Source organism: Hemicordylus capensis, chromosome 1 (assembly GCF_027244095.1).
Source record: "Hemicordylus capensis ecotype Gifberg chromosome 1, rHemCap1.1.pri, whole genome shotgun sequence".
In the NCBI taxonomy this organism is placed as follows: Eukaryota; Metazoa; Chordata; class Lepidosauria; order Squamata; family Cordylidae; genus Hemicordylus; species Hemicordylus capensis.
Window position 1 is genome coordinate 198,863,014 of NC_069657.1, and position 213,127 is coordinate 199,076,140.

Sequence of the window (213,127 nt, forward strand, 5' to 3'; positions counted from 1 at the left end):
TTCAAGGATTTAGTAATAAGCAGTAAAGGCCAAAATGATTCAAGGGTTTTTTAAAAAAAATATTACAAAACATTTGCAATATAACTGTTTATTTTTATTTATTTATTTATCACATTTGTGCACCGCCCCAAACTTTTGTCTCTGGGCGGTTAACAAAAGCATAAAACAAGTTAAAATATATACAAAAACTTAAAACAATTTAACAATTTAAAAATCATCCACAAATTAAAACCTTAAAATTTTAAAGAACTGTAAAAGCTCAAATGCTTTCTAAAAATTGTCAGAGATGGGGAGGATTGTATCTCAGTAGAAAGTGCATTCCACAGTCTCGGGTCAGCAACCAAGAAAGCCCATCCCCGTGTGGCCACCAGCCAAGCTGGCAGCAACTGGAGACGAATCTCTCCGGACGACCTCAATGGGAGGTGAGGCTCATAATGAAGAAGACGTTCTCTTAGATACCAGGGCCTAAGCCATTTAGGGCTTTATAAGTTATGAATAGCACTTTGTATTTTTCCCAGAAACCTATTGGCAGCCAGTGTAACTATCAACAAAGGAGTGATGTAGTCTCTCCGAGATGACTCAGAGACCAACCTGGCCACCGCATTCTATACCAACTGAAGCTTCTGGACTACGTACAAAGGCAGACCCACAAAGAGCGCATTGCAAAAGTCAAGTCTGGAGGTTACCAACATATGTACCACTGTTTTGAGGTGGTTCATCTCAAGAAACGGACGCAGTTGGCGTATCAGCCAAAGCTGATAGAAAGCCCCTCTGGCTACCGCCTCAACCTGAGATACCAGGGAGAGGTGTGGATCCAGAAGTACTCCCAGACTGCGAACCTGTTGCTTTGGGGGAAGTGTGACCCCATCTAGAACAGGGAGATCAAAATTGTCTCTAGAGTTCTGACCCTGCACAATAAGTACCTCCATCTTATCTGGATTCAGTTTCTGTTTATTCTCCCTCATCCAGCCCATTACTGCTTCCAGGCAAGCATTTAGGGAAGTTATGCCATCTCCTGAAGAAGCAGACATGGAAAAGTAGATCTGGGTGTCATCAGCATACTGATAACACCCCACTCCAAATCCCGATGGTCTCTCCCAACGGTTTTATGTAGATGTTAAAGAGCACTGGAGAAAGTACGGAGCCTTGGGGGACACCATACTTAAGCTCAGATTTCGAAGAGCAACAGTCTCCAATCGACATCATCTGGAATCTGTCCAAGGTGTAGGAGCAAAAGCAGCCGCACCCGCAAAGCAGTGCCTCCCACCCCCAACACTCTCAGACCTTCCAAAAGGATACTATGGTCGATAGTGTCGAAAGCCGCCGAGAGATCCAAAAGGACCAACAGAGTCACACTTCCTCTGTCAATTACCAATTGGAGATCACCCATCAGGGCGACCAAGGCAGTCTCCACCCCATAGCCCGCCCGAAAGCCAGTCTGAAATGGGTCTAGATCAGGGCTGCTCAACTTTGGCTCTCCTGAAGATGTTGGCCTACAATTCCCATAATCCCTAGCTATTGGCCACTGTGGCTGAGGATTATGGGAGTTGTAGTTCAAAAACAACTGGGGGGCCTAAGTTGAGCAGGCCTGGTCTAGATAATCAGTTTCCTCCAAGACCGCCGGGACCACCTTTTTGTTGCAGATTGAAATGAACATGGGTTATAAAGTGCTGGCTGGTGTGTCATAATTTGGACACACAACATATTCCCATCTTTCATACACATTTCAGTGTCTACAAGTAACATACACAGTCACCCTGAACCCAAGCCATTACAGCACATACAAGGGTGACACTCTCTGCACTCTGGGGCCTGATCTTCCATTCAGCCAGAAGGTGAGTTTTCCCCCACCTCTAACTGTAAGTGAAAGCATGTTCCTTCCCTCCAAAAAGAATCCTCCTTAAAACCTATAAGGCTATAGGCAAGCCAATTCTCCCTCATGGGCAGTCAAAGGTCATCCTGCCCCTAGCCATATGAGAAATGGGGGAGAGAGGGTAAAGCCAGCCCCCAAACCAAACTGGCATCAGGAGGGGGATGGGCTTTAAGCCACTCCCCACCATACTGCACTGCTACCTTGCCCATGCAGAAGGGATTTAAATGTATGCATGCATGTACACAAGAGACCTGGCTCACTTTGGTGATTTGCTATCAATTGGTTTGAGTTATCTTCTGTAGATTCACTGTCCTTGGGACTACACTTTCAGCCTCAGTGCTCCTTATGTGCAAAATGAAGATATGCTTTGCAGAAGGTCTTCTAAATTCCTTAATATTCCTTCGAGACTGGACACTAGACCTGTGCAAATGCAGACTCGATTTTATCTGAAATTGCCCCAAATTGGTTTACTCCAAGTGTGATTTGTTTTTTAATGGGATCAGTAAAGTCAGAATTAATTCCAAAATACTGAAATTAATTTCAGAAATACAGTGCTTCATAATTTCATAATTAGCAAAACAGAATAGGGTTTTTCCCCATAGAGGTGAATGGGGAAATTGAAAGAAATTCATTAAAAATCACTGGTTGGTCCTAGAGCCTTGAAACTTGCCACAGATAAGGGGAAGGGGGTCAGGGCCCATTCTCCTGTGGTGAATTGAAGAGAATGGGTCAATTTCCTGATTTTTGGTGGATTTTTGAAATTTTTGTTTAAAATGACTAAAAATTGTGAGATCCAGCTTGTTTCAAGCCAGAACTTTACAAGAACTTCTGAAGCTGAAGACACTACATCATTCCACCAGTATGTGGAGAAATCTGCCTTTTGCCTTCATCAAAAGGGGTAAACAGTGTGCCCCTTTTGCCACCCCACCCTCTTTATATTTCTGGAATGGATGGGCATACAGTTGTGGAATCTGGCACACATGAAGTCCACATTGGAAGGATTCTAATTTCTTTTCCCCAAAGCTATGGGTCAATCCCTTGATTTTTAGTGAATTCTAAAATGGCTAAAAATGGTGAAATCTGGCTTGTTTCAAGTCAGAACTCTACAAAAATATCTGAAATTTAAGAACCTCCTTGGACCATCATTCTACCCCATGATTATTGAATCAAAGGACTGTCCTTTTCCCTCCTCGTGGGGGTGGAATGATGGTCCTAGGGAAGGCTTCAGATCTAGAACTTTTTTTTAAAGTTCCGTTTTGAAACAAAACAGTTTTAGCCCTTTTTAGTTCTACCCACGATTGCCCACCCAAAATCAGAGGAGTTACCGATAAACTTGGGGGGGGGGGGGACAGAGTCCTTCCAATGTGGACTTCATGTGTGCCAGATCTCATAACTGTATACCCATCCATTCTGGAAATAGAAAGTGGGGGCAGGGGGAAGGGGCATGCTATTCCCCCTTTTGATGAAAGCAAAGGGCAGAGTCCTCCACATGCTGGTAGAATGATAGTCCCAAGGAGGGTCTTCAGTTTCAGAAGCTTTTGTAAAGTTCTGGCTTGTTAACTTACAATGTCCATGTTTTTAGAGCAGGGTGCAGAACTTCAGCCCTCCAGCTGTTGCTGAACTACAAATCCCATAACCAAAAGCAATAGTAGCCAATAGATGAAGCTTATGGGAGTTGCAGTCCAACAACAGCTGAAGGGCCGAAGTTGTGTATCCCCGTTTTAAAGCATGAGCTAATTTACCTTAGCTGTCCTCTTAAACCCCCAAGATTTTTCCTTTTCCTAGCATATTCTATTTTGGACAAGGCAGACCGGCAGAGGAAAAGAAAGTACAAGGCATTTGAACTTTCTCCTCCCTTCACAAAATGACATCTGAAACTCTCAATAACAACACTGACATATTCTAACTTCTTAGAACAGTAAATATTGTGGACTGTACTTTAAATCGTGCTTAAATTAGCAAGTATATAATGATTTTAGTAACTGATTTTAATCAAGCTTTTCATTTGGACTGCATTCATTTTCTAAAGGAAGATACAATGTAGATATTGATATAAATATTATATGTTGCTGATTTACAGCTAAATTGCAAGACATTGTACTAAATATAGTGCACAAGCATAAAGGGTAAACAATATGCATTTATTTGAGCGATTACAAACAATTTTAAGATATAAACTATACATTTTAATGTTTTAGAATAATTACAAAGTGATTATTCACTAAACAATAGTATGATTTCTGCCCAGAGTTCAGGGTGAACAAGCTATTAAGACAGATGAACATATAAGAATGCATCCTGGAAATAGGGCACTGCAAGCATGTCAAGTTTCTGGAATTATTGGAACAGTCTTGAATTCCATAAGACATAGTACCTGTTCTCAAGAGACAAAAGCCACATTCCCTAAATGTTCAAGTCTGCTTCATTCAGTGGGCCCACACCAGATAAGATTTCTCATGTGTCTTTGTGGAAAGAACTTGAACTTAAAAGCATGAACTAAAATTGAAGATACATCAACACTTTAAGAGAGATTCTTAATTACTATTTTAAAAATCAGAACTTCTTGTTCTGCACTGATTATCTTCAACTAGGAGAACATTATTTGAAAACTTACTGTTGGCGAATAGCATATTTATTGGAACTTGATTTTTAGAGATATATGATCTTGAATTAAGTTAGGCATGATGGAATTCCTTTAAGCTTGAACTATAAAATGAATTCACCACTTGATAGTAAGAATGATAAAAACGAATGCAAGATTAAGAGGAGGAGTTATTGAAGCCAAGAGCTCAACACAGCTTCTAGTTAGCCATGTTTTCCACAATGGCAATCCAGATAAACAGGCTCTGCTAAACAGTATGTTGGTGGAAGCCGAGACCACAAGATTGCATGGGTGTTAGTCCCATAAGACCATCAGCTCAGGACAAGGAACATATAGAATGGGACATAGATGAACATGGGAGAGAACAGATGCCCCAAATGTCACACAGCAACTGGAATTAGGAATAAAAATATATCTGAGGGCATTTAAAACTAAAAGAGCAAATAGTCAAATTTGTTGGTTCATTATCCGACAAGATAGTTCTGCCCAAGAGATAAAAGGGTGAAGCAAAATGTTACTGAGCACATGAGATCTACTTAAGAGGCAGGTTTGTAAGTAACCAATTGCCTGAAGTAAGTAAGAAGTCATCTCTCAGTGAGCAAGCTTTTGTAAGCTAGAAGACAAGAGGCTCTTTTTTGTTTTAGGGCTGTCCACGGCTTGGATACAGAGAACCATGACAGGCACACTGAGCAGAATGGGGCTTTCCCACTGCATCCTGCAGCCCCAATGTACCCCAAAAAGCTTATTCTGAGGGCCAAAGATCCCTAGAAATAGTATGGAAGATGGCACAGAGAATTGCCAATGGAGGGGAGAAGAAGAAGAAGAAATCCCCCTTCTTTGCAGAAGTAGTAGTACCATTCCACTTATGCAAACTCTAGATAGGATTCAAGACCACGTATCTTAAATGACCAACACGAGAACAAATATGAATACAACAAATATTCATATATCGCTTTTCAACTAAAGTTCCCAAGGTGGTTTACATAGAAATAAATAAATAAATAAATAAATAAATAAATAAATAAATATGGCTGGATAGGGCCAGTTGCTCTCCCCCCACTAAATAAAGAGAATCGCCACTTTTAAAAGGTACCTCTTTCCTCAGTTAGCAGGGGACAGGCAGCCCAATGAGAGTGTACAGGCAAGTAACATTTGTAGACTTGCAAAGTAGTTTAAAGTTACCTAAATAGTAAAATAGTAATTTCTCTTTCAAAAATATACAGTTCCCTCAAAGTTAACATCTATATTTGTAATCCTTTGTACTCTGCTGTCTAGATACAGAGAAAGCTTTGATTACTGTTAAAAAAATAACTGAAACTAGCTGAACTGGGTGCAGAGTATCTGTGCTTCTAGTTCGCTACTGCCGCCGCTGCTCCTCCCCTGCTGCCGCCTTCTTCCCCGCTTCCTCCCCCCCCGCTTCCCCCTGCAAATTAAGTTACCGTGGCTGCAAATTTAGTTACCGTTGGGGGGGGGGGAGAAAACTGTGAATAAGCAAAACTACTCCCCACGATGATCAAATTGGTATGCAGACAAGTGGCCCGTGAAACCATGAACACGGAACCCCATGATATTCAAGGGCCTCTTGTAATGTGTTGTCTTTAGTAAACTTAGATAATGCCCTTACTAAAATATTAAAATACCCTTATACAAAACTATGGCACGGCTGCCTCCACCATTTTCTTCCCTCCCTCCTGTCCTCATCGCTATCCGGCAGCTGCTCGCAAACTCTTGCGAGATTTGCCACAATTCGAGACGGGTATGCCTAAGAGAAATACATATAAAGAAGAAGGAGAAGATTTTGAAAGCTGCTCAAACATTGAAAATACTACTTCAGAATCTTTAGCCATTTTGTAGAACAAAAAGAACACTGTAGAACCATTGCTTATTAGATTTGATTACTGAGAAGTTCACCATTTTGGTATTTACCTTGGAGGCTTATGGTACTGGCAAAGGAAGTCAAATCTGTCATCTGGCACAGGTACTCTACTTTCATTTGGATCAATGGTGCAGAAAGGGAAGTTCTCTGCTGCAGCTTGACTCTTGGTTAACACGTTGAAAAATGTAGATTTTCTTTAAAGAGAGAGAGATGCAGTATTTGAAACCAACCCACCATTAACACCATAAACTTTACATCAGTGGGAACTGGTCCCTGGAAACCACCATGTTCCATGATACTTCCTAGTTTTTGCATTACTGTTTTTTTACAAAAGGGATGGGGAACATCAAAGCCTTTCCTTGTTGCCATCTCAACCTCTGGAACTCCCCAAAGTTTTATCATCTAATTCTGAGAAAGCCTTTAAAGCTACTTTTCTAGTCCTTTTGATGTAATGGCTTTCTAGGTTCAGATAGATCTCTCAGCTGTTTTTGAGTTATAAATTACTTTCAAGATTCAAATATATCTGAAGAATATTTATTTTAAGTTCGTCTAGAAAAGTAAAATATTAAATGGTTAACCGATAAGTTAGTCTTACCGGATCTTACTATTAGTCTTAGTTGCAGTTAGCGTTTAACAATGTCATTTATTAGCCAATAGCAGGAATAGTGGAAGTTAGCCAACAGAGCTTCCCTACTTTCCCATCCCATTACCAAAAACAATCCAAGCTAGGCCCTGCACAATGGAAGGCAGGCTGGTAGCAGCTATCCCTGCTACTCTTGCCAAGGCCCAGTTCATGTCTGAGCCAGTCCCATCTAAACAAACTGGCGTTTAGCAGCACTGACCAAGAAAGGGGGAGCTGGAGCAGGCACTCACTCTGAGGAGACATTGTGGCCAATCACAAGACTATTGCCCCAGACAGTACAGTGGGCGGGGGGGGGGTGTCCTTTAAAATGCCAAACCAGCACTGGCACGGGGAAAGCTGGACAGCTGTAGATACTCTTGAGAGTGCCTGGGGGCAGGTAGAGAATGAAGCAGGGGAGGTTGGGAAGGTGGGAGGAGCAGCCAGGAAGAAGTGCAGGGTGCCTGAGGGACAAAGTTCCTCCCAGATGATCCCTCCTATGGGAGAAGCTCTGGGAGAAAAAAGTATCTTTTTGAAATCAGCTCGTGTTATTAAGCTAAAGATATGCTGCAACATTCCAGCATTTCGACTATAGTATTTCTGCATTCAAATACTATTTGAGAGTTTACTCTTGCAGCTTTGCAGTACTTTGCAACTACAATACCCTTAGCCTAACACTGCTTTAGCTGTCCACTTTAGAGCATACCTGGCAGCCCCCGCAAAAGCTCCTTCTGAACAAATACACTAAGTGTAAAAATCAACATTTTCCCAAATCTGAACAAGATATCTCTAAAAAGTTCTCCTATTCAATTCTCAACAACACTGGGGAAAATCACATTATAAAATCACATTATTGTATCCTTTATTTAACAGATAATCAAAATGTCTGATTAGTGAAATATACAGACTTTGTACTCTTTCTGCAGTCTGTGTCAATATTCCTTAATGTGCTAAAATAACCCTCAGAAGGAATATGGCAAGTTTTAAGTTCAAATTTCAAAGCATGTATTTTGAAGTTTCACCAGTTAATTGAAGTGAGGCTACTCTTTTTAATAAGTTTTATGACTCATGACCACTATTTCCCCAATACTTCAAGACGGCCTCTGTTACAATAGAATTATTTTTCATACCACTGAAGTGAATGGCAACATATATTAATTTTAACACCTCTAATCTCATCTCTCATCTACCTCTCATCACCCTGCAGTTGAATTTTCTTTTTACAGAGAAATTTAAGTTCTGAACTTCCTCCTAATATCTCCGCAGCTTCAACTATACTGCTGCCTATGTATGGAATGGGTCTCCCTTGTGCATCAAGCACTTCCTTTCCGTAAGAATCTCTTCTTCAGCAAAGCTTTTTCCTCAATTACCATGCCTGCACCTGTATTGCTACCCAACTTCTTCCCTACACTAGTTATAGTATTTATATGTTAATCCTTCAGCCCTTCATCTTGTTTAAACACAGGTTCCACAACCTCTAGACCAGGGCTGCACAACTAAAATGCCCTGGTGAGCCGGAACCATTCACAACTTGGCATACGGGGCCAAGGTCAATTTTTAGCACATGATTACATTAAAATTAAGCATATTATTAGTTACTTATGGATCTATTCCCCCTCTCTAGGGACCCATAGATTTAACCAAGGATATAGTGGCCAGAAAATAGGTCCTGGATATAGTGGCCAGAAAATAGGTCCTGCCCTGCTGAATTAGTGGGGCCCCTGGAGTTCATGTCAGCACCAAACAAATGCCAAGTCCTCTCCTCTCCCTAAATCACTGTTGCTTTCAGGCTAAAATCCTAGGCATGCTTACATGGTAGTAAGCCTCACTGGGCACACCATGGAACATATTTCTGAGAAAGCATGCACAGGATGGTGCTGTAAGGCAATTTCCAGCTCCTGTGTTGCTGCAGGATAACTAGGGGCCAATCAAATAGTCCCTAAGGGCTGGATCCAGCCCCTGGGCCTTATGTTGTGCAGGCCTGCTCTAGACAAAGGCTATGTTTCCAATTCTGTAGCGTATCCAGCACACTGTTGTCACTAAATGTTTTGGTGTGTGTGTGTGTGTGTGTGTGTGTGTGTGTGTGTGTGTGTAAAGAGAGAATTGTCTTCTGGCATAACTACTTCTCTCAATTAGTTTAAAGTATTTTAGTTAAAAACAAGTAGATTCTGACATACTGATACAGATTTAGCATCAGTATGACTTTCATCTCCTCTACCATCTTCTCTCAAAACTTAGAATTGTCCAGTGTATATTCCTCCCAATGTATATCCCTCCTCCCCTGCTAACTTGGCAAAGAGGCACCTTTTAACGTGTTGATTCTCTTTTATTTAGGAGGGGGAAAGTAACTGGCCCTATCCACCCCCAGCACAGTACCTCCAGTGACTGTTGCTAGTGTCTATCTCCCCCCCCCTTTTTTTTTAAGATCATGAGCCCTCTGGGGACAGGGATCCATCTGCGGGGGGAGGGGGAGAGCTGCGGGGGGGAGTGCACCCTCCCCCGCCCTTAAAGAGTCACACACACCCCAGCATCGAACCATCAAACCTCTACAATGGCTTCCGGACCGGTTTGTGCACATCCCTATGCACCATCCTCACCCAAAAATCTGCTTCTGAGGATCCTCCAACCCTCAGGGACCTATTATCAGGGGCCACATGAAGTTGCGAAGAGGGGAAGATATAAATTCCATTTTTATGTGAGGTAGGGGATTCTGTTCATTCACAGAAGTACTAGCTGAGATCCCAACTCATTATTTTACTTTTGTTGTTTAAGAGCAACTGTTGGACAGAAGTGTGTGTGTACACACAGACACACACAGAGGTGTTTAATTTAGTTCATTCAACTAAGTTCAATATGATTTATATAAAGCTATTGATTTATTCAATATCTACTCTTCTGGGGTTCTTCAAATTCAAATAAAGGCAATCAAAACATCAATTTAACATTTACAAATCTAATTCAAGTAAAACATACGGTAAGCATAAACTCCAGCAAGAAAATTACTGCAAGAAATCCTTATCCCAGACCATAATCAATACTTCACAGTGTATGTACTGCAGCATAATTCTCTTCTCTGATTTATTCAAGAGGGCCTACTACCTTTAGGATGACTAAGCAAAGTTTATTCCCATTAATCACCTACCCAACATTTGGCAACCCAACAATGCCTATTTTCAGGGATGTCCCAAATCTTCCTATGATTGGATGTGGTTTAATTCCATCACCTCCCTTCTTGGGGGGCATCTGAAATGAAAGACAGACGACACTATAGTTTAAATCCCAGACTCCTTCCCTTATCTCCTAGGACTCAAATGACAACATGCATTCTGACGCATAACTCACTCACTCAAAACATTTCCTTTCTGAAATGTATCAAATACCTTTTTGGGAGCCATAGCAGAAACGCATAACAAGGAAAGAACAAAACCCTTTGGGGTTCCCAAGAGCCAGCAACGGGGCAGCGGCTAGCCAACAGCCACTGCCAAGCAGACGGCTGTGCATGGCACCTTCCTGCACCACAGATCCGAGGTAGCTGGATTTGACTGCTGCAGCTTCTTCTGCAAAGCCCCTGGAAATGCTGGGCTAAAAATAACCGGAGCAAAGCCCAAGAAAGGATGGGAGTTCAGCACCCTCTCAGGCCCGATGCCCCCGTCGGCTGCTCCACATCCGAACCTGACGCGTGCGACTTCCCAGGCAGTCAAATAAGCTGTCGGGAGGGCGATACGAAGCAGGGCACGAACTCCTCACGCTGCTGCTGCTGCCGCCGCCGCCGCCCAGGCTGCAAGCAGGGGGCAATCTGTGCGTGCCTGCCTGCCGCGTCCTTCCCCACGTCCCGCACGCCACTCCCAAGAAGGCCAAGCCAGCGTCTACCCCACGGAAGCACATGGCCCAACAGGGACTCCCACCCGGAACACGCCCCACAAACCTCGGCACTAGCAGCCACACGCTCTCCAAGCAGAGCGAGGGCCAAGTTGGCCCTCCGTTGCCTGCTCGAGATAGATCAACCCGGGCTCTGACGCCTGCAACGCGGAACGGCCGGGCAGACCGACTCCGCTCGCTCTCTGGCAACCAGCAGGCCTCTGCCAGCCATCATCCCGAGTGGCAGCTGCGTTTGCTGTTGCTGCTGCTGCTGCTGCCGCTGCTACCACCACCGTCGCTCCCCAGCTCGTTTCCTCTCCCGGTGGAGGGAGGTGGGCTGGGGGTCGGGAGCTGCTGCACCATCAGGCCTCCTCGAGCCCCCCACGCTGGAAGCACGCGCGGCGCGGATTCGCGGAACGGGTACGGTAGAGGACTCTCTCCCCCCGCACGGGCTCGCTCCCTGGCAGCGCAGGAGGCTTCACCTTGCTGGCCGCGGAATGAGACGACACGCTCTGCCCGAGCCAAGAAGCGGCGGGACGCGGGGCCCCTCGCGAGCAAGGCAGCGCGGACACACACACACACGCTACCGCCCTCGCTGGAGCAGCCGGCGGAACAGGCGGGACCCGCTTCCCCATTGGGCGGGGCCTGGCAGAGGGGAAAGGTCATGGAGAAGGAGGGGTGGCCGGCCGCTGTGGGCAGGGCATGGAGTGGACGGGGCGGTGGTACCTGCGCCAGGAGGGGCGGCGGAGCGGGCAGGGCGGAGGGGCAGGTGGGAGGCATCAACTCAGGCTGCCCCCCCTTCCCCCTCCTCTCGTGGCGCCTCACTTCAGAATTCCTGAATCCAGATTTAAAAGAGAAACACGCACACAACTCTAACTCTCCCCTAATAACTACGGGAGAGTCATATTCCTATTGCTAGCAATTTTTTTCCGACTCCAGAATAGTTTCTAGTTTGCATCTCTGGGAGAGGCGCCTGTTTTCATGTCCCAGTTCTGTATGATTTGCTTCTTACCTGAATGTAGTATCATCTGTATATATAACTGATCAGTGATCGTAATAAAGCCATTCATTCATGTCCCAGTCCCAAGTACCAAAGACAACTACAAGGCAAGGCTCTGTGGTCGCCAGGACTCGACCCTGACTGGACGGCACATTTTACCTTTACAGAAAAGTGAGGGAGGAAAAGTTATCTTCCAAAAGCTTCAGAAGCTATATGGGGCAATGCATCGTGGAAACTGAGGCTGCAATGCTGAACACACTTAGGGAGACCCATTAAACGCAGGGAGATTTACTTCTGAGTAAACCTATTTAAGGATTCCCCTGTGACTCACCAGGGGAAAGATTATTAAACTATTAGGAGGAAGTGAGGCCTGTCACTGTCCAGGCAAAGTCATTTTAAGTAGATTATACTTATAGGAAAGTTAAATAAATTAAATATATGTAGTAGAATTTTGTATTAAATGTGCTGGCGAAAGGGAACTCAAACAACAGTTTTAAGTTTGTAGGATTTCAACTTCAAACATTAATCAAATTAAATATTCATTTTATAGAATAATTACAATACATAGTAAACTTGAATCTGTGAAAGATCTTTAGCATATCCAATGAAATATTATCTTGAGTAGTATGTCTGGCAAGATCCTTCAACATCCTAGAAAACCACTGCAAATCAAAGTAGACAATACTGGTCTGATTCAATTTGAGACAGTTTTCCCTATCTGCATTGTCACATTTCTTTCTCGGGCTTCCTCCAAGAAATTCAGACAGCATTCATAGGGGTATCTCATTTTCATCTCCACACAAGCCTTGTGCAGTGGTGACTTTTCCAAGGCCACCTGGTGAGCTTTGTGGGCTGAGCAGAAATTTAAACCAGAGATTTGTCATAAGCCTAACACTAACCATATCACACTGACTTTAAACATATTCTATTATTACATTTTTCAGACAACCTATATTTTTGAAGGGCTGTTCTGCATTTGATTTTCCTAACAAGATGCTACAATCAGGCTTCAAATAACAGAGCAGTTGAGCAATAGAACATAAAATGATTTAGGCCGCAACTCTTTCCTATGTATCTGGAAGTAACTGTAGTACACATGCACGCAGCTGATCCCTGCTAAAAAGAACTACATCAGAAACAAAACACAGAGGGCCTATCCTTTGTACAATAGTCAGTTCTAAAAATAACAAAATCTAAGTAGTGGCAATTTGACACCTATATATGACAGCTGAAATACCAAAGATCCAACTTCATTGTCACTTTCAAGGTACCATCAGCAATTTAAAACATTCTGCACAAATGGAAAGAAAACAGGTTACTCTGACATTTGGAATGACAAGACGTTATCCCAGGTTACATTCCATTTATTTTCTTTGATAACTAATTAGATTTAAGCCAAGGATGTCAGACATCAGGCCCTAAGCAGGGGCGTAACTACTATTAGGCAAGGGGAGGTGGCTGCCTGGGGGCCCCCACGCCTCGAGGGGCCCCCCAGAGGCAAGTCACATGATTATATATTGTGAAGTGTGTGTGTGTGTGTATCAGCGAGGGGCCCATTTAAAAATTTTGTCTCTGGGCCCACTCCAGCCTTGTTATGCCCCTGGCCCTAAGAGTTTTATCAGACTCTTTGGGGTTCCTAACATGATCCATGCCATTCCTTCTGCATGCCATACAATGCATTCATGTTCTGGGCCAGAAAGCCAATACTCTAGAATGGCAAACAAACTGGTTAATAGCTGCAACTGTGTTGCAGCCTCTTCTCCCTTTTCTTAGAAATTTGCAGCCTGAAATAAAGTATGAATTTGCTCTAATCTTCAGCTAGACTTCAATCAAAGCCAAGTTACAGATCCTTGTTTCATTCCCACCCCCACTATTTGCACTGTAGTCTGTATCTTCCTCTTCCAATATGCTCCTGTGCTGTTCGTCATACAGTTGCAATTCACACATGCAAATAACAGCACAGGAATTACTCTTGAGTAAGTGCCCCAAATTACCATGTAAAATGCTTATCAAATGTATAAGTATGGGGCATGCTAAGTTGTTATATCAAGTGCCTCACCCAGCAGTTGGTTAGTTTGCATTTTATAGGCTGCTATTCTTAACAGTTAAGTGAGAATCCCACCCCATCTTGGATTTTTCCAAATTGATGCTATATTCTCATAACATAAAGTGCATACAGAGAAGAGAGACAGAGAGCTGCCACCATGCAGCTCCCATGCTCCAGCAGAAGTGGCCCCTCCAGGGGCGGAGCCACCATTGGGTCAATGGGTTCAAAGAACCCGGGCTGCTGACCAATCAGGGGCCGCAAGAGCGGCCCCGACACCCCCCCCCCCACATCTGACGCCAGACGCAGGGAGGCTAGTTTAGCTTCCGAGCGGGGACCGCGCAGCCCCTTTGGGAGCTAAACAAAGGCTGATGCTGTGTTCGCAGCACCAGCCAGGAGCCGCTCTTCCCTGCAAAGGCGCAGCCCCTTCAGGAGCTAAAAGACTGGCACTGCCTTCGCAACGCAGCCCAGGAGCAGCTCTTCCCTGCAGGGAAGAGCCGCTCCTGGGCTGTGCTGTGAAAGCAGCGCCAGCCTTCGTTTAACTGCCGAAGGGGCCATGTGGCCCCTTTGGCAGTTAAAGAGCAACTGAGACTCTCTCTTGGCCGAATGGAGCCTCCAGGCTCCATTCGGCCAGACCACGCCCCTGCGTCTGACATCAGATGCTGGGGGCGTGGCCCCAGCGTCTGACGTCAGACATGCTGGCGGGGTCAGCAGGGCTGCGCGGGGGCGGCCACAAACAGGCCGCCAGCGGTCCCGCTACGCCACTGGGCCCCTCCCTTCTTCAATTGCCACCGCACAGAGCAACCAGGGTCCATCTTGCTCTGAGAGGAGGAGAAGAGAGATAGAGAGACAAGCTGGGGAGCTCCCAGCACAAGTGATCCTTCCCTTCCCTAACAGCCACCATGAAGTGACCAGGGTCCATCTTGCTCTGAGGCAAAGAGAGAGATAGCCTGGGGAACTGCCACCATCCACCAGCTCCCAACAGAGGTGCTCCTTCCCTCCTTCTACGCCACCACAGAGTAACCAGGGTCCATCTTGTTCTGAGAGGAGGAGAGAAGAGAGAAACTAATAAGTCCTTCTCCTTCTTCGTTTCTGTTTCATAGGCCATATAGGCCAACTGTGTTTTCCTCCTTACCTTTTCCAACTTTGACATTCCAGTCTCCAACCACCAGCATCACATCTTGCTTGCATGTTCTGTCAATTTCAGATTGGACTTGAGCATAAAACTCATCAACTTCGTCTTCTTCTGCATCAGTCGTTGGGGCATAGACTTGAAGAACTGTCATGTTAAAGGGTTGCCCACAAAATCTATTTGATATTAGTCATCACTGACTGCATTGTACCCAAGTATTGTCATTGCTATATCCTTCCTGACTATGAAAGCAACACCATTCCTTCTTTGTTTCTCATGTCTTGAGTAGTATGATTTCCTGACTGAAAATGTCCCATTCCAGTCCATTTTAATTCACTGATGCCCAAGATGTCAATCTGTAGTCAATTCATTTCATCTTTCACTCTGTCAAGCTTTCCCATATTCATGCCTCTAACATTCCATGTTCCCATTGTAACTCGGTCTTTGCAGCTTCGGATTTTCTTTTCCTGCACAGCAACATCAGCTGCTAGACATCCAAAAGGCTTTAGACTAACCACGTCATAAACATCATCGGTACTCTGAGAGATCCTCAGCTCTTCCTCAGTAGCATGCTGAGTACCATCCTACCTGAGGGGCCTATCATCCAGCACTACATCGACAATCATTCTATTTTGTCTATCCATGTGGTTTTCTTGGTAAAATACAGAAGTGGTTTACCATTGCCTTTTCCCGTGCAGTATGAAATGATGCCTTTGTCATTGTCACTGAAGTGATCGTCTGCCTCCAGCACCTTCTTATATCACTGCTGCCCAATATAGGTGCCTGCTTGCTTTAGTTGGGCAGCTGGGATGACCTTCACACTTTGGGTGACCCTACTGGGAGTATACCTCCCAGCGTACTTCATTCATCCCTCCCAGGAACACCCCACCCCGCCACGATGAGGCAGCATAGCAGGACTTGGGTGGGATATAAGTTATATAATAAAGCCCTAGAAACAAATCTGAATACATCCCAAATAAAGAGGTGCAAGTAAAGTCTGGGAGTACTTCTGGATTCACACCTCTCCCTGGTTTCTCAGGTTGAGGCGGTGGCCAGGGGTGCTTTCTATCAGCTCTGGCTGATACACCAGCTTCTTGAGATCAATGACCTCAAAACAGTGGTACATCTGTTGGTAACCTCCAGACTTGGCTTCTGTAATGCGCTCTACGTGGGGCTGCCTTTGTATGTAGTCCGGAAACTTCAGTTGGTTCAGAATGCGGCAGCCAGGTTGGTCTCTGGATCATCTCAGAGAGACCACGTTACTCCTTTACTGATGGAGCTACACTGGCTGCCAATAGGTTTCCGGACAAAATACAAAGTGCTAGTTATAACTTATAAAGCCCTAAATGGCTTAGGCCCTGGGTATTTAAGAGAGCGTCTTCTTCACTATGACCCACACCGCCCATTGCGGTCATCTGAGGAGGTCCATCTCCAGTTACTGCCAACTCATTTGGTGGCTACACAGAGACGAACCCTTTCAGTCACTGCCCCGAGATTGTGGAATGCACGCCCGGCTGAGATATGATCCTCCCCATCTCTAGCAATTTTCAAAAAACACCAGAAAAGACCATCTTTTTGTCCAAGCTTTCTCAGCTTCTAAATTTTTTAGCTTTTAATCTCTGGTTTATTTTTAAATTGTTAAATTGTTTTAAGTTTTTTGTATATGTTTTTAACTTTTTTCATGCTATTGTTAACTGCCCAGAGACGAAATTTTGGGGTAGTGTACAAATCAGATAGATAGATAGATAGATAGATAGATAGATAGATAGATAGATAGATAGATAGACAGATACTTTAAAAAGCAGTTGCCCAGTAAAATCTAAGCATTTCTTCTCTGATTTATGAGGAATTAGGTTGTTTTCCTCCAACATGTCATTGTTTCCTGGCAGACTCAGGCAGAGAGCTTTCATCAGCAACTGCCAGTGCAACCTCTACTCTGCTCAAAACCCAACCCCCTTAGAACAAAATGCATGCAAATGAATCTGCCCCTGGATAATAGGTTCATGTCTACTCTCATTGGCTTACACAGAAAATAAACACCAGTTACAATCTAGAGAGCCATAGGCATTAGACATGGCAAGAATTCTGGTTGGCAAGCAAATGAATGCTGCCAAACACTTGTGCTCCTGCTCAGTCACAACATGAGGTTGTGAGTGCTGTACTTGGTTTCTGTATATTGTTTCTCTCTGCTCACTCCCCAGGTCACATAATACAGAGACTTGTATTGGAAACCTGTTGGGTGCTTAGGTTGGCTCCTCTTAAATATCTTTAATTTCTGTAAAATAACAGAGTTATGAATTAATTCATACCTCTTTCTTTACCAGTCCAAAAGAACGAATCTGACAATGAATCAGATGTTGCCAACACTCTTTTTCTCTTCTTCTATCAAATAGAGCTGCTATTATTCAGAAATGTTGCAGTCTAATGGTTGTTTCATCATCTTCAGAACACCAGCATATTTTCTTATCCAATGCTAGGTATGTTGGCATTTTAAAAAATCTTTTAAAATGATCACAACGTTAATGTGCTAAGAGTTGCATGGCTGTTGGGAATAGTAATAGGTCAGAGAAAGAAATCTTTGAAGTCAAATTTAAGAGATAATAACAAAATGCCTTTCCAGATCTCAAGGAGGATTCAAGCAGGGAACAAGTGACGAAGGAAAGTTAATATGAAACACTAAGGATGTGAAAGTATCTAACAACCTCAGAGAGTGAAATGAAGCGTAGAAATGGGATAGAGGAAAAACAACATCCAAGGACAAAAGTGGTTGACAGAAAGAAACGACTGGTGAGAAACCTATCTGAAGAAATAAGTAATTCCACCGTGTTATATAACCCTTTCTCCAACAAGTGTAGTAAAGGGCTAAGAGAACTGTCTTCTCTTTTCCCCCACCAGGTAACTTCTTTTCTTGAAGGACAAACCGTTTCTTTATTGTTCAAGAAAAGTGTCCAGACTTCCTTGTGTAGTACAGAAGAGAAATTGATCCTAAGATCACAAACGGCTAAAAAGAGGACTGAATTAAATTTAGATGCTGTTATTGATAACATTACAGGCATGTCAGGCTACATCTGCAGTAACCCACATAATATATTTATTTATTACATTTATATGTAACATACATTTATTTGTAATATAAATACAACATGGTGTAGTGTTTAGAGTGCTGGACTAGGACCGGGGAGACCCAGGTTCAAATCTCCATTCAGCCATGATACTAGCTGGGTGACTCTGGGCCAGTCACTTCTCTCTCAGCCTAACCTACTTCACAGGGTTGTTGTGAGGAGAAACTAAGTATGTAGTACACCGCTCTGGGCTCCTTGGAAGAAGAGCAGGATATAAAATGTAAAAATTATTATTATTATTAATATCCTGCTCCTCCTCTGAGGAGCTCAGAGGAACCCTGTGAGGTAGGTTAGGCTGAGAGATACATGACTGGCCCAGAATCACCCAGTGAGATTAATGGTTGAACGGGGATTCGAACTCGGGTCTTTCCAGTCCTAATCCAACACTCTAACCATTGTGCTATGCTGGCCTAGGTACCATCTTGGCCTTGTAATTTTATCATGAATATCAGCAATTTTTATTGCAAGTATTTTATCTTGAAAACAATGTTAATATATTAATTATGGTGATTCTGAAGCACTTCGTAAACTACCTTAATTTCATGGGGATTTCAAAATCTCCAAGACTGGGGACAAATGAGACTTTTTAAAGAGGGCTGAAAGTGGGTAGAAAGACGTTTCACTTTCCCTGGTGTACATAGATATTTATTTTGTCTTGCAGTCACCTCTGCTCATCTAGGTATTGCAGGTACTTTCGGATGCAATGAAATATGATGTACCTTACAGTGGCATGAATCAACTTAGATGACACCAAATCCCTATAAAGCAGAGGTTGGGAGAAAACTGAAAGCACAGCATTGGTGGGCAAGAGAGAGAAACTAAACCTCTGTCCACCCACATCTTTATCCCCCAACAGGTGTATTTTTAAAAGCCTTATTCTTCTGAGGGACTTCTAGTCCCAGAATTCCATCAGGAAAAAAACTATTTTTAAAAATCCAGTTTCAGAGGGAAAACATAGTTGGGGGAAGGATCTCCCTCCCTCCCACGCCTACTGCTTTGTAGGGATTCAGCCCCATGACTCGTTCTTGAGTCATGCATCTGCTACCACCACACATAATTGGGCCTTTAAACAGTACAAAATCTGCAAAATGGCTACTTACCAGAGGAAAAAATGGGATATGTATACACACCATGAGCAATAATCCCACTTTCAAACCACCCCCAGCTCTGAGGGGGTGGGATTCATTTGCCTCCAGCATAAGTCATTTCAAAAAGTTAACCTTTTTTACTTTGCAGTCTTCCTTAAATTGTAGTTGTCCACACTGAAACACTATCAGTGTGTCTCAGAAAACATATGCATATTTCTGCATTGTGAGATTTTTAAAAATATATTTTTAGGTATTTGATTTAACAAGAAAATGGTTCCAGTTTTGATTCTCAGTTCATATGCCATGTCCTTCAGAGAATATGCCAAGTAAAATAAGCGTTCAGCAAGTAAACAACAATTCCTTCCACCTAAATTGGCCCTGTCAAAATACATGATGCTATTATTTAGGACATCCTTCTATCTAGGCTCTTTTAGTGACTATGATCTCCAAAAGCTTTTTGAGATGATTACTGCCTGTAAGGAAACTGTGAACAACAGCCTAGACACTTCTGGAAACAATAACTTAAATGAAAAGGAAATGTCAGGGCTACCTTACCAATAGAGAAATATTGTGTCCCACTAAATGAGAAATATACTTCTACATTCCTTTGTTTTCTGCCTTTTTGGTTTGCACTGTCCCAGAAGTACAGCCGAAAAGTAATTCATAGTTCTGAAAAAGTTGGGCTGAACAATGGTGTCCTTGCCTGATTCAAAAAGTGATGCATAACACCCCCTATTTGTAAAGTGGGTAGGCTATGTGTGGATGAACTGGGCACCAAACCAAGGTAAAGAACCTAGGACAGACAGGCTATGCAGAAAAGGCTTGTTTTCCAAACAAAATAAACCTAGCCACCAAGAACTGTTGAGGACTGAGGACTGTGTACGCTAGGGGTGTGCACAAAACCACCTGGCCCGCTTTGGTTCGAATTCGAACCAGACCCAAACTGCACCGGGCCAGTTTGGTTTTGGCCACCTTTGAAGGGGGAAAAAAACCATTTCTTTTTCTTTTAACTTACCCCCTCTGGGGGACTTCTCCAGGGTGACAGGGGAAGTCTTCAGAGGTTCCCCCTCTCCCACCGACCTTCCTTTTTCAAAAAATCACCCGGTTCAGGCATGTCATGACCCAGGCCAGGCAGGGTCCTACTGCACAGGCGCAGCAGCCTCCAGAATGGCCACAGTGCTGGAGAATAGGCCTGGAAAGGGCCAAAGATGGCGGAACCAGGTGATTTTTGGAAAGGGGGGGCCAACAGGGGGAGCAGAACCTCTGTGGACCCCACCACCACTTTGGATAACCCTCCCAGAGGAGGTAAGCTAAAAGAAAAAGGGGGGGATTAAAAATATTCGTTGAACCCCCGAAATGGGAGTATGTGTTCAGTATGGGGTTGAGCCAACCCAGGGGTGGTTCGGCCTGACCCTGACCCTTGGAACTGAACTGGCTTGATATTGTACCGGTTTGGATTTGAACCTGTTTGCACACCCCTTGTGTATGCACCTGACCTTGTGCTAGCAGTGAATATTGGCCGCAGAGAGCAGTATACAAGTTCAAGCACTCACCTGCTGAAGCTAGGAGTTATGCTGAAGGAAAACAAAACAAAACAAAAAGTCTATAAACATAGAGTGTCCTAAACAATGAAGTGCTGGTATTTGGTGAGATGCTTGTTGAGCTAGTCCAGGGGTTCCCAACCTGTGGTACTCCTTATGTTGCTGATCTACAACTCCCTTCATCCCCAGCTACAATTTATTGTGATTGGGAGTGATGGGAGTTGAACCTGAAACCTAAAATACTTTATTATTATCATTGATCAGTTATATATACAAACAGATGATACTACATTCAGATAAGAAGTAAATCATACAGAATACACCAACACAGAAGCCTTATGTAACATCTAAAAAGGACTAGAGGTTAGCTGTTGACGGATCTTAACAGCAGCTGCACAAAATTCGGCAACCAGACAGGATCAACTAACTCAGCAACAGCACTCATGCAGGAGTGCGAAGGAATTTCAATGATCTCCCCTTAATAATAATAATTAATTAAATATTGTTTGTTAGCTGCCCCATAACAAATTTTTCTCTGGGCGACTTCCCTTCTCTTGAAAGTCCACTGTGTCACCCAAAAATATATCCCTGAGGGACATATTTTCATTTCTGTGCTAAAATCAAGACTGAACAAGATTGAAATAGATCCAGTTAATCAGTCTTATCCAGTACCTGGATTTGCCTTGTAAGCACTAATTTGAGTAGAGAAGTGCAAAATGATTCAAGTTTGAATTGTTTCGAGCTTGAAATGCCATTTGGAGTGTTTTGGACTAGAGAGCCTCTTTTGAGTTCAAAATGAAACAGCACCATTTTGAATTGTTTCGGGTTTCTCAAGCATCATTTTGGAGGTCTGGTTTTCCCTTGCTGATTGGTTTTCTGGCACAGGCTTCTGATTGGCTAACAAACAATGTCTTTGCTTCTTGCTTTTCATTCAGATCAAGTGTTGTCATGGGCAACTGTGCCACCATTGGCTGAGAGGAGGCTGGTGGTAGGGGGGACCCAAAAGAAGGGAGTTTTACATGTATTAAAGGGCCTGGGAGGCAGAGCGCTCTTACAACGTGCCAGTGCCTCCTGAAGAGGAAGAAAACATCAGGAGAGCAAAGAGAGAGACTGTAGTACAGCAGTAGAGGAGAGCACAGTGGTGCTGTGGCCTGGGGCCTGCCTGGCCCAGTGAAGAGAGACAGAGAGTGCCCGTGGCTTATCTGTCTCTCTCTTTTTCCCCTCTCCTTTTAATTTGCAGGGCCAACAACTGGTTTTCTTTTTCTTTTTTTCTTTTTTAAAATTTTTACCAGCAGCCCCAGTGGCTTTAACTAGGTGCTGCTTTGGATTTCTTCTTCTTCTGTGGATTTCTTCTTCTTCTTGCTTAGCCAGCCAGCCAGCCCCCAGTGGCTTTAATAACTGGGTGCTGTGCTGACTGGTGTGTTTCCCCCCACCCCAGCCCTAAGCTGCACCTCTTTGTTGCTGCTGCTATGTGCCACTGTGCCTGGATGGGACAGCTTTATTTTATTTAATTTTGCAAGCTGGTGTGCTGTGACTTCTGTTTGGTGCCCAGCCAGCCCAGGCTCTCTCTGTTTCCCTGGTGTTCCTTTACCCCCATTTAAAAAAAAAATTATTGGGTGGGTGGGTGCCTGATGTCTACCTGCCCTCCCACCCACTGTTGAGTCTTGGCCTGAATGCCCTGGAGAGCAGCACTTGACCAGAATCCAGCAGAAGAGACTGAGAGAAGATGCTGGAAAGTAAGCCACCCGCCTTGGTCAGGTTATTAGAGAACGTAGATTTCTTAATCTTTAAATAGGGCCTAGTTTGGGGAAGGGATTGGGTAGGCACTAATAGCTTAGTACTGTAGGACAGGAGAGGTAGGCAAACTTAGGAAAGGCCACAGTAATCCCCTTTCCCTTCCCTTCCCCCCATGGCTGCTTCCCCTTCTCCAAAATAAGCCCACCTCTGATAAAGTCTGTTTCTTTATTTGGGGGATTTTTAATTTTTGTAGCTTCTGTGTGTGCACTACAGTGCTATATAGATAGTGCTGTGTGTGGCACACTCAGCATAAATAGACCACCCCTGACACCGTTCCCCTTTAAAGGTGCTTCTTCTCTACCTCCCCCCCCCACACACACACATTAGAGTTAGGGCTTCAATTTTTTAAAAAGCCCAAGATGTCCAGGAAGGTGCTAGGCACAGCCAGGGGAAGGCAGGCAGAGGGAGGAGGTGATGCTGGTTGTGGTGGGCGACAGCAAGAGGAGCCAACCCTCAGAGTCATCCCCACTGATGTGGTTATGTGCAGGCTCTCGTTTCCAGAGATGCCTGGTCCAGTAGCACCACTGCCAGTGGCGGCTAAGCTAGAATTAGGGCTGAGGTCCTCTCCTGCCAGGGAAGAAGTTCTTCCTCTGTGGCAGCAGAGGAGGCGGTGTGGTCAGCTGCTAGCCCAGCCAGATCACTCTCTCCATTCTCCCCAATCCCCATTGGCAGTGCAAGCCCCTGGTCTGAGACTGAGGAGGAGTAGGAAGTACTTCTGCTTCCTGGACCTTCACAGACCTGGACTGAGGGGGGCAATGATGGTGGCCCCCAGAATGAAATAACAGCCCGAGGACCACCACCACAATGATCCTGGACCGATATGGTGTGGGAGCACTTTGAGCTTCACCATGTTGGCCCACTTGCGCTACACTGATGACACCACTCTGATAGCTGAGAATGCAGATGATCTGCAGGCTCTAGTAATGAAAGTCTATTAGCACAGGGTGGGGGGGGGAATGGGAAGATGACTAAATGTAAAGAAGACTAAACTAATGACAATGGGTACAGCAACCAGCCTCAGAATTGATAATGAAGATATTGAAGTGGTGGATCGCTTCTGCCTTTTAGGATCGACCATCAACAGTAAAGGATCCAGCAGTCAAGAAATATGCCGTAGACTAGCACTTGGTAGGGTTGCAATGAAGGCCTTGGAAGGGATATTTAGATGCTGTGATGTGTCTATACCTACACAGATTAGAATAGTTCCGACAATGGTTTTTCCCATGATCCTATATGGATGCCAAAGCTGGACTTTGAAGAAGCAAGTTAGAAAAAGTATTAACGCTTTTGAACTTGGGTGCTGGAGAAGACTTTTGAAGATACCATGGACAGCCAGAAAAACAAACAAATGGATCATAGAACAAATCAATCTAGAATTTTCACTCAAGTCACAAATAACTAGGCTCAAACTATCATACTTCGGACACATTATGTGAAGACCCAGCTCCCTTGAGAAGTCCATATTGCTGGGAAAAGTTGAAGGCAAGAGAAGAAGAGGATGACCAGCAGCAAGGTGGATGGACTCAATTATGACAACAATGAATGCACCTAGGTGGCCAGATTTGGCTTTTAAAAAGCCAAATTCTGGCTTACGGCCCATTGGACCCACAAGTATACCCCTTAGGTTCTGGCAACTCTGGAATGTACCACTGAGAGACCTTAAAGGCCAAGCTGAAGACAGATCATCCTGGAGAGAAGCTATCTGTGTGGTCACTAAGAGTCAACACCGACTTAGCACTCAATCAATCAATCAATCAATCAATGGTGACCCAACCCACACTGCCTGCATCCACTGTGGGGCACAGGTCAGCAGTGGTAAAGGCTCTAAGTGTCTTATGACATCAGGGACGCTGCTGCATCTGCAACAGCATCACCTTGCCATCCATTCTCCTGCTTGTAGCAATAGGCCTGGTGTGCCCTCAACTAGTGGCAAGACACCTCCCCCAAGCAGGGGAATTTGCCCGCACATTGGGTGCAATTGGTTGGCAAGTGGTCTGGTCGCCCAGAGCCTCATCTCATCACCTGGGCCATTGGGTAGATGATTGTTTTGGATGACCAGCCATTCCAGGTGGTGGAAAATGCTGGCTTCTCTCAGTTGCTCTGACTGCTTGCCCCTGACTATAACATCCTCTCATGTACCACTTTTAGCGGGCGGGTGGTGCCCACCCTATACCGGATGTGAGGTGGAGGCATATTGGTGTGCACAAGTGTGCACTTCACTGATGATCTGTGGATCAGCCGCAGTGGAAGGCACATTCCTTTCCTGTCCCTCAGAGAACACTGGTGGAGGCAGGAGAGCAAGGGGACCTCTGCTGCTGGTGATGTGGCCAGACCCTCCCATACAGTAAAGCCCAGGTGAGCTGTGCTGCATGTGGATGTGCTGGACACTAACCACATAGCAAATGAGTTATTTGTGGCCATAGACTGCCAGGTGGGGGGATGGTTGTCCGGGCAGCCAAACCTTCACTGAGCGTTCATGGTCACCAACAATACTGCGAACATAACTAGGGCACCTGAGCAGGCTCAGTTTGTGTCCATCCATTGTGTGGTGCACACTCCCAACCTGGTTGTGTGGGATGCGCTTGGCCCTTCTGGAGGCTGTAGCCAGGCAAGACATCCCCACGGCAGGCAGGGGCGTAACTACCATTAGGCGGGGGAGGCAGTTGTCTCGGGGCCCCCACTGCCTTGAGGGGCCCCCCAGAGACACCTCACATGACTCCCCATTGCCCCCTGCCCAGCCCCAAGGCCCCTCAGCCACTTGCCCTGTTTGCCCTCCCTCCTGCTTGTCGTCCTGGTCGGCAATCAAAGCAGCAGGCAAGCTGCTTTTCTCCCCGCCTCTCAGCTGATCGGCGGGTGGGCAGGGCTTCCAGGGAGGCCTCCGTGTAGGCCTCAGTAAAGCCTGAATTCGAGTAGGCTGGCAAGCCCCAGGAAGAAGGCTGGCAGTCAGAGTGGCCACTACAGTTCTCTGCAGCAGACCCTCTTCCCAGGCTAGACAGCTCAGCCTTTGCCAGGTAGAATGTGAATTCCTTTATGTGGTTACACCCCCCCACCCCCTATATACAGGTAGGGATCTGCTTGCCATAGGGCTTTGATGGGGGGTGGGGAGACTGAGAAGTCTCTGAATATTTAATTTAAAACTGATTGGAAAATTTGCTGGCTTAAAAAAAACCTCTAAAAAGTCCTATAAGTGGCTTGATTCATGGCAGGAAATTACAAAAACTTCTGGAACAAATTTAATTAATTAATTAATTAATTAATTAATTCATAAATACACTTATGTTCAAGTTGTTTTGCAACCCAGGTCTGAGTGAGAACTGAGACATGAGTGAGAACTGTGACGCATGTGTTGTGCTTTTATATTTTTCCCCCTTAGGGTAAATTTGGCCAACATGTGAATGCAGCATCTCCATTCCAGAGGAAATGTGTGTTAAAGGGCTTTAAAAGCCTCGTGTGAAAAACCTCCTGGAATCAAACTTTACTGAATTTGTTCAGAATTCTGAGAAAACAAACATAGGCTCACCCTGCATGGTTGAAAGTCTCCTTTGCTAATCTGCAGCAAGGGGCCCATTTTAATAATTAGTGTTTCTAGTGTGTTCTAGGCATTAAAAGTAGCACAAATATATAGTATTCAATGTATATCACTATATATTGTGAAGTGTGTGTGTGTGTGTATTCAGTGAAATGTATTTCTTGGCAGCATACTTATTTTGAAATATCAGACTTAAATCCTTGGAAGCCTGGGGTGTGTGGAGGCCCTGGACTTTGGGGGGGGGGGGCATTTTAAAATCTCTTCTCAGGGCCCACTCCAACCTTGCTACGCCTCTGAGCGCATTCGGCTCTGCTCTTAGAGCTCTACTTCGAAAACTGAGCACAATGCAGAGAGCTTCACGACTGAAAAGGGAGCTGCATCTGCTATCCACAGAGCCACCACCGGGTATTACTTGCTGGCAGACTGGAAGTCACTTAGATGAACTTCAAGCTCAAATACTTGGTTTTGCAAATACACCATATGAAAAAGGAATTTTTGACTTGGAAATAGTTGTGCCTGAAAGGCATCCATTTGAGCCTCCAAAGATGCGCTTCCTGACTCCTTTAAAAAAAGGTTTTACTCCCATATAATTCTTCTCTTCTCATTTGCTCAATTTTGTACATCTGTTTTTTGTATGTTTTGAATGAGGACAGAAATGTGAGAATAAAAGCCCCCTGCTTACTGGGCAAAGAGGCACCTTTTTCTCTTTGTAAACCGCCCTGAGCCATTTTTGGAAGGGCGGTATAGAAATCGAATTATTATTATTATTATTATTATTATTATTATTAATAAATTTCTCGGCGAGGGGGCCCATTTAAGAATCTTGTCTCAGGGCCCACTCCAACCTAGTTACGCCCCTGACTGCAGGCATTGGCTGCTGGGCACCAGTCTGCTACTGCCACGGCTGCTTTTGTAGAGAAGTGCCACAAGATAACAGCTTGCTTCCACTGGAGTGAAAATGGTAGGGAGGTCCTTAAGGAGAGGCAGCTTGAGCTGGGCCTACCTGAACACCTGATCCCTCAGGATGTTCCATCCTGATGGAACTTCACTTTTCTCTTGCTCTAGCACTTGCAGGAGCAAGAGCTGGCCATCCATGCCCTGGCAAGGAGGTGTGGCTTGGAAGTGTACGACCTATCCAACCAGGACTGGGTGTTCATTTCTGAGGTTGTCTCAGCACTCAAGCCATTCTTTGTTGCCACCAACAGCTTATGAGACAGCAATGCTGAGCCAGGCTTTGCCCACTGCTCTTCTCTTCGAGAAGACAATGAGTGAGCTCCAGACCACAGTGACCACTGAGAAAGTAATTGCCTTGGCAGGTCAGCTGAGGACTGGAGTGGTGGATCGGCCCTGGAGTGGTGAATTCAGCACCGGAGTGCTGAACAGTGTGTTCTGCAGTACTTGCAGGAGCCAATGGCAGGCCAGAAGATGGAGCTCATCCCGTTTTGGGCAATGCTGCCCAGATTTTTAACCTTTCCTCCAAAACCCTCATATGGTTCTATAGCTTTTGGGGGGGGGGAGATTTAAAATGTGTTAAAAATCACCTGCTTGCCTATTTCTTTTGTGGATTGGGTAGTAGGTAGCACCCATCATGCCATTGTTCCAGTCTAGATCCAGAGGCTTCTATAGGAGTAGTCTCGCAACCACCTCTTTCATAATGGCTTGACCACTCCATCTTAAAAAGAAGAATTACAGCTTTCTGGACCCAGCTGCTCAACCTCTTGCTGCTTAGTTGTATAAACTTAAGAGGGCAATGATCGAGCACACAGGTGGTTGGCTTGTATAAACTTAAGAGGGCAATGTTCAAGCACACAGGTGGTTGGCTTGTATAAACTTAAGAGGGCAATGTTCAAGCACACAGGTGGTTGGCTTGCCCACATCCATAGATCATAATAACTGAAATGCACCTGGTAAGGTTACATTTCTGGCAGGTTCCAGATGGTGTCTCTTGGAGACTCTTGCTCTTCAAAATCTGAATGTTTGTATGGTGTCCCTTTGGGCTCCATATTGTCTCCAGTTTTGTTTCCAGTATTGTCTCCAGTGTTGTCCAGCCGCACATGAAACTGGTGGAAGAGATCATCAGCAGATTAGGTGTAGGGCATTATCAGTATGTTATTGATTGATTGATTTGATTTGATTTGATTTCTATACCACCCTTCCAAAAATGGCTAAGGTTACAGTTCTGAAAAGACAAATGCATTGTATGTAATATGTCCTGCAGCTTTCCTTTCCTGTCTGTCATTACTGCTGTATCATCAGCAAAGCACAAGTAAACAACAGATTTACTTCCTACCCACTTGTTTTAATGCCTGAATCTACTGGGTTTTTTAAATTGTATTGATATCCTCTCTGGATATATTCAAAGGTTCAGGGACTAATGTCACCCTTAATGTCACCCTTTGTTCTAATTTTGGCTTTTTGATCAGTATAATTTATACTAATAATAGCTTCCTGGATTCTGTACAAATTATATATGATTCCCTTGGACTCATAATCTATTTCTTTTTTCTGAAATATGGGGAATATTTTATTCCAGCTGAGCCTAGCAATGCATGACTTCCAGGCACAAAATGTCAATAATTAGAAACTGTCATAGGGTAAATCATAGAATCATAAATAAATAAGGCTATAATCCAATGTACGCTTGTAGGCATAAACCTCTCTGACTACAGTGGGACATTTCTGAGTAGGCATGCATAGATTTGTAATGCATGGGTGTTGCACTAAGCACACACATTTAAAAGTGTGTGTAGACATAGTATAGCATAGTGGCTAAGAGACTGACCTATGCATCAGGATTTTTTCAGTTTGCATCCCACCTCTGTTAGTAACATACTTGGTGGATTTAGCAAGCTGCTCCCTCTCAACTTCAGCTCCTGAACTGCAATATAGGGCTAATAATGGTGTACTGGTTCGAATGTTGGTGGACTAGGACCAGGGGGACTGGAGTTCAAATCCCCGTTCAACCATGAAATTCACTGGTTGACTCTGGGCACTTATCTCTCAACCTAAACAACCTCACAGGATTATGATGATGATAAACAGAACCATGTACCTGGAGGAAGTGTGGATATAAATGTAAAAATATATAAATAATACTTACCTACTTTACAGAATCATTGTAAAGATAATACATGCACAGCACTTTGATCACTCAAAAGCACGATAAAAATGCTATATTATTAGGAAAAAATAAGAAGCTTTACATTAAGAAGTTATTATGAAGTCTGAACTTCTGTTGATACTTCTCCATTCTTAGGCAGACTCCCACATGTACAATGTAAGATTAATTAATGGCAGTTAGTTGATAAATTAATACTTACATTTTATATACCGCTTTATAGCCGGAGCTCTCTAAGCGGTTTACAATGATTTAGCATATTGCCCCCAACATTCTGGGTACTCATTTTACCGACCTCGGAAGGATGGAAGGCTGAGTCAACCTTGAGCCCCTTGGTCAGGATCGAACTTGTAACCTTCTGGTTACAGGGTGGCAGTTTTACCACTGTGCCACCAGGGTTAATTAATACATCATACAGGTGGTGTTTGATAAACTCCATGAATCTGTCATGGATTAAGAATAAATGGACAGTTTTCACAATGGAGGGAGGAAGGAAGTGGGGTCCCCCAGGAATTGGTACAGGGACCAGTACTCTTTAACTTGTTCATAAACTATCTAGAAGTTGGGGTGACAAGCGAAGTGGCCAGATTTGCAGATGACACTAAACTATTTAGGGTAGTGAAATCGACAACAGATTGTGAGGAGCTCCAAAAAGATCTCTCCAAACTGGGGGACTGGGAGACAAAATGGCAAATGCGGTTCAATGTAAGCAAGTGTAAAATGATGCATATTGGGGCAAAAAACCCACCAACTTCACATATATGCTGATGTGATCTGAGCTGTAGATGACTGACCAGGACAGAGATCTTGGGGTCATGGTGGAAAGCTCATTGAAAGTGTCATCTCAGTGCACGGCAGCTGTGAAAAAAGCTAATTCCATACTAGGAATCATTAGGAAGGGAGTTGAAAATAAAAATGCTAATATTATAATGCCCTTATACAAATCTATGGTGCGACCATATCTGGAGTATGTGTACAGCTTTGGTCACCATATATTAAGAAGGATATTGTAGAACTGGAAAAGGTGCAGAAGAGGGCAACCAAAATGATCAGGGGCCTAGAGCACCTTTCTTATGAGGCTAGGCTACAGCATCTGGGGCTCTTTACCATGGAAAAGAGGCGACTAAGGGGAGACATGATCGAAGTGTATAAAATTATGCATGGAGTGGAGAGGGTAGACAGAGAGGACCGACAAGAGGAAGTATTTCTTCACACAGCACATAATTAATCTATGGAATTCTTTGCCATGGGAGGTGGTGATGGCCACCAGCTTGGATGGCTTTAAAAGGGGCTTAGACAGATTCATGGTGGACAGGTCTATCAATGGCTACTAGTCTGGTGGCTGTGGGCCATCTCCAGCCTCAGAGGCACAATGCTTCTCGATGCCAATTGCAGGGGAGCAACATCAGGAGAGAGGTCATGCACATACCTCTTGCCTGTGGGCAGGGGCATAGCCACCATTGGGTGACCGAGTTCAAAGAACCTGGGCTGCCACCCCTCAGGCGCCGCGCCTTGTGACCCCGACACGCCCCCCACATCTGACATCAGACGCGGCGGGGACTGGTTCAGCTCCCGAACAGGGTCACGCCCCCTGCCCCCTACATCTAACGTCAGATGCAGGTGGCATGGTCAGGCTCCTGAACAGGGCTGCGCACCCGTGCAGCCCCATTCGGGAACCAGACCATGCCCCCCCCCGTCTGATGTCAGATATGGGGGCATGGCTAACCCCTGTGTCTGACATCAGACGTAGGGGGTGGGGTGAGTGGGGCCGCTGCCGTGGTTGGACACGGGCTGCCGCTGGGCTGGCACCCCCAGGAGCCTGGCTCCCAGAGCCAGGAGCTACTGCCTGTGGGTTCCCCAGAGGCATCTGGTGGGCCACTGTGTGAAACAGGATGCTGGACTAGATGGGCCTTGGGCCTGATCCAGCAGGGCTGTTCTTATGTTCTTAAACTAAGAGATATTAATGGTTTATATTTGTATTCATTATCTTGGTATTTTTGTAACAGCAGCAACAAAAATATACCACTAATATACTAGAATTCAAGTATCTGATACATCAAATAAATACTCCTTAAGGTTTTCAAAGGAGATACTCAAAAACGTAGGTTTCCAGTTTCTCTGAAGCATTAAAGGCAGATTCCATCAAGTGTTTGCCTGCTAATAAAATCGAAGGACAGAGAGCTATAAAAGCTGTTCTTGTGGTATGTCCTAGTTTAAGCCTATAAAATAAAATTCCCAAGCTCTTAGAAATTCTTTATAAAACAGTCAAGGTTAGCACATCTGGAATGCACATCAGCCGGAATGCACATCACCTATACAAATATATGAGAAACTTAATCTTGGAGACTGAATCATACTTGCACTGTTTTGGCATGGAAAGCATGCTGATGCACCAAGTTTGAATTTTAAAATGATGTCACTGTCAGATGTCAATGGCAGACAGATATTGCTAAAGAGGGAAAGCACAGAAGAGCTGACTCTAGCACAATAACTCACAATAAATCTGTTGACACTACAATTCTGTGAAAATTAATTCTTTTAAATACTAAGCTTGCAGTCCTGTAACTCCTTAACATGATTCCAGGATTGTAACCTAAAGGCTAATTCACTCAACAACAACAACAACATCCATTTACCACTTTTCAACAAAGGTTTCCAAAGCGGTTTACACAGAGAAATAATAAATAAATAAAATGGCTCCCTGTTCCCAAAGGTTTCACAATCTAAAAAGAAGCATAAGCTACACACTAGCCACAGCCACTGGAGGGATGCTGTGCTGGAGATGGATAGGGCCAGTTACTGTTACCTGCTAAATAAAGAGAATCACCACATTAAAAAGGTGCCTCTTTTCCCAGTTAGCAGGGATTCACACAAATTATTTTATAATAGTTAACACCACCAATTCGTGAACCACCCAGGGATTTTTTGTATAGGGCAGTATATAAATGCACTAAATAAATAAATAATAAAATAAATAATTGTTTGCGTTTCACCTCAAAAAGAGATGTATCAATTGCATTACATCTTTACCCTACCCATTGCCCTAGAAGCTCAGAGCAGTCTGTATACAAGGTTCTCCTCACCCCACCTTTTACTTTCACAATAAACCCATGAGATAGATTAGGCTGATCAAGACACTGATTGGCTCAATGTCGCCAATGAGCTTTTACTTGTCTAAGCATGAACCCAGGCCATCCTTGTCCTAGTACAACATACTTCACTAGCACAGGGTAGCCCCAATTGTCTGCTAATGTCTGAATTCCTGCAGATATAATGGTCTGATTTTCCAGTAAGTGTTCAAAGGACATTGTTACATTTTGTTATAAGAGATTCTAGATGAAGGCTTACAATCTTTATTAAAACACCGCTCCCTTCTTTCCATTATTTAAGTTTAGACTGTGATCTGGCTCATTGTGCCATACAACCATCTTTCAGCTTTAAGGGTCATTCACAAACTTGTTTTAATTTCCAAATTATTGTTAGTGCAGTATAACTGCATATTTTACAGAGCTGCGTGGTGTGTGTTTGTCTGTGCACATGCTTGTACATACAACATACAGCTCCTTGGCAGTACATTACGCACTTCTTATTGGTGGGTCACAAAATTATAGATCTAGAAAATGTTCAACTTCTTGTAGAAGTTAAGAAAATAAACAGTGTCTCAGCAGAATGACCTGAAAAGCAATGTCAGTCTCCAGCACGGTGCTATTCCCAGCAAACAGCTCATTGTACAACTCAAACACGTGCTGAAGTCAAGCAGTCTTTCAGCAACTCTACTCGATTAAAAACAATGTTTAAGGCAGCAGAATGAGACCACAAAACACCTTGTGGTTTGTGTCACCATCATGCTCTTTGCCTTCTCCTGGCTGGAACGTATATTTACTCCAAAGTCAACAGCAAAAATAAGCTCTCTCTCTCGCTCTCTCTCTCCCCCCTTTAGAAGAATAGAGCGAGATCCTCAGCCTCATTCAGGATGATCAGTACTTTATACAACTTGGAGGGGGAGAGGGGGAAAGGTGACATTGCAAACCATTCACTGGGCTCCTAGCTGTCTTCTAAAGCAAATTAAATCTTCATTAAGCAAATGATGAGTCTCAGGGACAACAGGCTTTTTGAGTGCTACAGGAAGGCACAATGCCCTTGCTTACTACAAGTGGCCACAGTCCAGCCAAAGTCAAGTACTTGTAAGTCATATTAATATCAGCTGGATAGAGTGAAGCATGTGCTTAACTCTCCCATTGAAATAAATGGTACTTAGTCCATTCCTGTGTGCATCAAAGTACCATTGCAGCACACTGAGGAACCTACTCCCAAGTCAGGGCTGGCACCAGGCAGTGAGCAACCCCGGGATGAAGCCCTACGTTGGTCCCTATAAAGGCACACGGAGGCCTCATTCCCCCACAGTGTTTGCTGCTCCTTCCCCCAATGGTGTCCAGTTAGGTTTTTCTGGCACTCACTGTTGGGGTTAGTGGGGGATCAGTGAGCTTTATACTTTATAAGTACTCGTGTTAAACCGATTTTTAATCAATCTGCTGCCTGATATTTGAAAAACTTGTAACTGATTAATCTAACTAGTCAAACACTGCTGCAACCTTATTTGTTAATATATGGATGAACGAGATCAAGATATCTTGTTCTAGGCCCTTGCGGTACCATTCTGAGCATGTTAATCAGAAGTAGGTCCTGCAATATTCAGTGGGACCTCATTCCAGATCAGACTGCAGGCTAAGCCTGTGAATCTGAAGCCTATAAAGCCAAAGGGGCAGAAATGAAAACTATATTATTTACACGGGAGGATTTCTGTGGTACAGGGCAACCCTGTGATGGTGCAGATCTCCCTGAGCACCACCCTGACATGGCAACGGAACTTCACTGCTGTGGCTGTGAAAATAGGATGGGGATATACAAGTTTCAGGTGCACTGCAGACCAGCTCTGAAACACTAGGATTTCCAATAATATTTATTTATTTATTGTTAAATTTATATACCGCCTTTCATTAAAGCAATCCCAAGGCGGTTTACAGCAAAAAAAAATTTAAACACAAGATGGTAAAAAAAGACACAAAGTATTAAGTGAAAAAAATATTAAACAAATCTGATTAAAAATTTAAAACAAAGGCATAAAAGCAGTACAGACTATAAAGAGCAGAAGCAGAGAATCAAATAAATGCCTGGGCAAAAAGCCAAGATTTTACACTTTTTCTGAAAGCTGTGATGGAGACAAAGGAGCGAATAGCCACTGGGAGAGCATTCCAGAGTCTGGGGGCAACAGAGAAGGTCCTGTCCTGTGTGCACGACAACCGAGCCTCCCTCATTGTCAGCACCCGGAGCAGAGCCCCCTCAGATGACCTCGTCAAGCGGGCAGAAACCCTTGGGAGCAGGCGGTCCCTCAGGTATCCCAGGCCCAAACCGTTAAGGGCTTTAAATGTCAAAACCAGCACCTTGAATTGGACCCGGAAACAAACTGGTAGCCAGTGCAGCGCTTTCAAAATGGGTGTGATGTGCCCCCACCAGGCAGCTCCAGATAAAACCCTAGCTGCCGCATTTTTCACTAGCTGCAGTTTCCAGATAGTCTTCAAGGGCAGCCCCATGTAGAGCGTGTTACAGTAATCCAGCTGTGACATGAATAAGGCATGGGTAACCGTGGCCAGATCTGCCTTCTCGAGAAAGGGACGCAGCTGACACACTAGCCGAAGCCCTGCAAAGGTACATCTGGCCACCGCCTCCACCTGAGCTTCCAAAAGCAGAGCCGGGTCCATTAATACCCCCAAGCTGTGTACTTGCTCCTTCAAGGGGAATGCAACCCCATCCAGAACCGGTAAAATCTCCTCATCCCAATTGGCTCTTCTACTGACCAACATTACCTCCATCTTGTCCAGATTCAATTTCAGTTCATTAACCCACAATAATATAGACAAGATTACCTAGGAAACTTCCTTATACTGAGTCAGACCATTGGTCTGTCTAGCTTAGTATTGTCTACACTGACTGACAGCCGCTCTCCAGGGTTTCAGAACCTTATTTTCCAGCCCTACCTGTAGGTGTCATGAATTGAAAAGGGACTCTCTGCATTGAACGCAGATGTTCTGCCACTGAGCTACAACCATCCCAAGGCCCCTCACCCCAAATCTTTTATTTTTATTTTTAAATGCTTTTATTAGTATTATAAATAAAAATAGAAAATGTTACATCTCTGAGATTCCAGCAAACATACATGTTTATAAACAAGATCTTATCCATACCCCCCAAAAACACCCATTCATAAGAAAGATACAAAAATAGTAGTAGTATATATACTGTATAAAGAGTAAAAGATATTTAATTGACTAGCCACACAAAGTCTAAATCTAGGCATCCATATGGAATTTTGAACCTCCCAGAGAACCATCTGGATAATCCTCACCCCAGATCTCCTAAAGAACTGGGCTTCCTATTCACTAGACAAAGATATGCTTGCGGAGGTGCCCATCTCTTGAAGTATATGGAAAAGCACCTCAGAGCTGTCACACCTATAAGGAGATGCTGGATCAAGGCAATTGTCACAGAAACAGAATAGACTATCGCACTATTCAGACATGTTGTATATATATGCAGGTGTCTGTATACACCTGTGAATGTGTTCATTTTAAAAGTGAACTTGGATACAGGCCCCCTCAAATGCAGGGAATAGATAAGAAGTGTACTACTGTACAGTGGCGTAGTGAGCTTACAGGTGGCCGGGGGACAAAGTGCAACCAGGGCCCCACCCCTTGTTTTTCCATCACGTGCGCAAAGCACACACATGCCCAAAGCCACACACCCCCCGCATATGCTAAAGAATGGGATGCAGACCCCCTTTATCCTACTGAATTTAGTGGAGTTTTACTCCCTAGTAAAGATGCATATAATCACTCAGCCGGGCATCAGGACCTTCTTTATTTATTGCCAACCCTAACCCACTTTCCGAGCCGTACGCTGGCACCAAGCTCCCTCAGCTCAGCCAGCCACCAAATTCAAACACAAGCGGCTTATCGTTCCAAGGCGTCTGATTGGTTTATGACTGTGTACAGCGTCAGACGCATGACCACAGCAGTGATGAGCGAGGAAACGTATTTTGATCTAATCGAGGACCCACCTCTTGCATTCACCTAGGAATTGTCTTAATGAGGAATGAGTGGGAGAGGCTCTGCCATTTTGTTGGGGTCTGTACATAGACATAGGGTGAGTGTTGACAGGCAATAAATGAAATCCATGCCCACCGAATTTCAATCAGGAGTTGCGGCTCCCAGCAAAAAGCAGCAAAGAGGAGAGGGAGAGAAGGACGTTAATGTGGTGAAATGCAGAACTTCATGCAGATGCCACACCAACACTGCCACAGTAGCAAAGCACATACAGTACACATCACAATGCAACACACACACACACACACACCTTTCCTACAGATCTACACACGTTGCACATGTTCCCCCACCTAACTGTTTCTAGGCTTGATCTTCCAATGATCTGGGTTTATTTTTAACCCCAGCCACAGGGCTATTAATAATGCACCAGGTGACATGCGGTGCTCCCTGCAGCAAAACAGCCAGCACCTCGCTCCCGCCCTTCGCCCTGGGAGGGAATGCGAGGCTGGGGGAGGCGGGCCACTGATGCCTCGCCCCCAGCCTTGGCGCGGACTCCTTGTGGGGACCCCTGACCCTCTGGGCCTGGGGACAATCTCCCCCCTTGTCTAATGGATGCTATGCCCCTGCTACTGTATGTGCACTGAGCATTGTGTGTGAATAACGGTATGTGCGTAGAGATCTGAGTGGCAAGAAAAGACTCTAGAAAGGGTAAAAGATATCTGAAAAAGAACATAAGAGTGAGAATAAAATGAGACCACTGGAGTAAAGTTAATTTTAGGCCCAATGTTTCATTAGTCCAGCAATATGGCTGTGCAGGGATAGCTATCACGCTGTATAAAGAGCAAATAACATGATGGAGGCTTTAGTAAGCTTGTAAAAAGCAAGCTTTAATGGTTATTAAAGGAAGCATGTCACACAAAATGACCTTTGGTACAAAATATATAATGCAGGAAATAAATGCAAACATTTTAAAAAGAGATTTTGAAAATCACATCATTCAGGGTTTTTTGGGTTACATTTTTATTATGTTAGGACGTAACTTAGATTTTGAATTCTAACATACTCCAGTATTTTGCAGAGGGGGGAGGGATGGGGGAGGGAAGGTTGTGGAAAGAAAGTAATGCAAGGACAATAGCTGGAAAAGGCACGCTATTCAAAAAATACTCAAGCTCTCTAAGATCTGGAACAGGCTGCAACCTTACACAGGTCAGCTTGAGTTCTTACAAGATTGCAACAGCTGTGCTGCTTAAAAGATAGCACTTTCTGCAATAATGATGGAGACTAAAACTGGCTGGATGCTATCAGAGGTCAGTACAGTGCACTTAAAGGAGCTGTGACATGTTCCTGTAGCCTTACTCATTAGAGCAGCAAAGAGCATCGTAAGGATGCCTTAAGGAGGAGGGTAGTGGGGAGACAAGTCTGCATCTTGATGGAGAAATTCCACTGCAGAACAAAAAAACATTTAAAAAGGAGTGTTAGAAGTGTAGGGAGTCAGAGGCAGCGATCATCTCCCAGGAGCAGAGCCTCACACGAAACTACATTGTTAGGGCAATCCAGTGAGTATCAGACTCAGTGGGCCGTTTCCCCTGTAATACATGAGGAACGGAAAAGTAGTGTGTTAACATGTATCTGAGATGAGCAAAGACTCATTGCAATTTCACGGGAGGAACTTTCGACATGTTTGTGGGGAAGTTTCATTTCCTGTCATCAGTTACTTGTATCTCCCTTTTCCTTCCCAAGCGTCTAACAACAAACAAACAAAAATAATGAATACCAGATATCAAGGCAATAATCCAAACAAAACAGCAATAATAAAAGGACAATCAAATCAAAAAATGAAAATGTAACTAACTATCAATGAGAACAATTCATATCTGTTCTTATTCATTCATTCAATTTCTATACCGCGCTTCCAAAATGGCTCAGGGCGGTTTACATTCAAACAAAACAATTAAAACCAATTAACAGTTAAAAACAGAGATTATAAAAACCCATAAAATAATAACAATTAAAACATTCAAAACAGTTTAAAAACCAGGTTGCAACATTAAATCCATTTACAACAATTAAAAAACCCTGGAAGACTAGACCAAACAAATAGGTTTTGAGGGCTCTCCTCAAGGCCAATAATGAATTCAAATTACGGATTTCTGCAGGGAGTGCATTCCACAGCCCAAGAGCAGCTACAGAGAAGCCCCGCCTCTGATTCACCTCCAGACTCACAGGTAGTAGCTGGAGATAGGGGTGTGTCCGAACCGGTCCGGAGGCCATTCTAAAGGCCTCCGAACTGTCCGGACCAGTTCGGACCTGGCCGGTTCGGGTCTGGGTGGGGGGTCTTTCTTTAAGGGCAGGGAGGGCTTACTTACCCCTCCTGCCTCTTTGCCCCCTCCAGCGCCCGTATTTTACCGAGTAACTGGGGCGCTGGAAACCAGCCGCCTCCGCCGCCCCCCCTGCGAGCAGATTAGGGCCAAAGCTACTACTGCCACCGTCGCCCACCCGCCCTCCCTCCCAGCAGCCCGCCCTCCCTCCCTCCCTCCCAGCCGCCCGCCCGAGTCCTCACCAGATGTTGTTTTAAAAAAAGAGAGGAGCTCGCGAACAGAGCTCCTCTCTCTGCAAAGTTCCAGACACTACTGAGGCTTTGCACGCACACAGCAAAGGACACCTGGGAGTTCCGCCGGAGGCCCGGTCTACCTGCCGGGACGAGGCCGGGTAGACAGGGCCTCCGGTGATCGGCGGCTGGGAGGGAGGGTGGGCTGCTGGGAGGGAGGGCGGGTGGGCGACGGTGGCAGTAGTAGCTTTGGCCCTAATCTGCTCACGGGGGGGGGGGGGCGGCGGAGGCGGCTGGTTTCCAGCGCCCCAATTACTCGGTAAAATACGGGTGCTGGAGGGGGCAAAGAGGCGGGAGGGGTAAGTAAGCCCTCCCCGCCCTTAAAGAAAGGCCCCCCTTCAGTGCCGGTCCGGACTGCTCCGGACCAGGCACACCCCTAGCTGGAGATGGACCTCCTCAGATGACCTTAACGTGCGGTGAGGATCATGCAGAAGAAGGCACTCTCTAAGGTAACCCGGACCCAAGCCATTCAGGGCTTTAAAGGTAATAACCAGCACTTTGTATTTTGCCCAGAAACATATCAACAGCCAGTGCAGCTATTTCAAAACAGGCATAATATGGTCTCTCCGGGTTGCCGCAGAGACCAGTCCGGCTGCCACATTTTGAACTAACTGAAGTTTCTGAACTGCATACAAAGGCAGCCCCACATAGAGCACATTGCAGTAAAGCCTGACTGACAACTGATGCACCACTGTTTTGAGGTCGTCCTCTTCAAGGAATGGATGCAACTGTTGAATCAGCCGAAGCTGATAGAAAGTACTCCTGGCCATGGCCTCCAGCTGAGATTAGGGATGTGCATGGAACCGGCTGGTCCGGTTCAGTTCAAGTCCAGACCGGACCCGGACCAGGCCAGTTCAGTCCAGCACCCCCTCAACCCCCCACCTGGTTTGATTTGGTCTGGGGGGATTCACAATTTTTTTAAAAAAATTAAACTTGTTTTTTCTTACTCTCTTTGGGGGAGTTGTTGGAGGCAGCGGGGGGCATCCACAGAGGTTCCCCCTCCTCCTCGGCCACCCTTATGGCCACCACCAGCCATTCAGTTGGCTCTTCGGCCGGTTTGGGCATTCCCCCTCCGGTGCGGTGGCCATTTTGGAGGCCACCACCCCTGAGCAATTGGCCTCTACGTGGCCCAGGATACACAGAGGCAAATTGCGCAGGTGTGGTGGCCTCCAAAATGGCTGCCACGCTGGAGGGGGGAGGCCCAAACAGGCCAAAGAGCCGTTCGAACGGCCAGTGGCGGCAATAAGGGAAGCCGATGGGAGGAGGGGGAACCTCCATGGACCCCCGCCCCGCCACCTCCAACAACTCCCCCAAAGGGAGTAAGTTTTTAAAAATCATTTTTTTAAAAAAACCCACAACCCCCCCGGACAGTCAGGGGGTGTTCGGTCCGGGATCAGGCTGAACAGGGGATAGTTTGGTTAGACCCTGAATGGTCAAACCAAACAGGTTTGATGTCAAACACGTTCGACATCATACCTGTTTGCATATCCCTACCTGAGATACCACGATCAGGCCTGGGTCCAGGAGTACTCTCAAGTTCCATACCTGCTCCTTCTGGGGGAGTGTAACCCCATCCAGCACAGCAAGATCTAATGTCAATATGTCAAACAATGCAGTCTGGTTCATCCAGTGTATATCTCAACACAAGATAAATATTATTAACTAACAAAACATCAAGAATTGATAATTAAACATTAAAATATTAGAAATTAAGCAGGAACAAGTGTTTCACAGAAGCAGAACAAATGTCACATGGCATGGACCCATCATCTAGGCCAGGGATTCTCAACATGTGGGTCCCCAGATGTAATTGGACTTCAACTCCCATAATTCCCAACCAAAGGCCACTGGGGCTGGGGATTATGGGAGCTGAAGTCCAATAACATCTGGAGACCCACACCTTGAGAAACCCTGATCTAGACCAAGGCTGCTCAACTTTGACCCTCCTGCAGATGTTGGCCTACAACTCCCATAGCCCCTAACTATTAGTCACTGTGGCTTGTGATTATGGGAGTTGTAGTCCAAAAACAGCTGGAGTGCCAAAACTGAGCAGCCCTGATCTAGGCACACTACAAAATCCCCTATAACCAATCAGCTTTTGTGATGCAATACACTACTATCTGTAAGGTACCTATAGAAGTAGAGAAGTAGTCCTCCTAAAGAAATGTTGACAGGAGTCAAGAAAAATCTTAGTGAACAGAGATGCTTAGAATGCACTTTAGCACAGGTTTCTTCCTGTTTGCTCATTTTCCTGCTAGTCGAGTATTTTAAAGTATTTAGGGTTGCAGCAGGTTTTTAGCTTGGTCCTACCTGTGTTGAGTTATAATGAAAGCAGAGCAATTATTTTCCTAGGATCTGTAATCTTGCCCATGAAGATAACATCCCAAACTGCTCTAAATTCTTACAGGCTACCTGGTTTCCTATCTCCAACAAAACTACAGGCCACCACCACACACCATGCAAAGCAGGAACAGCAATATTGTCAGAATATGGAGGAGATAAAGAATGTTCTAGCGTAGAGTACTAGCTCCTAGACACTGGGGGAGAATATATCTGTTTGCCATGGCTCACTATCAAAGAGCAATGCGTACCAGGACATCATCAAAAGCAGTCTTCACAGCACCTCCATGAAGATGCCTGGGGACAAATCTTCAGTTTGTCCAATGGACAGCCTAGCACCATTTCTGCCCTTTCTGCTTCTCTGTATATGAAGAATGAACAGGGGAGGATCTCTTGAGCAACTATGTGCAATGAATGCAGGTCACCACTAGCAGGAGCTGTGCTCAGATTTCCATCTTAAACCATAATTTCCCCATTCAAATCAATGGGAAGCTAAAAAATATTAATAACTCCCAAATAGCTGGGCAGAAAGCTCTGAAATTTCACATGGTGTTCCTACATGATTGTAGTCTTAAATGTGTGGATGTTCAAGGAGATCAGTCCACCTGTTGATCAATGGTGTGTGTTTTTTAATCAAACTTTAAAAAATATCATTAAAAATCAATAGGTTGGCTGATCTCTTTGAACATCAAGATATTTAATGCTGCCACAATGTGCTACTTCTATATTAATTTTGGGAATGTTCTGTCCAGCCATTCTGGAGTTATAATATGAGGTACAAAAATGGGGGTACTGCTTGCAGCCTCCCAGCTGGGGGTCTACTCATGTGTCGTCGCACGCGACAACGACACACAAGCAACCAAATGAGGTTAACGAAGCACTTGCTCTGTTAACCTCATTTAAGGAGAGGGGGGAATTAGGCGGGCTCACCTGTGAGCCCGGTGGTTCCCACAATCCCTGGAATGTGGGCTAAGTTCCCTTAGCCCGCTTTCCAGTGATTGTGGGAATAGCCTCACTCAGAGCATTATAATAGAGAAACCACAGGTGAGGTCATAATTGTCACCTGCAAAGATGGGGGCAAAATGTCATCCTTCAGCACTGGAGTGAGAAGTAGCTGGTGGGCACCTGTCTACACTTCAAACGTATATGTGTTTTATACTAGTCTTATCCTGGGAGGTCTAGTCTGGAGGGAGTGCTGATAATTTTCAGAGTTATTAATCATTTTGAGTTTCCCATTGATCCCTCTGGGGAAATGATCTGATGGGGCCCATGCTCAGTTCTTACACACAGGCCCCTTCAGAGCTAGTCATGCCACTGGGAATGAATTACTTAGCTGCTTCCTAATGACAGATGATGAGAATGGTAAAAAGCTTTGTGGGCTCCTTTGAACTGAAAAGCAGCATAAGCATGTAAAAACAATTGAACAAATAAGTAAATAAAACAAAGTACAAGAAACAGGATGGACAAGATACAGAGAAAACCTTTCAGAATTGCTATGTTGTCAGACAGAAATATACTTCAAGCAATTAAATGTATGTAAGAGAAATTGGTTGCTGCTCTAAGCTCTCCTGAGACATTTTCTGTTGCAGAAAATGGTCTTTATCGGAAAATACTCATTTTAAGTCTGCTTTTTCTCCAAGGGGATCTTTCAGTGCCTGACATGCCAGTTATAATTTACAGGACTCTTGACACAACATCATCTGAGAAATTACACACTTGTTGTGTGGGATTTTGTTGTTGCTCTTGTTGAAATCAGAACCTCATACTATGACCTCTTTCCTCTCTAACTATAAGCTAGAAGGGGATAGAGCTGTCAGCGATTGGGTCATAAATTTTTAAGGTCAGGCATCCAAAAACCTGTCTGAAAGCTCGATAGCCTATTGTCACGTCTCACTGATGCTAGTTGGGTGGCCAGCTTAAGCAATTTTGTCAGAGCAGTTTATTTGAATGACTGCTCAGAGTTCTAGCTAGTTTTATCTATGTAAAACAAATATTCGACCCTTTAAACTTGATTGTTTTGGAGGGCACACTACTATTGCCAGAGTACCTACGCGCGCACACACACACACAACCCTTGGAATTTAGCCTCCATTTTAGCCGAACAAACTACTGAGTGGATCAGAGCTTGTGCTTTGAGAGGCTTGGCCTCCACTTCAGGCAAGTGAGATGGTCACATAGGTGGGGATATTGTACTTTGAACATGCGAAAAGTGAGGACTGCACCCAGGGGCAGAGCCACCATGGTGCAGGGGGTTCAAAGAATCCGGGCCGCCACACCTCAGGGGCCATGCCTCGTGCCCCAGCCACACTCCCTGCATCTGACGACAGATGCAGTGGCGTAGCCATGTTAGCAAGTGGGGTCATGCACCCCGTTCGTAAATAAAATCTGGCCAGCAACACATTTGCAGCCTGGCCGGGATGGCTTCTCCCTGCTTGCAAAGGCAGGGAGAGACATTTCTGGCCAGGCTGGGAGTCTCAGCTCCATTTTTGAGAAGTTTCAGCCAGCGCTGGGCTCCCAGCTTGGCCGGGGATGCCTCTCTTGCCTTTACAAGCAGGGAGAAGCCATCCCAGCTGTGCTGCAACTGGATTTTACTTACAAACTGGGTGCACAGCCCTGTTTGCTAACATAGCCACACCCCCTGCATTTGATGTCAGATGCAGGGGGCATGCCTGGGGTGGAGGGGGCTGCCAGCAGCAGGCTGAACAAGGGCCACCAGTGTCCTCCTGTCCCTATGCTACTGACTGCACCCAGAGCTCTTGACTTGTTGAGGAGGCTAAATGGCCAGAGAGGATCCTGGGAGGTCCCAACACACCAGCTGATTATACCTCAATGCAGAGCTCTTTACTGTTTTTTCAAGCACAAGCCATTTTGCAAAAACCCTTCTTTGTGGGAGCCATTTCCCACCATGCTGACTTCTGCGTAGTACTGCACTTTTCCCAATGCTGGGGGTGGGGTCTTAAGAAATAGAGCCCTGTCAAGCAGCAGTGCCAGCTTGAAAGGCATGCACTGAGTGCTGGGAGGTGTAGAGCCCCCTAGAACTACATGGGGAAAGAGCTAGGAAGGACTACACTTGCCAGCACTCCATGTGTGCCTTCCAAGATGTCACTAGGGTTCAAGGGGGGCGGGGTCTGTTTCCCATAAAGGAGCCCCACCATTGCAGGGCAAAGCACAGCACTAGGCAGAGGGAACAGTTGCTTTCATGCAGTGCCAGGAGACTGTACAGAGTATTTGGCTTTGGCTATAGCTTCACACAGGGCTAATAAACCATCAGGAAGCCACACTTAAGTTCGATGGCTTTTGGGCCTTGCAAAGAATAACGCTGCCCTAATCCAATCAGAGCAAGACCTATCCAGGGACTGAACTGGCATACTTAGAGCCCTGCCACCTTTGTGCTCCTACCAAAAAGTGCTGATCCACCCACACAGCTCCCCTGACATGCAAAAGCACTTATTAACGTACCTTCTACTTCCTGCCTTTCTGAGCGGAACTTCCTGAACTCAGGAGACCCCATGCCTTTTGGTTCTCTTTTGTTTGACTTGGATTTTTAAAAACACTCTAATAAAATCAAGTACCCCAAACCCAGCATTCATTCCCAACATGGAACTGGTGGCAGACACTCCACCGCCAGGTCTTCCCTGGACCTTCCTAGCCAAGTCCTTGTGGACATGCTGTGCACAAGGCCATACTAGAACCTAGAGCCAGCCTGTTACCCAGATACTATGGACCTCTTATATTAAGGTGTGTGCCTGGAAGTCTTGGAGGCCTCCTTGCCCATGTAGTGAAGACTTATCATGATGTGGAAGCTGTATCTCTCCTCCTGAGACAGGTATAACTCATTCTTTCTTTCTCTTTCCCTCTGTCTGTCCTTCTCTACACCATTTTCTTACTTCCATTTTCCCCATAAGCAGCTTAATCATGTCCTTCCTTACTCCCTCACTCCTTTCTGGGAGGACACAGCTTCAGCCTTCTCACTACTGTGACCAACCCACAATACCTGGTTATATTTTAATAAAATATAATTATAATGGCTTTCTTAGGAAAAGTCCTTGCCTTGTGAAGCTGTTTGCTTCTCTGTAGTACCCTAGACTGATGCTTCACTGTCCAGACCCAATCCAAAGTTATTCATGCTTGCTTGCTGGATGCTAGCCAGTCTGGACTCACTCTACTTAATAGATACCTGTCTGCTTCTCCAGCTAGTAGAGTTGGCTGCAGAATGGAAATATTTCCCCAATTTCAAAATAGGATACCCTCAGAATACCCGTGTTCCAGCCATGGATGTGCATCTAAGGTACAAGAATGTTTAAGAGACACAAGTCTGAGCAACTGTGGTTTCAAGGCATATCGCAGTTATAAAGTCCAAGGTCAGCTCAAACCTCAGAGCAACTACAAGTTGTGATGCTGTCCTAGAAGAGCAGCCATTGTGTCCTAAAGCCAGCGTGGTGTAGTGGTTAGAGTGCTGGACTAGGACCGGGGAGACCTGAGTTCAAATCCCCATTCAGCCATGATACTAGCTGGGTGACTCTGGGCCAGTCACTTCTCTCTCAGCCTAGCCTACTTCACAGGGTTGTTGCGAAAGAGCAACTTAAGTATGTAGTACACCGCTCTGGGCTCCTTGGAGGAAGAGCGGGATATAAATGTAATAATAATAATAATAATAATAATAATAATAATAGAACTCTAAATAGCCATGTGCCAAAGAGGTGGTTCATGGGATCAGGCTGTTCTTCTCTGTGAAAGTAGGAGTCATGCTTCAAGAAGATGACTGTAAATTCTGTGGTAGGTTTTTCAAAGTTGAAAAGGAAAATGTCCACAATCTCCAAAAGTACCCTCATAAACCTAGTTTTTGTACACACTACATTCTGCTATTGCATATGACTCCCTTCACATACACACTGACCCATCAAGGAACTGCACCCCGCTCTTACTATCCTATGCAGTTGCAATGTGTGTGAGAATATGACAAACATGATATTCTTGCCCCTGCTACCTGAACAAAGAGGCAGCTTTCAAAGTGGTGATTCTCTTATATTTGGTGAGGGGAGAGCAATTAGCCCTATTCACCCCCATCACAGTGTTCTTCCAGTCGCTGTTGCAGATGTCTACTCCGTACATCTTTTTAGACTGTGAGTCCTTTAAGGACAGGGGAGCTTCTTTTTATTTTTCTTTGTAAACCGTGTTGTTATTTTGTTGTTGTTGTTGAAAGATGCTATATAGATAATAATGATAGTAATCGTAGTGATAGTATTGTGGATGGAATTGATTGCATGGGTTTTTCCTACTATTGTGAGGGATGGTGCTGATTGGGTGGGAAAGATCCATGTGATCTGGCCTGCCTGCATATTTGCACAAATATTTCAGCCACACAGAGATTGCACCACAGGGAAGGGACTCTCACATGACTTGCTTTGAGTGATAATAAGTTTGGGTACTACTTATTTGTGCCGTGGAATTCGTGATGAGCAGGGGTGTGCCAAACTGGTCCACATTTGAACCAGTCCACAGTGAACCAGGCTGGTTCAATCACAGACCAGACCAACCCTTGCTAAAGGGGTCCAGTCCGTGATCGAACCGGGCCAAGCCTGGTTTGCCTGTGGACTGGTTCCCTGGTTTGAGCAACTATTGCGGGAAATCATCTGAGGATTCCCCCTTGCTTCTGAAGTTAAAAAATGGTTTTTGTAAAGGGCAGGGAGCAGCAAATGAGAGGTGCCTTTAAAAATCAAATAGAAGGTGCCTACCGGCAGGCAGGAATGTCTCTAGGGGAGAGGAGGCCCATGTTCGTCCCTCTCTCTAGCAGCCCCTCAGAGTGAGGGAGATAATGAAGAAAATAGGGAGGGGTGGAGCTGGAGGGCCCTCAGTTCTGTATCCGCTCAAGTATAGTTACACTCCTGCAGGCAGCCCTACAGCACTCCCCTCCCCCCATCCATGTAGTGGCAGCGGCCGCAATATCCAGCCTCCGCGCATGCAGCAGAGGCCATTTGCTGTGTGGTCAGCAACATTCAAACCACCACAAAAACTGGTGCTGCACACAGCCCTAATGATGAGTAGGCATGTTGAGGATGGAGGCTTTACATGCTAAAGCTACACAAGATCCCCTGAAAATCCCACCATTATGTGTTATATGTTGAAAAGGGCAGGATACAAAGGAAATAAGTGCCGTCCTTTGCATCCCGCCCCTCCCTACCTCCCTTAGAGTGGTAGAGGGGAGGGGAGGGAACCCACGATTACTGCTTCTCCCATTTACCTTTGGGATTTGTGTTGTAATTGTTTATAAGCCTGCTTGTAGCCATGTAATGATTTTTTGTTGTTGTTGTGAATGCCCTTCATTTTCCTGATGGACTTGTGATCCAATCTACACTCTATTTAAAAGAAAATGTTTTGTGTTCCACTTTGTGTTGGTAGCCATTTGGAGTTCTATTTCAGATTCATTAATATTGATGTGCCTGGTCTCCTGGCTTATTTGGCAGGAGATTTGTTGAAATTAATCGTCAGCATTGGTGGCGATTTGTTTCTGGGTTGCGCTTCAGCTTCTCATTCAGCTCTTCCCTAGTTGATTTTGTTTTCCCTGTTTTCACACGCTTGCTATGACTGCTCTGCTTGTACTCCCGGGGAATGTCATGTCCTTTATGGGATCTCTGTTTCGTCTGTCTCTGTCACTGTGATTTGCCATCATTACGGCCCTCTTGAATAAAAATGGAGCCCTCATTTCTGACAAAGTCCATGTTTCTTTCCTTTGCTTCCTGTGTGATTTTCCATCATCACTGTTCTTAAATTTCTTGAATAATGATATATACGACGAACAAATGGAGGCAGCAGTAATGGCTTCATCAGTGTTTTCTAAAATGTATATGCAGCTCTTAGAGCACACAGTGCTGTAACAAAGCCTCTGCCGTGCCTGCAAAAATAATGTTGTTGTTCTAAATTGTAGGGGTGATGCTATCATGCATTAATCATGTCTTACTTCCAATATAGGTCTTTGGATGCTAGCTCCAAAAATGTCATTCAGTTTATCTAATAAAAATGTGAACCTCTTTGCACAGAAGAGGAGAAAACATATTTCATGGAGTGGTTTTAAAAGTTGCTCGTATTTCTAAAGAAAAAAAAAACTTTTTCTTTTAAGAAGTGGGCAGAGTTATTAACTGATGTCCAAAGTCTTATCTGTAAAATAGAGATCAAGACTTCAGTCCTGCACACATGGATAGTGCACTCCAGTTTACGCCCAGTCTCACTGTATTTGATGGGACTTATTCCCAGGGAAGTGTGCATAGGACTGTAGTCTTAGGTGACTGAATGCCTATGAAAGTAATAGGGATTTCAGCAGGCTGTATGTGTGCGCAGTGCTGGCCTGCACTGGAGAACCTGCTGGGCTGGTACACTGGACATCGTTTCTCAAGTTCCCTTTGGAACCTCAGTCTCTCTTGTGGAGTACATACATCGGCAGCTGTGGCTTTGACTCCTCTTCCTCAATTGGCTTTAATTCCCTGAAAACACTGAATAAGAGCCCTCCTGGGAGGAAAACCATCAAAGGTCTCTTGACTTGCACCTGCCTAGGAAAACTGTACCTTTGAAATCCAAGGCCTTCTCAGACTGCTTCTGCAGGACTCCACTGAATCAATCAGCACACAAGCATCATGATCAGCCCAAGATATAATGTAACTGGGCCAGTGGCTGAGACACCCGCCGCAATCTGCAATCAGAGCAGGGTCGCATTGAGAGCACACCTGCCCTGACATCACTGGAGGACACCCCAAAGCACTGTCAGAGCGTCCCTTAATCCTGTTAGGTGTTCATCTGAACCACCTCCTGCCATGCACTCCAAAACCCCGATTTAAACAGGATTCCATTTGCTAGGGAGGTCGCTGATCGGCAAGCAAGTGAGCAAGCAGGTAAGAGCAGCTCCTCCTCTTTCTTGCCGCAGCCTGTCATCCACTCGCTCATCCCCTAAGGGCCGAAGGGCAGACAAGCAGCAGGCAGCACTATTGAGCAGCAGTGGCCAACAGGTGGCACTACTGAGCAGCAGGGGGTCTTTGGGAGCGATTCCCTTGCACATAATGTGGGCCCTGACAGGTGCCTAAGCTTGTGAACCCCTAACACACCAGCCCTGCAGATAGGGATGTGCCTCCAGCAATACGTGCAGGCTATTTGCATATACTGATCTCCCTCACTGGATTAGCACCACACGTGTTTAGGATAACAGAGTTTAAATTTTCTACAAACTGCAAACCCCCATGCAATACCATTAGGGCTAGGTCATCAGTTTATCTTAACAAATAGAGGAAGTGTTTTAATTTCTGCATACAGAAAACTTTCTCTCAGCCATAGACTTAGAGGAGCTTAATAGTGTTGATGGTTTATTACAAAAATGTAATAAAGTTTTCCTTCAGTCAGTGTTACCTCTCTTTCTAAAGAGACATCTCTTGCAATCTAACCCCAAAACCTCTATCCCAGCTAGAGATAATGAACCTCCAGTCAATTTTCTATTTTAAAGCAAACTTTTGAGCTCTTCTCTTTTCCGATGTAATATAATGGTCCTTTGGCTAGGACTGCTGCCAGATCAAAACATTTAAAATAATGGATTATATACTGTAGATCTGCAATATTTCATTCAGTGCAATATTTCATTCAGCAGAATTCTATGGAGCTGAACTACCTGACATCTCTTAACAATACAGATTACAGAACATCTGGAAATTCTTCCCCCCTGGTTCTGGCTCAGATCTGAATGGGAGCTGCCTTCCCCATTCATTTACAAGTAGTAGCTGGCCCTGGATCCTAGATAACACAGCAGGCATGCAGCGATGCTGGGCCACACGATCTGCATAAATAGGCCAGCTTTCAGATGCTCCTAGTTCAGATGCAAAGGACCACATTTGAATGTTGTGACAGCAAAGGAGCATTGTTTCTCTCACTAGTGTTGGGAACACACACACACACACACACACACACACACACACACACACACGCACAGACACCCCACTCCCCAACATCTCAAAAGATTGTTGCACTCCAGATTCTTCTGCAGGCCAGCTTTGTATTTCTGAGTTCCAGTCACAGGAATATAGGGAGAGTCTGACCATTGGTCCATCTAGCTCAGTCTCGTCGGCACTGACGGAATTACTGCAGCCAGAGACCAGCAAAAAGGAACACAGTTAATAATAGGGGATACATTGGCACTAAGTAAACAAGAATAATCAAACTGCTGTCATAGACCACCACAATCTGGAGGCTACAAAGCAACATTACAAGTGGCCAGGTCCCTTCAGTCTGCTAAAAGCAATGCTAGAAGCAATGTTACATAAAAGTCATCAGAGTGACCCGGAAATTCCATTAAAAAGGTTGAAATCAAATTGTGTCACATATCAGAATAAAAGCTACAGTATAAAAGCACATGTGCTGGTTCTCACCTTTAAAACCCTTCAGGGCTTAGCACCTGCTTACCTTCAGGACCGCCTCTTCTGGCCAGTTCTGTCCCATCCTGTGAGATCTTCTCAGGTTGCCCTTCTTTCTGTCCCTGGTCTCAGAGAGGTCCATAGTACTAGGGCCTCTGTTGCTGCTCCTTCACTTTGGATCTTTACCCCACACCTCCAGATTCGGTCTGCCTCCTCCCTTTCAGCCTTTAAGATCTTATTGAAGACGTTTCTTTTCCGCCAAATGTTTGCCCTTTAAATCTCTCTCTCTCTCTTTTCTTTCTTTCTTTCTTTCCTTTAAAAAAAAAAATCTTGGATGCTGTTCTTGCCTTGTACACCGCCCTGAGTCTGTGGATTGGGCGGTATATTAAATTTTTAAATAAATAAATAAATGTGTGTGATTGATTCCATTTCTTCCACGCCACAAGGACACAGCTGCAATGGGGATTTTACTGTATCTGCCCTCAAGAAGCACTGAGGGAAGGGCATTAAATTTTACCCTTGAGAAAGCCCATCCATATTTCAGATATGTCAAAGCGTGAAGGTAGGGCGCCATTGCTCTCCCACCAGTCTCAGGGTCCTACAAAAGGTAGGAATTCAGCTCAAATTGAATTGCTGTTCTAGATCTAGTCTACACTGACTGGCAGCAGCTCTCTGAGATTTCAGCAGGAATCTCTCCCAGCACTATCTGGAAATGCCAGGGAGTGGACGTGGGACCTTCTGCATGCAAGCATGCAGATGTTCTTTCAATGAGCTATGGCCTCATTCTCTAAGGGAAATATCTTACAGTGCTCACATGTAGTCACCCATCCCAACGCAAACAAGGGCAGACCCTGCTTAGTAAAGGGGACGATTCATACCCGCCACCACAAGACCAGTTCTCCCCAGTCATGGGTCACAATATTGCCATGTGCATTCTGAGGGCAGTGTCTCATACATTTGCATTGTGCATTATTACATAGCATATTGGTAGTTCATTTTCTCTTATACAGACATTATAGCACAGTTCATTGGAATGTCACTGAGGTCCACATTACATCCTCTTTGTGGCATGTCCTTTATGTCGTATTATAAAGGCTGGACATTATGGTGACCGTAGTTTAAAAAGCAATTGAGCTGGGTTGTGGCAATGACCCATCATCACAGCTTGAATTGATTTAGCTTTGTATAAACCTCATCTTTGTGATTCAACAATACCCAGTCTCTTAAAAGAAGAACCTGGATGAACTTCTATGCAGAACAGCTTGCTGTGTTTTCTAATATAAATTATTGATATAATATGAAATTGGTAAATTATTCATTGACAGCCAGGTTTGGGAACTGATCCATTTTTTAACTTAACTTTCTCCAAAATTAGCCTCTACATGTCACAAATGTCTCTCTGTGTTAAACTTTAGCATCTTGGTTTGTATCTGGATCCAATATAGTCTCAAACACTGAATAAGCAATCTCACAAACATGTGTGCTAAACTCTAGCATCCTGATTGACAACTGGATTGCCTAGGGGGACAATGTTTCCAATGGAAGTTGTGTTCCTGAAGTGATGGCATGCAACATTAAGTATGTGTACAATTGCGCTCTTGCACTAGACCTCTGCTGCTTCCAGGGGCGTATCTAGGGTGGGGCAGGCAGGGCACGTGCCCCGGGCGCCACTTGAAGGGGGCGCCATTTTGTAAAATTAAAAAAAAAATTTAAATGGCTGCCGAAAACAAAAACACCACCATGCATGCTCAAATGGCCTCTGTGAGTCCCTAAGTCATGCCAGGCCTTGCAGAGGCCATTTGAGCATGCGCGCTGGCCATTTTGTTTTCAGTGGCCATTTTTTTAAAAAAAGATTATTTTTTTAAATGGCCACTGCACATGCTCAAATGGTCCCTGCGAGGCCCTAGAGACCAGTGTGGGGAGGGGAAACCTTTGCAAAAAAAAACCAACCCACAGCCTTTAGGAAGCCCCCCAAAGGGGCTACAGGTTAAAAAAAATTAAATAATATAATATAAGACACTGTACACATATTCAGATTGGCACTATGTACAGAGAATCAAGGCTTGTGAATACTGAGCTGAAGCTTATGAGCTAGGATTGTATTCATTTGCTCTAACTTTGCTTCTTGTGATAAGTGAGTTAAATGTGATGTCTTGCTAATATGGCTATTAATGGTGAGCTTGTCTTTGAATCAGTGTGAAATCCTTAGTATTAAGGCCCACTGGGAGTTTCTTGCTCTCTTTCTCTCATTTTAGCTGTCTTTCTGAAAGACTAGAATATATTCCAAGCAGTGACACAGTTTACTCTGCATATCCTTTAATTATTTTTTCAGAGTATCTGGGGAAAGTCAAATTCTCCATTTATTTTTAAAACTTATGTAATGGTGATGCTACAATGCATAGTAGATAATTAGACAGGCACTTCTGTTTCGTTTTTCAAGTACACCTCCACATAGTATTTGGGTATTTCGTGAGCCCCAGCATACTGAAATTTGTAGTTTTCCAGCATTTTTTGGTCTGGCTAAGTCCACTGCTAAATAGTTTTTGAAATATTAAAAGATTAACGAGCCTGACTTGTATTTTTCAGCTGATATTATGGTGAAGTTATCTGAAAGATGGGTGTCAGATTCTTGGACAGGGGGCGCAATTCCAGTGTTTGCCCTAGGTGCTATTTTCCCTAGATACGCCTCTGGCTGCTTCCTTTGTTGCCCACAGCAGTGCAGGCCAATTGGAAATGCCAGCATAAGACTGCACAACATGTTGGCCAATCAAAGCAATTAACTTGGGTGCAAACCATATACACAGGGAGATCCACATTGTCCAATCCCATGACATGCTTAATTAAGGCAGCAGCTACTGTCTGAGTAGCAACAACTGAATCCAGTTCACAAGATCAGGTTATGAGATTAGCTGTATACTATAAACGCAAGGAACTTGATTGTCTTTATCCCGCAATCCATGATGTCATCATATTATAAAGGCTATTGCCAATGTTTAACAGGGGAAAATGCATTTCTGCAAGATGGCATAAAAACTAGCCAAAAATAAATCCCAATTCCATGCTGTGAGCCCCTTTAAACTGTACACATCTGCTTGGCCTTATAACTATTTTCAGTCCATATGCCAACTTCACATTGATATCAATGACGGTCGCTTGCATGAATGGCTCAAATGCAGCATTTCATCCTTTGTTTTGGAATCATTATGCTATATCTGGTCAATGGGAGTGCTGCATTTGCACATTTTCAATGACAACATATTGTGCCTTCACAAAGACCATTTTTGTCAAATGCAATAACCAGTCAGAATTTGTTTCCATAATAGAAGAAGCGGTTTAGTTTGAAAAATATTTTATAGTAGAATCAATTTTTTTTAAAGAAAAGAAAAAGAGCGCAGGTGCAAGTTTACCTTTAAAAAAAGCTTTAAGTAAGTCCTTCAAAAATGGCCTGCTGCAGATCTGATAACTGAAGATTTATGAATGAATACTAAGCCACTATTAATTGACCTTCAAGCTGAATATTCAGTTAACTACATCCATCTTATACTGAAACATACAAGCTGTTTTGAGGACTAAGCATGAATTCAGTACTTTCTTTTGGCAGAGGCCAAAATAAGAGATTTAGGCCATTTAAGCATTAAACATTACTTGCCTTTGATGAAACTTACTTACCTCCATGTAATGGTGCTTAGAATCACCGCTTAATGCTGGCATAATCTAGTGTTTTCTACATTGTCTCTCATTATTCACATTAAAAAAGAACTAACTAACTAACAAACCACCATGTAAAGTCTCATATTTGCACACTGTGGTGTCTTCATTTGTTTACCACGTAAAAGATAGGCCTGGCACAGTCTTTAAAACAAAACCAATATAAATCCTTTCCCATCAGTGGAGCACAATGCTAGCAGCAGGCAACACATGACACCAGCATAGCAGCACTTTGGCACTAGCACCAGCCGCAAAGCAGGCAAAACATGGGGCAAGAGGGAGGCGTGGCAAGGAGGAGCTCAGTTTAGGGGGAAGCCCCTGTGCTTTCTCAAGGGGAACCAACACCCTCCTCTGCAAATGGAACAGAATGGCACATTCCAAAGAGTTGATATGACTTGACCTACTGAAGTAAATGGACCTGTTAGATCAGGAGTGGCCAATTTATTGCAGTGGAGAAAATGGGATTTGCAGTCCAACAACAGCTGGAAAGAATCAGTTTTGGCCACCCGAGTTAGATCGGATTTCAGAAAGCCAGTGAAATCTTGGCTTTTTACCCAGGCTTTTATGTGAGTGTTGTTTTTGTTGCTGCTGCTCTGTATTTTATGGTCTCATTGCGTATGTTTTTGAACTTTTAATTAGATTTGTATTTTTATATTCCAATTTAATATTTTTATTGTGTAACTGTTCTATAGTTTTATATTGTTTTAAATGTTTTGTAAGCCACCCTGTGATTGTTTTAATGAAAGGCATTATAGAAATCAATCAATCAATGAATCAATCATAGACAAAAAAAATCCAGACTGGATTCTGGCTCACTATGTAACCAATCATAGCACATGATCAGTGCTAAAGTAGAATGCCACTGCATTCTGATCACATATCCCCCCTGCTAACTGGGCAAAGAGGCACCTTTTACCGTGGTGATTCTCTTTATTTAGCAGGGGGAGAGTAACTGGCCCTATCCACCCCCAGCACAGTACTTCCAGTGACTGTTGCTGGTGTCTGTCTTATGTTTCTTTTTAGAATGTGAGCCCTTTGGGGACAGGGAGCCATCTTATTTGTTATTTCTCTTTGTAAACCGCCCTGAGCCATTTTTGGAAGGGCGGTATAGAAATCGAATTATTATTATTATTATTATTATTATTATTATATATCAAAGCATAGCATGGGACTACATCACTCTTTTATCATGTCCATGGAATGCCAAACACATAATAAATTAACACTACTAAGCTTATTGTTGTTTTCACTGAAAATAATAGCTATGTGGGTCCTGATCCTGACCTGACTGGGATAATGGCAGGGGACAAGAGGCCTTCAGCATTTGCCTGCCACAGTCCCAATCCAGATCTCCCCACGCCAACCAGCTGCTGTTTCCTTGCTACTGGTGCCAGTAAGAGTTTTTCTCCCAAACCAAATTGAGTGGGGGATTCAGACTGGGAGTAAAGCAGGGGTGAAGGGTTAAAGACCCCCTTTACCCCAAACAGTCCAAGACCAGATCAAAGCTCTGGGAAGTTGCTATTTATAGAAAACATACAAGCTTGGAAACAATGAGCAATCTCTTCTCACAGTGTGGGAAGGGATTGTTTGCTTTGGCCCTTAGAGCACACGAATAGGAACTTGGCAACAGATACACTGGTGAAAGAGCACTTTGCACAACCAATAAACAGCCAAGGCTCACAACAAAGCGGGAAGAGCATAAGGCTAACACTAGTCTTCTCAGAACTGTTTCAGGTCCTCGTGAGGTGAGCCCCCATCACGAAGCCAATTCATGCTAGGAACTAGACTTGTAAAAGAATATCCTCTGATACACTTAATAGAATGGGTAGAATAACTATCTGAAATATTCTCTCCTATGCTAACTAATTCAGGAGAATATTATTTCAAAAGTCTACTTGGAACCACAGGCCAAAAGCATATACTGCAGATTTCAGAACTAGCTTTAAAACATTAAAGGCTGCCATCATATCCATAGATACTTGGGAGCAGGCCCCTTTAAATAGATCAAGGCTTACTCCTGCGTCAACATATATAGTTACACGCTGCATAACTGGCACATCTAAGCAAGCAAGTATATGAACAGAGTTTCAAATAGAATTAGATGAGCAGAGGTTTCAGAGCTGCCTGTTGGTTTTATTTTACTATGACTATGAATATGTATATACCACTTTTCAACAAAAATTCTCAAAGCATGTTACAAAGAAAAATAAACAATAAATGAATAAGATTGTTCATTGTTCCCAAAGGGCTAAGATAGACACCAGTGACAGTTATCAGAGGGATGTTATTTTGGGGTTGGAGAGGGCCAGTTGCTTTCTCCTTGCTAAATATAAGAAAATAACCACTTTTAAAAGGTGCCTCTTTACTCAGTTAGTATTTTATATTTCTAAAGCTCTCTGCCCAACATGGAAAGCGTATCAGGCTCAGCCAGAGAGTATGGAAGTCTGAGAGATGACATTAATGGTCCTTATGTCTGCCACTGGTATCCTTTCTCATACATAGCACATGGAGAGACAAACAAATCTGTATTGCTTTTGTCAATTTCTTTAAAACTGTAGATGGTTTGTCACTCAGTAAGGCATGATCTTGAACCAAGTAACAGAGAAGCGGCAAATAAAAGCTAGTGGGTAGAGGTGAAAATTGATATCTTAATATGATCAAACTTTCCAAATCACAGCAGTCTCGAGTACCACCTTTGCTTTTTCATTTTAAAGTGACATAAGTGAACAAAAAGTGTTAGATCAACCCTCTCACAGCAGTATTTCCAAACTGGAAGGAGAAACTCCAGTAGGTTGTAATTCCTGGCCTGCTGTTATTCATCTCTGGATCAACATTCTTAAAAGCTGCAATATATTATCCAGGGGGTGTGTGCATTTCAGTAATACTTGGGAATGGTGGAAAAATTAATTTAATTCTAAGAAGTTTTGCCTCAATTCTGAGACGGGGAACAAATATTAACTGCACAGAATGGAGATTTCTCACTTCATGAAACTTTAATCTAAATGCATCAATTTTGAAAATTCATACCAGGCAACATAAACTATAGTCTAAAATATAGTCTAAAATATTCCTTTGAATATTTAATCTTGAAAGTCCACAGTGCTCATTGAAGATGCTGGTCTCTATACTGTGAACTTAAGTAGTGTGAGCATTCCTAAACTTCAAAGAACATTTTCTTTGTGAGGGGTGGGGGGCATTCCCATTGATTAGAACTTACTTTCAAGTGTGCTGTGCAAAGTTCAGGCACACTTTCAGAGTCAAGGCTGGTAAGGTATCCCAAACCAAGCACATGACTTGAAAGTTCTGTTCATATCAGTATATTTGTTTCAGACCCGGTGCTAGGCCACCATCTTAAGCACGTATATGTTGAGGATTTTGCTTTTTCTAGCAGGGCTCAAACAGCATCATGCTTTACAGACATTCAGCAGGACTGGTGAATGTTGTATTCTGTCTAGTAATCTTTTATGTTGTGTTGTTGAGAAGTTTGTTGTTGAGAAGTTTTGAGAGAGTGGGTTGGGGGTGGAGTCCGAAAGAAAAATAGAGTTGTTGCTGAATAAATGTTCAGTTCTACTAAAGTGTTCTTTGTATGTATGAGGGAAGCAGCTAGAAAACATTTGGCGATGAGATTTTGACCCAACTAAGCATGTGAGCCTGCAAAGCTAGCTTGTGAATCTTCCTGCCACCTCATTTCCTTGCATTACTGGGCCTACATTCCTGCACCGCTCTCTACCATTGCTGCTGCTGCTGCTTGTTTCTCCAGATTCCTGACCTGCACAACCCCTGAAGGTACATTTTTCCTTATTGGTCCTGGACTCTCTTGTTCCCTGGATGCCCATGGCACTGCAGCATGGCTCGTATCCCACCACCACCTTTTTTCTTGTCCATCCCAAGAGAACCGGCTCTTCCCTGGAACTAATGGAGGTGCTGTTTCTGCAATTATTATTTCTGTGTGCACAGAGAGCCTCTAAATGGGCTGAAAATGGCCCGATCTGTCATTTGAGCAGCAGGCGGGCTCAGGAAAGGAGCTCTTGCCACCGCCTCGGTCTCCCCTCAAGTGCCTGCACCCTGCCAGCCACCCCCTTTCTCCGTTACTATCCCTGCCATGCAGCGTCGATTGAAAAACATTTTTTAAAAAGAATTAACTTGCGTGGTGGGCACGGGGCAACGGTGGGGCTCTGGGGACGCTCCCCCCTCGGAGACAGGAGTCCATGGACCAGATCCCCAATGTCCATGGCAAAGTGTGCCTCTGTTTGCAATAGGTGCAAGAAAGTGGGGGGGGGGAGTAACACTTAGGTCAAGTTTGCAAGTCTGCTGTGCACGCCATTACTGAGTCATTGATGAGGATGAGGCCAATGAACTGCTTCCTGACAGTTTTTAAAGTGTGACAGAATCAGAGCCTGTTTCTCCACATTGCCAAATTAAACTTAATGACCATGAAGTACAGATGCTGGCTAATTCTGATTCTCCATTGATAGTGATATCATTTCCCATCAGTTTTACAAGAAACTCCTCACTACATCAGATCTACACTTGCAGCCTTCAGACATCCCCACCCATGGGAATATGGAGGTTCGCCTGTTGCCTGATACTTCACTGCTGTCACTCACAGATTCTATTTGTTGGATTGTGTGGCCACAGTACAAAAATTAAGCCCCCAAAATTAAGCCCCATTCACTATACACCAACACTTGGTTTGTGACAGGGAGTACTTGCATAGTTGAGATGATAATACGCCAACGTGAGAACCTAAAGCTGTTCTTGGAAATCAAAAATACTGACTTCAAAAATCAACATTTTCATTTAGGAAAAAATGTTTCTGTTCTTCCTGAATGTGGAGAAAGTCATATGCTGCAAAGGATGTACTGCAGAAGGGAAAATGTATGTGTCACAAAAAGGAGTCTCAAACCGGGTTGGAAATACTGTATCAGAAAGATCTACAGATAGTATTGGACCCAAATAGCACAGAACCTGTATTACAGATAATGGAGCATCCATATGCTGATATGATTGCTGATTTTTGGGACGTTTTTGCTGATACCCGTGGCACTGCCATACATTTCAAACATAACATTCAGATGAAGGCAAATGCAATACCTGTACAACACAAATTGAGAAATCTACCCATAGCATTGCACCAACTACTTAGAGAGGATTTCTTAAGACTACAGCTTGCTGACATCCTGTGGCATAGCGAGAACACCAGTGGCCTCTGTCCAGCCTGCCACAGCGGGCCCCCTCCACACCCCTTGCATCTGACATCAGACACAGAGGGCATGGCCACATTAGCAAATGGGGATGCTTGCCTCCTATGGAAGTAAAATGCAGCCAGCGCTGTGTTTGCAGCATGGCCAGGATGGCTTGCAAAGGCAGGGAGAGGAGTTCCTGGCCAGGCTGGGAGCTCAGTGCTGGCTGAAACTTCTCGAAAATGGAACCGCATGGCTCATTAACTCATCTTGAAGATAACACATCTGAGATACCCCAGAAACTAAGTCATTAGGATGGAGCATACTAATCATAGCAAAATGAAAACCAACACAAATGTGTTCTTGTTTTTTAATCTCCAGATTTTCCAGTTACTTCAATCACATTTTAAAGATGACATTTCAAGCTCATGTTTTAAAGGTGCAATGTGGCAATGTGAATGCTTCAGACGTGTTGGAATACCTTGATTGTTCTGATATTTCAGGGTTGTAAGCTGGCATACAGGCAAAATGGTTTCGGATTGAAGTATCTGGTGTATCACCAAACTAATTCAAGCAACATCTGCACAGTGTGTTGTAATGATGAACAGAAAATGTTTCACACTCACATAAAGGACATTTGTGTGTTATGACTCTACTGCCAAATAAATAGGGGAAGGGGTAGATCTTAAAGAGAGAGAGAGAGAGCGTGAGCAAAGGGGCCAAAAGCACACACTACAATATGTTTTAAAACCACTGGCTTCCATCCATTATTCATTCCTTTCCCAGTGGAACAGATGGGCAACCCAGACAGAGCTGATCACTTCTTGAGAGGACATAAAGCTCATTAGTGCCTTCATAGCTGATCTGTTGGGCATTGTGCAAGGGTTACAGAGACATATCATAACACGAGGTGCTGGATCCAAGGATTTTTTTTTTAACCTTACGGCAGCCTTTTACTCATTCGTGGTGAGGAGAGTTCTTTACACAGAAACTTGTTTCCATACTCACAGATTCTATGTGTTGGATTGTGTGGCCACAGTACAAAAATTAAGCCCCATTCACTAGACCCAGACGACACACCAGCACTTGGTTTATGGCAGGGAGTATTTGCATAGTTGAGATGATAATACTCGAGCATGAGAACCTAAAGCTGTTCTTGGCGATCAAAAATACTGACTCCAAAAATCAACATTTTCATTTAGGAAAAATGTTTCTGTCCTTCCTGGATGCGGAGAAAGTCTTATGCATGTAAATAGCTGCAGTAATTAGGTTCGTTGAATATGTAGTACTGGGGAAAGTAGAGTTCATGAAATTTTCATATCAATGAGTAAACTATATTTGACTTTTTTTCAAATGTGAAATTACAGTGTTTGTATGCATAGAATGCAAATGTGAAAGGGAGTATCAAATTGCCCCATTCTCCATCTAATTCTTGCAGCATGGTCCTAAGGCTCCCTGTACACACAAGCAAGTGATTAAGATGAGATGCTGGGGCAACAGATGATAAAATCTGACCTTGTGTCCATACTGTGAGGGTGTGAATATTTCTTTATCTATTTATTTTTCAAATTTGTTGACTGTCCCAAACTTCCATCTCTGGGCAGCTTACAGCAACACAAAACAGATTAAAAATGAAAACCTTTAAACCATTTATAACCATAGTCAAGTGGAAAAGCTTGGGTGAAAAAATAAGCCATTTTAGAGACTTTTTAAAAGTTCTCAGAGAAGGGAAGGCTCTTATTTCAGCAGGGAGTGCATTCCCAAGTCTTGGGGAAGCAACGGAGAAAGCCCGTCCCTACCAGACGAGCTAGTGGCAGCTGCAGACAAACCTCTCTGGATTATCTCAATGGGCGGTAGGGCTCATGGCAAATAAGATGTTCTCTTAAATACCCAGGGCCTAAGCGGTTTTGGGCATTATAGGTTATAACCAGCACCTTGTCTTTTGCCCAGAAACTTATTGATAGCCTGTGTAGCTCTTATAGGAATAATATGGCATCTTCGACCAACCTGGCTGCCGCATTCTGTACCACCTGCGGTTTCCAGATTATGTACAAAAGCAGCCCCACATCGAGTGCATTGCAGTAGTCAAGTCTGGAGGTCACTAGTGTATGTACTACTATTCTGACGTTGTTTATCTCAAGAAACAGACACAGCTGGTGTATCAGTTGAATCTGATAGAAAGCACCTCTGGCCACCACCTCAATCTGGGACACCAGGGAGAGGTTTAGATCCAGTAGCAGCCCCTAGACTGTGTACCTATTCCTTCTGGGGAAGTGTGACCCCATCCAGAACTGGCAGATCAAAACAGTCTCCTGAGTTCTGACCCCGCACAATAAGTACCTCCATTTCACCTGGATTCAGTCCATTTCACCTCTATTTCACCTGGATTCAGTTTGTTATCTCTCATCCAGCCCATCACTGCCTCCAGACAGGCATTTAGGGAGGTTGTGCCTTTTCCTGATGATGTTGGCATGGAGAAATAGATTTGGGTATCATCAGTATAGTGATAACACCCTGCACCAGAACTCCTGATGATCTCTCCCAGTGGTTTCATGTAGATAAAAAGCATTGGAGACAGTATGGAGCCCTGGGGGACACCATATACAAGTTCAGATTTTGAAGAGCAACAGTCTCCAAGGGACACCATCTAGAATCTGCCCAAGAGTTAGGAGCGGAACCACTGCAAAGGAGTGCCTCCCACCTCCAACCACCTCAGAAGGATATTATGATTGATAGTATCAAAAGCCACCAAGAGATCCAAAGGGACCAAAATAGTCACACTCCCTCGGTCAGTTCCCCATTGGAGATCATCCACCAGGCCGATCAAGGCAGTCTCCACCACATAGCCTGCCCAAAAGCCAGCTTGAAATGGGTCTAGATAATTAGTTTCCTCCAAGACTGTGAGGCCACACTCTCTCAATTACCTTGCCCAGCCATGGAAGGTCGGAGACAGGCCTATAGTTGAGAGATCCAATGCAGGCTTCTTCAGAAGAGGTCTAAAAATTGCATCCTTAAAACAAGGGGGCATCCTGCCCTCCCTCAGAGAAGCATTTATAATATCTACCAGACTACAACAACCCTGCCAGATAGTATAAACAATATTGGACAAAGGTCAATAGAACAAGTGGTAGGCCGCACTGCTCCAAGCAGCTTGTCCACATCCTCAGGTGTCACAAACTGAAACTGATCCAGCCTAACTACATAAGAGGAGTTGCTGGACACCTCTGCATCAGACACTGCAGTAATTGTGTGGTCTAAGTCTAAGTCAGCCCAAATACAAGATACTTTAGCCACAAAGAACTCATTAAAAAGGTAACAGTGAGTAACTGATGGTTCCAAATTCTGATTCAAGGGAGGAGGGGCATGTACTAGCCCTCTCACAACTCTGAACAACTCACCTGGACATGAACTTGCGGACACAATATGGGCAGAAAACAATAACATCTTTGCCTCACGTATTGCCTGAGCATAGATCTTCAAATGTGCTCTATGTTGTAATCTGTCGAATTTGAGTCGAGTCTTTTTCCACTTGGGCTCCATTCATCTATCTTGCTGCTTCAGCCCCCATAGTTCTTCCATATAACAAAGGGTCAATTTTTGAAGCGGGTCAGAGAGGACACTTAGGAGTGATCATGTCTACTGCCCTGGTGAGTTTGCTGCTCCAGTACTCCACCAGGGCATCAACAGAATCAAGGGCAGAGCCAACACGAAATCTTTCCAAGGCTTCTTGGAATCCTATTGGATCCAATAACTTTCTCGGAATGAAGCCTATTGGATCCAATAAACAGAAGCTCCACCCACCACTGCCACACAACCAGAACACACACACACATGTAAATCCCTGGGCCAGGGGGGCTGGCCTTTGCCATCATTGTCTCCTAAAGTGCCCCACCAAGGGGCAACCCCACCAGTGGCAGGCAGTGTTCCTATATAGGCTCAGAGGTGCCTAGTCTTGTATCCAGGAGCTGCTAACTCACCCCGGGCCCCAGTCCTGCACAAACTCCCCACAAGGCGGCAGGAGCCACAGACCCACAAGTCACCCCCAGGACAGGCAGCTGGCAGCAGACATGAACTCGAATGTTCAAAACTGAAGCGTGTGTGTGTGTGTGTGTGTGTGTGTGTGTGTGTGTGTGTGTGTGTCTTTAAGGTGTTTACTCTGCTTCTCAACCTGAGTTCTCAAAGTGGATTACAGTATTAATAAAAATATATCTGCACTTAAACCTAGCCATCGGCATCTCTGATGGAGGTGGGATGGGCCAGCTGCAGGTGAAATGGCTGCTGATAGTTCTTAAAAGAGAGGAGCCAGATGATAGTTAGCCACTATAGCCAGGCTGATGAAAGGGGCCTGGCTTGCTGACCCCTCCAACTTTTGCAGTGAGGTGAATGACCATCTGCATGCAGCCCTCAGGAACATATTTTGAGGTTACATAGAAAGCTTCCAGGGGAAGGTTGTCAGAATTACACGCACACTCACTCACACACACACTGGTGCAGCATTAAACTGCAACTCTTCAGAAGCACTGGTGCTGTACCAGTGCTTCTCCCATTGTACTCCCTGCTTCATTAATCAGGATTTCAGTCCCTGTCCCCAAAAGGCTCACAATCTTTATGTGTACACACACACACACGAGAAACAGGATGGCATGCTGTAACTGGATAGGAACACTTGCTCTATTTAAGAGAGTGGCCACTTTGCCCAGTTAGCAGGTATATAATAATGGTATATTATAGACGTATTGAACATATTTTTATCATCTTGAATTATTATGAATGTATACAAGGTTTCCAGAGTGTGGTATAGGCTGGTCAGCCTTCCACAGGGCAGAAATCACATGCAGAAGAACACATTATTCTATAAAGTCAGAGCAACAGACCACTTTAAAAGGTGTATCTTTGCCTAGTAAGTAGGAGTTATGTCCTATGACTAGGGGTATGCACAGATTATTTGGCATGATTTGGTTCAAATTTGAACTGAATTTGGACTGAACCACAGGTATGTGTGAACCGGTTTAGTCGAACCGATCTACTGGGCCAGTCAGTTCAACAATCCTGCTCGAACTGGTTTGAAGTGGTTCATGATTAAACCATTTGAACCAGCTGATTTGCGGCAGTCGGATTCACAATCAAACCAGTTCTGCACATCCCTACCTATGACTATGTGTCCCACGCTGTGTGTGTTGCTCTGAATCCTTACAAACCCCTAAAGAGATAAGGTATATAAGGTTAGTTTACCAAATGCAGAAATCAAAATGTGATCAATGAAATCATTTGCATGTGCAATTTAGCCTGTATAAGAAAGCCACTGTGATCTTTAAAAGTTCAAATGTGTGAACATTAAAACCTAATTAGACCGAAGGTTACAGAGACACCATTGCTATTGCAACTATTTTTTAAAAAAATAGAGAAACATTCTATAATGGATTTTTAATGTTTCACATGAGCAAATATGAACACATGGGTTTAATCAAAGCAATACTGACAGAGTATTTCTGCAGAAATCCTTTAGGTTAGTTACACCAAATTCAGTGCAACCCCGTGAGCTAAATAAGGGTTTGGATTCAATTATATCTGTGGCTTGTACAGCAATTCATATTTTCAGTAGTAGACCCTCTTTTATCTTGTGAAGTATTTCCTTGCAGAATCATGACCATGATGTAAACTTCAAAGATATGGTAAACTGTCCCTATATTTATGTTAGTACACTTCTATCCTACCAAATGGAACTCAAGCATTTTCCATGGGTTTCTCAGGTCATGGTCTGCCATCCAAGCACTGTCTGGCCCCACACTGGCTTAGCTTTAGTAAAGTAACTACATCATGTGCCTTCAGACTTTGCAAGAAAGGAGAGTCGTGATTAAGATTGTTTCCTCCCATGGATCAAAGAGAAGTCTGGAGGTAATGATGAATTTTTAAAATATTTTTGTATGCTGCAGCAAGATTATTGCTACAAACGAGAAAATCACAGCTGCACATGCGAGAGATCCAGTACAAAGACTTTCATCTGCTGCATCACAAGTCCAAAGTAGCCCAACTTCAGAATCAGTTGTCAAAATTGTTCAGTTTGAAGTGATGAATATCCCCATCCATTATTTATTTCGTAGATCTGTACACTGCTTGTCAGTTCAAATGAATTCTCAACGTGAAGGAAAATACTAAAAACCAATAAATATAGACATTTAAATACCCCAGCCAAAATATGCATTAAATCAACAGCACTACTTTAACTGCAAGGAGAATACAAACCAAATCAAACTCCATCACACTTGAAGGTTAAAAAAAACAAACACCTTAAAAATGAAAGTGTTAATAGCTTGTCTGAACAGACCAAGCTCCCTAAAGTACTTACATTTTATTGGAAGCTGGGTGGCAGTAAAGTTCAAGAGGCACCTTTCAAAGTGGTGGTTCCTTTTATATTAAACAAAGGGAGAGCAACTGGCCACATTCAATCATGACACAGCAGCATTCCTCCAGTGGCTGTTGCTGGCGTCTACCTTTGTGTTTCTTTTTAGACTGCAAGCCCTTTGGGGACATTTGATTAGAAGTAAGTCCCATTGATTCTGGAGCTACCAAACAGCTATCTGAATCACAGGTTCACACACTGGTAGAACATCAGCCTCAGCTCCAACTCTGGCTAGCAGGTGTGTTCAGCAGTAACCACCAGCCATCAAACGCTGTTAAACAACCATCTTCTGCAGCTCCTCATCACCTAATTAGCTTTCTTCCCACAGGATGCTGCTTGCCCTCCCTATGCCTCTCAAATGCTCAAATGGCTACAGCCTACCACTTTGGATATCTCTGTTAATCAAGTCTTCTTTTCACTAACCAAAGGCCAAAGCTACCCACTCCCCAACCTTCCGGTCTAGCTAATGGAGGCAACTCACACATTCACCATTCCTTAATACCCCTGCTGGCAATTTAATGCAAAAGAAGCAGAGACTGATGTTGGTATGTACACAGTAGCAGAGGTTAGCAGGTTAACTCTTTTGCCCTCTTAAGAACATTGGTTCCTGCCTCTGTAAATAACTCACAGATTTACGTGACACATTCTAGAGTCCTGTCCATTACACAGGATAGTCCTGTCCATTACACAGCAAATAAAAAACCTTGTGGCACCTTCAAAACAAGCAGATTTATTGTGGCACATATGGAGCAGAGTGGGCTGGGGGGTTGACATTAGGGGTCAGATAAAGCCCTCAGGCCTTGTGCCTTAAGAGTACAAAACAACCAGGACTTTAAAAAAAAAAATAGCAGGTTGTCTTGTGAGACATTTCTCTCTGGTCTAGCTTCCAGAGTGTGCAAAGAATGCCTGCCAGCGAATCCTACCCATGACTAATATCTTTGTGTAGCTGTCAAATCTGCCTTTTCTAGGTCAGAAGGGGCCAAAATCATTTCCAGGCCTATTTTTCTCAAAAAGCCATTTCCCTTTAATCTGTCCTTTCCAAATGGTAAGTTTAATGAGAACTTCAGGCATATCTCAAGCGAAAATGTGTTGTTGGGGTTTGGTTGGGGTGTGTGTGTTTTTGTTCCATTCTTTTTCTTTCTTTCTATGTTTCCCCCCCCCCTTTAAGCCTCAGTGTCTATGTATTCAATTCAAATGTATTTCAAATAAGCAACAAACCTGGACACTATTGAAACACTCCTGGAGTACTGCTGAAATAATAGGTGTATTCGCCAAGGAAACCTGCTTTTCTTTTCAAGTGACTGTATGCATTATTGCAGCTTCTCCTGATAATGGCTCATTTAATGCCAGGGCCAAGATGCAATCAATCTTTCTTTCCCTTTCCCTTTTCCCTTTCCCTTTCCCCCCTTGGAGGATTGCACACACAGCTAAGCATTCACCTAGCAGTCTTGGAGCTGCTAAAGTTGGCCTGAGGTGGAGTGGCTGCTACTTCTTGACCTCTGGGGTGTTTTTGCTTTTGGGAAGGAGGGGAAACGAGAGGAAGAGAGATCCTGGATGATGCTGAAGTGAGCAGTTTTGCCTTCCTCTGTAATTACAGAGAGACCCTCCCTGAACTCTTTACAGTTGACTTAAGTTACTCGGAGCCTCTCTGCTGTGGCTTCCTGATTGGCTCCCCGCCTCCATTGATGAAACGCAGCATCTATTTCCCCCAAACAATAAGAGGGGGAGAGAGATTAGTAAAAGTTCACTTGATCACAATGAGAATGCTGATCATTAAAGGGCAATGCAAGCCAGATGTAACAGAAATGTCTGGAGAGGCAGCTAGACTGCACTGCAGCTACAGAAGAGTCCCCTTCCTTCCTAGCCAAGAAGGTTGGCCAACGCTTTCCTGGCTGAAAGAGGGGAAGGGGGGATAGCAGATCTTTGGAAGATGCCGTCTCCAAGGCCTTTCCCAGGGGAGGCTAAGCAGGATCCTAAGTAGCCTGAGCTCTGGGAAGTTTATCTTGCTCTAGGCAGCTCTAGCAAGTAGCATATTCAAAGAGAATTCTTCCCAAGGGTCAAGGGACCCTAACCCTAGAGGGAAAAGGAAGGAGAGAGGCCTTTACATGGGAAAGAAGACATGGTGATCCCTCCCCCCTATAACTCCCGCATAGGTCCCCATAACTCCCATATGCTCAGGGTTACACAGCTAGGGCCTTCCAGCTTTTGCTGGACTACAACTCCCATCATCCCCACCTACAGGTCAGGCCAAGTTGTGCAATCCTGGTCAAGAGTTTAAAACTGACCCAGATAATATTTATTTGTTTGTTTTGTTTTGTTTTTTCTACACTGCCCCAAACTTTTCTCTCTGGGCAGTTTACAACAAGATAAAATAAATTAAAAGAAAAATTAGAACCTTAAAACAATTTAAGGTTTAATTAGGTTTAACTAAACCCCGATGCTGTGTGAAATCAAGGGCAGGAGGACACTGGGTGTTTACACAGTTGAAGAATGCATAGCCTAGATTAGAAAGTGAAAGGGGATGAATGCCATCAGTGATTTATTTGATACATTCATTGTTGTATCTTGCTTTTCAGCCACAAATTGGCTCTCTTAAAATGGCTCACAAATTGTGTGTATGTATGTGTATGTGTGAGTGTGAAGCCCTCCCCACACACACACACTTTGTGACATTGCTAATACTTCTCTTTCCCTTCCTTATCTTTCAGCTAACAGAACTACACAGCAAATTAATTGAAAGTGCTTTGGCATAATTTAATTTAGCTAGCACCGATTCAACATCATTTCCTTCCCAACATCACAGGAATCTAGAGATGGCTGTGTTAGATGACATATAAATAAAATAAAATAAAATAATTCAGAAATAGCTGGAGGCCCAAGTTTGGCCACCAGTGCATATTGGCTAACAATCAAGTTGTTTTATCAAGTTGTCTGAAAGCAGACTTTAAAAGTTACTAACAACTAAGAAGTACTAAGGTCTGTATGCAAAAGCAAACCCATGTTTGCCACTGAATGTGCAGGTAACATGGAGGGAGCTGCGGACATTCACTGGTCCCTGACTACTATATGAGAATGCATGCTAGAACTGGTGAGGTGCTGCAGTGTAGCATACAGGGGCCATATGAGGTGTATCATACAGATGCACTGACACAATAGATTTTAGGCGTACACCTAAGACCCTGGTAAACCTGTGTGTGGGGTGCAGCTTTTCAAACTGCAGAAGGGGTCCTCACATGATTGAATGTCCTTCATACCAATAAAATAAAATAAAATAAAATAACTGTACACAGGAAATTAGCATGCAGGGGTAGCCTAGATTTTCCCCCTGGTATTTTAGCTTTCTGTATGCAGGGGTTGAGGGGGAGGGGGGGTGTGGATGAGCGTCCATTCCTATCTGCAGCCTGAAGTGGTCTAGTCCAGACCGAGGCTGACTACCCCATCCATCGGCTCTAGGAAAGAACTAGGCCAGAAGGCTAATTAGGACAGAGCCAGAGCGTGCGAGGCAGATGTAGCAGACGCTCGGGAGAGGCAGCCAGCCATGTGAATTGGCCATTGGACCCGAGAGGTCAGGTCAGAGAGCTCTTGATGGCGATGCTCACTGGTCCCCTCTGCCCTCCCACCGGGGCTGCTCCCCCTCGGACCTCGTTGCTTCTGGTTGAAGAGGGTCGCTCCTCCGAAGCCTTCACTGCACGGGCCCTGCGTAGGCTTTGCTTTGGAGGGGAAATAAAGGACCGACACATGGAGCGCGGCTCAGGGGTGGGCGAGAGAGATCGAGCGATCGGAGTCCTGCCCGAGTTAATGTTTTCACGGGTGGACAGAGACGTAGGCAGCGCGAGCTTCCCTCCCTGCCGACCGAGCAGCTGCCAACCCGGAGCGCGCGTCTGTGTTCTCCTCATCCGTTTCCACTTTGGAGAGTTGAAAGCGCGGCTAGTTGCGTGCGCCTGTTTGTTTGTTTGATTGTTTGTTTGTTTTCCCCCCTTCAGAGCATCTTCGGAAACTTGGCAGCGAGTCCTAGTCCAAGGGATTCTCTTTGAAACTCGCTCGGCCTCCTTCCCCCTCCCTCCCTCCCCTCTCTCTCTCAGGCTCGCTTCAGACAATCCAGGGTGTTCTGGAGGAGCGGGGGGTCCCCCTTTGCTCAGCATCTCAGCCGCCTTCGGCCCAAGCGGGGGGCTGTCCTTAGAGACCCCTGGCAGGGAGCAGGGCCTGGGGCGAATCAGCCAATGCGGGGCCCCTTCCAGGTAAGTTTCATACCTGGGGGCTAAGAGCGGAGCCCCGGGGTGGTCGCCCTGCCTGCCCTGCCCTGCCCTGAGGCCCCCCACCCCTACTCCTCCGCGGCTGCAGGGCCTGCCACGGCTCAGGTGGAGGGGGAGTGAATGCATCCCCTTCAGAGGAACAAATGCAGTTCTCGCTAGAGCAGCACAACTCCCTCCAGCTGTGGTTGGGCTTCAACTCCCATCATCCCCAGCTACAGTGGCCAGTAGTCAGGGGTGATGGGAGTTGTAGTCCAGCCACAACTGGAGGGCCGAAGTTGTACAGCCGCGCTCTAAAATGTACACGGCTGCAGCACAACCCCATGGACGTTTACTTGGTAGTTAGTTATCCTCAAAGTGCTCAGTGGGGCTCGCTCCCAGGAAAGGGTGCAAAGGATCGCGGCACTGGAGTCGAAACATTCCAAAGTGTGGCAGCGATTCACGTATCTCCTCTGCCGGCGGACGGGGATCGAAACCGATCAGATCCAAACCAAAGGCTTTTGTTCTGACCTGCAGATTGCAGCTATTTCAGCCCAGTGCTCGCTTACTCGGGACTCAGTAAGTCCCATTGGACAAAGCGGGACTTGAATCACACACAGGGTTCGGCCTCTCCTGGTTCAACAGGAAACAAGCAAGCAGACAAGCTGCGCTGACTTCTTCCAGACCCATAAAGACAGGAGAATCAGGTTGCGCTCGGGCCCCTTGCAAACCCGGGGTTCCCCCTCTCAGCAGCGTCCCCCATCCACCCCCGTTCCTTCCTTGTAAGTTTCCTAAGCAGCCAGCCTGCCTTCTCCTGTCGATGAGAACAGGTTGATGGATGGACCCTCAAGCGCTAGGTAGGTTTCTGGAACTGTACCATGAACGTGTGTCTGTAGGGGGCGGGGGACTTCTTTGCCATAGAAATCATTCATATTGTTTAAGTTACATGGTTGGGTTACATGGCTTGTGATAGACTCCTAATTACCACGAGGAAAAAGACTGTAATCGCTTCTGTTGAAAGGGGGGAAAGTTTCACGATCGCAGGTGAAATTCACCTTAGATTTGAGATCCAGTGCCGACCAGATAGCGCGGAAAGAGGACAAGGAGTAAAGACCTGGCCACTGACCTGGGAGGGAAGGAGGATGGACGGACGGACGGACGGACGGACTCTCTTTCGTGCTGAAATTCACCCCATTCAGTCTGGGGCACACGCTGCAGTGGTTCTGGGCGAGCAGATCAGCGGTTTCGAAAACCCAGCCAACAGCTCCGTTCCCTCAGGAGGAGAGTTTTCAAGCCAAGCTTCTGAGCCTTCCGCAACATGACTAAAACAAGGCCCGGGCAGCAGATGAAAGAATACAGCGAGCGAAGCAAAGTCTAGGCTACTAGCAACAACATACATGGTTCTCTTCAGGTTTCAGCAAGAGGGTTTAATTTACTTGTCCATCAGATTTTGATCCTACACTCTTTTCGCGTGTATAACGCAGTGTGTATAACGACTTCCACCATCACAACAACCCTGTAAGGTAGGTTAGGCTAAGATATAGTGTCTGGCCCAAGGTCACCCAGAAAGCTTAGCGACAAGCGTAGGGTTGAAGGTCGCTGTCTACTGTCTAACTGATTCTAATTCCGCTGTTGTGGCCGGAGCTCTGAGATTCAGCTGGGGTTCCCCACCAAGTAAGGAAGAACTAAAACCATTCCAGTGGGCACAGAGAGTTACTGCAGGTATGCATGCATATACTTGGGATAAGTTCCATCCAACTCAGTAGGACTGCTTTCCTAACGCCTAGGATCGGGCTGATGCTGTTGTCCACACTCTTGATTAAATCAAGCCCCGCCCTTAAATCCGCACCAAGATCTTCCTCGAATTCAGGATTGTTTTGGACAGCTAATTCTAAGGGGGTCCAAACTGCACACAGATCTAGCGATTTCCTACAGGAAAAGCAGCTGTATTCTTCTGGACCCAGTTTTTGTTTCATGTCTTCTTTTTTCTTATCTATCTATCTATCGATCGATCGATCTATTATTGCGTTTAGTTTTACTTCTCCTGTCTGGGACAAGATCACCTTTTCCTTTTCTTCCAGCTCTTCAGGGGGCTTAACAGCCTCAGCCCCTTGTGAGTGGGCCAATGCACAGATGGGCGAGGGGGTCACCACCCCGCTCTTCTCCCTTGCTGAAAGGGTTCGGCCTCCCCCTAAAGAAAGTGACCTGGCTCCCTTGCTTGAGTTGCCTGCAGTGGCGTGCTTGCGTCTTCATGGGTTGCTGTCAGTAGGTGGGGAGACTGGTCCAGGGCTGCCTGACAGCAGTGGGTCCCGTTTGGTCTCTGCAGTTCAGTAATTAGATCGGTGTCCCTGTAACCAGGAAGGAGGGAAGGAACTGTAGCTCAGGGGTAGAGCATTCGCTTTGCATTCACAAGGTCTCCGGTTCAGTCCCTGGCATCTCCAGGCAGGGCTGGGGGAAACTCCCGCCTGAAACCTTGGAGAGCTACTGCCAGTCAGTGTAGAGTCCACATAATATACAATAATGTAGTCTCTAGACAATACTGGGCCACCTAATGGTGCAATGGGGAAGTAACTTGCCTAGCGAGCAAGAGGTTGCTGATTCGAATCCCCGCTGGTATGTTTCCCAGACTATGGAAAACGCCATATGGGCAGCAGCAATATAGGCAGATGCTGAAAGGCGGCATCATCTCATACTGCGCAGGAGATGGCAATGGTAAACCCCTCCTGTATTCTGTGGTTGGTTGCCAGGAGTCGGGCAACGACGAGTCCGCACTCAGTATTAGTTAGATGGACCAATGGTCTAACTCCATATAAGGCAGCTTGCTGTGTTCCTAAGCTCCTAAGGAATAAGCTTGAATAAGCTAAGGAATAAGTTCCGGAGGAGGAGGAGGAGGAGAATTGGGTGTCAAGACCAGTGCTTCTTCCCAGGGCAAGCTGTACTACAGGTGCTGGAGCCCTGTGAGAAAGCGATCTCCAAAGGTTTACTGCCCTGTTGCCCTAAACAACCTTAGCGGCCAGGGCTTCCCTCTGCCTTGCCAGCATCCCGAAGTCAGGAAGGCTTGTCTTAGAGGGGCATCGCTAGGGGCCATGTTCATGCCGCTCTTCCTAGCAGCCGCCCCTCGGAGTGAGGGAGATCGTGAAGAAAATAGGAAGGGCTGGAGGGTCGTCAGGATCTGGGGCGGCCAGGTTCTTTGGCCCCCTCCGCTCAATTATACCTGCGCACTGCCCTGGTAGCTTTCCGCCGCTAGCTCAGGTGAACAATCGCACCACCAGCGATGCTCTGCGCTCAGCAAACAGCCCTCTTCTCCAAGGGAAGTGAGTGGGCACCCGGCGACGCTTCGTGGAGGTGGGACTTGGCCTTGCTGCTTGGCTCCTGCAGGCTGGACCAGCCAAGGTTGAGCTCCAACCTCGAAGGCACGCCTCCCAGTTGCCAAAGGTGCTTAAACAGCCCTTTCCAAAGATGGGCTTTCCTTCCCCCAGGGCTGTAAACAGGCCTAAAGACGTTTCGTTGAATAATCCGTAATAATTGTAGTAATTAAAATCATCATCCAGTCACCTTCCTTTGACACAACAGAGTCTTCCCTTTTAATTGTTCACGTGTCTTCTGCAGGAGAAGAGAGAGAAGTGAGGAAAGGAGTGGGGCGGGGGCCGCGGGGGATCGAAATGGGGTCGGTGGGCCAAATCCAAACTCGCAACGGGGAGGCTGGGGAGCACTGGAGAGGCACTTCAAAAGCGGGTTCATCCCTCAGGTTTTCCCCAGCCCAGTCAGATCCGAGTCTCTTGGCAGCTGCCCACTATAACCCGCCAGAGATGAAAGCCCCGACCACCAAATGTTTCAGCTTTGGGGGGCTTTTTTGCAAGGGGTGGGATGGCCGCGGAAGGGGAAAGTGGGCTGTGTTAACAAACAGAAAGAGAAAATTAGCGCAGGGGCACATGGAGAGCAGCAAAAATTTTCCCTTTCATTTCCAGAACAGTTTAATCCCTAGTTCTCTCTCTCTCTCTCTCTCTCTCTCTCTCTCTCTCTCTCTCTCTCTCTCTCTCTCTCTCAACTTGACAGCGATGAGATTTAACTCTACTCAAAAGCTGCGCTTTCTCCTTGCCCACAAATGACAAACTCTTTACAGCGCAAAGAAAGGATGCACGGGACTCTGAGCGAAAACTGGGGTCTTGATTTTCCTCCCCCTCCCCCTCCAAATGCAGACTCCCTCATACCGCCCCCCCCCCTTTATCTAGTGCTGCGAGCCTGCGAGAGAAGAGAAGGGGGAGCCTTTTCTTAAGTAAAGTTCTACATTTGTCCCCCCTCTGCGCTTCCCCAGTAAATCAGTGGCGGGTTCTGTATCATGTAAATGAAAAACATAATTGAGACAGAGAGAGAGAGAGAGAGAGAGAGAGAGAGAGAGAGAGAGAGAGAGAGAGAGAGAGATTCAGAGAGGGGAAGCCTTGTTGCTTATGGGGCGGGGGAAAATAGAATGCAATTATTTGTACAAATGATTGGGGGCGGAATGTGAGTATCCCCCTCCCCCATATTAGCAGAGCTTGTGTTTGCCCCTTCTGGAAAGGGTTTCTCCACACACGTCAACTGCGTGTCTCTCATCCTCGGATTCCCGGGGTATGTTAACAGCAATTGCTCTTCAATCGATTGGTTTGGAATAGCTAAAACCCCGTTTGTGCGAAAGCACCATTTCATCTGAAGCTCTTGAATATGAACCCTCAAGCCCCCCAATCATCTCTAATGAACCAATTGTTTCGCAGTTCTACCGCCTGAAGATTGCAACTTTAGGAGTTGTTATAGATCAAAAGACCCATGGAAAGGGGGATCTGGGAAACAAAATTCTCTGAAAGGAAGGAGGACTGTTGCCTTTAATTAGACCATTCTTCTTTATTAGTATTCATATTGAGATTTACGGGAAGGAGGGGGGAGGGAGTGGAGGAGGGGGAGGGGGAGGGAGGAAGGGAGGGAGGGAGAAAAAAAAGGAGAGATGCATGTTGATTTAGCCACCGTGTATTTACCATGTAAATATATTCCGAGACAAAAACGTCACGGATCAATTGTAAAGGACCCGGATACATAATTTTAAAAAATCAGTTTCAGTTTATATGAGGTTCTCACCCCACTTTCGCTTCTTAGTCAGATTTGTTTATGCAGAATCGACATTTAATAGTGCTAATTGCACTCCAGTTAAATTGCCCTGATTGCAGAAAGGGAAGCAATTTTCGTGCTCTCTGTCTGGGTTTGGAAGAAATTGTTTTATATTCACCTCTTTATAAAGAAGTAGAGATAAGGCACCGAGCCTTTGCACAAATTGCACTTATGGGCTGACTGGCAGCATTCAGGCGCTATAATAGAGCATTATTTGGCCGTTTTGAATAATGTAAAGCGGTTGCTGAAAGCCATTCTCCTGAAAATTGCTTTAACTTTTAAAAGGGTGATGATTCACTCCAAACCAGGGCCTTTGTTACATTGTCATTATCCCCCCCAAATGTTTTAGCAGTCAGCTCAACACTTCAGCATAACACGCTGATCTTTGTTTAAAAACTAGATTTTTGGAGTATGAAGAAATCTGACAGAAAATGCTTGACCCCCCTTAAATATTTGGGACTAGAGATTTTCCCTTTTCCACCAGGATTGGATGCCTTCCCTCCCTTTCAGACGTAACACCCTGTTCCAGTCAATTTCACTTACTTTTATTTACTAGAAATAACTGTTGGATTAATACGTGTAATGCACGCCATCCTGTGTGTCTAAAAACAAGGCGGAAAAAATGTAATTAGGTTTGGGGAAACAGCGTGTGTTTGGGTGTGGAGGGAGAAATGTGAGCAGCGGATTGGGTGGGTAAAGCTGTTGTTGTGGGTGCCCTCAGACGTCGGTTGAAGATGAGTGATTAAAACAAAACAAAGCAACAATCCCCCACTGCCAATTGGTATAGGGGGATTATTTTATTTATCACTTTGTCAGCCTTCCTTAAAGAGAGGGTGGGAGAAGAATCTCCGTTTCTCCTCCCCGAGCTGCCCCCTGGTTGGCCAGAAACGCCTCAATGCCACTTAGCAATCACCTCGATTAGTAAATGCAACGGCGGGTTTTCTATAAATAAAGAGGAGCGCACATCTCCTTCCCTCCCTGCAAAGAGGGCTGGAGGAGACTGTCACCTGTTGGGAGAAGGTTTCTGGCAGGATGTGGGACTCCCTCGGGCTGCTGGATCCCCTCCACAATCGCTTTTCAATAGCTTTGGCCAAATTGGCCACACACACACACACACACACACACACACACACACACACACCCCTGGGATAGACTCGCCGCTCCTAAGGTCTCGGATGAGCTCAGGACACATCCTTTGCTAGTCGAGTTCTCAGCCCTCCCTTTCCCTCGTCACAAACCCCATCCCACATTAAGTTGTCCTGGAAATATATGGGGCATGGGGGGGGGGGAATAACACGGATTTACTCCTACTACCACAAATCTAGAATGTGTTCCATCCCAAACGAAACGCTTGACAAGCTAAAGCGCTGCAAGAAAGAATCGTGGAGCTACATCGCAGCCCTTGTTGGCGGGCATCGCTTAGCAAGTGAATCTTGCGTATAGGACATTTAGGCCACAAAATGCTGTTCTTATTTTAATGTGTGTGCGTGTGTGTGCGTGTGCGCGCTTCTTAATGATGACATAAGGAAAGCGGGCGGCGGTGGGGTGGGGGGGGGGAGAAATCGTGATTCCTCCTCCTTGGCTTTGAACCACGTGTATTTTGCATCCTCGAACTGGGGAGGTTCGGGTGTAGCAGATGCGGCAGAAAGGAAGATTTAGCAGGAAGACTGAGTTTTCCTCCCTACGTTCCCATCCCCATTTCTCATAACCGCAGGGAGACAAACATACATGTGGGAATAACCTCAGCATTGCAGATAACAGCTCAAGGTTTTGTTGTTGTTGTTGTTGTTAAAAAGTTGATCTTTCGCCCGGCCTCGGAACGGGTGAGTTTGAAGTAATTTCTTCCAGGAATATGGCACTTGGCATAAGGTCAAATCAAAAGAGCTGCGGTGCTATGGGTGGTGAAGCTGACAGGATTTGACCTAGGCAGGGAGCAGATGAAGTAATATCATATAACTTCTTGTGCGTTTGGGGTGTGCGAAAGTGCGTGTATGTTTGGTGTACAGGAGAGGAAGATAAGCCCCAGGGTATTTTCCCCTACGAGATCCCTGGGGATTAGAAAAATGCTCCGAGCAGACTGCAGACTTGGCGTTAGTTTAGACTTTTCGCCAGGTATATTAGCATATACCGGCTATTTGCAGGTAGAGGAGAAATATCACAAAATGACCCTTAGTATGCGTGTGTGTGTGTGTATTCTCCTTGAAACAAACAGATGTATAGTGCATGGAAAATTTAAACCACTGATAAAAACTTAAGGAAAATCTGAATAAGTTCTTCGCTTGTGGCTTTCCAAACGCTTGTCTTGAAATGTGTATGATGCTGTACATTATGGTGTCCCACAAAAACTAAGATGACTGAAGGCCTGTGGAGTAAATTCATTTCCGTGTGTGTGTTGCGCGGGGGGGGGGGGACACACTGCATTTTTAATGAAACACTTAAGATAAAGCAATGGGGTAATTAATGGACTGCGTAATGTTCGGAGTTCAAAGGCAAAAATCGAATGAAAGAGAAAATAAATCTGAATTACAAAAAAATCAGGTTGCATTCTACCATTCTCCCCTGCCCTTTGTACCGCCACCCCGAAATGGGTAGTGAAAGCGAAAGTGTCATCTCTATATATCTCCTGTCACAACCTGAACAATATTTAAACCTAGGTTTTAATTTTTTAATTAAATTTTTTTAATTGCAATATAATGCTTTTAAAAGACCAAAGCACACTGCTGAGATCCCCCCCCCTTATGCCTTTGACTGGCACGCGCCCAGAGCCCTGGTTCTTGCACCTCCAAGTTTCTGATTGGCTGCGGGGCAACTCCTGCTTGTTCTTTCTCCACCCTCATTGGGCGAGAGTCCCAGCCAGCGGTACTTCAAAGCAGGCGCTCCCCACACTTAGGCTGAGTTTAGCCGTCCAGAGCCAGGAGTGTACTTAGTGGAAGTGGAGTACAGCGGGGAGCTGGGAGGACGTCGCGCAAACTCGCCAGTCTGCGCGCAAAGCAGAGCCCCGCTTGCGAGCCCGTCACCCAGCCGAGCGACTTGGCTATGGCTACGTCTATACTTGGGGTAAGTCGGGAGAAGCTTCTCTGCCCACGGAACACAGGTTTCCTTGTAGAGTTCTTTCCCCCGGGCATAGCTCTCCGAATGGACGGCTCATATTTTTATTACAGCGGCAGCAAGCGGTTTGTGGTGGTGCTTTGCGGGGCGAAAGGATGCAATCGGAAGGGGAAAACTAAAGCTGGTCTTATGGAGGCGGCTCTTCAAATCCCATTGCTGTCGACGATTCTTTTTGCTCGCGTCTTTGACTTGTCCTGGTACAATTGCCCCTCCCCCCTTTCTGAAATTTGCTACGTTGCAATGGCTTCCTCCGCAATCTCAGATTTACCGGCATCGTTCGCCGTGTTTACGTTGTCTGCAGCTTCGCTTTGCAAGACACCTTGCTCTTAATTTGGCTTTAGAGAGCGCATAGTTTTGCTTTCCTTCCCTCCTTTGGCGTCTTCGTGTGCTTTAACCGCTAACACTACAAAAAGAGGGGGAAGGGGTCAGGGCGACAATCTCTGTTCTCCCTTGACAGTCATTAAGAAAAAGCAGGTGTGTGTGTCTGTGTGTGTGTCTGTGTGCGTTTTAAATCGTGTGCTTTCGTTGCTGCTTGCGTTGTGACTGCTACAGGGTGTTGTGGATTCTCGGCATTTAATTTCGGTTTACAGCGTTCTCTTAAGCGTAGTAAACTCCCTGAAAAGTGGCAGGGAGGAAGTCATAAATTTGGATTGAAGCAGGGACAGGATGGAATGGAACGGGAGTTTTTTTTTCTTTTGTTAAAAAACGAAACGAAACGAAACCCCAAACCCCGAATACACTGCGCGCAACTTTTGGCGAGGACAGTTTTGTGTTGGCCGCTTTTGTGGCCTCCTCTGCGGATGAAGGAAGCTGGGTCGTGACTGTTGTGTCTGCCTGGTGAGGAGCTTGGGGCGAGGTAGTGACAGGCTCGTTTTGTGTCTCTCCCACAGGAAGAGCCACGATTTGGAACCACACCCTTGGCCATGCTGGCCGCCACCTGCAATAAGATCGGCAACACCAGCCCGCTGACCACCTTGCCGGAGTCGAGCGCCTTCGCCAAGGGGAGCTTCCACCCCTGGAAACGCTCCACATCGAGCTGCAACCTGGGCTCCAGCCTGTCCGGCTTCACGGTGGCCTCCAGCCGCGGCTCCAGCGGCCTGGCCAGTGGCAGTGGCACGGCCAACAGCGCCTTCTGCCTGGCTTCCACCTCGCCCACGTCGTCGGCCTTCAGCAGCGATTACAGCGGCCTCTTTTCCAACTCGGCGGCGGCGGCGGCTGCTGCAGGAGTGTCCCCTCAGGAGCCCGGCGGGCAGTCGGCCTTCATCTCCAAAGTGCACAGCTCGGCGGCGGAGAGCCTGTACCCGCGGGTGGGCATGGCGCACCCTTACGAGTCGTGGTACAAGTCCGGCTTCCACTCCACGCTGGCGGCGGGCGAGGTGGCCAACGGGGCAGCTTCGTCGTGGTGGGACGTGCACACTAACCCCGGCTCGTGGCTCGAGGTGCAGAACCCTGCCGGGGGCTTGCAAAGCTCGCTGCACTCGGGCGCCCCCCAGGCCTCCCTGCATTCTCAGCTGGGCACCTACAACCCGGCCGACTTCAGCTCCCTCACGCACTCGGCATTCAGCTCCACCGGCCTGGGCTCCACTGCTGCCTCGCACCTGCTCTCCACCAGTCAGCACCTGCTTACTCAGGAGGGCTTCAAGCCCGTCCTGCCCTCCTACACGGACTCCAGCGCCGCTGTGGCGGCCGCCAGCGCCATGATCTCCGGGGCCGCGGCTGCTGCGGCCGCTGGGGGAGGCTCGGCGCGCTCCGCCCGGCGCTACTCTGGGAGGGCCACTTGTGACTGCCCGAACTGCCAGGAAGCCGAGCGGTTAGGGCCGGCGGGTGCGAGCCTGAGGCGCAAAGGGCTGCACAGTTGCCACATCCCCGGCTGCGGCAAGGTGTACGGCAAGACGTCGCACCTCAAGGCGCACCTGCGCTGGCACACGGGCGAGCGGCCCTTCGTCTGCAACTGGCTCTTCTGCGGCAAGCGCTTCACGCGCTCCGACGAGCTCCAGCGGCACCTGCGGACTCACACCGGCGAGAAGCGCTTTGCCTGCCCGGTCTGCAACAAGCGCTTCATGCGCAGCGACCACCTGAGCAAACACATTAAAACGCACAACGGGGGAGGCGGGGGCAAAAAGGGAAGCGACAGCGACACGGACGCCAGCAACTTGGAGACGCCCAGGTCCGAGTCCCCAGACCTCATCTTGCACGAGGCGCGAGGCAAGGACTCCACAGCAGGGCCGAACGACTCCTAGGGAGAGGGGGTGGCGGCGGCGGGAGAAGTTTTGGCGGGACAGGGGCGCGCCAAAAAGAGAAGGGGGGGAGCGCAAAAGGAGAGAGCGGGAGAAAGAATGCGTGCGCGGAGAGGTGGGAGCAAAAGTCATCCCCAGTACCGCCACTCTTTGCTCTTCTTTACCTGGGAAAGGGGTGGGAGTGGGAGGAAAAAGTGATGTGTCATTCAAAAGGGCGCGCTTTTAGACTGTTGGAGAGACAGTGAGACTTGAACCCAGCTCTGAGGGCAGAGACGCAGACAAAACAACCACCCACCCACAACAATAAAACACGACCTTACCTTCCAGACGGAGAGCAATAGAAGCGGCTGGAGATTACACACGCCCCTCTCTGAAAAGCAGACTAAACAGAGAGAAAAACAAAACAACCACCCTTCCCCCTCAGCAGCACGACGCAGCCCTTTGGAGTGGATTATTATAATATAGCTACACGTATAAACCTACTGCAGACTAAAGCGAGTCGTATTTGACGAAATCTTCAACGACGCTTTTATATTTAATATTGGAAAAGGAGAAATCGTCCTTTGCGCACGCACGCACGCACACACACACAAACACACACACACACACAAAGGCTCAAGGTGAGAAATTAAACTGGAAAACGTCTGAGACAGTTTCTCTGTAATTCATAAAGCATATGTATAAATAGGGTTCCAAAAATACACATACACGTGTTCTCTTTTTTTCCCTTGTAAATGTCCATTCTGAATTCTTTTTTGGGGTGAATTCTTGAAAATCAGGGGAGTTTTTTAAATTATTATTATTATTATTATTATTTCTGATGCACTTTGTGGAGGTCAGTATATATGTAAAAGATATTTAAAATGTTGAGTTAACATTTCACTCACACCAGTAAGTTAAGGTTGTTTAAAGAAATTAAATGCGTTATCTGTATTGGAAAAAACATTCTTGACATAATATTTTCATTTTGGTATTATTAAAGGACTCTGAACAACGCATTCTAGGTTTTTGTTTTTTCCCCAGTCCCACAAATCAATTGTCTTTCATTTATTATATTATTATTAGTAGTAGTAGTAGTATTGCAATCCGCCTGCCTCTTAGACCTTTCATCTTGATATATATATAGAATCGGATTCAAATGTTAAATATATTTAATTAGAATTACAATATTTAACACCATTAATGCTAAGGATCTACCATCAGGTAGAACCCCGACATCTAAATGAGTCAAACCTTTTTAAGAATATGATTTTAGTATTGCAGTCCAAATTCGATGGAAGTCAGGGACAAATTCCCATTGATTGAAATGGATTGTGCCCTTGGAAGATCTGATACTACCTTACGGAAATCTAACTTGCTGAAGCGACTGGTCTCTTGTTAAAAGACTGAAAACGCCTCCCTTGACAGAGAAAATAATCTTGGAATATGATTTGATTTTATTAATATTATTTTATTTATCAAAATCTTGTTCGGACTCCCGAACAAGATTTTCATAAATTGCCTTTAAGGGGGCTTATGATAAACCTGGGCCAAGCAAATATTTATTAAAAATTGAGTCTGTTAAGTCGCGAACAAGGTTGCCCAGGTTAGAGGAAGGCAATCTCGGGGGAATAAATCGCTAGAGTCAATACTCCGGAAAAGACATTTCATGCCTAAATGAAAATCTTGTTAAATGTTATTAATTTTGACTTGGAGCACAGAGCAGCCCCCCTGTGCCTTGTATTCCCTTATTAGAGATTCATGTCTTATCAAATATCTAATTAATCTCCTAGACATCATTTGTTCTGGCCAACTTTATCTCAGCTGGTCCACGGGGAAAACCCTCAGAATATTCTCGGTGACAAAGCTTCCCTTGAAGATCCTTTTAATTGTCTAAATTAACTGCACCAAATTTGCATGTCAAACGGTAAAGGGCAACCTGAGATAAAATGTAAACGTTTTAAAAGCCTCCCAAACTAAGCACTTGATTTGATAACTGAGCTTTTTAATGTTATGGAAGACAACTGCTCCTTTCCTTTTCAAAAGACAGTTGATCTATGCAAATAGTGAATTGGAAATGCTTATGTCCCCCATGCAGTCAAATGGTCCTTGCATGTTATTTGAATATCAGTGGCTCTGCTATTGAAAAGGTTCAAGGATGCTCTCTGACTTCTTTGTGATTACTCAGTGCAGCGTCTTATTCTGAAGGAAAAAAAAAACCTCAGGAATAATTAAAGGCTGGGATAAGGCCTGGGAACACATTTGGGACAGGAATCTCATTTAGACTGGTTCTTTCAAAATAAGGCACAGTTAAATTGACCAGAAGGCAATTATTGAAATGAAAATTATTTTCACTCCCTTTGTCTTCTGACCACCAACTTAACAGTCACAGTATATCTTTTAAAAGGGAAAATCGTTCCAATGAGATAATTGCGCTACTTTAAGAGGAAAAGAGAGACTAGGGGAGAGGGAGGAGGAAAAAAGTTAATTTAGATTGCACATTGCAGGATGAAAGGCTAAAACATATTTGAAACCTTTACAACGCTGGACATGCAAATTTCTAAAAACATTATCCAGGAAACGGATTTTGCTGGCAGCCGCAATCTAGACTGAAGAAGCCCTGAATAAAAACATCTGTTGTGTCTAGTAGGACTCGTATTTAGCTTTCCCCGGTAATTGTGGTGAAATGCAGTCACAGAAACGGGGACTAGATTGTTTCTCTAATAGGGGCACAAACTGGACACTGAGAGCAGGTTGGGACACAAGGGCTGATAAGGAATGTTGGAAATGCAATTTCAGGCTGGTTTTTGTTTTGTTGGCAATCATTTTGCCTAAATCCTTTAGAGGCGTGGGTCGAGAGCGGTCTCCACTCACTGTCTTCCTCCTCTAGTGTCTCATGCTGATATGTTTTATCCTCTTGTTGTGAGCTTAAGTTTGTGTACGGCGGGAAAAGAAGCATTTAAGTGTATGTACATCCAATCTTCTCCCCCGCCCCCGTCGCGGTCTCCAGAATCCGTGGGCATTTGCTTTGGGGTATGTTCACCGTGGGGCTTCGGAGGAGAGGAAGACAAGGACAGCGGGGAGAGAGGACACGCTCGAACAGGGGCAAAGTAAACAGAAAGCTTTATGAGCTACAGGATGCGGCTTCTCTCCTCCCGCCCCCCGCGGTCAGTGGTGCTGTTGTTGTGGGCTTTCTGAGGAATGTGTTCTCCCTGGGTGTTGGGCAGAAGTCAGCTTTGTTTCCAATCTGTAATAAAACAGATCAAAGGCTCTCATCTCGGTCCAGTTTCTGCCAGGCCAGGGTTCTAATTCTCAGCTCAATGATCAAGGACCTCTTTGCATTGCCTTTTGCCCCTTCAGGTCAGAAAACGTCCATCACTGACAGACTCCCCAGAAATGAAGAGAGGAAACTTTTGAGCGGCAGAGGCGGGCGGTTTAACTTGAGGAAACCAGGAAGGGGGTTTACTTTTCTTTCTTTCTTTCTTTCTTTCTTTCTTTCTTTCTTTCTTTCTTTCTTTCTTTCTTTCTCGTTTTTTGGGTGGGGGGAGGGTTAAGAGACACACACTCTTTTTTTTTGGCGATAATTGTACGATCTCCGTGTTACAGACCTTTGATGCCTATGAAGCACTACAAGGGAAGCACTACAAGGAAAGAGGACAGGACAGAGCATTGGTTTGTGTGTTTTTAACCTTACTTGCTGAAAGACACGCCATTGCTTTAGCGGGAGGCTGGAAATCTGAAAGCCTCAGGAGGACCATACCGGAAAGAGGAAAGGGGCTGTTTCCACGGTATAAATGTTTTAGGAAAGAGGAACGTTTTAGAATTATTTCTCTCCTCCTCCCCCCTCGGCAAATTAAGACGAGGGAGGGGTGGGATTGCCAACTCCCCAGGACTGGCCTGGAGTCTCCCGGAATCGGCACCAGTATCCAGGGGATTGGGTTGAAAGCAGTCCTAGAGGGTTTAAATGGCTTGATATTGTGAACACGATTGGAAAACACTTCTCGACTGAAGTGGATCGCTTCAGTCTGAGTAGACAACCCGAGGAAGGGGGTCCAAGCGGCGATGTGCACTTTTCGTATATTCGGTGTGGTTACTTCCGGTGGGTACCAGGGGGGCATCCTCCAGAGTGGAGGATAAGGGGCATACTCAATAAGGGGCATTTGATGCCTGTCTGATTCTGCAGGGAATCTGTCCTCCCCCGTGCTAGTTACTAGAAGTTTTATATTAAGTAAGTATAGCTATATAATTTGTTGGTTTTCTCTGTAAAGTTTTTACGGTGTTCGTCCTGGTATAACGAGACAGCTGATGATTTTCGTTGTGTTTTTTTAATCCGCACATGGCAAGTTTATTTAATCTCTAATTTATTTGCAGCCGTTATCTGTATTCACTCAGGATTCTTTTCCACATTCCAAAAATGCAGATGAAGAAAATTTTACAGAAAATCCGGCCTATTTGGATAATTGGTATACTAAGTGTTTATTTTAAGTGAGAATAATTTAGCTACAAATTTTCTTAAGGAATAACATTCTTAACATATTAAAAAAACTGAAAACTCTGATTTGCTTTTATGTTTGACAGTCACTTTTGAGTCCTTTGAGAAGAGGAGAGGAGGAAAAAAGGGGGGTTGCCTTATAATTTTTGACTATTTGGCGCCATCTAGAGGCTGTAGGTCTAGAAGGACCTTTGATTCATTCCGGAAGCAGTTTTACCCGCTATTGCAGCCACGCTCTGTATTATTCTCAATAAGCATTAAGATTAAAGCCCTCTTCAGGCAAGTACAATTCAGCACCTCGAAATCTACCATGCAACAGAGAGGACTGAATTTTTGATGGGTGCGCATTGTGTGTATTTGTTTGCGAAATTCGTTCATTTCTGATAACATAATTCGCGGTTGAACCTATTGTACCGTTTACTTCCATCCTTCTATTCGTGTGTGTCAGCTCATCTTTAGAGCTCTTTCAGATTTCTTCAGACGCGTTGGTAATCCCTGTCTTAAGGACATTTGCAAGCAAGACCAGGGTAAAAAGGCTCATGTCAGCTTCTTTGCATACGCGCCACTTGTTAACTTTGTTATTAAATGTGATGTCTTTCTCCCAGAGTTGGGGGTCGCGTTTCGGATAGATTTACGCCGATCTGAGCCTCGCGAGTCAAAACGCCCCAAGAATTCGGGGGAAATGGCCTAATATGTGATAATTCCTTCTCCCCAACCCTACCAGTTCGAGGGTTCTAGCTAGGAAATGTGACTCCGGCTCCCTTAGACGGGTGGTGCTCATTAACAGTCCTCAGCTTGGTGTAGGCGCTTAGGTCGTTTCATTCGCTTCGGCTTTCACTGAAACAGAGAGTGTTAATTCCTCTAGAGTAAGACATCTGAACGCTGCCGTCACGGCGTTTTCGGAGAATGAGTGGCGCGGGGTGGGGGGGCGAAAGGGCGGCTACGGCGGGGTAGATAATCGGCCAAAAACTTGGCTTGAGATCAAACCTTCAGTACAAAGACCGCGGCGTCTGCTTCTACTAAAAATACTGAGAACGGATTCCTTCCGACCCAGTTTTCCTGCCCTGTTTCAAGCGCTCAGAATCCCATGTTGGTGGTGGAGATGAAACCGAATGCCTGCCTGGTCCCCGTTTGATTGAGAGGCAACCCCCACCCACTCGTGTGAAGACTCACTCTTCCTTGCACAGTCGCACTGTAAATATAAGTCACGGAAGGCGAGTGGCTCGGAAAGATCACAGCAGCCTTGTACCCCCGCCCACTCCAGAAAGCCAAGAGGATTTAACCGCAGCTCAGCCCTTTGATTCCCACCAAGCCAAGAGGGGAGGCCAGCGGGAGCCCTGAGCGATTTGGTGCGGTCATCTATGTAAACATGCCCGATCGGTTACCCAGCAGGCTCCGCCTCTCCGCCGCCAGCAGCTCTCCTGGCGCAGCCGAATGAGCTTTGGGCTTTTGCCTCGCTGCTGGTTGAATATCCATCTCCCAGCGCTGCCTGTTTCCAAGATGTGCTAATTACTACTTGGATAGCAGGGCGCAAAGTCCTTGTCCATTCCCTACTACAAAGTAGGGTTTTGCTAGGGGAGGGGGGCGAAATTTTATTTTATTTTTTTTAAATTGCCTTTCAGCCTAAAGCTGCCTTACCTGAATGTCATAATTACAGTAATTATGTACATCCAAATTACATGCTAATTAAATTAGAATCAAATCGTTCTAAATCGAAATCAAATGAGGTAGCGAGAATTAATCAATGACAACATAAATAGAGAGCTTCCTTCGGGGATATTTATTGTAACGATCCAAGAGGGAATCTGAGCTGAAAAGTCACCTGTTTATTTACTTTTCAATTAGTAATAATTTATTCCTCTTCGCCATCTAAAATTTAAAGCTCTCGGCTGATTTTCCCCTCCCTCTTCCCTTAGCAGACTATAAACTAAACGGAGAATTAGAATAGTATATATTCATATCTTCTTCGGAGCACCTCTCTAAGAACTGACAACCTCTCGTCAACAAAAAGAGGCCCTTCCTTCGGGCTACAAAAGCTGGCCCAAGTTCTCCATAGATTATTGGCTAGAGAACGGAAGAAAGGGGAAAGCCGCAGCTCAGCGTCTTCTTCCTCCTCATTTAAATTCGCGTTTCCCAAGTGGCAGGCAGCAGTCGAATTCAACTGTTTCTCTGTCCTTTCGCAAGAGCGGAGGCGCCCAACCTCCCAACTCCATACTGGCCCATCAAAACCAGAGCATTTGGAAGGAAAGGGTAGGCTGTAAAATATTGGCCACACACTTCCTCCAAACGGCCCGGAAATCCTAAATCTCACGCGTAATTCCTCATTAACTGTGCATTGACCCCGTCTGCGATCCACAACCCGTCCAAGCGGCTGACATCTCATGTAGTCAAGTTGGTTTAAACACAAGGTCACAGATGAAGCTATTTGCGGGCTCCACTGCACTGCTAACAATCAATCAAAAGTGTGATTATTTGGTCTACAGACATTTCCAGCTGCTAACATCTTTCATGTCGGATGGGGCTAAAGTTGCTATGGGATAGTTGACCCAGAGAAATCGATCTGTTTCTAATGCTGGTTCGGTACTCCTGTATTCTACCAAAGACAACCACAGAGCCCTGTGGTTGCCAGGAGTCGACACCGACTCGACGGCACACTTTACCTTTTACCCTTCAAGACCCACTGCCAAGTTCCACAAGAAAACTCTTTTTTGTCCCCAACTCCCTTCTTTCAGGCATATTGGACTGCCACTTACTCCAGAGTAACCCTATTAGAACCACTGGTTTTTTTTTTTAAACCCGGCGTTATAGGGCTGCAAACAAAAAACCAAAACAACCTCCGCCCCAAACCCCATAATCTCCCAGTGCCACTTGCAGCCCGATTCTAAACATGCCTTCTCAAAAGTCCAGCACGTTCAACGGGACGACTTGGAAGGTATGCTTAGGAGATCGTGGCCTTCTGTCGGTAAAACCTGTGCGGGTGGGTGGGTGATCGCTTACCTCCTGGACATGTATTGTGTGCATTTCCCATTAACTTACAGGAGAGACTTATGTTTAGGAAGGGGAGGGCGCTAAGGGAGCTAATTAACCAGGCCTTTTCTTTCTTCTCGCTCAAGTGCAGCAAGGTCACCGGCAAGAGGCAACTCTGATTTCTGCTACCGGCGACTTCGCTGCCCAGATGCATTTGACTGCAGCAAATGAAAGGACAGGCGGCTTCCCTCTAGGCTCCGATCTCTCTGTTGCCTTCACTAGCTCCATTCCCCACCAACGCCCCCTTCACCCTCCTCTGAGTATCAGATCCGCCTCCCCACAGAGCAATGGGTAGCCTGGCCCTCCTGGAGCGGAAATGTCAGTTTTAAAAACCTGACTGTCTTATTATTGTTGTTACGGAATATTAAGCAAGGAGGGATGGAAAGAGGCGGCGGCTGACGGTAGTTCTCCCCGGCGGGAAGTGGGCTGGTTGGATTCTAGAGCCGCCCCGTCTACGAAACGTCAGTTCCCGCCAACTTCCTTCGAGGGTGACTGACCGGGCGCTTTCTTTACTCGCGCCAGGATCGTCGCTGACCTGGTGCCCCTCCCTTTTAAAAAAATGAATTAAAACAGACTCTGGCCTACGACAGACTGAAGAGGCAGCAATCTCTATATAGTATGCAATTCTGCCAGCAAGAGAGGAGGCAGATCACCTCCTGATTGTAAACTTAACAAAAGAAAATCTCGTGGGACCCTTAAAAGGCTATTGCATTTGGCATCAGCCTCCTAAGGTAAACACTTAATTCTTCAGATAAGATTAAAGTGGACCGGTTGGGTTTTGCTACCCCTGCTCCTTTGGATGCTTGGCCTAGGAAGAAGATACCCTCCTTCTTGGCATTGGCCAGAGATGTAGTATTGGATCCAAGCAACTATAGGAAATCGTCCCTCATCTTTCTGGATGCCATCTTTTTACCTGAACTCAAAGGCCTCTCCCCTAAATCAACTCACTTGCTTTTCAGGAAGTGCTGTCAGCAGACTCCCAAACATGCAGTAACTTAATAGGTAGTTTTTAGCTGGGGGAGATAAATTTACCAGCAGACCAGCTGTGTGAGCTCAGCACTGCAGTCACAGCCACAATCGGATTTTCATAAATATTAAGAGCAGAAACTTGTGGTCATTTGCAAACCAACAGCACCTCCTACAGGGTCTGTCAAATTAAAGCAAATAGTAGGACTAAAAAACTCCAAACTAAAAACTATGCCAATTCATTCACCTTCAAATCTCTTTCCTCCAAAGATGGGTTTCTGGATGTGTATTCTCCAGGTCTGAATACACTTGCAATTAAGGGTTGTTTCACACATTATACAACAAAACTAGATTTGCTACCACATTTACAGTTTATAGGGAACTATTGGGACTTTTTGGCAAGTACTTACAGAATACATGCTTTTACAGACAGATATGTGGCAATCACTCTTTACATTGTTGAGTGTATACTTAAGACTTCTTTGGTGCATTCCTAAAATTGTATTGGGTGAAGAGGCCAAAAGTCAAGAGAATTTGCCAGAGCTAACAAGCAGAAGGTTGTGGGTTCGAATCTCTGCTGCTACTTTATCGGGCAGCAGCGATATAGGAAGATGCATCATCTAACACTGCGCAGGAGGAGGCAGTGGTAAACCCCTCCGGTATACTACCAAAGAAAATCACAGGGCTCTGTGAGCACCAGGAGTTGAAATCAACTTGACAGCACACTTTAAGGCTTATCTGTTAGGTTGTACAGGCTTGTTTTGAGATGCTGATACCTGTTTGATGCTCAAGGATCTCAAAACAATCAAAATTAGTTAGAGCACCAACTGGCATGATTTCTGTCAGGTACAGAAAGATGATCAGGTACAGAAAGATGATCGAGACAGGTAAATGGCAGAATAGGGCATTTCCCTTTAACCAGAAACACACCAGCAAAACTAGTCACATGCTCATGATATATCTTTATAAGCTGCCCTTTCCAGCAGAAACCAAACCTGGAGCACATAGAAATGCTTGCTAAAAATAGGGGGGCTGAAACATTTTTCGCTCACAGGAGGCTTAAGTATAATAGCAGCAGCTGGGTGGCAAGCTGCCAACATAGGCAGGCATGAACCAACGCCCCTTTTCTATTAACTAAATTTGCCACAGAGATCGGGGGAGAAGAAGAGAGACACTGCTCTTTCTAGAGGGGTGTGTGTGCGCGCTAGATGTCTTGCACTACATATGATTTTCCAAAGGCCTTTTTAAAATGGGTCAAACATTTTACCGGGCAGTTGAAAGATATTCTCAAATGCAGACTTTGCACCAAAACGATGGCCTCCTTTCTGCTGTGTTCTCAAGCAGACTCTGAAAAGGGATGCCTGGTCACTTTCTATCATGTTCTCGCCTCTGTCTGTTAGGAAACAGACAACATCACAATGTTGTTCAAAACAGATATTCAGAAGCAGGAGCATTGCGTCTCTTACATCTCAGACCTTTAAACCATCAGTGGAAGTAAAGATTACCAGCTGAGGACCCAGCACCTAAGAGACTGCCTTTGTCTCTGTGTCTCCCTGAAATAAAATCAGCTGGCAGCACTCTTTTAAAGTTGTCTGTGGGACAAATCCAGACAGGGCATATCGAGAAGCATTACTTGTGGGTAACTTATTGCTGTGGAAAGGCCCCTGGTCGAATCTCACCAAAGGCCAAGACCAAACATTATTCAAGGATACTATGAACTTTTCTGTGTTTGATGGGATTAAAAGTGTGTCTGGAGTAGGGAAAAATAGGAAACTATCTTGCAGATTTTAAATGGATGTATACAATTTTCAACTATCCATTCTCATTTTAAGAGCTGATGCTGACTAAAAATGTACTCACAGTTTTTGAATGATGGAACATTTCTATTCAGAGATTATTTATCCTGCAATCATTGTTCTTGCAGGCCAACCCTGTACATGTTTTATAAGAAGTAAAGACTGAGTAGGCTACTCAGTACACAGTGTTGCAGTCCTGGTGCCATTTATTTCTTTTCACAATTGCTCTAATAAGCTAATGTAGTGTGCTGTCCCATTCATGCTTAGTATGTAATGTTTCCACTATCTATACAATTTCTGATAGTAATACTCAGATGACAGCATAACATGCATCAGAGGCTGAGATCCGCCAGTCAAAAAGTCACCTTTGTTGCTTCCTGCCAACTACTTGGCACCACCATGCACATGCTTAATGGGTTTGTTGTAAAGGGAATTGAACAGAATGTTAGGGCTGGAAGGGACCTTGCAGGTCTTCTAGTCCAGTTCCATGGTCAGTGCAGGAAACGGCTGCAGAATTCCTAACAGACGGCTGTCCAGTAGCAGAGCCTAAGGGAGGTTGAAAACCTCCAATAGACTCTCCTTCACAATACTTTATGATTCGGACCTTTACAACAAACTCAGTAAACATAGGCATGGTGGTGCAAAGTAATCCAGTGGGGAAAACAACCATCCCAGAACAACCTACTCATACTGTAGTCAAAATAAGGAGATGGAAAAGTAGCTTGCCTCAGTGCTGAGTTGTTACACCACTTTCCCCCTCTCAGTGAAAAACCCCAGAAGGAAAGAACGAGCTATTTTGAAATATAAGTTAGTTTAATCGTATTTTCAGAATGTCTGGTTAAAAAAATGGCCAGATCAGTAAGAGAAATAAGCTGCCGTCTGAGAAGAGTGGAGCTGACATCAGATTCCTACAGCACATAATACCTAGAAACAGTGAAGACAGTAAATATTCTTCCCATGTGTTCAGAAATTATTGAACAATAACTTGTACTGCACTGACATATACCAACAGGGGTTCAAGATGCTTAGATAGTCTTGACCAAGTTATACTCTGCAGGAGGTCAAAAATGTTGGCTATACTCTTATGGAACAATGTTGCTCTGTTGTTTTAACTCATGAAATTGTCCTCTTAGGTGGAACTTGGAGAAAAAAATGCTTCCGTTCAAAATAATCTAGCATTTTGAGGCCTGTTAACAGTGATGTTATCCAGAACTATGTCAAATACACTGGTGTAATTTAATCAACCCTTGAACATGTCCCCCGCTTCTCACAAAAGTACTTATATCTATTACAAAGCAAAGAGAAATAATATTGACTAGTGAAGCTTTTGTTTTACTGGGACACACCAAGTATGTTTCTACATGAATTTCTAAAACAAAGCAACATTTGATTCACCAAAGAACTTATGCCACAAAATATAAGCACATGGCTTGGTACACAAATAAAAGACACATTTATCAACAATGCAATATGTTGTTCACATTTAAAATATATTTGTTTACGCGATACAGAATGTACAGAGTTATCTGAAATAGGAGACTAACGTTTTGCTGAAAACAACCAACTTATTTGAAAGAGAAGAGTGTGCCAGGAACAGCCCTTACTAAAGGTGTTCAACCAGAAAGAGACAAAAATGTGCATCTGCCACCCACATTATCTATTTTTTTCCTCTCTCTGCTTCTGCTTCTCTCTCTCTGCTCTCTTTTACTGTACTTGTCTCTGTAGCTTTCTCTGCGTTTCTGTTGCTCTCTGGAGACATCTGAGCTGTAGCTTTTAGTTTCGTTTTTCCTGTGCTTCTCCTCACTGGGGCTGTAACTCCTGTGCCTTGTGTTAGAGCCTCTCTCGCTCCTCTCCTCCTTGCTTTGGCTTCTGCTTGTGCTCCCATATCTTTCAGATTCTCTTCTCTTGTCTATGTTATCGTTCCTGCTTGTGGGCTTTCTTTTGCTCTCACAGGAGCTCCATTTGTTGTTCTTCCCAGAACTATCTTGCTTTAAAAGTCTACACTTCTCCCTATCTTTGTCCTTGTTACCATGACTGCTGGAGGGCTCTTCATAAAGTTTTCCCTTAGTCTTTGCCTTCCCTTCAAAATCACTGCTGCTAGCCTCTGAAAACTTGGCTTTTCTTCTTTCCTTAGAATCCATCTTCTTTTGTGCTGCTTTATCTTGGCTGTCAGTCTCACTATCACTGCTGCTTACTGAAGACTCACTGGAGGATGTGGAAGAGGATCTGCTCTTATGTTTCCTGTGTTTACTTTTGCTTTTTCTCTTCTGCTGCTTTTTCTTCTTTCTATCTTTCTTCTTCTTCTTTTTCTCTAGGCGATCCAGTTTCCTTTTATTTTTAACAAAGAAAAACAGAACAATTAAGCAAAGAGGTATAACTGAGGAAGGAAGACTGCTCTTTTTTAGAGGCCAGTAGTTAAGTGGTTCCTACACAATAAATATCAGTACTTTTAAAAAAATATTATAATAAAATATTTAACCCTCCCCTCCTCAGACTTACCACCCAGACCCATTGATGCCTTCTTTGCTTACTGTAAAAGCTATTCAATTGCTTTCTCATATATATTGTGTAATGGAAAGAAGGCAAGCATTCTGAACCTGGGTCACAGAGTCAGTACTGCAGCCAGTGTGTGTGTATGTTAAGTACACATAAAATAGCCTGGACTGGATTGGTTTAAATGAAAGCAATTGTGTTATTTCATTTTCTGAATAATCAGATATTTAAGATTATGAAGGAGAAAAAAGGTCACACTTATTTAAATCTATTGTACTCAATATATTGTTCTACTAAAGGAGCTTTTGTTGAAATTAGAAAAAGTCTGAGGAGTAGTATCAGAGTATTTAAACACTTTTAAAAATTAAAATATTCATGTCCCAAAGAAGATGGTTGCAATTCTGCTCCACTAATAGCAAAGTAAATTTTGCCATTTATTTCTATAGGAGCAGGACTACCTAGATTCAACTAGAAGCCATATATACACACACAAGTTTGCTTAGCTGCATGGGGAACTGTTTCACATGGGGATCGGGCACTGTGTGTGATTTCCTAGCTTGATCCAGAAGCAGAATTCCATCAGACAGTACAGATAAGTTGTCTGGGAGAGGAAGCATGGTGGGGCTGGATTTAGAACCCCTCACTCTCCTTTTCTTACCAAACAACTGATCAGCATGCATTCCAGTTGCTTGATGTGTAGTTCTGGCAGCTGCAAGTGCACACTTTGTTGGAAGTAGCTATAGATATAGATACTAGGGTGAGCTCCCTTTATTTACTGTTTTAAGAGGATCAGGAATATATAAAGTCCTAGTTTCCTCAAACTACTGTGGGTAATTTTATCAATAATTATGGATATAAAAGGTTCATGCTTGATCCAATAAGAACAAATAACCATATCTTCCTCCAGATGCTGTCAAATAAAGGGAGAAAATATCAGCTCCCTTTTAGCTGCAGAAGGGTGACACTAGACATTACTGATGTGCAAGGAGGGTTTCTTTTGTTAGCCCCTGCTCATAATAAATAAGCATATAAAAATAAAATTCAAAATGAGAGAGGTCCACTTTACATGTCTGTCACCTTCACACTACTCCAGATACCACGTATATTGGCCTAAGAATGCACTATCAGAGAATAAATGGTAACTGGTTTCAGAATTTCAGCCTAATTCCCAGCAAGACATGCTACTTCCTTCAAAGGATTTACAATCAGGATGAGAGGAATTAAAACAGCAGTTCTGCATTGAGATTTTCATACTCAAAATACCACCATGCAGCACCCTGCTGATCCAAGAGCAGGGCACCTATGCTGTTTCTGCCCATTTCTAAACAGTGTCCACACTGTTACTGAACTCTCAGAGTCTCCGTGGCAAATAAGAATGGCATCAACACTGAAGCTACATCTCTGCCATTAAGAATAATGGCATGGTGTGGTAAATAAGTCACTCATGCCAATGGGATATGGTAGGGTCACATCTTCATAGAAAATAGGAACTAACCAATAGGAAAGGGGACTCAAACTTTTATGATTAAAAGTTAGATATTCAAAATTAGCATCCTGGTATAAATAGAGCTGCAACTACAGCTGTGAGGTATCTGTTGGGAACAATTAGAAATAGAGATGGTATTATGAAGTTACCTCAGAAGTTTTTGTTTTTGCTTAGTTGTCAAGGATTTTAAGAATTCCACTTCTGGGTCATCTTCTCCTTCACTAGCAACAAATTCCTTTAAAGAGAAAAGAAAACATGCTATGAAACATGAATGGAAAGGGTAGCATTTACATTAGCAAAAATAATGTGAATTGTTGATTTATCTTTGTGGCGTGAGGGCAGGTACAGGGTACATAATACTGAACACAATAATTGAGTAAGTATAGAAGGCTCTGGAGAAGTAAATTGTTAGAAATTTACAGTGGAATTTGTATTGAATTTGGAAAGAGGAACTCGAAGTATGTTCATAAAGTCATGGGGGAAAGTAGCATAAAAGAAGAGAGCACAGGCATAAATACACACAGACATAACATAATTATGTGGTCAAAGATTGGCTTGTTTTTGGTTTTTTAGAACTTGGATTTTTCAAGTTTTGAATCATTAAATTTTAGCATTTAAAACTTAATTTTTTACTTTAATTTTTGTACATTGCTTTGATCACATTTTTAATGGAAAAAGTGACTAACATAACATATAAACAAAATCAACATATAAAACATATACACAAAATTAAATATGAGTCTTCTTCAAAACATTACTTGCTTGGAGAAATCCCAGATTAATTAAGAGTTTGGGTCTTCCGAGTCCCTTCCACTTCACTATGGGGGGAAGAGAACGTTTGTTCCAGGCTGCACTGCAATTATTGGAACTGATATCTCAATCGCCTGATTCATTCTTTGAGGGTTTCTGGCCTTGGCAAAAAGGAGGCACCACATTTAAAGGAATCCAGTCAGAGTCAGAAGTGACTTTCTCTTTGAGATGCAAGGTCAGGGGAGTGATATATATGTGCCTAAGAAGGTTAATAGATGGAGATTTCCCCAGTAAGTAAAATCTAAATAGGCCCACAGCTGTGAGCAAGGTTAGGAATAGGACCTTAAGCCACAGAACTCAGGCGGCAGCTTGTGGAATCCTAAGCAGGAGTCTCAGCATGCCCCACATTGCTTTGCATATTGCCAACATAAGCGACACCAAGCAGTAAACTGGACAGGATGGCAGCAGCTTTGTGTATTTAGACACGAGACTACCCCAGTCATGTAGAAAGAGGATGGAATAACCAATTTTAAAAACAAGAAGGGGTGTGTCAGGGAGCTGTACCCTGCCTCTCAGGTATCTTACCTCCCTGCAGTCTCTCTCCCCAAATGTCCCGTCCCCCTCCCCCCCCCCCCGCCACAGCCAGGGCATTTCTGACATGGAGGTCATGCTGGGAAAAGAATGTCTGGACTGTGACAGAAGGAGGGACACGGCCTACAGGATAGTGGCTGTTGTGTTTAAGCACATAGAACTGCAGTGCTGTCACATATTTTGGCCCCAAGTTTGATAAGCGTTAAGTGACGCACACTGAAATCCCAATCTACAGCTCTGTTGCACTGTGCAGCATTGCAGTAATGTTCTCTGGTCCACTAAGCCCAGATGAATCCCAGCAATGTGTGGTGCTCCTTCCATTAATGCTTCTGTAGACAGAAGAAGCACTTCCAAAAGTCCTTTGGCTAATAACTGCATGCCCAGGCCACCCTCTCCACTCATGCAGCCTTTTGCAGCAGGACTGACCTGTTGCAAAACCCTATCAAGAAACAAGGAAGTGCCAGCAGGAACAGCAGAACCTGTACCATCTCCCAAGCCCAGAAATGCCTTGACTTGGCCTGTGGTTTTCCAAGCCTTGCTGTCCATAGCTGTGCAGGAAAAGCTGTGCCCCTCCTTGCCCAGCACACAAGGGCGATGTCCTGGATTGCACCTTTAAAACACAACATGCTTTAAACAGCATGTTCCCCTTTGTCCCTGGTTTCATCCAGGAGGTTGCTCTAGATAAAGCAGCCAGTATCTTATCATAAGCAAGCTAGTAGAAGCTGAAACCATTTCCACTTGGAGACATTAAATATCTGCTAACCTGCAGGAGGCATTTCATTTATTAAACTATAGGCTGGAAAAATTATTTTACATCTGTCACTCTAGCTAGTCAGAAAAAAAGTGGAAAACAGTAAGTTTCAGGACACACATTTCTTGTTCTATCTATTCAGCTTTCCTATGGATATGCATATTATAAAAACATTAAGTAACAATTCACAAGCAATCACATTTAGATTTACAGACATTTTCAGCTTACTGATAAAAAGATCATTACCTGCGATGGATCATTTGCGGTCAAGTTTCTCCCCAGTACATTTTGTTTCAGTGCAAACCCACTGTTTCTCATCTCCGCTATTAGCTCCGAGGGGTGCATTGATGGCCCTGTTCACCAAAATCACAGTTTGAATGTATCATTTATATCTCTCTACCTTTTTTGGACTCCACAGTGGGAATTCAGTTGAAGCTTTGTTAAGTAAAATCACAGCTAAATCAACTCAATAATCTTCTGCTGAGCAAATAATCAGATATGATTTTCTAAAACAGCAGTCTGGAGATTCAGAATAGAAAATAATTGCATTTTTCTTTAAGTGCAAGGGGATTCTCTTCTTATGTAACTTTGTCATGTTGAAAACAATATACTTTAGGTATTGTCTGGCTCTAAGTTTTTGACAAAAGTGATTTTTTAAAAAAGCAAGCTTAGATAGTCATGTCAACTTTAAGTCTTAAAACACTTCCTGACACAAGAACAATATGAACATATACTTTTAAGAGGGAATTTTAAGGATTTTTTAAAAGAACAGCATATAAAAACATCTATATATTTAATTCTCCTGGGTGTGCCTTGGAATGTGCGTCCCAGCGCCCAGTTGATTGGCTGGGCGACGGAGGCGCCTGATTGGCTGAGGTGCACCCAGGAGGATTGGTCGCCGTGGTGGGCAGCGAGCCCGGCCACGGAGGCCAGAGGCGGCAGCAGGCCCAGCCCGGCCGTGGAGGGGGAAAATAAAGTGGGGGGGGGGAGAGAAATGGCAGTGGGGAGGAGAGGTGGCTGGGCCCAGCATGGGCTGGCTGTGGTTAGGAAGCAGAGACTGGGGCAGAAGGTGTGTGTGGGAGGGAAGAAGTAACTGCCGGCCCCAAAGAGCACACAGATGCTTTGTGTGGGGTTGGCTAGTTTCAATATAATTCTCAATTAACCACTATTTCTTGTTTGCATTTAATGTGTATCATCATGTCTGCTTATGAAAGGGTTACAGAATCACCATAATTAGAAGTTCAAATCTACCTTGAGCTAATGCAGATGTAATGTTTCTGCTCCCCAAACGATGGTTAGTGGATTAAGAATGGAATGTGAGATGGCTCGCTTCCTCCTTTTTTCCTTGTAAATTTCTACAGCCCAATTCCCTGCTACCCTGCCTTGCCATCATATCTGGTCCAACATTAATCAGTGCTGACCAGGGTGTTTTTCACACAGCAGGCTTTACTGTGTGCGGGTTTACTGCAAGGCTTTACTGTGAGTTGGAAGTTGCCCCCCCAAACAGACGCAAAAAGTGGATTTGTTTTACCCTGGATATAAATCAGGCTACACACAATGTGTAATGAAAACCCCAAATTGTGTGTGAAGTGCTCCCTGATAGCTCGTAAGGGCTTCAGGGTAAATCTGGACAATATGTGAACGCATACCCTCCATTCCGGAGGAGATGTGAGCTAAAATCCCTGTGTGAAGAACGCCCAGCAGGACATACCAATGATTTAAAACAAAGTTTCTGAAGTGGATTATATTTGCACTAGCTCCTTAATGTGATCCAGTTTAACCTTTTGACTTTAAGACAACCAGTTTTGCCCAAACACATGAAGGGCATTGTTTGTTTTTCGAAAGAAAGAAAGAAAGAAAGAAAGAAAGAAAGAAAGAAAGAAAGAAAGAAAGAAAGCTCAATGCCTTTTAATCCTTAAAATTTTTTTCTTGTCAATGTCTAGTCTTAGGATATAGCTACACATTTAAACGGTTCTCATTCCACTATTTTTTTCACCAAGGTAAAGCAACTACGATGTGATGCTATCCACAGATATGTATTGAAGTCTGTGCTTCCAAACTACAGTGCTCTTATCACCATGAACACATATTCCTTTTTAAAAAAGTGGCTTTCATCTTTTGCTGTGGGACTGGCGGGGGAGGCGGGGTGTGTGCCTGGCAGCCTCTCACCACTTCCTATTGCTCATAATTATGAATTATGAGATTCTTGCTGTACAATAACACCAACTTAGATAGAACCACTTTTTTATGCTCAACAGTTGTTCTTCCTACCTGCTTTCACTCATTTATTTACCACAAATAATTTAAAAAATAAACAAACCAGGAATTGTGCCCATGTGCCATATGCACTACAATATCTTTTTTACACATCCTGGTAGAACCTTCAGTGCATGTTTGGCTTTCATGAAAAGGCTCATTTGAAAAATAATGAATTAAAATGGTGCTGGAAATCATAGGGATAATATATATAGCTGATTTAGGAGTGCAGAACCGTGCCATTTCTAAGACTTAACATATAAATCATCCTTACATTGTTTCTAGTTTCTTCTATTACTTTCAGTGGAATTTATCTTCAAGATTGCAGACGGAAAAGTTTGGCATACATTCAGGATCATATAAGGACAAAGTTGCCCACAAGCAAGGAACAAAGAAGAGGAACTTTGGATTTGCAGCATTTTGTGTCACCTTACTTCAAGTTATTGATTTGCCACCACAGGTACTCTCTTTAGAAGTTGCTATTGTTGTATATGATTTCCTCAGTGGGGTGGGTTTGGGGCTGAAGCAGTTTAGTTTCTAATTCAGCACAGTAAACACCCTCCTAACTGCTCTGCAGAACTAGGCTATGTAATCTAGGCTTATTTATTAGCCTACTTTCCAGTAGGCTTATGAGATCACTCAGCATTCCATGTCTGTGTGACTGCCTCCCACAATTCCTTGACCAATATGAATCAAATCGGGTACAGTTGTAGGGACACACAGGGACATCTCAATGGTGTGGTTTGTGATGATGTCATCCACCCCAATTCAAGATGGCGGACATGTGAACATTTGAGGTGCAAGTGGGCTAACTTGTGAACTGCCTAACCAAATTTGCTACAGTTGTAGGGACACAGAGATGCCTCAATGGCATTTCTTTGATGGTGCCATCCACCCCAATTCAAGATGGCGGGCACATGAACATTGGAGGCGCAAGTGGGCTAATTTGTGGACCATCTAACCAATATGAACCAAATTTGGTACAGTTGTAGGGACACCTCAACGGTGTAGTTTATGATGATGTCATCCTCCAAGATGGTGGACACGTGAACATCTGAGGCACAAGTGGGCCACTCATGAACCACCGAACCAATTTGGACCAAATTTGGTACAAGTGTAGGGACACATAGGGAAAGCTCAAGAGTGTAGCTTGTAATGAGGTAACCTACCCTCATTCAAGATGGCACACATGAATGTTTGAGGTGCAAGTAAGTTAACTTGTGAACTGCCTAACCAATTTGGACCAAATTTAGTCCAGTTATAGGGGGATAGTGAAAGGAAAGTATTGTATTTATATTTATTTATTTACGGTCTTTGACCAAATAGTACAATACATTTACAGGAAATGTAGGCAGATTACAAATACAAATACAGGAAAGTAGGCAGATTAGTTCTTACTAGAACAACTTGTTTACTTATGTTTTAGTTTACAGCTAGACAGCATGATGTCTATCAATCGAAGTGATTTTTTTTAACAATGAGGCACTTCGCATGATTAGCTAAGCCCACTCTCCCTGCAGACAATCAGGCCTGCAATCAGACAATCAGGTGGCTGGATCGACTGCCCACACAACTACTGGCTCCATCACAGAGCCAGCAGGGGCTGTGGGGATTGGAGGCTATGTGGCCCCCGGAAGTCTGAGGATGCCCCGCGCAAGTGCAAAGGACATTCTGGGGGGACCCCAGACACCAGGAGGCTGCTTGTAGCCTCCCAGTCGGGGGTCTACTTGTGTGTTGCCACATGGCACAGTGGCACACACGCAAAAAACCAAGGTTAACGGAGCACTCGCTCCGTTAACCTTGTTTAAGGGGAGGGGGATTTAGGCGGGCTAGCTACCTTGGAACCACTGAGCTGTGGTTCCAACAATCACTGGAAAGCAAGCTAGGCTCCCTTAGCCTGCTTTCCAGTGATCACGGGAATAGGCTCAATGCTTTTATATATCCAACACCAGTTATATCAAAGATCAGTTTTGTACTAATAAAGTGTTTAAATAGCAGGTCAATGATGCATGCATCTTTTTTTTGGGGGGGGGGAGGGGGTCAATAATAAAGCCTTTTAAAGGAAGCCATTGAACATATGTAGTATCTCAGCATGCCTCAAATCCTCAGTAAAACATATACAAAAACATTTTAAGTATGCAGTTAAGTAGCTGCCAAACAAAAACTGTGCGCAAAGGGAAAAAAAATGAGCCTACAGTACAGCTGTAGAGAGTGATCTTTTGACAGACACACATAACTGTGATGTTAAAAATGCTAGTAATTGCATTTTGAAGTCACAAACTATTATATATTTAGAGACTGGTGTGAAACAAGCTTGGGGTACTAGTAAGAAAACATACAGGTGAGCAGTTACCTATGTATCTTTCAGACCTATATGATTATTTCTTAAGAATGATAAGTTCTCTGGTTATGGGATATAAAAGAAACCACATCAAATATTAAAATACAGTACTTTAAAAAAATTAATCTTCCCCCTCTCTTTCTCTCTCAATTTATTTATTTTTTATGTAACACATTTGTATATCGCCCAAAATGCAGCGGTATGACAGTTTACAACAAAACAATAAAAACAACAGATAAAAAGATTAAAATATCACAACAATTAAAATTTAAAACATTAAAACGATTAAAAACACAACTAAAACAATATCAAATTAAAAGCCTGGGTGAACAAATGCGTCTTGACTGCCTTTTTAAAAGTTGTAAGAGATGGGGAGGCTTTTATTCAGCAGGAAGTACGTATAGCCAACAGAACATTGCTGCGAAGTCTCTTTGCCCTCTCTGCCAAAACCTGGATGGGTTGGCAGCATGTGGCATCGGAACCATCTCAAGAATATGCAGGTCGAAGCAAAACAGGAAGCACACTAACAGGCCTTCTGAGGAGATGTATCGGCAATTTTTTAGCTCCTCAGAGTTTAAATTTGAATTTCAGCAGGCAGAATTCACAGACACTGCTTGAGCATGACCAAGAAGCAGGTCAAGGTGAGGGCAGGCCTGATTTTCCAGATCTGGTTGCCCCACACCAGGGCTGCCTGGATGATGGGCTGCAGGGCAGGGGGTGGGAAGAGAAGCCATTATACAGGCTGCTGTCATCACCACAGGAGTGAGTAATGCCATATGTGATTAAGGGTTTGGTCCTCTAGGTCCAACCCTACTCCTCTTTTGTAAAACAGCAGCACCAAACAAAGATTACAGGTAGTACATGGGTGGGTGAATATTTTCACAGCCAGTCAAGGCAAATACAATCGTAATCATTTCAGCAAGGAAACAAAATCCTGATTTGTTAAGTTAAAAAAAAGTTTTAGAGTGAGAAGACCAGAAATACAGAGGTTTACAGGCTTGTAGGAGCTTGAGTGTAAGATGCTGTCTTGAGAATTATTTTGATGTATTAAACATGTAACTGCAAGTTTTAAAGCCAAGGGGAATTTTTTTTTGCATAAGGCAGGATTGGTATTCAGAAGATGTGCTGTTTTTAGGGATACAGAGTGAGCATGCTGCCCTCTAGAGGCTGGCTATGGTACACACAAGTGGCAGCACCTAAATCAGATACTTCTCTTTTAAAACAAATCCTTGACTTTTGAAGCTGAAGGACTTCCTCCTGGCTCGCAAATATGTATGCTTAATAGTTATACTATGTAAGATATAGTATACTGTGTAAAGTTTTCTGTCTGCATTTAGGCAACTGGCCTTGCAGTTACAATTTAAAAATACATTGCCAACCACATTATCCGAAGAGGTCTGTGCTTGCTACAAGTCATTTGACTTTTTTTTATCCTGTTCCATCCCAAAGGTACAGGGCAGAGTTAACTCATGCTATGTAAAAACATGTAAACATATTTTAAAAAGTGAATCGTATTTAAATTTATCAGAAAGCTACTTCAAAATCTTAAAGGGCAGCAAGCCTTGGAGGCTGAAAGGGATTTATAAAACAGTAACATCCCGTTGTTAGTGATGAAATGACATGAGAGCTCATGTGATCCACATATGGTGGTAATTCCCCCAGCAAGTTCTAAGCTAAGCTTACAAAGGTCAGGTGTTTGAGATATGCCAGAATCACTGGCAACAGACTTTGTCAAAGAGTTTGGAATGAAGTGAAAAGCTGAGCTTACTTTCTATCCATTAATTGCAGTGAAAATACAAGTTGCACAAGATTGGAAGAGAAAAGGAATGATTATCACTCCCACTTTGGTTAAACAAAAGTTGGATAAGTATTGGTTCTTTGAAAGTGATCGTGTAAGGAAGAAAAATCTGGACCGAACATTTTGGAAGTAGCTGAGAACATCTTTTGGAACTTGGAAAGGAATGGTAGCAGAAACACTGTGAACCGAATCAGTTTTATTCAGTAGTGAAAATGTGTAATTTATTATGTATGTGTGTTATTCTTTAGGTGAATCATTTGACTATCAGAGAAAAAAAGTAAGTAGCATGGACAAATGCTTCATGGACAAATTTAAACATTGTTGGAACATTTCTTCAACTGATGGCGAGCTGACAAATAGTCCAAGAAATCCAAGTTACTGGAGAAAAGTGTGCACATGGGAGGTTTTTACATCTAACAGCAAAATCTTCCCCATAACAGCTCTCCAGCAGAGAGAGACAACAAGATATGCCACACCCACCCACCTCAGAATGATGTGGGGTTCTCTTTCACTGCTGCTGCTGCTGCTGATATACCACTTTTCAACAAAAGTTTCCAAAGCAATTTACATAGAAAAATAATATATAAATCACATTCTTAATCTTGCCTCAGACTGAACAGAGGAAGGATGCCCAGTAGCAGCCAGAATCATATGGATAACTGCAGAATTTATCAGTGCAAACAATAAAACAAAGGATGATTATCTTGCTTCCTACATATTTATTTTAAAATTTATACTCTGCCTACTTTGCAAGGAACTTGAGATGACTTCCAAAAGCTAAAATAGTAAAAAGTAGCAAAATAGCATGTGGGACGGGGAGAAAAGCAAAACATTCAGTGAAAGCAATAAGATGGTACACATAGCACCTCCACAATCTATCTAAAAGCAGCAGAGAATTTTTAAAAAACAAAACAAAAACCAAGCAGCTAGCAGGCCTCTGGGATGCAACATTTCCAATGATTCAAGGAAACAAGACAAGGAAGTGTCTACAGTTTAATGGGTTTGTCCATGTCCATAAAACATTTAACATATACACACAAAAACACTATTTAAAAAAACCTTCAAAATAATGTGCTGCAAATGCAAGATGACACATTATTCTAATAATCTACTGGATCAGAGTTTAGCAGAACTACACTGAATGCTCTTCCTTATTCAGGTGTGCCATTTGACCTAACTTTACTTAATGCCATAATACTCAAGCTGTGGTTTTTCCCCTCCATTCCTCCCAGAAGAAGAGATTCTGCAGTGCTATTTTTGTAGCACCTGAAGCAAGAGTAATGTGGCTTTAAAAAAACTGAAAGCCTAACAACTTTCTTGTGGCGCAAGTTCTCATTAGCTAGAGTAGTCTATTTGTCAGATACAGTTTTCCCAAGTTAGAACGCTAAATTTCTGTGCCTACAAAGATTAGAAAAGCTGAGCTTTATTTATTTATTTATTTATTTATAACTCAGGATTCATGTTGAAATCAAACTTCTGGCATTTCATTTAGTTAGAAAGCAAGGGGTTGTATGAAAATTAAGAAACTCTGGGATGCAGCTGACCACATTTCAGTAAGACACACAATGTGATTTCAGTATAAGTGATATAGCTTTGCATATACATTTTTACTGTACCTTGATTATGAATCTGGAGAGTTAAGATCAGTAAAAAAATAAAATTCTAAACCAGCTTAGCCTAAAGAAGCATTTTGATTGCCTAATTTAACTTTGTAAAGGATGTAGTAAAGCTTATAGCTGGTCTCAGTAAACCTCACAGCTGGAACATTCTAACACTACCATGTAGCTTCCCGTGATCAAAGTAAGTTACTTCATATATCAAACTAAGATTTCATAATAGAAATAAATGCAACACCAGGCAGGGGGTGCAGTTGTCATGAAATAATTACACTCCTGGGAGATTACAGACAAGGCTGTACCCCAGGGGTGTGATTATCCCATGATAACCACATCCAGTGAAATTGCCTTATTGCAAAAATAATCTCCATTCACCAGTGAGATATATTATTCAATAGGAGACTTTTGAAAGCACAAAGATTATATTTTTTAAAAAATTTGAATCGGCAACTGGATTAGTACTACAGTCCATATACAAAAGAAAAAATGAAACCCACCCTGACGGAGTACTTATTATTTGCTACTATTTAGAGCTGGCTGTTTTGTATTGCAAAAATAGACACACTTACAGAAAAGGGCACTCATTACTAATGAGCCACTAGCATTGGACATGGGCTTTAATCTATATGGGAACAATCATCCTGAAACTATTCCATACCAAGCATCATCAATGAAACTCATTGAAGGTTTGTAGATGGGGTAAAACATGATCTAACAGCTCTAACATACACGCAACGCTCCACACGAGCAGCGAGTGCTCACTCTTCTATGAGCAGGGAAATGTTCTGGATACACAATGAGTAACCCTCAAATGCAGGTAGCATTTGCCTTTGCAAAAGAGACTTGGAAGCTTCTGCATACAGAGGTCATTTGGCTGAAGTCCTTCAAACAGTTAAATGGACATATATACATAATTGGGTGCAAGACTGCAGCCACAAGTCCCTTGCTCCTTCATCTGCTTTGGAAGCTGTGCAGAACTTCTGTGATCCAGGCTGTCTCTAGGAGTACAGCAATGCATACAAGGTCTTCTGCTGTACCCTCTGTTATTTGGATTAGGGCGACAGTATTAGAGCTAAGGAGTACTGTTAGAACTGTCTATTAGCAAGAGGTTTTTAGAAGTTTTAGGCCTCAAAACACACCATCATAAGCACACAAGAACAGCCCTGCTGGATCAGACCCAAGGCCTATCTAGTCCAGCATCCCGTTTCATACAGTGGCCCACCAGATGCCCCTGGGAAGCCCACAGGCAAGAGATGAGGGCATGCCCTCTCTCCTGCTGTTGCTTCCCTGCCACTGGTATTCAGAGGCATCTTGCCTCTGAGGCTGGAGGTGGCCTATAACCACCAGACTAGTAGCCATTGATAGACATGATAAACCTGTTGATGGAGGGGAATTATTAAATTAGTCTACATACTATGGCCTTGGGGAGTACAGGCTGATGGATTTGTGTGCAACAACTTCCTGTAATCCCGACATTTGCAAACCAGGACCCTGGGTTCGCTTCCCAATCCAACTTTTCAACAGTTTTCATTATTACCTAGACAGGAATGTTGTACTGCAGCACTTATATACTTTTATTGAGTCACTGATTTATGTTACTAAACAGGCAGCAACATTCAGTAATGTTTTTAGTCTACTTTCCAGTAAGCTTATGAGATCACACAGCATTCTTTGTGTGTGTCCCACCACATCAACTTTGCAATGCCTGGACCAATACTAACCAAATAGGGTACAGTTGTAGGGACATATAGGGACATCTCAAAAGCATAGTTTGTGAAGTCATCATCCATCCTGATCCAAGATGGCAGTTGTGTAAACTTTTGAGGTACAAGTGGGCTAACTTGTGAACTGCCTAACCGATTTGAACCAAACTTGCTACAGCTGTAGGGACTGATGATGTGTGATGATGTGATGTGATGATGTCATTCACCCCATTCCAAGATGGCGGATGCATGAACATTTGAGGTGCAAGAGATCTAACTTGGTGGACCTCAATTTGAACCAAATTCAGTCCAGTTGTAGAGACAGTGAGAGGACAGTAGGCTGATTAGTTCTTACTAGAACAACTTGTACTTGTTTATGCCATCACTTCAAAAATATGCCAGCTGTAATTAGTCCTGAACCTAAGCACTGGAATCACCTCAATTAGACAAAAGAAGACTATAACATATGTGATTTTCCTGTAACTATTCATTTTCATATAGATATAGTACCCTCAGCCTTGTACAATCATGCCTTTCGGTAGAACATGTTGCTTTTTAATACAGGAGGACCTTGATATTCACATGGGTTCTGTTCCACGGTACAACCGCCGATATGAAAACTGTGAATATTGAGTCAGTGAGGCAATGGGGAATTGGGGATTAGGTTCCCAGTCAGGAGAAAACGTCAATAAAACATCAAATTTCATGAGGGGAGAGGAAGCTGGGGGAATACTGCACTTAGTTGCTCCCCCTGAGTTGCGCTGTGCCCCAAACTGCCCCCAAATCAGCCGAAAATCATCTGAAAATTGCCATTTTCCTCTTAAAACACACACACCCCAAAACACCGGAGCCATTTTGAGGCTCTGAAATACAAAATGGCAGCAGGAAATGACTTCCGCAGTCATTTCCGGTCACCTCAACCCACAGATACATGAGGGTCCCACCCACCCCTTCTTTCCACATATGCCAAGGTCAGGTGTATATTACCTGACCACAGATATGTGAATCTGTGGCTAACGAGGTTCAACTGTATACACTACCTAAAATGGAAATGGAAGCAACCTAAACTATTAGAAAACAAAATTTGCAGGCCAGCTTCAGAAACAGTTCAAGTAAAATGGCAGAGTTGTGTCACTAATATTACACAGTAAAGGAAAACAGCACTTGGAAGAGAGACACAGAGGCTTGCTGTATTGGGGCAGCATCCAGACTAGTTAGTCATGATTAAACACTGAACTCCATTAAAAAGGAGTGTCGTGACTAACCTACATCCCATTAATTTCAATGAGACTTAGTTGTGCCTATTGATCAGAAAATTTGCTTCCCCCTTCCTGGTATACAGAGAAAGCTCAGAATGCCTGCAATGTCATCAGCTGTGATTGGTGGTAATGGTGGTTGGAGAGTTTGTACTGTGGCTTCTCGCACCCTAAATCCTCCATGGAAACTGCTGAGCTAGTGTCATTTCATAACTCAGTAATAGTTTATAAAGAAAACTCAATTTACAGTTTGGGGCTTGTTTGCCCTCACAATAATCTAATAAGATACACTTAGTTTCCTTTCTGTAAAATGGGACATGGATGAGAAGAGAACGACACAGAAAGCCACCAAGTAAGTGGATACAAGGCAGGGGCTTGAGCCTAAGAGCGACACTGAGTATTGGATCACAGGGCAGTGTGTTATGTTGCAGAAAGACCTGCAATTGCAAATGTTTGGGATTTATAATACAGATAAACTTCTTAAGGAAGAAGTAGACCGCCTTCTCATGACTCATACAATCACAGTTGAAAGGTCTACAATCAGCGAGCTGAGCATACTCCCATGTAGAGTGACACGAGAACTTGCGCTTTAGCAGCCATCATAGTCCTGCCACTGTAACTAACTAGGATTAAACTATGATCAGTCACTATGATCAATCATCGTTAACTGCTAGTAGGGGAAGGGAATGACGATTGCTGTCGGGGTGAGGGTGCTCTAAAGTGCGGGTTGTCATGCCACATTTCATGATAGTGTGCCTGGCTTTCCAATCATAGTTAATCCTTTGATTACGAGTGCAAAGGTTGTGAGAATGCAACCACAGCTGCAGTGTGGTTGCATCTGGGCAAATCTCATATAAGTTGTGCCAAACTTGTTCATATACTGGGAAAGCAGAGCAACCTGATCATTATATATGTGTGTTTCTGCAGTACTACAAGACTGACACAGACATTTTTTAAAAAGACCATTAAGACTCAACTGTTTTCTCTCAACTGTGAGGAGAGGAGAGCAGGTCTTGTGGTAGCAAGCATGACTTGTCCCCTTAGCTAAGCAGGGTCTGCCCTGGTTGCATATGAAAGGGAGACTAGAAGTGTGAGAACTATGAGATCTTCCCCTCAGGGGATGGAGCCGCTCTGCAAAGATCAGAAGGTTCCAAGTTCCCTCCCTGGCTCCTCCTCCAAGATAGGGCTGAGAGAGATTCCTGCCTGCAACCTTGGAGAAGCCGCTGCCAGTCTGTGAAGACAATACTGAGCTAGATAGACCAATGGTCTGACTCGGTATATGGCAGCTTCCTATGTTCTCAGGGCTTTTAATTAATTTTAAATCAGAAATTGTTTTAATCATTTTAAAACATGTACACCACCTTATTTTAAAATATGTACACCGCTTAAGGATGCACATGTCAGGCGGTATAGAAATATGATAGATAGAAAAACTGACATGCAATCAATTAATCATAGCTAGGCTGATAATAGAAAATAGCACTTTTGATAAAAGTTACAAGCAGAATGAGAAACATGTACATAATAAACTGCATGAGAGGCTCTCTTCAGATGTTAAAAAAAGAAAGAAAAGAGACACTGCAAGCCATGTATAGCATCCTGTCCCAGTGCTGACGCACTCAGAAGTCTCACCCTCTGCGCTGAATACGCTTACAGCAATTGTCTGCAGAGCCCTCCAAGCTGGGATAACCTGCTTACCAGGTGATGGGGCCTCCCTCTACAGAATTGTAGACAGCTGTGCAGGTCCACACTAGATACAGCTCTACTGAAGCAGGCAGCTCCAAATGCCTGAAGCTCCTGGGTCTTGATTTAGAGGCAAGTAGCACTGTGTACTCTGCTCTTTTGGCATGCCTCAGCCAATATATAATATTACAATATGATGATGTAATTTAATATATTAACGCGCCATGCATCCTTTATTTTAAGAGTTGTGAAGACCTTTCTACTTCAGATTTTGTCTTAAAATTTGTTTCCCATTTATTAATTTACATTCCCCCTTCTTGGGCAGAAGCGCACAAAAGGGCTTATGTTTAAATAAAGGACCACAGCACCAATAGAAACTGATGGTGCATGCACGCACGCACACACACACACCCCTCTCCCCAGAATAAAAACAGATTCCAGCAAGGATACTTCAATCATAATATAGTTTAAAAATACAGTAATAGAATTTTATGGGGAAAGTGCTGGGAAAGATTTCTCTTCACAGCGCTCCAGTGAACACCTTCCTGGAGATCACTGAGGCTTGCTATGGCTCCATTTTTGTTTACAGCCCAACCTGTTGCTGTGCACAGTATCACTGTATGTGGAGGTGAGCAATGGGACGAGCCACTTCTGCACAGGGCAGGGCTGGGGGAGGGGAGGGGATGTGCACGTTATTTGGCTTCAGCACTTTGAAGCCAAATACTTGCACAGGCCTATTAATTATTATTATTATTTGCATTTTTATGCTACCTTTAGTCTTTTCTCATGCCAAGGCAAAATTTTATCTGAAGCCACACAGTCAAATTATTTTATAAGCTACAAACTGATCTTCAAGATCTTGAAATGACAAATTACAACATAATGAAAACCATAATTTTCGTTTTGCTAACTAAGCTGTTGACTTCATCATAATTAATCTGTATCATCCATACAGATTTGAAAAAAGATTTCAAAATAGAACTTGAAAATATGACTAAAATACATTATAAGTGCCTACCTGATCCATCGTTGGAAACAGAGCTCGCATTAATTCCAGACAGGCCAAACAAAGGGCATTCACGGTCTGTGTTTACATGCCCCCATTTGTGACACTTAATACACCTCACATTCCGCACCTGGAAAATGATCAACATGGTCATAATTTTACATTTCAATATGTTTCTGTACACCAATTGCATAATTTAAAAGCCTAATAAAAATTATGTATATCCCCAAATAATTGAAATTAACCTAAAATTAATTAAGATATGTAAGTTTGGGTGGGGTATAAGTTTAATAAACAAACAAACAATAAAATGAGGAAAAATACACAACAAACTTGCCTGAATTCCAAATGGTTGATCTCTAATGTTCATGTCATCCTTAGCATATCTGTTAAATAAAATAAAATATTCTCACAAGATGTTACTTTCACACAACCTGCTCTTTGGGACGCAGTGAAATAGAATCAAAATAATTATGTTTAAGGAATAAAAAAAGAGATATGCTCCAATCAAGAAAGACTTTGGTTTGTAAATGAAGGTCATCAGAAGCTCTACAAATTTGTAAGGAGCTAGGTCAAGACTATCATTTTGACCATGGCTTTTAACAATTAAAAGGTATTACAATTTGTAGTATTTTATTGATTCAGCTGTTTCAAAAAAAATTCCTGCCACCTTATTATTTTTATTTTATTACTGTTATTTCTTTGTTTTTTATATACCGCCTCATCCAGATGTCTCTAGGAGGTTCACAAATATAAAAACAGATTTTAAAAAACACAAATAACTCATTAAAACCAGTTTAAAATCATTTCAGTAACGAACAAAGGCCAGGTTTAAAAGATATGTTTTTAGGGCTCTTTTAAAGGCTGCTAAACCTTTTTAAAGGGGGGCTTGTTCTGAACTTGGAACGGAACAACCCATTCCGAGGTCTCTGACCTGTTCCAAGCTCACTCTTCTGGCCTCTGCGCATGCACAGAAGCCATTTGCATAGTCAGCACCACCATGCAAATGGCCACTGCACATGCACAGAAGCCAGAAGAACACCATTTTGGAATCCATTTAGGAATGGGTTAACAGAATGGTCTGTGCATTTTGTGTTCCATTACAAACTTGGAACAGAATGCAAAATGCATTTCGTGCACACCCCTACTTTCAATAAGCTGTCCACCACAATCCCAAGATGCTAGTTGTCTATATTTGTAAGCAACATTTGAAAACTTTTAAGTGGAGAAGTATAGTATAATATTTAAAATAGATACACACAAATATACACATATTTATATTGTGTGATGAATGTGAAATAATACAGAAAGTGTAATTTGCTGAATTTGATTAGCATTTTCCTTTTTTACCTTCCCCCAGATTTATGAATGTTATACATTATTAAAATCTGATATGGGAGTCATTGTACTTAGCTGATGCAAGTTTGAAGAAACAACCAATAAAATCTACTAAAAGAAAAAACAGTTTTGAAGGCACAAGACAGTACTTAAAATACGAAAATCTCACTCAAAGATATACTCTGTGTAAATATGTTAGTAACATTATCCACATAATTAATGAATAATTCTTACTTTTCACGTGGAGCGACCTTCTGCCATTCAAATTTGTATTCTGTCTCTCCCTCTTGCTAAAGAAGGTAACAAATATAAAGACAGGTTGGGGAAAAATCAAGTATAAAATGCATGCTTAATAAATATAACTGAGATATAAGAAATTAAATTTTAGTTACCTCTTTGGTCTCTAGTTTATCAGCAAAGCATGGAGAGAAAAGGACAAGAGACAAAATTAAACAGACATGTTGTAGACATTAGTATTACAGACAACATTCAAATCAATTGGCATATCATAAACCAGTATAAACCGCTGGGAGGTATAGCCCTTTCCCCATAGAGCTCTATGGGAAAAGCACTTGAAAGGACACTTCCTAGTACTCCCACCCCTTTTGCTGTGCCCTGCACATCCTTCCCGCCACCTTTGGAGCAGTGCGGGGCTTTGCTTCCTGTAAAGGAGGAATCCTTGCTAGAGGATTCCTAGAAGATTCCTAAAAGAAGAGGATGCTAGAAGAGCAAATACTGTGTGGAGAAAACTGCAATGGAAGCAGTAGTCCCTATGGGGTTCCGGAGGGGTGGTGAACCTTATTTGTACTATCTTGAATCCAAACAACCAAGAATGGAGGGACACTTGCAGAAGAACTACTCTCCCCTCTCCGCTCCCCAAAAGCCAGTCCTTAGGGCCAGAGGAGAGCCCTCGGGAAGAGGATGGCATATGGAATGAAAGCGGTCTATGGAGAAAGGAGAATCTACTGAAATTGGTAGGAGGCACTTTGTGAAAAGATTCTAAGACCTCAGGGATATAGAATCCTGTGTGAGGGTACTGGGGGCTGCAGTGGTGAGATGAAGGAGAGAAAGCCCTTTTCCAGTACTTTCCTTCTGCTCTTGATTGTTTGGATCAAATCCATTAGCTTGAATAATTACAGAAAGGAAAACCAGTTTTACTGTCCAGTTTTTAGAAATAAGTGTAACAATTAAAACAAAATGGTCCTAAAGACTTTTACCAGTATTCTGTTTGTAACACAGTGCATGTGTGCGCACTCACATGTTTTTTTAATGTCTGCTCAGTTAATGTTAGATCCCACTCAGGTTAAATCAGGAAGATCCCACTCTAAATGCATGTGCACACACACTACCTTAATACTACCACCCAGAACAAAACTCATTCCGCACACAGATGAAGAAAATTAGAGAGAACACTGAACACAGGTGTCAATCAATACTACGTAATTAGTAAAATTACCTTTCTTTGCTCCAGGTGGAGCTTCATACATAAAATTTAGGCCATTCTTCACACGCTCATCACCCATAAGCAATCTACATAGGAAAAATAAGGATATATCATGAGAAATAGAAAAAATGTAATAGAATGTAATTGATAGTAATAGCACTTTTAAATAAGTGCAACACATATTTATTCTGGAATTCACTTTTTTTAGCTTGACAGACTCATTTCCATTGTAAGAGAAGACAAAGTGTATTTTTTTTAAATCTATATTTGGAACCCAATGTACAAAATACTAGAATTCTCTAATCCAAATAAATTATGAAAACTTCCAGCATCTGCATTATCTCAATTGCATTATTTGAAGTGTGACAATATTATGACAAGGGCTAGAGGAGCTGAAAAGGATGGTCACGTGGATTAAGGCTGAAGCCCTGAGAATTGTGGCAAGAAGCTATCTAGAGAAAAGCTCCATCCTAATCATGCAAAATTCTGTTTATATCACTGGTGCTTACACAAACATCAACAAACAATATCTGTGTGTCTACAGATTTTGGCTGCAATCACTGTGATTAGAACTATTTTAAATAGTTAGATTCTTGAGAATCTCAGGAAGAGACCAACATGTATAATGAAAGTAAAAAACAAATGAAGGTCTAAAGTTAAGTAGCTTAAATCTTTTTTTAAAAAAAAGAAAAAAAAAAAGTTTTCACCTGTTATCATAAGATTCCTGCTCTTTAAGATACTGTTGCATTAACTCTTCTTGTTTTTTCTTGTCATAAGATATTTTCTGTTCCGCCATCCATACCTAGATAGAATACATATGGCTTAAATAAGATTTCCTTTATAAATACCTTCCAATCTTACTTTGGAATTTCATTTTGTGAGCACATAATACTTAAATTCTGTAACCGCATAAACTATGAAAAACTGACATCATCTACAAATTACAATCACATTATTTGGGAGCTCTGAAAATATTTCAGCGCTGTCTGATATGCTGCTGGTGGAATTCAGAGAGTTCTGGTTTGTCTAGAAATGGCTTATTTCCTTAACCATGGAAATATTATTCACTGGTGGGACTTATTTCTAAATAAATAAGTTTAGGACTAAGATGACAATCATGCATTTAGCATCCCCCCACATCTGTATGTGGCAAATTTTGGGGGTTAGGTCATCTAAAGAACTGGGGCCCAACTTACACATTCACTTAAATGAGTTTTTTAAAGGTGTGAGCAGCCTCAAAATTGCTTTTTCTTTCCCAAAAGTAGTCAACACCATCCTGTGTTCAGATAAGGCAGAAGTACTTATTGTGCAGGGTTGGAACTCAGGAGATGATTTTGATCTGCCTCTTCTGGATGAGACCACACTTCCCCAGAAAGAACAGGTATGCAGTCTGGGGGGTACTTCTAGACACAAACCTTTCCCTGGTGTCCCAGGTTGAGGTGGTGGCCAGAGGTGCCTTCTATCAGCTTCAACTGATATGCCAGCTGCATCAATTTCTTGAGATAAATCTCAGTGGTTCAGAGCAGTGGTACATCTGCTGGTAACCTCCAGACTTGACTACTGCAATGCACTCTATGAGGGGCTGTGCTGCCTTTGCACGTAGTCCAGAAACTGCAAGTGGTCCAGAATGTGTCAGCCAGTTGGTCTCTGGGTCATCTCAGAGAGACCATGTTACTCCTGAATTGAAAGAGCTACATGGGCTGCTGATAAGTTTCCAGGCAAAATACAAAGTGCTGGTTATGACCTATAAAGCTCTAAATAGCTTAGGCCCTGGGATTTAAGATAATTTCTTCACCATGATCCCCACCACACATTGAGATCATCAAGAGAAGTTCATCTGCAGTTGCCACTGACTCATTTGGTGGCTATTCAGGGATGGGCCTTCTCCACAGTTGCCCCCAGGCTTTCGAATGCGATCCCTGCTGAAATAAGAGCCTCCCCATCTCTAACAACTTTTAAAAAGGCAGTTAAGAAACATTTGCTCACTCAGGTTTTTAATTAGTGTACAGTTTTTAATAGGTTTTTTAAAAACATTGTGTTAAATTTTAAATTGTTTTAATGTGTTAATGTTTTAATTTTGTTTTAGTTTGTATTGTTTTATTGTAAACTGCCCAGAGACATACGTTTTGGGCAGTATACAAATGAGGGGGACCTGATCCTGGCAGAACCACGGTGAATGTGGGAGTTAACCCCTTCCCCTTACCCCATTTCCCTGCAGAATAAAATAAAGTGTGCCATCAAGTCAGTTTTGACTCCTGGCGCCCACAGATCCCTGTGGCTTTTTTTGGCAGAATACAGGAGGGGTTCACCATTGCCTCCTCCGGCACAGCCTGAGATGATGTCTTTCAGCATCTTCCTAGATCGCTGCTGCTTGATACAGTAGCAGTGGGGATTTGAACCGGCAACCTTCTGCTTTTTAGTCAAGCATTTTCCCACTGTGCCACTTAATAAGTATTTGCTTTTTCTTTCCCTTTCACTGTTAAGCCCTTGGTCCTGTTCACCATCAATGAGGGAATGCGGAAGGTCCCAGGCTCAAACCCTGGCATCTGCAGGCAGAGCTGGGAAATGCTCATCAGGCACCCTGGAGAGCAGCTGCCAGTCACTGTTGAGCTAGATGCATCAGCAAAAGACAGCTTCCTTGGAAGGAAGTTTCCTTCCTTCCTAGTCTTTAAAGTGGTTTAAAAACTAGATTCCCTTCCTTGCTCACAGCACCCTTATGTGGGAGAGAGTGGGTATGCATTAACTGATTTTTACTGATCACGAGTGGGGGGAGGAGGAGAAAAGAAAAGAAGAAATATTTTGTAACCATCAGAACAAATGACGGGAGAATAAGAACAGGACTTCTCCAGGTGCCTGCTCCAGAGGGAAGCTGTCCAAACAGGAGACCTTTCAAGGAGGGCTTCCTCCGACAGAAGTGTCTAGACAGGGACTGTCGGTGTTACCGTGTGTGTAACGGGATAGAGAGGAGGGGAGACATGCAGAGGGGAAGCAGAGGTGGCACCAGACCTACAGCACCCCAGACAAATAGCTCGCCCCTCTTGGCAGGGTTTGCTACAGAGAGGTTTAGGGTGGGAGCGCGAAGTCATGTCAGAACTCTAATAATATACGCGGCAAGGAGGCTCGCCCTTCCCCACAGTCACCCACTTCGCCCCCTCCCCAAGATGCAGGCTGAGGATGCCGCCATCGGGGGGAGGGGAAGAGACACTTGGCGAGATCGTCTCGCATCGGCGGGCCTTGCTTGGGTAGAAGCGGCTGGTTTCGGGAGCGGCGCCGGCACCGGCGGGCTCACCTTTTTGATGTTGGATTTGGAGGCGGGGTGGAAGTCCTTCTTGCACATGAAGTTGGCGAACGACTTCCCCATGATGGCGGCGCCTGGGAGGTCACCCCCGAGGAGCGGCAGCAGCGGCCCTTTTCTCTCTCTTGCCCCGCTGCCGCGGAGAGGGACGTCGGTCTAGAGGCGGCGTCTGTTTACTTCGGCAGGGCCAAGTTGCTGCTCTGACCCGCAGCTTCCGGGGTGGACATTTCCTGAGGCCCCGGCTGGAGGAGGAGGAGGAGAGGAGGAGAAATGGGGCGGCGGCGGCTCCTCCCCACCCACTCCCCCCGCCGCTACGCTATCTCGGCGGCAGGAGCTGAGCGGGGCCTAGTCTGGGGCTGCGCCCGTCACCGGACTGAACTGAGCCCTCGACGAGGCCCGAAAGCGGACGCAGGGACGCCGCCGGCTCCGAGGTGCCCGCCAGGGGACGGGTAGGCGCCCAGCCCAGCCAGGTACACCCCTGCCTGAGACAGACGCTCCCCAGTCACTGGGCTGCTGCTGCTGCTGCTGTGTATAACCCTATTGTATTGTATTGCCAGTGAACCCTATTGTATGTTTCATAAAAGTCAGTGTTTCACCCCGTCAGTGGACATGACTACATTTATGTAAGCATCTGTGTGTCCTGTAACTTTATTTTCTAGGATGGCTTCCAGCATCACTGAACCTTCCTCCTGTGATACTTTTGTAGCTCTGCCTCCAGCTACACTTGGCAGTAGGATCATCTTTGGGAAAAATTCTGACAGGCCCTCTGATGAAGTCCAGGAAATTGTCTATTTCCCTGCTGCAGTTCATGAGCTAGGAGAAAAGATTGAGGTAAGAGCTAAGTAACTGGGAAAATAATCAAACCATGTTAAAATGTGTTCTCTGTAAAGCATAAACAAAACAAAAACCACATGCTGGTGCATCAATTAAAATTTGACTGGAATTGAAACCAATTATAACAAACAGGGAGGAGAGCTGGTCTGGTGGTAGCAAGCATGACTTGTCCCCATAGCTAAGCAGGGTCTGCCCTGGTTGCATCTGAATGGGAGACTTGATGTGTGAGCACTGCGAGATATTCACCTCAGGGGATGAAGCCGCTCTGGGAAGAGCAGAAGGTTTCAAGTTTCTCCAAGATAGGGCTTGGTTTCCTGGCTTCTCCAATATAGGGCTGAGAGAGATTCCTGCCTGCAACCTTGGAGAAGCCTCTGCCAGTCTGTCAAGACAATAGTGAGCTAGATAGACCAATGGTCTGACTCAGTATATGGCAGCTTCCTATGTTCCTAGGTTTTTCATCACAGAGTGAGCAAAGTTTCTCTTCAAAAATGAAATCAGCCTGAATAAAAATATATAGTATGGAATTCAGAAAGAGTTTTGAGATTCTTTTTAATATTTTTCTGGAAATATTTTTATTTCAGTGTACATACATAGAAATTGACCAGGTGCCTGAGACGTATGCAGTTGTCCTGAGTCGCCCATCATGGCTATGGGGTGCTGAAATGGGGGCCAATGAGCATGGAGTTTGCATTGGGAATGAAGCAGTGTGGGGAAAAGAAGAAGTCTGTGATGATGAAGCACTCCTAGGCATGGACCTTGTCAGGTTTGTAGACGATTTATTTATCTGTCTATCTATCTATTTATTTATTTTCAGGAACTTCCTGCATAAAGGCCTCACAAAGTGGCTTACAAAAAGTGGTAACGTTGCAATAAAATACAGATAAAAATATAGTCTAACCGTGTAGAATACATGGGCTTCGTTACAGTATCCTGCAGGGAGATGGAGAAGCCATGTTGTCTTGCCCCACCCTTTGCTGCAGCCTGGTGGAAAATAAAATTTGCGTTAAGCTTCTTAGATAAAATCTTATTTTATCAAACCTGGGTTGATGGACCAGTTCAAACATGCACTGATCTCTTATCACTGATGACTTGCAGTTGAATATGTGAACAATGTCCTTTTGAAAAGTATTGCTTGAGACTATTTATTTAATAGGGTTTGAACCTGCCTTTTGGCACCAAGCTTGCACATGGTGATTTATGTCTATATAAATAAATAAAATCAATAATAAAATCATAATAAACTAAAAACAACAACAGATATTGTATAGCACAGGATTAAAATAAAGAAAAGCCCAAACAAATAGTAAGTCTTGCAAAAAAAAAAAAAGCAAGGTGTTCAAGGCCTATGTAAGAACAGGGAGGATTGAGGAAAGGAATACTAGAGAGGTAATTCACAATTTTGGCACCACCATGGAGAAAGCCCTGTTCCTGGTATCCACCAGTTGAGCTTGCTTGAGATGCTGACCTTGGGGCTTGAGCAGGCCCATTTGAGTTCAGGTAGACTTTAAGATAAATAGAGGTTGATAAGAACACCTAGCTGTGGTTTTGATCTTTGATGTTGCAGTCATCAAGCGATAGACATGCATAAGTACCTATGACCTAGATAGGTTAGGTCCTAAAACAAAATGTTAGAAAGAGACCATTGTGATACCTGATTTGAACAAAAAGCAAATTCCAAAATATATATGCATTTGTTTGTGTGATTTTGGACAACAACTCCTTCATCCCAACAAGATAAAAAGTCAGAACGAGAGGATGAAATAAACCCATAGTTTTCTGAGTCACCCATGTAGAATAATGTGCACCTAATTGCAACAGAATGGCAATTCAGCCTTGCAGTTTGCATTTAAGAAAAAGCTTAACTACATTCCTTTCTTATCATTTCAACTTTGTTTTAGACTTGGACTTGAAAGAGCTGATACTGCAGAAAAAGCTGTTGGTGTAATTGTTGACTTGTTGGGAAAGTATGGACAAGGTGGAAACTGTATGGAGAGTCACATGACATTTACTTACCATAATAGTTTTCTGATAGCAGACAGAAAGGGAGCGTGGATACTGGAAACCTCTGGAAAGTATTGGGCTGCAGAGAAAGTAGAAGGTATGAATAATAATTCATTCAAAGTTTTCATTTAGATGATGATGATGAATTCGATTTCTATACCACCCTTCAAAAAATGGCTCAGGGCAGTTTACACAGAGAAATAACAAACAAATAAGATGGAACCCTGTCCCCGAAGGGCTCACATTCTAAAATGAAACATAAGATAGACACCAGCAACAGTCACTGGAAGTACTGTGCTGGGGGTGGATAGGGCCAGTTGCTCTCCCCCTGCTAAATAAAGAGAATCACCACAGTAAAAGGTGCCTCTTTGCCCAGTTAGCAGGGTTCTATGAATAAATGACTTGGAAATGCCTTTCTTCTATGTGCTCTTGAGCATGGATATATACGTTGACAAAAGGCGTAATTGCTAACTTGCTAACTTACAAAGTGGCAGCATCCAATTCTTTCTGGTATTTCCTGATTCAAAATTACTATAGTTTGCTGAGACATCTGAATTGGGCAAACTGTGCTTACTACATAGTTTGGTTAAACCATGCTTAACATAATTGGAAACACAGTTCAAAGTGGTTTCCAGTTCTGGTTTGGTGGCAAATTCGTTTGAGGTAACCATAATTTGGTTCAGATGTCGTGGTTAACTATAATTATCATGAACTATGAAGAAGAAAGAAGGGTCAATGTCATAGTGGGCAAGGAGGCAGAAGAAGGGCAGCACATGAATCTTAGGAACAGCCTCGATGGCCAAACTAAGGTTTGGTTATCTGAACCAAGTCAGAGCTAAAAAGTGTAAGAGATGTTTCTGGTAGACCAGTGTATTATGGAGGAAATACTGGCCCACATATTGTGCAGCATTACACTGGCGGTGCCAATCCATGTGCACTGCTGTGGGCTAGTACTGAAATGCTGGTGGTCTTTCACTTTTGCATAGGAGTGTAAATACTTCAAGTAGCATGCCCACTCTCCAGAAGCACTAGTTAGCACTGATGGTCAAGCAACATGTTTCCAATCTAACTAGCACTTCTGGAATGCAGGTGCATTTCTTGAAGTATGCATGGACCATGCCACCCACATTAGGCTATGCAATATACGGGCCACTGAGAATCCAAACATAATATTCAGTTGTGCAAACAAATAGCAAAATTATACAGTTCACAAGTGCTGAGAAATAAACCTGATGATACATAGATATATGTGGGCAGTAGTAAAAGGAGGAGGTAGACCATTTGTTGTTACTTCTTGCATGCCCATTGGAAAATATAAAACAGTCAATAGCAAATGAAGCGGGCAATTTTCTGTTTGTGTGGGCATGCATGTGTAAGACTCTTACATTTGTTTATAATTTTGCACAGTTTTATTGTAATTGTTTTCTGCAGTTTTGCTTTTGTTAACTGCTGTAAGCATGCCAAATAGAAAGGCAGGATTTAAATAAATTGATGGGGATTATTAGACAATCACAAATAAATCCACATTCTGGGATTTAGCTTGCTTCATAACATTTGTCAATATCATTCAGGAACCTAAATGTAAAGGAAACTGAGTCAGTTTCTGCAGAAACTTTAAGTGTTTCTTAAAGTGCAATTGAAAGTCTTGTTTTCACACTTTTTCAAACAGGAGGAGTACGGAATATTTCCAATCAGCTATCGATAACAACCAAGATTGATCGTGAGCATCCAGCAATAAGGAGTTATGCTAGAAGCCAAGGCTGGTGGGATGGCCAAAAAGAGTTTGATTTTGCTGCCACATTCTCATATGTAAATACTGCCAGAATGACTACTACAAGAGGCAGATACTGTGAAGGCTATAAACTACTAAATAAACATTCAGGTACCCTTTGTTCAGTCAAGAGTGAATATACATATGTATGTTTACATGATTGATTAAAACATCTCTAGTGATAATTAAATGCAATCACCGGGGACATGGGCTAACATCCTGACTAAATCATGGCTAAATTTTCTTATTAATTTGAGTGGGACTTCAGTTGAGTAATTTAGTCAGGCATGGACATTAAAAACATAAGAACAGCTCTGCTGGATCAGGCCCAAGGCCCATCTATTCCAGCATCCTGCTTCACACAGTGGCCTACTAGATGCCTCTGAAAGCCTACAGGCAGGAATTGAGGGCATGCCCTCTCTCCTGCTGTTACTCCCTTGCAACTGGTACTCAGAGACATCCTGCCTTTGAGGCTGGAGGTGGCCTATAGCCCTCCAACTAGTAGCAATTGATAGACCTCTCCTCCACGAAGTTATCCAAACCCCTCTTAAAGCCATCCAGGTTGTTCGCTGTCACCACATCTTGTGGATGAGAATTCCACAAGTTGATTATGCGTTGTGTGAAAAAGTAACTCTGTTTGCTGGTCCTAAATTTCCTGGCAACCAATTTCATGGGATGACCCCTGGTTCTAGTGTTAAGGGAGAAGGAGAAGAATTTCTCTCTATCCACTTTCTCCACACCATGCATAATTTTATAGACCTCTATCATGTTTCCCCACAGTCGTCTTTTTTCTAAACTAAATAGCCCCAGGTGTTGTAGCCTTGCGTCATAAGAAAGGTGCTCTAGGCCCCGGATCATCTTGGTTGCCCTCTTCTGCACATTCTCCAGTACTACAATGTCCTTTTTAAGATGTGGTGACCAGAATTGTAAGCAGTATTCCAGGTATGGCTGCACCATAGTTTTGTATAAGGGCATTATAATATTAGCAGTTTTGTTTTAAATCATCTTCCTAATGATCCCTAGCATGGAAGGGATCTGCATTCATTTAAGTTTTTACATAGACAGATTTTCAGAAGATTAGATAGATTTCTTTTTCTTTTAAATGAGAGGGTGGTAAGAAACATTTTAATCATTTTATATTATAGTGCTACTTTTCTGCTTTCATCAAAGATGGGGTTCACTGCCATCCCAAATACACTTAAGCTACAAACATCAAACTGTACATTTTGAAGTAGCCCTGCAAAAAGCAGCATGGCTGTTCAATTAAGTAGCTGGATAATTTCACCTTAAGTATCTTTTAAGGATTATTATCCCATACATAGGTGTATCTCCACCTCTATTTCATATGGAAAAGTGTTTGTCTCAAATGAAAATTATGTCCCATATGAATATTATGAAGTGTGCACATCTGAGAGGAAAGTCAAGCCTCTTCTCCAATGTTTGTGTGGTGCAGTGTTTGTGTGGTGCAAAGTGGTGCAAAGTTTGTGTGTGGGCAATTTCCAACACATACCTTCTGATACAAAACTGAGCTTGTGCAGTCCATATGAAGGGACTAGCCTAGTTCAAAATGCATATATGGGCCTGAGCTCCATTTTGGAATTCATAACTGACAATTTACAATTTGCTATTCCTCTATACCAGTGGTCTGAAACTTTTTCACATTCAGGACATCTCTTTTAAATCCAATCTGAAACATCAAACCCATCACCCACTATTAACTTTATAATATATATTTACATTGGCACTTCTCTCCCCCTCCCCCTTTGTCTCCCTTTCTTATTTTTTTTTTTAAACATTTTTATACCGCCGCATTCAAAAGCTCACAACAAAACAAAAACTAACAACCATTTAAAACAATCAGCTTAAAACAATAAAAACAAATTTTAAAACAGTTTTAAACCATTAAAAACAGAAACATTTAAAGGCAATTTAAAGATCCTGGAAGGCCAGTCCAAACAAATAAGTTTTAAGGGCTCTCCTGAAGGCTAACAATGATCCCAATTCCCAAACCATGAATTTCTGCTGGGAGTGCATTCCACAGTCCTGGGGCAGCTCCAGAGAAGGCATGGTTCCAAGTCGCCACCAGACGTACCAGTGGCAACTGGAGATGGACCTCTCCAGATGACCTTAATGTGCAGTGGGGATCATACAGAAGGGGCTCTCTATAGTAACCCGGACCTTTAAAGCCGTTCAGGGCTTTAAAGGTAATAAACAACACTTTGTATTTTGCCCGGAAACATATCAGCAGCCAGTACAAGTGTTAAAGTATCGGCCTAATTTGGTCTCTTTGTGTTACCCCAGAGACCAATCTGGCTGCCACATTCTGGACTAACGGAAGTTTTCGAACTATGTACAAAGGCAGCCCCATGTAGAAGGGTCTAGGCCAACTCTCTGCAGGGACAACTCTCTGCAGGGACAACTCAATGCGAATCTCTGACAAACACTTCAAAGCAGCTCCCTGCTCTCTCTTTGTTCTCCATCAAACCCGATAGTGCCCTGCACTTCAAAGCAGGTCCCAGCTCTCTCTTCGCAAACCAACCAACCCGATAGTGCCCTGCACTTCAAAACATTTCCCTGCTCTCTCTATATGGGGCGAAGGAAGCGCAGAACAGCCCGCCCCGCACTTCAAGTGCCCCACACTTCAAAACAGTTCCCTGCTCTCTCTATAGGGATGGGAAGTGGGTGAAGGAGGTGGAGAGCAGCCTGCTCCTGCCAGCAACCAGCGGACACGCAATTATTACTTTATTTGAATTTGAGTTTAATAGGATGTCTCCTCCTACCTCTGGGGTACAATACATCAGACGGCAGCTCACAACAAAGGTAAACAAAGCCATAAACAGTTCTATGAAAATATTTGGTCCAACATGCTAAAACACAAACGATAAAAATCAAGTTAAACTTAAAACGGGACTAAAAACAAAGTAAATTAAAAGCCTAATGAAGATTCAACATTTGTTCAGCCCTCTTGAATGAGGCCAGGGACTAGACTAGTATTTTGCTAGTAAACAATACGTAGCCACATTAAACAAACCACCACCACTTATAGGCCCATGTAACTGCATTAATATAACGCCCCCCCCCATTACTACAGAAATTCAAATAAAGTAATAATTTGCAATAAAGCTGGTTGCTGGCAGGAGTGGGCTGCTCTCCGAATCCTTCACCCTCCTTCACTTCCCATCCCTATAGAGAGAGCAGGGAACTGTTTTGAAGTGCGGGGCACTATTGGGCTTGTTGGTTGTGACTCAAATTCAAATAAAGAGAGCAGGGAGCAGCTTTGAAGTGTTTGTCGGAGATTCGCATTGAGTTGTCCCTGCAGTGAGTCAGCCGTGTTGAGGTGTTCCGCAGAGAGCTGGCCGCAGAGAGTTGGCCCATTCCCCATGTAGAGTGCATTGCAATAGTTAAGCCTGGAGGTTACCTACCAGCTGCTGAACCACTGTTTTGAGATCGTTCTCTTCAAGGAATGGATGCAGCTGTCAAATCAGCTGAAGCTAATGAAAGGCACTCCTGGCCATAGCCTCCACCCGAGATACCAGGGTGAGGCCTGCATCCAAGAGCACTCCTAAGCTGCATACCCATTCCTTCTGGGGGAGAGTAACTCCACTCAGTACAGGAAGATCTAATTCATTCCTCAAATTCCGTTCACCTACAATGAGCACCTCCATCTTGCTTGGATCCACCTTCAATTTGTTAACCCTCATCCAGCTTATTACTGCCTGTGGGCAGGCATTTAGGGAATGAATGCCATTTCCTGATGATGATGATAAGGAGAAATAGATTTGGGTGTCGTCAGCATACTGATAACACCCAGTACCAAATCCCCTGATGACCTCACCCAGCAGTTTCATGTAGATATTAAAAAGCATTGGTGACAGAATGGAGCCCTGAGGGATTCCATATAATAGCTTCTGTTTTGAGGAATCAAAACTGTCACCAAGTTCCACCATCTGCAGTCTACCCTAGAGATAGGAGTGGAACCACTGCAAAGCAATGCCTCCTATCCCCAACTCCCCCAGATTATTCAGAAGCATACCATGGTGGATGGTATTGAACGCTGACAAGAGATCCAAAAGAACCAACAGAGTTGCACTCCCTTTGTCAATTCCCTGGTAAAGGTCCTCCATCAGGCCGACCAAGGCTTTCTCAACCCCGTAGCCAGCTCTAAAGCCAGTCTGAAATAGGTCTAGATAATCAGTTCCCTCCAAAAGCACCTGGAGCTGGTTAGCCACCACTCTCTCTCAATCACTTTGCCCAACCCTGGGAGATTGGAGACTGGCCTATAACATCCATCACCGAGGGATCTAGGAAAAGTTTCTTAAGATGCGGTCTAACCATTGCTTCCTTCAAATAAGGAGGCATCCTACCCTCCCTCAGCAATGCGTTAATGATATTAACTAGGCCACCTCCAATAATTTCCAGAAGCAGCCAAGTTGGGCAAGGATCCAGACAACAAATGGTAGGCTACACTGCCCCAAGCAGCTTGTCCACATCCTCAGGAGTCACAGATTGAAAGTGACCCAATCTAATAGTGCAGGTGGCATTGTTGGACACCCCTTTAATAGACTTTGCAGAAATAGTGGAGTCCGAGTTGGCCTGAATAGATGCAATTTTATCCACAAAGAACCCATTAAAAGCATTACAGCAGAACATAGTTTCTGGGGAGTTGTTCAAAATAGAAGGTGCATGAAGGTGCATGAGTTGTTCAAAATAGAAGGTGCATGAATCACGACCCGGGATAACTCTGCTGAACATGAAGCTGCAGATGTAATGAGCGCAAACCAGAAATGGTTTTTTTGCTGCGCGCACCACCACCGCATAAACCTTCAAATGGGCTCTATGCTGTGTCCTGTCAGATTTGCTGTGTCCTGTCAGAAGTGGAGTTCTCCTCTACTTGCATCCCAGTTGCCAACTTTCTCACTAGAAGGTATTTGTGGCACACCTGTTATTTCATTGCTACTCTTCATTACATGTAGATTAGCAGCCCCATAACAAATTGTTCTCTGGGTGGCTCAAATACAACATTAAAACATCCAATAAAAACATACAAAATGCATCAAATCACAACACTAAAAAGCAAAGTAAGTACAAAACAATTTAAAAACTTGTTTTTTAAAGTGAATTTTAAAAATCAAATTTAAAAAGCCTGAGTGGACAGAAAGGTCTTTACCTTGCATCTAAAAGAACAAAGTGATGGTGCCAGGCAAACCTCACTGAGGAGGCTGCTCCATAAATGGGGTGCAATATATAGCGATGCTGATGGAATATAAGAACAGCTTTTACTGAATCCGGGTGTCTACTCACATAGACCAGTGCAAAAAGCACAGATTCTTTACAGGAGGGCTTTGTATTTTGCTTCTTGGCTCAGTTGAGGCCCAGGCAAAAATGGGTTGAGTCGAGAATGCTCTCATATTTCTTCTTAGCTACTGTTTTGCTTTTTTTCCAAGGAGGTTCATCTCATACTTTGAAGACCATAGCTTTAGAGGAAATGAATAACAATACAGGGCAGGGCAGTAAAAGAGTACTAAATTATCTTTTGAACACTTACAACCTCTGTGATTCTTCCACCACCCATTAACTTGGTATTGTTCTCTTACTACATGTATCTCAAAATTACATGTATAGGCACGTATGCATTGAAAAGAATTAAGCCCAAATAAAATTGCACCCCTCTGTTCCAATATTCATTCTGCTGAGCTCTGCTACCCCAGTTGCAGCAGTTATTCTTTGCTTCCTAGTGGATTACTTATAGCTATAATACCCCTGTGATCATGTAAATCCTACATTCATTTGGGGAATTGTAGGTTCTGAAAACTGAACATTTCTAATACCTGAACATTTTTAATACTTAATGTGATGGCCTCGTTGAGTTCCATCAGTGTCTTCATCCTAAATCCCCATTTTCAGGTACTTACCACAGCCATTTTTAAGTCACACCAGGTGTTCCCGTTATCAGCCTGATGCAGTCTAAGCTTTTTTTTTTTTTTTACACAAACCTTGAGGAAATCATTATTGCAACACACCAGCCTGTAGGGATTTTACTTTGTTAAACCAAAAATCTTCTAAAATTGTTATGAAGGATTTGTTTTTAGTATTCAGACTCTATGTATAGTCTTTCCCCCACCCCGCATTCTTTCAAAAGATAATTTATTCATACTGATTAGATGTCTATCTATAGTCAAATATTTGGCAGTTATGTGAACTCAGGGTTGTCTAACGTTTGTAGTCCTTGGCATGTATCTCTCCTGCTTCCGCTCTTAGACTCTATTCGCTGGTCTTAAGTTCTGCTCTTGCCCTCATTTGCCTGGAGCATTCTCATTTCTTACTTTGTTTTTCCTAGGCCCATGCTTATTGTGTCTTCTATTTTTTTTCAAGAGCAGTTTGTGCTGTCCCTGTGATGGGCAGTTAGCTGAGCCAATCACTGCTAGTGACTTTATTATTGCTGCAACAAAATCGCATAGTGCATTCCAATATGCCCCCTCCCCCAATAAAATAAAAAAACTTTCTCTCTTTAACTTCATGGCTTTGAGAGTAACAGTAAGCACACTGATCTAGAGGACTTGCAAACACTGTATGGATCTCTCTCATCCAAATCAGATGATTAGTGGGGTGTGATGTCTGCACTGAGTTTATTTTCAAGTGAAAGTATATTAGGACAGCAGCATTTTCAGTTCAGTAACCCTTCTTGCCTTATTGCTAAGTTAAAAATATCTATCGTATTTTTCCTGTTTTGAACATTGTTATTGCATTGTATTTAGGTGCACCCCTATCTATTAAACTTCATTTCTGTCATAGCTTTAACCAAAAAATTGAGTTCCCTTTATCTGTCCTTTACACCAGAGTAGTCCTCACCTTTTCAGTCACTTTGTTTTTGCCTCCTTGCAGGGTGGTCTCCCTCTTCCTACAGGGAATCTAGTATGACTGTGTTCACTTTTATCTTCAGGCTCTCTCCACATAGACAAGTGTGAAATATAGAATTCAATAGACCACATTTAGTATCTTGACAATTGTCCCATCTGTGTTTTGCCACATGGGGGGAAAATGACCATCCCAAAGATGCTAGAAAATAGTGTTTAATATATCAGTGAAAAACAATTCAAAAACATCCACTGTGTTTTGATACTCACTGGATCTTTTTTCTATAATATTCTGAAATGTTATAGCAAAAAGCAATGTCCTATTTTGTAGGAAGGTACAAGAAGTAGTTCTGGTAAGAACTAATCTACCTACTTTCCTTTCACTGTCCCTACAGCTGGACTAAATTTGGTCCAAATTGGCTAGACAGTTCACAAGTTAGCCCACTTGCGCCTCAAACATTCACAAGTCCGTCATCTTCAATTGGGGTGGATGACATCAACCCATGCCATCCACTCCATGGTGGATGCCTTTGAGGTATCCCAGTGTGTCTCTACAACTGTACCAAATTTGGTCCAAATCTATTCCCACTTGTGCCTCAAACACTTATGCATCCACCATCTTGAATTGGTGTGGATGACATCATCACCAACTACGCCATTGAGGTGTCCCTATATGTCACTCACTACAACTGTACCAAATTTGGTTCAAATTAGTTAAACAGTTCACATTAGCCCCAAACGTACACATGTCCACCATCTTAAATCGGGGTAGTTTACATAATCACAAAATATGTCTTTGAGGTGTCTGTACAACTGTACCCAGTTTGGTTTATTTTGGTTCAGGCATTGTGAAGTAGGGACACACACACACACACACACACACAGAGAGCCAGGTGATCTTATAACTTACTTTCCTTAAGGAAAGTAGGCTAAAAAGGGGCAATCAAAATAATCAAGGGGTCGGAGCAGCTTCCTTTTGAAGAAAGGCTAAAGCATTTGGGTATTTTAGTTTTGGGGAAAATGATTAAAGAGGATATGATCAGGGTTTACAAACATATGAACAGTGTGCAGCAAGAGACACAATTTTTACTTTTTCATATATCATTAAAATTTGGAGGCACTAGTGCTTTGGATCAGCAGGATAGGCAAAACGAGGTATTTCACAACAACCATAATTTCTTATGCTATTCACTGTCCCAAGATGTCCACTGGCTTCAGTGGTTTTAGATCAGATTAGGCAAATTTGTGGAGAATAGGTCTTAATGATTAGAGGAAATATACCTCTGAATACTTAATATGGGGATAAGCAACAGGGGACTGCTGTTGCCTTTTATGTCTTAGTGTTTGTGTTTCCTTTAAGCAGCTGGCTGGCCACCCTTCAAAACAGGATGCTGGACAGATGGACCCTCAGTTTTATCTGGCGAGGGCTCTTATGTAGAAATTATTATTGTTAGGATTTCTAACTTACCTTTCAGGGCCTTCGACTCTGCAAAGCAGCTTTCAAAAAAGATAACAATGTACACACACAAAAACCTCCAATGTATTATGCAGAATAAAAGCTAAGATCAGCAGAGAGAAAAACACCCAGAGAGCAGAAACAGCAGCAGATAAAAATGCTAGCAATATAAAATACTGGACAGCATCCCGGAGGGGACCAGCTTAAATCCACTAATCAAAGGCCTAACAAAATAAAAGGGGTTTGACAGATCTCTTAATGCTCTCCAATGATAGCGCTTGACAGACATCCATGGGGAGGGCAGGTGCAGTACCGCCACTGAAAAGACCCCGTCTCTGATTGTCGTGAACCTGAGACAGTGGCAGGTCGGAGAACAGGGCCTCTGAGGTAGATCTCAAAGCCTGAGTAGGTTCATATGGGTGCAGGTGGTCCTCAAAGTAACCTGGCCCCAGACCATATAGGGGTTCAGACCATATACAAAGGCAAACAGTTTCTTTCTGCGACAGTTCTAGATTTTATTGAATAAAACCTTATGGGGCTTGAAATGTATTAGATGTGTTTGTGTGATTTTTGGGGTGGATGTTTCATATTATAAACTACTTTTCAGCTAGGGGTTTTTTTTGGCGGCATAATAGTACAGCCCTCTTTGTTTCTTCCATTCCTGTTTTATGTTACCATTTTCTCAATGGTTACTCAGTTTATAACAAATATGCATGTGGTTTTAGAGTGAGTGCTGTTTAATTATGATAAATTTTGTATGAAAACTGTTGTTTTGTTTTACATAGGCAGGATAACTGCTGAAACAATGATGACAATCCTTCGAGATAAGGAAAGTGGCATTAATATGGAAGGAGGTTTCATGACCACTGGAAGTATGGTTTCCATTCTCCCTCAGGAGCCCAACCTTCCTTGCATTCACTTCTTTACTGGGACACCAGACCCTGACAGGTGATGCAAATAATTTGCCATGAAAATTGAATACTAGTAATGTAATTTTCCAATCCTTGTGATAGCTAGGCATCATTCCCAACATTGGATTCGTGGAAGGATTAGACTGCTCCTTGAGGTGCTCTAATCCCTGCCCTTTGCGTGTGGAGTGCGCTCGGTCTCTCTTTTTTGGGGGACGGGAGAGTGCTCTTCCTCTCAGTTCCTTTCCACCCACTGTAGTGTGCGCTTCCTTCAGGATTCACTCCTTCGTCCTGGTCCCTGGAACACAAAACATAATTTCTCAGTGATTGTTTTTTTTGGGGGGGCGCTGTTTTCCCCCAACCATTCTTCTGCCTAACATTTTGGATTTGTTCCTATTAGTAGTTTTTGGCTTATTCTGACCTTTGGCCTGTTTGTTTGACTACGCCTGGGCTTAATGTTTGGATTTGGTTTCATTGGTGCTTTTCTCAGTTTTGACCTTGTACTCCCTCAACTCTGTTTTTTGCCAGCTACTTTTGGCTTCATTCACCTCGAGTCTCATGGACTCAAGGAAAACGTTCAAACATTGTGCCTCATGCCACAGCACCTTGCCTTCTTTGGAATGACACAATTTATGTCTGCTGTGCTTAGGAGAGGACCATACTTCCAAAATTTGCCTCTCCTTCTCCAAGCATCTAAAAGAAGACTCCATCTGGCTGCACATCGATCTCCTTTAAGAAACCAAAGGAAGTCTCAAATGAGTCTCTACACCATAAAAAAAGAAAGCATAGGGACTCTGAGCCCTCATCTGCTCTGAAGCCCCCAAAGACATCTGCGGTGCCTTCAGCTTTGGTTTCGACTCCATCGTCAGCACCGTCGACTTCGTCTAAGTTGGCTGCCCCTTCCACCAAACTACCTACAACTTTGACCATTTTGGCTCCATCTTCATCAGCAACTGAGTGCTGCGCCTTGTTGCTGTTGACATCCATGCTGATACTACTTCACCAGCTGCCTTCATAGTTGCCTTCAATTCTGACAACTTCCACAGTGCAAGTGATCCACTTGCACTCATTTTCATCTTCGGAGCTCATCGTCAAGTCCATGAACCTTCCATCTTTGACATCAACTGTTCACATTCTGTCTTTGACATTGTTGCCAACTGCACCTCCTACATCGCTGGTCTCCATGGATCATCCCTCTCAGAGATTGACTTCATCGATGTCGATGGATCGCTACCTTCGTCCCTCATCGGCTTTGACGTCTTCAGCCTTCGGCATGGGATTCCAATTAACATTGTCTACATTGAGAGATATATAGATGCCAGACTGTTGCCATGCTGGAGTCCCCTTTGATGACATTGGGGTCAGTGTTCAAGGGGTTCTCCTTGCGTGGTCTCAATGTTGACATCAATTATGAGCCCAATTTTGGGATGCCTTGTGTCCTCAAGACCCCATCAGCCTCTCCTCCCAGGATAACTCTGATTGCTTCTCCTGCCCGTGTTCCATCATCTTAGAAGGAGCAACTTAATTTCCCCCCCTACCGGTTCCATTTCCATACTGACCATTTCTGTACTGATGGAAATGACATCCATTTCCGTACTGACGTACTGAACCTGGAGCTCTCCAGGTTCTCTGGACCTCGGCTACATTTGGACGATAGGTTGTTTTTGAGACCCAATGTTCAGGCATTCCTCCTCCTTCCCATGTGATTATGAAGAGTTCTGCACGAGGAAATTGAACAAGCTCAAATTTTCCTTCATTCCTCAGAGTCAACCTTCTAACTCTACTCCTTTTGAACATCTTGTGGACCCTTGTCCCAGCCTCCAGTCCAACATACTGCTCCAGCACTTCCTCCTGTTCATCCTCCTCAGGCTCTGCTTCAACCTGAACAACCTGTTGAACCTCTGTCACCAACTACTACTTCTGCTGTGCCTGCCAAGCATGTTGCAGATGAAGACTATATTTCTTCATCTGATTCTGACCATGATTATCTCCACTATTTCTCACTGATTCTCTCCACTATCATCAAGATCCCATTGGGGACCTTGCTGGATGTTAATGTCCCAAATAACCCACCGGACTCTAAGGATGTGCACGGAACCACGGAGGCATGGTCCAGCACTGGGGGGAGTGTCGCTTTAAGGGCGGGTGTGTGTGTGTAGTACTTACCACTCCCGCCACTCTTCCCCCTCCGGCGCTCGACTTTAAGGAAACTTTTTTGGGGCGGCAGGGTTCTTCCCTGCTGCCCCTGCCCCCATTGTTGTCTGCAAAACTCTGAGCAAGTAGAAGCTGGCGCCACGCATGCGCCCGTCGCGGCGCATGCCTGTTGTCGCCGCTGGGGCGCGCCGCATATGTCATACGTTGCATGTGACGTATGTGGCGCACACGCGCCAGCGGCAGCAACGGGCACACACGTGCTGTGACGGGCGCATGCGTGGCTCCAGCTTCTACTTGCTCAGAGTTTTGCAGACAACGATGGGGACAGGGGCGGCAGGTAAAGTCGAGTGCCGGAAGGGGAAGAGTGGCGGGAGGGGTAAGTACTACCCCCCGCCCTTAAAGCGACACCCCTCCCGCCGGACTGCCCAAATTCCGGACCGGTCCGGAGGCCTTTTGCATGGCTCCGGACCGGTTCGGGCACACCACTACCAGACTCTCCTGCTGAAGAAACAAAATCTCATAGGATTCAGATCTCCAAAATGGCAAAGGTACTTGGCCTGGAACTAAAATTTCCAGTCAAACATTAGTGGTGACCCCATTTATGATTTTATGTCAGCATCTACCTCTTCAGCTCCTGCAGCCTTGCCCATGCTGCCTGTTATTGTCAACTCGGCTGTCAGCATGGGAGGCCTGTCTTCCATGGCCTCAATCTCCTGCAGACTGGAGAACTTTTATCATGTGCAGGAGGAGGAATGCCATTTTTTATTTAAGCATCCCCCACATTCCTTAGTGGTGGACTGTGCACTGTCCTCCAAATCTGGGAAGTGGTATTCTACCCCAGTGGGCAAGGCAGTTAGGAAACTTAAAGCAATGGGCCAAAATATTTATTCGTCGCCTTTGCTGTGCATGAAAGTGCCAAATTATATGGTATGCTTGTCTAAGTTTCATTACTCCATCTGGGAAGAATTTAAGACAGACATGCAAGACTCCTTGGCTCCTTTACAAGTCGTTTTAAGGAACTCTTTGAAAAATCTGCTGACATAGACAGTCTCCCCCAAAACTTATTTTTATTTATTTTATTTAACATATTTGTATACTGCCCAGAACACAAGTCTCTGGGCGGTAATGATGGCCAAAGGCCTCCATGAGATGAAACTACGCCTGCAAGTGGAAAAGATTTTCAGTTTATGGCCAGTCCAAAGGCTTTGATCCTTCCACAGCCACGGTCTTGCTCTATCTGACTTTGATCAAGCAAACAGGACTGTCTAATTCCTCTATTAAAGTACATATGTCTGCATATGTACCCCAGCTGGGGATCTACCTTCCCCCCCGGTCCCATGATGCCTCTTGAACGATCACTACTCTCTGGACATTTGTATGGCTGTTCTATACGACCTGGCACACACTAAAGACTTCTGGAGTACTCACAGACTTTTTGTTATCTTTGAGGGTCCTAGTAAGGGCAGACCAGTCTCTCGATAAAGACTGTCAGAATAGATAGTTCAGGCTATCCTGTTCTGCTACAAGAAGTAAGGAATTATTCCGCCCTCATCCGGGCTCATTCTACGAGAGCAGTAGTGATCTTGGCCACACCTGTTGGGAGTTTCACCGACATCCACAAGGCCACCCCCTGGTCATTGGATCAATCCTCCATTCAACATTACGCCCTTGACTTCCACTCTGTGGCTAAGGCTGGGTTTGGGCATTCTGTCCTAGAAAGTTCTTAAAATCCCACCTCCTGCTATTTGGGAGCTAGCTACTCGCCCAATGTTGGGAATGATGCCTAGCCACCACAAAGACAAACAGGTTGCTCAGCTGTAACTTTTGATCCTTTGGTGGCTCACCATCATTCACAACACCCACCCGGCCTCCTCACTTATATGCTCTTACCTTCCTTCCTCACCAGTCTAAAGAAACTTTCATCTAATGTTGTCGATCCAGGAACTGAGGGGAATGGTGCTCTCCTGCCAAAAGAGACAGAACGCTCTTTGGCAGGACTTAGAGCACCTCGAGGAGCTGTCGAATCCTTCTGTGGTGGCTACTGCAAAGGCCCCAATGTTGTGAATGATTCCGAGCCACCAAAGGATCAAAAGTTACAGGTGAGCAACTTTTTTTCCTGCAGCTTACTTACTTGCTGTTGACCTTTAGCAATCACCTGGTTCAGATGTCTCACAAATACATGTTCTTCGACATGGTCTCTGTCTTTTACACAAATGGGCTATGGGCCTGCGCAGAGACCTCGTCAGAACCTAACAAGCTCAATTTTCCTGCTTTGGGTGGGAACCCCACCCCCAGCCACTATATGCCGCTTCGCCACTCCTCATCCCCTCAGTCTTTTGTCGTCCGCGCTTCAGTTAACATAGTGGAATCTGCAGCTCAGGAACTAGTAAGATTATTATCTATCCACTTGTTGTTTTTTCTTCCTACTTTCCTTCTTCTTTCTTTATTTATTTCCTTTTGCACAGTAGCATTTTTATTCTTGGCAATTTGTTTTTGACGGGTTTTTCCCTCTCTTTAGAGCTCCCTGCTGGGACAGAGAGCTGTCAGTGGCAACTGACGAACCTGGATACGCTTCTTCCAAGGAGAAAGTGTATTCCCCAGACAAGTCCACTGAAGATGTGCTGTGGCTGCCTCGGCATCATCTGTCTCCTCGACGTCGACAGGAACATCTCCCTCCTAGGGATTGAAGTTCCTGTTGGGACTCGGACGATCGCTCCTCTGAGTACAGACAAGATCAGCACTGGGACCATTGTGAGCAAATATATTCAGATCGATACCGTGTGCTGGAGAGACGTTCCACTTTGGAGGAGGTTAAGCTATCCTCTTACGGTGCCTGGCGCCGGGACTTGGGGACATATGAACATTACCCAGTGTGGACTATCGTTTGGACTACTTGAACTACGCTAGACCCCGTTACGGTTCTTGATACCTGGAGGGCCCCACGTGCGGGAAACCCAGAATTGGCTGGGATCTGTGTGTGCCCCCCTCATACTTGGAGGGGAGGCCTTGCTCTTGATCCCCGCAGCACTCCCCTCGAGATCGGCCGGAGTGACACAATTCCCACTCTGCAACTCTGGTTCTGCAACAGCCATCGCTTCCTGTTCAGGTGCTGTCAGCGGAACCCACCCCCTCAGTCCTGGATGTTATTGGAAGCAAGCAAGAGTCTCCTATGATTTCGATAGCCTTGGCCCAGGATTCTCCCGAATCAGACTGTGAAAGTGATCCTAGTTCTCCGGGGATCATCCCCTTTGGACATACAATTGGATTTGAAACCCGTTTCTCCGTCGGAGGACTACAAGCAGTACTCCGTGTATGTGGCCCATATGGCTTCTGCCCTGGGAGTGAGCCTCGGTACGGAACAGAAAGGGGAATTGGATCCCTTGTTCAGCCTCATCGATTTGGAAGCCAAGGTACCGGCCATTTTACCCTTTAACCCGGCCTGTTGGGGTCATGAGGGGTCGTTGGAAAAAGCCTGCGACCCTTTCGCAACCCAGTAGACAGTTGGAGAACATCTATAGGGTGCAAGCACAGGTTGATACAGCTTTCCTAAAGAATCATCTCACCCCTATTTCTATTGTAGTTGAGGCGTTTCTGTAGAAGACCAGGAGTCACAGCCAATCAATCCTGGGTGACAAGGAGGGCAGAAAGTTGGACTCCTTCGGGAGGAGGCTTTACTTGGCCTCGGCTCTCCAATTACGAGTGGCCAACTCTCAGGCCTACAATGCCCATCATAACTACTTTCTGTGGGAGAAGGTGGCCCCCTTTTTGGATCTGCTGCCACAGGACAAGTGTGATCCAGCGAAGGCGTTCCTCTGAGAGGCGATACAAGTGGCAAAGCAATAACTCTACTTGGCTAGACACTTGGTGGAGTGTGCAGCCAAGGTGATGGCCATGTGTGTGGCTCTCTGGCGGCATGCCTGGCTGCGGTCATCTGGATTTACTTACGAGGCCCATGCTAGAGTCGAGGACCTTCCCTTTGAAAGTTCTAGCCTATTTGTGGAACAGACGGATGACAGGCTTCAAAATGTCCAGAAGCTGAGGAGCACGGCGAGGTCCATGTCCTATGCTTCTTTGACCCCCAAGCCACAGAAGTCTTCTAGGTGGTTCCCGTATCGACAACAGAAGTCTCCTTCTCAACAGCAACCTTCATCCGAACATTCCTTTCGTGGCAACAAGTATCAGTCCCGTTACAAGTCAGGCCCTTAGCCTACCAAGCCAGCCTTTCAAAAACAGTGCCTGAACACCTTTCCAAAGAAACAATGACTTGGGGAGCTTTTGGATTCGCCTGGTCCCATTTTTGGCGAGCTGGGACATGGTGACCACGGACCAATGGGTCCTCATGGTCATATATTTGGGCGACGCCCTCGAGTTCTGCAGGATGCCACCCATTTCTGGGGCCTTACAAAGCCTTGCTGTTTGGCCTCACGACAGCGCCGAGGGTTTTTACAAAATGCCTAGCCCCGGTGGTAGATTTCCTGCAGGAACAAAGGTTACAGATCCTGCCATATTTGGACGATTAACAAAAACAAACCGTGAACAAAGTGAAATCCAATCAAAAAGGTAATTCAATTGTATTCAATTGTTCATACATGCTGTTTGTATATGCTTATTTGGTTGTTTTTTTGTATAGTATATTATTTCAGTCATACGCTCTCTGCATATATACTGCTTTTTGGTATATCCTATATTATGTTGAGTACATTATTTGATTCAATTTTATTTATCAATTGAATATCTTATATTATGTTTAGTATATCATTTGATCTAATTCTATTTAATATTTGATTAAATCCCATTCAATTGCCTTTTTGATTGGATTTCACTTTGTTCACGGTTTGTTTTTGGTTTTTCTCCTGGTGGTACCGTGAACTCCCCCTCCCCCTTTTTTCCCTTGTATTTGGACGATTGGCTTATCCTGGTGAGCACCAGACAAAGCGGTCCTGGACGCCCTCGAAACGGTTGTGGATACTCTGCATGGTCTCGGTTTCGAGATCAATTTCAATAAATCTCAGCTGGAACCGACCCACAGGATGCAATTCATAGGGCTGATCTTCAGTGCGGCCTTGGAGAAGGTCTTCCTCCCGGATGCCCGCATACATACTCTCAGGAGCCTGGCCACTGTCTTTCTAGCTGAGGCCCCACAGACTATGCGCTCGGTGCAGCGCTTGTTGGGGCATATGGCTGCCACCACTTACGTGCTTCCTCAAGTGCGCCTTCGGATGTGCGTCATTCAGAGGTGGTTCTTGGATGTATTTGATTCCATAAGAACAGCCCTGCTGGATCAGGCCCAAGGCTCATCAAGTCCAGCATTCTGTTTCGCACAGTGGCCCACCAGATGCTGCTGGAAGCTTCAGGCAGGAGTTAAGGGCATGCCCTCTCTCCTGCTGTTACTCGCCTGCAACTGGTACTCAGAGACATCCTGCCTTTGAGGCTGGAGGTGGCCTATAGCCCTCTAACTAGTAGCCAATGATAGACCTCTCCTCCATGAAGTTATCCAAACCCTTCTTAAAGCCATCCAGGTGGCTGTCACCACATCTTGTGGCAGAGAATTCCACAAGTTGATTATATGTTGTGTGATAAAGTACTTCCGTTTGTTGGTCCTAGATTTCCGGGCAATCAATTTCATGGGATGACCCCTGGTTCTGTTGTTATGTGAGAGGGAGAAGAATTTCTCTCTATCCACTTTCTTCATTCCATGCATGATTTTATACACCTCTATCATGTCTCCCCGCAGTTGTATTTTTTCTAAACTAAAAAGCTCCAGGTGTTGTAGCCTTGCCTCATAAGAAAGCTTTTCTAGGCCCCTGATCATCTTGGTTGCCCTCTTCTGCACCTTTTCCAGTTCTACAGTGTCCTTTTTTAGATGTGGTGACCAGAATTGTACATAGTACTCCACGTGTGGCCGCACCATAGTTTTGTATAAGGGCATTATATTAGCAGTTTTATTTTCAATCCCCTTCCTAATGATCCCTAGCATGGAACTGGCGTTTTTCACAGCTGCCGCACATTGAGTCGACACTTTCAACAAGCTGTCCACCACTACCCCAAATCCCTCTCCTGGTCAGTCACCGACAGCTCAGATCCCATCAGCATATACTTGAAGTTGGGGTTTTTCATCCCAATGTGCATCACTTTACACTTGCCAACACTGAACCACATTTGCCACTTTGTTGCCCACTCACCCAGTTTGGAGAGATCCTTTTGGAGCTCCTCACAATCCATTTTGGATGTCATTAACTGAAACAGTTTGGTATCATCTGCAAATTTGGCCATCTCACTGCTTACCCCTGCTTCTAGATCATTTATGAATAACTTAAAAAGCACCGGTCCCAGTACAGATCCCTGGGGGACCCCACTTCTTACTTCCCTTCATTGTGAAAACTCTCCATTTATACCTACCCTCTGTGTTCTGTCTTTCAACCAGTTAGCAATCCACACATGTACTTGTTCCCTTATCCCATGGTTGCTAAGTTTCCTCAGGAGTCTTTGATGAGAAACTTAGTTGAAAGCTTTTTGGAAGTCCAGGTATACTATGTCAACTGGACCACACACTTGTTGACACTCTCAAAGAACTCCAAAAGTTTTCTGAGGCAAGATTTACCATTGAGGAAGCCATGCTAGTTCACTCCCTGCAGGGCCTGTTCTCCTACCTGCTTTACAATTTTATCCTTGAGGATGCTTTCCATCAATTTGCCTGGAACGGACATTAAACTAACAGGCCTGTAATTTCCCGTATTGCTCCTGGATCCCTGAGAATCCGTGGTCCAAGGTCCACTTGGGTCCACCCTTTGGGTTCCAGCTCGTTTGGAGCGCATGCTTCCTCTGTGAGTATGAGAGACTGCTGTGTGGTGGACCGAGATTCGCCACCTGAACATCAGCATCCCTTTCCAGGCTCCTTGATCATCTTGGGTGATTACGACCGACGCATCGGAGCTCAGTCGCAGGGTGCACTTGGAAGGATTTTGGCCTGAACAAACATTGGTACCCCAGGGACAGGACCTGGCACATCAACTATTTGGAGTTGTTGGCCATTTTCAATGTGCTCAAAGGGTTCTTGCCGATGATTGCAGGCTGCTCGGTGACAATACAAACAGACAATATGATGGCGAAAGCCTACGTCAATCGACAGGGCGGCATGTCTTCGAGAAGCCTTCTGTTCCTGTCCCTGGACCTTTGGCACTGGTACGTGACGCATGAGGTATTGCCTCCTGCGGTCTACATCCAGAGTTCCCTGAATGTCCAAGCGGACACGTTGAGTCTAATGACGACGGTCTCCCACTAGTGGACCTTGGACCACGGGGTTCTCAGGGACCTGTTTGTAAAATGAGGTGCTCCAACTTTGGATCTCTTTGCTTCCCGGGACAATGCTCAATGTGCCCTCTATTGCTCCAGGGGAGGGGAAGGCGAGGGCTCTCTAGGAGATGCCTTTGTCCTATTTTGGACGGGCCCTCTACTGTACATGTTTGCCTCCATTTCCCTTCATTCCGAGGGTCCTGCGCAAACTGAGGGTGGATCATGCCAGGGCCATCCTGATAGCTCCATGGTGGCCCAGGAGGCCTTGGTTTCCGACCCTGAGGAAGCTGGCAGTGGCTTGGATGTGCCTCCCTGCTCTTCCGGACCTGCTGTCATGGGAGGTGGGATGGGTGCTCCACCTGGATTTTCGGCCCCTGCACCTGACGGCCTGGAAGGTCCTGCTGATTTCCTACTAAGTCTTGGGCATTTTGCTTGCGGCCAGGAAGCAGTCCACTAGGAAATCCTATGGCCATAAATGGACTTGTTTCTGCTCCTTTGCTGCTCTGCATGGGTTTGATGCTTTTAACCCCTCTGTACATATCTGCTCTCCCTTAAAGAATCTGGTTTGAAACTCTTGTCCCTTAGGGTACATTTAGCTGCCATTGTGGCACATTTTCCGACAATCTGGGTTTCTTGTTTTAAAGACCCATTAGTTAAAAACTTCCTGAAAGGGTTGTCCCATGTTTTTCCGGATGAACCTGTTATGTCTCCGGTCTGGGACCTGTCTGTGGTTTTGGCCGGTTTGCTACGGCCTCCCTTTGAGCCATTGGCTTCTATTGAACCTCATCTCATGACCCGGAAGGTTGCCTTTCTGGTGGCTGTCACCTCTGCTAGGAGGGTGAGTGAATTGCGGGCCCTGAGGGTTGATCTGCCATATCTTCAGTTTCACAAGGACAAGGTGCTGCTCAGGCCAGATGTCCAATTCCTCCCCAAAGTGGTCTCTATGTTTCACCATTCCTTAGCACTCAATTTACCCGTGTTTTTCCAGAATCCTTCCTCTGATACAGAACACAGGTTACATCATTTGGACGTTAGGAGGGCATTATCCTTCTACGTCCAGAGATCTGCTGAATGGAGGAAAACTCCTTCCTTGTTTGTTCTCTATGATGGGCCACGTTTCTGCCCAATCCATTAGATTAGTTAGATCTGTGGCGGTCTCTGTTGCCTTTGATTGTGCGGTCCCCTTTGATGCGATCTGCCAGGCGGCTATCTGGGCACGGAATGATGCTGTATTTGTCAGGAGAGTCGTGCAGCCCATTTTCGGTTGATGTACTTGTTTCTGAAATAAATTTTTCTGGCAGTTTACATATTGTTTCCGTTTCTTTCCTTCTCCTTTCCTTCTCCTTCCCTGCTTGCTTGTTATGCACCCATTTGTGTAAAAGACAGAGGCCATGTCGAAGCACTACAGGTTGCTTACCTGTAACTTTGGTTCTTCTAGTGGTCATCTGTACTTTTACACACCCTCCCATCCTCCCCGTGGGGTTTACTGAAGCTGGACTCTGTTATTGAGGCAATGAGGAGTGGTGCAGCCGCATATAGCAACTGAGGGTTGAGTTCCTGCCCAAAGCAGGAGAATTGAGCTTGTTAGGTTCCGATGAGGTCTCTGCGCAGGCGCATAGCCCATTTGTGTAAAAGTACAGATGGCCACTAGAAGAACCAAAGTTACAGGTAAGCAACCTGTAGATTTTGCATGACAATTGCTCATGTGCGCTCCCTTCTCATTCACATTCGATTCAATCCCACTTTGTTAACAAAAAAATTATTAGAATAAACCGGGATTTGCTTGGTTTAGAGGTCATGGCAGATCTTGGCTTGTTATAAACCACCAATGAATGTAAAAAATTCCCTCCAAAGACTTGCAATTGTCGTGCTAAATTATGATTATAGCATGTCTGAATGAGGCCTCTGTTACATAAAAGAACCCAAGATGCCATAAAAATCCAAGATACAAGCCATAATGGAGAAACCTACACTCTGCTGATGGTTAAGTTTCCACTGATTTTAATAGACCATATGTGATTCAGATTGTCTATTAAGGAGCTTGAGAAGTTAGTCTATGGCATCTGTGTTGAATATGAAATGTTGGCAGGATGAAAGCTTTCCTTAAAGAAAGCAGGGGAAGAAACAGCCAGTGTTGGTATTTTAGTAATGCTTTTATTTTACCTGGTGTTTCATTTTATTCTCTAGGTCGATCTTTAAACCATTCATTTTTGTACCAAATATTACCCAGCTGGTAAAAACCAGCTCCCCAGTGTTTGGTCCAGAGGATCCAGTTAAAAAGAAACCACGATTTCAGACTCAGCCAGACAGAAGACATGAACTCTACAAAAAGCATGAAAGTGCAACTGTCTTGATGGAATCCTCTAAGGTGTGTTGATTTAAATTAGGCCTGTGTAACCTGAAGGGATGTCTAGAAAACCTGACCAGAAAACCTTTAGTTGATCATACATTTTATTGTATTTTAGGGATGTGCATGAATCGATTTTTTTGTTTCAATTTGTGCCCGAATGGAATCACCCCTTTTTTGTTTTGTGTCTGAATCTGTCCCCCCAAATCACCCCAGATTCAATTTGTATTTGAATCAGTTCGATTTGGATCAGTTTGGATTTGGATCAATTCGGAACACTTGTAAAGGTACTAGGGGCACCAAATTTGGGTGGTGGGTAAGTCCCCATAGGTGCCACCTACCACCCATTCTTAATGATTTTGTTTCTCTGCCATAGGAAATAATGGGGCTTCGAAGTCACCCTATCCTAACCCTAACATGGATCCCCAGCTTTATTTTTTAAAAAGCTAAGCTCTAGTCCTTGTAGAAGTGGAGTTATGGAGCAAAATGTGTGGTCACTATTTTTCAAGTGTTTGGATTCTTTGGTGTATAATAACTTTTCCTCATAATTAGCCCTATGAGAATTCATTGCACACCTTCATTTCTTCATTTCATTTCGACTGTCATTGGACAGTGCCAACTGCCATGTGCCAACTACACCCCCACCCACCCACCCCGGCCCTGCAAGGCAGTGGGGTACTCAGTTTATTTTTTTAGGAATATTGAAATGCTTAGATTCTTTGGTGTCTAATAACATTTCCTCATAATGAATCCCTATGAGGATTCATTACACACCTTCATTTCTTCTGTTCATTTTCAACTGCCATGCGTCAGCTACCCACCCCCCCCACACAAACACTGGGGTACTCAGTTAATTTTTTAGGAATTTTTGAAGTGTTTGGATTCTTTGGTGTCTTCATTGTACACCTTCATTTCTTTCGTTTATTTTGACCACACTGCTGTGGGGGTGGGGAATTAGTGGCATCTCATATGCCAGTTACCACCCAACCCGCAAGCCACTGGGTACTCAGTTTATATTTTAGGAATTTTTGAGGTGTTTAGACTCTTTGGTTTGTAATGAATTCTCATAGGGATTCATTATGAGGAAAAGTTATTAGACACCAAAGAGTCTAAACACTTGAAAAATTTCCTAGAACATAAACTGAGTAGTATCCCACTGCCTTGTGGATGGGAGCAGAGTGTAGTTGGCACATGGCGGTTGACAGTTGGCACTGTCCCAAAAACAGTTAAAATGAATATTTAGAAGAAATGAAGGCGTATAATGAATCCTCATAGAGATTCATTGAGGAAAAGTTATTATACACCAAAGAATCCAAACAACTGAAAAATAATGACCACGCATTTTGCACCATAACTCCACTTCTACAAAGGCTAGAGCTTAGATTTTTTTAACAAAATGAAAGCTGGGAATCTGAGGAAATTAATAGGAGGGATCTAAATTTCAAATCGATTCAAATTTCTGGCGTTCAGTATCTGGTGTGATTCAATTTGGACCCGAATCTAGCCAATGGTCCACAGGGGTGATTTGTTCTGTCTCCAAATCGATTCACATCCTTAGTGTATTTATTGACTGATCTATTGCTTAAATTTGCAAGTACACAAACACAATACTTCTAAGCAAGAAGTGTACTTTTAAAGGTTATGCACATATTGGGCTCATCATGAAAGAGGTTAACCCTCGTATGTGAGAGAAATTGGCATTTGTCTCTCTTAAGATGGTGCTTGCTTTCTGTAGTCTCTTAGTTTTTTAATTGATTAAATGTTGCATGAAGTGTGCACTAGAATGAAGTGTGTTGCTCTGCAAATAAAATTCAAGGAGGATTTTTTCAAGTTGCTATAATTGAATTATGCTGATGGGATTTCATACTTCCGTTTGTGATGAGTATAAATGGCTCTGTCATCTAAACTTTCAGTCCCAGGTCCAAACATGTTCCTGAAAGGTCAAGAGGATATATGCATACACTGATCTAGCTTGCTTCCTAAGCTCTGGCAAAAATAGATGCGTTGCCTTGCATCAGAAATGCCATTTCACTGCACATATATAACTGTGTTTTTATATGGCCAAATAACTGCATGTGAGCCATACCCCGCTTTCCCTTAACAACTGTCCTCACTTAGATTCCTGAATAATAAACTGCAGGGCAGAAATAGGCATAGGGCACTGAAGGGTCCTGCGTTTGGTTGGCACAGCTGTATTTTTCACACCCTGCCACCAGCACTTGCCCGATTAGCTCTTTCGTTACATAGTATTCCTTACTACGTTGTGAAGGCTTGGCTTTTGTCAAAGAGGCTGCTGATGTTTCAGGATCAGTTATTGGACGCTGGGCATAGCTACATGGTGCACACACACAAAAAAGTGGGTTTCCCAACCCTGAGGGCAGATTCAGATATAATGCAGAGTCAGGATTAAATTCTGACTTCAAGTGATATCTCTGAACCTTGGAAATGTGTGCTTCCTTCTCCACTTTGGGTGTGAGAGCTGGAAGAATTCTGTTTCCAATTCTGGTTAAGAACAAGCCAGAATTGTTCTTTATATCTGAACCAGAGGCATAACTATGATTGAACAAGGGAAGACAAATGTCCCCAGACCCCAATGGAGGGGGCCTCTGCAGAGAGGCAACTTTGCTCTCTTCTCTCCCCTCCTGCCTTTTCGATGAAGGAAGTTGGAGTGACAGGGATCTGAATCAGCCCTGCAGAGAATCAACAGGCTAGAAGGGGATGTGTAACTATTTTTCCTTCACTTGCCAATTTTTCCTTGCAAATTCCACCCTTAATACCTATGAAGATGTAGCTGCAGAAAGGGTTAAGTGCCCCCTTTCCTACATATTTTATACTCAACAAATGTGGACTTGGGAATGTGTGTTTGCACAGTAATGTGTACTGCAGCCCTTTGTCTCCAGTGAGCTCAATCAGCACATTCAGCCTGGTGACTCTTACCTAGGACCCTCTCCCATCTGCTGTTTGTATCCTTTTTATGAAAAAGAATTTGGTTTGTATTTGACTATCAGGATAGAGTTTACAAAGGACTGTTGCATATACTTCGAGTAGTGCCATCTTGAAACATGGCAGATTGGGCAAAACAAAAATCTGGAGTCCCCTAGAACCCTTTCCCATTTGTGGTGAATTTGGTTTGTATTGGAATGCAAATGGATATGTTAGTAGAGGAACTACACACGTGGTGATCTCATAAGCCTTCTTCCCTTTGGAAAGCAGACTAAAAAGGAGTGACATGTTGATCATCTGCATATCTGAGGCCATGAGTGTGGAGATAAGTGAACAGCTGAGGCCTGTACTTGTGAGGCCAACAACATACTTTGTAGATAAATTGCAGGTGTATTCTTCCTAGGAAGTCCCTGTTCATCCCCTCAGATCTTCAGCTAAAAGCATAACCACCGCAGCTAGACTGGCCACTACATTTTTTTCAACTCCTGAAGGCCATAGCAGACTCTCAGTATGCTGATGTATTTATTCCTGATTGAAATTAAGGTTCTTCATTCCCAGTATGTCTTAGCAAACATGTTTTTTGTGCTTCCCCTACTGCAGCTTTATATAAGCTTTCTTGGAATCCCATTCCTGAGCGAATTCTTCTTTTAATGGAGTAAATTTATATATAGTTTCACTTTCAAAAGGCATGTAGCCTCGCCATGAAATTTATAGTACTTATAAATCTGTGTCCTAGACAAAACTACTAAATATTTTCTCAGGTTAGTTTACCAAACTACTTCTTTTAAGAGATTAATAAAGCACCAATACAGGAGGAATTTGTCATAAAAATTCCATCTTATTTCTTTATTATTTCACTAGCAAACCGCCCTGAGCCATTTTTGGAAGGGAAGTATAGAAATCAAATAAATAATAAAATAATAATAAAAAAACACAAATAGACATTGTAGAATCCTGACAATACAAATAGTTGTTGTGAGTAAAATTCTTACAAGTGGCAAGATATGACTTTGGGAGGTGTTGTTATGTTCAGACAATGCACTCCATGTTAGTTTTATTTTTAAATGTGTTTTATTTAGGAAAATGGTGAAATGATGATGGAGCGGATCAGAAAGCTGGAAAAAGATCAGCTTAATGAGATGGAGTCTATTCTACAGAATGGAGGCCTTGATGTTGACCATGCTGTTAATCTGTTTGCAAACTGCACAGAAAAAGAAATTGCTGCATATGCTTAAGGGTAAAATCTGTAATAGAGTTTGGCACTTTCCCTGCTGTCTAGATTGATTTTTACTTCCCAAAACAACTTTGTTCTTTGCACATCACCAGTACTGGCCAAATAGCATTTACTATGCATGATCAAACTGGAAAGGTAGAAAGCTTTAATGAGAATGGACTTGAGGAATTTAACTACTATATTAGCCACTGAGATAGCTACTAGATCTAAAATGCCTGTGAAAATATTGACATTTAATGATGGAGATTTTTTACTGTGTGCATCTTTCAAAAACTTTTTATGGTTAAGATAGAAGTCGGCTGTTTGTAAGGGCTAGTGTAGACATAACATTCCTGATCCTTTAACCATGGTTAAAAGCTCAGAAGTATGCCATCAGACTGCATTTTCCTCTTCTCCCCTCTCTAAATTAGTTTGCTGCTGCCTTTTAACCATTGCTTATATTTGCACTAGCATAATCTTAACCATAGTTAAGGCCAGCTGGAAGAACTTGCATAAGACTGGCAAGCATGCAATTTGCTCCTGGTCTCCTAATAGTGGTTAAGGAATTGGGATAATTGCATTTGCACTAAATATGAGGCAAATATTCTACAAGATACATAGAGTAAAGTAATAAATGTAAGTGTGTAACATCACAGACTGGAGATCTGGCTGAACAGAATGCAAAAAATTGAAGTGATAATGGTATTCACATAGATCTGTTGCTCTCTAGTGTATGTTAACATCTTATGAGCAAAACTGTTAACTAAAATGTGCTGCAAAGAAATGTATTCAAGCAAAGTGCCAGAAATTCAGTTTTACAGTAAACCAGTATTGCAGATTTATAAAGAAAAAATACACATACTGTACTGTGAAGTTACAATAAGAGAAGTTTGTAACTGGGAAAGACATTTTTGTAACAGTTTCAAAGCAATTATGTCTAGTGTGTGATGTATAAAGGGCTGATTTTACTGTTCTCTGTAATTCTGGGAAAGTTAGTTTTGTGAGCATAATGTGTTTACTGTGAAAAATACTTAGCTTCTCATAGATAGTTCCATAATTTGGATTATGTTAACAGTTAACTTTCTTCAAAGGGAGAAAGCTTTAGAATACAGCCCTTTTAGATTGTAGGGATGGGTCTGGACCGGTCCGGAGGCCATTCTAAAGGCCTCCAGACTGTCCGGACCAGTCCGGACCTGGCTGGTTCGGATGGTGGGGGTTCCTTTAAGGGCGGGGGAGGGTTTACTTACCCCTCCCGCCGCTTTCCCCTCTCCACCGCTCCTATTTCTCATAGTAATTGGGGCGGCAGGATACCTCCCTGCCGCCCCTTCTCCCTCTTAAATGCAAAAGGCTCCTGCAAGCCTTTTGCGCACACGCACGTCGCACGTGAGCTTCACGTCTCCCCGCCGTGTGCGGCACCTTTCTCTTTGGTCGCAGGAGTTGAGCCCCTCGTCTCCTTGCTTCTCTCACTGGCCTGGCTCTTCTGTGTCCCATGAATTGGGACTGAGCAGGTCTCTCACCTGGCCGCCGCCGCCGCCTCCAGCAGAGAGTGGGGGCGGGGGGAATCCTCATATTTCGTGTCTTGTTGCTCCGGCAAGCTGCCTGTGATAGCAGTTGGCTGGGCACTTGCCACCGGAAATGTCAACAGCATCAGCGCGGCTGGCTCCCCAGAGCCCCAGCAGCAGCCGCCGCCTGAGCTCAGCAAACCCTTGGCACCTCCGCCTGGCTGCCATTCCTTGCCTCCATGCCTCCCCACTTGGGTCTCTTCCTCCTCCTTCCCCTCCGCCCAGAGCCGGGTCACTGTGTCAAGCCAAGCGGGAGAGCAATTTCACCGCAGAGGAGAGAGGAAGGCGAGACTGGCGAACAGGCTCTTCTGTGTCCCATGACTCCGGCTTGCTAGAGCCTTTTGCATTACAGAGGGAGAAGGGGCGGCAGGGAGGTATCCTGCTGCCCCAATTACTACGTGAAATACGAGCGCTGGAGGAGGGAAAGCGGCGGCAGGGGTAAGTAAACCCTCCCCCACCCTTAAAGGAACCCACCCCACAGTGCCGGACCGCAGCTCTGCGGTTCCGTGCACACCCCTATTAGATTGACACCTAGATAAGGCAGTCGTCAGCGTGATGCACAGTTCTAACATGTCCAATAGTTGCAGTGCCACTGTAGCGAACAGGTAGTAACACTATCAGTATTCCTGTATTTATTCCCATTCTTGCGAATGGGATTAAATATAGTCATGCTGGTAGTGCTACTGCCAGTTCTCTATAGCAGGGGTTCGCAACCTGTGGTACTCCCAGATATTGCTGAACTACAACTCCCTCTGCTCCTGCCGGGGGCAGGAGCTTCCTGGAAATGAGGGTGCATTCAGAGCAGGAGCCGAGGAGGGCTCGGGAGCTAAAGGCAGCCTTAGCTGCTGGCAAGGCGGACGGGCAGCGGGAAGTGAGCCCCGAGGAGGGCTCGGGAGCTAAAGGCAGCTGTAACTGGGCGGGGGGAACTGTTTTTTCTTGCTCAATAAATTGTGGCTAGGGATGATGGGAGTTATATTTCAGCAACATCTGGGAGTACCACAGGTTGAGATCCTCTGCTTTACAGCAATGCCGTTGCTTCCAGGTCTATAGCAGCAACATTGCAAGTTCTACTGGACACACTAGAACTGCACATCATTTTACACTACAGGGTTCAGCATTTTTGAGAATGTGCCAATTCAATGCCTAGTTTATCTATAAAAGTCTGAAAGACACGTTTGGTACACTTGGTTACTTTTAAAAGCTTTGCTGTAGCAAGGATTTCTCAGGGAACAATAAGATGTGCAGAACTGTTAGTATGATGTTGCCTACATATGCCATCAGGAGAAGCAGGGGCATACCATTCATTAGGCAAGGGGAGACAGTTGTCTCCCAGCCTGGCTGTCTCAAGGGGCCCCCCAGGAGGCCAATCTCCCATGGCGCATGGCAGGGTAGGGCACTCACACCCCACGGTGCCTGCCTGATTTGCAGCTGGCCCGGGGGCCGCACAATGGCCAGTGGCCTTGGTGTGGCGAGAACGCAGTGGGAGGGGGCTTTCCCTGCCTTCAAAAGGCAAGAACTGACCAGCTGCGCCTGTGCATCCTGCCGCTTCCGGTCCAGGCGGGGGTTGGGTGGAGTGGGTCAGCAGCTGCCTGCCTGATGTGTGCCATAAGTAACAGGAGTAGCAGGCAGGCTGAGGCGCAGGAAGCTAGGCAGCAGCGACGTTGGTGGTGCCAGTGGCAGGCATTGCCAAAAAAAGAACAAAAGAACTTGAAGGAACGGAGGAGGAGGAGAAAAGGATAAATGGTGAGAAGAAGCTCCAGACCAGTAGCAAGCCTCGGGTGCTCTGAGGAGCAAGAAAAAATGGTTCCCCCTGCCCAGTTATGGCTGTCTTTAGCTCCCGAGCCCTCCTTGGGGCTGATGTCCTGCTGCCCGTCCGCCTCGCCGGCCCAAGCCCTCCTCGGCTCCTGCTCTGAATGCACCATCATTTCCAGGAAGCTCCTGCCCCCAGCAGGAGCAGAGGTGCTCGGAGATAAGTAGAGAGAGAAGTAGTCTGCAAGAGACAAAGCGAGCCCCAAGGAGGGCTTGGGAGCTTAAGGCAGCTGTAGCTGCTGGAGAGGTGAGTGGGCAGGGGCAGGAGAGCCCCGAAGTGAAGGGAGGAAGAAACCCCCCACTGATTTCTTCCCTCACCTCAACTACATCTCTCACTGACACTTCTCTTCCCTGGAGACGCTGCCCCGCCCCCCTCTCTTTCGTCTCACCAAGCCTGCCCCATCCTCTTTCCTTCTTTCTCTCTCTCCCTCTCGTAAAGCTTGAACCTTCACCCCTACCCCGCTCCCTCAAAGCCTGCTGCTCCATCTTCTTTCTTTCCTTTTCTCTCTGTCAGTGCTCCTTCTACATGCAAGTCATCTAAAGTTCAGGAAATGTTGTCATGGTTCTTTCTTCCTCCATCCCTCTTTTCTAGCCTGCCCCATCACCTTTTCCTCTTTATTTCTCTCTCTCTCTCCCTCTCCTCAACCCTGCCCCATCCCCTCTTCTCCCCGCTACCTCCCCCATCCCCTTTCTCCCTCATCTTCCACACTGGTAGGGTTATTGTGAAAAATCAAAAAGTATGTGGTGAGGAATCAAAGCATAATTTTTTAAATCAAAAATTAAGAGAAAAACTTTTTCCCCTTTATCATCCACTTAACATCCCAATTGAATTGAATTGAATTGAATTCTAATAAAACTCATAAATTCAACACAGTCTGTACGAAATACATAACGATGTAAACATTGCTCTTCCTTTCCACCTTTGCCAAACATCCCATAGTGGGATGATTTGGCAAAGGTGGAAAGGAAGAGCAATGTTTACATCGTTATGTATTTTGTACAGACTGTGTTAAATTTATGAGTTTTATTAGAATTCAATTCAATTCAATTTAAATTAATCTTAGCCTGTCAGAACTTTAAAAGTTAAATTTTAATTAAATTCATTTTAATCACTTTCACACTAATTTTAATTAATTAATTGATAATAAGTGTTACTTTAATAACCAGCACCCTAAAAATTGACCTTGGCCCCCACAAGCCAAGTCAGTTAGTTTCGGCCCACCAAGGCATTTGAGTTGTGCACCCCTGGTGTGTGTGTGTATAGATATAGCAGCGAGGGGCCCATTTTAAAATCTCGTCTCTGGGCCCACTCCAACCTTGGTACGCCCCTGGCATAACCTCCCTAAACGCCTGCCTGGAGGATTATGGGCTGGATGCAGATTAGACGGAGGTACTTATTGTGTGGGGTCAGAGCTCAGGAAATGATTTTGATCTGCCGGTTGTGGATGGGGTCATGCTCCCCCAGAAGGAACAAGTACACAGTCTGGGGGTGCTTCTGGATCCGAACCTCTCCCTAGTGTCCCAGGTTGAGGCAGTGGCCAGAAGTGCTTTTTATCAGCTTTGGCTGATCTGTTTCTTGAGATTAACGACCTCAAAACAGTGATACATTTGCTGGCAATGTCTGGGTTGGATTACTGCAGTGCACTCTATGTGGGGCTGCCTTTGTACATAGTCTGGAAACTGCAGTTGGTCCAGAATGCAGCAGCCAGGTTGGTCTCTATCATCTAAGAGGAGATACCAAATTACTTGTGTTGAATTCTACACTGGCTACATAGGAGGGTTAACCTCTACACTGGCTCCCGATACATTTCCGGGCAAAATACAAGGTGCTGGTTATTACTTATAAAGCCCTAAAGAGCTTAGGCCCTGGGTATTTTAGAGAATGACTTTTTCACCATGAACCCCACTGCATGTTAAGATCTGGAGAGGTTCTTCTGCGATTGTTGCCAACTCTTTTGGTGGCTACTTGGAAACGGGCCTTCTCTGTTGCAGCCCCTGGACGTTGAAATGTACTCCCTATTGAAATAAGAGCCTCTCCATCTCTGGCAACTTTTAAAAAGACACTGAAGACATATTTATTCACCCAGGCTTTTAATTAGATTTATAGTCTAAAATTTTTTTAATACTGAGTGCCCTTAATGCACTATTCACTCTTTTAGATTGTGGCCTGAGAATGTAATGATCAAATGCTAAACAGTATCCAATGGAAAAAGTGATAAACAAGGCATATTATATTTAACTGGAGAATGTTGGAATAGAAAGGATTGTTCCATATGGCCTCACGTGTACAAGGACCATGTGGATATGTAGTTTTACAAGTACAATTTAATCCCTTGTTCCTCAGATTGTTGAGGAAACTACTCCACAACAAAAAGGGGACAGTATAAAGAGAGCAGAATGCTGCCAAAACACTATGAAAATATGCACTATTGAAAGTAGTTAACATGCAGGAGTGAAGTGTGTCATATATGTATCATTGTAATTGAGTTTCTATTTTATTCAAATACCAGTGTATTGGATGCCAAAAATGCTCTGTGATGAACAAATTATGGCTAAATAATATTTAATAATATGGATTGTGCCTATTAAGCATTTTAAAGTCCTATCACTTTCAGTGGAAGAGAGTTAAACATGTGCTTAACTTGGGATGGTTCATGCCCATAATTAACATGTTGAACGATTGATTGAGCCAGTTGCTACTCCTGTCATCTCTCCAACCCTCTCATGGTACATCCTTCAGTTGAAAGCCAAATTCCAGCAAGGATCTGTTTTTGCAGCTCACAGAAGACATCAGGGATACATCAAACCTTTTGCTCACCTTTTAGGAGAATGGAAAGTAGTAGATGTGAATTGAGACCAATCTTCTTCCCTAACAGACAATGCTGTCAAATTGGAAGGTGAATTATTTATAATTTAATATTGAAATACTAATTTTAATTACTTAATTTTTTATAACTTGTGGTTGGAGATGATGGGAGTTGTAGTTCAGCTGCAGCCGCAGCCAAGGTTGCCTACCCCTCACGAATACACTGTGATTAATAAATATTTGAATGAAACAAAAGGGTAATACTTTGCATTATTTTTGGTTGTTCAAATACTGTTCAAAGCAGTAACCATCTGCCAGGCTAGTTGGCTTAGTGCAATTTCACACATTGCTTGGTATAAATTGTGTTTATAAAACCATGTATGTGCAGCAGGAAGCCCCAACTGTCTGGCTGCCTGCTGCATGCCTACGTTTTTCAAAGGAAAACACAAGAGTTTGCCTCAGTCATGCATTGTTATGACATGAATAGATCCAAGAACATTTTAAGTTGGGTCAGGTCACAGATACTAGTGCAAATATTAGATGAGACTTGTCTAAAGCCATTATGTATAAACCACCACTGCAAGCAGCTATTAATTTATGTAAAGAATCCTTTAAATAGTTTACCCATCCTAAACTCTGTTTGGGATGCAAGCCTTGATTGCAGTAAGAACGTGCTGTTCAAATGCAACTTTTTAAAAAAGACTGCTAATAACATGTTGCAGCAATGGGTACTCAATTTTAAGTGAAGACGTGGTATGGATTCAGATGACACAAGTATGTGGCAGGAACCAGAGATACCTAGCGTGCACTCCCCAGCTGAACGGATTCTTCTGCTAATTTCCATGTGAGCTACGCCTACCAATGCTGGATTTGCCAAAATTGGGTTCCCTCCACCACCCAATATCTGTAACCTACATTTGAGGCAGAGTAGCAGTTATCAGGTAGTGGAGGCAACTCAACATTGGGAGGTTCAGGGAAGATAGAAATGAGCATTATCAGCTTGCACTGGGAGTGCTCGCTCACCAGGAATCTGATTCCTGCCACCTTACTTGCAGCAGGTCATCTGAACCCACCCTTAATACATTATTTGGATTTCTAGAGAATTTGCTAGGTTTAGAAAAGCTGAATTAAAAATATGGAAGCCAAGCTGTCCTATTTAATAGCTAGAAGGGAGTAATGGTTAGGAGAATAGCTCAGTCAGAGGCAGCCTGTGCATGAAATACCAACTCATAAACCACAATGACTGCTGGGGGCATGTGAAATAGCCCAACAAATATATATGGCCTACTGCTGCAGGCAGTAACTCAAGTTTCCTTCAACTCTGAAAAGAAATATTCAGAATGACAAGATAAAACATCTGTATTTATTGAGAAACTGGGACATTGAGAATGCAGAAATATGTACAACTTCCAAAACACATTTCTCCATAATTCCTCTTAAAATAGAAAGAATCACGATTTTCAGAAAAATAAGAGCCAGGGGCGTAGCTAGGGGAGAGGGGGCCCTGTGTTCACCCCTCTCTCTGGTGGCCACCTAGAGTGAGGGAGACAATGAAGAAAATAGGGAGGGATGGAGCTGGAGGGTCCTCAGGAGCTGGGGGCCCATGTTCTTTGAACCCTTTTGCTCAATTATAGCTACGCCCCTAGTAAGAGCAGCACTCTTCCCATTTCAGCTACAGATCAGATTAAACCACACTTTACTATGAACACAGTTTCTTCATTGTGGAAGATATATCAGTTTGCATACAATATAGAAGAAATATTTTCCGTATGTGCCGTCAGCTGAGTGAGACATCAATGTAACACAATTACATGTTGGACAACATGCATGTTGCTGTACATGGTTTGTGGCTACTGAAACATTGATGATACTTTAGGCTTAACTCCTACTATTAGGGAATAACAGCCACAAATTCAAGAAGCCTGTATTTCAAATACCATCCATACAGCTATGAGAACAAAATAAATATACCACCCAGCTGTAAAATATATATATAAGGGCCAAAGGAAGATAACCAATAAAGATCTCTGATTTGGGGACATAGCAAAGTTGAAGTGGGTCCTGGGACAAGCAGTTAAGAAGGGCCCCTTGTTATCTTTTCTGTCTCCCTCCGCCCTGCTGTGATTTTGCAGAAGAACTATATGGACACAGTGGTGGTGGGGGAGGGGAGGGGACATTCTTGGCATGCCCTTTCTATCACTCTTACACAAACAGTATCACACACGACTCTCCACACTCCAATCAGGAGCCAGCAACTTACTGCTGAGTCAGGGAGATGGGAGTAAAGTGTGAAGAGAGGGCTGTTTTCCAGCCAGTGCCCTTGCCCCATGGACCCAGAGACATTTCCTCCCCTGTTCAATTATAGCAACGCCCCATTCTAATTATAGAAAATAAAGAAACGGAGTCCTGTTACAAACTGACGGTACACCAGTCACACTGGTAATTAATAACTGTATGGGAAGTGTTTGACACTCTTGTCTCACCTTCTTAAAAAGGTCATAATGGCTATTCTCTTGTAAAAAGATAAAGGACTTTAAAAAAAAATCAGTATGCCTTTATGTAAGCAAGAGAAGCATAAAAATATAGATGCTGTATGGTGGATAGTTATTGGCATTGGACTGCATTTTATCCATTAAGGAATCTCGAAGGATGGAGTTTTTCAAATCCATATTGCAAAGTTGTCTAACACAAAATGTAACAGTCCTTTAAATTGCATATTGAAAAGAGCACTCAAACCTAATTCAAGTATTTGGTTTTTTAAATAGGCTTTTCAACTAATTAAGAGGTGCAGAGTAACCACAGCCTCAGAGACAGTAAATGAAGTCAGAGCATGTTTAGTACCTTGAGGTTTGAAAACGAATGGCTCAATTTTCAGTAGTTACAAGTCAATCGCTCCTCTCAGAGCAATTTATGAACTGAGGAAAACTGACAGATAAGTTATGCTACAGCAGCAAGTACTGTGCAAAACTGGGCTGCTTAAATCCTATTGACTTCAGTGGAATTTAAACAGCCTGAGGATTGCACAGGATTGCAGCTTGTTTTTTTTTTTTCATTCTGTAAAAGGCCTAGCTTGTTTATACAAGCTCTGGAGCTACTGACATCTGAAATCTGCTTATTTTTCTGTTCTGATCCTCCGTCTCCACATCAGTCTTCACAGTCATTATATCAGTACAAATAAGAGAATTTAATCTCCAAAAATGGAAGAATAGGCCAGAACCCTTTTCCCCCAAACCAAAAAACCAACACCACCTGAGTACTGAGTATATTACACCTTTTAATTTCCATGATTCAAAATAATTCCCTGAAGTGACTTGTTTCAGCCAGCATTCAATACATGTGAGACATAATTCTCTTTGGGTAGGCGACTAACAGAACCATACTGCGACTGAGAGGATATGTTAAAAAAAAAAAAGGGCATGCTTTAGGTCTCCAAAGGAGTTGGGGCAAACCCTCCCTGGCTAGCTTCTAAGTACATCCTCATTTCTATGGCTCTCTTTTGCTGCAGATCTCAGAGGAATAAAACGATAGTACAACTGCTCATCCCGAAATTCAAACTCATTGGCAATATGCTGGATGATGCCTCCTTTCAGAAGTCTGTCACCATATATCACTGCTCCTCCACGGTCTAAGGCAAGGCCAACTTCGATGAGCCAGTTCACCAGATCAGAGCCAAAGAAGACCCCAGTCGTAGTCTTGGTGCCACACCTGTATGTCAAAGGAAGGATTCACCCATATGTTCTGTAAATCTTGTACCACTACTGCTTGATGGGCGAAGGCAAGAGAAAAAAATGGGGGGGGGGTAAGGAAAGACAGCACGATAATTAAAAGCTTGTTAAAAGAGAAGATTGTAGCCATATATTAATATGAAAGCTTTTCCCCCCTTTTGCAAACATGATTACGTTTTTCCATAAATCGCAAACAAAATGCATGCGCAAGTCTACTAAAGCTACAGTGCACTCAAGGTCTCTCTGTGTTAACTGAAAGAATATAGAACGACCAAATATTGATAATCATTCATAATCACTGACTTAGATTAAGACTGCCACACAGAAACCAGCACCAGAAGAGCAAGAAAAATCTAGTCTACCACCACCTTTAATCTCCCTGAGCACAACCTACTGTACACAAGAGGGCAGATGTGGTGGTGAACCTGTTCTTAGATTTCACACGGTAAGTGTTATATATATGCAAGTCTCTAGGAAATGAGATGTCAGGGGAACTGTTCTAGCCAAGCCTCCAATGAAGCACTCAAAAATTTTATGTACTAATTTTTTATTACGCTTATTTTGACATGCAGGTTTGTTTTTAAGTGGAGAAGGTACTCATAAAACCTTCTCCCACCTGCAGTCTGATGTGGACACACCCAGGGCAAGCTCTACCACCTCATCCACTGACCTGGTAAACTAGCCCTCCAAGGCAAGTACGAGAAACTGTATTAGTGTTAAGTCATCTTGAGCACAAACCACCAGAAAGAAAGTCGTTTTATTGCTGCCACTCCTTGCTCCCCACCACAGAAGCCATATGTGTTCAGACTGCTTATTCCAAACATTCACTCGTACAGCTTCTGGAGTACGGTACCACTTTCCGTAGAAAGCTGCCAAACAGCACTTTTCTGTAGTAGCGCTCCACACACTAGGCACAAGTTTAAAAGCTCTTTAGCATGCACGCTGGCATAACTGCACTGCATACCTCTGGCAGTGCCATGCACACCGTTGCAGTTATGCAGATTGCCAGAAGCTTTCAAGTATTTTAAACCACCCTACCATGTGAAGTGCTGTCGTGGGATTTTGACAGTTTCTACAAGGGGACTCAACACTAAATGTAACATGCCAAGAATGATCAACTAGCTACTTTTTAAATGTACAGTTATGTGACTGCTCTTCAAGTATAACAAGAAGTTATAGTAAGAACTAATCTGCCTACTTTCCTTTCATGATAATCTGAACTGATTATTTAATTACCATCTGAATGTTTGAGGCACAAGTTAGCCCACTTGCACCTCAAACATTCAGGCATCTGCCACCATCATAAACTATGCTGTTGAGGTATCCCTATCACTGTACCCAATTTGGTTCAAATTGGTTATGGGAAGTAGGCTAAAAAAGGGGACTCCCCATCTCTGTACAACAGTAATTAAGCTTACTGATTCCCCTAAATTGGCATGAATACATAAAACATTTAGAATGACACTTGGGCGTGTGTGTGTGTGCGTGCGTGAGTGAGTGAGTGTGTGTGTGTGTGAGAGAGAGAGAGAAACTATTTCCATTGATATGGTGAAACAGAAACTCAGTGAAAAGTATTATTCAGAAGTTTACCTGTAGTAAGGAGTGTCTCTGCTTATCTAAACACTTTCTCATGCAAAGCAAGTGCTCAGTTCTAGAGCTAGAGCAAGCCAAGACAGACAACAGCTACACAAGACAGCAAACCACCACCAAGGAGTCTCTCAGCATTTTAATTAAAAATAAGCAGCAAGGCAGGAGCAAATGTTAATTTGGGTTAAGGAAGTGAAGCAAAGCCAATGAACAAAATGCTGCAACAAAATAGGAGGACTCTGATACGGGACATTAAACTGGGAAGAAAAGAGAAAACATTAGAACACCACAGAGATGAGAAGGGGTCAAGGGAATGCATACATTTTATCATGTGCAACTTAAGGACAAAATTAAGCTTAGTCAAATCAAAACATATTTAATTGCAAATTTTGAACCATTTAGAGGGAAAGCATCAAGATGTAATATTTCTCTGGAGTCATGCTTTTAAATCTGGGTTTTCACCAAGTTCTACCACCCAGTAACATTTTAGCATTTAAACATTTGGGCTGTTAAGCTGATCCACAGTGAAGTCTCTCTGAACTGTCTAGAAAGGTACTTACCAAAACAAAGTCATATAGAACCACAGAATTCACTCTGTTATGTAAAGTTTAACTATATTCTTCTGCTTTACTTTGCAAAAATGTGCCTTGATGATTCACATTCAGAGGAAATAAGCTATTTAAGAAAAACCATTCTGCTCTACAAAGGGCAATAATTAAAACCATAAAGATTTCATTATCCCCTTTTAGTCCTCAAAAGGAAACTTTGGGATACATCAAACCTTTGTGTTGATCTCTGAAATGTGATTATTTAGGGACTTCAGGTGTGGAATAGTCTTGAGATCTTAAGGGATCAAGAATATACCACTAAGTCTTCCATGAGTAGCATTGCTGGACACTAAAAAAAATATAAACAGGCATTACACCAAGAGGCATTTGATTTCAAGCAATACTTGATGGAAAAAGCTAGGCCAGAAACTTCTCTCTTCCACTTCTGCAGCACCGATCAACGGCACCAACATCATCTTTGCAGTTCAGATGTTTTAAGGAAATGTGCATTGCTTCTGTACTTTGCTTAAAACTGGTATTTAAAGCTACGGACTGTGATTTCCTGATTGCAACATGTAGCTTTTTATATAAATGAAAGAGGCTCTTTCCCACCATTTTGGTTTAGGATCAAACATAAAACTTAGGTCAGGCAAAGAACCCCCCCCCCCAATCTGGTGTTTTTCATATTTCTATTTAGTGTGATTTGGAAGCATCTGCCATTACCATACCCTCGGATTATCAGGGCATCAGTATTAACACATGATGTACGCCCAGCCCAAGCACAACAGCAGCTTAATAGAGCTTTTGCACTGATATACAGCCCCACCTTCTGTCTTGCACAACGCTCCTGACACACATCTCTTTGTGGTAATTGACAAACTGTTGGCACGTCATCCGGATTTCCTCAGGTACAGAAGCAGCCTGACGTTCCTCTGTTTCTCTACTACCCCAGAGGAACTCAAACCTAGAGCGGAAAACAACAGTTTTGAAACAAACCCACAGCAACAACATAATCGCTAAGAAAGGCAAAAGAGGGAAGTCTTGCTTCAAACACTTCGGCTAATGCTATTACGTATAGGTGAGCTATTGTGATAGGACTTTGGAGATACGTTTCTTTGACTTAGAAACAGAAGGGGCATCGTGAAGTTGACCACTGCTCCTGGATTCATGTATACCTTGGGTTGATCCACACACATGCATGTTCAATAACCTTGAATAACCACATGATTGCTTGTATGCATCAAAACATCATTACAGGACTCTCACATCATTTCAACACCATATTTTTTTCCAGTGGAAAATACATTCAGTTGAGAGCCATTCAGTGAAAAGAACTTAAGCAATGGACATGTACACAGGGCCCTTGATATTTGCAGGTCCAGTTCCTGTGGTTTTGCTTATTTGCGGGCACCTCCCTGTATACCAATCTAGTTATTGCTGGGGATAGTTTTGTTTATTTGCAGTTTTCCAGCCCCGCAATAACTAAATTTCCCAGCCATCTGACGCCTATTTAAGCCTCCTTGCGCACCAGCTGGTAAGTGAGGAGTGTGGCCAATTTAAAAAACTTTAAACCTCCCAACCCATAAGCTGATGGGCAGGGACGTTTAGAGTTTAGTTGGTCACTCTCCCCGCTTCCCAGCTGGCATGCAAGGAGGCTGAAAGAGGTTCACGAGTGGCTGAGTGCCTCTAATGCTGCCTCTTTAAGCCTCCCCATGTGCCACTTGGGAAGTGGGGAGAGTGGCCATTAAATCACCACTCTCCCTGCTTCCCAGCTGGTGTGTGGGTATTCTTAAAGAGGCAGCAGCGTGGCCTCTCCCACTCTCTTTTTAAGCCTCCCCACACAGCAGCTAAGCAATGCGGAGAATGAGCACTGAAAACTTTAAACCTCGCCACCTATGGGTGGGAAGGTTTAACGTTGAAATGGTCACTCTCCCCACTTCCCAGCTTGTGTGTGTGGGAGGCTTAAAGAGGCACACGAGTGGCTGGGACACTCTTTAAGCTTTTATATCACTCATGCAGCCTGAGTCTGGAACTTAACCCCATTTGGGGGGTTAGATTAAGCACTCTAATCTCACAGATTCACTGTTTATTGAATTTTCCAGAAACCTAATGCCCATGAGATTGGAGGGCTTCCTGTATATTCAAGCTAAAAAGTGGCTGTTCTATGCATGTTTACATTTGTTTTACATGAAAGGGAACAGAAAAAAAGAAGTACTCAGTCATTCCGTATAATCCAGACAATTTAGTTAGCATGTCCATTGTAGAAAAATATTTTTGGTGCTCAGATTGCAGTACTGAATAGTTACGGGAAAGCAATGATCATCCTTTGCAGTAAAGAGTCGAGTACTGATGTCAAGGGCATCTACTGGCTAGCTTTTGTTACATCACTAACTAACAGGAACAAAACTTGCCCTTCTAATGCGGGCATCATTTTGTGTTTTTCCAAAGTTTCTTTTTGAAAACAAAAACTTTTAGAGGCTGAATGCTCCCTACTGGGGAAAGTTCATCTAGATTTTCAGCTAGCGAACTATGACATCTTTCAGTCCTAGAATACTTTTCTTCTTTTTGCATTTAGTCCAGTGTGTACATAACATAATTTAAAAGTTTAAAGACAGCTGGCAGTTAACATATTTACATCTGTGTTTAATATTACCTCCTTTTGAATGGAATAATAATTAAGTGTTTGTCTAAACCAAAAATTCCAAAAGAAATGAATCCCTGAAAAAGAAAAGGAAAAAAAGCATCAGTAACCCAGAAATAAGCTCTTTTTGGGGACAGACAAGAAAAAGGCATAGGGATCTACTATTTGAATGCAAGAACAAAATCACTGTTTTTAATAGCTTTTATTTACATGTTGTATACTAGATATATGCAAGCTGTGAAAGACTCCAAACACAGTGAACAGCATTCCAGACTAGTTAGTCATGATTAATTTAAGCCCTATTAATTTCAATGAGACCTAATCACAATTAAATTAGTCTGGATGTTGTCCGATGAGTAATAACATCTGCAGAATGGGAAAATGATTAAAGCATCAATTCTCAGGTTTTTGTGACCTCAAAACCAAAAAGGGAAAAACATCTTCCCCCTTTGAATTCACATTGTACTAGACTACCAGCCTATAGGTACGGTTGTGTCTCTCTTAATTTTGTATAGTGACTAGAATCATGATTTCCATTATATCTGTAAAAATGATGTTCTACAGTCAATCATTTAATCTGGTTTTTTGTTTGTTTGTTTTTTAAATCTAATTGTTTTATTATGTGTTTCTGATTTTAATGTAAATCGCCCTGAGCCACTGTGGTATATACACTGAATGAATGAATGAATGAATAAATCAATAGAATAATCAGGAAGACTGACAGGTTGCCAAGGATGAAAATGCAGCAGCAGCAGCATTATTTCAAGTACTGAAAGCCTTCCAGCTGCAAATCCTTTTCCTAGAAGGTACCAGGGAATGATGATATGTAGTGCCAATCCCTGGGGCATCCTGAGGAAAGAACTGGCCAGGAGGAGGCGCCAGGCAGCAGGAAGTGCAGCAGCACTTCACAGCAGTGCCATGTGTTCTGTCAAACAAAGCACGAGGGCCACTCTTGTTGCCACTGGTAAGCTGCTCCTCCACCCTGACATTTTCCAAAAGTGCCATGTCTGCCCTCAGAATTTGGTTTGCCCCACCCCAAACCTATCCCCTGAAAAAAACAGAGTTTATATTTTTGACAAATATTTTCAGATTCGTATTGGCTAGAACACACCTTTTTCCTGGGTGATTGATTCAGATGTTTTCCTTGAAATGTGTATATTGGCAGGTTTTTGTTTTTTTTTAAAGAAAGGTACAGCAGGTAAAGACCCAATGGATTTTGTCAGTGCATATTAATAAGAAGCTGAACAAGTGGCAAAAATACTTATTTCTCTCCAAACTTCCTCCTTCCCCAAATGGCCTCTGACAATATTTCTCTCTCCCCCCCACCCCCCCATTTGCGGTAGTGGAAGCCGTGAGCTGCCGCCTCCTTCCTCGCTGCTGCCACTCCCCTCTCCTCCGCCGGGCTTTTCAGTGTACAAAGCGCTAGCCCAGAAGAGGGAGACTGGAGATAAAGAGGGGGAGGGGGAGGAGATGATGACCAAACAAAAACACACACCCCAGAATAGAGTGTGGGGTGCTTTTTCTCTGGGTGGGAAGGAAGAGAATGAGAGAAAGGAGGGAGGGAGGAGAAAGAAGCATGAGTGGAGGGTAAGAAAGGTGGCAAGAGGAGCTCTGCTTTTCTGGGGGCATGATGCATTGGAATTATTGATCTGACCATTGAGTTAAAAATCTGTTCAGAATATTAGCAATTAAAATATGATGATTGTCATGCTGGGAATTTTTTTTAAAAGATCAATCAATAATTAAATCCCCCCTAAGCATATTCTGGTGTAAAAAGCAGTGCATTCAGCTAATTTCATTGGTAGTATTGTGTATGCAAAATTTGGTATCTGTAGGCACCAGGGAGTATTAAATTCAGAATTTCTTCAAAAAACTAAAAAATTATTTAAATTTCCCCCCAATATATTCTGGTGTAAAAGTAGTGTATTCAGTTAATTTAAATGGCAGGGTGAAGAAGGAAGAAACGAAGCGAATGAGAGAAAGAGGGAGGGGGAGGAGGAGGAGAGAAGGTGGTATGAGGTGAAGGAAGGCAGTGGAAGGCTATGTGTGGTCTTCCGGAGGTGCATCGGAATCAATTCTGGCCCACCACCCAATTGAGTTTGACACTCCTGATCTAGATACAAGTCTCACAGGGTTCAGCAGAACTTACTTGGTAGCAAGTGTGCATATAATTGGAGAATTAGATTCACAGTCAACATGAATAACTACCTGACCAAAATTAAATACAGCACAGAAGAACTGCAGTTCCACATAGAGTCTTCCCGGTTCTTGGTTGAACAGCCACCACAAACAACTGGATAGATTCTGTGAAAGGGGAAAGATAGAAATATATGCGACTCTCTCATATTTTCTTGTGAATTGTATTACTTTTACTGTAATCTGCTGTGGGGCTTGCCATGAGATGTAATGTAAATTTGTTCAGCAAAAGAAGATACAGTATCCGCTTTGAGAACTTCTTGTTCAAAGGTGGTCTGTTAGTAGTAGTAGTATCCTTCAACAGAAGACTGCAAGTCTAGTAATCTGACTTTTTGCTAATGGCCTCCTGCTAGTAACAGCTGAATATTTAGTGACTTATTTAGGACTCACAAGCTGAAGAATTCTGGTCTCAGCTTATGTAGCCCCACTGACTGCAATGGGACCCAAAACACACCCAAGTCAGAATTTTCAGGGCTATCTGGATGATGGACCAGACAGACAATCTTTCAATTAAATCCCATAATCATGATGGGGGCATCATGGCCACAGGTCAGCTCAATAATCAAGAGTATCTGATGTCCTCATTGAACTTCAGCTGATGGCTCAGTATCATTTTCTGCCACTTGGCATCTTTTGCAGCAAGAAGCAAAGAACCAGGGCTGAGATGATGGCCGCTGCTATCTCATCCCACCAGCTCTTCCTGCTACTTGGAACTGCTGCAGCGAAGAGATGGTGGCAGCCAGAGGCTGCTCTGTGAAAACCACTCGGCAGAATGCTGCCAGTCTCTAGGATCAGGGTGTAACTAAAGCCTTGTTCAGGGGTTCAAAACAGCACCCACAAGAGTGTGCGGGCAAGCCCTGCTCCTGAGCCTCTGCGCTCTGAAGCCCCTACGGCACATGGTCCACAAACACAATGCTCAAACACTGCATTCTGGGACAGCCCACTGGGGTGAGCGGGGCTTCCTGACACACTCGCATGGATTGCTGAATGCCTGGACATGGCTTGAAATTGGTAGCATACATACACTGGTAAAATGAGAAGTGCAGAATTTATCTTCAGAATAAATCCTAATAATTTTAAAACTTTAGCCACTCCACAACAATTTGTTCTCTGGATGGCTCACAACACAACATTAACACATAACACACACTCCCTCAATACAATACAAAACAATGTAAAAATATTTCCCCCCAAAACATTTTAAAAAATCAATTTAAAAGTCCCAAGCCATTTAGGGCTTTAAAGGTTAAAACCAACTAGTTTTAACCTTTTTATCCTTCTGCTCTGAACAGGATTTGAGATCTTCAGAGGAGGAACCTGTTCTTTTTGTGTGCATATTAGGTAGCCAATGAGTGCAACAAATGAATGCAATGAGTGCAACAATGAAGATGTTGACATTAGTTTCCTGGCTTGTTTATCAAACTTCCAACAGAGAGTTCCAACAGGTCTATCAATGGCTACAAGTCTGAAGGCTACCTCCAGCTTCAGAGGCAAGATGCCTCTCAATACCAGTTGCAGGGGAGCAACAGCAGGAGAGAGGGCATGCCCTCGCCTCTTGCCTGTGGGCTCCCCAGAGGCATCTGGTGGGCCACTGTGTGAAGAAGGATGCTAGACTAGATGAGCCTTGGGCCTGATCCTGCAGGGCTTTTCTTATGTTCTTATGAGTTTAGCGCCTTGTGTGAATGGGCAAGTTTTGCTAAAGAGCAAACTGTACATATTTATACTAATACAATGCATCGCCACTGCCCCACCCCTCTTGCAATAGCTACACAATTTCCCGAAATGTTAGTACAAACGAATGAATATCAGAAAAATGAGATATTTACAGCAAAGAGGCCCACCACAAGCAACAAGCATAGCAACACATGTCTAGCCAGCTGCCTGTCTCCAGTTTGCAGACGCTGTTCCTCCTGAGCCAGTATGCAGGTCTGAGAACTGCACGGACTTAAACATCGGTTTGCTGAAAAACATTAAAAGGGATTAGATGGAATTAGGATTTTTGCTTGTGCCATGCTACTCCAATAATCTGTATATGCAACATGGATTCATATAATATGAATAACATAACCCTTCCCAAAAAAGGGGGTGAAAGCAGCAGAATTAAAATAATAATAATAATAATAATAATAATAATAACTGGCAGCTTCATCAGTTTATGGGGCTGAGCTACATTAATCACAGATGAATGGTACACAGTTCCAGCCAGACTATCCTACTTGAGACTGAGGTAGAGGAAATTGCATTTTTGAATGCTCTTTTGTATAAGGAACTTGTTGGCCCTGGTTAAAGATGTGTTTGCAATAGAGAAGGGCTGTAGCTTAACCCTCCCCTCAGACAAGCTGTATTTCTGTATGTACTGGAAATTAGGTCTAGGAAGGAATAATCAAAACATGCAGCCACCTCATCTGCAAGCTAAAATGGTGCCGTTCCGCTAGAGCTGCACTCCGTGATTTGTCTGATCAGGTACTTTGCTAATTGTCAGCCCTTCACATAAGAATCCTCTCCCCACTTTGTTATTCACCAGTTCTCTCACACTCACATCTTAGATGTGTATTGCAGCCGCTTAATATGAGGTGTTTTGTACACTGCTATAGCCAGAATGCTTGTGTGTATAAATCATATATTTCCCTACCAAAATACACTCAACCAGTGACAGGGAAGTACTGTGTTTCCACTTGCATATATTTTAAAAAGAGAAACCCCATCATTTACACCCCTTCCATATCTTATGCAATATAGCCTACTTTCAGAAGGCAAGGCGGCTTAGGATGTCACCATGTCGGAGTGTTTATCCATGCGCACCCTCCTCCCCCACCCCATAACTTTTGCAATACAAACCAAATTCACAGCACATGGGAGGGGGACACAGAGGACACTGATGGGGTTTTTTGCAGGGGTAGTCCTGCTAACTGGGCAAAGAGGCACCTTTTAACATGGTGATTCTCTTTATTGAGCAGGGGGAGAATAACTGGCCATATCCACCCCCAGCACAGGACCTCCAGTGACTGTTGCTGGTGTCTGTCTTGCATTTCTTTTCAGATGGTGAGCCCTTTGGGGACAGGGATCCATCTTATTTATTTATTATTTCTCTGTGTAAACTGCCCTGATCCATTTTTGGAAGGGCGGTATAGAAATCAAATTAATCATCATCATCATCGTGTTGCAAGATGGTGGCCAAAGTACAGAAAAGCACCTCTTTGTAACCCATGTGCTGACAGTCTGCTACAAACCAAATTGACAGCACATAGAGTGGAGGGTGTCCTTTGTAAGAATCAATATGTTGAAAGAAGCAGATGTCAGTATTTCTACTTTAAATTACTTGTTTTTTGTACCAGAATATGGTGTGGTACCCTGACGGTGACTTAAGCACAGTAGCACAGGAAGGAGGTATTAGGTGCTTCATACAGGTAAACAACCCTAAATTATACTGGCACAACTTGTGATCTATCAAGCAGAATGCAGCCCACCAGCCAAGAATAGCGATTTGCAAAATGTTTCGACATCAAGATGTTTTTACTCTAAATGTGCCGTTTTGAGCGCAAAACAACCCTGTTTCAATCGAAACATTTAATGTTTCAAGCACCATTTGGGAGGCCCATCTCCCCCCCCACCCGGCTGATTGGTTTTCTGACACTGGCTTGCGATCTCCTTGCTTCCTGTTTAGCTTGTCATCATACAAATCAAGTATCATGGGCAACTGTGTCTCCATTGGCTGGGAAGAGGGAGAGGGAACACAAAAGAAGGGAATTTCAAAAGTCAAAATGGACTGCGAAGCTGAAAGAGCCCATACACCTCTCTTGAAGAGGATACATCAGGAGAGGAGGGAGGAAAGTTTAATTTTGTGGTTTTATTTTCTCAGCACTGAGTATAATATGCTGTACTATTGCTGCTATAACTATCTGGTTTTGCTGGATCTCAGATGGAAAAAAAGGCAGAATTTGTGTGCCTTCCTTCCTTGAGTTGTGTTTGTGAGATAGTGTTGTGGTGAGAAATGGACAGTGGCAACTGTGTGTGCATGTAATGTTTATTGGTGACTGCTGTGATGAGCTCTATATCTGGCCTTGAGACTAACTTGTGCTTCACTCATTGCTCTGGTCTGCTCTGCAACCTGCACTGAAAGTAAAAGTCAAAATGTGGCTGAAGTTGCTCTAGTTTTGCTTATGGCTATGCTTGCTACTAAGTAAGAGTGCTGCTGTGGCAGCCAGGGAGTAATGTAAGGAGTCATAATTGTGTGAGAGAGAAAGCAACTGGTGCCAATGATATTACTGTAGTGCAGGCCCTGTGGCTGGCACTGGATTCTGAGTGGCCATTTTTGGATTGTGCTTGAAATGTTTGTTCTGTATTAGGAGGGAGAGATTCTCTTTTACTGTGTGCTTTTGCAGTGTTTTTCAAGACAGGGTTGCAAATTGCAATGCAAAACTTGTGTATGCACTCTGAGTGCAGCTTGTTCTGGCCATAGGGAACAATGGGGAAACTTGAAACACCCCACTGCTCCCCATGGGTTGCTCCTAGGGTCACTGAAGTGGGTTGTGTGATACGGAATGATGGGTGCTACCTACCACCCAACCCACAAAAGAAATGGGCAATTTCAAACAATGTTTTAACCTTTTCCCCAAACCCCCATAGAATGGGGGTTTGGGGAAAAGGTTATTGTTCAAAATTGACTACAAAAATGGGGGGGGGGGAGAGTTAAATGAAGTACAAAATTTGGTTAGTAATTGGTTTCAGTATCATCAGCTAAATGAAATTTATAAAAAGGATCTTAAGGTTGGGTTTGTGGATCAAATGTCGAGATTTGAGAAGAAGCTGTGTGAAAATGATGAAAGATGAGTATCTAAGATGTATAAGTTGTTGCTTTTGGAGGAGACAAGAGATGAAGTGGTTAAAACAACTATGATAAAATGGGCTCAAGATGTGGGTCATAAAATATATATGGCTACTTGGGAAAAATTATGGAAAACTGATTTAAAGTTTACTGCATGTTATATTTTAAAATAAAATTATTATAAGATGATGTACAGGTGGTATCTGACACCGAAAAAATTAGCATTGATGTATAAAAATGTTTCAAAAAAATGTTGGAAATGTGGACAATGTGAAGGAACTTTTTTCCATATGTGGTGGTCATGCAGGAAGGCAAAGGCTTTTTGGGATATGATATACGAGTTGAAGAAAATCTTTAAAGTGACATTTCTTAAGAGGCCAAAATCCTTCCTGCTGGGAATAACTGAAAGAGAGTTCTCTAGAAGAAATTTAACGTTTTCAATGTATGCAACCCCGGCGGCCAGGAAAATATGCGCAGAAATGGAAAGACACTAAAATGCCCTCAAAATAAGACTGGTTGATAAAAATTTTGGAATATGCTGAGATGGCAAAGCTTACCACACTTATAAGAGACAAAAATTTGGAATGTTTTAAAGAAGATTGGGAACCATTTTTGCTTTACTTAAAGAATTATTTTCAAATATGGACTTTTCAGTAGGGTTTGAAATATGGTAATAACAGCAGGTTGGGTTGGGTAAAATCAAGTAGTATTGTGGAGTATGTATATTTTGAATTATTATAACAATGGTTTATATGTATAGTTATTGTGAACTGCACAGATAGGCAAGCAGGAAGTCAATATTTACTTATGTGTAGAATAAATAAATGAATAAATGAATGTAATTTGAATGTAAAAGCTACTGTAAAATCCAATAAAAATTTAAAATACAAAAATAGGGGAAATCTAGAGCATGCAACGGGCCCTAAAGACCACTGGACTGAATTTGTTTTTGTGGGGTCACAAGCTGCCCTGCCCTGCCCTAGACAGATAATCCAAAAAGCACATAGCTATAACTTTTATATATAAAAGCAGGATACTCCACACCCTAACCAATATGGATGTGCACAAAATAGATTTTGCGTTTCATTTCAAGCACAAAACGAAATGCAAATCCCTGGAACGTTTTGAGCATGCAGAGCACAATTTTGGAGGGCTATTTTTCTGGGGAAAAACAGTCTACTGATTGGGGTCAGCAGGTAGACCACTCCTCCGCCCTGTACTTAGTGTGTTGGCCTGTCTTGGAGGACTGGTCTACCCGCCGACCCCAATCAGTAGGTCAGCTCTCCCTGGAAAAACAGCCCTTCAAATGGCGCTTGGGACACTCAAAACGTTCCAATTCGGAACAGCGTCATTCTGTTCCGAGCTCAAAATAGGCTGTTCACTTGAAAGAACACTCGAAATGGCATGCTTCGAGTTGGAACATTCCAAGCTTGAAAGGTTTTGTACATCCCTATTAACAATATTGACAGTGGAGAGGTGCAAAGTGTTTCGGCAGCTAGCTACAAGGAGAATAGACTGTATTTTGAAAAGAGCTGCTTTGTCTCTATCTGAGTGCTATGACAAAGCATTTATAACCCTTCACTAGCATAGTGGAAGTTACCACTAGGAAAACTTTGGAACAACAAAGCATTAAAGTCTCTAGAACAGGCTTTTAATCCTACAATTAAGTTTCCAAGTGGAGAAGGAATATTTTCACTCAAAAACACCTCAACTACAAAGCTTGCTACAGAGCCTAACCTTGCTAAGCTCAAGATCACGCATTAACACTTTCTTTCTTCTTCCCTAAACGAACTCCAGAGGAACAAGATGTAATGCAACAGGCTGAAATGCACAGTTGTCTTTTTCAGATGAGGTTTCAGAAAGCTTAAAAGAGTTCTTGGTACCTACCACTAGATGGCAGCAAGACGTTATTAAATACCCACATAGGGCATTTGTTACAGCAGTTCATTCCTCCTTTTGCTGTTTTTCAGTCCTAGGAGATAATCTAATAGAGAGGAGGATTGATTTGAGAGGGCTGTATTTCCTCTCCCTGACTAGTTGATCAATGATAAATCTCTCTGATCAAACATCAGATGTGTGGTAGAAATGCTGCTCAACTTGCTAAAGAGGCAACATTTCTTCTCTCTCTGCGCTGTGGCTACCATCAAAGTTCAATCATCTACAGCTCCAGCAAGGATCTAGGGACCTGTTGTACTTAAACATTATTATTTTAGTTGGTAAAAAGGTAAAGTGTGCCGTCAAGTCAATTTCGACTCCTGGAGCCCAGAGAGTCCTGTGGTTTTCTTTGGTAGAATACAGGAGGGATTTACCATTGCCTCCTCCCACGCAGTGTGAGATGATGCCTTTCAGCATCTTCCTATATTGCTGCTGCCTGATATAGGTTTTTCCCATAGTCTGGGAAACATACCAGCGGGAATTTGAATTGGCAACCTTCTGCTTGTTAGTCAAGCATTCCCCCGCTTCGCCACTTAAGGTAGTTAATGAACCTTGCATTTGAGTTTACTCGTAAGTCAGGGGAGAGGACAATGCAACACTGGCCGACATCCAGACTAAAGCTCTGTACATTGAAAAAACATTTCATGTGCACAACAGCGGCAGAGAGATCTTTGCTCATCTCCCCTTCCCTCTACAGGCCACAGTGCCTCCTGAAAATATGTCTCAGAGGGTTGTGGCACCCTCAGGGGTATATTTTTGGGAGACACAGTGGGCTGTAGAGGGAAGGGAGGGGGGGGGGGATCAGAGAAAAACACCCTTCCCCTGTTACACATCTGAAGTGGGGTTTTTTTTGGCACACCCAACATTAGACTGGATGTCACCCACATCTATGTACTCCCAGTACAGGGCGAGGACAAAGATTTTCGTTGGGCAACCAATACTTTGTCCTTCCAGCTATCCAAAAATTAAGATATAGCTCTTCTTAAGCCTGTTAGGATTAAACAACAACAACCATTGTTATTATTATTATTACGCTATAAATATCACACACAATTTATCTTTAATTCCCACTACCAAAATCATTCTTGATTAAGGAGGAGAGCAGGTCTTGTGGTAGCAAGCATGAATTGTCCCTTTTGCTAAGCAGAGTCCACCCTAGTTTGCATTTATTTAACGTATTTCTATTTGAATAGGAGACTACATGGGAGTGCTGTAAGACATTCCCCTTTGGGGATGGAGTCGCTCTGGGAAGAACACAGAAGATTCTAAGTTCCCTCCCTGGCATCTCCAAGATAAGACTGAGAGGGACTCCTGCCTGTAACTTTGGAGAAGCTGCTGCCAGTCTGTATAGACAATACTGAGCTAGACAGACCGATGGTCTGACTTTGTATAAGGCAGCTTCCTATGTTCCTAGTTATACTAGGAACAATTACTCAAAATAACTGATTTTGCCACACTCCATCAAGCTGCAAAAAAACAACAGATGCTGACTGGGGAAAGAAAGTACGTCTAATGATACCACGTCCAATTATAATGCCTGTGAGGGATAAAGATCAGTTCCTGCAGTTTGTGTCAACACAGGCCCACAAGTGCAGAGTGGAGTTTTAGTGAAAAGTTATTTGGAAAACAGGAATATCTTACCAGTCTCAATTGAGGGAGTGCAGTTATCATTGGCACAAGTACCAGAGGCTGGCTCTCCTTCAGAACAGCATAACTCTCCATTTGGCTGTTGACAGTGACTGCACTCTGCAGGAAAAAGCAACACACAAGGTATAAGTTATGGTGTTGTACTGTGATAAGACAGTAAGCAGTTCTGTTTTAAGAGAAGACCGGCAGAGACATTACTACGGTCTATAGTAGGTTGGATCAGGAACAACTGAGTGTCCTCATCTTGTGTGCCCAGCAGAATACAACACAATTGGTTTCTTAAACCAGTTTCCCATGACATCTGAACCAAGGAACAGTGATCTCAAGAAACCAGGATATCACACCAGGATCCAAACATAAGGATCACTTAATCGTCAATTCCCTGGTTCGGAGGATGTCACAGGAAACAAAGGTTTAAGAAATCAGGAAGTGTTCAGTTAAAAGGAGGCATACAACAGAAAGATGGCAAATGCAGGTAGTCAACTCATATGCAATTCAACAAACTAGCGATTGCCTGAACCAGGCGACAATGCTCTTTGTTCCATGCAGTACTCATATATGGCGAGTATCAGAAAGAAAATAAACATATTTTATGTATGCATATTAGTAAATCCAGATTGCTCTGTGCAAGCATAGATACATTCTCCTGGAAGTCTCCCTCTTTCAGTCCAAGGATGGTTTAAAAAGTGTGTGTCAACAGAGCTTCCACACCTTGCTATTTTGTATGGTTTATAATTTTTAGACTTGCATTTCTAGCTGCCACTCTCTCCATCTGAGCGAGATTCACTTCATATTAAGCACCAGGAGAGGATGTCCAAGGCAACACAACACAAGTAGTGATGATCACAATTTAGGTGCGGACCCTACATGTCTAGTGTAAAACACACAACACGTGGCAACAAAATGAAGTATGATAGCCTGATAAGGCTCTCGGTATCAAGAAAAAAAGCTTGTTCAGATATACCCCCCTCATAGTATATGGGAGCAACAAGAAATCAATGCTTTTCAAAGGTTTATGCAGCCATTCACCATACCTCTTTCCATGGAAGAATTTATTGTCAATGAATGAGAAGTACTGGTTGAAGATCTGCTTTGCTCATTCACTTCCCTTTCAGAGTCGTCTGTTCTACTGTGTTGGGAATGCTGGTTCAATGCCTCATAGTTGGATTCCACTCCAGATCTGTTCATACACATGAGTGACACACCCGACATCAATATGCTGATGAATACGATGACTGCTGTGATAATCATCTGCCAAATGGGGAAAAGAGGCAGGAGTTTAAAAAAATCTTTTGACATTTGAAAGAACAAATGATTATTCAGAAAAATTGATAGCTTACATCACTAGGACATCCAATAAGACAAATACTGTTACTTATTCAATGCTTTTATATACGATATTGGGAAAGTATTCAATAAACTTGCCCAATTCACTGTATGCAAACTATCCTTTCATTCTGCCTTTTTCTCTGTTGAAGTCACCTCTGCTACACAAACTCTCAGCTTCCCCCCATCCCCAATGAAACACAAACCCCCACTATTTCCCCCATATTCTCGTACATTGATGTTTCCCATCTGAGCTTCTATAGGCCAATTTACACATACATGTTCATTATTTGACATGATCTGTAAGTGCAGAAGAGCCATCACAAATCAGACATCACAGATTTCCTGTCACCTCAGAGATGATATTTTTTGGTTGATTCTGCTCACATGTTCAGCTTTACATTGTCAAATGATAAAAAGCAAAATGCAATGCACGTGTAAAGAAGCCCTCATGACTCTAGAGGAGATGGGGCTGCAGCTCAGTAGTCGGGGATCTGCTTTGCATGCAGAAGCTGTCAAGTTCAATCTCTGGCACCTCCAAGTAGGGCTGGGGAAGTCTCCTGCCTGAAAGCTTGGAGAAGCTGCTGTCAGTTCCATTTCCCAGTCCCTTGCTTCTACCAACACTACACAGGGGCCTGCACCCAAACTAAGAGTTGGGTACAGGGAGCATTTCCATGCATGCACAGAGCAAAAGCAATTCTGGCAATCCTCTCTTCCTTCTGCATCCTGAAAAATATGTCCTAAGGGTCCCAGAACCCGTAGGGAAGTATTCTGGGGGAAGTACAGAGGGAAAGAGTGGGATCAGCAAAAATTGCCTCTCATCTCAATGTGTGGAAGTGTTCCCTGCATGAAAATGAGTTTGGCACTAGACAAGTAGTTAGGGATCTCTTCAGACAAGAGGCAGAACACACCTCAACAGCATTTTACCTTTTTTGGAATGGTCTACCCCTGCTAACTGGGCAAAGAGGCACCTTTTAAAGTAGTGGCTCCCATATTTAGCATAGGGAGCTCAACTGTCCCTGTTCAACCCAGGATAGCAATCTTCCACGTGGCCATTGAGGGTATTTTCATTGGGTGTGTGTGGTGTTTTTTTTAAAGACTGGGAGACCCTCTGAATCAGGGAACCATTTTCTTATTCCTTTTCCTTTCAACCACCTTGATAACATTTTGGTTGAAGAGCTGTATCTCAATATCCTAAATAATAATAATAAATATTCTCACAACTCCTGATCTGAAGGCAAAGTGATACAATGTCCACAAACAAGAGAATGTGTGCACGAAACAGTCTTTCTGTGGAAGAATATTGCTACTATTCATTTCTTTAGAAAAAGGGGGGAAAGAGGCGCACACAGAGATGTGCACTCCAGCGCTAGAAAAGGGAAATACTTACTCCTCAAAGAAAAACATTTTAAATTCACTAAAAGGTCAGGGCACTATTTCTAGGCTGGAAAAGGGGAGAACAGAGGGTCAACTTGCTAGGTAGGGGTTCCCAACCTGTGGCACTCCAGAGGGTGCTTGACTACAACTCCCATCACCCCCAGCTATAATTTATAGGGCTGGGGATGATGGGAGTTGTAGTTCAGCAACATCTGGGAGTACCACAGGTTGGGAACCACTGTGCTAGAGTTTGTCACTTTTTTTCTTTTCAAGGTGTAAACTACTGCATCGACCCTCAAGACTGTGCTCTTGGGAGCAAGAAGTGATGTTTTAGAAATATCGACTGTAGCTAAACTCTTACTGGCCAAAGCAGAGGAAAAACCATGGTAGAGATCTGGATGACTGGTATGTAGCACAGGAGGTTGATGGATTAGGTTAATACATTTTAAGACTGTTAAGGTCAGTTAATAGATTTGTTGACTGGAATTCAGTAATGCCAAGAGAAAATGTGTTCCCCACAGAGTAATGTGGATGGTTCAGCACTGCCTGTGGTGTTGCAGAACTGACCTGTTCGGCTGCAACTTAAAACCACTCCGTTGCAGTTGTGCAACACAACATCCATTATTTCAGGGCACGTCATGCAACCACAAGGGCACAATTCTAAGTTGCAGCAGAACAAGGCTGTTCCGCAACATCCTGGGTGGTGTGTTAGATGCACAGTGGGGGTGTGGGGAGAGCTGAACCATCTGCATTACCCCAAGGAGAATGTCATCTGCTATTTTTGTTTTAATATCTTTGTTCTGATTTACATGACCCCTTTTCTTTATATCTGCATATGGGTAACTGGGCTAATGCATGGTAGTGCTGCCATGGTAGTGCAGAGAGCCTGCAGCCTTCTAAAACGGTTTTAAAAGGTGCATGCGGGGGCGGGGGGGGAGGTGCTGTACAAAATAAAGTTTCCCAAAGATCCCAACAATTATGTGTGCAGACTTGCTGTTGTAGAACCAATACTAGACTTAGACATGATTCAGTCAAGTCAGATGACACACTCTACAGAAGTCACCATAGAAATGGACTCATGAGCTAAGGAGAATTTAATTTTCCCCAGCAACAAAAGACTGCTGTGACACGTGATCTCTCTGCAACAGAAGTGCTACTTCTAGGAGGAAAGAGATCTGAAATCCATGTAAGAAAAGATTAAAGTGCACTGACTGCAAATTTCAAGGCGATACCTTTCCTACTGACTTCCCTTCCTAGAGAAGCCTCCCAGGTCCATTTTCAGACTTTTAAAGAAGCTTCTTAAAATGTCCTTGTTTCTTCCAGGCATTTGGGAGCTGATGTGGTATTTTCATGTGAAACCCCTGCTGCTGACTATGTTTCCATTGTGTTTTATGGTGGTTTATATTTTATTGCTGTTTTTAATGGAACTGTGGCTTTGTGTTGTAAGCCATATTGAGAACCTGGTGGGTAGAGGAGGAGGTCATAAATATTTTGTAAATAAATACATATTTTAAAATCCTGTTGTGTGGAAGGACCTAAAGGTGGCCATGAGTAGCCTGATTAGCACTCATATTTTGTAGGATGGCTGGACAGAGTCAAGTACTGGGATGTTCACTACCATTTCTCCATCCTAGTAGTTCGTTTTGTTTCCAAGATGGCCTGGGTTAGATTCCATTGAAACTCCATACTCTCATTGGCACCTCTTCTGTTCAAATTGGTAAATCAGTCATTAAAGCCACTTGAGCTCATTTCTCTCTCAGTACTCTGACATCTCTTGCTTTTTAAAAGCTATGTCACACATACAGAAGAGCCAGGTCTTAAATAAGCTTTCCTAATGCTAATAAAGCTTTCCTTTATTCTCTTCCAAGAGAAGAGAATAAAGAGGAAGAGCAGATAGGATGCACAAGTAGTGACCAGCAAAAAGGCAACTATCACCATTGGAAAGAGGATATCCATACCTGATGTTTTCCATAAAAGAATGCAGAGTCAATGACATCATTATTTCGTTGACCAGCTATTAGCAGGATTCCAACAAGAACTGCTGGGATGCTGCAAGAAGTAAACAGAAAATGAATCACACAGATAATGAACCTGCAACTTCCTATATTTTATCTCAGTAAAGAAACTCTGCAAACTTACCCCCAACCAACTATAATTATAAATCCAACAGGGATCTTTATGGCTTCTCTTCTTTTCAAAAGCAAGAGAGAGAGAGATAAGAGACCTGGAGCAGGAAGGGGGGCAGGCAGGGGAGAGCAGAAAAACATTGTTTATTTCTTTTCAGGAAGCAATTTCTTACAAAAGTGGAGTGCCCATCTAAGACAACACACGAACTCTGTGGGTATGAGTAAAGTACTGGGTAAAGTACAGAAAGATCACTGCAGTTGCCTGGTCTTTCACTATCAGCAAAAGACCTAGTCAGATGGTACAAAGGAGAGAAATATGAGTGGAACAAAGAGCTTCTGTAGCAGAGTCACCATGATGATTCAGGAGGTTATCAATTCAAATCTCATCTCAGCAAGAAACTCGCTAGGTAGGCTTAATAAATAATAAATAATAATAATAATAATTTGATTTCTATACCACCCTTCCAAAAATGGCTCAGGGCGGTTTACACAGAGAAATAACAAACAATAAGCAAACTGCTCTTTCTCTCACAGCCTCAGTGGTTATTCTGCAATATGGGGATAAGAGTGATCTACCTTGCAGGCAGTTGTAAGGATTACATAACAGTGCATAGTGTGCTCTGAACACGGAAAATCCTATATTAATGCCAAGTACTGGCATTACTACTACCCTGCTTAGTCAGAATAAAGTATACTTTTAATTAATATGGAGTCTACTGGAAACCATGCAGGGGCTGGCTTGACATAGAGAGAAAGAAATTTGGCAACTGCTATCATAAAGGAGTGATAATTAAAAGGTGGAGAAATTTGTAGGATCAACACCATGTATGTGGATTTGCTACCAGCATTCTGGATGACCAGCTTATAAAAGTTTTAAGTATCTCCAACTTTTCCAGCAAGGGAAGTCTTATCCAAACTATTAATTGTCCACTTACCTGTCCACAAAAAAGCACTGTAAAGCGAACTGTATAGAAATATGAACACAAGAATCTGCAGTGTGATACTTCTCTCCTTAATAGTGAAATTCCACATCACCATTCCAATGCAGGCAACAAACTGAAAGATAAAACCAGCAATTTGTAGCTTCTTTTAGGGCTGTCACACAACTGAAGAAATCCAAGTAGGTTAACATTCATGTATTCAATTAAATATATCTGAATCTGCACATGAATTCCACAATAATTCTGAAGCGACAAAAATCAGTGCTTTTATTAAAGACAGTTGACTTTTAAAAAATTGCTGCTTGATGAATGGGGCCTCTTTTTACAAGATTTTTAAGTTGAACAATTTAACTGGTTAATCAACATCATGTTGCAGCCCTAGGCGATATCAAAACTAAACACACCACTAAATGTACCATAACAAATTTCTTCTTAAGAGAAAATAAATATTGCATTTTCAGTTTAAAGAAATATTGATCTTACAATAAACCTAAGAGCATCTCCAGGTAAAGTTAAATTTATTTGAGTACCATGTATTTTATCAATTGTGTTTATATCACAGTTTCATCATGGCTTACGAAGGGTAACAGAAGGTCTCTCTTTGAGTCAGAGAGTCGATCCAGATCTGCTTAGCTCTGGCAAGGTGGCTGCACTGTGCTCTTTCAGTTTTTCAGGAAAATGAAATTTAAAGATGGAATACTTCTTGGTGAACTTTGCCGCTCCATGGAGAAAGCAACTCCGTGAACCAAGACAAGGGGGCCCTACAGGAAATGTAGGTGGATGGGGAGGCACTGGGAGAGCAGCAGGATCCAGAGGGCCATTTTACACTAGGCCAATACATGGGCTATGCCCTGGTTGCCCTTAAGAAGGGTCAGGCGAAGGCCCCGGGGCAAAGACAAGCAGGAGTCACCCTGCAATGGAAAACAGGCTGGCCTCTGATGGGGTGAGGCAATTGGTGGCCCTCCACTCACACAGACGACGAGCCTCCCTTTGAAAGAGCTGGACATGGCCATATGAGGAACATGCCAGATGGTGAGGGAGAACCAGGGACTAGCTCAAGGTGGGGGTAGCTGAGTTGCCAGAAGGACACTGTGTTGCAAAGCTAATCCACTGCCAGGCTTCTTCATGCAGGTACCAGGGTCCAATGATGTAGCACTGACCCCAGAGGCCAGTGAACCTGTTACATTCCTGCTTAATTAACATTAATTCATAAAATCTTTCTAGACCAAATTGTATAATGCATTGCACTGACCTGAGCAATGAGTAAGTTGGTTGTAAGCATGTGAGGAAGCTGTTTGTATTTTTTACTCAACAGGATAACAGCAAGGGACCAAATCTGAAACAAACACAGATTACAGATTAGATTGGAGGCATTTTGGTTTTTGTTTTGTTTTTTTAAAGCCTACAAAAAAGCCTACCCAATAATGGGCAGGTTTACTTGTCCTAAGAATTGGCTTCCTTTGTTCCAGCAATGTTTGAACTTCCTACACCCTCAAGAACTTCAAGGAAATTCACGGAGGACAAGTATCAATGGCTATTAGTCTGAACTTGAAGGCCATAGAAGACCTCCAGCCCCAGAGGCAAGATGACTCTCATTACCAGTTGCAGGGGAGCAACAGCAGGAGAGAGGGCATGCCCTCAGCTCTTGCCTGTGGGCTCCCCAGAGGCATCTGGTGGGCCACTGTGTGAGACAGGATGCTGGACAGGCGCGTAACAATGATAGGGCAAGGGGAGACAGTTGTCTGGGGGCCCCACTGCCTGGAGGGGCACCCTAGAGGCACCTCACGTGACTCCCCATTGCCCCCTGCCTAGCCCCAAGGCCCCTCAGCCACTTGCCCTCTTCGCCGTCTCTCCAGCTTGTTCTCCTGGCCGGCAATCCAGGCAGCAGACAAGCTGCAAAGAGCTCCTTTTCTCCCGCCTCTCAGCTGATCGGCGGGTGGGCGGGGCTTCCACGGAGGCCTCCGTGTAGGCCGCATTGAAGCCTGAACTCGAGTAGGGCCCAAGCAAGCCAGGAAGGAGGAGGCAGCCAGAGTGTTCTCTGCAGCAGAAGAGCCCTTGCTGCCCTGCTCAACCCAGACCAGCATTTGCCAGGTAGAGTGTGAACTCCTTTTTGTGGTTACCTTTCCCGCCCTCCCCCCCATATATAGGGATCTGCTTGCCATAGGGCTTGGATATGGGGGGGGGAGGGACCGAGAAGTCTCTGAAAATTTATTTTGAAACAGCTTGGAAAATTTGCTGACTTAAAAAAACTATCTAAAAAGTCCTATAAGTGGCTTGTTTCATGGCAGAAAATTGCAAAAACTTCTGGAACAGTATTTTATTAATTTTATTTATTCATTCATTCATTTATAAATGCACTTATGTTCAAGTTGTTTTGCAACCCAGAAGGTCTGAGTGAGAACTGTGAAGCATGTGTGGTGCTTTTATTTTATTTTTCTTGTGTGTGAACTGCTCCCCAATAACTTGCAGGGACTTCAGGGTCAATCTGGCCAACATGTGAATGCAGCACCTCCATTCCAGAGGAGATGTGTCTTAAAGGGCTTTAAAAGCCTCCTGTGAAAAACCTCCTGCAATCAAACTTGACTGAATTTGTTCAGAATTCTGAGAAAACAAACATAGGTTCACCCTGCATGGTTGAAAGTCTCCTTTGCTAATCTGCAGTGAGGGGCCCATTTTAATAATTCATCTTTCTAGTGTGTTCTAGGCATTAAAAGTAATACAAATGTATAGTACTCAATGTATATCACTATATATTGTGACGTGTGTGTGTATTCAGTGAAATGTATTTGCAGGCAGCATACTTATTTTGGAATATCAGACTTAAATCCTTGGGGGCCTGGGGTGTGCGGAGGCCCTGGACTTTTTAAAATCTTGTCTCCTGGCCGGCAATCCAGGCAGGACTTTTTAAAATCTTGTCTCTGGGCCCACTCCAACCTTGCTACGCCCCTGATGCTGGACTAGATAGGCCTTGGGCCTGATCCAGCAGGGCTGTTCTTAATTGTATTCATGCCTGCTTCTGTGCCAAGCAAACTCCCTGCCATTACAGATTGTTTCATTGCTGCAGAACCCCAGCGCTCCAAAGAACGCAGTTCAAAGCTAATCCTTTGTTTGAATTTGCATTCTAATTTTTAGAAGCTAATTACCGCGTTCTTGTAAAATGTCAGGGTTGCTCAAGATAGATTGAGATCACCAACTAGGGCAAGCTTCGCAAGCATGCCTATCTATTGCACAAGAACGTTTGTGGCAGCAATAAAGAGCCAAAGAAGATGTTCATTTGTTTCAAGCAGTTTCCTTCACTTTGAAGCCTCTGACCATATTCTGAACATGAAGGTGAACACAAATAAATCTAATCACTTGGAAACCTTTCGTTGAGAAGCAGAGCAATTATCTGTAGTAGTAGAAGTGGGCCCCTCATTCAGTACAGGCACCCGTTTTACTGTTTCTGCATGTTACAGAGCTGCATCCAAACACAGCTTCCCATTAGGCGTACACATAATTTAAGAAGAGGCATGTACCTCCTTCAGCATTAAGAATGGCTCTGGCGACTTAAGTGCTTACGGCCTTTGCTTTATTGGAGTTTGAAAATTGTCCTAATTTGTTGCAAACCCCTTATGGGGGTGGGGCCATGAAAACAGCACCAAAAGGCAGGATAAAATATGCAAGATAAACTATACAATAAACAAGTGTACAAATATTATACATCTATTTTTCCCAACCCAGACTTGACATCTGTACAGGAAAATGTCATGCATGAAGCAGTCCTTATTCTATTACCGTAGAACAGAAGTAGTGCTTGGTACCAGCTCTGAACTAAATGGCTTATGGGGTGGGCTGGTGATCGCCACACGCGCTGCACCACTCACAAGATTGGGATGCTTGCAAACATGCACCGTATGAGCTGCCTTGTACCAAGTCAGACCACCATCCACTTTGTTTAGCCTTGTCTACACTGATTGGACAGCAGCTCTCCAGAGTTTCAGGCAGGAGGCTTTCCCAGTCTTACCTGGAGATGACAGGGATTGAACCCTGAACCTTCTGCAGGCAAAGATATGCTTTTCCACTGAGCGACAGCCCATCCCCCTCAAAGGTCACCAGCAGAAGGAGGGAAAGCTGTGCTTTCATCCAGCATTCTGAAGTTTTCAAGGTGACAGCTTCTCTCTTTTACTGCCTTACATTATTCCAACAGAAGTGGTTAGATGCATTGCCTTCTATCAGATGCTCATAATGAATGCTCTCATTCAAAGCAACATTGAATGGTTGAAGTATTATGGTTAAGACCACCAGCATCCACTGCCCTTCCCAACTTCTGACAACTGGCTAAAAAGTCGTAATTAAGTAGAGCTCAGATACAGGCTTTCTTATGCTTGAAGTTGTTCGTACTAACACGGAGAAAGTGGATCCCTCTTAGATGTGCGGGTTCTCTATCAAACTTTTAACCACCATGATGCAGTTTTGATTATGTAAATACTCACCAAAGAGACAAGACTGACAATACTAATGTCAAAGCTAACATTTTGGACTGCAGATGCCAGTCTCTTTGGATCCATAGAGGGAATGGTTAATAGCCAAGCAGAAACGTACATGATGGGAGCAGAGACAAAAGTGCTGATGACCATACCAGAAGTTATCTGTGAGCAGAAATCAAGGCAACAGAGTTAAAAACAAAAACAAACCCTAGAAACAACATTACAAGCTGAAGGAACTAGGTATGTTTAGCCAGGAATAAATGAAGACTGAGGGGCAACGTGAGAGAATACCTGGATGTCCGTCATATAAAAGAGGGCAAAGACTTGTAGTCTGCTGCTCCAGAGGGCTGAACTAGATCTAATAGGCTTAAGTTACAGGAGAGCAGATTTCATATGATGTTAAGAGTTGGAAGAAACCTTGGAGGTCTGCCAGTCTAAGCCCTTGTTCAGCTGAATATTAGGAGAAACTTTTTAATGGTAAAAGGTAGTTTAACAGTGAAACAGATTCTCTGGGGGTGAGGACCTCTTTCACTGAAGGTCTTTAAGCACAGGCTGGACATAGGTTGTAAAAACAATGTTAGTGAATAGCCATATGCAAGTCTTACTTAACAAGCACCAAATCAACAACATACAAGATGTGAACTATAGTACATTACATAAAACAACAGATCCAATAATGTAACCAAAAAACAAAGAACCAACTAGATGTATGAACTGTATTAAAAAGTGAAACAATCAATATAGTGATATGGATAAATGATATAAAGTACACCAATAAGATATAACGACCAAACATCAACAGAAATATACACATAAGAACAACAGTATACTATTGTGAACTATGTAGACACAACAGCTTTCCAGTAGTATTCACTGTTTCGGTAAACTTTTTCAAGTGTTCAAAAAAGTCAAGTTCTTCAAAAAAAATGTTAATAGCATCTTCTTTCTAATTTTGCGCTGAATAGTAGATCATTCTCAATGGGAGTCCATAAGTCTTCTCCAATATGTCCATTCAATGTAGCGTTCTCATCTTATACAAATAGCATTCCCATTACGTTATCAAAGACCTGCCTCCTCAAAGGTTTCCAAAAGACCAAATCTTTGAGGAGGCAGGTCCTTGATCACCCTGTTATCAAAACAGAAAATACTACTGGAAAGCTGTTGCGTTTACCTCGTTAACAATAGTATACTGTTCTATTGTTCTTATGTGTATAGTTCTTTGATGTTTGGTCGTTATATCTTATTGATGAACTTTATATCATTTATCCGTATCACTGTATACATTTGTTTATTTCACTTTTAATACAATTTATATTCATATATCTAGTTGGTTCTTTGGTTTTTTGTTACATTATTGGATCTGCTGTTTTGTTTTAAGTCTTAAACTTAAACCATGAGCACAGCCCGATGGTTATTATGCATTCAGGAGCTCAGATACAGTATAGGCTCTCTTATGCTTGAAGTTGTTCGTACTAACACGGAGAAAGTGGATCCCTCTTAGATCTTGGGGAGACACTTCTCTGCGTTTCATCTTTTGCCCAGGTAAAAACAACAACAAAGAGCAGAGCCTTCTGTTATATCACCTGTACTGTGGAAATAGAATAAATTCTCCTTAAAAATTTGCCTGGCCTCTCTTAATTGCATTCTACCATTGGGTAAAGACATTTTTATTGCTGAATGCTTTTGTCAGTTATTCCACAGAGAATAATCTGTTCCTTGTCCTTTTTACCTGGGCAAAGGTAGATGGTGCTGTCTGGAAGTTACAGTAGCCTTTTCCACGGAGCCTTTTCCACTGACTTCTGTGGTTTTATAATTGCTATTATTGTTAGAGTGTGTTTGCATTGGATTTAGTGCTTTAGGAGCCCATGGGCAGACAATACAGCTAACAAATAAGACTACATCAACTCCCAATGAAACAAAAAATGTTTTCTAGACAGTCCAGAAGTTACCAGACCAAGATGACAAAATATATATCTTTTGGTGGCTTCCACTACCATTAAATAATTTTAAAAAGGCTAGCTCTGAACATTTTGAGTAGTTGAACTGAAAAAATTTCTAAATTATGTTTTCCAAAAACAGCCACTCTGGTTGTGCAAAAGTAGCCATAAACAGGGTGGGTGGAAGGATAAGACATTAGCAGCCTGTTGCTATGGGAGAATATTCAAAAGCCTAGAAACAGACCACATGTGGTCAAGAGAGATGCTTCTCAAAAGCCAGATTCAGCAGGACCCAAACAGGTATGGAAAAAGCTCCTGGAACATATTTCTTCCCTCTTACACATGTGCCTTCAGTCTTAGGATGAAGGTGCACTTTCAGACTGGGCTCAACGCCAAGTGTTGGTGACTTCAAATTTTACTAAATCCAACATTAATCTAACTGCAACCAACTTTCAAGGGTAGGGCGACAATATAAGTCTGCAGTGAAAGGTTTAACAGACTCCATCAATAGTTTTGAGTAGTCTGGCAACCTTCTCCTCCCCGACCCCCACTTCCTTTGGGCTCCTTCATGCATTAAATTAACCCCTTTGTCAGGAGAGTATCTGGCAGAACAGCATGTACCTCAATGTATTGTACAAATGTCTTCTTGGCCTTGGGTACAGCTACTGGAAAGCTACAAAGAACATCAGCTTTCTAAGATAGGATAATCTCCCCAGTTAAAATATTAACCAGTGATGTGGCTCTTGAAGAAGAATTGAAAGGGATTTCTAAAAAAATTTAATTGGCATGTTATATCATTTTTAAAAAAGTCTACACATCTGAGCCACGATCTAATAAAAAGCTAAGTGCTCTTATGCACATTGATTTAAGTGGGTTTAAGTGTGCTTAACTCTGTTCGTGACTGTGGTCTTTGAAAGGAACAAGAAACCATCAGTGTTTGCATAAGGAAAAGCTAATTATTTTGGATTTGCCAAATTATGGATTTGTTCACCAAGGTAGAATGTTCAGAAGACGTACAATTTCTACTTCCATGTTAAATTGTGTTGCAAATATAGCCACGCCAGGGGCTGCTGGAAAGACTCCATAGAGAAATGCATAGTTTGATAAACTGGTATGGTTGACCAAGCTGTCACTCTTGTCCAACAATTCCACCATTTCCCTGCATAGAAGTGGCATCAATAGTCTGGAACAAGAAAAGGGAAAAGGAAATAAGTTACCCAATGACAAGTCTCGGAATGGTGACCTAAGTCAAGTTTAAGGGCTTCTTGAGTAAGTTGACTGGGAGGGGTTGTCACTTCTTTTACTACACTGTGTTCCTTGATGACATTGTTCCTTGAACACCATGGCCCCTAATAAACACCCTTAAAGCCATTAATTTAATGGGACATGTGCTAGACTTGTTCTGTTATGGAGCAGCTAACAAAGTTTACTATTATTATTTAGTGTGTTCAAGGAACAAAGGCATCAAGGAACACAGTATAAACAAGTAAGTAGTAAAATAAGTGACACCCCCACCCAGTCAATTTACTCAAAAAGCCCTTAAACTTGACTTATGTAACCATTTTAAAAGTAGTTATGAATCCAAATAATCTCATTAGTCACCCAGAGAGCCAACTGGTGTTTATCAATCCAGTGTAACTATTGGTCACTTCAGAGGTATATATAGTCCCTACCCACAGGTGAGGCCTCCCAAGAATGCACTCTTTCAACATACATTGGAATACCCATCAGTAGACTGGGGATTATATTAGGAAAGCAGGGCGAATTTCTGTCACTCAAGGCAACCCATCCTTACTTTGGTTGCAATTACAATGCAGCCAGCTTCCTAAGCCTAGGGGTATTCCCTGCCTACTCTTTGAAGAGCATCTCTTCACACACCTCTTGGCAAGGCACTGTTGAAATGGACAGTTTTAAAGACCAATCTTCTTATAGGGAAAATAAAAAAGAATTGTGGAAGTTCTATTATATATTCAATGGTCAAAAAACCTGCTGATTCAAGTCCAGAATTAAAGCTATATCAATCTGGCTCAAGCTCCACAAAGCCAGAAAATTGGAACCGAAGGAAGATGCCTTAACAGACATGTCACGTGATCAGTAATGATCCTGTGCAATGTCACAAATTGTGTGTCTCTGTGCATCACACCTCTGTGCATTTGTGAAGAGCCACTAGCCGGTTCCCCTGCTGATGTCAGAGGATTGGCAAAACATGTCAACATTCTAGCTTCATCATCAAAGAAGTCATACTCTGAATGACTTTGCCAACACTTGTTACCCATGGGCTTTAATGGGGCAAGAGAACCTTAAATTTTGAACTGCTGCTTGAAATTTTACCAAGTCACCAAAAGGCACTCTTACATCAGTCATTCACCGAAACTTGAAAGAATCAGATAACACAACTGGATAAAGTTTGACAAAGGGGGTAAATCTTCAGCATTTTTTAACTTGATGCAGCTGTGGCATTTAAAAAAAATGTCTTGAAATTAGGCACATTTATAGACCTCATCAAGTAGATCACACACGCCACGTTTTGAGTTATTAGCTCAACAGCTGTCTTATTTATAAGCAGCAGAATTTTGAGGCTTCTAATACAGAAGGTTATTTTTGCTGCCTGCCTTAATTAAAGGGGCACTCCCATGCCCCTTTAATGAACAAGCCTATTATGCAAACTAAATGTTGCTGCTATTTTCTGGTAAGTCAGAAGTACTAACACAACACGTGCAGGCTCAGCAGAAAGTAATCACATTTGTCGTTCAAATTTAGAAATGCATGACTGGGTAAAAAAAGAAATGCATGACTGCAGCCCAAGTAAACCAGTCAGTGCAAAAAAAAAAAAGAAAAAGTTATTCATGTTAAAAATGTTCTAGCCCTAACAGGGGTGTAGGGACTATGGAGTAAAGGTGGCAGGGGTTGGGTGATTGGCAGCCGGGAGAGTCTGGGGGAGCTGCCAAGACACCTCCTTGCCCTCGGTCAGTGCACTCAATTCCGCACCCAGCTGGTGAATGAGGCACTTACTGGCTGGAGGCATGAGGCACACTCCCTCCTCCCCTACCCGCCCTTCAATGGAACGCTGGCTGTGCTGGGGGGAAACAGCCTAGCCAGCCAGCGTTTCAATGAAATGCTGACTGGGGAGGCACTGGCCCTGCCCAGTGTCTGCTGTCAGGTGCAAGGGGCGGGGTCAGTGACAAGGACTGGGTAGAGCCCCGGTAGAGCTTCCCTTCCCCAGTCAGCAGTTTGTGGAATTGCTGAGTGGGGGAGTTCCTTTCCATGCCTTCTCGAGCAGGCAAGGAAAGGAGCTTCCAGTTAGCCATTCCATGAACTGCCGACTGAGGAAGAGAAGCTCTGCCGGGGCTGACGGGCCAAGTCCTCGCCACTGGCCCAACCCATTGCACCTGGCGGCAGACACAGGGGGTGTGGCTTGGGCATGCATGGCCAAAGTGTGCATGATTGTAGAGCCGGAGGGGGGGGGGAGCTGTCAGAAGACTTCATCCTCCAGCCACTGCCAAGATCCTTACGCCCCAGGCCTTGGAGGAGAAATAAATGTATGAATCCATTTTCTTTCTTCAATTCAAAGTGTTTTACATCTCATGTTGGAAGTTTTAGAACTTCCATGCAATACTAAAAGTCACAGAAATACAAACAAGAGTAAAAAACCTACTTACAGTTTAGCTGTGATGAGAAGAATCAGTGCAACAAATGTACCCTTTGTCAGTTTCTTTATTTGACCCACCATAGTGAGCCCCAGATAAAAAAGTGCTGAACCAGAAAATGAACTGGCAAGTCCATCAAGGAAGTTCTCCAGGTATTCTGGAATCTTCTGGGAGAGAAGGAAGTTTGAGGCAATTCCTATGAAGACCATAAATACAATTGGGTTCTGTAACACCCGAAGCAACCCGAGTCCCACAATCTTGATTTTGCTGTGAGAGAGATTCTGATTGTCTCTTGATTTTTGTATTTCACAGAAGATAAATCCTAGGGGGTTTAGCATCATAAGAGATATTGGTGCTACCAGGTAAATGTACTGGAGATACTCTGGATACGTTGTTTGATATAAAGCTTCAACTAGGGAGAAACAAGCAAAGGTGTGGAAAGTGGTTATTGACAAGGACTTTAATAGAACATAAAACAAACAAAACTCTGTGCTCAAATACATGCAGTTTTTTTCAGTTGTATGGGATCTACTGCTCACCTGGGAGTGCTCACTTGTAGAAGCAATTTGTTTTAGAACCTTACCTAAAGGAAAGGGGAACATAACTATCCAGATGGTTTGTGTTTTATATAAAAACTTTTCTACATGGTACATGTTGCTCAGTGTGGCTGTTCCACAGCTTCATATGTTGCTCACTCAGGAGAAGAGGACCCAGACACTGAACTGTGAATGGTTTATTTCTTTATTGTATTTTTATACTGCCCTATATAAAATCCCTGCATGATGTACAATTATCCAAACAACTAAAACCTAAAAATCAGGCGCACACACACACACACGTTACCATAAAGCAAAACAATTTCCATTCCTCTCCTCTCACAGCCCTTTGGGTCCCAGCCATGATGCATGTCTGAAGCAGAAAACATACCTTGTTTTTAAATTATGTATGTGACGTGTTATACCAAACATATTAGAGGCATTCCTTCCTATTGTGTGAGAGAAAGGAGAATACGTCTTCTAAGACAGGGTAGGTAACCTTGGGAACTACAATTCCCATATATTGTGGCTAGGGATGATGGGAGTTGTAGTTCAGCAACAGCTGGAGAGCCAAGATTGTCTACCCCTGTTCTAAAAGGATGCTTGCCATCTGAGTTTTTATAAATATTTGTGTGGTATATATTACACACACACACACACAAAATTTTGCTGTATGATTAATTGGGAGCATTTCTTTAGTTGATCAAAAGGCTTCAAGTTAATTGATTAAGGATCACAGCCCTATTTAGCGGTATTTTAATGTAAACTGCCCTGAGTCTTTTGGAAGGGCAGTATAAAAGTTTTATTTATAATAATAATAATAATAATAATAATAATAATAATAATAATACAACTTATTTCAGCTTCAATTTCAGGATGTTTATTAGAGGCACACAAGCTACCTAATGGCACAGTGGGGAAATGACTTGACTAGCAAGCCAGAGGTTGCCGGTTCAAATCCCCCCTGGTATGTTTCCCAGACTATGGAAAACACCTATATCGGGCAGCAGCAATACAGGAAGGTGCTGAAAGGCATCATCTCATACTGAGAGGGAGATGGCAATGGTAAACCCCTCCTGTATTCTACCAAAGAAAACCACATGGCTCTGTGGTTGCCAGGAGTCGACACCGACTCGACGGCACAACTTTACCTTTTTATTAGAGGCACAACCACAGAGCAGTTTCCAGTGTACCATAATAGACAAGGTGGAACCAGAGGGAGCCCTTTACTCTGGAACACTCCTCTGCAGGATAGAGAGAGCTAATCACGCACAATACAGAGGCCTCAGTGATCCCCATCAGTCATATAAACACCCAGGAGACCAAAAGGGAGGCAGAAGTTGCCTTTGCTTGCACACTGCAGCGACAGCACATGCTGTAATAGAAATACCCTTTAAAAGGCCTAGGTAAAAGCCCCCTGGACTGCACACTGAAATTTTCATCTGACCAATTTGATGTTATACAGCTTTCTAAAACTTAAGCAGATCTAGCATACCTACTCCTAACATCTCTTCTGCTGGTTCAGGGCCATTCTAGTAGTACTACATGTGTGCAGCACTGACAGAATCATCAATGCACGCAATCTTGAGAATGTTTTCACTTTGCAGAGATTTCCGGCTTCGAGGTGCTTTAGGACCAACTGCAAACACCCAATTTGCAAAAGCTATGATATAAAGCAATGGATATAAGAACATACAAACTGTCCTGCTGGATCAGATCAAAAATCTAGTCCAGTGTTTTGTCTCCAGCCATGCTCAGTCAGTATTTTCTTCTATGCTAGCTTACCTTCCCCAGCCAAGGAATGTGACTCGCTCATAAAAACAGGTGAACTATTATATGTTCTAGCCCATGGCCAACATCAGAACTCCGCCACCACCTCCTATGGTGTTACTTTCACATCGCAGGATCACAGCAGTGGCAGTGATCTTTTTTGAGAGGACAGTACTCTGCTTGGCCCTTTCTTTTCCTACTGGAAAGCAGTCTGTGCCTATTTGTTGTGTTTAGCTACCCATGGAGACATAAGATGTGACCCAACACACTGAGCGGGACACATCATCAAGACAACTTCACCACAAGAAGCCAAGTGCAGATCTAGCAAACAAGACTATTGTTACGGTAAGGCTGGATTAGATGCCAGAATTCTGCTAACCAACAGTGGCGTTGACCTAGGGCAGACTAACTGGCAGCGGCACCTGGCAAGGCAGTTTGCCTGATGACAATCAAGAGGGGAGGGGAAATGCCTGCCTTTCTCTGTAGATGCCAGGAGGCAGGCCTGTGGCAGCCAGCACTGGTGATTGGACAGCTGCCTAGCCACAGGCTATCCAACTGTCCAATCCACAACCACCTTCTTGCATGGCAATGGCTGCAGCAGCATCGAAAGAGAAGGGCAGGGATTCTCCCGGTTATGATTCAGAATATTTATATACTGCTTTTCGACAAAGAGGCATCCAAAGTGGTTTACTTACATCACAAAAGGAATGGGAAGACTGTTCCCTGTCCAAAAGGGCTCACAATCTACGGAGAAGTACAAGAGAAACAACACAAGCCGAGATGCGATGTTGTGTGGAACAAGTGCTGCTGTTATTAAAAAGATTTAGAAAGAGAGCCACCACTTTCAGGATGCATTCGGACATCACACAGAACTGAGACTGACCTGTCTGAATTTGGACGTAAGCGCTGTCCTCCTCTCTGCAGTCTGCAAGAGGAGGGGGAACTGGCTGCCAGGCTTCCTCCTTTGATTGAAGGACAGCTGTGGCAGCCAATCAGGACAGAGAGAGGGAGGAGCTTCCTTTCCCCAACTCCGATCCCAGGAGGTTGCTGCCATTACTGAATTTGGATGTAGTGGAGGCAGCCACAATCCGAGAGGTCTGAGCAGCAAACCTCACATCGGAGTTAGGATCCAAACTGCGGTTTCCTGAATTCAGATGTTCAGGTTTGGAGGACCTCTGGCTGCTCTGCCTCAGGCTCCCTGTTATGTCTGAATCCAGCCATAAGGAGGCCTCTTTACCCAGTTAGCAGGGATTGCTAACCCTTTCTCCATGACGTCTACCAGTTTTTCTAGAGAAGTGCCTTACCCACCGCTTCCAACTAAGCCTGACCTCAAAGCCACATCTAAACCTACCACTGTGCTCCAAGGATGAGAATATTGGCTTCTGCCTGACTCACTTTACCCATCTGTAATTATAAGGGTGCCACCCAAAAGCTGAAGATGCTTGATATTTCACTGCTCTAACCAACTATTCACACCACTCATTATTCCACAGGCAGCGCCAAAATATTTGTGCTGGGATGTCTTCTGTAATGCTGGCCTAACTCTTTACCCTGAACAATTACATGATAAGGCAGCAAATTTCAGGACTGGGCCATGACTCTGAAAATGCTAACCTCCTTTAAGTCAAGATGCATGCCTCACAGAATGCCTATTAAAATGCTAGAGAAGCTGGTGCAAGGTTTCTGCAAAGCCAGGACAGATAAAACACAGGAGGCAATGCAAAACTCACCCCAAGTCTATGGAGATGAGATATGTCCTGACAGAGAGGCTGAGCCTGCTAGCAGGAGATAAGGTGCTTTGAAAAACCTGGCTCCAGCAAAAAAGAAAGAAAGAAAGCTAGAAATTCAAGCTATCACCAAACCCACACATCTGGGAGTGTTAAGGACATGACATTCCGGTTAAGATGGCTACCGGTGAGGACGTGCAGTGACTGAGCTCCTGCCTGGTGCCAAAATTCCAGCTCTATTTTCACAGCCCTAAACCATCTTTCAGTCAGCACTAAGGTGAGCGATTAACTGAAAGCAATTCAAACATCCAATTAAAATCCCTTTGCAATCCCTCTGGAAGCTGGAATGGGGAAGTCATGAAATGGGCTTAAAGATTAAAAATAAGAGAGGCGTTAATGGCAACAGAGAAAGCCCTGAGATGAGTTCTCCCTTCTCAACAGGCCTGCCCTTCCCCTTGAAAACATGGACCCTACAATCTTAGCCCAGTTAAAATGAAATGGCTTAAGATATTTGGACAACCAAGCTGCCTTTACATACTTACAGTCATCAGTAGATGCTCTAGGCACAAGGGTGGGGGCTGTGGAGAGCCGTATCTCCCTTACTGAAGGCCATGATATTAAGACGGACACCACTATCCAGACGTTGTACAAGCTAAAGTGGCAGATCTGGAATTCCATCCTTGCAGAAATAATTTACAAATTCTTGGGGTCGGAGAGTGTTTGAAACATTCCTGCCCCTCCATCTTTACTGCATCTCTCCTTCGAGACCTCCTGCAGTTACCTGAGGACTATGTTTTAGAGACCGAAAGCCTCCAACAACTTTTTTGTAGATAAAAATCTTTTGCGTTCGAGCTGTCTTGGACTCCATGATTAAGGCAGGGTCAATTACAAAAGGTGTCCAATAACTCCTCTGGTTCAATTAGAATGGATCAGTTTCAATTTGTAACTCCTGAGGATGTGGACAAGCTCCTAGGAGCGGTTCAGCCTACCACTTGTCCTTTGGATCCATGCCCAACATAGCTTATAACATCTAGCAGGGAGAGATGGCCTAATTAAACGCCTCTCTGAGGGAGAGCAGGATGCCTCCATGTTTTAAGGAGGAAATTGTGAGACCTCTACTTAAGCCTGCCCTAGAACCCTCGGTGGCATAAGTATAGGCCAGTCTCCAACCTCTTGAGGGGGCAAGGTAATCTAGAGGGTGGTGACTGATCAGCTTCAGGCAATTTGGGAAGACTCTGATTATCTAGATCCATTTCAAACTGGCTTTAGAGCAGGCTATGGGATGGAGACAGCCCTGGTTAGCCTGATGGATGACTTCTGCCAAGGAATAGACAGAGCAAGTGTGACTCTATTGGTTCTTTTGGATCACTGTACTTTTCGATACTATCGACTACGGTATCCTTCAGGATTGTTTGAGGGATTTGGGAATAGGTGGTACTGCTTTGCAGTAGTTCCCTTCCTATCTCTCTGGTCAATTCCAGGTGGTGTTGCTAAGAGATAGTTGCTCTCTGAAACGAGAGCTATTGTATGGTGTCCCCTCAGGGCTTTATCCTATCTCCGATGCTTTTTAACATCTACATGAAACTGCTAGTTTTAAAAGGGCATGAAGTTCCACCTTATTTTTATTTTATTTATTTAACACATTCGTATACCACCCAAAACGCAAGTCCCTTGACCATCAATTTTAGGTGTCCATAAGAACAACTACATGAAGTTCAGTATCTGAAGGTCTTTGGGTAAAACTCTTCAAGAGGTGTTGCCGCCACCAGAGACATGAGCTTTCCAGGGGAAAAATTGAATTGGAAAGATTTTTGGAGAATTTCCCATGCAAGTTTACCCCTTATTTGCATAGAGTTTGCTTTCCCCTCGCCCCACCCCAAAGAATTACTAAATTTTCCTGATGCCCTAGAGAGATTGTGATCTGTTTTGGCATGTATTTGATCTATTTATATAGTAATAAACGCATCTCCACCATTTAATTCCAACTCCCCGTATCTCAAACGTTTTTCAAGTAGCCAAGTACAAATTTTAGAAATGGAAAATGTCCCATGGAAAAATAAAGTATGAGAAGCTTTCTCACATCTCTGCGAGCCACCCAGTTGCCAAGCTAGAGTAAGACTACTTCACACAATGCAAGTGTTATGGAATTCACTGCCACAGGTTGTGACGATGGCCACTAGCCTAGATGGATTTAAAAGGGGATTAGACAGACTGAGGAAAACTATCCCTATCTATTCATCATGACAATCACTTTTCAGAGGCACTATACTTCCTAATACTAGTTGCTGAGAAGTAGGAAGAGGAAAGAACTATTGCCTTAATGCCCCTCTTGTGGTCTCCCTAGGGCCAACATGGCAGCCACTCTAGAAAACAGGATGCTAGACGAATGGAAATTTTGCCTGATCCAGCAAGGGGGTTCTTATGCTTTTATGTTCAACAGTTGCAACCCCACCACAGAAAAGGCCTGTTCCATATGTTGCAGCATGCAGCAAGGCCTCCTCAACCATCTCAAGTTGTGAGGGTTTATATGAGAGAAAGTACTCTATAAGATATGCTGAGCCTGGGCCCAAGCTATGAAGATCAAGACCAGCATGCCTAAATTGTGCCTGGAAGTTAACAGCTAGTCCCTGGTGGCCCCTGGTGGCGCAGTGGTAAAACTGCCGCTCTGTAACCAGAAGGTTGCAAGATCGATCCTGACCAGGGGCTCAAGGTTGACTCAGCCTTCCATCCTTCCGAGGTCGGTAAAATGAGTACCCAGAAATGTTGGGGGCAATATGCTAAATCATTGTAAACCGCTTAGAGAGCTTCCAGTTATAGAGCGGTATATAAATGTAAGTGCTATTGCTATTGCTAGTCATGGACTCTTTTCTAGCCATCAGAATAATCCACTGCCCTTATGTTTGCAGGCTTTGAAGAGGCAGAAAATACCAGACATTCCACTTTTGCTAAAATAAATTCATAAGGGGAAGACAGAGAAACTAAACATATATTCTGATCATAGAAATTGGTTTCACAACTTACAATTAACTGCCAACATACCATCTGCATATTCTCAAAGAGTATGTGCATAAACAACAGATAGGTAGTTTGGGAAAAGAGACCAGGAGCTACCTTACCAAAACAAAGAAGTTAAAGCTTACACACACACTCAATATAAGCAAAAGAATGTTCTCTCCCTAAACACACACAAAATAGCTATATTATATTTCCTACTTAGTCAGAACTTCACCTTATACCATATTGTCCAATATTTCATTTTGTTTAAACTGCTTTAGCTTGGCACAATCAGAATTACTCACTGTACTTGTGTTACCTGTGGTGCTTAAAAGGATATCTAATAAAAAGATTAACTATATCATGTTAAATACTTCTTAATGATGGGTCCAGAAACCATCTGGATTTGACAACTTAATATTTCCTTCTATATTGTGCTATTCAGAGACTCACAGCTTCTCTCCCCCAGTTAAGGGAGATATAAAGCAGATTAACTATTATTTGCTATTGCATATAGGCAGTATAAAATTGAATTACTTTTAAGAGCATACACTGGCCATTTGAAACAGTAGAAACTTAGTTTGGAAATAATGCATGTGAAAAACCCAGTACTTAAAGATCCTCTGATACTTAGGCACATCTTAAAAAGTGCCATCTGAGCTAAATCCAAGGCTGTGCATACACATGAAGTAGACACATATAGAAGTGCCACATAATTTGCTATTGGCCACCAAAATTCAGAACCCCAACGATCTCTCTTTTTACATCCTTGTAAGTCTTGCAGTGCTTTGCATAGTTCATTGCCACTTCCCATCACTATCAGAATAACGTAAATAGGGTAAATTATGCATTTTTTGGTGAATGTATACATTCTGTTATGTTGCCTCATCGTGGCAGGGGTGTGTGTTCCTGGGAGGGATGAGCGAAGTACGCCAGGAGGTATACTCCCAGTAGGGTCACCCAAAGCGCGAAGGTCATCCCAGCTGCCCAGCTAAAGCAAGCAGGCACTTATATTGTGCAGCAGCGATCTAGGAAGGTGCTAGAGGCAGACGATCACTTCAGTGACAACGACAAAGGCATCATTTCATACTACGTGGAAGGAGGCAATGGTAAACCACTCCTGTATTTTACTAAGATGGATAGACCAATTTTACCACATGGATAGACAAAACAGAATGATTGCCAATGTAGTGCCGGATGATGGGCCCCTCAGGTTGGGTGGTACTCAACATGCTACTGAGGAAGAGCTGAGGATCTCTCAGAGTATCGATGGTGTTTATGACGCGATTAGACTAAAGCCTTTTGGAAGTCTAGCAGCTGATGTTGCTGTGTGGGAAAAGAAAATCTGAAGCTGCAAAGTCGGAATTACAATGGAAATGTGGAACGTAAGAAGCATGAATATGGGAAATCTCGACACAGTGAAAGATGAAATGAATTGACTACAGATTGACATCTTGGGCATCAGTGAATTAAAATGGACTGGAATGGGTCACTTTCAGTCAGAAAATCATACCGTTTACTACTCAGGACACGAAAAACAAAGAAGGAATGGTGTTGCTGTTATAGTCAGAAAGGATATAGCAATGAGAGTACTTTGGTACAATGCGGTCAGTGACCGACTAATATCAATTAGATTTCGTGGACAACCCTTTAATATGATAGATCTTCAAGTCTATGCCCCAACGACTGATGCAGAAGAGGAGGATGTTGATGAGTTTTATGCTCAAGTTCAGTCTGAAATTGACCGAACATGCAAGCAAGATGTGCTGGTGGTGGTTGGAGACTGGAATGCCAAAGTTGGAAATGGTAAGGAGGAAAACACAGTCAGCCTATATGGCCTAGGAAACAGAAGTGAAGCAGGAGAACGACTTATTAGTTTCTGCCAAGCCAATGATCTCTTCATTGCTAACAAATTCTTCAAACAACCAAAGCAGCACTATACATATGGACATCACGAGATGGAGTACATAGAAATCAAACTGATTGCATTATTGGTGCAAGGAGGTGGAAGAGCTCAGTTATAACAGCAAAAATGTGGCCAGGGCCAATTGTGGAATAGATAACGAACTGCTCATGTGCAAGTTCCAAGTTAAAGCGGAAAAACAAAGATATCCAGCTTTCACAATATGATCTTGAGAATGTACCTACCATTTTCAAGGAGAACATCAGGAACTGCTTTGAAGTTCTGAACCTCATTGATAGGGAACCAGAGGAACTGAGGAATGAAATCAAAGAAGTTGTTAAGGATGCGTGTGAAAAGAGACTGCCAAAGACCAAGAAACAGAAGAAAGCAAAATGGATGTCAGAACAGAATTGCCAAGAAGGAGAGAGAAGCCAAAGTCAAGCAAGATAAAGACCCCAGGAAGGAACTGAATAGGGAATTTCAAAAGGCTGTTAGAAGAGACAAGGAGCAGTAGTACAATGACATCTGTAAAGACCTTGAGGATGGAAATAGAAATGGAGAAACAAGGAGTTTTCCAAAAGATCTCTGTACTCAGAGGGAGATTCCAACCTCGAATTGGTATGTTAAGGGATGCCAAAGAACAGATAGTAACTGACTCAGAAGATCAAACAGAGATGGAAGGAGTATATTGAAAATCTGTACAGCAGGGACATCAACATCCAAGATACTCTAGAAGATATTCCCTACTTTCAAGAACCTCTAGTACGGGAAGATGAAGTTAGATCAGCACTCCGGTCATTACCAAGTCGGAAAGCTACAGGAATTGATGGAATAGCTAGAGAAATATGGCACGCAACAGAAGAAGAATCAGTCAAGGCTCTAACTAAACTATGCCAGCAAATTTGGAGAACACCACAGTGGCCAACAGATTGGAGAAGGTCAGTCTACATACCCATACCAAAGAAAGGAGGCCTAACAGATTGCACAAACCATCGCACAATATCCTTAATTTCATATGCTTGCAAAATAATGCTCAAGATCATCCAACGCAGATTAGAGCCCTACATGGAAAGGGAAATGCCAGATGCTCAAGCTGGTTTCAGAAAAGGCCAAGGAACAAAAGACATCATTGCTGATGCATGCTGAATAATTGAGAGAGCCAAAGAATACCAGAAAGAAGTCAATATGTGTATTGACTACAGAAAAGCCTTTGATTGCGTTGGCCATGTCAAGTTGTGGAATATCCTTCGGAAAATGGGCTTCCCAGGACATCTCATTGTTCTCACGAGAAACCTATACACAGGGCAGGAAGCCACAGTCCAGACAGAACATGGTGAAACAGACTGGTTCCAGATTGACAAGACTGTATACTTTCTCCTTATTTATTCAGTTTATATGCTGAAAATATACTGAGAGAAGCTGGATTGGAAGAAGCTGGATTTAAAGTTGGAGGAAGAAACATCAATAACCTACACTATGCTGATGACACCACTCTGATAGTGAGAATGTGGATAATCTGCAAGCTCTAGTAATGAAAGTCAAGGAGCACAGTGAAAAAATGGGACTACAAATAAATGTCAAGAAAACTAAACTAATGACAACGAGTACAGCAACCAGCCTCAGAATTGACAATGAAGACATTGATGTGGTAGATAGCTTCTGCCTTTTAGGATCGACCATCAACAGTAAAGGATCCAGCAGTCAAGAAATACACCGCAGACTAGCACTTGGTAGAGTTGCAATGAAGGCCTTGGAAAGTACATTTGGATGCCATGATGTGTCTACACCTACAAAGATTAGAATTGTTTGGACAATGGTTTTCCCCATGACACTCTATGGATGCAAAAGCTGGACTTTGAAGAACCAAGATAGAAAAGCATTGATGCTTTTGAACTTTGGTGCTGGAGAAGACTTTTGAGGATACTATGGACAGCCAGGAAAACAAACAAATGGATCATAGAACAAATCAATCCAAAATTTTCATTTGAGGCACAAATGACCAGGCTCAAACTATCATACTTTGGACACATTATACGAAGATCTAGCTCTCTTGAGAAGTCCATAATGCTGGGGAAAGTTGAAGGAAAGAGAAGAGGATGACCAGCAGCAAGGTGGATGGACTCGATTATGCCAGCAATGAATGCACCACTGAGAGACCTCAAAGGCCAAGTTGAAGACAGACTATCCTGGAGAGAATCTATCTATGTTGTCGTTAAGAGTCGACACCAACTTGACGGGATTTAAATCAATCAAATACAAACTGCAAATCTTACTCTTTTTTTGCTTAGATTTGTTTGCATGGAGAACACAGAATCCTGTCTAGATAATAATAATAATAATAATTATTATTATTACATTTATATCCTGCTCTTCCTCCAAGGAGCCCAGAGCAGTGTACTACATACTTTAATTTCTCCTCACAACAATCCTGTGAAGTAGGTTAGGCTGAGAGAGAAGTGACTGGCCCAGAGTCACCCAGATAGTATCATGGCTGAATGGGGATTTGAACTCTGGTCTCCCCGGTCCTAGTCCAGCACTCTAACCACTACACCACGCTGGCTCTCGTAATAATGGCTCTTTGCCTCTACAAAAAGCCATTGCCTCCATAATGGCTCTTTGCCTCTACAAAAATCATCAATAGCACTACTTTTTCTTGTGCCAGTTCTGAAATTTTGATTAGTTACTTTCAGTCTTCATGGTAAACATAATTGCTTTAAAAAAACAACAAGAAGTTCAACTTAACTTCAAGCTTCTTTGATCAGGACTCCCCACATTTTGGGTCAATAAAAGTCCTTGGCAGTACCCAACCCCACTCCAGGAAGCGGTTAGTCAGGATTTGTACAAGTATTGGACCTGTTCCTGATTCAACATGACCAAACCCTCAATTCATACTGGTTACAATTTCACACACAGGTTGCTTAAATCTCTTTGAAGTCAACAGGGATTAAGCAACTTGATTGATTTGAATACACAAAAAGCAGCCACTGCATAAACTGGACCCAAGACATCAAGTGTGTACCTTAACAGATTTTCTTGGCACAGGGCCTCTTTTTATTGGGCCAATACAGTACTGTATTGCCTAATAAATGAACTCTACTAGAGCTCAGCTCTAATGAACATGGCATCAGCCAGTAAGGATTTAAAAGGCATTCTGACTCCTGTAATAGCCCAATAGAATATGAGATGATGACAGGTTGGATCCAAAAGATGCCCTTCTGCATGTGGAAACTAACTTCTGCTCATGGAAGAGCTGTTCTTCACTTTGCAGTAGAGCACCACATAAGTAAAACTAAATCCAAAGATTTATTGTAAGGTGTGCAATTTATTTCCAAGATTGTCCAATAACATGCTTTCAAGTGGAAGCACGGGAACAGTAACTTTCCCTTACATAACTGCATGAATTCTTTTCTTTTTAAAGTGTTTGCAGAATAACACTAATTGCTATGTGCCTTCTGCTTACACTTCTTTAGATCAAATGCGACTCTCTAAAGTAATATACAAAGTTATGCAACCCCTCCCCCCTTATGATTAAAGCTGTTGATTTATTATGTCGAGATAAATAAAGCACATCTACCTTTTCAATGAGAAGAATGAGCTTGCTTGCTCCTGCTTAGTCTTTCAAACCATGTTTGAGACTGCTGATCTAATCTCTGGCTCCACATATATTTTTGATCAGTATTTGCTCTTTACAGTGGGAACTGCTGCAAACTGATGCACACAAGTAGGATGTTGCAAAGGGAATCCTAATTTTCATAGCTTTCCCATTTAATGTTGTGTGTGTCAGTTTGCACACCAATTCAGAAGTCAGGAAGATACATCCTCGGGAACATCAAGTGTCCTGAAGAGCTGCTCTGATCTCTGAGGCATGGGAAAGCAAAGAGGGAGACAGGGATTTTCAACCACCCAGCTCCTCTGTGGCTCACAAAGCTGAGGGCAGGCTCAGCAACAGTGCTGTTTTAGCTGACAGACAGGAAGAAAGTGCCCTCTCTCAGCCAGGAGATGAGCTCTCACAAGTATCTGCCAAGAAGGAACTCATCTCCAAGGTGCCTCTGAGTACCAGTTGCAGGGGAGTAACAGCAAGAGAGACGGCATGCCTTCAACTCCTGCCTGTGGTTTCCAGTGGAATCTGGTGAACCACTGTGTGAAACAGGACGCTGGACTAGATGGGCCTTGGGCCTGATCCAGCAGGACTGTTCTTATGTTCAGGTAAGGCCCCTGCCTCCTGAGAGTTCCCTCCTGACCCCCTTTAAAGTTGCAGGGGATCCAGATCCACAGCACCTCCCAAGCAGAGGGGGCTATCAGCCTGTCCTCTGCTGCAGTACAGCACCACCCGTGCTCTCTGTCTACCCGATGCAGCAACTCAACACCCAATCTGCCTTGACCGCATTTGCTATCTCTGGCCCCTCTGACTCTCACCTGTCTAGTCTGCAATCAGAGCCACCAGCACAGCCCGTCTTGGAGGCAGGCCAAGGCCTGACACTTTGAAACACCAGTTAACAGATGATTCTACCTCCATGGAAGTACTTCAAGTTACCTAGAAGACTGACGCAGAACATATCCTCAAATTCAAAAGCATAAGTATTGACAGTAATACACATACCAATATACTTCAAAGCGTGTACTATGCAAAGTGTGCACGATGCATCCCTAAGTCACATAAACCTTGCAAGATAAACAGGCCAAAATGACAAGACAAACAGGACTATGTCACGTTGCTTCTTACCTATAGGATATCCCAGTGCAAAGTCATTGCTCTGAGTAGCAAAAATAGGAAACAGTCCCGCTTTGCTAAACCGCCTCTCAGGCGTGGCTACCAACAATGTCAAAACACAGACTAAGAAGAAGACTGATGCTTTGGCAACCAGGATGCTGTAGAGGAAGGACCAATTCACATTGGAAAAATTCAGTATCACCATGTTTTTGAACAATAAAGCTGGGAGTGCAAAGCGGGAGACAAAGTTTCCTAATCCTTTGGCTTGAGTTGATGTGATGATGTTCACTCTTCCAGCTATATATCCACAAAGGATTATGCCAAAGCATTGTAACAAGGCTGGGAAAAGTTTACTTATTGACATAGAAGGAGAACTACTAGTTAAGTTCAGCTGGTACCCAAATTTCCCCGAAACAAGACCAGACATGTTGGCTGAAGAAGAGGGATTCTTTATGCTAATCTGCGTGAAGATATCGGCGTTGACTTCTTCAAATGTACCGTCTGAATTCTTATCTGTAAAACAAGGCAAAAAGGCAGAGCTATTAGAGCAGGAAGGGCAAGATTTTAAAACAATGAAATAAAGTCACACATTTCTACACAAGCACTTTCACTTGTCACCAGATACTGAAAATGTGTAAAGTAGCTCCTTCTAAACATTTATTTAGCACCAACAGTGTCATATATGCTGTGTACGATTGCAGACGTGATGTGGTCCCTGCTCAGGAGGATTACTCAAGCAGACAAGAATGGAGTCAGAGCTGGGTGTATCTGCACTTTAAAAAGATCAAATTTCTACACCACAAAAAATAGAACTATACTATAGGTATAAGTAAAGCAAGCAATTCTGCATATATTTTCCCCACCTTTTGGTCTCTGGAAACTGTTCTCAGCCCCTCCTCTGCCTTCCAAGATTTTACCAGATATTGGTTTTCACATTTTCAAGCTCACCATCATAGCCTTAAGGGCTAGAACCTTGTAATTTCTTTTATTAACAGGCATGAAAACAGAGAGGCTGAGCTATAATGCAAAACAATTATTTGTGCGAATCATAGTAGAAAACTCAAACCTGGTTTGAACTTCAGGATATACAACAGGCAAAATGATACACACAGAATTACATGCAGCGCAGCATACAAGTGGAGAGGCCTTCAGACTGAAGCCGGTATGGCGGTTCAGAAAAACAACCTAGGCTGGGGAAAAAGGCTCTTCAGCAGGGTTTTCGAGGAGGAGAAGTGGCCTTATGAACAGGAGAAGGAAAGGCTGTCCCAAACCTAGGGTGCAACATGGGAGAAAGCACCAACACTCCTGGCAGTAGCAGTGGATATCCTATAATAATTTGTCATATAATCACTGCCGGGTGTAGTAAAAGCATTTACTCAGATAATAAAACAACCTTCTACGTGTTCAGCCTTGCCCACTTCCTATGGGCAAGTATTCATTAGTCATTCAATAGCAGCAGTAAAGCCAAAGCACCAACAAGGCCCTCTGTCACAGTACTATATGAAGCTTGCAATTCCCATTACACACTTGCTAAGCTTATTGTCATTGGTTAGTAGGTTTTGCTTCTCTTAGTCCAAGTGCTGTACTGTACCATCACAGTATATTTTAGTACCCTAAAGGACACTGTGGTATAAGATGATACTGCAAACAAAGCCCAAAGTCACAATGATTTTCAAGTGTCCCATTCCGTGTTCCCTCTAAGGCATGCACATATGTGCGCACTCACATGTTTTTTTAATATCCGCTCAGTTAATTTTAGATCCTGCTCAGGTAGAATTGGGAAGGCCCCATTCTGAATGCACATGTGCACACACTGCCTTGATACTGCCGCCCAAAAGGAAACTCATTCCACACACAGGTGAAAAAAATTAGAGAGAACACTGGTCCCATTGCTCACAAGATTAAAGACAATTCTTAAGATGATATTACGTACACCTGAACAGAAGTTCTATAAAAAATAGAAGAGTCAGCTTCATTTCACAGACCACAGTACAAACAAGTGCTATGAAGAACAGCCAGTTCATTACCAAGTTTCACAACTCAAGTGCCAAGAGTTCTTTATCCATCTTTAAGCAGTATTTAAGGACAAGCAATGACCTAGCTTGTAACTACTCTAGAACTTCAGTGATTGCAAACCACTTCTGCTTTCCCGCCTTCTTGGGCAAATGGAAAAACATTTAGTAGCTTTTAATTTAAAAAAAAAAAAAAGGTTGGGTTGTGTGTTTTTTAAACTCCCTTCCTCCGAGTATGAGAAGTTGGGAGTTTGTAACTGACACTGTAACAGGATTAGTTGATTGTGATCATTCCTTTTGCTGAATCACAACACTGAGTTGCATTTGAGAGCACAACTCAGCCACCTTTTTGTATAGAACAATGAAGAGAATGTATAGAACTGAAGCTGATGTTTTACATAGAAACATCTGCTATCTTGGAACACCTGTTTTAATATTTGCACATTAAAGGGGGGGGGCTGGTGAAAATACACACTTGTTTTTTTTTACAACATGGGAGTGGCCCTCAGCTAGACAGGGGAAGTGAAAGAAAAATTTCCCTGCAAGGCAGTGTACCAAACAGTGAGAGAATGAGCAGACTGAGCACAAGAATATATTTATCCCCTTTCAGATCTCCCTCTTAACTAATCTGTTAAAGTTTTTCAACTTTTATAAGTGACTCCAGTCCCTCCCCTCCTCCAAGCATGAGTGCTATCTCTCCACTCACTTGTCCAATTTAAAGTAGTAATAAGTCCAGACAATGGAATTGGAAATGTAAGGCTTTTATGAAGTCTCTCAATTGTGTGCTCATCTCTGGTGACCTACACATTCATATACATAGTTCAACATTTTAAAAAGGTCTCTGGGGTCCTTCTCCACTGAAACACCACCTACTCATGAAACATCAAGTTAAGCATCTTTGTGCCACTCATATATTGCAAGGGAAATCTTTGCCTCTCAGGCCATTTGAACTATGTGCATGGTTGTTAGTAATGCCCTGTATGACTTATTCATTACAAACATTATTTTTAATTCCACAAACATCCCACTACTACTGGGTTAATGAGCTGTGCTTCTCATTCCACACAGGCACAAAACCATCATCAAACTACCACCACACAAATACAATGTGATTCTCTTAAATGCAAAGATGTCTATTCAAGGCTTCACAAATCCCAGGCACCAGGGAGCCATGACATCTAGAAATTTAACTGTGCCACTCAGATTAGGTTATTCAAAAGCAGAGCTATGTAATAAAATATTTATTTATCCCAGGCAGCCTTGTTTCTAGATATGCAACTCATAAAGGGGATAAGCAGAAGTCCATTTACCCTCCCCCTCCATAATGTCTGTCACTACATAATTTTGTTAAGTGTCCAATATTGTCTGGCCCCCAAATTTTTTGATTTGGCTCCTAGAACCAAAGAAAGTTTGTCAAGGCCGGGTCTATTGTTACTTAATCCAAATTAAGTAACATTTAGGTAACTGCTCAAATACTAACCCAAAATCCCTTAAAGCAATAGTAAGTTGAAGACAGTACACCAGGTGTCAAGAGGAAAGAACATCTGTAACAAAGAACAGTTTCCCCTTTAAGAGACATTTGCTACCCAAGAAATAGTACTGACTGAATGCAACTATTTTAAACCAAGCAGAAGTAACATCTCAACGAGAGGAAGTTTGTGGCACCATTTTCGGCTTTTAAGTTATACCAGAAATGTCCCTCAACAATTACAATCACTGCTCTGGTATACCAAGAAAAATCTTAACCACCCAGGACTAATCTTCAGTGATAACAGATGTACTTTAAAAAAAAAAATTATTCATTTGATTGATTGATTGATTGGTATACCGCCCTTCCAAAATGGCTCAGGGCGGTTTTAACAGTCACAGAAGATGCTTCCTGCTAAAACGCATGATTTTGCAGCTCATACAGTACTCATGTGAATGATGGTCTCAGGAAGATTTTAATAAGAAGAAAAAGTGTTTGAAACCTTTAAAAAAATCCATCTTTTTACAAACATCTGTATAAACATCCTTTGGTGCTTTGCTAATTCTGCCTACAAAGTAAAGATCAGACTTGCCTACTTTAATTCAGTAATCAAAACACAGTTTGGAAAAGGGTGGGCCAAGGCCACCAAAATGGATTGCCGCTGGCAAGACCTAATAATGCAATTTCTTTTCCCCTTGGACTGGCAACTTCAGGACCAAGTTGCCAGATGCTGATCCTCCTCCTAAAGGTTTCCTCTTGCAAACCCTTTCATATATGGTTAAGAGCCAACTTATGTAATAATTATTTTGCTATCAAAGAATATAGGCTGAACTGGACCGGACTGATATGACAACCATGCTAAAGTTATTACAGAATAGTTATGGTGAACAGTCTCCAATAAACCAGCTAAATACATGGCAATATGTCATTGATACCAAGCTCACAATGACCCTGTAGATATGATCAAGCACCTCTAACATTACCAACAGGCTTACTGGCCAATATGATAAAAATTACTCAAAGTATTCCCGCTGAAATTAAAAGGACAAGTCAGCAATGCCTAATTTTCCTCCTTATGGGAAACAGTGAAATCATATACACAACAAACCTAGATTTCTGAACAGAAGTATAATACCCCAATCCTATAAACATCAATTTGCAAAGCTGACACCCAGTTAAAGAAATCATAGATAATCACACACAGTTTAGTTGACTAAATCTGTAGGTCTGCATGGGAGAAAAATGGTTTTAAAGAAAGAAACATACTTTCTAGATGATGCATGGGTCACAGAGCATCATGAGATGCCTCTTAAGATGGTACTTGCCATCTGCAACATTTGCAAGTATTTAGATAGTGGGACTCAGTCATGGGAGTGGGATTGGCACAGAGAGGCTGCATGGCAGCCTGTGGGGGAGAGTATGGCGCATGCTGGAATGGAAGGCAAGGCACACATTGATACCTATTGTATCATATCATCATCCCATTTTTAGATGAAAATTAATCTAATTTTTTTCCCCCAGAATAAATATAATCTACTAGTAGTAGAAGCGGCCCGTCATAGAACAGGCAAAGAAATTTTGCATAGATTATACTGCTAGGAAAGTTTAAGAAATGAAATCCAGGAGGCCTTCTTATGTTTCAGTGCCAACGTTCGTGGAAACCACGATATTGGAGCGCTTGACCTAGCCCTCCAAATCGGGTTAGGTTCCTTAGGGAAACCATCCACTCTCGCAGTGACAGAGGATGGAGCTGCCTGTGCAGGGAGTGTGGCTATTTAAAATGAGAAGTGCACAGATGTGTAAAGTTTAAACAGCCACGCTCCCTATGCTTCTCAGCTGACACACAGGAAGGTTTAAAGAAGTGGCACAAGAGGTGGGAATAGATGGAGCTGTCTGTGGCCTGCAAAAGATTATGTATTCTGAAGAATTTGTTTGTGCAAAATGAAGTCATTATGCAATAAAGTCTGGATGATCTAAAGGTAAAGTGTGCCGTCTAGTCGGTGTTGACTCCTGGTGATCACAAAGCCCTGTGGTTGTCTTTGGTAGAATGCAGGAGGGGTTTACCGTCTCCTCCTCCCGCGCAGTATGAGATGATGCCTTTCAGCATCTTCCTATATCGTTGCTACCCGAAATAAACGTTTCCCATAGTCTGGGAAGCATACCAGCAGGGATTTGAATCAGCAGCCTCTGGCTTGCTAATCAAGTCATTTCTCTGCTGCTCCATTAGGTGGCTATCCCCAATGATCTATCAATACCAAATTTTGCATGAACAATCTTGCCACTGAAATTAGCTCAATGCACTTACTTTTTACTCCAGAATATGCTTGAGGAAAGGTTTAAATTATTAAAAAAGAAATTCTGTATATAATAGTTTTATTTGCTATTGTTCTTAATAGATCTTTAACACTCAATCAGATCAATAATTCAAAAGTGACCTCATGCCCCGCAAAAGCAGGTCTTTCTCAGATTCAAGTTTACTCTTATTCACATTTACCATATACAATAATTATTCAATAAAATTAGTAAAGTTTGAAGTTGAAATCCTACACATTTCAAACTGTTCTTTTACTTTCCTTTTGCAAGCACAATAAAAAAAATTCTATGACATGTTTAACATTGAATTTTCCTGTCAGTGTAATGTACACAAATGACTTTTGCCCAGTCAATAATGGGACTTGCCTACTAGCTACTTCATAATGTATAACGCGTACCTTCCTTCTATGAAACCTACATCTATCTCTGAGTAGTGGTGGAGGTTGTATCAGACAAAAACACACTTTTGCTAGATTAAATAGAATCTTCCTGACTAGTTATTTAAATCATTAAAACTGAATCTTCCAGAGAAGTGATTTAAATTGATTTGATTTAAATCAACTCAACTCTGATGTTGAATGGAAAAATCTAAAGTGTGCAATAACAATATTCAGGAGCAGCATTTTTAACATCTGCTGAGCTGACTGATTAATAAGGATATTATTTTAGTCAGAAAGCATTAACTGATTAAACTGATTAACCAGCTCAACATGGCAACCCTGTTTATGTCCAATGGATTTGAATGGTATTTTCAAACGTCATTATTTTAAGACTACAGTCTGAGAACACAGCCATCAATAGGATTTATGCTTGCAATTGCTTTGTTTTCGGGGGAAATTAGAGGTACTGTAACTGCCTCTATCTGTATTACTGATTTGACTTTTGGAAGAAAAAAAAATATTGTTCCTTGTTTCCCCTTATTCTCAGTTCTCTCACTGACATCCATACACTATCATTTTTCAGGACGCTGTCTAAAAACTAGGAGGTTTTCAGTAGTGTCTGGAATACTTCATTAGATTGTTAGGATGCGACTAATTTATCACTGTGTTCTGAGCGTAAACTGATTTGAGGAACCACGTCACTGGAGAACGCATCCAGTTCGCAGCGCATTGGGGCGAGAAGTCCAAGCAACACAGACTGGGCTGGGACTCCGACGTTTATACAGACCACCCGAAAAGAGAGGGGTCGCCGTTGCCCATGCCAATTCGCCAGCGGCAAACTGCATCAGAAGCCGTTACATCACCCTGAAAGGCCCACTACAGCCAATGGGGTTTACAAGGGAGAGGAATTCATTGGCGGAGAGTTTGTATGGATTGCCACCTCAAGCGACGTTGCGGCTTGCAACTAAGGAAAGTAACCAACTGGCAGAGCCCCCACCAAGCACCGACAGCGTGTCCACGAAAGTCATCCGAGGCTACGGAACACAAGGAAACGCGCATGCACCTTCTCAATTACTCAACAACAGAACCGCCACCCCTTGTGTGCCCACATATAACCAAACAGCAGCACCCATCCCCGTTAGGGGTGAGAGAAGCCCACACAGATGGCATCACCTGACCTGACTCACAGCCCCAGTCCCAACTCAGGCGCGTCTGCATGGCACGACGGTGCTTCCGAGGCAGGCGAGTGGGAGCTTCGTCTTCGCGCGCTGCTCTGCCTTCCCCCTGGCATGACGCGGTCCCAGGACTTGGCAGGCACCGGAGCTCCTGCCAGCCCACCCCGCGCGCCCTCAGCCCTTCATTACCCTGCAAGGGCTGCAGCTGCTGCCTGCTTTCCAAGGGCGAGCCAGGCGGCATGGAGAGGAGAGCTGCCTCACCGTTGCAGCTGATCTGGAGGGCGGCAAGAAGAAAGACCGGCGGGCTGTCTCCTACATTGACCTGCCTTCATCCTAGGGGGGGTTGCAGCAACGGGAGGAAAGGAAAGGCAGGCATCTCCGGCCCTCAGTGACACGGTCGCCTGGCTGGGAGTATATCGCGTGGGACTGAACCTGCTGCTGCGTGTGAGCTCAATGCAGAGGCGGGGCTGCCTCTGCCCGCCCCACACGTCCAAGGCAGAGGGGGCTCTCAAGATGGCGGCGGCGGCGCGATAGGAAGAAGCAGCTCCCAAACGCGATTGCGGTTTACGGTCCCGTCTACCTAGGGGTTCCCGATCCCGCCACACAGCAAAGACTTGCCCTTCGCCTTCCAGTTCTGCAGCTCTTCTTCAAGCAACGCCTTGATCTGTGCGGCACCAACACACAATCCTGTGCGGGTTTACTCAGCGAGTAACTTCTTAATCGCATAGGGCTTACTCCCACATGAGTGTGCACAGGATCGCCACCTTGCAATGTAATTCTAAACACTTATTATCGATTAAGCCCCGTTAAGCACAGTACATCTGAATAAACACATCTCTTCAACAGGACATAGTCTGCTGTTCAGTCTGTTCCCCACTGCAATGCACGCATTGATAGATACAGATTATATAGGATATCTTCCACCTTTCGCCAGATGGCTTCAAGGCAGCTTAATTGTAAGGTAAAGTACAATTAAAAAACAAGCAGTTTTTAAATAAATATAGCTCAGGTATTCCATTTACTTTTCTTTTATTGTTGTCTCCCATACTCAGCCTTTTCTGCTTGCTCTGTCTTTCGAACGTTTTAGTTTGTTTTCATATATAGGGTAGGTATATGAAAGGTAATTAACCCCTGCTAATTGAGCAAAGAGGCACCTTTTAAAGTGGTGATTCTCTAAGATTTAGCTGGGGGAGAGCAACTGGTCCTCCTATCCAGCCCCAACACAGCATCCCTCCCGTGGCTGTTGCTGGTGTCTGCCTTATGTTTCTTTTTAGTTTGTGTGCCCTTTGGGGACACGGAGCCATCTTATTTATGAATTTTTTATTTTTCTGTGTAAAAACTGCTTTGAGAATTTTGTTGAAGAGTGGTATATAAATGTCCATAGTAGTTGTAGTAGGTGAAGGTAGGGACGGAGCAGGCCAGGACTGGATGTGTGGGACATACTGAAACACAGGACTATAACATCCAATAGGAAACCCAGCACAAGGAGGAAAGAATTAACTTCCTCCTCTCCACATGCTGCACTCCTGAACTGGCTTCAGACCTGTAGTGGGATGTGGTGCCCCTCCCTAAATTGTTCTCAGCCCCACTAAAGCTTTGACAAGCAATTTTAAAATTGCCATACTGTAAAGTAATGGAGAGCAGCTAAGGTGGAAAAATCTGCCACCTCTTTTTTGGAACCCTCCCCGCAAAAAACAACCCTTTAGGTTGGCTAATGGGATAACTACCTGATGAGATTCCACCCCCACCACCAGCACACTTTCTGGATCCCTCAAGATGGGACTTGAGATTCTAGCAAAGCAGTGCAGGCTAGAGTGATGTCCTGTGTGCTGTATCTGACCTCATCACACGCACCAGCCAGGTTGCAGTGGAGGAGAGAAGACAAATCCCACCCCCCCGTGTAAAATGGCTAGTAAAGCATTCTCACTCTAAATACAAACTTGCTGCGGGGAGTGGGCAGAGATGGAACCACACACGAGGGAGGATCATTGCTTCCCTACGACAGTGTAGCCTTGAGTGAAACGCCCTTTAGATGATGGGGAAAGACAAATAAGGAAAGAGGGGAGAGACCTTTTCCAGATGACCAGCATCATCCAAAGTGGTACAACTCGAAGAGCCAGGTCTCTCCTGTCCCATGTTTGCTTCTCCCTGTCCCTGCCCTCTGAAGCCCATCATCACAGCAAGTGCAGAGTGGGCAAAGGGTAATTCCAGCTCCTAGGCCCAGCTCTGCTCCTCTCTCACCCTGGGCTGCGGGTACTCTCCCGAGCGGATTATCCAAAATACAGATGAGAAGAAACATTGACAAAAATGCTAAGACAATTGGCTCAAAGTCTTCTCAGCAAGAGGAGTACTAGATGGTGAGAGGGGAGTTCAGCTGGGAGTTGGGAATTTGAGTGACAGGAAGAGGAGCTGAATGGTCCTTGAGCATAATGGCGAAGCAGACAAGTTCTTTCCAAAATAAAGGCCATTAAATAGCCAGTGGAGAAGACAAGCTGGTAATGAGTGGGAGTATACAAGAGCAGGGATCTAATCTACAACAGCATCTAACTGCATGCCGTGGTATACAAGAGGCAATAACCAGCAGGCTATTTGGGCCACAGGACAGCAGAGAACCGAGTGTATGTATGAACTTAGCTACAGAATCAGATGACTGGTCTGTCTAACGGAATATTGCATATGCTGACTGGAAGCTGCTCTCCAGGGTTTCCGGCAGGGGCCTTTCTCCAGCCTACCTGGAGATGCGGGGTGGGGTGGGGGTGGGGGATGAACCTGGGACCTTCTTCATGCAATGCAAATGAGCCCCAACCCCTACAAGCTCAATATTTGTGGCTTAGGCTGCATGTGAAGCACATCATTTGATTTATATTAATCCATTCTTCCAAACTGTCCCTAGGCAGATTAAGGTGGCATCCTCAGGTGGCAAATTTTAAACTCCAGTGAAGGATAAAGATTTGTTGCTATTTAATTTATTATATTTTTATCATGGATGAGAGGCTCTATTTGGATGTGTGCCTCCCTTATCAAACTGTCTAGGCCTTGCCTGTGGATTTCAAAATACAGGCTGGCACATTGATGATTCTGTTGGGCAGGTTTTAATAAAACAGCACCATCTAGTGCTGAAATGAATAACTCCAACTTTACTTTCCCAATGAAGTTATGCAGAGAATGGTGACAAATTACTGTTATATTCTGCTGTATTAATAGAACCTCATATTCATTTTTGATCTTAAAATGCTGTTGATGGTTATCCTCACCAGCCAACATTCTGACTGCTGAAGCATCCATGCTTCAAGTAACTGCAGGGACATAGTGGGAGCCCCCAAGGCTGCGTTGCCTTCTAAATTATAAGCAGAATGCATTTCCACTTCCACAGAGCGCTTATGGCATGGGAGAGTCCCACCGCCACCTCCCGATTAGTGCTTTTGCACAGTTGTGCTCATAATTCAGAACGTAATGGAACCTCTCACTGCATCCCCACAGCTGCTTGAAGTGAATGCTTCAGTTGTCAGAATGTTAGCCACTGTTGTTTGTTTTTTAATTCACACCTGCTCATAATTTTCAGAATCCAGCATGCTAAGAATTATTTACATGTATGCCTCCTGAAGGGAAGAAGACTTTGTGTAGATTCATCCCATACACTACATTAATATCTAATTTACTTCAAAGCTTCAGCTGTGTATATTTAGTGTTTAGCCCACTTTAGTTTGTTGAGTCTCCTGGATGACTCAAGACTGACAATAACAAAGACGCCATAAACATAATTAGCAAGAAATTTAAAAAATAAATTATCTAGCTGTCCTAGAAAAGATAATAAAACACCAAGCAAAATAAAATTAGAGAAAAATACACTCTAAGAGAAAACTAATAGAGAACCAAAAAATCTTGCTGGAAGAAGGGAGTTTTTAACCAGTAAACAAAACTGGGGAATAAATCTCATAAGTCCAGGAGTTGCATAGGGAATCTAAAAAAAATAAATTATATTTCTTCAGCTAAGGTTGGGGCACAATCTGGAGAAGGTTTATGCCAAGTCTCATTGACACCTCCAGGACACTTCCACTTTTAACCACGCACTTTGAGACTACTGAATTCAGTTAAACCTGGGCATGTAGAATATTTTTAGGATTGGAACCTGGAAGCTTTTCACATGGGGCGTTTAAAGCCCTTTAACTCGCATCTCCTCCAGAATGGAGGGTGGTATGTTCACATATTGGCCAGATTTATCCCAAAGTCCCTTTGAGTTATTGAGGAGCACTTCACACACAGTTTGGGGTTTTTCATTGTGTGTTACAGTGTAGCCCGATTTATATCCGGGGTAAAAAAAATCCACAATTTGTGTCAGTATTTTGGGAAAACTTTGAGTTCGCAGTAAAGCCTCCCAGTAAACTCGCAATAAAGCCTGCTGTGGGTAAAACTCCCAGGATGTTTTACTAAGAAAACTGGATTCTTACATGCATTTGGAGTAAATGTGAAAAATAAAATTTTAAATGAAGAAATAGTTCTGCAATGCAGACAAGGAGTGGCGGGGGCAGGGGGGAGTGCTCCAGTTTTAATTGTCTATC

At 43.5% G+C, this 213,127-nt stretch overlaps 5 protein-coding genes and 2 long non-coding RNA genes across 19 annotated transcripts in view; 4 read left to right on the forward strand and 3 right to left on the reverse strand.

The window, feature by feature from the left end:
• Positions 1–11,476, reverse strand: part of OLA1 (Obg like ATPase 1) — a 159,444-nt gene extending 147,968 nt beyond the window's left edge. The window contains exons 1-3 of one of the 5 annotated variants that reach the window (XM_053266838.1): positions 11,311–11,470; positions 10,113–10,213; positions 6,402–6,545 (exon numbers count right to left, since the gene is read on the reverse strand). In XM_053266838.1, the coding sequence (XP_053122813.1) occupies positions 6,402–6,545; positions 10,113–10,213; positions 11,311–11,463 (398 nt within the window). In that variant the 5' untranslated portion in view covers positions 11,464–11,470. Of the gene's footprint in view, positions 1–6,401; positions 6,546–10,112; positions 10,214–10,350; positions 10,813–10,895; positions 11,243–11,310 lie in introns of those variants that run through there. The other 4 variants (XM_053266840.1, XM_053266839.1, XM_053266842.1 and 1 more) reach the window with 4 other exon arrangements.
• Positions 11,477–25,473: 13,997 nt separating this feature from the next.
• SP9 (Sp9 transcription factor) lies at positions 25,474–81,635 on the forward strand. 2 transcript variants are annotated; one of them, XM_053267060.1, is made up of 2 exons: positions 25,474–25,563; positions 79,291–81,635. In XM_053267060.1, exon 2 carries the CDS (start codon positions 79,324–79,326, stop codon positions 80,638–80,640), a length of 1,317 nt encoding a protein of 438 aa, XP_053123035.1. In that variant the 5' UTR covers positions 25,474–25,563; positions 79,291–79,323; the 3' UTR covers positions 80,641–81,635. The 2 variants fall into 2 exon arrangements, with proteins under 2 accessions (XP_053123035.1, XP_053123025.1); XM_053267050.1 differs by lacking the exon at positions 25,474–25,563 and adding an exon at positions 78,176–78,349.
• LOC128332609 (uncharacterized) lies at positions 76,947–105,038 on the forward strand. The gene is made up of 3 exons (XR_008310698.1): positions 76,947–77,115; positions 99,529–99,684; positions 103,354–105,038. It is a non-coding gene; the product is annotated as an uncharacterized LOC128332609 (long non-coding RNA).
• CIR1 (corepressor interacting with RBPJ, CIR1) lies at positions 92,209–116,942 on the reverse strand. Of its 2 annotated transcripts, none has more exons than XM_053267027.1 (10): positions 116,699–116,942; positions 114,117–114,211; positions 113,421–113,495; positions 112,358–112,385; positions 112,200–112,255; positions 110,965–111,013; positions 110,640–110,757; positions 97,215–97,321; positions 95,026–95,111; positions 92,209–93,225 (listed from the first exon to the last, which is right to left on the reverse strand). In XM_053267027.1, exons 1-10 carry the CDS (start codon positions 116,768–116,770, stop codon positions 92,511–92,513), a joined length of 1,401 nt encoding a protein of 466 aa, XP_053123002.1. In that variant the 5' UTR covers positions 116,771–116,942; the 3' UTR covers positions 92,209–92,510. The 2 variants fall into 2 exon arrangements, with proteins under 2 accessions (XP_053123002.1, XP_053123012.1); XM_053267037.1 differs by having other exon boundaries at positions 112,358–112,368; positions 113,422–113,495; positions 116,699–116,941.
• Positions 116,943–117,019: 77 nt separating this feature from the next.
• On the forward strand, positions 117,020–156,293 carry SCRN3 (secernin 3). Of its 3 annotated transcripts, XM_053267073.1 has the most exons (9): positions 117,023–117,174; positions 117,364–117,535; positions 118,120–118,301; positions 119,437–119,636; positions 121,209–121,421; positions 130,406–130,568; positions 142,163–142,343; positions 146,345–146,502; positions 156,161–156,293. In XM_053267073.1, exons 2-8 carry the CDS (start codon positions 117,365–117,367, stop codon positions 146,498–146,500), a joined length of 1,266 nt encoding a protein of 421 aa, XP_053123048.1. In that variant the 5' UTR covers positions 117,023–117,174; position 117,364; the 3' UTR covers positions 146,501–146,502; positions 156,161–156,293. The 3 variants fall into 3 exon arrangements, 2 of the variants coding, with proteins under 2 accessions (XP_053123048.1, XP_053123058.1); XR_008310697.1 differs by lacking the exons at positions 146,345–146,502; positions 156,161–156,293 and adding an exon at positions 135,201–137,242 and having other exon boundaries at positions 117,020–117,174; positions 142,163–142,296; XM_053267083.1 differs by lacking the exon at positions 156,161–156,293 and having other exon boundaries at positions 146,345–147,459.
• Positions 153,997–209,611, reverse strand: GPR155 (G protein-coupled receptor 155). Of its 5 annotated transcripts, none has more exons than XM_053266982.1 (16): positions 209,591–209,611; positions 201,233–201,733; positions 187,592–187,991; positions 184,950–185,115; positions 182,002–182,157; positions 178,782–178,865; positions 177,524–177,644; positions 176,602–176,686; positions 176,421–176,511; positions 172,794–173,010; positions 171,754–171,858; positions 165,179–165,312; positions 163,365–163,460; positions 161,169–161,233; positions 159,342–159,479; positions 153,997–156,360 (listed from the first exon to the last, which is right to left on the reverse strand). In XM_053266982.1, exons 2-16 carry the CDS (start codon positions 201,645–201,647, stop codon positions 156,114–156,116), a joined length of 2,520 nt encoding a protein of 839 aa, XP_053122957.1. In that variant the 5' UTR covers positions 201,648–201,733; positions 209,591–209,611; the 3' UTR covers positions 153,997–156,113. The 5 variants fall into 5 exon arrangements, with proteins under 5 accessions (XP_053122957.1, XP_053122946.1, XP_053122925.1 ...); XM_053266971.1 differs by lacking the exon at positions 209,591–209,611 and adding an exon at positions 208,830–208,969; XM_053266950.1 differs by lacking the exon at positions 209,591–209,611 and adding an exon at positions 208,758–208,890.
• On the forward strand, positions 179,517–209,416 carry LOC128332612 (uncharacterized). The gene is made up of 2 exons (XR_008310699.1): positions 179,517–179,620; positions 207,977–209,416. It is a non-coding gene; the product is annotated as an uncharacterized LOC128332612 (long non-coding RNA).
• Positions 209,612–213,127: the final 3,516 nt, after the last annotated feature.

What these genes read in the sequence shown, in the direction of transcription:
- SP9 (XM_053267050.1), top strand. Translation starts at nt 78,329, where the DNA reads ATGGCTACGTCTATACTTGGG. An exon ending in TGGCTACGTCTATACTTGGG is followed by an intron (nt 78,350 to 79,290) that starts GTAAGTCGGGAG and finishes TCTCTCCCACAG; the next exon opens with GAAGAGCCACGATTTGGAAC.
- CIR1 (XM_053267027.1), bottom strand. Translation starts at nt 116,770, where the DNA reads ATGGGGAAGTCGTTCGCCAACTTCATGTGCAAGAAGGACTTCCACCCC. An exon ending in CCAAATCCAACATCAAAAAG is followed by an intron (nt 114,212 to 116,698) that starts GTGAGCCCGCCG and finishes TATTCTATCTAG; the next exon opens with GTATGGATGGCGGAACAGAA. An exon ending in AAGGTCGCTCCACGTGAAAA is followed by an intron (nt 111,014 to 112,199) that starts GTAAGAATTATT and finishes TTTATTTAACAG; the next exon opens with ATATGCTAAGGATGACATGA.
- SCRN3 (XM_053267073.1), top strand. Translation starts at nt 117,365, where the DNA reads ATGGCTTCCAGCATCACTGAACCTTCCTCCTGTGATACTTTTGTAGCT. An exon ending in GGGACACCAGACCCTGACAG is followed by an intron (nt 130,569 to 142,162) that starts GTGATGCAAATA and finishes TTTATTCTCTAG; the next exon opens with GTCGATCTTTAAACCATTCA. An exon ending in TCTTGATGGAATCCTCTAAG is followed by an intron (nt 142,344 to 146,344) that starts GTGTGTTGATTT and finishes TGTTTTATTTAG; the next exon opens with GAAAATGGTGAAATGATGAT.
- GPR155 (XM_053266941.1), bottom strand. Translation starts at nt 208,809, where the DNA reads ATGCCGCCTGGCTCGCCCTTGGAAAGCAGGCAGCAGCTGCAGCCCTTG. An exon ending in TTGTGGTGGGCCTCTTTGCT is followed by an intron (nt 163,461 to 165,178) that starts GTAAATATCTCA and finishes CCCCTTTCACAG; the next exon opens with AATCTATCCAGTTGTTTGTG. An exon ending in ATTATTCCATTCAAAAGGAG is followed by an intron (nt 159,480 to 161,168) that starts GTAATATTAAAC and finishes TTTCCGCTCTAG; the next exon opens with GTTTGAGTTCCTCTGGGGTA.